Here is a 280,300-nt window from a genome sequence, read left to right on the forward strand (position 1 = left end):
CGGTTTTTAATTGGGAAGAGAAATCTTTTAAAATGAGATATTTTTAAAAAGCCACAGCTACGTACCGTAGGAATCCATTTATATGAAATGTCCAGAATAAGCAAAACCATAGAGACGGAGGGAGGGCTGACTGGCGGTTGCCTCAGGGAGGAAGAGGGGGGGAAGGGGGAGAGATGGGAAGGGACCACCAACGGGGGTGTGAATGGGGGATGAAAAGTTCTGGAACTCAGTAGGGTGGTGGTTGCACAGCACTGTGAATGCCCTCAATGATACTGAATGGTTCACTTTAATATGGTTAGGAGGGTCAATTTGGTTCCGTGTATTATGTCGTAATAAAAAAAGAAGAGAAAGAAAGCCACCTCTGTGGTGAGGGTGTGAAGAACTTGCATGAAGCGGGGGACTCCTGCGGTGACCCCAAACGAGGTGTCTCCCCGCAAGGAGCTCAGCACGGAGCCTGGGGACCTCCCTCCAGCTCTCTCCACCTCCCCCTGCTCCATCTGCTCCGTCTGTTCCTGAGGGTCCCGGGCTGCCCCCTCCCCCCCTCAGGTGACAGTCGTGGGGGTGGATCACTCCCTTCCTACCAGTCTATATGCGTGAGTCCAGGCCTGATCCTGGCCCCATGAAGTCAACAACAACGCCCCGAGGGGCGCACCCTGTGCTCATGGGCCAAAGCCGTCACTCCTCCCGAATCGAATCCCGGCCTCCCCCCGCCCCCCCATACCACCCTGTGCACCTGCTCACCCGCTCACCCGCTCGCCTCCAGGCCATCTCCGCTTCAGGAAGCTGAAGGCCGCTCTCCCCCAGTCCTCCCCGTCCCTGTCCTCTCCCTCTGCCCAGGGTCCTCAGTGGCTCAGGGATGAAAGAGGGAGTTAGAGCTTCCCTTTGTTCCTTAGCCCGTGATTAAAAACAACTCTGCGGGAGCGCCCAGGTGGCTCAGCGGTTTGGCACCTGCCTTCAGCCCAGGGCGTGACCCCGGGGTCCCTGGATCGAGTCCCACACTGGGCTCCCTGCATGGAGCCTGCTTCTCCCTCTGCCTGCGTCTCTGCCTCTCTCTGTGTGTCTCTCATGAATAAATAAACAAATCTTTAAAAAAATAAATAATAAAAATAAGCAAAACCCCAACTCTGTAGTCAAACAGCGCCCTGTAAAACCAAAGGTCTGCATTGGGAATGACACTTGCATCCAGCAAACTGCAAGACACAAACCCTGGCTGCCACCTGGTCAGCACAGCACGGTTTCCTGGGCTTGCTCTGCCCCTGGGGCTCGGAGCCTGTGGGAGGGCGCGGGTTCCCCACCTCCTCCCCGAGTGGACGGTCCCTCTTGCTTGCAGAAGACGGAGGCTCTGAGGGCCGGACACGGATCCTACAGCACGGCTGGCTGTGCTTCTCTGGGGAAGGGCATCTGCAGGGGGAGAGCATGGACCCTGCCGCTGGGCGGATTGGCTGGCGATGCTCTGCCTGCGTGTTGCCGCATCCCACCCCCCGTGAACCAGGCACCTGGTCCCAGGCACAGACGGCGACTGGGCAGGTGTGGCCTCATGCTGCCGTGGGCTGGTGAAGGCCTCGGTATGTCCCACCCCCCAGCTGACTTTGGGGTCGCTGTGTGATGAATCTGGGGTGCTGTGCTTCCCTTGGTCCAGCTCCCCGAAACTGGTGAGTGCCAACCTAGCTTCCCTCTCCCCCACCTGGCTGGAGCCCCTGCCCCACCCACGTCCCTCCTGCAGCCCCACAAGCCTCTGCCCGGGGCCCAGGCCCTCCAGTTGGGCTCCGTTCTGGTCCTTCTGCCCAGAGACTGAAGGTGACGACTGTCCCGTTTTCCAAGGTGCGGCCCGTGACTCACCGCCTCCTGGTGAAATGGTTTCCTGAGAGGGGAAACACGATCCTGGGCCTGCCGGGAACTCCCTGCGGGCGGGTCAGGAGTCCGCGAACACTGAGCTCACAGAGCAAAGCCACGAGCACCGGCCTCTGCCACCTCATCAGGATTTCAGAGGGCTCAGGGCAGGACCCGACGTCCACAGTCTGGGAGCCGGGTGGGGCCCGTGACACCTGCTCACGTCTGCAGCAGCCATGGACCACGTGGGTGAACGGGCGCGGCTGGCTGCGGCCCATCAAACGTCACACGGGCCGGCTTTGGCCTGGAGGCCGTGTTGCTGGCCCCTGGCCTAGAGAAGGGGAACGGGAAGACAGGAACCGGCTTCCTGCCTTTTCTTCAAGGCGTCCTCCCGCCCCTGGGGCGCCCGCAGCCTCTCTCACCAGCCGGGCCCCCCATAAACCCAGCGGCTCCCAACATCCCCCCGGAGGAGGTGCAGGCCGAGTCACCCGATCCATGCCAGGGTGGGGTGTCTCTAAATCACGGCAACTCACGAATCCTCGTGCTCCTTAGGTTTCCAACTACCATGAAAAGCACCCTATTCTCGACACCCTCGCAGGTAGGAGTCGGCGAAGGACCAGCGGTGGACGGCGCAGCAGACGGCAGGGCCCGTGGCCACCACGTCTGGAAGGTGGCCCTCTCTGAGCCCCCCGACTGTGCCTTCCACGCGGGAAACAGATCAGCACTGACGTCTGGGGTTAAAGCTTCAACCCTCTGACGCCCGAATGCCACTGCCCCAAGCAGGCCGGAGCTAGATGCTGCACTGTGCGTTGCTGCGCAGTCACCCGGGGACCTATTAACACCAAGTAGCTCATACACTTGGAGAGAATTTAGGGCTCCTGCTAGAAAACAGGGGAGGAGCCACCACCGTCCTCCCAATTCAGGCTGCTGGAAAGGTGCCACCGGCCGGCGGCCTAAACAGCAATTTATTTCTTGTGGTTTTGAGGCCGGACGTCCACCGTGAAAGAGCCCTGTGACCCTGCGCTCGCTCGCATGGTGCAGAGGGAGGGAGGCAGAGGGGGACAGCTCTGGGGTCTCCTCTTCCGGAGACACAAATCCCAACGTGGGGGGTCCCCCTGGGGCTGGCTAACCCCGAACTGCTGCCCCTGGCCACCTCGGCGCACCGTGGGGCTGGCTGTGAGGTCTGAGGGCCAGTCCATGGCAGCCAGGGTGGCAGCCGTGGGGATAAAATGGGATGAGAGATGTTTACTCCAGAAGAAAGCAGGAAAAGAGAGAAGCGGGAACAAGTGGGGACAGGAGGAAATCAAACGGCAAGCTGGGGGGTCCGAATCCAGTGGTTTCCGAGACTGCACCAGCACCCCCCCAGCAGCCACCGGGCCTGCACGGAGACCAGAGGGTCAGAGAGACGGGCACGGGGCGAGGCTGGGGGGGCTTCGCTGGGAGGGAAACTGAAGTTACAATTGAGGCCTTTGGGCCTTTTAATTGCCCCAAGTAAGGCATTTCTAACCCTGAAGAGCAGCCCGCACAGCCTGGGCACCTGCGTGGTGGGTCACGTGCAGCCCCGTGGGATGGGGTAGGGGGCGGTGAGGAAGGACGGGGTGCAGGTTGGGGGGCACCCCAACACCGTTAGCTTGCATGGAAAGACTCCTTGAGAGGAACAGAAGGGTTGTCCGGAGCCACACCTGGGGCTGCAGTCCCCCTCCGCGGCACACGAACTAGGGCCCGTAGGAGCAGAGCTCGTCCAGGGCAGGGTACACCTCGGCCCCCTCAGAACAGATGACGCCTTCCGTTCTGAAAGCCGGGGCCTGTGACTGCTGCGCTCCCCCTCGGGTGCTTGTCCACACGTGCGGGTGGCTGGCCTGCCCCAGTGAGGGCCCGGGCCGGGCTGTGGCACCTGTTTACTGAAGAGCCAGAACTGGCTGCTCCTTGGGGCAGAGAGAGGGCAGGCCTCCTGCAGGCTGGTTCACGGCTTCCACGCCAGACACAGCAGACACGCCTGGATGAGGACCCACTCCCACCCCGGCCGAGCCTACGCCAGCTCACTCCCCACGGCCCGGGTGCTGCTGCCCAGGGACGCTGTCCCTGGGACCAAGGACGAGAGCCAGCCCGGGCTCCAGAGGCCTGCAGCGCTGGAGGCCCAGCAAAGGAACGGGCTCTGCATCCAGGCAGTGGGCTCACAAGGGCAGCGCCCATGTGTGTTTTGCTCACTCTTGAAGCCCCAGCACCTGGCACATCCTTGGAACGGAGCTGACTCAGGAAACACTTGTGAAGTGCATGAATTAATCAGTCACCAAAAAAACAAGTGGAAACCGTGACCAAAACCTAAAGGTCCACTAAAACGCGTAGGGCTTTCTCACCGAGCCCGGGGCACCCAGGCTTGAAGGCAGGGAGCGGAGGCGTGTGCCGCAGGTGCCCCAAAACTTGGCGGTCAGGATCAACAACATTTAATGCAATATTTTAAGAAAATCAACATGCATACAAACAATTCGTGATAATCTTTAAATAAAGTCAGGATTAGGGACAGTGCTGTGCCATGTCTTACGGAACCAGGGGCAAAAGGAAGACTCTGTAATACTGACCCTGGCCTGGCCCCACGGGGACCCCAAACCTCCCTTAACTCAGCAGATGGTAGAGGTTACGAGACCTGTTAACCCCAAAAGGCAGTACTGGCTGAAAATAGGACCCACAAAGGGTTTCGGTTAAGTCAAGAATAGATTTAGAGCAGGAATTAGGGATGCATGTTTGTCCAGAGAAATAGAACCAACAGGATATGCACAGAGCTCACCAGAAAGCGATGTTTCAGGAGGGGCTCCCGCGATGATGGAGGCCGAGGAGCCCCACAGCCTGCCTCCGCAAGCTGGCCGCCCAGGTCAGTGGGGCGCCTGGGCCCTTCCTCCACCATTTTGCTCTCTTCAGGCCCCTGATGGATGGGCTGAGGCCCACCTGGTGGTGGTGGCAGGAGACCTGCTTTCCTGGATTCAAATGCTAATCTCTTCAGGAAACACCCTCCCAGACCCTCCCAGAAATAACTCATGAGCTGCCTAGGCATCCATAAAACCACCCATCCCAGGACACTGGGGCCATATTTGTAAACTTTGGAGACTAAAGTCATGGAAAGAATGGAGGTTTGTCCATCAAGTGAGATCCATTTGCTGCGCTGGATGTGCAAGCGGCCTGCCTCGAGCAGGACATTCCTTACCTGTGACCACAACGCAGCAGGGGAGAGACCCATCTGATCGCCAGAACGAAGCAAACTAAGGGGGTTCCCTTCCCCTCAACTCCCAACCCCAAAACTTCCAGCCTTTCCTGGGTGAAATGGCCAGAGAAACATGGGTGGCGGGGGGCTCGCAGGGCTCAGTTTGGTCCCCATAGAGAGAACAGGGACAGGCCTTGTCCATGGCCACTTGGGAAATGACCACGACACAGCCCCCTGTCCTCACACCAGGGTGTCCGGCTGCCCAGCACCTGGGCCTGCGAGTCCCTCCCCAGTGGCACGGCTGACGCTCAGGCCCTGGGCACGCTGCCCGCCAGGGCACTGCAGGATCCTTAGGAGCCAGCTTTCCCTCTTAGCACGAGGTGGAACGGACGACATGGCCAGCGGCCAGACTGCCTCGGACAACAGAGCCCTGACACAACCCTTGCAGCGACCAGGCCTAACCGCCAGGACGTGGTCTGTGACCACCAGCTTCCCTCATCTTGCCCTTGCTTTCAACCCAGGACCAACCAGCGAGACACAAACATGTCCCCTAACGGACCACAAAGGATGTCCGGCTTCTAATCAGCCCACCGCCAGCTTCCCCACGCCCACGGCCCCGGCCCCGCTGCAGGCTCTCCCATCCCTGCCCCAGACGCGGTGACAGCGGCCGGCCCCCGCCTGCGAACTCTGAGTAAGTGGCCTGTGCTTTTCTCATTTGTAGGTCTGTTAACTGGCACGAGCGGACGGGGTGGCCAGGGAGAGGGGCCGAGCCCGGACAGGACAGGGACTTACCTCCTACGGTTCTGGGAATCCATCTGCTCCCTTCTTCACGCAAGAGACCTCGGGGGCGGGGGGTTTCCACCCTCGTGGTTTGGTGTCAGGCTGCCAGGGGAACACTGGCAGGAGGCGCTCTAAATAGTCCAGCTTCGACCCCTGGGCACTGGCGCTGCCTTGGCTGTGCCACCGAGAGGCTGGCTGGAGCTTCCCAGGAATGGACGGACCAGCCCTCTGAGGTCCTGGGCTGCTGGGGCTCTGCCGGGGGGGGAAGCAGGGCCGCCCCCTCCACCCAGGACAGCCACCCCCAACTTGCCCAGAGGGAGGCAGGGTGCTTCCGGGAGGCAGGATGGCGGAGCGGGTAGGAGCCCCGACGCGGAGCCCTGTGACAAGCCAGCCACTCAACATCTCACTGTGGAATGGGGGATGGTAAAAGCACCCCCTCGTAGGGAGGTTGTGAGGGCGAAGAGTGAATACCTATGAGGCTTGGAACCGTCCTGGGGTAGGTAACGGGTCTCACCCGTCCTCACCCGTCTCCACTTCATGTATCATCAAGTGAATCATAAACTCGCATGTTCTTATGGGATTGTTTTTCACCCTGAAAGCTAAAAAGTACGGTGAAATCTCTCATTTCAAAGCAGCTTTGACCCTATCTCGAGTCTTTTGTGCACATTCCTTAATTTTGTTCTTTTCTTTCACAGTTGAACACCCAGTCCGGGGGTGGGAGGGGGGTGATGCCAAGGGGCGCGTTACTGTCGCTAACGCACCACTAACTACAAGACCGGTGACCTCCAGGGTCGTCTGCACTGTGTTGGGTCTCTGGGGCTCACCTGCCTGGTTCTGCACCAGCTCCCGCTGGGCTGGCTGGTTCCCCTCCTCCTCTCGAGCATGGCGGGTGGTGGGGACTGGCACGTAGCGTCTGCCTTTACGGTCACCCTTCGTGCCTCCCCTGGTCCCTCTGATGCCGGCTTCCTCCAGGCCTGCCCACGCTCTTCCTCCAATGTCACCTGCCCCAAACACGTCTCTGCCTGTGTCAACACGGGTCTCGACTGTCATCCTGGCACCTGTTAGTTTGAGAATAAGAATGTCCCTGTGAGGGGCACCTGCGTGGCTCCCGTGGGTGAGGTGTCCAACTCGTGATTTGGGCTCAGGTGCTGATCTCAGGGTCACGCCATCAAGCCCCGCGTTGGGCTCCACGGTGGGCATGGAGTCTGCTTGGGATTCCCTCTCTCCCCCTCCCTCTCCCTCTGCACTTTCTCCCTAAAAGTAAATAAATAAAAACAAAACCCACAAATGTATGAATTGATAAGGACAGCTGCGCGCATCCTTCTACGGATGGTTTATTTCATCGGTTTTCACCAGGACTCCCCTGTTTAAAACTGCAATCGCCCCCCCCACCCCCGGGGATACCCAACGCACTCAGCTCTCCCACCCCCCGCCCTGCCTCAGCGTTCCCGCAGGACGCATCCCCTTCTAACACATCGCTGCACTTATTATGGTTATTTATTGCTTGTCTTCCGGCTTTAAAAGTAAAGCTCCATAAGCAGAAACGGTGCCTGGTAAGTGCTCGGGGACACTCACAGGGCTAACCGCTTAGCCGCCTGGCATGCACCGTCCACGCGCAGCGACGGGCTGACCCCTGACTGTTCTGAGCCCACGCTGAGCCCGGGGCTGAGAGCCAGCGCTTGCAAACTCTGATAAGCTCATGACCTTCCCAAGGAGCTAAGGGCACGGTCCTTTTTCTGACAGTTTACTTTTCTTGTATTTTATAAAAGACCTATCTGCCCTGTGTGCTTTGGATTCTGGGGAAAAACAAAAAAATCCCAGTCCTTTAGGTTTGAGCGAACATGGGTGGGTTTTCTGTGGCCAATCGTCCAAAAAGACAGGCCACCCCAGAGGGAACGACCCCGTGTCCAAGAGTTAAGGCCACACCCTTCCGTGGGTTTGATGGCCTGGGTCCCCGTCTGGGTCCTGGCTCACTGCTGGCCGCAGGCTCGCAGCCTGGGGTTCAAATGGAGTCTTTAGGGACGGCATCCAAATTCCCGTCTGTCAACACGTCACAGCAAAATGGTGAAGTCTGTTGTTTTTGTGGCTCGACTCTGAGGGGACTTAGCAAACCCCAGTTTCAAGGACTGGCCAGTATAAAGGGGCTCATTCTGCAGGGCCAGCGTGCACGGAGGTCGGCCTTCTGCGTGTGCAGGGAAGCCACAGTCCCCACTGAACCCATGCAAACACTGCCCTAGGTGCTGCTGGGAAGGCATGTTGTAGCGGCGATAAAAGCCCATAACCAGCCGGCGCTGAGTGGGGAGATTATGCTGGGCCATCTGGGTGGGCCTCACCTAACCGGCTGAAAGTCTTAAGAGCACAGCTGAGGTTTTCCTGCAGAAGAAAGAATTCCACCTGTGGCCGGCAGCTTTGGCCAGTGCCCTAGGGGTCCAGTCTGCCCCTCCTAGCAGCCATTCCTACCACTTCAGACTTGCCTGGCCGGCCCCCGCGGGCACGTAAGCCTCTGCTTACAATAAATCGCAAGACACAGGCACATGCATGCCTGGTTCTGTTTCTCTGGTTGAACCCTGATGGACACAGAGTGTTAGGAACCAGGGCCAAGTTTTGGTGTGGTCAGAGGACCAGAACATTCCCCCAAACCTCAAGCTTCCATTTATCCACAGGCACCTGCCAACAGAATTGCCGCCGTCAGGAGCAAGGGGCCGACTCCCTAGTTTCTCACTCCTTGGCCTCCCGGCACCGTCATGGGTTTTTACCCAGAGCCTATCTTCCCACAGTGTGTAGCCCCTGGCATCACAGTCTCTCCCAGGCCCAGCAAAGCTGATGCCAGCAGCTCTACTGGGGCCCCCATGCAGGCCATGGACCCTGCAACAGGACACGAGGCCGTTTCTCAACAACCTGGTAAGAAGAGATTCCAAGACACAAGAAAATCAGAAAGAGAATCTGTGACTTTTCTTTCCCTCTCAACACCCGCCCCCCAACGTGGGGGAGGAGATGCAGCAGATCCCGGCACCGGCCTGGCATGGCAGGACCAGCCCCACACAGGTCCACTCAGTGCCCTTGGGACAGGTGCCCCACTATTGGGTGCCTCGGTTTCCCCGTTTATAAAATAAACTAACTGGGTGGGTGACCTCTATGATGCCCCTACCTCTGGCATCTGTGGTTCAATCTGTGAGACACCAAACTGGCCAGGGCATTTCATGTGCATTTTGTGAGCCTCATTCCTGCTCTGGAATCACTGAACAACGTTTAAGAGCTTTGAGTTTTTCTTTTTTTTTTTTTTTAAGATCTTATTTATTTATTTACAAGAGACAGAGAGAGAAGCAGAGACACAGGCAGAGGGAGAAGCAGGCTCCATGCAGGGAGCCCGACGTGGGACTTGATCCCGAGACCCCAGGATCAGGCCCTGGGCTGAAGGCGGCACTGAGCCACTGAGCCGCTGAGCCACCCGGGCTGCCCAAGAGCCTTGAGTTTTAAAAGGCCTCGAGGAGGGATCCCTGGGTGGCTCAGCGGTTTGGTGCCTGCCTTTGGCCCAGGGCGCGATCCTGGAGTCCCGGTATCGAGTCCCGCGTCAGGCTCCCGGCATGGAACCTGCTTCTCCCTCCTCCTGTGTCTCTGCTTCTCTCTCTCTATGTCTATCATAAATAAATAAATAAATAAATAAATTAAAAAAAAAAAAAAAGGCTTCGAGGAAGCTTCAGGCCTCAGCCCAGAGCAGGGGTCTCGGCAGCCTGGGCACGATGCCGCAGCCCCAGCGTGTTCCCGGCCTTCCAGGTGCTGGTGGCGGCCCGCCTTGCTCTGTCTTCAGCGCTCCGTCTTAGCTCATCAGCGCGCTTACCCCGGGGTTGTCTGTCTTAGGCACGAAGGCACAAACGTTTGGCTCTGACCTCGGCATCTGTCAGGGACACGCTGGGAGACGTCTGCCCCGTCAGAAGGCTCATCAAGCTGCTCATCACCAGAAGGGCCTCTTTCACACAGAAATCGGAAATCGGATGCCTGCCTGGCTCGGGAGACAGCTCTGGAAAAGCCCCCACGTGCCCTCCCAGGACCCGAGTCCCCCCTCCCTGAACCTGGTCCGCCTGCCGGGGGTGGAGGGTGCCTGGCGCTCCTGTCTCCACCAGCGTCTCTCAGGAGCCTGAGAAGGGGCCGCGGCTTCTCTCGAGTGACTTAGGGAAACAGCCACGACCCCCAAGAGCTTGGTAATTCAAGTCACGTCAAGGAATATGACAATTGACCAAGCTGTCCGTTTGCTGTCAATGGGCTCAGATATTTGATGTAAATCATGAAATGCAGAGGAAACCTCCGAGTTGCCAAACCTAAGGCATGACACTCAGGGAAGGGACACCAGCCCGGCCACGTGCGCTGTCTGTGGGGAGCTGGCTGGGGTGGGACTTGGGTTTCCAGACAGTGCAGGAATTCATTGTGCGACCTGGAGATTTTCCCAGATTTGTGTTTATGTGTGCAAGCTGTTTTCATGGAAGGGAGAGCACGGGTGTCGGTAAAACTACAGGGGAGAGAACAGTGCAAACGCCAGACCAGCGGGGCCTCCAGGATGAAAATGGGTTCTTTTCTACCCAGAACGTGGCCACATTTTAGGCTAAGGAATGAGGGGAACCTTGAGTCCATGGAAGTGTGAATTCCGCCGTTGGGCTTTGCCTGGTCTGGTCTTTCTTTTTTTATTATTAATTAATTAATTAATTAATTAATTAATTAATTAAAATTGGAATTCAATTTGCCAACATATTGCATAACACCCAGTGCTCATCCCACCAAGTGTCCCCCTCAATGCCCGTCACCCAGTCACCCCGTCCCCCCGCCCACCTCCCCTTCCACTATCCCTTGTTCATTTCCCAGAGTTAGGGGTCTCTCATGTTTTGTCATCCTCACTGATATTTTCACTCATTTTCTCTCCCTTCCCTTCTATTCCCTTTCACTATTATCTATATTCCCCAAATGAATGAGACCATATAATGTTTGTCCTTTTCCAATTGACTAATTTCACTCAGCATAATACCCTCCAGGTCCCTCCACGTCGAAGCACATGGTGGGTATTTCTTTCATAGGGACTCTGTGCTTTCAGGGTGGTTCCTGTGAGTCTCCCCAACCCCCCCTACACCATTGTGGAGGGAAGCGATTTTGGGGAGAGTGAAATAGGAAACACCTACATCTCTTCTTTCACAACCAGGGCGACAGGGGGCCTCTGGGCTCCAGAGCAGTAATTACAGCGGGTCAAACCCCGGTGTGAGGGCATCATGGGAACCAGGACGTCAGAACCACCAATGAGACACCACTTTGCACAAGGAGGACCAGAAGCACGACAGATAACGGCAGTTGCTAACGAGGATGCGGAGGAGCTGGAGCCCTGGTGCGCTCCAGGGGGGACATAAAACAGTGAGTCACCGTGGAAAAGAGTTCGGTGGCTCCTCAAAAAGCTAAACATAACGTCACCATATGACCCAGCAATTCCACTCCTAGGTACATGCCCCAAAAGATCTGAAAACAGACGCTGGAACAAATATACGTGCAAACACGTTCACGGGAGCATCATTCCAATGGCCCAAGGTGAGAAGGGACACCCAACTGCGGTCAAGGCAGACCACGGAGCAGTGTCCAGCCACGAGAAGGACAGACCTGTGAACCTTACGCTAAGGGAGAGAAGCCAGACACAAGGCACCACGTATGACTGGATTCCATTTCTGGCATAAAATACCCCAAAGAGGCCAATCCATAGACACAAAGCTGGTGGTCATCAAAGGCGGAGGGCGGGGGGCAGAACAGGAAGCCGCTGCTTCCAGAGTCCCGGCTTTCCTTCCGGGTAATGGCAACGTTTGGAACCACGGAGAGGTCTGGTTGCACAACAGGTGAACCACGGATTGCCACGGAGTTGTTTAAAATGGTTTGCTTTATGTGCTCTGAATGTCACCTCAATATTTACAAAGAAAAGGACCTGTAAGTCCGCTTTCATCCCTTCAGGTTTTGCGTGCGTTAGCAGGGAAGCGTCATGTTCGAACCTGAGACGCTGCCTGCACATCCGTCTGACACGGCTAAAATCCGGAGGGATGGGGCGCCCGGGTGGCTCAGCGGTTGAGCGTCTGCCTTCGGCTCAGGGCGTGATCCTGGGGTCCCGGGATCGAGTCCTGCATCGGGCTCCTTGTAGGGAGCCTGCTTCTCCCTCTGCCTCTCTCTGTGTCTCTCATGAACAAGTAAATAAAATCTTTTTTTTAATTAAAATAAATAAAATCTGGAGGGATGAGTGCACAGTCACCAAAGTCCTTCCTGTCACTGGCACGGGGCACCCAGGGTCACAGGAGACCTGCAGGCCCCGCACCACACAGGATGGGCCCCTTCAGCGAGAGAAAGCCGACAGCGATTCCGTACCACCTCTCACATTCCCGTAGAAAAAGGATCTGGAGTGGGGGAGGGGTCCCTACAGGTTTTCCACTGTAGACTGAGACCAGAAAGCACCAGACAGAGGGAGAAAGTTCTGGAAGTCTCTCCTGAGGGAGGATTAGCAGGATTAGCAAGGTCCTAAGACCACATCCTGGCCTGAGAAACACCCATAGCTGTGATGAGCTGCGGACATGACAGCTGCCTCCGGCCCCAGCCTGTATCAGGCTGACACAGCAGAGGCGCCTACAGGTCCCGAGACGGTGACAGCTTCAGCACGCATGCCGATTCCCACCCCGGACTGGGCTAGAGTGTCCTCCAAAGACATCCACCCGGAACCTGCGAGGGAGACCTTGTTTGGAAACAGGGTCTCTGCAGGTGTGATTAGTGTGGATGAGATCCTTCTGGGTGGGGTGGGCCCTAGCCCAGAGAGTGGGCTTGTAAGAAAGCAGGGACACGGGGACAGAGATGGACAGGTACAGCTGCACATCTGGGACACGGGGACCGGCCGGCACCGCCAAGAGCTGCGAGAGACCAGAAGGATCCTTCCCCAGAGCCTTCAGAGGGAGGGGGCCCTGCAAAACCCTGATTTCAGACTTCCAGCCCCCAGACTGCACAAGAATTTTTTTGTTTGTGTTAAGCTGTCACTTTGTGGTTCTTTGTTCATCAAAATGGGATTTCTGTGTTGAGCCAGTAGTCTCGAGGCCCAGGCTTTTCTGAAAGAACAAAAGTCGCACCTTGATCCCCCTCATCCTGGACAGCTGCCACTTCTGTTTCACACGGCCCCAGGCAACTGGTTGGCAGCGTGACTCCCCACCGAGGACCAGGATGGAGGCGAGAAAAAGGCTTTGAGGCGAGAAGCTGCCCCATGACGCCCCTTCCTTTCCCTGAGCTTCTAGAGCACGTGCCCTAGAGGGGGTGCAGATGCCTGTGCTCCTGGGGAGACAGAAGCTGTGGGAGAGAAGAGCACACTCGCATTCCACAACGAACCTCTGAACCTCCCGGCAGGGACTGGTGACATAATGCCACTTCCTCTCCCTCCCAGGCCAGCCCCCTCCAGAGATGGTCAAGGGTGACGGGGGCAGCAAGGGAAACCGTGTGTGTATGTCAGGGGTGTGTGTGTAAGAAGTGTAAGAAGTGCCCCCGGCCCCACCATTAGCTATGACATCATCCCCCCTGAAGTCTGGAGGACCCTGAGCTTCGGCAGAGGCATCTCCTCTGCGAGGTTAGCTGAGAAGCAGAACCTGCAGGAATGGGGTGAAGGGCAGCTTGGCAGGTGGGTTCACCTGGCCGAGGCAGCTCCCACCCCACCCCCTTCTCTGAGATGGGATGGGATTCCTCAGGTTCCTCAGGACCCAGAGAGGCCACAGAAGTTACTGGAAGGCCAGCTACACCACTCTGCCCCCAAGGGGGTGCCCAGTAGAAGGTGCGTTGGGCAGCACATCTGTTTCACACATCCAGGTGTGTGGATGGGTCCCCAAACTGGGAGGATGGTACCCAAAGGCCATCAGATGCACCCCAGCCAGCTGTCACTAGGGAACCCCAGAATCGGACAAGAAGCCTCCAGCGCCCCCAACGTGCAGCCAGACACTGGCGCAGACATCTCTAGGTGATACCCCCACCCTGGCTGGCTCCCCAGGCAGACGGCAGGGGTGCGTGCCAGGGCAGAAAGCGGCCACAGCCTCCCCCCTGGAGCTGGCCACCATGGTTTGGAGAGGAGCCTGGGCCAGGTGCAGGCTGCGGCGCCCACACCTGTGTTTACCTGAGAGACACGAAGCTCTAAACCAGGCGATGTTAGGGGAAACTGCCCAACAGAACTGTTTACCAGGTTAGGTTGAGTTAAATTTAGTTTTCTTGTCGCCAAGCAGGGATGGGCCTGTCAGAGGCACGTCTGGGCAGGGATGGAAATAGAACCGCATGTTTGCACACGGTGGGTTGATAGCAGTCAGTTCACACCGAGACCAAAAAGATGCACAACACACGAGCAGAGCAGTGAACCCGAACTACCAGGATGAAGGAGGAAGGGGTTAATAGAGGTGCAAGCATGATCGCAGCAGCTCTTCCCGCCCCCAGGGAAGACTCACTCCAGACCTGATTGAGAAGATGGACAAGCCAAGCCACGGTCGGGCACGATTAATCCACACGGGGAATGGGAACGTAGTTATAACCACAAATAAGGAGATTAAAAGCCTAGATTTGCAGGTATCATTGGATGCCAATGATTTGAAATTCTAGAGTAACGTTTCTCAGAACATGGCCTCCTGACCACACTATGGTCCTGTGGCAAAGGAAAGCCCACGGCGGGCAGGAAGCCCACGGCGGTCCACAACAGGCGTGACCCACCCCCAGAGCTTCCACACGGGCGGGTGGCAGGGGCGCCGCGCCCCCTTGCTCCCGTGAGTTACCATCCTTCTCTGCAGTTCCTCACTCGGTCACCCGCCTGACACCCCATTCCCTGCCCTTCCGAACAACACCTGATCCCACAGGGGCACTGGCAGAGAGGTAGCGGGCACGCTGACCATGAGGTGTGGCCCCAGCCTGTCCCCCGGAGCCCCCTGCACACCCCTTCCTCACCACCCGCCTTCCCACCCACCTGCTCCTTCTGGTCACAAGAATGCAGAGTCTGGAGGCTCCCAGGCCTTATTTCCCGAGTGTAAGTGTGCCTCCGACTGGCCCCTCAGCTCACTCACCTGACGTCCCCTGTGGCAGCTCACACGTTCTAGTACAATAGACCTTTCTGATCAACACTGGCCATTGGATGATGATTTTGTAATACATATTTCAGAAAAGACCATTCTTTCCTGGATTCTTAAAATTAGATTCTTAATGAGAAAAGAATCCGTGAAAAACAGGAACTGAGCTTTGGGGTGGGAGGTGGATGCACGTGCATGTGTTATGGGGGAGGAGAGTTTAAAGAATAAAAAGGAGACAGAACGAGTTACCCACAATTTATCCAACGCCACTATGTGCCAGCTGGAGTCCTTGCTTTCTAAACGCACCTTCCCTCCTTCTGATCCAGATGTTCTCTGTGTCAGAAATTCTGAGCCACTACAATGATATGGTGACCACTCTGGCCTAAAGCGGAGGGACCATCCTCATTTCTGATGCCCGAGCAGGTGAGCTCAGGCGAGAGAGGCCAAGAGCTCTGGCCCCAGCGCCAGGGATCTGGAACACGCCCCGATGCACAGGCCGCGTGGGAAGAGCGCCACTCACCACATCCTTCGCCAAGGCAGTCTCCTACCAGATGAGACCAAAAATGAAATATGGAGATGCAAGGCTGAGTTCGGGGCCCAGCCAGGGCACTGGCTTCTCTTTCCCACTTGCCACTTGCTCTCGTTCCCAGGGAGTCACTCTCGAGGGACACTGGGTGTATGTCCAAGCTGGGACAGCTTGGGAGAGACTCTTACTGTCCACTTGCTTTGGGGGGGCCATAGTCAGTTAGTAAAAGGTGAAGGCACGGTCCCCCAGGGTGGGATGGCCAAGTTCTGTGTGGCAGCAGTAAGGGTCGAAGCTGGCAATGTCGTCCAGGGACGTGAGGGTCATGGTCAGCCCTGCCGGAAGGCAGGAGGCCGGGAGAAGCCCCCAGCAGGAGAGCACGGCCCTATGGCTGGCACAGCCAAGGAGGCAGAGGTGAAGATTCACTCAGGTAAACGCTCTGGCAGGCACGGGTTATTCTTCTTAGAAAATTTTGGAAAAGATAAGCTTTCTGGGCTTCGTGGGCAGTTGCCAGTTCCAGCCAGTGGTTACCCCAGCCTCTGAGCACCCCTGCCCCACAGTTTATGGGCTGCCACCCTGGTTCTAGCAGGGGTGACCTGGAGGGGAGTCCAGTGTCCAGACCTGCCTGGGGACAGCACCTGGCTCCCAGCTCTGTGGAACGAAGGAGTGAGGGAAGAGGTTTTGGCGGGAGTGCTCAGGACCACCAGGCTTCACACCTCCAGTTCTGCAGTTTCCTGAGAGGAATTTCCTGGGGCACAGCAGGTGTTACAGAGGGGGTGCTGGAGGAGAGGCGGCCAGGTGCAGGCGGATCTGTGTCCTCCACTTAGCACATTGTCCTGAATATAAGGATTCAGTTTGCTAATGGAACGTTTCTGCTCTGTGGGAAATGGAAAGTCCTGGAGATTCAACCCCAGAACCCAAAACCTTTTTGTCTCTGACTCTTCACTACCCCATCCCCCAGAAGAACTGGTTTCTGCAGACACTAACCTAGCGGCCCTGTGCTAGGTGCTGTATGAAATGAACGGTGTGTAACCACAGCCCTCTGACGGGCCATGTTATTCTAAAACAGGCCCCATGCGTGTGAACAAATGCACACCAGGCCTGCTGACACCCCAGAAGAGCATCTGCCCAGAAGCAAAAGCCAATGGGAATCATGGCCAGAGAGCAAGCGCAGCCCTCGTCAGGCCCAAAAAACTCAAAAAGTTTCTCGTATAGAAACAGAGCATTTGTACAGAAAGCACAAGTGCGTGACTCAGTGTGTTTCCAGGATTTACAGCACAGGAAGCTGGCATCACGGGTATAGGGCCTGGCCTGGTCCCAGGGATATGATGGAAAATGCATTCCTGGGATCCCTGGGTGGCACAGCGGTTTGGCGCCTGCCTTTGGCCCAGGGCGTGATCCTGGAGACCCGGGATCGAATCCCACATCGGGCTCCCCGTGCATGGAGCCTGCTTCTCCTTAAAAAAAAAAAAAAAAAAAAAAAAGAAAAAAAAAAGAAAAAAAAAAAAAAGAAAATGCATTCCTTCGGGAGCTATTTCAACAACAAACAGGTGTTGCTGAGTTGAGACAAGGTGTGCTGGACACTGGAAGTGGCTCTGAAAACCATTCAGATCAAAACCCACAGGCGGCTTTGGGCGGGTACACCTGAGTCGGGCTGTGCTCCCAGATGGTATCCCACGGGCCGCCCATCTGTGGTGAGCTCTCCGTAAGCGTGGCTTTAAAAAAGTGTTCGTCGTCCGAATACCTTTGGGAAATGCCACAAAGCGCAGGCCTGGCCTGGAGACCCAAGGCCAGCCCACGCCTTTGCTCAACCCAGCCTTGCCCGGCTGCATGTGACAGCAGGACCTACCTGTCATGTAACACCTATTAACATCCTGCCCGCACAACTGCTTCCCGGACTGCTGCTGGGAAAGAATGGGAAAGATCAAGGGGAGACACGAGTTCAGAATGTCTGGGGACAATCTGAACCTCTCTATACATCCTGCCTCCTAAAAGCATAATACGGACCAGCAGTGAGAACGGGAATGTGCCTTCTGGATTATTGGGAGATGCAGGGAAAACCAAGCCTCAAAGTACTTACACATACAAAACATTACCGTCTAATGGCGCTCTGGCTGTCACGCCCCTGGGATCGTCAAGAGTGTGGCTGGGGCGTGTTGCTGATTCAGGGTGAAGATGGAGCACAGATGGAATCATCCCCAGAAAAAGGAAAGTCCACTGTGAAGTCCGGAGACACGTGAGGCTGGTCCCACACCTGATCATTCTGAGCGCTGCCACGATACTGTGAATTATAAGAAATACACATATTAGGTCTTTGTCTGAAGTTCCTGGCTCACAGCTCCCAAAGCCCTTGGGATTTCCCGAGTGATAAGAGCAACGGCAGCATCTTTTGTCTTATTTGACCTCTTTTCCTCAGTTACCGAAGTGCTTCATTCAGATCCATGATGGTGAAACAGATGTCTTGTTATTCATAACCAGCCCCTTTCTATCTACAACTGGGCTTATGTTAATGAGGTGACTTAGGGAGAACACCTAAGGATGGGGCTGGTTGCCAGAGGAACCATGAACAGAGGGTTGAAACTTCAGCCCCACCCCCTGACCTCCAGGACAGGTGAGGTCTAGAGGCTTAATCAAGCCTGCCCCTGTAATGAAGCCTCCATAAAACCCCAAAAGGACAGGGTTCAGAGAGCTTCTAGGCTGGTGGCATGTGCAGGTACTGGGAGAGTGGTGAACCCAGAGAGAGCATGGAAGCTCTGCACCCTTTCCGCACACCTCGCCTTAAGTTTCACTGCATCTGGTTGTTGACTTGCAGTCCTTATCTTATCCTTTAATAAACCAGTAAACATATAAGTGTTTCCCTGAGTTCTGTGAGCCGCTCTTGCAAATTAATCAAACCTAAGGAGGGGGTCATTGGAACCTCCAATCTGTAGCCAATGTGCAGCTGTGTTTATGACTGGCATCTGAAGTGGGGGTGGAGGACATTCTTGTAGGATCAGACTCATAACCTTGTGGAATCTGATGCTATCTTTGGATAGATAGTGTCAGAATTGGGTTGAACTAAATTGAATTGCTGGTGTGCAAGAATTGCTTAGTGTTGTATGTGTGGGAACACCTCCTTATTAGAACTGGATTCAGGAACATTAAAAGATCAGGGCACTCTTGAATTAGGAACCCCATCCACTGAGAGATCTGGGAACAGAAAAACTTAAGAGAAACTCTATACAAAGCTACTCTAAGAAGAAAATAGAAAATCTGAAACAAAGCTTTTCTGTTGATGGAAATTCTCTCCCCCGAATGAACCATGAGGCAGAAGAAAGCTTTAATTTAGCCCTCCAGACTAAACAGTATCAAAGACTTGGAAATACATGAAAAAGAAACAGGTATAATGAGAAATCTAAAACCTAAGAACAGAAAAAAACTAATGAAATGTATCAAAATATTTAAAAATTGGGAGATGGGGAAAGGTGTATGGGAATTCTCTGTACCATTCTAGCAACTTTCCTGCAAGTTTGAAAATATCTGGAAATAAAAAGTTTCAAGAGCGCTGAGGATATTTTCATGGCTGTCTCAGTGGGCTGAGTGGGAAACCGCCCTGCTGACCTGTAATGGAGCTGCAGAGAGAGGGTAGTCGTGTGGGACCACAGAACACAAGTCATTGGAGCGCCCGGTGCAAGGTGACAATGGGAACTGGACCTTGAATGTGGTGTTAACTCTGGGGAGAAGGCCAATGCTAGAATCATAGTCTACAGCCTCAGGGTTTGGTTGATCCAGGGAAGACTGGCATTGACCAGAGAAAGGGATGCAGAGCCTGTCTACACTGTGTGCTGACTGGAGGCCCTTGGCACTTAGCTCACCCCGGTGTCCTATGCTAATATCTGCCACCAAGGAGCATCAGAGGTTTACTTGACCTCAAGAAACAATCTACTTATTGTCATAGTAGGAAGTTAGTAGATAAAAATCCTGATATCTTATAAGAAATGACAAACGAAAGGCCCTATACATAGCAGAGCGACATCCACGTGGTATTTACCCAATAAATGACCCGCGATTATGATCATGGTGATGATATGGGCATGGACGTTGACTTTTACAGTCCCTCTGTAATCAGAGAAGAAGCTGCCCAGCCTTCAGCGTGTTTAGACAGTGTGCAAAGATGACGTAATCGTACCTGGATCCACCAAGTGTTTAAGGGAGAATTTGCAGCTGTCTAGAGCAAGCGTAGGACAGAGAGTTCAGTGGGCAGGTAGCCTGCTGTCAGGTGGAAGGAAATGGGTTAAGGATAAGAAGGGAGGGGTGGTACCCCCAGCAACAGGCTCCTTTTGCTCCTCCCTATGGTTCTTCTCCCTCCTACAACTTTGGAGCACCTCCATCCTCGCAAGTTCAGACTACCTTAAGAGTCAGAACAACTTTCCTGACACATTAACACATCTGAATCACATTCTCCTGGCTGACAGGAAACAAGTTCTGATAAACTATTCACATGTTCCTGTCTGGCATAAGGCGACCTGCGGTTTGTTGTCATACATTTATTTATTCAACAGACATGTCCCAAGGGCCCTTCCTGTGCCAGGCACCGTCTAGGAGCTGGGAACCTGGAGATGACCTGAAGAGATAGACTCGCTGCTGTCACAGAGCTGTCAATCTGGTGTGATGGCTCAGATGATCACAACACCATATCCCTCGTGAATGCAGATGCAAAAAATCCTTAACAAAATTTTAGCAAATTGAGGGGGCACTTGGGTGGCTCAGTCAGTGAAGCATCTGCCTTCAGCTCAGGTCATGATCTCCAGATCCCAGGATTGAGGCCTGCACGGGGCTCCCTTCTCAGCACCGAGTCTGCTTCTCCCTCTGCTTCCCTTCCTCGTGGTCTCTCTCACTTTCTCAAATAAAAAAAATAAATAAAATCTTAAAATATTAACAAATTTAATCCAGTAATATGTTTTTAAAAGCCCATGACCAAGTGGGTTTTACCCGAGGGATGCTAAGTTGACTCACCACTAGAAATGTTATTCAGCGTAATCACCAGATTAATGCACTAAAAGAGAAAAATCACATGAGCAACTGTATGTGCAAAAAAGCCATCTGACAAAATTTAACACTCATTCATGGTTAAAACTCTCAGCAAACTAGGAAAATGTGTAAATACCTTCAATTCGATGAAGAACGTCCCTGAAAAATCCACAGCTATCAATCCACCTAAGGATGAAAAACACAGTGCTCTTCTCCCAAGATCAGGAACAGGACAAAGGTGCTCACTTTAGCCCTTACCTCATCCCACATATATAAATTAACTTGAAATGGATCAGACCTAAATGTAAGAGTTGAACCTTCTCTGGGATGGGGGCTGGTCACCAGAGACACCAAGCCATGACCAGACTCTTGGGACTTTCAGTCCACTCCCATCCTCCTGGGAGAGGAGAGGGGCTGGAAATGGATCAATGATCGATCATGTCTATGTGAGGAAGCCCCTCCATAAAATCCCAAAAACATGGGGTTCAGGAAGCTTCTGAGTTAGTGAACATATCCACGAGTACTGGGAGGGTAACCCACCCCAGCTCCATGGGGACAGAAGTTCCTGCACCTGAGACCCCCCACCCTGGACCTCGCCCTATGTATCTCTTCATTTGGCTGTTCATCTGTGGCTTTTATCATATCCTCTAATAAACTGGTAAAAATAAGTGTTTCCTTGGGTTCTGTGAGCCCCTCTAGCAAATTAATCAAACCCAAGGAGGGGGATCATGGGAAACCCCAACATGTTGCCAAATCAGACAGAAGCAGTGGGGGGGTTACCTGGGGACACCGTACTTGCATCTGAAGTGCAGGGTGGTCTCATGGAGCTGAGGCCTTGATCTGGCGGGGGGGGGGGGTCTGTCTCCAGGTAGATGGTGTAGAACTGAGTTAAAGGGCAGCCCGGGGGGCTCAGCAGTTTAGCGCCGCCTTCAGCCCAGGGCATGATCCTGGAGACCCGGGATCGAGTCCCATGTCGGGCTCCCTGCATGGAGCCTGCTTCTCCCTCTGCCTGTGTCTCTGCTCCACCCCTTCTCTCTGTCTCTGTCTCTCATGAATAAATAAACTCTAAAAAAAAAAAAAAGAACTGAGTTAAAGTGTGGGGCACCCAGCTGGTGTCACTGAGAATCGCCTGGTGTGTGTGTGTGAGAAACCGGAAGTGTCAGAAGTGAAGTGCTCTGTGTGAAGGTAAAGGTGAGATACACAGGAGGTAGAAAACTGACTCTATCACACCATCTACACACTATCCTTCTGTCTGTGGACATTTCCAGTCCCGACCTTTGAATCACAAGCTAAAGGTGAAGTCATAAGCACTGGGAAGTTTACCACAACACATGCACCAACAAATACCAATGTTTGCACGTAGGCAGATCCTTGTTTGCTCAGAATCTGCGCTTCCCTATGAACATGCAAAGGCTGTTTGTTTGCGGTTTGGGCTCTGCTCCCTGGGAACTGACTGCTTGCCTCTGAGAAATACGGAGTGACTTGCACTAACTCCTCACTTGCTTCTCTTTTGACCCGGGGTCAACAAAATGTCACTTGGTCTCCTCGGCACACAACCCTAACTTCCAGGTCAATAGGCTCTCTGGAGTCTGTGTCCACGGCGCACCTGGAGTCTGGCGAGGTGGCTTCTTGAGTCTCCACTGACACCCCGTGGGGCCTGCACAGCACCCAGTTGGGCGTGCTGTGCCATCACAGAGGATGCTCCGCATGCACGGAGAGCTGACCGATGGCCCATCTTCCTGCAGCAACACCACGGAGAAGGTGGCGTGCAGAGCGCAGAAACAGGTGTCGGTGGAGTCGGCACGGGGCAGTAGCATCAAGCAGCTGCCGGGGAGAGGGAATGCCGTCTGTGGGGCTCCGGAGAGCGCTCCAGGTTAACCCAGCGGATGAAAGGAGCCAGGGGCCCAGCTCTTCTCCTACACATTTGTCAAGACTCATTCCGGCGATGCCCCCTCTCTCAGCGTCACTCGCTTGTGATGTCTTTCTGCCGTCTTTCTGGTCAGGGCGTTCCGGGGAAACACAGGGCAGGCCGGGAGAGCGTGCTTCCTCCCACTCCCTCTGTCCGCCCCGTCCTGGAGGACACAGCGAGAAGGCGGGACGGCCTCCCCAGGGACCTTGCTCTCAGGCTTCCCGGCCCTCAGAAGCGTGAGGAATGCGCGCCTGTGGTTTAGGCCGCCCGCTGTGTGGTGGTTTTGTGACACTAGGTCCTAGCCGACTAAGGCCCACAGGGAGCAGCCCCAGAGCCAGCTGGCGGTCTTCACGGTCTTCACGCGGGCAGGAACGCGGCGCCTCCCGGTCTCCCCTCCCGTCAGGGCCGCAGGAGTTACCTGGGGGTAGGCTCAGGCCCGGGCTCGCCAACGGCAGCCTGAAGAGGAGCGGCACGGCGGGGCCCCTGCGGTGTCTCCTGAGGAGGCCATCGGTCGCCGCCGTTACCGCGTGGGGCCTGCGGCCCACAGACTATTAGAACCGCTTCCCTGGAGGTCCTTGGGCGACGCCGACCTCCCTGTGCCCCCGCGAGGAGGGCCGATTTTCCAAGATCAGGGCTCTCGGCGGGGAGTGGGGTCTCTGCCCCACTCAGAGAATAAAGGGTTTCCGCTTGGTGCGTGGGAGATGCGGCGATTAGGACGGACAGCCTGGCGCGAGCAGGGAAGAGAAAGAGGATGCAACGTCTCGGCTCTGACAGGGCTAGGGACGCTGTCGCTGGTGGCGCCACCGCCCCGACGAGTCCCGAGACGCTGCCAGGTCCACGCGGCCGGGGAAGGCAGGGCCCCACTCCCGAGGCCCCACAGCGGGAGGCGGGGTGCACACCCCACTTGGCCTGCAGGGCACGCGGGCAGCCAGGCCCTCGCCAGCTGGAGGCCACCCCGCGTCCGTGGCCCCAGGAGCAGCCCTGGCCCCGCGGGACGCGCCCGGGAGAGCAGGGCCGCCAGCCCGGCGCCACTGCCCCGTCTGTGGATGGCTCTCGGCGCCCTCGGCCTTGGGTTCTCAGAATCGCGTCCTCACTGTAAGGACAGCGAGGAAAACTGTCGTCCTCGCTCCACATCGTCCGTAACCATTCTAGACCATTCTCTGGCAGGTGCCCAGGGCCTCAGAGGATGCCTGCCCCAACCACGGGGTGGCCTGCACAATCTGAGAAGGCGGAGGGGACAGAAACTGGCGTTGCCATGACCGCTCCCAGGGTAGCGTGGACAAGGATTATTCGGCCCCGTGGGGTCGTCTCAGGAAGCTAAACCCACTAGGGGAGAGCTGGACGGTCAGGTCTAGGTTCCCAGGCTCCCACTCTGGTCCTTGCGAGAGGCTGAAGAGCTCCTCCGGCCGCCACACCCCACACCTCACCCCAGGACGCCGCCCCGCACCCCTCCAACGCCAGGGACTCTCACTACACCGTTCCTCTCCCCTTTCAGAAGAATCACGAAGAAAAAGATTACAGAACTCCTCAAAACACAAAAGCTAGCGTCGTCTGGTAGGCTCAGTACTGGACCAGTGATCTGGGCAGTGTCTTTGAGTTTTGTCCTAATTTTATTCATGAATTTCCTCTTTAAAAAAAAAAAAAGGGTGAGGAAGAGGGGCACCTGGGTGCCTCGGTAGTTGAACATCTGCCTTTGGCTCAGGGCGTGACCCTGGGGTCCCAGGATCAAGTCCCGCATCGGGCTCCCTGCGTTGAGCCTGCTTTTCCCTCTGCCTGTGTCTCTGCCTCTCTCTCTCTCTCTGGGTGTCTCTCATGAATAAATAAAATCTTTAAAAAACTAAAAAATATAAATTTTTGAAAAGGCAAACAAGTTTACAAATTCGGATTTGTATTATGGTAATAACAAAATAGGATAAAGGGGGGCACCTGGGTGGCTCAGTTCGTTGAGCGTCCAATGCTTGATTGCAGGTCAGGTCATGATCTCGAGGTGGTGAGATCGAGCCCCACATAGGGCTTCATGCTGGATGTGGAGCCTGCTTAAGATTCTCTGTCTCCGTCTCCCTCTGCCTTCCCCCCCGACTCCCAGGCACTTGTGTTCTCTCAAAAAAAAAAAAAAGTCAAAATGCAATTAAAAGGGAAAGCACAGGCTACAGACTGTATGATTCCAACTGGGTGACGTTCTAGGGTAGGAAGAGGTGTGGAGACAATAGATCGCAGCTGCCGGGGTCAGTGGCGGCGGGGGGGGGGGGGGGTAGGGATGAACAGGTGCAGCATGAAGGGTGTTCGGGGCAGTGAAACTCTTCTGCAGGGCATTGGGATGAGGGATACAAGTCGTCCCATTTGTCTAAACCCACAGATCGTGCAATGCCAAGCGAACCCGAGGGCACGCTGTTGGGACTCTGGGTGACGCCGATGTGTCAGTGCGGGTGCATGAGTTGTAACACGTGGACCCTCTGGCAGGGAGGCTGCATAGATGCGAGGGCAGGAGGCAAATGGACAATCTCTGTACCTTCCCCCTCCATATTACTGCAATCTTAAAAGTGCTCTAAAAGATAAAAGTCTATTAATAAAAATAAAAGTAAAAAGCAGGACAAGTAAAAAAGCAGGATTGAGTCACGTGAGGAAGTGTGTCTGACTCTGAGCTTCCTGGCAGCCAAGATGAAGAGCACAACAGGCAACGGGTCCCAGAGGCCGTGGGTTCCCTCAGGCCCTCCCCTGAATCCCACAGGACAGGGGCAAGCGTGGCGAGCAGTCCTGGCGGCTTTTCAGAGGCCAGCACAACACTCTGGCTTCGGTGGCCTCGAGATGTTTTCGCTCCCCTGGGAGGGTGCTGGGTCATGACTTGTGCTCCCTGGCCCTCGGTGCCCTGTCCTGCAGGCCTAGGGGATGGACGGCCCCAGGTAAGGCCAGTGTTGGAGAAGCCCCGTCCACAGGGGCCCGGTCGGGGCTCTGAGCACACCTGGCTCCCTGGAGGCCCAACCCCCCCCATCAGTTCATGAGCACGAGAACCGCTCCCGTGGGCTTTGCCTGGGCTGACAAGCCACTGTAAAATTCAAATTTCCGTGTGATTTTGTGGGACTTGGCAGGCTGTACAGCAAAGAGTGTTACTTTCTAAAAAGAAGAGGAAACTCAGTGTGGTGGGGATGGTGACGGGGAGTCCGGGGTGTTGGCAGGGAACGTGGGGGGAGGGTCAAGAAGCCCCCCAGGGGGTGGGATGCCTGCGCCGGGATCTCGGGGATGAGGACAGCCAGGGACTGGGCGGGAGGGCTCCCACGCGGAAGGGAAGGTGACCGAGGGGCGGCCGGGCTGGAGACAGCCCACGGAAGGCCCTGGAGGAACCGAGGAAGGCGAGGGGGGGCCAGGCTGTGAGCAATCAGACCGGACTGGACGGCAAAGGGCAGCGCTGGCCCCAAGTGCGCAAAGGAACGCGGGCTTGTCCGAGATGCTGCTCGCAGAGGACCGCAGCACGGCGGCTCCGGAGGGGCGACACGCTCCCGACACTTGCGCAAATCCAGAAGGCCTGCAGGCGGACACACGGGCGAGCGACCCGGGCCCAAGCAGCCAGGACGGGAATAGGCCAGGGCTCGTCCCGCCCCTGCAGGGCTGCCTCACCGTGACCCTCACGACACGGCGCAGCCTCCTCTGGAAACCGAGGTCCCCGGGAGGCCCGGTCCTCGATCTTCACTCAAAGCTGGGGGTTTGTCAGTTGGACTCTTCTTCCTGCAAAGGGGGCAACGGGCGAGCTTCTTCCTGCCTCGCTCTGCTGAGGAAGAGGACGGAAGCTCCTCCCGGCTCCCCGTCCATACTCTTGCCGCCTGCAGAGACGGGGAGCCACTGGGCCTCCCTGCTCCGAGGTCACCTGGCGGGCGGGGGTGGGGGGGCGGTAAAGGAGGCCACAGACAGACAGCAGGGGTGCTTTGGGCAGATCTGGAGTTTATTTGCTGCAGTTCCTTGGCGCTAGTTTACAATGCAAAAAAACCCAACAAACGAACAAAAAAACAATTGGAATAATTATAATTTTTTTAAAACCCTGTCGACAACTTTCAGTCATTTCTTTATATTTTATATTTTGACAAAACTTTTTTTAAACAAATACAAAATAATCTAAAAGGAGAAAAACTATACATGGATTATTTACAGCTCTGATAAATAGACTAATACTGATCCAGGTGCCTCCGTGTAGTATCGGCGAGGGCCAGGGTGGGGGATGCGGCTGGCGGGGGGCCCGGGGCCCGGCCCTCCTCCCGACCCCCTTGCGAGCTGCGGCTCCGGCAGGAACACACCCGTGGCCGCTCCAGGTAGGACCTTGTGTGAAGGGGGCCCCGGAGAGCACCCCGGCCGGCACCCCCAGTCATGCCCTTTCACGAAAGTCCTCTGCAGAGCGCCAGGCGGCCCTGAGGGTGGCGGAGGGGCTGGGGTCACGGTGTCCGAGAGGACCGGCCGCCCTTCGCCTTCGCAGGCCCCGCCTGGCCCCGGGCGGCACGGGGGCGCCGGGATGGCCCGGGCCGGCCCCCCTCTGCTCGCACCAGCGCATGGCCTGGACGGTGGCAGGAGCGGCCCCGAGAGTCCCTGAGAGAACGGCAGGAGGACGCCGCGTGTCGTGGCTCCCTTCACACCGCAAGGCAGGAGGCGTGAGGCCAGCCTGCACACGGGCCTTGGCGGGAGGGAAGGACACGAGGCGGCCGTGCCCCGCCCCCCCAGGCAGCGGCGGCCCCTTCCTGTCTGGCCCCCGCCCCAGCGCACCCACAGCGGTCCAGGTCAGGGCCAGTTTTGAGGCAGAAAAAGCTGAAGACCTAAGGTGATAAGACCTGCTCCTTCCTCTAAAACGAGGACTGTAGCTCTGGGGGAGGAGGAGGAACCGAGCAGGAAACCGTCCCGAGCCTCGGCTGGGACTGCCTGCCTCACAGTTTTGGTTACTGGGTATTTAAGCTCAAGGGAAAATGCTGACTTTGCGTCTTAAAGCCCGACAAGAAGGAACTCGGAAAGAGAAAGGACAGTGCGAGTGTCCAGCGGTTCTCCTCTGGCCTCGGCGCCCCCAGCGCGTGGAGCGGAGAGCCGGAGCGGCCTGCCCGCCTGTGCCCGCCTGTGCCCGCCGTGCCCGCGCCTCTCCCGCGGCCCGGCCGGCCCTCCAGCTGCTGGGAAGGCGGCTCCCGCCAGCGGCCCGGGGGCGGGTGGGGGGACCCCAGCGGCTGCCCAGAGAGCCCCCACCCCGGACCAGGCAGGATGCCTCTGAACGGCTCTACTTTATCTTTTTCTCTCTTTAAAAAACAAAAATATATCTTTATAGTACGTGGCTTCTCTTCCATTCCACTTCTTTCTTAACATAGAGTAATAATATATCGATACATGTATTTATGGTGCAGGGTTGAAGGCTTCTTCACAGGGAAATAACCAAGAGGTAAACAGTCGGCTTCGGGCTCTGCTATCAGACCTGCTGAGCGAGAGACTTGCAGGAAGGAGGCTGATGTGCTGACAGGGGCTCTGATCTTTTTAGAGAGAGAGGCTCGCCTGACGGGCGTCAGATCCCTCTCCCCGGTGCTAACTGCCTACCCTTCTCCCACTTAAAAATGAATAGCAAAGCTGAAGCCAGTCTCTAGGAATTCAGGGTGATGCCCAGCAGGTGACAGCCCTGCTCGGCAGCCCGCCCCCCGTCCATGGGGGGGACGGAGAAGGAACCCAGGGCCTCTCACGCCTTGCACGCTGGCACCGCTCGCTGTGCAGACTCAGTGTCTTTTCGTGGAGGAGACCTTCTTCTTCCGCGCCGCTAGCATCTCGTAGAAAGGGTCCCTGCTGATGGCTGCTCTGGACACAGAGGAGAGAACAAACAGGCTGAGGAACAGGCCCAGAGGGCTTGCACCCCCACCCCCCTCGACTGTCACTGCAAAGGCCAAGTCAGTGGCGCCAACGGTCACCGTGTCCTCACAATGACTTAAGGGACAAGCTCTGGAAGAGACACATGGTCCGTGTGCCAAGACAGTTCTGCACTATTTACTGCCTGTTTCTACCTAACCATGGGGTGGGTTTACGAACAGAGTGTTACAGACTCTAATATTCCGGCCCAGAAAGACAAACGTGGGACCTCAGTTCTACGTGACTGCGAGCGCCACACGATCCGTGGCCCGTGGTGGTCTGGCACGTGCTGCTCAATGGCCGCCCCACTCTGGACTACACAGCTTCTGAGTCCCGCACACACCGACCGACTCGATAACCAAGACCACAGGTGGGCAGTCCGCAGTGTCACGGGGCCCTTAGGGGGCGGCCGGCCAGGCTCGGCGGGGAGGGAGCCTGCGTGTGCCCGGGCACTGCCCCAGAGACCCCAGCGCAGGACGGTGACAGCAAGGCCACCCTGGTGCACTCGTCAATCCCAACTGTCCAGCACGTTGTGCCGCGGGTGCTCAAGGGCTTTTCCAGAGCTGCTACACTCTAAGTGCCCACGAGTCTCCACGCTTGCCCACGAGCCCAGCTGCCCACTGGCTCTGCACCCGACCAGGTAGACGACAGGGGTCTGTTCACCAGAGATGACGCGTCCCCAAGTGCATCTGCACAGCTCCTTGGGGCAGCAAGAATCCACAGTCCCTGGCATGTGTCCCAAGGGGACCTTGTCACAAAGGCCTCAGTTGAGTGTCAAGAGCCAGGGGCGCCGAAGCCGACGGCTGCCTGGCGGTCAGGAGTGCGGCTTCTTGAGTCACAGGCTCAGGTCTGAAGACCAGGACCATCTCTGTGGCTCTGGACAATTTTATTCACTGTGTTGTGCCTCAGTGTCCTCACCTGTAAAATGGGGACGACCGTGCTTCCCCAGCTGCGGCGAAGAGTGAGGAGACGGTACCCGGAGGGCATGTGCACGGTGTGCGAATCCTGCACCACCGGCCAGGTGGTGCTGGGGCCCAGCCAGGAACTGAGCTTCCCAAGGAGGGCCTGTGTGTGCCCTCCCACCCTCACTAAAGGACGGAACGATTCCAAACGTGTCTATAAAGAGGGCTCAGCGTTTCTGGGCGTAGGAGTACAGGCCACGGAACAGAGTAGGAGCGGCTGTGCACTGCCAGTGGGCCGCTCCAGTGATCACACAACGGGGCACACGGGACACAGAGGGTAACCCATGCACACACAAGAGCTTGAGGCAACTGCAGAGCGTGCTTCAATGAAAATGAAATGATAAAACAATTACTATCTCCACTGCGCTGCCATCCTGACCACGAGGCCGAGGAGCCCTCTGGGAAGCCTAGACTTGAGCTGCTGTCTTGGCCAAGCACCCAAGGACCCACTGACAGACAGTCTGGGACTCCAGTCAGACTCTCCCCTGAAGATCTAACCCAGGAGCCCAGGCGAGGGGCGGGCGGCACGCTGGGCAGCAGACGTGTGCGAGGAGAGAGCCCTCGTCCGGTGAAAGCACCGCGACACCTCAGATCACCTACTTGATGCACTTAATCCACTCCTCCTTCTCTTCGGGCGTCGGGGCCGAGATCCGGTACACGGTGTGGTTTCCTTCCACCACCCGCCCGTCAGCCTCCGTCTTGCAGGCCTTGATGACTTGGTCTTTGTTGTCAGGGATGTAAAGCTCAAAGCAGTTCTGAGAATCAGAAAAGAGAGGGAGACAAAGACCTGAGAAAGCTACTGATCAAGACCAAAAAATGTTTATTTCTCAAAAGACCCTTCGTTCTGACTCCCGTGAAACACAGGCAACGTGTGCTTTCCTACGGCGAAGAGGAGCCCAGCAGTGAACGCCGGAGAATGTCGGCTGCCTGCCCGTCAGCCCGGCTAGCGAAGACACCAGGCACACACGTCCGCTGTGCTCCCAACAGACCAGCAACGCGGCGAACAGCGGTAGGTACGCAGGTGCCTTCGAGAGCCCGGCCCGTAGCGCCGGCACATTCCAGGTACCGGGGGCGTCGGGAGGGCGCCCGGTTGTGGGCGCTTCCTGCTGCCTTTTAAGGAAGGACAATCCCACCGCTCGTGGACAGGCCACAGGGACGCAGAGGCAGGGGGGCAGAGGTCAGCCACAGCCTCGTCTCCGGCCCGAACGTGAAGGTGACTTTGAGTTGGGCTGAATCAGGGGCACGACACTCCTTTTCAGTTTTAGGTAAATCTTTGCACTTTCAGCCTTGTTTTAAGAACTGCTACCTTCTCTTTTGGCCCCCCACCCCCACCCCTACCCCATCCCCCAGGAGATACTCACTGGTTTTTTGGAGTCCTCCACCTCCCGGATACTCAGATTCTCTAAAGGTATAATTCCACGGGGCTCCTTATCCTGTAGAACAGTGGCAGACACAGAGACCTCACGCTGGGTCATGAGCTCGCGTCCCCCCACGTCCCTCACTCACAAGTTGCCGGGGCTCTGCTCTTCTCCCATAACCTCGGGCTCACAAATCAGCTCTGGGGCCCACACCCTACATTCTAAAATCAGGAACGGGCCAGGAAGCGTGTGGGTATAGGAGTCCCTGCGCCCGGCGGCCTCTGCGGGGTGAGTGCCCAGGGGAGGCTCAGCACGTGTCTGGGAAGAGCCCACGGGAGGCCCTCCAGCAGGGAGCACGCCAGCCTCTCACAGAAACCACGTGGCTCCTCCGCCCGGCTCCTGCACACACGCCTTCACCTTCTGTTCCAGTGTCGGCAACCCCAGAAAGCCCTGGTCTTGCTCTAGGTGCCCGGCTCGCTGCCTCGAACGCCGGAGACAGTTTAGTGCGTTTATGTACACTCACAACCCCCTGCCCTAGCTTTCCCCTCGCCAGACCGTAGGATCTTCAAAGAGAAACTGCCTCCCTGACGACTCCAGGTAGGTCTGCAAAGGCACCTCCAGGCCTGTCCAGAGCAGAGCCAGGACACCCCTGCCAGGCCCCTGCCCCCGGGGGCCCTCTCAACAAAGGCCACCACGCACATGCACTCCGCACCCGCCGGACAGCTAACGCCAACCTTCCCACTCCCTCTCCTGGGCATCCGGCCACCCCGCAGCCCACGACTTCACTCCAAGTTCACCACGGTAGCTGGACTAAGCCTTGGCACCAAGCTCCCTACGACAAATGCTCCTGAGACACTGTGCACTCCCCATTTGCAGATTCAGGTTCCTTTCCCTTTTGGGGGGATAATCTTGGAACAGATGGGATCTGTGTATGCGCGGGTGCCGACGCTCCAGCATTGGGGTCACCTTTCCTGTCCTCCTAACTGCTTACCTCTTCCCTGTCTTCACACTCATCTTTTCCAGACACAATCTGTGACTGTCTCCAATCTTTCTTCTGTAATGGTGATTTTATTCTCGGCTAGTCTGTTCCACTCCTTATAGTTTTTACCTAACTTCTAGATCTGTGATTACACAGATCACCTGTTCTTCAGCCTGCACCTTGCGGGGGGTGGGGGGTGGCCAGCTTGTGTTCTGGCCCCTTCCACAGTCTCACGACAGAACCGTGAGCAGAGGGCAGGCCCATCTGACACCTGCCGCGCTCCAGCTCTTCTCTGGCACCGCCGCTGTCCTGCTTGGGGGTGGCGACGCCGCTCACGGGCACACTCCCTGTGACAGAGCTCCCACTGAGCTCCCAGCCCAGGGCACACACCAACGTTGCAGGAAGTGAGGCCCATCTTCTCACTTTCCTATTTCACCAATTCCTACCCAGCTGCAGACTTTATTGCTCGCCGATCGGAAGAGGGAAGAAGCCCTACTGTTTGCTTCTCCTGGACTCAGGGCAAGGGGGAGGCAGCGGGGCTGTGTGGGGAAAGGTCCCTCCGCCCAGCCCCCAGGCCACTGCCTCTGCCCCTGCTCTTGGTCCCTGAGCTGTACTGAAGCAGCTGTCAGTCCTTCCCCTAGATTCCCTGTACCATGTTGGGTGATTCTGTGTGGACGTTCTCCCTACCACCTTAACTCTGAGGCCCCCCACCCCCGTGTCTGCAGAAACACACTCCCTGATGTCCTGTGGCCTCATGGAACGCCGGCCGGCACGCTGCTGGATGGAGTGTGGGATCAGGCAATGCCACCACAGTTGGCATCACGAGGAGCCACAGCATCCTGCAATCTCGCGGAGCCTGCTCCCGAACTCAGGGCATACTGCTTAGGTGTCTGTGTATGTTTCATTTTAACCCAAAGAATAGTGGGGAAAAACCCAAACAAGACTTTAAAGATACCACTAGTCTAGGTATCTTTGAGAAAAAAGGCCAGCTCTGGGCAGGGCCGGGGGGGTGTTGGGGAGGGGAGGGCAGAAAGGAATGTTCTGAGCTGTTCTCAGCGGTGCTCTGGGGGCGGGAACAACAGGAAACTAACTGGATGTCCTAACGTGTGGCCCTTGGGGGTGACGCCGCATCACAGGCTGATGCCCACTCCCCACAGAGCGTCACAGAGTACAGCCACCTCACCAGGCAGGTGCCAGGGTCCTGGCTCCTACTGAGGCTACATCCCTGACTTTCCTTCATCACTGAGGTCCTACCTTCTTCACTGTCCTGGCAGGATCCGTGACCTTTACTCAGTGAAGACCTGGTTGCAGAACCAGCACCAACTGCCCTGATTTATCTCAAGACACAAGTCCCACACTACCAAGAATGGAGGCGTGACAAGGGATCAAGAGACAGGTGGGCAGCCAGTCTGAGCCCGGCCAGCCAGGCTTTCTGGGCGCCACAGCAGAGGGAGCTTCGAAAAAGGTTTTATTTTCTCATTTTTATTCTCACAGGTTCTTATGAAAGAGACTTGCGTGTAACACAAAGCTGTGCTGTGATTCTGTTCCCACTGAAAACCAACAGAACCTCCACGGTTTGAGAAAACTTCAAACTCCAGTAACTCCCAACTTCCCTCATTTCATTTTACTTCTCTTCTATTCTTTCAACCCCCGGGGCTGCTTCTCCTGCATCCAGAAAATCGGAATTCTCCACATTGTGATTTTCATGCACCTTTCAAGGGCTATAAACCCTTTCTTGGCAACCGACCCAGGCTGGCTGTTCCCAGCCCGGCTCCAAACGCCGCCTCTAACACCCTGTGCCATGCAGGGCTTCCACCTCTGCCCACATCACCTGCAGGGCCCCCCGATTCTGGGACCTCCCCACCCCTGACTGGAGTCCGACAGAAACAGAGGCCTGGCCCCCCCTAGTCCCGCAGCAGACCCAGAGGCTCACCGTCGTATATTCAAAGTAGTAAAGGCAGTTGTCAGTGAGAATAAACCAGCGTCTTTTCCAAGTCTTGACCCTGCCACCTACGGAGCAAAAAGAGATGCGGGTCCGACAGGAGCCAAGCAGACGGGAGCAGGCTCCGTAACATGACCCCCCCCCCCTCAAAAAGCTCGAGGGCGGGGGAAGCGAGGGGCAGGGGTACCAGAACATTGAGACCATGGCAAAGTTTACATCAGTAACAAGACACAGAGCCAAAACAGAAGCACCTTTCACAGAGTGAAAGTCTGTGGGTACAAGCAGAGCAAGCAAGTCAGGTGGCACCTGGAGATGAACTCAGGAGAGTGGGATGAGAGCATGGCTGGGGAGGGAACCCGGGCGATGAGGACACGCGATGTAAATCTGATTGGGCTGGAGATGCGCCCATGGAAGCCCGTCGGTGTGGTGGAAATGGGCCAACAGAAGAAAGAGGGGGAAGAGGGGCTACACTGCTGGGGCACCCTGCCCGGGTACAGGAGGAGGGCTTCATCAGAGGGGGCAGGAGTGAGGAAAGGGGAACTACAATGTGTCAACCCTTCACAATCACATCTACGGCTTTCCTGGGGAGTGGAACCCAAATTCCTACCCCAACCTTCCTGATTATAGTGAAATTCTATACTGGCTTTCAGGCCCCGGGCCAGTGTCCTGCAAATGAAATTTCCCGAGTCCTGGGTGAGACAAGGGGGAGTCCCTGCACCAGGAGGAGCCCACGGTGCACAGAGGCAGCGCTCGGGAGCCTTTCCAAGCCTGGACTCCTCACGTGGAGCTCTGAACACAATGAGCGAGAGGAAGGGGCCGCAGACCAGAGGGACGGTGGCAGCCGTGAGTGCCGAAGGGGCCCCTCCGTCCTCCTCAGCGTCTCAGTGGGAGGACCACGCTGGGGCCGTGAAGCTCTGCTCAGGACAGCACTGGGGAGGGCGGCTCAGCTGCCGGCTGTCTTAGTGAGGCTGCATCCCGCACCCTCCACAGCCCTGAGCTGGACCTGGTCCTGCTCTGCTTACGCCGGGGCAAGGGGCAGCTTCCTGAACCATGCAAAGGCCTCCCCATGTTATGATACACATGCCATTCTGTCCGCACTTCTTTCTGCCCTGACAGTATATGCTCTTCCGCCTAAAATGTAACCTCCAGAGGATATCACTTCTCTCACCTTCCCAAAAGACAAGGCCCATGGGGTGCAAAGCTGGTATGACCCGAGTCATGCTTCCTCACTTGTCCCTCACCACAGGCAGCTGAGCCAAGGGCAGGGTGCTTTTCAAGGGTGTGCTGCCAGGGGCCGGGCCGGGCCGTGCCCACATGCTCACACCGGGTTTCCTGATAGGACGTTACGGAGATGGTGGGGTGTAAAGTCTCGGGGAGGTTAAGTGATTGATCATGAATTGCCACAGTTCTAAACAGACCCAAGTTGTGGAGGGCTTTGCTATCAGCACACGCACAGTGTCCACCTGCCGGGGGCCCTATGCTAGCATCAAGCCAGGACTGGCCCTCCAGCAGTAATTTGCCAGTTTATGGGAGCATGTGCCTCTGGTCCCTAAGGCCCTAGGGCATGAATCAAGAAAAAAAAACCACAGATGGAAATATGACATGCATGTGGAAAACGGGAAAGGCTGGGCAGGATCAAAACAAACGAGGAAAAGAAAGAAGACAAGGAATATATTTAGAACTGGAGCCAATATGTTATAAAAAGGCACCCCCGCCCCCACTTCAGAGCCTGGGAAACCGGCTCTTCTACCTCTTGGGCCTTCATCTCCACACAGGGCTCGGTACACAGGACACCTCAACCCATGCTGACTCCCATGCGCTCCCCCCACAGGACCACCCAGGGGCCCTCGGGGCTTAGGAGGTCATGGAGGAGGGGTCAGATGTGAAAAGGAAGAAGGTGGAAGGAAATCTAGAAGGAAAAGCGAAGCTGGAAAGATCCCCTCCCTGATTACAAAACCTTGATGATTTCCCCTGACGACCTGCTGCGTCACAGAGACCTCTGCCGTGAGGGGCATCACGGCGGTCCCAGGGCAGGATTTCCATGTTGAAAGAAACAGACATGAAACAAGCAGACAGACCAATGCGCGCACCTAGGACAGTCCCTGTGGAACTCACAGGACACCTCCCACCCCCGGTGCAAAGGCCAGGCGCCGTCTTCCCTAGCGCTGACGGGTGCCCAGAACGTGCTAACGACTGTGTTGAGCGTTGGGGCTGTTCTCTCTGCGTGCTGGAGCACACACCTGAGGAGCTGCTCCTCTAGGAAAAACCTAACCCCCAAATCAGCAAGTGGAGGGAGGTCCCAACGGCATAACTAAGAGGCCAATTTGGGGTTTTTAACAGTATTCATTGAAAAAGAGGAGGGAGAAAAACAAAACAGAACATGAAATACGGAGTCGAGGTCATACGCCCTCCTCTAATACCCAGGACTTCCAGGGGGGGAGGGGGCTCTGGGTGTCTTTTTTTTTTTTTTCCCCCCCAAACTTGGCATCCTTTGAGTTTAGGAGATGCCATTTCCCTGTTTCATGCATAGGCAAATGTCCCAAGCTGTCTCATTTACTTCTCGTCCTGGCGTGCTCTCTGATCAGAGTGTATCAGGAGCACGTATCGCTGAGAAGTCAAACCTCCCTTCTCCTCCTCCTCCTCTGGAGAAATTACTGGAAATCACAGGTGTCAATTTGAATGTAACACAGATAGACTATGCCTGGCCAATCATTCCAAGAGAAAATTCAGTGAGTACTTTCTCTGCTTTTCTAAACCCACTCTTAGTATGTTTTCTCACATCATGGCAGTCAGTAATGTTTATCCCACGGCCTGGTACCTAGCTGTCTGATGCACTAGCCCTGAAAGGGAAACCATGAACCCCTGATCCTGACCAGTTCCCTAGGGACTGTACAGTAAGTTAGAAGCAGCATTAACACTACCACCAGCAATTAAAAAACAAAATAACCAAAAATAACAAAATAAGAAAAACGCTGCAGCAAGTACAGTGGCCTTGGCAGAGCGAGCGAGCAGGTTGGGGGGATTACATACCTCCTGGAGTTTGGGGCAAGGAAAAGGAGAGCCAAAATCATGGAAACATACAAATGAGGGAGAAAAGAAAATTAAAACAAAGAAATTAAACCAAACTCCTTAATCTCAAAGTGCACTGTATTAGTCATTCACATCTGTCCTGGGGGAGCCAAACATGAAATCACTAGCGGGGCGAATGCCACTGTCTGGCGTGTGAATGGGGGAGCTTGTTTCATCCGCCACGCACCACCTGGCGAAGGCGGGATCTGCAGCACTACCGAAAACCTGGCCCCAAATATGCCGCAGATCCATTCTCACAAAGTGAATGTTTATTAGTACATCCAGAATCCGGAGCTAAGAGGGGAAAATTTAGTGTCTCTCTGCAGATGGCTATCACTTTTTAAGGTGTGTGTAAGAATGCACACACATATCCCCATGAATACATACGTACACATGTGTGCACACAAGAATACACATTCTTACGGCCATATGCATACATGGACATACACACACAACTGCAGATGGCTGGGAGCCCCGCCTTCTGCAGCACATAAGTACACGGGGGTGATCCTAAGTGGCTACAATGAAAACACAATATGAAGACTTAGGGCTTTGGAGGAGCTTTAGAAAAGGTAATGCAATGACCTCAAAACAAATCCCACGTTTCGTTAATTTTTTTTTCCTTTTAAAACTATGGGATGCCTCATGAATTTACATGTCATCCTGGTACAAGAGCCAAGATAATCTCTACACTGTTCTAATTTTAGCATCTGGGCTGTCAAAGCTAACACTCAGCATTAGCATTTAAACAAATTTCACTGGAGGGGAAGTAAATCCAAACTTGGATGTACTTTTTAGATTTCCAGTGGGTTTCCTTTTAGCTCGGTCCACTTGGCAGGAAAGGCGTGGAGCAGGACGGCTGTCTCTGGGGTTGGCCATTTTAGAACCTTCGCTTCAAAGATTCTACTGGCTTAGAGACGTGAGAAATGTCGGCCAACTCAAGAGATGGCCAAAGCCCCAATTGGAGAAGTGGTGCTTTCAGGAGAATTTATGAAATAATTATATAGAAACCCAAGGTCTTGGGCTACGCTCTTTAAAGGAATTATAAATCCTACTGCTACCTGAACTGGTCAGAAATTTAAGATTCCATTTCAGCACTTCTCAGGGGTGTCAGTCACAGCCGAGAGAGTAACGACTTCTAATTTCACCAGGACTAGTCGATGAAATGGTAGAGGGGGAGCACCTCCTGGTAATTAGGGAACCCATGCATCAAAAGGCCAAGGCAGAAGAAAAGAGGAACGTATTCTCCCCCCAGGGCCAAAAAAGTGCCAATTATGTCCAGGGGCTCTCTGTGTTTTGGAATAAGTAATGAAATAATCACACATGGGCACGAATGTTCCTTTTGGTTACTCTATCACCTCCATACAAGGCATGATTACAAATTTCAGCAACATAAGCTCACTTTTGGCCGAGGGAAGAGGAATATGTATATATATATATATATATATTTTTTTTTTTTTTCTGAATGAACAAAATCATCAAAGTGGCTGATTTGGATTGGAAAGGAGGTTGGGGGTGGGGTGGGGAACCACTGCCCGAGAATGAGTAAGAGCGCTGTGGGTCGCATTGCAGCCAAGGGCTCAGGTTTGCCATGCATACTGCCTGTGGGGAGCCAGATGCAGAAGGAAGTGATGATGCACTGGGGTGGGGGGGTGGGAGCGCCAGATATAAATCTGTGTGATGGGAAGTAGAGAGATGGACACGGCTGGCCACCCTCCCAGGGACGAAGAGGGCAGAGAAAGGACCAGGACCAGGTTCTCAGGGAACTGCCTTGAAATAAAACCTGGCTAATCATCTGCACAGTAAAAATGTGGAGTGTGAACCCATGGGAGCAGTGTTTATGCAGAGTGAGTCTGCACCCAGCAGTATCTGTATATGCCGTGGGGCACTAACTATGGAGGTGGATCTCACCAGAACACTAGCACTTCATCCCAGAGTCTCTCCATAGTGCCTCCTGTCACCAACCCCACTTTCCCACAGCGCGTGGATGTGCGAGTGCACGCACGCATCCTTTCTGTTTCTGCATCAGGAGCCCTGACCAGAGTGCGTTACTTACCGAGTTTCAATAGCCAGCCTTCCCGGTCTGGATTGAAGAAAGTGTGAGTGAGGTCATTCCCATCATCTTCTGGGATTTTAAAGGGTTCGTTTTTTATGCTCTCATACAGATTCTGGGATAAAAGACGACATTGCATGTCTCTGGTTCTAGAAACATCTCTTCTCCCTCCCCTTTCTCTTCATTCATTCAGTAAGCACAGGTTATGTGCCATGATTTGTCAGGCACTGCGAACAGAAGAACAGGACCAGTTCTGCCTTCGGGCAGCTCGCAGAGACAAAATAAATAAGATGCCTAATGGATAATTAAGAAAGAAAAGAAAGCAGCCTGACTTCCTCTCACACTTTGTTTCAGACTTATAAACCACTTTCCCCTCCTGATTCCCTTGCTGGGCCTCATGACTACTTTCTTAATGGACTTTATATAATTAAAGAAATTTTACGAGCAGAGCATATGTCTCACTCTTGTCCCATGTTCACCACCACCTGGGCTAGAGTGCGCTCACCCGGAGCAGCTCCTCGGGCAGGTCCCCCCCATCATTGATGCCACGATTCATGGCGATGAACCTTTCCACAGTGGGCTTATCCTTGACATTGGGGTTGTGCAGGCTGGTGTTCAACATGATGATGGCAAATGAGAGGACGTAACAAGTGTCTAAAGAGAAAAGCAAAAAGAGGATCAGAAACATCTGGCCAGAAGGACCAAGAAATGTCCCATGAAATCAAACTAAAAGCCATGCTCTCAAAAGGATGAGACAAATCCACGCATCGGGATGCCTTCTAAATGCACACTACTGACTGCTGCTGACTAAAGAGTTCCACAAATAAGTGCATCAAGTATTCAAGACTTAAAGGTGATTATTTTTCAGATTGCAAAAGGAGAATGCAGCAGGCAACCTGGAGAACGACACAATGTGTAAAAAAGAACATCCCAAATACCTATGAACCCTCTACCTGCTAATGACTTATTTTGTTTCGTTACACAAATGTGCCTAGTGCAGCACATCACAAATGCATCTCACAGATGCGCACTCTAACAACTGGAATCAAAGCAGAAAGATAGTTTTGATCCTGCTTTTTTGCTAACCTTATCAGCATTTTCCTCATGTCAATAAAGCCTCGTCTTAAATACAAATTTTTTGTTTTTTTAATTCTTTATTATTTTTTAAGATTTTATTTATTTATTCATGAGAGACACACACACACAGAGAGAGAGACAGAAACAGAGACAGAGACACAGGCAGAGAGAGAAGCAGGCTCCATGCAGGGAGCCCGTCATGGGACTCGATCCCAGGTCCCCAGGATCAGGCCCTGGGCTGAAGGCGGCGCCAAATCGCTGAGCCACCCGGGCTGCCCGAAATTTTTTTTTAAATTGAAGTATGGCAGACACACAATATGACGTTAGTTTCAGGTGTATACATGTTGCCTCAACCACCTCGTACATTACTCCGTGCTCACCACCATAAATGAGCCCACCACCCATCACCACTCGGCGTTACTACAATATCACCGACTATACCTCCTATGCTGTACTTTTCAGAATTCTAGTTGTAAAACGAGTAAGCCACAGAGATGAAGGACAGGATTTTTAATAGTTGCACATTGCCTAACAGCTACTACAACTTACATTCCCACCCCCTTATTCCTACTCCCTGGACTTCTGGATCTTTCCCAACATTTTACTATTATAACTACCACTTAAATCACTGTTCTTGGCATGAACCCAGGCCCTGTTGTTCTGGAAACTATCTAGTGCCGAGAGAGACTTTCGTGGGAAATGCTGGCCATCAGTGGGGCACACGGCCGCCCTACCTGTGGACTGGAACACCCCATTATTACACTGGCAGTAGCGCTGTGCAAATGCCTCCATCATCCGGTCAATCTTCTGGGCCTCTCCCGGTAGCCGGAAGCTCCACAGGAACTGCCTGAGTGGTGAGGACAGGTATGTTACTGGGCTGGGGCTCAGGGACACCGCTCACTTCTCCAGGAATGGTTGTTACATTTCCCATGGATTTTAATACGAAAGTGCAAAAGGGGGACCCACTGGCATTGGGCTTCCAGCTCTTAGCAGGTGCAAACTACAGTTCTATATCACTGTTCTCTTAGTCAAAGGTAAAGTGTTTAAGAGAAGGTGAAAAATTAAGGTTTTCCTGTATAACAGAATGATTCACCTCTTCAGATTAATATACAAGACTGAAATAGAAATAATGCTCACGTTAATGAGCTCTCATCTCTGGAAAATAAGATGAGGTGGTGGAAAAAGATTTTCTATCAAAGCATTCATAATTGATCCCTTTAAGTCAAAGAGGGACCATGGCCAATAGGTCTCATTGTGCATTATTTTCACCTGCCCAAATAGCAACACAAAAGATGGTGCTGTTGACACCCCCCAGCAGCCAGGACACTAGAGGACAATGTCTCCAAAGATTTTGTAAAAATGGGGGCACATGGATGGCTCAATTGGTTGGATCTGACTCTTGGTTTTGGCTCATGTGTCATGAGATCGAGCCCTGCCTATGGCTCCATGCTAAGTGCGGAGTCTGCTTGGGACTCTCATTTCCTCTGCCTCTGCCCCTCACCTGCCTTTGCATGTGTGTGTACCTGCACTCTCAAACAAATAAATCTTAAAAAAAAAAGAAAAAAGATTTAGTAAAAAATGTAAATTTACTTTCCTAAAATGAAGTGAACAGCTACTGAATTCCTATTCTAGGGCAGAGGACTAAAGGGTTTTCTACACTGAAAACTAGAAAAAATTTCCAAATTTAAACATAAACCAATTTCCCAATGAAATTTCCTATTAAAACACATGAGGAAGAATTTTGTGAAATTTGCCTTCAGGACGGGGATTGTTATTCAGTTCTCGTTAACCATCCAGTCCTCTCGGCCACAGGCTCTTAGGCCGCTTTCCTTCAACATACAACATACTTCAGGATGCTCAACACGGGCCCCCAGAGACATCCCTTCACCAAAACGCCACATAGGACAGACCTGGCACAGAGATGTGCCTCTCCCACCTCCCAGGGCACCATCCCCAAACACACTCACCGTAGTGCCTGGACAAGGTTAAGGTCAGTGAACTCATGTAACTCCACAAATGCATGAAGAACCTGGATATTAAACTCGTCTCTAGCAAGAAAAACAAAGATGGGGGTGGGGGTGGAAGTCAGAAACCGAGCCTGAGAATCCAAGCTTCTAGCCCCAGCCAGGCACTTTCCAAGCCGAGTCCCCCAGCCCCACAGACTCCATACATGGCGAGGTCCCCACCAGGCACTGTTCGCCAGTACAGCCCCCCTCAGCACCAACTGAGGACAGAACCCAGCTGCCCGAGGACAGCGCTCTCTTTGGGGACTTGGAGCACACCGGAACTCCTGACAACCCACTCCTTTCTCCCAAGGCCTTACCTCTCCCCCAGGTAGTCACCAATGGCGGTTTTATTGAGGCCTTCCCCTTTGTACAAGAACTGGGCAATGTCTTCACAGGTATTCTTCAGCAGGTCATTCTCTATTAAGAATTGGATCCCCTAGAAGAGACATCAAGGATGCCGATGACACTCACACCCTAGAAACCTCTAGAAAGGAGGGGAAAGGGCAGAGGAAGGACACACAGCAAGTATCTAATAAATACTCGGCAATGGACACGAAGGGTTAGGGGAGTCCCAGCTGAGGAGCCAGGGCAGAGGACGTGACACTGGGACGTGTGCTCCACAGAAGGGCAGGAAGCTGTGACGGGCACTACCGGGCTCCATCTGAGCGTGGCAGATGCCCATCTTAAAGCCCGAATACTCTGGTTTCTCTTCAGATCATATAAATCTTTCACCTTTTTAAAGTCCGAGGACTCCAGTAGCACCCTCTCCACTCACCTTTTTAGGGTCCATGTTAAATTTTTTCCTGCCCATGGCTACCTGTTTGTTCCTCTGCATGTTTTTCCTGTAAAACAACCACCACAGCCATGTTAGTATTCCAGGCAGTCAGGAAGCTGTGAAAGCCTAGTATCATTCCCACTTGCACCCACGGACTTGTAGAGATTTTTGAAAGTGCTATCAGGAAAGCACAGGCGTACTTAGGTCTAAGTGCGGAAGGTCAGCTGAAAGCCTGATCCCCGCCCCAGGTTTGTTTGTTCCTTTTACTCCATGCTTCTCTTTTAACATGATTAAAAAAAAAAAAAAAAAACTTTATTAAGGTATCACGTACATATCATAACAATATGCCCATCTTAATTGTACGCTTGAACGATTTTTAGTAAGCTTATGAAGTTATGCAGCTATCACCACAACCAGATGCAGAACGTTTTTACCACCCAGCAAGGGTGTGCTGTGTGAGTGACATGTGAGTAACCGGCCTATGACCTCGACCAGCCCGCCCCGTGCCCACCGGCTGGCATTCCAGCCGCCTACAGCTGGGGCGGGGAGAAGTGAGAATGCCATAAGCACCACTGCACATTCTTTCCCTGGGCGTGCTTTCATCTCTCCCAAGTGAACACCTGGGCACAGAACTGCTGGCCATGGCATGGGCGCGTGTGTCACATGACAAGAAAGTGCCGCTCCCGAGCACCGGCACTCACCGACACCAGGGACCCTGGGCCCACTCTCAGTCTGGGCCTTCTTATCACTGAGTCACATGTGTTCTGGATGCAAGTCCTTTTTCAGACACACTATTGCAAATGTTTCTCCTTGTCTGTGGCTTACCTGTTTCTTCTCATAGTATGTTTAAGAGAAGCTTTAAAGTTTGATTAAACTCCAATGTATTCACTGTTTTAAAGCTACAATTTTTAAAAATGTAAGGTAAAAAGGCTGTAATCCCAAACTGACAATACAGAGCCTGGCAGTGATGAGCTGGCCATTCTCCGCAGACCGCCTGGCTTCACTAAGCCCTAATGGCACCGCCCATACCCGCTTAAAATAACAAACTCAAATGGTCTTAGGAAGCCAGACAGGGGACTTAGGCTTACAAAAATACAGACATGTAGTGAGTTAGAAACAGCCCAGTTAGTGCATTAAGTACTTAGAAAACAGTCTGGGAACCCCATTCAAAACTAAACTCTGGAGGTCACTGACGCTCATGCCATTAACCTGCAAGCGCTTCTCGCAGTGTTGCACTAGAATGCCATGTCCAAGCTCTGCTCCCAAGCGTAGGGGAGGCACAGGCGAGCCCCCCGTGGCATCCGCACCCAGAAACACTGGGTGCTCCAGCCTTCAGAAATGGTGCGAGCAGCATTAAGCTTTTGACACTAAGGAAAAGCACAAACTCTAAAATGCAAACACAGTGGACAGCAAAGGGAAGAAACACCAGGTCACACAGTCATTTAAGGGATGTTTCAGGCTCTGGGGGCCTTCAGAGTTTTCTGCTTTGATGTCTGCAATGATATGAAAGGCCTTCCCCTGCACTGAAGAGGGGAGGACAGGAAACACAGTGCCATGTGTGCTTGCTAGGGACTGAGGGCAGAAAGCACACTTCCCTGGCCACATGCTGCAAGCACAGGCCGGGAGCTCGGGAAGCCCCAACCACAATACCCAGCCGGCAGCTGGGCAAACTCACCTTTCTTCTGTGGACCCGAGGTTTTCAATTTCATTAGCTACCTCTGCTATCTCATCCTTGAGCCTCTACAAAACAGATAATCCAGAATTACCAGGGGGGCCAACGCAAGCGAGAGGAGCCCCTCTAACAGCTCACAGAACTCCCTCCAAGCAAAAACAAGATAAAGCAAAGCAAAATGAAATAAAATAAGGCAAACCAGAAAAAAAGTCTTTAACATTCCAGAAAATTCATCTGTTTAACAAATATTTGTTGAGGTCCTACCGGATAGTAAACATTCCGAGGAATACACAGGTGAGAAAGATAGCTCCTGACCTCAAGGATCACAGTCTAGGGAAGAAACTTATAATCATACACACCATGTAAAATACGTATTTTTTCACTGAGATGGCTGCGCTGCATCCCTGTAGCTCACTAAGCCAGTGTGAGAAGGCTCAGGAGGAAGGACACACGCCCAGCCTGCCCGGCCCGCGGTGCCTGGGCTGGGCCAACACTGCCGCCAAGCGGCTGGCAAGGGGAATGGCCAACCCGAGCTCCTGCCTCTCCTCAGCCCCTTTCGTGGGTAAGGCCGACCCTCAGAATGGACGGTCACGGTCACGGTCACGCGGAGGGGGCCTGGGGTGAAGAACTGCTAAGATTTCCTAGCATTCACCAAAGAGGAATCAAAGGATTAGGGCAAGTGATCAAATTATACTGAAGTCAACAGCACAGCAAGTCTTTCCTTTCCACTCTCTGCAGCTTTGGGGTCCCAGAGTAGGTCCCTGCCCTCCTCTCCCCACCCCCGAGCTCCCAAATGTTTTACAAAGAATTCTACAAGAATAACATCTGCTGCCCTAAGGGCTAAAATAATCCAACCAATGGCTTCTATGACTTCTGTCCTACAAAGCTTCACAGCTCCACAAAGGATCTCAGAAACACTGATGAAACAGCGCTTGCTGCTTAAATATCTCACAGGGACGAGCAGAGACGATAAGTCCTGTAGGAACAGGGCCTCATTTACCCCTGATGGCAACCCATCAACAGGTGCTTTCACTCGTTATCTTACAGCTGAAGGAACTGATGTTCAAAGAACCCGATTCCTATTATCTGAGATCGCTCCTCCAGCAAGGGGCAGAGAGCCAGGACCGGACGTGGGTCCAGCTTCACCCGAAGTCCATGTTCCAAGCCCCTGAGCCCTCATCCACACCCCACTCGGTAGTGAGAACCCCGCCTGGGAGTCAGAGGGCCCGGGTCACCTAGTTGCGACAACTGACCAGCTAGGGGAGGGTTCACGGACCACCCGACCTAAGATTCCATCTTCTCACCGGTGAGACCCGCATGACTACACTTTCCTCAGAGCTGGGGGGGGTCAGCTCAGAAGGCACCTCTCTGTAAAGGACAGCCGGCACAGGGCAGGCATCCCTGCTGTGACCTCCTACCTGAATGTCGGCCAGCAGCTCCTGCTTTCTCCGCCGGATATTCTCCAGTTCCTGACGCTCCTCTGCCGTCAGGTCACTGGGAACTGCAAGAAAGGAGGGAAATGTTACTAAGAAAGCTTTCTCTCACCAGAAATAAACAGACTCCGGAGACCACAAAAGGACAAGGACACCACGGAAGAAACTAGAAGCCCGTTTTGGAAATGGGGACAGCTCTGGCTCCTGTTCTCCATCAGCTTCACCAAAGGAAGCAAGCGCCCTGCTCTCAGAGAAAAGCTCTGCTGAAGGCGCACTTGCCATGGAAACAAGAGAGAAAAGGCAGCCTGAGGTCAAATGAGGTTGGCCAGGGATAAAAGGGGACTGTCAGCCGAGCCCTGGCCATCTTCAGCCCTTGCGGCGGGGACACTGGAGGCCCCCGCACTGGGCCCACCCCGATCCACAACCACGTCCACGATACCCGTAAGTGGGGAGGGGACAGACTACACACGCGCAGGGGGGAAAGTCCAGAAGGAGACACCCCACCTGAGTGCTTAACTCTGAGGACGGGGTGACTTCGCCCGGGCTTTGCACGCTTCCCGCTGTGTTTTCCTGCACTCTCCTCCTCAGAGTCCCTGAGTTCCCAGTTCTCCCCACGCAACACTTCCTCCCCCGACACGCACAGGGGCTTGGACAGAAGCCCCCTCGCAGGGCCCTTCCGAATGTGCTGGGGAAAGGCAGGAGGCGGTCGGGAAAACCGGGGTTCGAATCCTGGCTCCAACCCCCCAGGAGCAAGCAGGGGCGCCCTGCCCCAGGCAGCCCCTCGGCCCAAGGCTCCACGCGCTCAGCAGGCCGCCGTAAGGACAGAGTCCAGCAGGGAACGCGGGAGCCGCAGAGCCTTGGCTCCTGTTTCCTTCGGGGCAAGAGCAAAAGGCACCCACATGGCCTGATGGAGGGGGCAACACAGGGATGCTTCTCCACCCGGGTGGTGCCTGAACAAGTTAGAACCGCACCTCGCGGCACAGGCCACACGTGGCTACTAAGCACCTGAGATGTGACTAGACCAGTTTGAGATGGACTATGTGTGTAAAATACCCGCCAGACTCTACATGAAAAGGTAAAATAGCTCCTGAATATTTTATACTGATCACACATTAAACTCATTACTTGATAAATAAAATATACTATCTCAACTGATGTCACTTGGGCCATGGGAAGTAACGCATTTTGTGACTCTTACTATATTTCTTTCTTTTAAAAAAAATATATATATTTATTCATGAGAGACACAGAGAGAGGCAGAGACACAGGCAGAGGGCAGGACTCGATGCCAGGACCCCGGGATCACACCCTGGGCAGAAGGCAGAGGCTCAACCGCTGAGCCACCCAGGGGCCCCTCTTACTATATTTCTACTGGACAGCACGGAGCTGGAACAACAACAGCTCTGCCTACAAGCTTGGACCCATGACTCCCTTTCTGGGACACTGAGACTTTATTGCACTTGGAGACTTTCCCCAAGTATTTCATAAAAATCATGGAAGACAATAAAAGAGGGTAGAAACAACTGACAACAGTGATGTCTACAGCACAGGTGAATTACCTCCCTTAGGTGAGCTGGCTTTTTTTTTTTTTTTTAAGTAGGCTGCACACCCAGCATGGAGCCGGACGTGGGGCTTGAACCCACAACCCTGAGATCAAGATCTGAGCTGAGACCAAGAGTTGGACACTCAACCGAATGAGCCACCCAAGTGCCCCAATGTTCCCCGCCAATCTTCTCTCGAAAAGTGTCTTTTAAACTTCTCCAAGACACACTACAGAACGCATTTGCTACCTCGACCCGATCTTCTCCATACACAACAGTACCAGAAACGTACCTTCTTTGTGTGACATCCACTGACATTTTCAATCATCCTACCCTTCATGTTCTTCACAATGGCTGTGATGTCACAGCCTAACTAATTCACTGAGTCCTACAGTAAGGAAGCACCCATGTCAGAGGCTGGGGGATTCCAGTCCAGGTCACCTTCCAGGAGTGACCTCACCGCATCCCGGGGAACTCCGAGGGAACAGTCACCAGTGCTGGACTGGGGACAAATCAGCTCAGTTAGAGTGAACACCACCCTGAGAAACAACACAGACTCTTCCAATGCAGACTCCAGTCTCAAGAAAAGCACACCTGAAGGAATTAATTCTGGTTTTTCTGGATTTCACAGAGAAGAATTTCTAGTCCATGAAGACTAGAAGATCTCTTTAAGAAATAATTTCCTGAGGTTCTAGAAGACAAATGTTCATTCTAATATAACACGGTGTTGAAAATTGAGGCAACAGTTCATTTTTAATAGCTGTTCCATAGGGGAGAATAATCAGGCTTTGGTTTTGAAGCCACAGAGTCGGCTTAATCAGATCAATGGGTCCCTAACTGAGCAGAGGTAAGATTAAGGCCCTCAGAATGAGGCTGATGAAAAACAGACCCAGCATGTAGAAAATTTACATCTCTAGATTGTTGTGTGCCCCGGGAAGCCAATGTTTCTCATTCCAGATTGGAAAATCTCTGTGGTTGCTTTCTTGTGAGAACCTCAGCACCCAACCAGTCTGGGATCACAATCACACACGGCCATTTGTCTAGAGGGTCACAATCTATGGTTTCTGTGTTATAAACTCAGAATGTGCTGCCGATCCTCTACCTTCCAAGATACTATTGTAGAAACAGTAGAGGAGTTTTTAAAAAGCTATCAACCTACTATGTCAAGTACAGGAAGCGGGGCCACTGGCAAACATGATTTCAACAAACTTCTGGGACAGAGAAGCAGAGTGCCAACTCCTCCTCCTGGAAGGCAAACTCCACGGCAGTGGGGGCCTCGTGCACCTATCACTGCCACGTCTGCAGTGCCCAGCACAGTGCCTGACACACCAAAGGCTCTCAATGTGTATTTACCTGAGGCCAAACAAAAGAACTGAGCAGAGCAGCTAGGCTGGGAGACCTGGGATTGCCCTACAGCGAAGCAGGTTCAGTCCAGCCAGACTAAAGCACAGCCTCGCTGCACACATGCCCCCACCCCACCCCACGGAGCTCCCATTTAACCTGTCCACCACGCCTTTCTTACACCCACAGAGATGGCCAAGCCTAAAGACCAAATGAGAAGCAGCAAGGCAGGGAAAGAAAACCCGTGGAGCAGAACAAAAGAAAACTTCAAAATAACAGAAAACTCTGAAAAAGGGACAATTAAACAATACACTCCTGGAAATTAAACATATTTTTGTCCTCCAGCCTCCCTGCCCCCTGCCCCCGCCAAGTCAAAAACAGATGAAAAGATAAAGGTGAGGCACTCCTGCGGAATAAAGAGCAACAAGACTTAAGATAGAAGCAGAAGTGGACTCACTCAGAGGCACATTCACTGTAAAAATTCAGAAGTTGGAGGATGCCAGGTGATCCTACAACCTCCATGAGAGCAGGAAGAGAAAGGAGGTGGCCGGTGTAACAGCAGACACTGTGAGACGGGGGAGGGGCTTTCGAGGTCTAAATAAACATGATTTTGACCCTAGAATTCATTCTCAGTCAACGTGGAGGACAAGACAGAATCATTTCAGCCACAGGACTCAGTTTATCTCCCGTGCTCCTTCAGGAGGAGGAAGCCGTGCACACGGGGGCGAGGGTGGTGCAGCCCCGGGAGCCCACGGAGGACACGCGCTCTGCTCTCGTGCGTGGACAGAAAGCCCAGATCAGAGCAGGAAGCCCACCGACAGGCTGCAAACAGTTCATCCCAGAGGAGGGCTGGCAAGGCAGCTGAGAAGTATTTCCAGTGTGTGAAGGCACCACAGGGCCTCCTCTCAACAGAACAGAAAGCATCACTGGAGATAGAGAAACAAACACTAAAAGGAATCAGGAGCCAGCCGGGCGGGCAGCCTCAGCGGAAGGCAAGAAAGCAGAGTCCCCTGGACCTTAGTGCTGGGAGCAGCTCCCGAGAGAGGCTCCCAGCTGAGCAGCAAGCACATCCTTGTAATGGTGCTGTGTAGTGGTCAACTTTTCCAGTCAATCTGTGAACAAAGCATGAAGGCTACTTTAAATCATGCGTCATCGATGGCGAAGGCCAGAGGGAGGGAGCAAACAGACAGGACATGGGGGACCCTACAGCACCCGCTTACAAAAAAGCAGGGACAGAGATAACAGATCAATGAACACGAAAATGATGTTGTAAATATGTGTATGGAAGTTCCTAAAGTGAAAACGAAGCAAAAACTGGTAAGCCATCAAAAATGGACAGGGAGAGAGTGAAAAGGAGGAAAATGTGAAGTGGAAGTGGTCAAGAGACCATCTCTTTGATAAAATCATCAGTGGGATGAGAACATTAATATGCACTTGGCAGCACCTACCAGAAGATAAAAGCCAGAAAAAGTTAATTATTAGCGGCTGCTTCTGGGGAGTGGGTCGGGAACAGAGAGATGGGGCCTATGAACTCCTGAATACTTGCTTTAAAAAAAATACATGAAGGTACTATTGCATTCTTTTTAAAGATTTTATTTATTTGAAAGACAGTGGAGGCACATGAGAGCATGAATGGCGGGGAGCAGGGGGCAGAAGGAAAAGCAGACTTCCCACTAGGCAGGGAACCCAGGATCATGACCTGAGCCACCCAGATGCCCCCATACTACTGCACTTTTCTTAAGATTTTATTTATTCATGAGAGACACAGAGAGAGGCAGAGACACAAGCAGAGGGAGAAGCAGGCTCCTTGCGGGGACTCGATCCCAGGACCCCGGGATCCCGCCCCGAGCCGAAGGCAGACGTTCACAACCACTAAACCACCCAGGTGTCCCACTACTGCACTTTTAAAATGAAAAATAAAGGGGCGCCTGGGTGACTCAGTTGGTTGAGCATCTGCCTTCAGCTTGAGTCATGATCCCAGGGTCCTGGGATCGAGACCCCATGTCAGGTTCCCTGCTCAGCGGGGAGCCTGCTTCTCCCTCTCTCTGCTGTTCCCCCTGCTTGTGTGCACATTCTCTCTCTGTCAAACAAATAAATAAAATCTTTTAAAAAATGAAAAATAAAAACGTTAATCCTAGAAAAGACGGGCCTTCTACATCCTGGTGGTCAGAAGGAAGCGACGTCTGGGTAACTTGCAGCAGGAATAAACAAGACATTTATTCACATGTGCTTTGATGCTGCCTCCTGACATCACCCACAGGATCTCTAAACCCTCTCTGTGTTCCACCTTAAATCACAGCGCTGTTTGACTTATGGTTCAGCAAATCATCTGAGAACTTCTCCTTTTAAAGAAGGGCAGGTTTACATCTCATCTGTCTAGTGGGATTCTTCCCTGAGTCCAGGAAAGATCTAGCACCCTAACACACGTACCTCTTGCACTTAGACGCATCAAGGTAAGGTCACCTCCCCACTTCAAGCCCTCGCTCGCACACTGCCCAGCAGGAAAATAAATGCCGTGGAGAAAATGCTTCATTTCACTTAAGGGCAAAGAGAAATCAAAACCGTGGCTGGAGAGGGAGCGGGGTGAGCGACCCCCAGGATGGGGCGGGCCGCAGCCGGGGCAGGAAAGGAAGACACAATCGTACACACTCCGCACCCGGCACCCCGCGTGGCTGGATAAACAGCAGGGCCCCCAGGAAGGGCCCGCCCTGGGACCGTGGCTTTCCCTCCTCTCCTCGAAGCCATGAGGGTTAAACTGCAAGAGATCGGCTGACGGGCCAGATGGCAGAGAAACAAACAACTCCTCCCTCCCCCGACTGCCACGTGCTGCAGCCCCACGTCTGTGCCAGGAGGGCGGCTAAGCCCCCTTCTCCTGAAAAGAATGGCAACCGGGGCGGCAGCAGCCCGAGCACAAAGGATGGGGAGCAGAGCGCCGGAGGCCTAGAGGCCTCGGGAATTCACTCCTGCAAAGGTTAATTTACAAGGTGTCCCCCTTCCAGCGAGGCGGCCAGTCCAGGATGGGCCCCCCCACTCCCTCGCGGGGTTCCAATTCAGCGAAGGGGATTAAAGTGCGTGCAACAACAAGGGACCATTGTGTTCAGCTGTGAATAGAAAAGCCACACAAGGGAAGCTTCCATTTATTTCTTTATTTAAATGTTGCTCTGCAGATTTTACCAGTGCAGAGCCCCAGAGCTGAAATGTGCTCCATCCAGCACATACAAAGGAGGACTGTCTTAAAGGGGCAGCTCCCATAAACAAGCACATGGCGGCAAGGCCGCTCCGCCGCTCCCCTGCAGCCCGGAGCAGGTGCCCAGCGATCCGCCATGAAGTTCAATCGAAAAAGCAGTTCTGAGAGCAGTTTGTGCTCAGCGGGAGCACAGGCAGCCGCCTGCCACAACGCACACTCTGTCCTACATCCCCGGGAGCGTTAAAGATGTGCTTTAGGACCAAGACGTCGCTCTCCGGGGTCACCCCCCTATACCAGGTCCTGCTGCCTCGCTTTAAAACACACCCCTTGCCTTGTTTTTCCAACCATAATCATCAACCATCGCCCTTCTTATATATAGCCTCTGCCTTTCAGTGGGTAAGAGCCCACTGAATTTAAACCAGCACAGCAGGGAAATGTTCTTAAGAAGTGAGGCCAAGAATCTAGAAAGGCCCTTCCTTTTCCCCACATGTGCAGAAGGTAAACAGACAGGAGAGAACATCCTGGGCCACGTTCCCACCCAGGCCAGGGCATTGCATCCGAGTGTCCGGATGTGCTCTTGGGCCTGCAGAGCACTGGTGCCAGAAGTACCCCTGCTAATAATAATAAGCAAGGCCAAACCCTTTACAGACCTGTAAGTTTTATGAAACTGAAAACACACAGCCTGCAAAACCTAACTGCAAGCCCCAGCTAAAACAGGAGCAGCAGCGGCAAAGTGGAGGACCAAGCTTTCTCATGCCTCTCTAGAAACTGCTACCAGCTCTGGAGAGATAATACAGCTATTTACAGCTTTTGGGTTCCAGAGTGCAAATCTGGGAAACTGTCCAAGGGAGTGAAGGCAGTTTCCTTCCCTTCCACGGACTTAAAAGGTCAAAGGGCCTGCATTTACCAATCTCATACCTGTGCAGATCCTACCGGTTAGATGTCTCATGCTGCCCCACCCTATGGGGGTGAGTCATCTGGTCTCCCAGGAAATCCCAGTGACTTACAATGTGAAAGATTCAGAACAGAAAGAACTCAGGTGTTGGAAACCAACATTTAGCAAATGTTCACAAAACTCAATTCCAAGCTGATAAGATCTGGGGTCAGATCTTTACAACAGGTATAAGGACGCAACCAACATCCACGGCATCTCTCAGGTAAAGGGCAATACAGAGAGAAGGAAAATAAACAGCTGTAATGACTCAGGAATTTCATTGAAAGCCTCAAATTTACAGACAGGCCAGGCCTCAGGACAGCTGGCATGACCAGAGGGCAAGAGAGGGTAGACGGTCGGAGCATGTGGATATGACCCAAGCCCGAAACTTGGTGGCATCCATGAGCCAACAGCGCATATGTTCATGTCATACCTTTACAGAAAGTCTGCCAACTTTACAAAACCAATTACTTTTCCTTCCAACTAAGTCAAACCATGGCAATCCAGTATCATTCATTCTACCTCAAAAAGGAAGGAAATCCTGATGCCTGCTACAACATGGATGAACCTTGAGGACACTGTGCTCGGTGAAATCAGCCACAGGCTATAGTATTCCACTTCTGTGAGGTCCCCGGAGCAGCCAAACCCAGAGACAGAGTAGGATGGAGGCTGCCAGGCACTGGGGCTGGGGCTGGGGGATGGGGAGGTGGTGCTGACTGGGGAGGGAGTTCCTGTTTCACAAGATGGAAACTTCTGAAGCATGGTTGTACAACAATGTGAATATGCATAACGCTACTGGACCCGTACACTTAAAATGATAAATTTTATTTTGTGTGTACTTTACTATAATTAAAAGTAAACCAAACATACAAAAAGCCAACAGCAGTATCTTGATTTCCTGATTTCTGCTTACTGTACTCCTCTTCCATGACTGACTTATGAAGTGTTTCACCACCAGTTTATGGCCTAGGAGATTTTGGTTCTTTTTTTAAAGATTAATTGATTGATTGATGTTTAGAGAGTGAGGGAGCAAGGGGAGCAGCAGAGGGAGTGAGAATTGCAAGCACTCTGTGCTGAGCACGGAGTCCAATGCGAGGCTCAATCTCATGACACTGAGGTCATGACCTGAGCCAAAACCAAGAGTCAGACGCTCAACCTACTGAGCCACCCAGGCAGCCCCGCCTAGATTTTAAAGGAATTTGTGTACACAGCGTGGACCAGAAAGAGTTAAATTAGCATGAGGCCAGCATAACTGATACTCAACACAGAGGCCAGAGGCTCCTTCTAGCAAACTGCCAAGGCGAACATTTACTCTTCCCGTTTAAATTCTTTCCCCCACAAAAGCCACCCAGTCTCCTACCTAGGACGAAGGACAGATACATTAACTATTTTATTACCATTTTTTTTGCATCTCTAAGACAAACTCTGTCCCCACCGCTGTCTTGCAGCTGGCTCATCTAACGCCTGCCCGGATGACTCAAGCCTCCTTAGTCCAGAGGAGAGGCTAACTGGGGTTGGGGTGGGAGGGGACACCTGCTGGGGGCTTTCCCTGCCGAGGTAGTTCTGTGACCTTGGGCTAACCACCGCCTCATCCAGCCCCAACCGGAATGGGTCTGTCATCATCACAGCCCTTCTCAAATGAAAGAACATGTATGAAACAGCCACAAAGATGCCTGGCTGGCTCAGTCGGTGGAGCGTGCAACTCATGATCTCAGGGTTGTGAGTTCAAGCCCCATATTTGGTACAGAGATTACTTAAAAATAAAAGCTTTATTTAAAAAACCCCCAAACAGTCCCATAAACTGTCTTAGAAAAAAACAAGGTATTTTATCTTCTTACCTTACACACAGAAGGGAACGGACACATTTTATCTAACAAATCCTAGAACTCCAGCACTAACCAGCCAACCAAAGGGAAATGAGGTCAAATTTCAAGGTAGTAAAAGGGATGAAGTCATAAAATTGTATCCTAAAAGTTTGGTTTAGAAAAACAAAGTTAACATCTGCTTTCAATAAAAGGTAAAAACTAGGAAATAATCATTTTAAAACCTCTCCACCTTTTCTAAAGCCTGGCAGTGGTAAGATCCGATCCAGCTGGAGTTTTGCAGCAGGATTCCTTCTGGCGTTCAGACTTCCAATCTGTGTCTGCAAAGCTGTTTTTGAAAGGATCACAGGAATGGAAAGCAGGGCTGGACCAGCCCAACAGGGAGAACCATTTTCTCGCGCTGGCCTCCTTGAGACAGAGGAGAGTGCTCAGCTCTCGGGGAAAGCCTGGGAATTCCCTACCCCAGCAGACAGACCAAGTCATCTGTGCTTGCCCCTCTCTCCCGAGGGAAGGGGCTCCAGAAACGCCCCGTGCCAGCTGCCGTCTCCCACTGCACAGCTGTGCCGCCACACCCCTTTCAGTCCAGAACTGGGGCTCAGTGGGGGCTTTAACAAGTCAGTTCTCATTTAACCTGTTCCTGAAACCAATCTATGCCAGCTCTTCGTAAAGCCCTTAATTTTTTGGCACACTGAAACGCTCTCGGTCGGCCTAATCGCTGGAATGGACCCCTAGGATCAAATGAAACGTGCGATTCCAACTCCTTTTCTGGACATATTGTTGGAAGGAGGGCTAACACCCCCTCCCCCAGGAATGGTTCCAAAGTAGTCAAAGAGTCCAACAGAAACTCATGGGGTGGGTCCAGAGGAGAGAGAATCACCCTGAACCTGTCCCCCTGCTTCCCGCTGTCCTATTCGTCACCTCACCGAAGCAGGGCCACCAAAATTGGCCATCGGCTTGTTCCTAAATCTCAGGCCTAGAAGAAAGCCCCCTGAACATTTGAACATCTACCCCCGATGAGCCAGTGGAAAAACCCTAGGAGGAGAGAGCAGAATGCAAAACCACAAGGCAGTCATGCAGAGAGACGCTGCCGCACGCATCGGCTCTGCTGCGGGGTGGGAGAGGCTGGCAGCAAAGCATAATAGAGCGGGATCCGCATACTCTGCGTGGTACTCTACGCGACCAGCTCGCGCGCCATCCACCGGCCTCTTACCCAAGGCGAGTCCCCTCTCCTGCAGCCCCAGCGTCCCGGCAGCCCCCGTCAAAGCCTGGGCAGCTGGCAGCTCTCCGCTTCAGAGGCCATGGTGGGCCGCCACCGCCACCCCGCCGTCCCCGGCTCCTGGGTGCTCCCACTGCCCCAGGGGGACGGAGGGGCGCAGCAAGCACGGCATGTGTGCCGGCACAGCCAGGGTACAGGAGGCAGCGAGGAAACAAAGGCCAAGTGGAAACCGAGAGTGGAGAGAGCGCCGGTCCTGGAGGGGAAGGCTGCCGGGGCAGAGCCGGCGGAGCAGGAGCGGAGCGGCCGCTGGCTGACACTTGGCGTGCGAGCTGCTGTGCTCGCTGCTGTGCTCGCTGCTGTGCTCGCTGCTGTGCTCGCCGGGCGCCGCGCAGGCAGGCGGATTTCCATGAATGCAATTACAGCGGCCCCTCCTCCTCTGCCCCCACGCACGCGGCCTCCCGGGGGAGGGCTGCACCGCTCCTGGCAGGCTGCGCTCGCTTTTCTTCACCCCCGAGAAGCAGAAGGCTGATGGCTGCCTCGCTGGGGGGATGTTAACCCTTCCTTTAGACGCCCTCTCATTACCGAGCCCAGAAACGACAGGGAGGCCCGCGGAGGGCCCCTGCAGCCCCTCCTCCTGCTCCTGCGGGACGGGGGGCAGGCAGTGACGCCGGCCAGGCTGCCCCCGTGCCCCACACAGGTGTGCTCCGGCCTTTCTAGCAGAGGGCTTGCCTTCCACTCGGTCACCAGAGGTGGCAACGTCCCATTCCAGGGCACGCTGGTTAGGAGGAGTTCGAAGGCTGACCTTGCTGGCCTCGGGGAGAATACTCTAAGTGGGCTGGTGACAAGGAACATCCCTGCAACCAGAGAGCAGCGGCTCTGAAACTTCAGGGGGCATCATCAAACACCCAGGCTTGGAGCCTCGGACCCCAAGATGTGGCTCCCACGTGAAGGTAGACCAGAAGATGACTCGAGGCCGCTCTCTGCAGGCCACTCGGGGGAACACTGCCTTTGACTAGTGAGGGAAGAGACGTAAGGTTTTAAAAACAAATGCCAAACAAGCAGGGAGGCAAAAGAGAAGCCATGACACCAGATCAGGGCTCTGTGACCTCGGTGCTGCTGACCTTCTGGTGGCTCAGTCTCCCTCACGGGGGTGTCCTGGACAATGCAGGAGGTTGAGCTGCTGATGCCAGGGCGCCTCCACCACCTCACCTCCAGATGTACAACCACAGCGTCTCCAGACACTGCCAAATGTCCCCTGGAAGGCAAAACTGCCCAGCCTGGAAACCACTGCTCCATATAAACAACAAAGGAGAGAATAAAACCAAAACATCCCAGGCCCTCCCCTGCCTTCCAGTCTGCTGTCCTTAGGAAAGTGCCGAGAGGAGGCACCCCCCGCAGGCCTGTCCCCTCCGCGCCCCTCGCCATACTAATGTGGGCTCCATGTTCTGGGGATTCCTTGTCACCAGGACAGGGTCTCCAGACCCAACCCAAATACCCCAACTCTGCAGCCCAGCCTACATTTTTTAAGAAACAGCCATAATATGAACAACTTTATTTTTGTACCAAAATGGCAGTTCTCATCTGTAAGAATCCTATCAAGTCTATGAGAAATAAGCCCTAAAATTATTTACGAATTCTTTGTCTCAGGCTGCAAATGGAAACCAGCTTTCAACAAAGGTGTAGACTGAGAACCGCACCCCACTCCTGCCATCTGCCAGGGCACCCACCTCTTGCCCGCGGTGGAAGGTCCTCCTCCTCCTGGCTCCACCAGAGCTCTCACTCCCAGCATCTCTTCACCTCCTTCTTGTTTTTAGGGGCTCTTCCTCACCATTCCTCAAGAGTTGCTGCTCACAGGGAAAACTCTGGGGTCACGGTGGCCAGGCTCCCCTCTCAGTTTACACCTGCTGGTCATCACCTAACATCTCCCCCCACGCCACCTCTCTCTGTGTCTGTATCGTGCAGTTTACCGCCTGCCAATGCAGTCCTACTACCAGGGGTTTCATCTGCCCAGTAAGATCTCATACTCTAAGTGTATAACCAGGGCTATACACTTAGCCCCTTTTTGAGGCAACATTCCTAGTTTGTTTTTTGTTTTTTGTTTTTTTAAGATTTTTAATTTATTAGAGAGAGACAGAGGCAGAGGGAGAAGTAGGCTCCATGCAGGGAGCCCGACATGGGACTCGATCCCGGGTCTCCAGGATCACACCCTGGGCCAGAGGCAGCGCTAAACCGCTGAGCCAGGGCAGCCCAGGATGGCTCAGCGGTTTAGCGCCACCTTCAGCCCGGGTCCTGATCCTGGATTCCCAGGACAGAGTCCCATATTGGGCTCCCTGCATGGAGCCTGCTTCTCCCTCTGCCTGTGTCTCTGCCTCTCTCTGTGTCTCTCATGAATAAATAAATAAATAAAATCTTTTAAAAATAAATAAATAAACCGCTGAGCCACCGGGGCTGCCCACATTCCTAGTTTTTACACAAATACAGCAGAGATTTACAAATCCCAGCAGGTGACTGCTGACCTCTCACCTCCTGTGCCAGCCCAGGTCATAACACACCAGGCTCACATACCGCACCTGCTACAACGGAGTGACCAGAGGATCTGCAGCTGGGCCCGACCTGCAGCATGTGACGCTGGGCAAAGGGTCAGCTGGAATCTGGGCCACAGGCAGCTGGGAGCAAAGCCCACAATAGTCAATTCTCAGCACGGACAGTACGACCCAAGATGTAAGCAGACAAGAAGCTCAAGGAAAAACTATCAACAGAAAGTCTGCAGCATCCCTCCTCATGTATAAAGAAGACGGATGCGAAAACAAACAGCCCCATCATCAAGTTCATGAACTCACAGTGATCAAAGATAAAGACCATTCACAGGTGAGCTAGTCAACTCTGGAAATCCACAGAGAGAAAATAAAAGTTTTTCAAAATGATTTTGAGACTGTTAATTCAACAATCTTAAAAAAAAAAAGAAAAGGAAAAAAAAGAAAGGAAGCGTACCACCCATGAATAAGGCACCCTGTTAGCTAGTGTAGAAGGTACAGAGATCGTTACTATTCCCTTCGAAAGAAGAGTCAGGCAGGTACGTGCAAAGGAACTGTGGCAACAGATGCTGGGGGGTGGGACACCGTGACCACGGCGGCCACGCTGCCAGAAGGCTCCACGCAGGACCTGAGGCTGGAGTCTAGTCTGAAAGTCGGAGCCAGGAAGGAGGGGCCCCTCCAGACTGGGGAGAGTGATGGTCTTAGGGTGGAAAGGGGAGAACGTGCTGGAAACGTGGGGGAAGCTGGGGTCACACTGGGTCCCCCTGACACGAAGCCTCTGGAGTCTACGCTGGGGTTGAGTGGCAGGAGAAGCACAGGAGCACCCCAGGAAGAGCGGGGAGTGGCTGCGAGGGGCCTGAGAAAGAACAAGGACTGGAGGCTTTTCGGGGGTCACCAAGGAACAGTGACGGGGACACTCGGCACCTGTCTAATGCAGCAGAACTGGGGTTCAGAAGTCGGGGCGCAGACACGAGTGTCTTCTGCCCCTGCCAGCGCTCCCAGCCCAACCACAGCTCACATCCTGCCTCCCACCATGAGGCCTCGGCCCATGGAACCAGCCCCGGAGACCCTCCACCACGCACGCAGGGGCATCTGCACAACCTCGGAGGTGGAGCTGAATTCCAATCTTGCCATTCATCAAGGGCCCAAGCGTGAGGCCCTGCCAGACCCCGGCTGACCCAGGCAGAGAGCCTCACTCAATCTCTGCTCTGCGTCATGCGACAACCGAGACACGGAGCTTTAATAGCTGTAATCCATTCCTGATACTTAAAAGTACTTAATTTTTCTTTAGTAAAAGCTAGATGTGTAAATACTTCTCACAAGAGGCAGACACCTGTTCCCACGGAGAAGGGCCTGGAGATCTCGAGAGAGAGCTGTCGTTTCTACTCTAACCCCAAAGCAGAAAACCCCGGCTCCCAGAACCGGACACTGGCCCTTACCAGAGCCGCATGGGGTCCCAGGAAGGGTTTCTGAAGTCTGACAAAGGGCTGGAGGCGCCAGCCTGGGCACCCGCCTTCTGCATCACAGCAGGTCTCAGTGGCCACTCCCAGGCAGGGCAACACCAAGATGGGGCCTCCTCACAGCGCCTGGCAGGCCAGGGCCGTATGCATTCTGCTTGGAGAGGTTGCTCTCGGAGTCCTCTACCTCCGGCTCTTTGCAGAGGGCAAGGCTGAGCTGGGGGGCGGTGCAGCAGGGAGGACAGCCAGGAGGCGGTGGCAGGAAGCAGACAAAGCTTAGTTCCACGTTCTCTGCCCTTCAAGCCCTGGGGTGGCACTTCTCCCTCTGCAACATGAGCTCAGGAGGTGAGTGACCCACAAGAGGGTGGGGGCTTGGCTATAAATTCCTGACACCAGGAAGGTTTCCGGTGGCCTCCCTCTAGTACAAACTGATCCTCACCTCTCGGCTGTTATCCTGGAGAGTATGATGCGATTGGTTTCCCTGGACAAATTCCCTTCCACCCCAAGCCCCCAAAGCCAGCATGGCCACTGTGACAGGGCCGGCCTCTTCGTAAGGGCAGGAGAGTCACCAGGAAAAGAAAAGGAGACGTGGGCAGAGGTTGGAAGACCCAAACAGGGTAAGGTCTCTCCTCGGTGTGTATGTCCCAGTTTCTAAAAATACTATGTACATCACCAACAAGATTTTTACAGAAATGATATAAGTAAAGTAATATTAAAGCTCTTAGGAGGGACGCCCAGGTGGCTAGCAGCTGAGCATCTACCTTCGACTCAGGGTGTGATCCTGCAGTCCCAAGATCGAGTCCCACACTAGGCTCCCTGCATGAAGCCTGCTTCTCCCTCTGCCTGTGTCTCTCTCTGTGTCTCTCATGAATAAATAAATAAATTTTTTTAAAAAGCTCTTAGGAAAAAAAAATGTATATATGGTTAGTTCAGAAAAGTATGAAGGAGGAAAAAGGTGATGTGAGGGAGTCACCCCTGGAGATGGACGTGTGTGAAGCTCGCTGATGGGGACACTCTAGAGATGCCAACACACCTGCTGGTACTTCAGGTCACAGGGTCTCAGGAAGAGAAGACACATAAATATAAAGAAAGGTGGGATTTCCAGCCCATGGTGGTGGTGCAATAAAGCCAGCCAGCTGTCGGGGAGAAGACTAAGTGGAGTTGCCCACCTTATTTATATCAAGATAAATTCTAGCTGCGTCACAGATTTTAATGTAGAGAAAGAAATCATAAACACTCTAGAATAAAGCATGGATTAACATGGTCATGATCTTTGGAAAGTGTGTTTCCCAGATTAAAATGAAAAGCTGCTGAGGGGAAAATGAAGCCCTAGCAGCTAAAGGTAAGCAGCCGGATAACAAATATGCAAAGCATGGGCCAAGGGTTAACTTCTTTAATTCACAAGGAGAGCAGCACGAAGCCCAGCAGGACAAACACGACTGGCAAAGGACACGAAGGCAGATGCAAGAGAAAAACACACATGGCCAGACATGGAAAGATGCTTGAACTCTCCAAAAACAAAAAAATCTAAAACATGCCAATTAAAACACGAACACCATACAGCCCTCCAATGGTCCAGCAGAAATTACACGTCTGATGACAGAGGAGACCCCGACGACAGCGTGGGGACACACAGGTGGCCGGGGGCGTGAAACCCTGCACAGCCTCTCTGCCGTACCAAAGCCTAAAAGCCACGTTCCTTTCCATTCAGCACTTCCATTTAAGAACTTACCCAACCCACATCCTCCAGAAATTGCAGTTGTTGTTGTTTTTTTTTTTTTTTTTTAAGAAATTGCAAAATTTAAAAACTACTTAAACACAATGTGGTCACAAGAAAGGAGGAGCTGATTTGTGAGTGCTCATCTAGAAAATTCTCGAAGACCTGCTCTGTGTAGTGGCAACCACGGAACAGCAGGTGCGGGCGAGAAGGACACGCGGGAGGCTGGCCGCGGAGCGTCCTCAGAGGCTGGGGGCCTGGACGGCTCATGTCCAACCTCTCTGTGTATCTGGATCCACAACTACAGCAACGTTTCACGTCAACGTTTCTATCCACACAAAATACAGAAACACCAGCAGTCGTTTACCCCAAAATATCTGCTCAGGTTGATGCCTAAATATTTCTTTTGTGGAAAATGCACACTTGGACTCTGCTCTCCTGCCTTCCCAGCGCCCGCCGTGCCCACAGCACCCTGCCGCCCTTTCCCACGTGGGCCACGGCTCGAGTCTATGCACCAGAGTCCCGAACGCTCAACGGAAGGTACGAGGGGAGAGAGACTTAGGACACCGGAGAGAAAGGAGACGCAGAAGAGCCACAGACTCGGAAAACAAATTCACCGACTCGTCCTCAGGTCAGCAGGTGACCTGGCGGGACTGCCCTGTGCAGGAAGGCCAAGGCTCCTTTCCTTTCTTTTCTTTTCTTTTCTGTTCTGTTCTTTTCTTTTTTTTCTTTTCTTTTCTTTTTTTTTTCTTTTTTTTTTTTTAAGATTTTATTTATTGAGCAGCCCTGGTGGCTCGGTGGTTTGGCCCCACCTTCAGCCCAGGGCATGATCCTGGAGACCCGGGATCGAGTCCCACGTCAGGCTCCCTGCACGGAGCCTGCTTCTCCCTCTGCCTGTGTCTCTGCCTCTCTCTCTCTCTATCTCTCTCTCTCTCTGTCTCTCATGAATAAATAAAATCTATAAAAAATATTTAAAAAAAAGATATTTATTTACTAATGAGAGACACAGAGACAGAGAGGCAGAGACACAGGAGGCAGAGAGAGAGGCAGAGAGAGAAGCAGGCTCCATGCAGGGAGCCCGACGGGGGACTTGATCCCGGGTCTCCAGGATCACGCCCTGGGCCAAAGGCAGCGCTAAACCGCTGAGCCACCCAGGTGTCCCCAGAGGTTCCTTTCTTAAAGAAGAGGGGGCATTGGGGTGGGTGCCGACCCCCAGCAGAGCTGCCCTGCCGGTCTCCGCATCCCCCAGCGTGTCACCCGCAGCCACGGAGCCGGGCACAGCATGTCCTTGGGGGGCACATGTGGGTGGTCACAGATCGCCAGGCCCCAGCATTCCTCTCGAACGTGAGCTCCCAGCTGAGCCTGATGTCCCTTGACGACGACGCCCGGTGGCAGAGCCGACCGGGCTAGCCCGGTCCCTGCGGGGGCTGTCCGAGTCCGAGACCACACTGCGTTTAGCGACCATCCCAGCTGCGGCTCCTCAGAGGGCAAACAGGAGAGGCCGGCAGCTCCAAGAGTCTGTTTCCAACAAGGAAATCTCAGAAGAGCAGCAGGGGTGAGAAGGATGCGAAGTCAGTCACGCTGCCCCGTGAGGGGAAAGTGAGAACCGGACACCTTAAAACATTTCCGGAAGGTCTAGCCCTCCATCCCTCAACCAGCAGCAAACTGCATGCAGGTTCTACAGCCCCCTCCACAAACATACTCCGGTGAAGCTTCCAGAACCACAGAGAGGGCGAGAGGGCTGTGGACAACTGGAATGTCTCCCGTTTCCTAGGCCTTGCCCTCGCCTCCCCTGACCAGTCTGTATACTGATGAGGGCTCGTAAGGCCCAGACCTGGGCACGCCAAGACCCATAATCTGTGCCTTTTCTTTCTACCAATGCTGGCTCCTGAGACGATCCCACCCGCCTGCTGGACCCGGGGCCCTGACCGCTTCCGTATTCTGTAACGAGGGAACTCAGGAAGCTGCGGAAAGTCTCAGGCAACAGATAAAGGTCCTCTTTTTCAGAGGAGCAGAATCCAAACCTTGTTTCTGCTCACCCTCTTACAAAAAAAAAAAAAAAAAAAAAAAAGAGCAGTTCTGATCCTCTTATGACGACAGTGTGAGCATTTGTCGCTGGTGTGCTCACAGGAGGGCCTACGAAATTCAGACCAGAGCGAGTCCCCTTCAACACCTGTCCCAGCAGATGGTGGTGATGCAGGTCCGAGGGGAAGCCCTCCTGCCTAAAATAACAACGTAACCATTTTGATTTTGCAAAACACAAACTCAATTCAGGAGGAAGGGAGTGAGAAACATCTGTGGGAATATTAATTTCTAGTTATGGCACGTTAGCGTCGCCTCTGCCTGCACGCCTCACGCTGAGCAGTCTTGGCCAATGCGAGGCTGGCACGGTCACAGGAAAGAGCAGGGGATCAGGGGTAGCGTTCTAGATGCCACCTGAGAACCCAACATCCTAGCGGAGGGGCATGCTACTTAATTCTATCCCACGCATCTTCCTAGAAATAACAGAATTTTACACTCACATAGAATCTCACAGTTTAAAATGTTTCTTTTTCATTTCCCTTTTTTCTTGGACTAGACAACAAAATCCAGCTATGAACCCTGTGTATTTCCTGACCATGAACCGGGCACTGTTACCTCCAGTTTTACAGCCGACGTAGGACTCAGTATAAACCCTCTACCAACAGACCCTATTCAAACTCGCGGAGTCCTTAGCTCTTTATTTTCTCTTACTGGAATAACCAAATTCACTTCAGCTCAGCATGTATTGAGCATCTGCATGTGCCCATCCTGTGCTCGGAGCTCAGACTAAAATAGCTCTGGCCCTGCCCGGCACAGAACATGAAGGCCAGAGGGGGAGGCGCGGGGGCCTGCACTCAGCACCTGCAGCCACAGTGGCCATGCACACTCGGACGACACCCAGGGACGCCAAGAGGCTCTGAGAGGCCAAGTGTCTGAACCAGGACTTGGGAAGGCAAATGGGAGTCCCCAAGTGGAGAAGCCGAAACCCAGGTGGACGCATATACCAAGCAGGGCAAGAAGGCCGGGAACTGGCTGGGTGCCAGGGGACAGGGCGCACACCTGGGGTCGGGGCACCCGACAGGCCTGGGCAGGCACCGGGAGAGGGCCCGGCATTGGCTTGCAAGGGCCTCAGTTCCACAGGCCACCAGCCCGAAGGAAAGGTTCGAGGGCAAATCAAGGGGGACTAAGCATTGAAAAGGTCAGACGAAGTCGCTGGAAGCCAACCTCAGGCAGTGAAGACACTGCTGGCTTCTCACTTACACTCGCCTCCAGACCGCTGAACGGAAACCGAGGAGCGCCGGCCCCACGTATGGACAGGGGCAAAACGCGTTTTTAATTTCCAGGTTTGGATTTGAGGGGAGTGCAGCAGGCAAAGATCTTACTTCTTGGAGGCATTTTCAAAGCCCCCACGGACCCTTGAATAGGTGTGCTCTTTGGGTCCTAGGAGCCTAGTAAAGGCGGCTCTATGAGGAGCACAGGCTGCCACTCACCTCTCCCCTCCCTCCGGGATCTTGGGGACCTACCAGAGTCAAGTCCCCGTGCTCCCTTCACTTTTATGTCTGCCTGAATGCCACTTCTACATCTCATCCTGATCCCTACAGGACCTGTTTTAGCAGCAGTTAAAGGGCAATGCTGGCCTCCCTGGTCCCAAACAGACAACAGGACAAAGCGCTCCAGGGAGGGGTGAGGGAAACAAGCGCAGCAGTTCCTGATGGTGACTCATTCCAAGCAAAGGGCTCTCAGCACAGAGACTCCCAGCCCTAAATGATGCCCCACTCTCCCCGCACACAGTGAGCGGTCCACGTTGGATGTTAGGGCCTCCAGGACAGCTGGAGGCCAATGGCAGGGGACCCTCTGAGTCAGCCTCTCGACGACTATTTAACGGGGCTTCCTCAGAGGTCTGAGGCCAGGCTCCCCAGGGAGGACCAGCAGCACGCGAGGATGAAAACGCAGCACGGTGACTGGCGGTCACTGTCTGGCCAGGCCAGGCTCACAGCCACTGTCCCAAATCCTCACTAAAGTGTCCTCTTCCTCTTTCAAAACAAGAAACCTAGGCTACTGTGGACTCACCTTCCAGATACAACAGTTCCCCTTTGGGGGGGGGGGTTCAACGCTAAGCTAGAACTTGCCTCTCTTTATCGTCCCCCCTCAAATGCGAAGTGTTATTACAAACAGCTCTATGCCCCTCTCTCCCAAAGTCCTTCACCGTGCACAGCTTTCCAAGTCACCCCGTGTATATGGTCCAAGACCACCTGCACTTAGAGGTGGAACTCGAAAATGTATTTTATAGTGAATCGAAAAGGAAAAGCAGAAAAAGCCCCCCAAAACTTGTTTTAACTTTCCCAAAATCTGCTTTGAAATATAGCGTCATATTTATTTCAAAATTATTCCTATAATTCATTACTAACTACAAAGAGCATACATTTTCCTGCTTCGTCTTACGGCATAAAAACATGGCCATCTGGCATGGGCACCACAAAAAATACGCATATCCACGCACAAAACTACCGTGACTTTGGAGCGTCTGAAAGCCCTGGCTCACGGGGCTCTCATACAGCTTTTACAGGATCCTTAGGGATTTAAAAGCCACCAAGTTTCTTATCCCTTCCTTCGAGCTTCCCTGTTTACAGTGTGGGTGTGGAGAGGATGAAGGAAGTTTACAGACCCTGCAGGGCCTCCACCGGTCTTTACCAACACCGAAAGAGGAAGATCAAATTAACTCTGTATATTCCCTTTGATTCTTTTTGTTTAATGAAGCCGGATGCCTCACTGGTGCTGCCAACCTGGGCTCTAATGCCCATACATTCTCATGGTCACACTCATTCTGGGTACGTGCAGCCCCCACCCCCCCACCCCCCCACCCTGAGCTCCTGGCGGACTATTACTCAGAGTCAGGAAACACAGACAGTCACTGCGGAGAAGAACCGAGGGTGGATCTTTACTGAGAAGGACAGACTGTGGCGGGGGGAAGAGCGCGAGTCTGGTTGAAAAACGCACTGAGTTGGGACACCTGGGGGCTCAGTGGTTGAGTGTCTGCCTTCGGCTCGGGTCCTGATCCTGGAGTCCCGGGATCGAGTCCCGCGTCTGGCTCCCCGCAGGGAACCTGCTTCTCCCTCTGCCTGTGTGTCTCATGAATAAATAAAATCTTTTTAAAAAAGATTAAAAAATATACACAGAGTTGCACACGCGCGCGCAAGCCTCAGCTCCCTGACCACTAACACTGGCCCTCTCCAGTTCTCCTGAAAACGCCGGGAGAAGCCAGAGTGGGCGCTGCTGCTGCTCCTCCCCGAAAGGCAGTAAAACTGCCATCACAGGACGTCACGGAGCGAGCAAGAGCCGTAACGGCCCCCTCCGGGCACCCAGGCGGGACTGGACTCACCAGGCTCCTCTGCGGTTTTAAGGACCATCTTCGCCGACACAGCGGGCCCCTGACGTGGCTGGAGGTTGTCGGAGGTTGTTCTACGAAGAGCCAAGAACCGCCGGAGCAAAGTTTCCCTGGCAGGAGGGCTGGGTGGGGCCGGGAACCCCTGTGGGCGGCTCAGCACCCCTCCCCTCGGCTCCCCGACCAATGAGCCTCCGGCCCCAGAGCGTCAGGGCCGCCACCCAGTTCACCCAGTTCCTGAAGTCAAGCCCGAGCAGCTCCCAGAGTTAACCGGCCCCTCCCTGGAAGCGCTCAGCCAGGCCTTCGGCTTCCAGGGCTTCCAGGGCTTCCAGGGCTTCCACGGAGGAGCAGCAGAGCCAGCCGTCGCTCCTCTCCGCTCGGGGGCACTTGCTGAGAATAGAGCCGCGCGGAGCCCGGAGCTCTCCGGCAGCGAACAGCACATTTCCGAAGAGAATGACTAAGAGATCACGATCGTCACCGTGTGCTGTGAGGTCACAGGCTAAAAGGGGAAGGCAGATTTCCGAGGGGAAAAAGAATTCCAAGGGCAACACTTCCAATAGAAGTTCAATTTTATCTCCGTTCTATTTTCTACTGCGCCGTACCACGCTGTTCGTTTCCGCATACTCTTATTACACGATTCTTTTAAAAAAAGATTTTATTTATTTATTCATGAGAGACACAGAGAGAGAGAGAGAGAGGCAGAGACACAGGCAGAGGAGGGAGAAGCAGGCTCCACACAGGGAGCCCGACGTGGGACCCGATCCCGCGACCCCAGGATCACGCCCTGGGCTGAAGGTGGCGCTAAAACCGCTGAGCCTCCCAGGGATCCCCACATACTCTTATTACAGTCCCAAATCACGTGTGTTGTTGACATCAGATTGACAGTAACTAGGGGGAGAGCCTTAATCCCATCACCCAGGGATAAACACTGAGGAAATTTTGGTATATTTTTATATTCTTCCGGATTTTTGCTCTGGGCACTATGCTCCTTCGGTCTCTGCCCTCACTCCATCCCTGAGTATACACCATATACAAGTATGCCTTTGTCTCTCCATGTATCTCACATATATTCAAATACTTCTAACACTCATGTCGTGTAAAATATAAAAGTACTTATCTCTCTCAAGAGGCATTTATATTATCTCAAGAGATAAGTATATATAGAGAAATAACGAATATCTATAAAGAAATAATATACAGAGAAACAAAAATTAAATAGTTTACATGCTGTTTTATAACCAGCCATTTTTCACTGATAACATTTCTCCATGACCATAAATGGAGATTTATTACATTTTTTTATTATCCATGATACAGAGTATTTAACCAATTGCCTCCTATAAGACTTTTAAGTGGTTTCAAATTCTCCCGCCAATCTCAACAGCCATATGCACACACTCTGGCACATCTTTGATCATCCCTTGAGCAAACATTCTCAGAGCAGAGCTGCCGGATCTAGATACAGGCTCCGTGTGTTCACAGGAGGGACTACAAGGTCCCTGCCTGTTATTTCTACTTACATGTGACCAATACAACAATGGGTGCCTAGGGCATCATCACTACATCATCACTACCATTTCCTGGGTGCTCGCCTTGTGCCCATGGCTGACTCATCTAATCCCGAGAGCACCCTTGAGGGGTTCTCTTCAGCCCCAATTCGTGGAAGGGGACACCAAAGCCCAGAGGCGTCACCCGGCTTGCCCAAAGTCTGAAACCTGACACTGCACCAAGGTGTCTGGCAGCAAGGCCCAGGCTCTGGCTGGCTCCAGCACCAGACCCCCGAGCCCTTCCTCCCGCTAGTCCTGGTGGTGAGGGCGCCAGCAGGTGCACAGGAGGCCTGGACCGGCTGTCCTGAGGCTGGGCTCGCACACGTCTACAGCAAGACACCAGAGTGCGGCTTCCGGTCACACTCTGGATGTGGCCACAGGTGCCTTAAGGGCAGCGGCCTCGGCCCACAGTTTCCCTTCTTGCCTAATAAAAAATAAATATAGACACGTATATTTTTAAAAACCACCTTGTTTTGCAAAGGCAACTGACAGAAACCCAACTTCTTATCTTTAGTTCAGTATGTTAAAATCAGAGTTCATGCTTTCTCCTTTGTGTCCCCGTCGGCAACAGGTGCCAGGTCAAGTCCTGTCCAGGCCCATTTCAAAACCTCAGTTTAGGAATCCCTGGGTGGCTCAGAGGTTTGGCGCCTGCCTTTGGCCCAGGGAGTGATACTGGGGTCCTGGGATCGAGTCCTGTGTCGGGCTCCCTGCATGGAGCCTGCTTCTCCCTCTGCCTGTGTCTGCCTCTGCCTCTCTCTCTCTCTCTCTCTGCCTCTCATTAATGAATAAATAAAATCTTAAAAAAAAAAAAAACCCTTCAGTTTATTCCCAAATCTGCATGTCTACCCGCTGGTGCCAGGGCCGATCTCTGATGCCAATCCCAACTTTTAAGGGGACAGGTCACTTCTACTTTCCACCCACTGCCGAGCAGTGGAGCGCCTCTCGGGAACAGATGGCGCTGGGCATAGGCACGTACTGCCTTCACAGGCCCTGCCCACATCTGCCTCTTCCCTGACAGGACGAACTCCATTTCTGCAAGTCTGAGCAGCGAGAAACAGCTTCTCAGTGACTGGAGCCGACACCGACCTGATGACTAGTGGTGGGGATGATCTTTTCAAATTTGCGGTATTTCTTCTTCTTTGAACTGCTTCTTCATCTTTTTTACCCATTTTCCTATTGGTTATCCTTCCTTACTGGTTTGTAGATTACAAATTCTTTGTAGTAAATGTTGCAACCTTTTTTCACAACCCATCACTTGTTTTGCCAGCAGTTGCGGCATCTTTGCCTTCCAGAAGCTTCTACGTGTTACAAGCAGGTCTGTGATCTCTTCCTCCATCGGCTTCTCTCAGCATTCACCAAGCACCAGAGTGTTGGGCACTGCAGAGTGCCAGGTACCGGAGGTGCACCAGACGACCGCAGCACCTTCCCTCACGACGCTTACACTCCACTGGGAGCTGGGAAGGGCAGGGCATCAAGGAGCAAAATACACGTACATTGGAAGACACATGCTACGTGGGGCTGGGGCAGGCACGGGGTCACAGATGGCTGCTCCTGGCCGGGGCAGCTGGGGCAGAGCCAACGGCGCCAGGAGGGGAAGGCAAGGCAGGAGGGGTAGGGAGGTTGGGGAGGGCTGTCGAGGGCCTCGTGGGCTATTTTAAGGACTGGTTTCCACTGTGGATAAGACAGGGAGCCAATGCCAGGGGCTGGAACAAAGTGGAAGACCTGATTTCCTTCGTGATGATAGCACTCCGATAGCCCACCCTGCAAGAGATGATCACGGCTTACACAGAAAGTGATAGGATTCCTGTTCTATTCACTTCTAAGGCAGAGCCAAGGACTCACCAATGGATTCCACGTGGGTATGAAAGAAGTCAAGGATGGCCCGAGCCCTCTGACCTGGGCAGGTAGAAGAATGCAGATGCCACCTCCCAGGTGGCAGGCTGCCAACAGGGCCCCTGCCCCATGGCACAGGGCATGCCTCAGCCTCCCCACCCGTCCTGCCCTGCTGCTCTGGACCTCATGATCTTCCACTCTGCCTCACTCCTTGCTAGGCTGCCCAGTTCATGTCTCAAAAGAGGGATTCTAAATGGCTCACACAGTATCCACCATCCCTGTGTGGAGAGAGCGAGCCATCCAAGTCAGGTTCTTGTCCCAGTTCTGGAAGGCTGTCCATGGGGAGCATGCCCGGGCACACCCAGCAGGGCACCACACCACCTTCTGTGTGATCATCTCTCCTCCAAAGCTAGTGCAACAAATAACACTTAAAAAAAAGGAAGTAGTGAATGAAGAGGCATGTCTCCTGTTCCTTAAAATAGAAGTTTAACTACTAAAGCACCAAATTATATGACTGACTCACTCATAAGGAAAGTGACTTCATAACACATCATCCAGGTCTTGGGACATTTCTCACATTGCAAGTGGGTGCTACTTATCACGTCAGCCAATCGGCATAAAACCGGGCCTTCCTGGGCGAACAGAAACAAATTACCGCCCTACTCAACCAGGCACAGCTCCAGCATCAATCCCAAAGAGAATAAGATTGTAACACAGCTCTTTAAACGGAAGCTGTGCCCAAGTTCAAAGGACACTGTGATACCCTAGAACAATGGCACACTACAAAAGCAGGACACTGACCCAGGCCTCAGAGCCATCTGAGTGATGATATGGGAGACAGAGGAACTGGCCCAGGCCCCCCAATAAGCATTAAATCAACAAAGTGAACCACCAGCTACTCATATTAAAATCCTACATAAGGGCGGTTAGATTGCAAGTGTTTTGACTCAAGACATTTTATATTTTCAATTAATAAAATACCTTAGATTGCCTTAATCCTTCACCCCAGCCTCATCTTTAGTGACAGGTAAGAATGTGCAAATGTGTAATGGTTTAAAATGACCCAGGGGAAAATGTACATGAATATTCATGTAACATTCGGGGAGGTTTTTTTTCCTTAGCAAGATACCTACACATCACCATAGTCCCAAGGAGACAGGGCACACTCAAAGGGGGAGTGTGGACAGTTACTGAGAGACTGTCCACAAAGGTAAGGGCGGAGTCCGGGGAGGCTCTCAAGCCTCAGTGAAGCACCCCAGGGTGATCAGGACTGAGCGCCCTACCCACCTGCGGTCTGCGGGAGGCGGCGGCCGGCTGCAGGGGCTACCGGACAGGCCCTGGGACAGGGCCCGGATAACCCTCAGCCACCATGCAGGGAGAAGACCCCCTGACCTCATTCTCCTCGGACTCTCCAGCCTCCTGGACAGATCCAGTAGAGGCCAGCAGGCAGGGCAGCCTCCACAACAGCAGGACGGAGAGGGCCGACGGCACAGGCCGGGGGCTTCACGCCAAGGCACGAGCTCCAGGAGCCGCTCGGCAGGGTAAGGACGTCTGCGACGGCCCCATCCGCTGCCTCGAGGTCTCAGCTCCTCATCATAGCTCCAAGACCCTCCTGGATGCGACCCCACTGCCCCCCCAGGCTTTTCTTACCCCTCGTGCCTAGTGTTTCCTCTTTAACCAAAATAACGTGCACACATCACATAAAAAAACAAACAGTACCTATGGCTTAAAACAGCAACCCACAGTTTCCTGCCCAACTGCAGCCCCCACGCTCGCATCCTGCTCCGTGGAGGTAGGCTCCTTCAGCTCTCTGTTCTGCTGATTACCTCCCTGCTTCCACACATCACAAGCACACTACCTGCTCCCGAGTCCTCAATTCTGGGCAGCAACTGCCTGCCATGGAAGAGGAAGACTCAGCTCTGACCCCCACCCTCCCCGCCCTGACACACGCTCCGTACAATTACACGTGAAGTTTGGGTTAAATCAGTGTTTATTACTTCCATAAACACTGCTCACAGCTTAGCTACACAACGTACTAGGATTGAAATTACCACGCAGTGGCGTGAAGTGTCTCCTTTGTGTCTGTGTGCTTAGCTCTCTGCCTTACAGATGGAAAGCCAAGCTCTCTCCACCAGGTATGACGCTGTCAACAGGAGCAACCCAGTTCTGGGTCAGCCCTCCAAAAACCTCCACACTCCTCCCGGCCCGGCCTTGCTGCTTTCACAGCAGCACCCTGGCAATTCCCTCTGCCTCTTCCAAACGCCGCCTCCCGTTTCTCTCATTCCGTGCTTCCCTCCTGGATCCCTTCTTTTGCTAGAGCATATCCTCTAAGAAGGACACGAGGGATGGGTTTCCATCACTGCTGTGGATTTTGCATGTCCAGAAATACCCCTGTCCTCCTCCCACACTCGACTGGCACTCTGGCTGGATTCAGGGCTGTAAGTTAAAATCGCTTCCTCACGATGGCGAAGGCATTCCCTCACTGCCTTCTGCTCCCACAGTGCTGTTAGTGACCGTGCCATTCCAACCCCAGAATTTTCTATGGGACCATCTTCCTGCTCTGAAGGCTTTCAGGGTCTTCACCCTTGGCGCTGTGTGGTTTTGTAACACAGTGTCCAGGTGTGGGTCCGTTTGCACACACTGTGCTAGCCCCTAGGCAGACCCCAACTCTCAAGTCTCATAATCTTTGATGATGTCCTACCCTTTTTTCTCAGCTCTCACCGTTTAGAGTTTCTGTTAGACGCTGGACCTCCACTGTGAATCCTACTTTTCATCTCCTTGTGGAACCACTTTCTAGGAAGTATTCTTGCAAGGCACTCAATGTTAGCGTTTACCCCCGATCTGCGTGCTGAAACCCTAACGTGATGGCATTTGGGAGGCAATTAAGCCGTGAGGAAGGAGCACACATGTGTGGGATTGGCGGCCGTCCAGGAAGAGGCCAGTGAGGCCAGCTGGCTCTCCTTGTACCTCATACCTTGAGAGCACACAGCAGGACGACAGGCCCCTGGGGGCCAGGAAGGGAGCTGGGAGCAAGAAGCACCGATGCCAGCCCTGCTCAGACTCCCCGTCTCACACCCGCAGCACTCACACCCGAGAGAGCGCTGCAGACACCACCCAGTGTGTGGTGCTGTCACGGCCTGCCCTGGGGCAGCTCTCTACTTCATCTTCCAGTCTCTGGATTGTTTTCTTTTGGCTGTTTTTAACTCGCATGAGCCCACTCTTAATCTCCGAATATTCCTTTTGGATAGCATCCTATTCTTGTTTTATTAATACATCACATCTAAGACTCCTAGGTATGTGGCTTTTAAAATGCCCTGCTACAATCTGTTTCCTCAAACATCTTTTCAAACGCCGGCACATTGGCGAGGACAGGCACACACTAGCAGACGTGAAGATGTGGGCTGTCCCTCCACATCTAAGGGCCAGCACCAGCAGCCTGGTGAGAAGGCGTGTGGTGGGTGCGGCCTGTGGAGCGCTGGGTCTCCCTTAAAGCAGGAAAGCGGTAACACGCGGACTGCGAGGGGCTCCGTGGGTTCTCTCTCCCATCAGCCTGAAGAGCCATCCTCCAACCTCCTTCCTGGGCTGTGTGGGCTACAAACCTGGGCAGAGCAGCCGGGCCGCCAGGTGGAGGGAGAAAGGGTGGGACGGCCACACCGAAGGACACACACCTTTGCTCACTCTCCCTGTGCCGCCACAGCGCTCTCCAGAAATCAAACCTTTGTGTTCCACCAAAAGTGGAGGAGACATTGCCTTGCTGCAGGATGTGGGGAGGGGACCTGAGAGCCTTCATGCCTGCCATGAACACCTTCCACCCTCATCCAATCCCTACCCTCACCCCTTGTCTCCACTCACAGAGGCCCACGGAGCCCTGCAGCCTTTCTGGGATGTGAGGGTAAGTGGTTTTGCTTCCTGATGGACCCCTCCTCTGCAGCTGAGATCTTTCCTGATGAGCTGCCAGGGCGAGAGTGGCATGGGGCATAGAACCATGCGAGTGTCCTAAGACTCCCAGAAGAGCAGCTGTGCGCTGGGCTGGAGGGTGACAAAGACGTCAATCCTCTGCAGAAGAAAATCCACAGGCACCTGGCAGTACTGCAAACTCTTTGGGAAGTTACTTCTGCTTGGGTTACCTGAAAAATACAGATTTGTACTGTTTTTCCTCACAAACAGGAATGGATCTTGCCAAAAAATAAAAAATAATATAACTGAAAAATTTTTAAAAGGCTGAGGACAAAGAAAATACATATGTGTTACAAAAAATTCAAATGAGGGGGTCACCCGGGTGGCTCAGCAGTTGAGCGTCTGCCTTGGGCTCAGGTCATGATCCCGGGCTCCTGGGATCGAGTCCTGCATCAGGCTCCCTGCTTGGCGGAGAGCCTGCTTCTCCCTCTCCCTCTGCTTCTCCCCCTGCTTGTTTTCTCTCCTATCAAATTAATAAATAAAATCTTACAAAAAAAAAAAAGGAAGAAGAAGAAGACAAACTGTACGGAAAGTAGTTGGCATAGTAGTTTTAGACGCCTTTTAAAATAAAGTAAAAAATACATGATGCAGTCAATGCCGTCTGTGCTGCCCTCTGCTGGCTACACGAGGAGGCTGTTTAAAGGTTTACAATTGGCCATTTTTGCCAGTAAATTCAATTACCTTTTGAACATATATGGGGAGAAAAGAGGGAAATTCATGATCTACACAGAGTGGGCCATGCTCTGCTGATACCTGCCAATACTTCTTTCTTATTTTCTGAGATGGTTTTCTTAATACTAGAACTGGTTTGACCTTTGTCCCTACGCCGGCGCATCGTGGGAACTGGCACGGGGAGGACGAGGACGGTTAAGGACGCAGCGGCTGGAAGGCGGCGTGGCGGGGTTAGGGCAGCACCATGCAAAGCATCAGAGCAGGGGTCCCCGCCGGCACCACCAAGGAGACAGAATGAGCCCCAGTGACAAGCCACCCGGCATGAAGACTGGAGGCAGGCCGGTCCTTCCGCAGCTCTGGGACACGGAGGGCACTGGCTGTCCCCTCTGCAGTCCTCGCCGTGAACGCCGGTGAGAGGATTCAGTGCCCACGGCCGCTGCTCCGGGAAGAGACTGAACTCGGGGCCCCGGGTGGCCCCTCCCCGGGCCTCCTCACCCCGAAACCTGAGACAGCCCACCCGCCCCCCGTTTTCTAGCGACCGGTCACACACACCCCACTCAGATGTCTTAATAAAGGTAGTGCTGAGTACGCTGCCTTCATCCAAAAGGCTGGAGTCCTCCCTGGGTGTTCAACTCAAGCTAACGCCTGCTGAACGTGCTGCGGGCTGGGGCCCGGAGGTGAGGACACCTGCCTCCCTGGTCACACCACGGCCCCGGGGTCCCAAGGGGCGCTAGGAGTCACACGTACGTCACCATGTGGCAAGCGGAGGACTGGAGCACGGAGGGAGCGTGGGCAGTCCAAAGAAGTGGTGTGGCCTTCCAGAAAATCCTAGTGGCGTTCTCTGGCGCTTAGGCCTGGGGAGGGCCCACCACCACCCTGGGTCTCATCTTGAAGGACACAGACACTGACCATCGGGTGAGGAGGCGCTCTCTGGGACAGGAAGGGCACTTTCAGATGGAGGCCCTTGGATGCCTGGTGCTGCCGGGCTCTCACCCGACCGCGAGACGACCACGTCCAGAGGCCTGCCTGCCTGCGTCTCTGCACTGGCACAATGCTGGCCCCCAGACAAACCCTCCTCCACTGAACAGATCCTCAGTCTGGGTATTTCAACTCTTTTTTTTTTTTTTTTTTTATTTATTTATTTATTTATGATAGTCACAGAGAGAGAGAGAGAGGCAGAGACACAGGCAGAGGGAGAAGCAGGCTCCATGCACCGGGAGCCCGACGTGGGATTCGATCCCGGGTCTCCAGGATCGCGCCCTGGGCCAAAGGCAGGCGCCAAACCACTGCGCCACCCAGGGATCCCTCAACTCTTTTTTGAAACTGATTTTATACCCAAAGTCACAGAACAAAGAGCTGGGGTGGCTGGGCTGCACCCATTCCCTTCCCAGCCAGGAAGCCTACCTGGGAAAGAAGTTTACAGGAGAAAGAGACCCAGCAGACACAGGTTCAGGTTCAAAGTAAAAAGATGGGAAGGTCCAAAGAGCAAAGAGGCTCACGGAGCCAGCAGGGCCTGGGGAGATCTGTCAACGTTAGCTAAAGGGATACAGGCCAATGCACAATCATCAATCAGGGCATTTTCAAAAGCATGTATCAGTTTACAGAGAAACACGGACACTTTCACAGAAATACTCTGTCTTTTAAGCACGAAAGTAACCCTGGAGCAGAGCAGGCGACCACTCCTACCACCATCATCCCCATCATCCCCGGGTCATCATGAGGTAAGCTGAGGCCACAGGAAGGGTCAGGAGCCACGCAGACTCTGGCCACCACCAAGCCCCACGGGGGTCTTCCTATGACCAATGTGTCTTCCGTGTGCTCGCCCACCCCGTGGGACGCTTGCTGTCCACACCAACCAGACAGAATGTGCAGTCTGGAAGCCAAGCGTGATTCCCCTCAGCTCTCACGTTGCCCAAATGACAGCACCTATCCTGACACAACTGCAAGAACCACAAAGGTAAACCAATCGGCACATCTTCCCAAATGCTAAATTCCAGTCTCCTTGTTTTTATCAAAGCAAACTACTTGTGGAATAAAGCAAGACATGAAACGACCACCCTGAGTATTTTTAACAAAAAGGATTCCCTCACTGAAGGCAGAATAACTTACATTTTTCTTATCTTTATTTTTATTATCATCTTTTTAAGATTTTATTTCTAAAGAAGCTCTACACCCAGTGTGGGGCTTGAACTCACAACCCTGAGATCAGGAGTCACATGCTCCACCGACTGAGCCAGCCGGACACCCTTCTTCTTTAGGGACGAAATACATGATTACTGTGCTCCTGGTAGAGGCCTAGGGGACAGGATATAAAATACAAAATATGCAAGCCCTTGTTTATGGCCTACATAACACAAGTTAAATACATGTTTTTCTAGAAGTTAGTTTTTACCATTAATAGGTCTTAGAAATTTTCTCATGCCAGAGCATATAGACCTGCCTCAATTTTTAAAAACTGGTACATCCCACAGTTAAGTTTGTACCACACTTTGATTCCTGCCTGGTGATGTTGAAATTGCTTCCAATACTTTGCCATCATGAGCTGAGCTACAATCACCAATCTTCCACATCGGGCTTCCTGCACTTGGCCAAGTGTGTCTGAGGAAGATGCTCAAGAAAGCTGAATTAGAGTCGGCTGGTACTTAGCTGGCACTTAACTTTGTATTTTGAATCATTTTAGATGTGCAGAGAAATGGCAACGACATGGAGTCCCTGTGTCCCCTTCACCCACTTCCCCTAGAGTCACCACCTCCGTCTTATGTAACCACAGCGGAATTACTGCGACGCGGAAGTCGACAGTGACATGGTGCTGACAGCAGGGCCAGCAATCCCAGGGACACCACCAGGGCCTCTCGCTGCTGTCCTTTCTTCCAGCCCAGGATCCAATCCAAGAGTCCTACTGCTTGTCGTGTGTCCTCGATCCCCAATCTGTGACAGTTTCCTGGTCCTTGTGCATCATGGGCTTGACCCCTGGCAGAGAACTGGTCACTTATTTTGTAGAATGTTCATTGGTTTGGATTCGTTGGGGGTTTCTGCTGATTTCATGGAGGTTGTCACTTCTGGCAAGAATGGCATAAAGAGTAAGGTTGTGCTCTTCTCAGAACATCGTGTCAGATGCCCATGACATTGCTGAGTCTGTTTCCTGGTGATGCTAACCACGTGGTGAAGGTGAGCAGCAAGTTTCTCTAAGTGATGTCCCTTGGTAACTGGTGAGTGCCGTGCGGGAGGATGAATTCGGTCATCATCAGATTCTCCAGACAGGCTCACCTAGTATTTTCCCTGCCCCAGCCCTGGAATCGAGCACTCCCCCAACGATCCCTGGCTCCTTGTAATGGAGGGTGGTACTGGAAAACCACGATCTCGGTACCGGTGGTACAACCATTGGCCAGACTACCCAACTGCCTCCTGAAGCTCCACGCCACACACAAGAATGCCTGCGTCCCCACAGCATTGCCAGGACTCTCTTCCACTTGGCCAACCTGATGGCTGGTGTAATCTGCACCTCCCTACTTAGCAGGAGCACTGAACACTTAGGTTTATCGGCGACCTACACTTCTATGAACTGTTCGCATCTTTTGTCTTATTTTCTACTGTCTTCTTACTAATTTGTAGGTACTCTCCCTAAGGTATGGATAGTAATCCTTCACTTGTAGGTGTTGCAGATATCTTCTTCAACTATAGTGGCTGTCTTAACTTTTTTAAGACTTTGTTTATTCATGAGACACACACAGAGAGGCAGAGACACAGGCAGAGGGAGAAGCAGGCTCCATACAGGGAGCCCGATGTGGGACTCGATCCCAGGACCCCGGAATCACGCCCTGGGCCAAAGGCGGTGCTAAACCGCTGCGCCACCGGGGCTGCCCGCTAAGTTCATTTATATGAAGCCAAAGCTGTCAATTATTTTTTCTTTTATGATCTGGGCTTCTGTGACCTGTTTAGGAAGTGGTGTTCCTTCCCAATGAAATTGTAAAAAAAAATATTCACTTCAAAATTTATATCCAGGTGTTTATATAATGTATATTTTGTGTATATTTACATATTTGTCATTCTATACTTTGAAAAAAAACCTTCAAATCAATTACAGCATATACAATCCTGAGGCAACTGAGTGGCTTCATCAGCTCAGTGTCCAACTCTTGAATTCAGCTCAGGTCGTGATCTCAGGGTCCTGGGATCAAGCCCTGTGTTGGGCTCTGCACTCAGAGAGGAGTCTGCTTGTTCCTCTTCCTCTGCTCCTCCCCTGTTCTCTCTCTCCCTCCCTCTCAAATAAAAATAAAAATGTTCGAAATATATATAATACATATGTACACATAGAAACATGTACATAAACCTTATATTAATGTATACATACTTTGATCTATAACCCATCTGGCGTTTTTGGTTTGTTCTTTTAAGTATAGAATGACAAAGGGAATATAAGTTTTTCCTGAACGGATGGTCAAGTGTCATCACCATTTACCGAAGAGCACATCCTTTCCCCACTGATGTAAGATGTTACCATGGGCAGGACAGGTGGTGACTAAAAGCCCAAGAGCCAACTGCCTGGGGGGGCCCTCCTCACTGTTTCACCTGCGAGCCATGTCAGCTACTTCCTCTTTCCATGTGAGTTTGCATATCGAGGAAATGGAGAAAATCTTCCCACTTCACAGGGTTACTGAAAAAGTGCTTAGAACAGTGCAGACATCCAGGAAACACTCAATACCTGACAGCTATTATTGTCACAAACCAAGTCTGCACACAAGCACTGGTCTATCTAGCCAGTGTTATACAAAGAGATATATAATTTGAGCCAAATATGTAATTTAAAATTTTCTAGTATCCACATCAAAAAACTAAAAGAACACTGGGACGCCTGGGTGGGTCAGTGGTTGAGCATCTTGCCTTCGGCTCAGGGCATGATCTTGGAATACTGGGGCTGAGTCCCGCATCAGGCTCCTTCCATGGAGCGTGCTTCTCCTGTGTCTGCCTCTCTCTCTGCCTTTCTGTGTCTCTCATGAATAAGTAAAATCTTTAAAAAAAAATTTAAAAACTAAAGAACAGGTAAAATTAACTTTAAATCATAAAATTTAACCCAATATATCTAATAACATCATTTCAGCATATAATCAATATAATAAATAATAAGACATTTTGCATTATTTTTTTCGAACTAAGGTTTCAGAATGTGGTGCATGTTTTACACTGGAGCACACTTCACGTTTTCAACTACGGCTGGTTAGCAAAGGGGTCAGGACAGGGCTGCGCTGGTCCTCTGATGTGATCATATATTCTTATAACAATATCACACACATGTGTGCAAAAGTACTATAAGGACTAAACATCCACTTGACTGAAAAAGACTCTCTTGGCAAACTTGAAAAAGGAATCTTTTTTTTTTTAACATGATGAAAGTATCTGCAAACAATTTATAGTACATGTTATACTTTGTAGGGAAAAGTTGAAAGTTTCTCCATGAAGACAAAAGAAATGAAGGATGTCCAATCTCTGCAACCCCCTTGGTACTGGGCTAGAGGATCTTCTAGCCTGATCTTTCACAACCAAAGAGCACAGGAGAAATCAGGCCCTGATCCCCTGAACAGTTAAACAGGGAAGAAAAAAAGACATAAGGACTGGAAAGAGGGAAGAAAAGAAAAATGAAACCATTAATTTCACAGTAGGTTTAAGTGTCCACATAGAAAAGGTAAAAGAGGGGCACCTGGGCGGCTCAGGTCATGATCCCAGGGTCCTGGGATCGAGCCCTATGTCATTGGGCTACCTGCTCAGGAGGGAATCTGCTTTTTTCTCTCCCCCTGCTTTCGTTCATTCTCTCACATATATAAATAAACTCTTTAAAAAAGAAAAGAAAAGAAAAAGGTCAAAGAACCTAAGGGTAAACAGCTAAAATCATTACCAGGGTTTAACAAGGCTGCTGGTCACCACAAAATTGATACATAAAGCACAAAAGCACTTCAGTGTATTAGCGACGGGCAGAAGTTGATACTTAGTAACAGATCTATCAACAATGTGCAAAAAAGAGTTTTGTGGAAAGAAATCCTAATATGTTATTGAAAGACTTAAATGAAGACCTAAATAAATGGAGTTTAGGGAAACTGTACTCAGAGCTCATATGCTAAAGATGTCAGGTTTTTTTCCAGATGATCTACAGATTCGATGCCACTACAAACTGCAACCCCAGCAGGTCTCAAACATCCCACAGAGCTGGCCACAGAGCTCAGGGGGGAAAACCCCCCACACTGATTTTTCTATAAACACTGCTGGGGATATACCCGTCCCCCAAATACCAGGAAACGTGAGTAGGAAAGGTCAGAGTGGCGTTTGCAATAACGCAGAACTGGAAACTACCTAAGTATCCGTCAGAAGTGGAACGGATTTTTAACATTTGTGTTATATTCAAATAATGAAATATTAAACATTGGTAAAAATGAAGAAACGAGCTCCATGAAACAAAGTGGTAAATCTCATGAACATAACGGTAAGCAAAACAAGCTATCAAAATGACAAGAAAACTTTACTGAAAGAATTTTACAGCAAATCCCAAACCAAAAAGTGTGAAGGACACATTAAGACATTTTCTAATATGCAAACTCAGGATGCTACTCCCATGTAGCCCTTCTTAGGAAACTTCTAGAAAATATGCTTCTGCAGACTTAGGATAAATCACAAACTTAAGACAGGGGACCTAAGAAAAGGTGTTCCAGAAGAGAGGGAACCCCAGGATGACTCGTAGTGAAGTCGAAACAGAGGCCACATAGTCCATCGAGAGCTCCTACTCTGGACGAGAGCGGAAGGCTGGGCTCGGGCCAGGCGGCGACCCTGACTGCCGTGCAAAGCAGACAGAAGGCATCGGGGAGCAGCTCAGGGCAGAGGCGCAGTATTTTAGAAAGCAACCGATAATTTCAGAGAAAACTAGGCAAAGGGCAAACTGAAGCAAAGAACAGCTCCGGGAAAAAGAGCCTTGCACAGGAAAGGCCGCGAGGCTGCCGGAGAGCACGGGCTCGGCAGAGTCCACGGAGGTCTGGGCGGTCCGAGGGTACTGTTGGAGTCGGAAATAAATGGTGTGACAAACCGCTAAACAAAATGCAGAATGGCTGCCCAGGGAAGCTCAAGGCGGGAGGGCAACCGCTGGTTGTCACCAGTTAGTCCTATGACCTTCTTTTCTCCAAGATGGCAAATGTCTGTGTTCGCTAACAAGGGAGCTGAAATCAATGCAGAGCTTCCCCATCTGAAAGGTCAAACAGACCCTGTGTTGGTTACCTCGTGGGTTACCTCGTGGGTTACCTTGTGGGTTCCACTATTTATGTGAAGACTTAACAATACTTGAAAAGAATTACTTTAACCTGAAAATGGTATCTACACAGTGAATTTCCTGAAGGTAGAATTTTTAGAAATTAAGACATAATTCACAAATCATAAAATTCACTTTTTCAAAGTGTACCAGTCAGTGGTTTTAGGGCATTCACAAAGCCCTGTGACTACTACCACTATCTAATTCTAGAGCATTATTAGCAACCCCCCCCACAAAAATTCCATTCCCATTAGCAGTCCCTCACTCCCTGCTGCCCGCACCCCCCCGTCCCTGGTAACCAGTAACCTTTCTGTGTCAGGTGTCTGCCCCTGAGTGTTTTCCAGATTCAGTCATGCCGTGGCATGGATCAGCATTCATCCCTTTTTGGGGCTGAATTCTATTCCACCTTACTTGGCTGCTCTCTTCTACAGCTGCGGAACAGAAGCAGGCTGTTACTAACAATGCTCTTACAAGCATTCATGTAAACGTTTGTGTGGTCTGTGATCTTTTAAACCATGTATGTGTATCACTGTGATAAAAATAAATTTTGTAATATTATCTAGTTTTCCATCCAAATCCTACCTGTTCTTCCAAGAACAGTCACACAGCCTCCTCCCAAGGCTCTCTCCTGTCAACCACCATGCCCCATACAGGAAGGTGCTGACCTGGATTTATAAGTTTCACCTCTGAATATATTTTTTAATTTTATTTATTTATTCATGAGAGACACAGGCAGAGGGAAAAGCAGTCTCTATCCAGGGACCCCGGTGCGGAACTCGATCCCGGAACCACGGATCACGCCCTGAGCCGAAGGCAGACGGCCAACCACTGAGCCACCCAGGCGTCCCACACCTCTGAATATTTAACGATTCTATGAACTAAGATTCCTATTCTCAAAGATGAAAAGTGTCTGCTGAACCAGCTTTACATGCTTTTAAGTAATCCCAAGGTAATCGTGTTAGGTATTCCATTAGCTCGGTATAAACACTCATCATCCCGCCATAGAAGGAATGGATGGTTCACACTGTCCTGCGTCAAAATAAGATCAAACAAACCTAACAGTTTTGTAGGAGGGCAATGTTGACCAGGCGACCTAGCAAGTTCATTCTCTAACTTGATTAAAGGATTGCATTACAAGCACCAACCATTTTTGATGAATTCATTTGATATTTCCAAAAGTGATCTTTCTGGCACTCTTACTACTTGAGGGAATACAAAATTAATGTCAGGGAGCAGAGATGATCAAATTAATTCATCGGGTTTTCCGTGCACCTCTAAACCAAATTCAATTAGTGAACTTAGAAAAAAAAAAATGCCCAGCCTTCCCAAAGTACGCAAACAATTAATTTCATGGTGTGAACTTCCAGCTGTTCTCTGAGAAGTCCGAGTGGTAGAGATGAAGGTGGGGACTGCGGGTGTTGCCCTGCTCGCTCTTTTCTGCTTTGGACCCCCACCCCACCGCGTGAGCACTATGCATCCCCTTCCTGTTTCCTCTGCTCCCATTCAGCCTTGCTAATTATACATCACCCCTTTCTCTGTAAAACCACAAGACCAATGTTACAAAATCCCTGCACTCCACCCATCCTCTCACTCAGCTGACAGAGAACAAACTGAACTGATGGAAACGAAGCCATCCCATGACAGAGGAGCTGGCTAGGCAGACAGGCCATGATTATGTCGTGGGGCAGAGCAATGTAGGCACAGGGTAGGACCATAAAAGTCAGCCAGTCCAAACAACTTCTTAATATCCGTTACTGATTTTAAAACAAACTGAGCAGAAACCACTGTTTTGTCTAAAATCTAGTCTCCCCCGGGGTCGAGTCCCACATCAGTCTCCCTGCATGGAGCCTGCTCCTTCCTCTGCCTGTGTCTCTGCCCCCCTCCCCCCTCTGTCTCTCAAGAATAAATAAATAAAATCTAAAAAAATAAATAAAATAAAATATAGTCTCCTTCAGAAGGTAGATGGCTTCAGGAAGGCACAAAACAAGAAAATGCTAACAATCTGTATTTTCAAGATTTCTTCAAGCTCTTACACAAACTATTGTTTAGATGTTTCTTTTTCTCTTAAAAAATCCCTTCGTCTCAAAAATATTCTTACTAGGTTTAGAGGCAGTTTTCAGTTTGCATAAACTACCATCACCCAAAGAAACCCCAAGTATCGTTGCACAAAGTATCTCTCAGCCTGTTTCCTCTGGGTCTGAGCAGGGACGCCAACCAAGTGCATGGCTCACGTGCGCAGAAAGGCGAGATCACAACCTGAGCACACAGCGATGTCTATCACAGGAAGCCAAGGTCCCACCCCGGACAGCAGTGCCGGTGGCTTCCTCCTACTTGGCAACAGTAGAGATGAAGACAAGCAGATTGCTTTAGAACATATCGTAGAGGCAGAATGAACTGGAAAATGAGAGAAAGGAGGGGGTCACGGCTGATTTCCGACATCTGACGCACACACCTACGTGGACAGACATGCTATTTCCTGGGGTGGGGAGAGCTATGTCACCCTGGGTGAGACCCCTTTGGACATCCCAGGGGGGATGACAACTGAGGCAGGGAGCCACCAGCGCCCGGAAGCTCAGAGGGAGGGGGAGAGCTGAGATAGAGCCGGTTGTGGTGATCTGGGTAGCTGTATCCTAGAAAGCTGTTGCTAAACCTGAACAGCCAGATGCTTAAACCAGAGTTCCCAGGGCAAGTACAGGGCTAGGTTCCTGCGAGCCCCTGATCACACGGTCTCACCAATACATAAGCTACCCGTAAGCCTGTTTCTCTTCAAGGACACCTTATCTAATCTGTTGTTGATTCGCAGACACTGTACTCAGGCTTGAAGGAAGCTCACCTAACGCATCTTCGTGGTGGGCACGTTACAGCCTTCTTCCACTTGCAGACACTGGACAGCACATCAGCACTGCGCTTGGGGCCACTTTCAGCAGTGAAATCACCAACAAAAAGGGCGTAGACGTGCCACTCAACAGGCTGCGTAAGCACCTTGGTTCACAGCGTGAGAGCCGGGCTGGAAGGCAGAGCGTCCCCTTGTTGCCCGCACCGAGGAGCCTGCAGTGGGTGCCTGGCATCACCCACTTCCCTGCACATGTTCATGAACAACTGCTAGAGCTCCGTTTTCATACTGATTTGAGGTTGCAAATAAATTATAGTGAGTGGACAGATTCCCAAATATGGAACCCACAAAGAATGAGGCTGGGCCGTATGAATGGAGGAGGCATCAGAAGGAAGGGAGGACCTGACGCTTTGGTCATGTCAAACGGTAACTCCAGAGGTTCAAGAGAGCCAACCACCGGGGAAGAAACAGGGAGAAAGGTGACCTACTTTACAAATTTGCCACCCCTTCCCAGGTGTTTCCAGTTAGGTGACTCCCCCGAACCCTCTCACCAGTGATAAGTGGTCTGCACTTTCCCTATTCCCAGTAGCTCAGAACTTGGAAGGAAAAGCAAGGAATCTTACCTACTGCTATCTCTCACTGTAAAGGAAAGAGCTTTATCATATGCATTTCATGGTGATTTTCATAGAAATTGCCTTTTTTAAAGTATCAAACTCAAGTACAATCTCTATCATCAATTACCTGGTTTCAGAGTCATCCAGATAGGTGGTTATTAAGAAGACAGCTGGCAACTTCATACGCACATTGATTAGTTTGTAATTTTGGCCAAGTCAATGCAAATGATGCCACAAACCTCACATCACAAAGTGACTACACAGATTAAATTTACTCCTGAAAATGTAAAATGCCTACTTAAATACAAAGCTATAGGTAGTACAGAACATGAAACTTGTGTGTTTAGTCCAACACGGTCCTGCCAAAAAGTCACCCACAGTACTGGTTGTGAAACAAGGCATCCAAGAACATAACAAGGAAAGAAAGATGCTCCCCGAGGTACCCAAGTGTCCCCCAAAGATTTACCCTTCCTTTCCTAAAGTCTTCAGGCACGTGCTCAAGTGACCTAGGTGACTATGGAGTGGACACCCAGGAGCGGGAGGACACCGAGGCCCAGTTTCTCACCCCACCCTAGGGCTGACAGACAGTAAATAAAGGATCCAACGATTGCTGGCACCCCCTTGTTAACCACACGGGTCTTATGCACTGTCCTTAGGGAGTCTTAGAGGAGATCACAAACATTTAATTAAGCAGTACTAACAATTAGGATGGAAAACAGCACGTAATAAGGTACTAAGTAGACTAAATAGGTGATTTACCATACTGCAATTATGAAAAGATCTATCTCCCCAACTTTAAATTACTTTTAACTCCTGCCATCTAACCTTTGTAGGGACATAAATCACTGATTCTTTAGACTAACCTTCAATTAACACCTTAACTCCAAAGTAGATCATCTACCTGGTCGTTCAAACACCCCAAACCCCTAAACAACAGAACTATTCTACAAAGATTCTATGTAAAAATCCCTTTTAAAGGAGATACTAACATACCGTCGTTCCCCTGCCTCCCCATTTTTAAAGATTTATCACTCTGAGTGGTGCTGGTGTCATGCCATGGGTGGAAAAACCCTGGCTTGGCTGACGACACCAGGGGGGCCTCTCCCCTAGCTACAGTCAGTGGTTGTCAGAGGCTCTTCCATGTTGTTTGTCTCATAAACGTCATGGACAAAAGCCATGAAACGAACTACAGAGGAGAAGCTCACCCAGACACACAGGGAAACTCTGAAGAGGAAAAGCACAAGAGAAGCAGATGATGCTGGCGGAACCTTCCAGAGGGCCTCTCCACTGCCTCCCCTGACTTGCATAATGCTCTCAGGAGGATCTGCCCACCCACAACAATCTATATTCATAAATTTTGGTGAGACTTTCTCCCCAATTTTAATTACAAAATTGTGATTTTTTTACTGCAAGAACGGAAAAAGAATGTTTTCATTTACTATCACTGTTTAAAGTTTTGTGTCACTTTTGTTTTGTAAATCCAGATTTATTTGATGCAAAGTAACATGTTAAAACATTCTTTAACATATTAAAAGCAATGCTTTAACAATGTAAGCATTAAAAAAAAAAGCTTTTCTAATGCTTATTTCAAAACTAGTCACATACTGTTTGTACATATCATTCCTTATCATCTGTTACATTTTACATAAAATAAAACATCTTTAAGGGAAAAGAAAAGCACTGCCATATAATAACCCAGCCATTCCATTCACAGGTGTTAACCCAAGAGAAATAAAAACATGTCTACACAAAGACTTGTACATGAATGCTCACAGCAGCTTAATTCATTAGTGGCCCCAAACTGGAAATAATCCACATGTTCATGACAGGTAAATGGATAAATAAAATGTGGTCTATGCAGATACTGGAAATAAAACAACTCAGCAATAAAAAGGAAAGACTGACACTCCAAACAATGATCTCAAACACTTCATGCTGAGTGAGAGCCGGGCACAAGAGAATACACTGTATGATTCCATTAATATAAAATTCTGGGAAATGCAGGCTCATCTGTAGTGACAAAAGGCAGATCAGTGGGAGGGAGGGAGGGCAGGCTGGGCTGCAAACAGACCTGAAGAGTCTTCCTAGGGCAACGAAGTGTTCTGGGTTTTGGCTCTGGGTTTTGGCTCTAATGGTGGCTTCACTGGGGTAAAAAAAAAAAAAAAAAAAAAAATCTGTCATATACATCTCATCAAACTGTGCACTTTAAATGGATACCGTTTACCATATACAAGCATACCTTAATAAAGTTAATTTTTTTAGGGGCACCTGGGTGGCTCAGTCCATTGAGCACCTGACTTGTTGGTTTCGGCTCAGGTCATGACCTCAGGGTACTGGGATGGAGCCCAACATTGGGCTCCAAGCTCAGCACGGACTCTGGGATTCTCTCCCTCTCCCTCTGTGCCTCTTCCCTGCTCGTACATACCTTTAAAAGAATAATTTAAAAAAAAAAAAACTACAAGAGGAGGAACCTGAAAAGTTTACTGAAACAGGTAAGTGGAAATTAATGCATTCATTACAACTAAAGATGTTTAAATGTCATCTTTGGCATGTTAGATTGCTGTGGAGGCCCCGCGAAGCCCCGGAGAGTGTCTGCTGGTGACAGCTATTGGTGCTGCCACTCCCCAGGCACCTGCTGCATGCCACCCCCCAACCGATGTACATGAAGCACCTCACCAGATCCTTCGTCAGAGCCTACCAGAGAGGCAGGTATGATTGTGTCCCTACCCCAACTCAGTGGTCCTTGGAGAAGACAGATAATTTGCTCAAGGCCCAAGATAGCCAGAGTTTTAAAAATTAAGGCTGACTGCTGAAGGATCTGTAAGAATGCATTCTGGAAAGAGTATTAAAAGACAAAGTAATCAAGCAAAGTTCAAGTTCCTTTCAAACAAGGAGTCCCTGAATGGAGACCGTCTTCTCCCTCCTAACATAAGAGAATTTTAAAACCTATCTGTTCACAACTGAATCATGGTTTGTGTGAACTCACTTTCAAAAGCCTTTAACACATTTTGGGAACACATATGTCTATAAAGGTAGCGATGAGCTGCAAGGGGACACTAAGTTTATCTACAGGCCCATGTCCAATAACATGGAGAAGATGAAGACTGTGACGATCCACACGGTGGAAAGCTGACGGGTTCCCCCCTTAACTTTATTCCTAAGCAGCCTGCATCTGACCTCAATGGAGAAATGGAACTGGATGAAACATACACTCTCCACAGAAACCAGCTGCTTCTCCCCATGTGAGGTCCCTGAGGACCCTGCTCATGCTTGAATCCCAAAGCCTATGGAACACCCAGAGCCTGGGACGCCTGGGTGGCTCAGCAACTGAGCGCCTGCCATTGACTCAGGGCGTGATCCTGGGGTCCTGGGATCGAGTCCCGCATCGGGCTCCCTGAGAGGAGCCTGCTTCTCCCTCTGCTTCTGTCTCTGCCTCTCTCTGTGTGTCTCTCATGAATAAACAAAACAAAAAGAACAACCAGCACCTAGTAGGTGTTCAATAAATACCTCTTGAATAAATTAATTAAAAACGACCTGGGGAAGAGGCTGCTACAATCCTCCCATTCTGATACAGGCACTAGACAAGATCTTAGAACAACTGAACCTCACTCCACCGACACTGAGAAGAGAGAGAAAAATATTTAAACGTTCTATCAAAAAGCCAGTGAGTAAAAAATTCAATGGGGATGCCTGGGTGGCTCAGCAGTTGAGCCTTTGGCTCAGGGCCTGATCCAGGGTCTGGGAATCGAGTCCCGCATCGGGTTCCCTACGAAGAGCCTGCTTCTCCTTCTTCCTGTGTCTCTCATGAAAAAATAAATAAAATCTTAAAAAAAAAAAAAATTCAGTGGGGGCACCCGGCTGGCACTGTTGGTGAAGCATGTGACTCTTGATCTTGGGGAGGCAAATTCGAGCCCCACCTTGGAGGTAGAGCCTACTTAAAAAACATACAAAAAATGAAAAAAAAAAGGGCAGGCCGGGTGGTTCAGCGGTTTAGCACTGCCTTCAGCCCAGGGTGTGATCCAGGAGAACCAGGATCCAGTCCCACGTCGGGCTCCCTGCATGGAGCCTGCTTCTCCCTCTGCCTGTGTCTCTGCCTTTCTCTCTCTCTCATGAATGAATAAATTAAATCTTAAAAAAAAATTCAATGTTGGGAAGAGTAAACAAATATAATCATACACTAGTGAGATGTCAATGTAAATGTGACAGTTTTCTGGAAAGCCATCTGACAGTATCTATCAGGACACAGTGATCTGACTCACTGGAATCTAGCCTAAGAAAATAATCAGAAACGTGGGTGAAGTTTTACCAGCAATGACGTTACAGACACATATTGTAAGGACAAAGCGGAAACTTCTAAATAACCAACAAGAAAGGATAATTAATTAAAGGGTGGTACATCCACACATGCTGTGTTTGGCAGGGGCAGGTCACCATGGGGCCCGAGCAACCCTGCACGTCTTTCTATCACACTTGGTTGGTCAAGACCACAGCACAACTTGCTGGCTCCCAGGGGACGGGACCTGGCTTGTCTGTTGCTTGCTATAAAAGATGCCTGGTCCTTGGCTCCTGCTGCAGACTGACCCAATGCAAGAGTAGCCATCATCTGGGCCCACCACGTCACCCTGTGGGACACGGGTCAGGGAGGCAGTGCTCCCAGGCTGAGATCCTGCTGTCTACTGTGCTACATGTAATCAACCGTCTCGCTACCTGCTTCCAGCCCCTGTTAGGCTGTGGCGAGCCAGCCAGTCTGTCTATCTCTTCTTTGGAGTCTTGCTGTCCACTATGAGATTGGGACCCTGCCCTGACAGATGCCGCTAAAAAATGGTCCACATACAAATTTTAATGGCAGAGAAAAACACATGGTTGGTTGGTTTGTTTGTTTGTTTAGGAAGCTACAAAACATTCCATAGAACTGAACTAATTAAAAAAATTAAAAAAAAAAAAAAAAAGAACTGAACTAATTTTTTTTTTTAAGATTTTATTTATTTATTCATGACAGACAGAGAGAGGCAGAGACACAAGCAGAGAGAGAAGCAGGCTCCATGCAGGGAGCCTGAAGTGGGACTCAATCCCAGGTCTCCAGGATCATACCCTGAGCTGAAGGCGGTGCCAAACTGCTGGGCCATCGGGGCTGTCCTAGGTTTATTTTTTAATCCTACATTTTACCAAAAGGACTTAGGTGGGTCAACATGCAGGAATATACACAGAATAAAAAAAGACTGCAAGGAAATCATACCAAAATGCACACAGTAACGGGGTCCATGGGACTTTATTACACTCTTCCCTCTACTTTTACACATTGTTGAAATTCTACATTAGCAATAATTTTTCAAAGTCTGCCCAAGTGGTGAATAAGGACATACACAATTATAGCCAACCCTAGCAGGCCACCTACAGTGACTGAGTTTCAGACTACCCCCCCCACCCCAAGAGCCCCGAGGAGAGAGAAAGCTGCCAGAAGACACTTCTGGCAAGGTGACTGGGCCTCAGTTCTCCCGCAGGGCTCCTGGGCCTGGCAATCCAGGTCCCCAGGGGGAAAGGGAAGGATCTTTTTAGGTCACTTCCCCTGCTGGACAGATCGGAGCTCTGAGATGGCATCAGTCCAGGGGCTGCCTAGCAACAGAGCGACACAAAGGGAAGGTGTCTCTAAGAGGAACAGAACTAAAACCACACAGACACTTGGGGGACAGGTGGGGCGGTAGCTAAACTTGGTAACTATAATAAAGGAGTAAACAAACCCAAGCTTGGTTGTGTGTTTATTTGGATTTTTCTTCTTCTTTGATCCGCTGAGCCTCTTCTTAAAAACCTCTGCTCAAAAGCTCAAAATCCTGTAAGGGGAATTCTAAATGACCTAAAGCAAAACCACATCAATTAGACGGTTACAGCTGGAGATGCAGTTAACACCCAGCCAGCATTTCTTACAATCCTGGACACACGACACACAACTCCTCACATCGACACACAACTCCTCACATCGTCATTTCACACAACCTGTGTGGGAGATCACGAGCTCCATCTCTGGCACACCAGCCCATGTCCACGGCCCTGGGGGAGAGCAGTGTGCAGTTCCTGAGGCCAAGGCTCTTATACACATGAGCTCCTCAAATTTAATAACTTTGAAAATGTGTGTGTGTGTTCATTCATTCATTCATTCCTGGATTCTATAGGATCCTGATTCAGTAGGCATGGCTAGGCTGGGGCCCCAGAAAAAACTACTTTCTTTAAAAAACTTTTTTTTGTGCAGATTATCCAGGTATGGGAACCACCATGCTAATCCCAATTTATTAGATTACAAACTTCAGATAGGTTAAACAAACCACTTCCTGTATATTTATTTTCTTAGGACACTTGACTACTCCAACTATAAAAGGTCTCCATCTGGGGGCACCTGGCTGCTCAGTCAGAGGAGCGTGGAACTCTTGGTCTCAGGGTAAGTTCAAGCCCCAAGTTGGATATGGAGATTACTTAAAAATAAATAAACTTGAAAAAAAAAAAGTGTTCATCTGCAACATGGTTATTTTACAAGTTTGGATGTCTAAAAGCCAAAAATTCAGAAAATATTTAATTCCATTTTGTTTTTTTGACCACTGATTTTTTAACCCTGGCCTTTCATCCAAATATTTAGTTTTTACACTTTAACAAAGAATGCAGTGACATTTTACTAGTTTAAATGCTTTCTCCAAAGGCAAACAAAAATCCCACTATCCCACAGACTATAAGACTTTTAAACAGAACTAAAAAGTAATTCTACACACAAAGTACACACGCCTACCTTTTAAAAGTTATCCAGATAGACTAAGTCTGACGGCATCACTTCTCCAAAGCAAAATTCATCCCAATACAAGCACTATTCAGCCACCATCACTTTCCCAGACTGTCAAGGAGATCAGACGCTATCCTCCTTTTCTCTGCACCTTCCATGCTCACCTATAAAACTCAAGAAGCTGCCCCTGCCCATTCTCTCTCTCTCTGCCACCCTGGCTGCAGTCCAGTTTTGTTCTGGTGGTGTGGTTTGACTCGAATCCTTATAAAGGTTCCTAAGGTTTTCTCTACACATACTGATGTGAACCGATAAAATACACATTTAATAAACAGGATACTTAATGAGCCACCTGGTTTTTCACTCAGCATCAGATGGCCATCCTCCACACCTGTACATACAGATCTAACACTTTTTAAAGAGGGACCCAATACCCTGTAGCACAAACATACAACACTGTATACTGAACCATCTCCTTTCTGATGGGGCAGGTAGCGAGTGCCAGGTTCCGAGTCTTAGAACAATGCTGTGGCACACATCCACATTCACCTGTCAAATCGTCCTGAGACACTTACTCCATGTGCCACTAAGTCTCATGGGGACTGTTTCCTCTGGTCCCGCTGCTCCAGGCTGCAATCAGGTGAGGTATAACCTATTTTTGTGTGGAGATCAACTGACCTTGGGGATAATACAGAGAACTAAAGTTGTGCAAATGTCCTAGAGCCTATAAAAATCCTTTTAAAAATAAAAATTGACTTCTAATTATGTACTTTTCTCTAGCAATTGAGTTTTTAATGTAAAGATGTGATATTTTTGTAACCTTTCAAAGTAGAAGTTTAAATTCCTCTTAGGAGAATGCTATGAATACATTTATGTGTTTAAGAAATGGGAGCTTAAGAAAGAACACTAATATTTAGCCAAAAATTCAGTTTTGTATCCCTGAAATCTACCGGGGGTGGAAATTAAACCAAATGAGCCCTTGCCATGAATCTGTGGAAGAGGAATAGCACCTAGCCTGCTTCCCCCACACGGTGAGACATCCATCGTGCAACTCAAGGAAAAGGCAGATGTCTGCGAAAATAATCACCAGATGATGTCAAGCCAACATCTCCAGCCAGACTAATAAACTCCTTCTTCCAATTGAGTACCATTGTTCAGGGATGTTTCCATTACCTGAAACCAGGAAAAATTCTCCTTACTCTCAAAAAATACAAAAACATTCCTAAGAATTGGCAGCAATGACACAGCCTTCCAACTGAACACGTTCCTTGTTCTGGTAATCTGATGACAAACAGGGCTGCTGAGGAGCAGAAACAGGATGGACGGGTCAAAGTTTGCTGCTGTTTTGCACACACTCTCGTCTACCCTTGAATTAGGAATGCTTTTCCAGGACCAGAAATGCTTAGCAAGACCAGACAAAGTCTATACCAGTACCTAATCTTTACTGTCCTCGTGGAACATTTCACCAGAAAGGACTAAACTGCCTATCCTCACAAGAAACATCCCAGGGACAAAGACACTAGGGTGGATGTGGCTGGCGGAACAACGGCCCCAAAGACATCCACATCCTCATCCCTGGAATGGGTAGATCTGCTGAATTACATGGCAAAGGGGAACTGATGCAGATGAAATGAAAATGGCTATTCAGCTGCCCTGGAGGTGGGGAGATTTTCCTGATCATCTGGCAGGTCTCATAAGGAGGAGGAGGCAGGAGACTAGTGTCAGAGTGATGAGACAGGAGACAGGGTTTAGCAGCAATTGCCGGGCTTTGAAGATGGAGGAAGGGAACAGGAGCTAAGGGATGCAGGCAGCTCCCAGAAGGTGAGAAGGGCAAGGAAAGAATCTCTCCAGGAACCTCTGGAGAGATCTAGCCCTGCTGACTCCTTGGTTTTAGCCCAGTGGGACCCATTCCAGATTCGTGACCCCTGGAACAATAACAAATTTTGTTGTTTAAAGCCACGAAATCTGAGATCATTTGAACAGCAGCCACAGGAAGGGAATACAGTAACGCCACTCCTTCTGCCTCTCTATGGTATGGAGGGTGTATCTCGAGTCAGAGCTTTCTACCGTGACATCCAGTTGCTTCCCTGATGTTTTAATCATAAAAAGAAAATCAACAACCTATGTCCAATCCTTATCAAACATTTGTCAAACACCTGAACACTTCCTAGAAGTGAGCTCAGGCCACAAATCACCTCACTGTGGAATATAACAGCCCTGCTTAAACAATTTCTCTGCCACACTCATTTTTCTAGAATAATTCTACTTTTTGTCTAAATGTTCTTTTTTTAAGATCTGTACTGAAATCTCTGAATGCATGGAAAGCGTCTCCATAACCCTCCCAGCAACTCAGTAGCGAGGAGCGTCCCACCTGGTTATTGCCCCGACCAGCAGCAGCATGAATCGAGCCCCCAGGTAAAGCCCAGAACCACAAAAGTCTGAAATGGGACATTCTGCACATGAGGTCAAAGGGCTACATTCTAATTACAACTGCAACTCCTGAGCAGACATGGGCAACCTCAATGGCCTTCACCTCCCTGTTAAGTACAGATGGGGAAAGGGAGTACAGCCTGAGAGATTCCTTCAACAAACTCCTACAAAGGGCCGACAAAGTACCGGGCCCGGTACTAGGCATCTGGATCGCGTCGGTAACAAAGCTGGAGGGAACCGGGCACGCACAGTAAACCTAACTGGTAGCAGGCGATGAGTGCCATGGGGGCGAGCCTGGGGAGGTGTGCAGGTGGTCTAATGAACTGGGCAAGTCTCCAGGGAGGCTGGGAACTGGAGCCAAGGCTGGTGGGCAGGGCTTAACCCTGAGGACATTGGGCAGAAGGCACCCTGAGCCAGGGAACTGACAAAAGTCTTAGTGGGGGCCAATGTCGGGTGCCTCCCAGCAAGTGGGCTGAGCAGGAAGCGTGGAGATCTGTGAGGGGTCAGGTCTTGGGGGCACTCTCTGAGGTCAGCAGACTCGGAGGACCCTCCCCTGCGCACGACGGATGCAGCCGGAGGGTGTGTTTTCTGGAGTTAGACCACAGAACTTGGTCTTTTGTTGGGTTATTATAAATCCAGGAAATAATCTTCCAATTATAATCCTAAGAATCTTTTCAGAATTGCATTTCCTCCATGCTTTGTCTGGACACAAGAGGGAAATCACTAAGGTCTTTGTCAAAGTTACTGAACAGAGTGAAGGAGCCCCCCTTTCACATCAGGACAAGTTATGGGGAGAAGGGAGGAGAACCGCCTGGGGAGGAAGCGTGCTTGACAAGGCCACCAAGAGACCTAGAGGCTCGACTCCAAGGAGTCAGCCCAGGGTGCCCAGGCGGTGTGCCCGGACACGACAGTGAGGGGCCCTGGGTGGAAACGGGGGGCCTGCCCCAGGCCCCCTGGTGTCCTGAGCCACAGCCCCCCTGCAGGAGCTTCCACGGTGGGCCTACAAGAGCCAAATGAGTCAAACCTGGTGTTTGAAAGTCCTTCACACACAGCAATATACCGGCATTCCCACTTCACAAAGCTTAGCAATCTAGGCCTCAAAGTCTGTTTCTGCACCTGCACAGCTCAAGTCCTGAATCCCAGTCCTCGGTGACCCACCGGGATACTGTCGTCCTGATGAGGCCCAGTGCAAAACTGAGCCTCTCCTCTGACAGGAGACAAGGCTGCAAAGCCAGAGTCCTGGGTAAGAAGACGCTGGAAGATTCTCTGTCATTCCCCTGAAGAAATACTATTCTTCTGCAGCGCTCTCCCATTTCGCTGAATTTCGTTTTCCAATAGGCTGTCGGGTATCACCACAGAGGGTGAAAGGTGAGGAAGTGGCACGACAAGGTCCCCGTCAGAGGCTGGGGCAAGCTCCAGTGCAGGTCTGCAAGGGGCAGGATTACTGACGTCAACCCTTACCTGCTTACCTGGACTTCCCGGGTTTCAGCTGCCCAAGCACAGTGCATGTTCGGGCTCCGGGATCCTTGGAGGTCAGGCGGTGACACTCCCGGCCACCACAGCAGGCCCTGGGAGGGAGCCCCGGCCTCTGAACCCACCGTATCCAACAGCTGTAGGAGGCAAAACGGGCTCTCCCGTGCAGTCCCACAAACTCCTCGACTTCCACCCTAAAGCGAACAGTGGGCTCTGTCAACCTGAGTCTGCGGAGGAACCCCCGAGCTAGGTTTTCACCACGACACTGATCCAACTGTCCCAAGACCAGACCTCTGTACCCCCAGGAGGGGTAGACAAGGTTTAGAGAGCTTATGCAAGGCACGTAAGGTACAGAGAAGTGGAAAAGGGATCTGGAACGACGGGAAGCGAGGATGGGCAGAAGGCACAGCAGAAGCGAAGCGCAGCGCCCCGGCGCCGACCTCCGCCCTCCGCCCTCCGCAGCAGGCCGCGGGAGGCAGGCTCCAGGCTCCAAGCTCCGTGTGTGCGGCGAGGTGAGGCCCTGAGCTGCCCTGCGCCCCGGAGGCCCCGCCTCGCCTGACCCCACAGCCAGGCGCCCCCCAGCAGCTCCCCCCACACGCGGCCTGGAAACTGCTCCGCCCGTCACCTCCCCTGCTCCGAGCTTCCTGCGAGCGGCCTCGTCCACACCCGGGCGAGGAGATACAGAGGCGGGTGGACGGGTGGGCGACCGGAAACCAATCCAGACATCGAGGGAGAGGACGGAATCGCTGTTTCCTCAGGTCCAAGCAACTGGAGGACAGGTAATGGGAATAAACGTTGAAAAAAAAAAAAAACAACCCAAAGGCAAGTGTGGGGGGAGGCCCGGCACGAGAGGCAGGAGCACGCGTTCGGGGAGGCAGAATCTGAGACGGCGATGGAAGGTCAAGGGGAACGTCAAGGGGAACGGCCAGGCAGTTGAACACGCAAAACTACGGCTAGAACCCAAAACTCGTCTCTGTGTCGTCACCGGGGCTAGCGGAAGCCGCTTCGGGAGCGCAGAACATCCAGTAACCGAAGCCAATAGTGCCCGCGCCCACGTGGCCCGGCAGCTGCGCTACGAGAGCCCCACAGACGGAGGGAGCACGAGCCCGGTCCTGCTCGGGCGTTCCGCGGGCCAGGCCCGAGCACTGGCACTAAGACTGGCCCAGAGGAGCTTTCAAAACGTCTATCGAAGAGAGTCTACAGGGGCGCCCGGGGGGCTGGGTCGGGGGAGCATGCGACTCGTTATCTTGGGTGTAAGTCCAAGCCCCACGCTGGGCGTAGCGCTTACTTACAAAAATAATAAGAGCCTGAAGGAGGTACAGTATCCCCAACTTAGAGCAAGGCTCTGCATCCCACATCGCCTGCTCACCGCTGCCCCCCTGCCCACCGACAGTCCACTCATCTGAAAGAGCAAGATGCACACTTGCCTGTAAGGCGTCCTTTTCACACCTGGCTCTGCCCAGCCCTTGAGTGGTGGGCAGGACGCTGTGCCCAGGACAACACCCTCGGCCCTCTTCTCAGTCAGCATGAGATCTCCCTCACGTCCCTGGGCTCCGCTCCCACTCGTGTGTTGCTAAGTTCTTGGGTTCCAGCGACAAATCCAACTGTCTAAATGGACCTCTCTCAGTGGCTGGTCTCTCAACCCCCCCCCCGAGCTCCACTCAGAGCAAAACCGAGCACTTGCGTTCAACCGGAGACCCTCCCCAAGCGGTCATCTGAGACAACAAGCTGGCATCCTCTGGAACCACAATGCTATGTCTCTCCCACAATGCTATGTCTCTCCTCAACCCCAGTAAGCAAATCCCATGCTTTGAGGGCCTCAAAGTGTCTTGCAGTTACCGCCCGCATTGCCCACTACTACTGTCTCCACCCCAGGATGGTTGCAACAGCTCCCTAAGAGTCTCCCCACTGCCCATGGGAACCACACTGGGCAGTGGGATCTTCCTAAAGTGCAAAATAATCATCACGAAATACCCCGGTTCAACACCCCAGGCTCCTCGTGGCTCAGGCACCAATCCCTGGTAATTCAAGAAGCCCTCCATGACTCTGTCCTCCTCTCTAGAGCCTGTCTCTGGCCTCCTATTCTCCAGGCACAGAGAGCCACGCAGCCCCCCAGGAGGCCTGCTCCCCCAGCCTGCCGGCCCTGGCCCACTCCCTTTGCTTGAAATGTATTTCTCCACCATCTTCACCTAGTTAGCAAAACTCAGCTTCCAACTGTGTCCCATCCAGTTCCACCCCAACTCCAGACAGGACTGCTCTCCTTGCTTACCTAGGGTTTTCAGGTACACACCTGCCACATCCACTCCAACCCTCGCCCTCACAGCCTGTCTCCACATCTGTCTTCTAGGCTCAAAGCATCCCTGACTGCACTGACACACTACGTGCCCATACCAAGCCTATGACGGTGCCGCTGACGAGGAATGGTTTAATAGCCATCACACCAATTCCATCATTTATACCCGATGTTAGTAATTACAATACGGATTGCAACAATGCCAGGGAAAGGCACGCTGCTGAAAGAGAAACCTTGAGGACTCGGAGAAAAAAAAAAGTGAAAAACAGGAAAAGACTCAGATAAGGGAGGTCATGTCCTGACCCTTGTTACAGGAGCCAGGCAGCCAGAAAGCAGCTCATAGCCACCTCACCCTCACAAAAACAGAGACACATTGTCACACCATCCTAGATAACGAAGAGTAACAAAAATCCCCTACACAGCCTTCAACCCAGCTTACATTTTTTTAGCCAATGCAAAGAAAGAGGCAAAACAACATTACCAGCAGTTTCAGAGGATGTGGGATTCACTTCTTGAACATTTCTAAATAATTTTCCACCTCCTCCATGCCTCTATTATTGCAACTGAAACTAAGCAACAATAATTAGACAATCAAGAAGCAGTGTGGCAACAAAGCAAACGGACAGGTTCAGACAAAGTACTCTTCTTTAGGAACCCAGTGTCCAAACCTTTCATGTGGGAGGGTGAGCAGGAAAGGGGCAGACAGGCCTTTGGGGGATGGACTCCAAGCTGAAGCTCCAACCTGTGCCTCACTGTCCAGCGCAACACACACAGGTACGTTTGCCTCCTCCCTGGTGGAGTGACCTATATATATGCTCTTAACCTTGAAACCAGAAGGCACTCTCCTTCCAGTTCTATACAACTACCTGGTCTTGAATGCATGAAACGCATAAGAAATAATCTATTTGGCAAGACTGTTTTTGATTAATATGTGGGACATTTAGAAAGGACCAAGTATGAGCCTTGAGATCCCACAGACTGACCCAATTATCATTATAACACAGACCAGTAAGAGATACCTAACTCACAACGTCTCCTCGAAAGGAAATGTTTGTATTTGACCAGAAGACAACATATGGGTTGAGAGATTATCAATCTTCGAGAGAAAAATTAAAGAAAGGTAAACTGGTGACTACGATTGGTCAAAATTTCACTTCAACCCCAGTCAGACTGAATATATGTTTTCCCCATGCTGAAAGTATCAGAGTAAGAAAAAGTCACTTGATTTGTTCGAAGTCATTAAAAAAAAAAAAAAAAAAAGTTAATCTCAAGTAAATAAAGAAACCATCATCCCACGTGAACAGGCAGGTCATAACACAAAAATATTCAAAAGAAACTTTTCTCAACCTAGCTGGTGATCAGTAGATTTAATGAGGTGCCATTCTGTAACCATTAGATTGGTTTAAAAAAAAAAAAAAAAAGGCTTTCAAATGCAGATCCTCACCAGTGGCATATCTGCAGTGATACTCAAGTGTGTACCCCCATACATGGCTAGGAACAGGGTAAACTGGTACAGCCCTTTTGGAAAGCAAATTGGTACCATGCATCAAGAATTCTAAAAATGTTTATCCCCTCTGACATGTTAATATCACCCCTGGAAATCTACCTTAAAGACCACAAAACGTGTAATTATGGTAACCTTATGTTCCAGATTTTCTAAGAAAACCTGACTTCATATAATTGTATTCTTTTCCATAAAAGCAATTCACTAAGTGTATAACTAAATTTGAGAACAATGAAAGACATCAATATCATTGAAGAACAAGGAAAATTGGTTTGGCAGAAAGTCAAACATGTACAGAAGAGTGTTCTTGTTTCTGTTTCGGATGGAGAGCTGAAGACAAAAACCCAATCACTGAATATTAACTTTTGCCACATGGAACCTGGTTCAGTCTATTATTCCCTCAACAGTTGCCGCGCTGCTTCTATTGGGTTCCAGGCCCCACGCCTGTTCTGGAAGCACAAAGATGAAACAGCCAATCTCCCTTGCACGCAGCAGGTTTGCACTCACCATCCCGCAGCAGCACCACTGCACGCCACACCTACACCTCATTTCATCTTCTGATGGCAAAAGTTGTGCCCTGGCTAAGATCAACATCTCCACGCCTTCACAGAGACGCTTACTTCTTAAAGGCCAATTCTCTCTCATGTCCAGACTAGGGATAAGTCTAAAGCATATAAAAAGCAAGAGGAGAGCGCCTGGGTGGCTCAGTAGGTTAAGCGTCTGCCTTCGGCTCAGGTCATGATCCCAGGGTCCTCAGATCGAGCCCCACACCGCGCTCCCTGCTCGGTGGGAAGTCTGCTTCTCCCTTTCCCTCTTTGATCTCTCTAGCTCTCATTTGCTCTCAAATAAATAAATAAAATCTTAAAAAAAAAAAAACGGACGAGAGAAATAAAGGCCATAAATGGCATCGTAGATTCAGAGATCTTAAGAACCTGCGCTCAGAAATGTGATGACCTTGTCAGAGTTGTGATGCAGAATCATCACCACTAACACTCCCAGTGTCACTACGGACGACCCCGTCTTTGTCTGCCTCACAACCTGTCCTAAGAGAGAAGTAGATGACGCGTGTGTGACCACTGAAGCAGCGATTCTTGGGGTCAGAGCCTTTTGGGAAGTGAGCTAAGGAGCCTCCAAATATGCATATTTACAAAAACCTTCACATGCAACTTGAGAGCCCCAGAGGCCCATGGCGAAGCAGTCTGAAGGTGAAAAAAGCTCAAGTTCAGAAGACACCAAGGGGAATGGTCACAGGGTCCTTTCTTGGGCAGGGTATCCTATGAAGGCAAAAATACCTCTTCCTTCTGCAAAGAAAACTGTGCAGTCCAGGAAGAATAGTGACCTAGGAAGAAGATAATCTGAGCCTTCGAGAAAAAGTCCCAATTATTTCACAGTGTTTAGAAAGAAACCGGTAAGTCAAAGATCCACCAGCCACAATAGGAACATCTTTCTTCAAACATTTTTCAAAGAAAACTAAGCTTGAAAAGGACTTCTGTTTAACTGTCCCTCCACCCCACACACAGGTCTGCACAGTCTGGTGTGCCACGCTACATGTGCAGTGAGCTGGGTTCCTCACCTCTGAATTAACAATCTGGTATTACAGGGAGTATTTACAGGAGGGAGGGCTTCCCAATTCAGTGGTGCACTCACCGGACCTACAGAACACCAAAGAGTGTGCAACTCTAAAACTCATTCTCTTCCTTCAGCATATTATAAAGGAGTTCTGTTCCAAAAGTTTTTTAGGCCCAAACGGCAGCTAGGAAATCATTATCATCTCTCCAAAGACACAGCGTTAAAAACAGTGGTAGCGTCCTAAGCCAACTCCCCACACAACAGAGGTGCTAGCTGCTAAGGGAGCGTCTGGGCAGACATTCCATGTGCTTCATGAGTCTGGGGCACACAGCTGCTTCCGAAATGTTATATGAATAGCTGTCTTATCCCTCAAGGTAAATCCACTGTAAAACCTACGAGGGAAATGGACAGCTCTGGAGACAAAGGGAAACGCTAAGGAGCTGAGAATCTTATTCTTTGTACGATCATCTTAAGCTATTAGGTACTTTCTGTGTCGTGAACCTTATGAGTGGGAAGTCTTTGTTAATTCAATCTTTTTGGTTCCTCCAAAATACAAAGAAGATGACATTTTTAACCATATAAAGGGGAAGAACAAACTTCTTTCTCATCTTTAAGTGTGGTCAGCAGAATATCAGCCCCCAGAGATGTCCACGACCTGACCTCAGAACCCATGACTATGTTACGCTATGTGGCAAAAAGTGGGATTACCCTTGTACAGCTAAGGTCGTTCATTATGGGGATCCCTGGGTGGCGCAGCGGTTTGGTGCCTGCCTTTGGCCCAGGGAGCGATCCTGGAGACCTGGGATTGAATCCCACATCAGGCTCCCGGTGCATGGAGCCTGCTTCTCCCTCTGCCTATGTCTCTGCCTCTCTCTCTCTCTCTCTCTCTGTGACTATCATAAATAAATAAAAATTAAAAAAAAAAAAAAGGCCGTTCATTATGCTGGATCATCCTGGTGGGTCCAATGTCATCACACGGGTCCTAATAAAAAGACGCAGAGGTCAGAGAGAAACGAGACGGGGCTACCTGCTGGCTTTGAAAAGAGAAGGTGGCCCAGCCAAGGAATTAAGGTGGCCTGCAGAAGCTGAAAGAGGCAAAGAAACGGATACAGCCCTAGAGCCCCCTCTCCACCCCCCACCCCCCAATAAAAAGGGGAGCACAGCCCTGCAAACACCTTGACTTGAGCCCAGTGAGGGACCACATTTGGACTTCTGACCTTCAAAACCACACGATCCTAAGTTGATGCTGTTTGGAGCCACTGAGTCTGTGCTAATCTGCTACAGCTGCCCTAGGACACGAAGGCACCCACTGCCGTTACCCCTTCCAAGTGCAAATTCATGTCATGCCTGTTGGCAAAGCAGTCACCGTATTAAAAGCAACCAGACCAACAGCTTCCTGCCTGGTGGGTAAGATCTCCAGCTCGCACAGGGCACGAAGAGAGCCTGGCAGGTCTGCGGGGTCCCACAGAGATTAAATGGCAAGAGAAGGCAGACGAAACAGCAGCGGGCAGAGCTGGAGGAGGCTCCTCCTGTGCAGAGAGAGGTTTGGAGGGGATGAAAGTCCTTGGGGGTGGGGGTCGGGGGTGATCTATATATACATTTTTTCCATCACAGAAGGAAAGCACCCAAGGCTTTAACTTGGGAGGTAAGTAGGGGGCAGGTGAGGCGCTCTGCACGCCCGGCTGCCAGCGGGGCTCGCGGCAGCGCACACTCCCTCGTGCGCGGCTCGCGGTCAAGTGCAGGTCACACAGCCACCTCTTCCCCGCGCCCCCGGTCCCCCAAGGACTGACTTGTGCATAAACAAGAAATAGGACCTGCCCCGGCGGATCCGCGCGGCGGCGCCGGCACGTTCAACTCCGCTGCATCCCGGGCTGCGACCCGGCCACACAAGTTCGCCCCCGGGCCGAGCCGCCGTCCTTACGTCCCCGCGGGCACCGGGCTAGCGGGCGAGCCCCGAGGTGCCCGGACGCCCCCGGCGAGCCCCGGCCAGCAGCGCGGGGAGGGGGCCGCAGCGCGGGGTACGGTCGGCAGGCGGGGCTGCGGGGCTGTCAGGGGCGATCCGCGCCCGCCCAGACGCAACTTGGGCGTCCCCGCCGCGGGGCCCGGCCGCCCGGGGGTCAGGCGGGGGGCGCGGGGCGCGGGGCGGGGGGGCGCCCCGGGGTGGCCCGCGTGGGTGCGCCCCGCTCGGAACAAAGACGCGGACCCGGCGCGCAACTTGCGGACCCACCGAGGCCCGCGCCCAGGGGGCGGTGTCGGGGGCCCCGCGCGGCCTCCCCCCCGGCCCCCGCCGCCCCCCGGGGGGACCCGCAGGAAGCGCACGAGGGGGCAGCCGCCGCGCCCGGGCTGCCCGTACTGACCGTAGCTGTCGTCCTCCTCCATGGTGCCGGCGCCCGCCTCGCGCCGGGCCCCGCCGCTCGCCCTCCGCGTCCCGCCGCGCCTGGCCCAGCGCTCCTCCGCCCGCTCAGAGCCCCGCCCCCGGCCCGCGCCGCCGCCGCCGCCGCCGCCGCCGGCCCCTCGCCTCCCGCGGGGCGCCCCGCCCGCCGCCCGCGCGCGCCCCGGCACGCGGCCGCCGCCCGCACGCGCCTGCGCACGCGCGCCCGCCCGGCCCCGCCCCCCGGCCCGAGGCCCCGCCCACCGCCCGCGCGCGCGCCCCGCCCGGCCTGCCGCCAACCCCAGGCCCGCGCCTGCGCACGCGCGCCCGCCCGGCCCCGCCCCCCGGCCCGAGGCCCCGCCCACCGCCCGCGCGCGCGCCCCGACCGGCCTGCCGCCAACCCCAGGCCCGCGCCTGCGCACGCGCGCCCGCCCGGCCCCGCCCCCCGGCCCGAGGCCCCGCCCTACCGCCCACGCGCGCGCCCCTCCCAGCCTGCCGCCTACTCTAGACCCGCGTCTGCGCACGCGCGCCCGCCCGGGCCCCGCCCCTAGGCCCGAGGCCCCGCCCTCCGCCCACGCGCGCGCCCCTCCGGGCCTGCCGCTGACTCCTAGACCCGCGCCTGCGCCCGCGCGCCCGCCCGGGCCCCGCCCCCGGCCCTGAGGCCCCGCCCCTCCCGCCCCCGCGGGCCCCGCCCATCTCGGGTTTCGCAAGGGCGGCGCGGCGGGAGGCCGCCCACGGGCCCAAGGTCGCGCGTCCGGCCACTCAAGGGCAGGGTGGTCCTCGCTGACGTCACCCTGGAAGGTCGCGCCGGCCCCCGCTCGCCCGGGAGGGCCCTGTCCTTGGACTCGTTTGCTTTTGTGATCCAAGCGCTAGCCCAGGAGTGTCCTGACTTCGCTGCTTATTTGTACATGCGTCCCTTTCCGGAGCTCCTCAACAGTCCTGGACCAAGTTCCAAAGCGAGGCATCTCGTCTCCCAGCAGCATCCCGAAGCCACACGTTTCTGGACTGTGCCCTGCATGACATTCGCCAGCACCGGGCTTACCGGTGCCCCCGCCCCTGGTGAGCGAGATGCCCTTTCCTGGCCAGGGCAGGAGCTCCGCACCTGCAGGTGGGGGACCTCTGCTGTCCTCCTCAGCAGGTATCGGCTTGCATTTAGCCAGTGAGGGGACCAAAGAGTGAACTGGAAATCCGTCCTGAGAGCTCTCAAAGAGCCAGAGGCCAGGGCACACAGAGCAGAGGACCAGGCGGTGGGCTCCCTCCCCGACGTCTCCCAACATCACCATGCTACACCCCACCTACCCTACCGCGTTCCTACCTCACCTTTTAAAGGAATTACTCAAAAGACAGAAAACAAACAAACAAACAAAAAAAAACCACAAGGGATTGAGTAAGACACTACGAAAGTTGGAGGCTGTTTTCTCCGTGACCAAAGGGAAAATCCCAATGCTGCAGAATGAAAGCCCCGGAACCCACCAGCTCCCCTCCCGATGACTGGTGACTCCCCACCCAGACACAGGGCAGGGCCTCAGGAACTCGGTGGAGATCCACACAGACCTCTGCAGGCTTAGAGCACTCACAAAAGGGAGGCGAAGATAAAGCCCTCTTCCTGTGGGCCCTCCTGTCCCCAGTCCAACCCTGTCTTGGCTGACTTCCCTGCTGGAACCGTTCCTTCCTGACAGTGCCAGCTCGTCTACAATGATAGCTCACAACTTTTATGGACAGTTTGAGTGTTTTTTAATCCCCAGTGCACTACCTTACACTTGTCCACTTTGAAAGACTTCACTGGTAGATACAAATGCTGCATATGTGTGTTGCTTTGTGCAAAACAGTCTTTCTAGAAGGATACACAAAAGCCAGGAATAAACGAGGAGAAAAGGAAGTTGAGACCTACTTTTCATTCTATACTTACTTGGTCACAGTCTTTCTGTGCTCTCTCGTTGTTTTAAAACATGTGAACATATTTCTGTTGTTGATTTAGAAAAAGAAAAATGCCACTCGTCTAGCTGACTCCCAGATACACAAGCTCTTTCTTGGTTTGGTGCGAGCCATAAAAATTACAAGAGCCTCTGCTGAATGGGACTTCAGGAACACTCATCACACAGGATGGTCCCAGCCCCTCCTGGCGCGCAGACCTCCAGTCACCTATACCCATCACAGTGTGCTGTCCCTCCGCTGCTGGAGGAGAGCTCAGCCCAGGCCTTGGCAAGGTCCCTGAAAGCTGACGGGACCTCTCTTGGAATATCTCCTTCAGGGGGAGGCGTAACCCCTCTCAGCAGCCTGTTTCATTACTGGCCAACCCTGATGTATGCCTCCCAGGACTTCCCGATTGTTCTAGGCAACAAAGAAGAGTAATTTCCTCTTGAGGAAGAAGAATAAATGAGGAAACTCTGTGCTTTTATTTCAGATCTGCTGTTTCTTTTTTTTTTTTTTTTTTTTTAAGATTCTATTTATGTATTTGAGACAGAGACACAGAAAGCACAAGCTAGGGTGGGAGGGGGCAGAGGGAGAGGGAGAAGTAGGCTCCCCACCGAGCAGGGAGTCCCTGCACACTAACAATGAGACAGAAGAAAGAGAAATTAAGGAATTGATCCCACTTACAAGTGCACCAAAACCCATAAAATACCTAAGTTAAACCTAACCAGAGAGACAAAGAACTATACTCTGAAAACTACAGAACACTTAAGAGAGAAATTGAGGAAGAGGGGCATCTGGGTGACTCAGTTGTTGAGCATCTGCCTTGGGCTCAGGTCATGATCCTGGGGTCCTGGGATCGAGTCCCGCATTGGGCTCCCCGCAGGGCACCTGCTTCTCCCTCTGCCTGTGTCTCTGCCTCTGTCTGTGTTTCTTGTGAATAAATAAATAAAACATTTAAAACTAAAAGAAAGGAACCGAGGATACAAAGAAGCGGATAAATGTAGCATGCTCCTAGATTGGAAGAACAAATATTGTTAAAATGTCCCTGGTACCTAGAGCAATCTATACATTCAATGCAAGACCTATCAAAGTACCATCAACATTTTTCACAGCGCTGGAACAAATAATCCCAAAATTTGTATTGAACCAGGAAAGATCCCGAAAGATTGTTGAAAAAGAAAACCAAAGTTCATGGCATCCAATTCTGGACTTTGCGCTAAATCACAAAACTGTAATCATCAAGACAGTATGGTACTGACATAAAAACAGATATATAAAGTAATTTCCTCTTGAGGAAAAAGAATAAATGAGGAAACTGTGCTTTTATTTCAGATCTTCTTCTTTTTCTTCTTCTATTTATGTATCTGAGATAGAGAAAGCACGAGCTGGAGAGGGTGGGCAGAGGGAGAGGGAGAAGCAGGCTCCCCACGGAGCAGGGAGTCCCACTCGGATCCCTGGGATCAGATCTTCTTTTTTTTTAAAGATTTTATTTACTTATTCATGAGAGACACAGAGAGAGAGGCCGAGACACAGGCAGAGGGAGAAGCAGGCTCCATGCAGAGAGCTTAATGCAGGACTCGATCCCAGAACTCTGGGATCATGCCCTGAGCCACAGGCAGACGCTCAACCGCTGAGCCACCCAGGTGTCCCCCTCTGCTCCTGATTAGCCTTGTGAGCTGGGCAAAGAGCTCAACCCTCTGGACCTTTTCCTACCCACAAAATGCAGCCTCTGCCTGTAAAATCTAGGCTTCCGCCCAGAACTGATCTCTGAAGCGCTAGATCTGTCCCGGCTTCCCGCTCAACTTCTACACAGCTGACGGTGATTTCTGTTGGACGAGGTGCATTTCAGCATTTCTGCCTGAAGAACCCCACCTTTTATACATCCTTGTGGGGGTACAGCTCTGGCCCACTCTTCTAAGAAATTGGCTCATTCACAAACATCCCTCTTAATTTCACAAACTGACCAGCCCAGCCTTCGCTGGAAAACCTTGGAGTCTCCCTAAAAATCGAAGAAGATGGTCTCTATATCCTTAGGTACATCCCCCATGTGCTTCTTCCAAATAATTCCAGAAATTAGACACCGGTGTAGATTATGTTCTTTCTCTTAAAAAGTTGATTCTGGTGGATTTTTTAGCTTAATCTTCACTGATATATCCAGATGGTCTAGTTTTATAGGGGGCATTGCAGCAGGGCGTCCTCTTTTGGCCCTAGCGTGTCCACGTCCTTCATGCACGCACATGTGTGTGTTCACTGATCCGGCTGCGTGTCGTTTGTATTGGCCTGGCCTTCGACGCTCTTAGAATCAACTGGCTTTAACGGGGTGATCACCCTTCACCCGAGTGGAGCCCCGAGACATCTGGGTTTTTTTTAATTTTTTTTAAATTTTTACTTATTTATGATAGTCACAGAGAGACATCTCCCCGACATCTGGGTTTTTTTTAATTTTTTTTAAATTTTTACTTATTTATGATAGTCACAGAGAGAGAAAGAGAGAGAGGCAGAGACATAGGCAGAGGGAGAAGCAGGCTCCATGCACCGGGAGCCCGATGTGGGATTCAATCCCGGGTCTCCAGGATCGCGCCCTGGGCCAAAGGCAGGAGCCAAACAGCTGCGCCACCCTGGGATCCCGACATCTGGGTTTTTAATCCTGTCGCAAGCTCTCTAGGCCAGAGTCACCAGGAGATTCAACGTGTTTCCCGGCTGGCTCCCTTCCCCCAACACCACGATACAGGTGTCTCCTGCCACCTGAGCTCGCTCAGTGACCAAAACTTGGGAAGAAAAGCTGTTCAGGTGACAGGTTAATTCTCACTATCAACACCAAAACTGTTATCTGAACTCCCAAACCTAGCACAGTAGGATGGTGAGGGGCACTGGTGTGAGTGCTAATCACTGCGATTAGCATACTGCTTGACTGGGTTTTTTTTTTTTTTTTAAGATTTTATTTTATTTTTTTTTAATTTTTATTTATTTATGATAGTCACAGAGAGAGAGAGAGAGAGAGAGGCAGAGACACAGGCAGAGGGAGAAGCAGGCTCCATGCACCGGGAGCCCGATGTGGGATTCGATCCCAGGTCTCCAGGATCGCGCCCTGGGCCAAAGGCAGGCACCAAACCGCTGCGCCACCCAGGGATCCCCTTTTTTTTTAAGATTTTATTAATTTATTCATGAGAGACACACACAGACAGAGGCAGAGACCCAGGCAAAAGGAGAAGCAGGCTCCCTGTGGGGAGCAGGATGCCGGACTCGATCCCAGGACCCTGGGATCATGACCCAAGCCGAAGGCAGGCACTCAGCCGCTGAGCCCCCCGGCGCCCCAATACTCGACAGTTTATAAGTTCCTTTACCTTATGTGGTTTCGTCACAACAGGCTTTTCAAAGAGCAGGTGCTGACTCCCAATGTCTGAGAACCCCATCCTTGTTACATGGTGATAGAATAAAATTTAAAAACCCGCATCTATCACGTGCGCTAAGGATAGCATTTGTTCGGGTTGTGCGTGAGCACACGCGAGGATGGGACGTGTACTTCTGACTTGGAGTCACGGTCGAGGACTCTCCGTTAGATGGCATTTGTGACTCGGAGGGATGGCTTAGATGTAACCCCTGTACCACAGATTTGGAAACTGAGGCTCACAGAATTTGTAGTGCAGGGCGGGAGCCACCGGGTCGACTTCACTGGCTACTCGTGTCCTCAGCCTGGAGAGGTGAGGGCTGGAGGCAGGGGGAGCCGGGAGCAGGGGGCCTCCATGGAGGATCTGGGCCTCCCTCCCATCTGCTGCCTCTAACCCAGACCTGCTCCCCACGTCGCTGTTTCTCTGGGATATATGCCATTTCCCCGTGGTCTGCCATCCTCAATAGTCGGTTGGTCCACCAACCAAATTTTTTAAATTAAAAATTTAAACAATTTTTAAAGTTGGTGCTTCTCTCCCACCATCCCCACCTTACGTAATTATTTCAAAAATTAGGGACGCCTGGGTGGCTCAGCGGTTGAGCGTCTCCCTTCGGCTCAGGGCATGATTCCGGGGCCCTGGGATCAAGTCCTGCATCAGGCTCCCTGCATGGAGCCTGCTTCTCCCTCTGCCCATGTCTCTGCCTCTCTGTGTCTCTCATGAATAAATAAATAAAATCTTAAAAAAAAAAAAAAAAAAAGAAACAATCTGTGTTCAACAGGGGACGGGTTGCTGTGCTATGATAGTTTCATTACAAAGGACCACTCACAGGCTTTATTTCTTTTTAATTCTATTTATTTATTCATGAGAGACACAGAGAGAGAGGCAGAGACACAGGCAGAGGGAGGAGCAGGCTGCTCCCACTTGCAGGCTTTAAAGAGATTGAGGCTGATTTCCGTATTTACCAATACGAGATGATTCCCAAGCTGTATGAGGTGAGAAAAGCAAGGACAGAACTGTAGGATTTCCATTTGTAATAAAAATATGTATACAGGTAATAGACATGTATGCTTGCAACATGGATTTGTTGGGGGGGCCTGTGCTGTGCCAAGCACCGCTCAAGGTACTGAGGACACAGCAATGAAGGGAGTGGGGCGAGAGCCCTGCCCTCGCGTGGCGTCCACGCTAGCAGGCGGTCACTAGCAGGGTGGCCATGCCCGCCTCTGGAGGAGAGCTGATTGCCAGAGAAACGGCACGGGGAGGGCCTCTTCCCGACACACCCTCCCATATTGTTGGGGTTGGACCGTGTTCCCCCAAAAAGAAATCTTGAAACCCTCACCCTCAGCACCTTACACTGGGATCTTATTTGGAAATGGGTTCTTGGCAGATGTGATGAAATTAAAATGAGGTCAGGAGAGTGGCCCTAATCCAAGGACTGGTGACTTTGTAAGCAAAGAAGACTAGGACACAGGCACGCACGGGGGAGAAGGTCATGGGAAGGTGGTGGAGAGGTCAGAGGGATGCAGCCACCGGCCAAGGGCTGCGGGGGCTGGAGGATGCAAGGGACGATTGTGCCCTAAAGCCTTCAGAGGGAGAGTGGGTCAGCCCACACCTTCTGCAGGGTTCAGACTTCCGGCCTCCAGAAGGGGGAGAGCATAAATTTCTGTTGTTTTAAGCCATCCAGTCAGTGGGGCTTTGTTGTGGCAGCCCTGGGGAATGCAGAGCTGTTAAATTAAATACCTTACACCAACTAAATACCTACTTTATTTAATTTTTTAAAGATTTATCTTTTAGGGACGCTCGGGTGGCTCAGCAGTTTGGTGCCTGCCTTCAGCCCAGGGTGTGATCCTGGGGTCGTGGGATCAAGTCCCATGTTGGGCTTCCTGCGTGGAGCCTGCTTCTCCCTCTGCCTGTGTCTCTGCCTCTGCCTCTCTGTCTCTCTCTGTGTGTGTCTCTCATGAATAAATAAGTAAAATCTTAAAAAATATATTTATCTTTTATTTTACAGATAGCGGGGGCTGGGGGGTTGCAGAGGGGCAGAGGGCTGAGCATGGAGTCCAATGTGGGGCTCTATCTCACAATGCTGAGATCGTGACCTGAGCCGAACCCAAGAGTGGGACGCTTAACTGGCTGAGCCACCCAGGTGCCCCAATATATACCTATTTTGTTTAATTTTATTAAAAACATTTTTTTAAAGATTTTATTTATTTATTCATGAGAGACACACAGAGGGGCAGAGACACAGGCAGAGAGAAGCAGACTCCCTGCGGGGAGCCCAATGCGGGACTCAATCCCAGGACCCCGGGATCACTACTGACCCGACGGCAGACACTCAACCACTGAGCCCCCCAGGCGCCCTGTGTACCTATTTTATACCTATTTTAAATTAATTGTTAAGACATGGTACCACGCTAAGGACTTTACGATTGATTGCCTTTCCATTCTTCCTCATGCCCGTATTTTCTCTGGTTCCTTTTTCTAAAACAGACATGGGAGGACTGAGAGCCGCCCCGGGACACCTGCCCGACCCCAGCGTGAGCCCTCCGTCCTCTGAGGCCAAGCTGGAAGGCTGGGCAGCGGCTCTTGGGGAAGAGCCAGCCCGGGTGAGCGAGCGGAACAGCTGCAGACAGGTGTCCTCAGCAACACGAGCCCGGGGGCCACGCGGCAGGCCCGGGGGGCCCCGGGGTCGGGGCGGCGGGGCACCGGGGCAGAAAGGGTGCTCCCGGTGCAGGAGAGACCACAGGCCAGACCGCTCACGCAGGTCCAGATTGGGGCATTGTCTTGCTTTGAAAACCCCAGATTTTATTTTGCCAGAGCTTGCAATTTCTTCCGTGCGAACGGCACTTAAAATCTGTTTGTAATGGAACTTGATTGTATCCAGCTGTCGCCGCAGCTCCCGCGCCGCCCGAGACAGCTGGCCACGTGCCACGCGATCCGGGCTCTCGCTTCAGATGGGGGCGGGGGGGGGTCTGACACTCCAGTTCCCGCCAGACTTTGCCCAAATGGCTTTACTGGGGGCCGGACGGGGCTGGGCTCGGAGAGGGTGACGGCAGAGGGCGGTGGAGCCCGAAGCGCTTCAGGCCAGGGACGCTGGTGGAGGGGGCGCCACTTCCGAGCGGAGGCCCCAGTCATAAGCGACGCTCCTGCAAGTGGCTTTTCCGGGGCGCTGGCCTGGGCCCTGCCGGAGATGGTGGCCGCGGTCCCTGCCGACCTGAAGCTCCTGAGCGCGGCCCGGTGGGACAGGAACGAGAGTAATACAGATACAGGGGAGGAAGGAGTGCCAACACGGATGGCCTGTAGGACCGTGAGAGCGACGACCTCTCGAAGGCCACACTCTACCCGTCGCGGCTGTTAGCGCGGAAGGCGATGCGTGCGCTTAACACCGTGCCGCGGGGAGAAGTCCGTCGCTCGAGGAAAAGCACCTGGATTCCCTGCACGCCGTCCACGAAGGCCCGGCCCAGCGGCCGAGGGGAGCCCTCAGTCCTGAGGACCCCGGGGTCGGCACCCCGGTGACACGAGGCAGAATAAAACCAGCCTGAGCACACGGGTGAGGCACGCAGCATGACCGTGACAACAGTCGTGACGGCTTCGACCAGTGACCCCGACTCACGCTGCTCACTGGTGGCAGAGGCCCGGTGGGAACAGGGGTCCTGATCCCGCGGCTCGCCTGCCTTCCACGGTGAGCCGGGTCTGGCCCACGCGGACCCTTCCCTGGGCGTCCGAGGCAGGACAGCGCCCCCCACCGGGGGCCCCTCACAGAGCCCCAGGCCCTGGGCTTCCCGGTGCTTTCCAAGGCCACATCAGGGCAGGTGGCTCCAGGTGACTCTGTGCAGGGGCAGGTGGTAGGCACCCCTCTCGGCGGCAGTGATTGCCTAGGGCTTTCCGTCCTGGAAGGCTGTCCGGGGGGCCCAGGAGAGCAGGGCAGGAAGCAGGAAGGGCTTTGATTTTTGGGGTGCAGGACAAACTGGTGATGGCCCAAGTGGAGAGCCGGGCAGTGGCTACGGGAAACCGGATAGAGGGGACTCTTGTCGCTGGCGTGTGTCGGGGACGATGGGAGGGAGGCGTGCAGGGTGGCGGCCACGCGCTGGCTTCGGCAGCGGGGTAGCAGTGGGCCACCAGCCGCGCAGGGGCCGCCAGGCCGGGACTCGCTAAGAGGAGGCACACAAATGAGGAGCCAAGAACTTGCCAGTAGGATCCCACTGATCGGGCGGTGAGACGTGTCGACGAGAGCCGACGGTAACGGTAGAGTTGTCGTGAGAAAGGCGCAGAGAGCAAGCCCAGGCTGGGGGAGACGGTGGCTGGGGGGCCGGGCGGGGGGGGGCACAGATCCCCGGGGGGCGGGAGAGGCTGGCACAGTACAGGTGGGGCACTGGCCCTACCGAGGGGGGCCCTTGGGGTCTGCGGCCGTCCCCAGAGGTCGGGGGTAGGTCTTCCGTCCATACCCCTGACTTCTTCCTACACTCGCAGCCCCGCTGACCGCTCCACACGAGAGCCAGCAGATCAGGGCCAGCGCCCCCCAAACCCCGGCAACGTCAGAGATGCACACTCTCAGGCCCCCGCCCCCCGCAGAGTCAGACTGTTGCGGGTGGGGGGACGGGCCGTGACCCTGGGTGTTGCCGTGGCCCCCTGGAGATCCTGATACTCGCTCACGTTTGAGGAGCGGCACCAGAAGAGCGCCTCCCCGGGCCGGCCGCCCAGTAGACTCCCCGGGAAGGCCCTGAATGCCGAGGCGAGCCTCTCCCCCGGATTCTAATTCCATTCATGTCAGTCTTCAGTCACTCGCCCAGGCGACTCCGCCACGGGCGCTGGCACCATCAGGCTGGGGGAGAAAGGAGCAGATGGAGACGGAGAGAAGGCGGTTCCCCGCCTTCACGTTCACGTTGGGGCGGGAGGGGATTCCTGTAGGGGATTAGACACCGTTTGCCGAGAATAAGTGGCCCGCACGCAGGGTGGGAGCAAAAGCGTTTGGAGGGGTCACCGCAGCGGCGGGGGCAGGGACAAATCTCAAGGGCAAGCGGAACTGACAAGGGCCAGCCAGCTGCTCCAGACACAGGTCGGGGAGGGGGCACAGGATGCACCGAGTGGCAGGGGCCCCTCCGAGCACACGGGTGGCTGACGGGCCGGGGGGACCCCACTGCCAGGTGCCACCTGAGAGCTCGTTCTATCCGTGTCCTGTCTACACCGACGCCTTACTCTGGGCTGGAGGGCACGCTGGTGCGACAATGACCCCAGCTGGCTCCCCGGGGCGGCCAAGCACCTGGACTTTTCGGAATCCCAAGACTCAGGGCTTATGGCTCACCTGCATCTCACACCTGGGATTGTCCCTCCGTCCCTGTTCCAGTAACATGCGAATTCCTGAGGCCTGGCTGCGTGGGCCCGGGGCACCTGTCACCCACCTGCCTCTCTGGGACTGTCTGGTCCTGCCACTTGACTGCCCACCCAAGCCAGCAGCTGTCTTATCCTCTCCCTGGACCTTCCGCTTCTGTTGCCTCTCCTCTCGATTCCGTCTCCAAATACCTGGGTGACCCCCACCTCTCAACTCCTGCGGCCAATGTCCCCTCGGGCCTGGAGCAACTGTCGGCCGGTTTGTGGACTGGTCATCCTCCCGTCTTCTCCCCGTGTCCTCGACCTCCTGGGCCCTCGCCCTGCCGTCAGCCTCCAGACTCCGACGTGCAAATCAGACCTCGTAAACCATCGCTGAAAGTAACGCAGGAGCTCAAGGGGACTCTCAACGTTCGGAGGCCGTGAATTGTGGTTCACCCCGGAATTATCAGCAAAACACACCCTGTGCTTTCGCTTTGTCACCACTCAAGCTTTGTCACCACTCAAGCGAGCCCCATCTGGCTGGTGGCCCTGGAGGAAGGGCTCGGCACACCCTCCCCGTGGTTCCCACCCAGGGCCGCCCTCCAGGCCCAAGAGTTAGCCTTGCTCATCTGGACACACGGCTGCTCCGGCTCCGGCTCCGGCTTGGGAAAGGACCAGGAACGCCGGGGTCCTGCCTGTGCGACCACCCGCGTGACCCGCTCTGCACACGTGGGCTTGGCTTGCCACCCCGAACTGCCCCACCCCACCTGGTTTGGGTGCAGGCGTGGCCTCACCTCACCTGTGCCGTCTTTGCTGTCCAACCAAGCGCCCACAGTGATGGGGTGCAGTCCCCAGGTTGAGGGGCGCATGGGGGGGGGAGGCTCAGGGACGCTGCACGGAAGGAGTGGCAGGACTCAGGGGACAGGCCTGCCCAGGGGTGTCCCGGAGCATCCAGAGGTCTTTCCCTACAAACCTGCTGCCGCCTGGGCTGCTTCGGCCTCGTCTCCCACTCACGGGTGCTGCTCTGGTCAAATGTAACCTCCAGGTCACAGGTGTCCCCACTGGGACCTGCCATCCCTGTTGGCCTCCCCCAACTTCCAGGATATGTCATCAGCCAGACCCTGACCCTCCCTTGTTGGCCTCGGGCGTCGGGGGCGGGAGGGGCCGGAGAGGAGCTAACTGCCAGGGGCTGCCCCGCGGGGATGCGAGCCCAGGCCCGAGTGGCTCTTGCCGACCACGAGGACAACACGTGGTTTAGTGAAAACTATCATTTCCCTCATCTTTCCCTGCAGAAATCCAAATGTCGCTCAGTAAGAAAACTCAAAACAGGGCAGCCTGGGGGGGGAGGGGAGCTCAGCAGTTTAGCACCACCTTCAGCCCAGAGCGTGATCCTGGAGACCCGGGATCAAGTCCCACGTCGGGCTCCCTGCACGGAGCCTGCTTCTCCCTCTGCCCATGTCTCTGCCTCTCTCTGGGTCTCTCATGAATAAATACATAAGATCTTTAAAATTAAAAAAAAAAAAAAAAAAGAAACCCTCAAAACAGCAGCAAACCTCGGTGGAACATGGCCCCCAAGTTTCCGTTGAGAATCGCCCACGAGGCCTGACGGGCCACTTCAAAGGCTTCCTTGGTCTTCTCGAATTCAAAAGAATGTGTTTCCTAATCCGTTTAAATCAATCTCTTTATTCTTCTTTATCCTTAATGAAGACCTGCTCCAAACTTTCCCACGCACGGACCGGTTACCTGGAGGCAGACTGTGGGGAACGGGTCCTCTGCACCTGGGGCTGGGGCGTTCCCTCTCCAAAATCAAAGGGAGGAAAAAAAAACCCACAAAGACACAGGCAGGGCTCACAAAAACTCGTTTTATTGCACCAGGATCTTGGCAACATCGGGGCTACTCCACCCCTGGAGCGGAGGAGCGGTGCTCGGGGACGTGGACTGAGCCCACCCGGAGAAGGCAGGTGCGTGAGGCCGCCCGGGACCCCCGGGGAGAGGCGACCCCGCCCCCCCCAACACAAAGTTAAATTAAACCCACATTCTGAGTCAACCAAGTGACTGCTATTATAAAAGCTTTAGTTGTTCATATATATTTACATATTTACACGTCCCCTAGAGTTTGGACTGATTTTCGGGGCCCACCCTTCCCCTTCCCTGGTCGCCGGGCCACCTTGGGTGGGCGGGAAGGGTTCGCCCCGACGGAACAGTGATAAACGCCGTCGGCGGGCCAGTGCTCAGCACCGCCCGAGACACGAGGGCACGTTTTCCTCATAATCACACAGCGGACAGGGAAGAGCCTGGTGCGGAGAGGAGGGAGCACGAAAAGACAGACTCTGCTGCAGACAACGGCTTCCCTTTCCAACTACAGAACGTCACAGAAAAACAGGGCCGTCCAGGAACGAAGGTCAACACTGAAAGGGGGAAAAAATGCGCTGCCCCTAAAGGCAGCTGCCTTCCCTCTGGGGCAGCAGACGACGCCCCGCAGAGCACCGGGCGGGGGTGGGGTGGCTTTGAACGAGGTGCGGTGCGGGTCACACACACGGAACCCTGTCCTCTGAGAAGAGAGCAACGGCTCCCAGCCCGCCACACGCGGCCAGTGCCCCGCTCACTCCCCAATGGGACCAGAGGAAGCCCCAGTTCTGGGGCCCCCGCATCACGCTTCGCCCCCACCTTTTTCAAAGGGAAATATGAGAACAGGAAGAAAAACCAAAAAGAAAACCCCACGAGAAAACATGAACATACCTCCTCGACCCCGACCCCCTTAAAAAGGTAACAGTCTTTTCCCAGGCCCCCGGGATTCCCCGAGGCCCCAGGGAAGCGGCAAAGCTCAAGTGGCATGGGGGTGCCAGACCAGGCCGTCGGGGGGCCTCGGGCCACGAAGAGCCGCCGCGGGGGACAGGTGGGTCCACGCCAGACGTCGTCTGTCTCCGCGCGTGGGGTTTTGGAGGAGAGGAAGAGGAGACGGGCAACCGGGGGGCCACTCTGGGGCTCACCTCTGTGCCCTCTGCTACTGGGTCACGTGTCTGTTCTCTGGGAAACGTCGCCTTGGCTGAGGGTTGCCCATATTTATTAAACAACAAGTTCGCAGGCACAGCTTGAGCAAGATAAAAAAGTGATCTTCTTGAGTCTTACAATCCTCTAAATTCAAAAGCACTCACAAAATTGAGCAAATAAAGCAAGTATTGCGTTTTAGGGAAAGGAAATATATTGCTAATGGAAGCCGCAGACCTGGTCAAAATGAACGTGTCTATTAAGTAGTAAAGTAAAAGGATTCTACCCCAAGACCACCACCTCGGTGAAGACCCGTGGGTCGCTGCAGCTGGGGGGGGGGGCAAAGCCGCCTCAGGACCCAGGGCGGCTGCAGAGGCAGGCGTGTTGGCACACCGCTGCGAGCCTTCCGCTCTCCAGGATGGCCTGGAGTCTCTCGCGCAAGGGAGGGCCGCGCAGGTGGCGGTGCGGCGTGGGGCGGCCGGCTCCGCTCTGAGGGGGACGCGTAAGGCATACAGACAGCCCCTGCCCCGCGGATCGGCGGGCGCGGGACCGGACGGCAGTGCCGGCCGCCAGCAGCAGCAGCAGCAGCGGGGACCACGCTCCCCAGAGGAGCCCGCGCTGGCGGGGGCGCGGCCACCGTCCTCCCCACTCTCGCCCACAGACCGCGCCGTCCAGGCTCCCAGCCGGGGTGCCGCCGCCCGCTCCGCACACCACCGTGGGGTCTGCGCCGTCAGAGGTCCCGGCGCGAAGGAGCCCAGATCTGCGGGCCGTCCTGCAGCGGGTCCCCGACAAGGCCGCTCTTCAGTTCAGACGGACAGGGCCCAGGGACAGATCCCTCGTCCAGAGGCTGTGGGGCACAGAACACAGCTCCTGACGACACGGAGGCCCTGGGGGTCCCCCTGACACCCTGCAGCGCGTGTCCACACGGGCGACACGCATTAGGTGGCATCCTGGACAACACACGGCCTGCCCCGCACGCTCCCCAGCACACACGCACGCACACTCACATCACGCTAGCGTACACCTCACCACGCACCCCACGCTGCATACACGTCCCCACACACACGCACATGTACCAGACGCCCCCACAGCTCCCCCACACTAACCCATCTCGACAGCAGCAGGGTCAGCGGCGGTAGCTGAGGCTGGCAGCCTTAGCTGGATGAGTCACAGCCCAAAAGTTCCGTCTACTCTGAAGTTTCTGGAAGGCGTTGTAGGTTCTTTTCCTCTCTCTTTTGAACTTTTTCACTTTCTTTTCCTACACGGAGAAACCCCAGGTGTCACGATTCCACAACAGGGCCCTCCTGCCCCAGGTCGCCAGGGTCCCTAGTGAAGGCCTACTGGGTGGGGCCGCGGTTCTCGAATTGCTACGCAACAGGCTTACTCTTCCTAAGAGGGAGGAGTCCAACCCCCCGCCCCCACCTCCTAAGGAAGGAATAGAGCAACAGAGACAACCACCTCGTCTGTGGCCACACAACAGTCACAGGGGCCAGGCCGGCCTCTGAGCCCAGCAGCCCGCCTCGTCCTCGACCCCTTTACAATGTCACTGCCACTTCAAACTGCCCCAAAGGGTCCCGTCCTCCCTGCCCGGCCTTCAGCAGGGCCATGTGAGCGCCCTGCCACGCCAGCAGCAAGCGCACCCGTACCTTCCCTCGATCGAACTCCTCGTCCCAGTCGTCGATCACCGTGGCTGCGCGGGCCCATCTGCTGTCCTCAATGGCATCCTGGCTGACAGCCGACACCTCGCCGCCCCACGTCAACACTGTAACAGACCCGGGCGTCAGCACGGTCATGTACTCACTTCCAGAACAGCATCTACGATCCCCACAGGCCTACTCCTGACACGTTGAGCGTGTTCGAGCGGCACCCTCGGGTGAAGTGGGCACACAGAGAAGGACGAGGGCGGGCAGAGAGGTCCGTGTACAGGACACTCAGGGTCTGTCCCTTAAATTCAAATCTTGTTCACTCTGTGCCGCCAGCCCCCCGAGTTTAGCTGCTTTCAAACCCGCGCCCTCCCCGGAGAGACAAGGGTCCCATGTTCTTTGAGTCTGACGAAGTACAGCACGGGTGCCGGATGCTTCCCGTGCCCCCCCCCCCCCCCCCGGGAGGAGGCAGCACTCGGGACCCCACACAGCACACCCACCCGGGGGGCTGCTTCTGGACTTCGTGCGGTGGCAGTCAGGGAGCCCTGGGATGCCCGCGCCCCGTCCCGACCCACGGGTCCATCTGGGACCTTGGCGCTGCCCAAGGAACGAACCAGGGGAGGACAGAGGCCCAGTCTCGACACCAGTACCTTTCCTCCCGTAAGCTTTATCTGACGAATACTTGAGCAGTTCCTGGAGCACGTCGCACCCCCTCTCTCTGCTCCAGGGCCCAAGAGGAGCCGGAGCTGGCTCTGCAATCACAGACACGGACGGACGTTTGCCTCTAATGAGGTACTTGATTGCCTCCCGAGGAGCCACCATCCAATAACTCTTGGAAAAGCCTAAGAACCCAAGCCCCCGAAAGAAGGCTAAAAAGCCACACCTGGCAGTGTGTGCCCTTGGTGACGCAGGAAGGGCGACAATGAGCCTCAGAGGGGACCGGAGGGTACAACAAAGCACTACAGCTCCCAGGGAGGCTGACTCCCAGCTCTGTCCTGGAAGAGCCTGGCCACCAACAACAGCCGGATGGTGGCAGCGCGGACCACCCTGCTCAGGCTTCTAGAAACAGCCGCTGCCTGGTCCCCTCTAACCCCTCCAACTGCCACAACAGACTCCCCTCCCTCAACACAAGCCCAACCTTGCTCTCCTGGCCTCCAACTTATCAATGACCCCATGACCTCTGAGCTTGGCATCCCGAGTGCGATGCCCCATGGCCACTCCCTGCTGTCCACAGCACAGCCTGGCCCCGGGGCCACACAGAGCCACCACAACACTCTGTCCCTCGGCTGTCAATGCCCTTCACTGCGGAGCCAACTCTTTAGATATTCAGGACAGAGAGCAAACAGAGGAGGGGCGGGGGCCCCGGGACCCTAGCACCCGCCCCAGGCAGCGGGCTCCAAGGCCCAGCGGCATCTCCCCGTGTCTGTGAGCTAACAGAGCGAACCCCACGATCTCAGGACCACTGCCAGCTGCTCTGTTGCCACCTTTGTGCAGCCTTTCTTCTGATGTACTGGCCACCTTCCTCATTGCCCAGCCCTAGCATTTGTTTTTTCTTTTTCTTTTTTTAAGATTTTATTTATTTATTTCAGAAAGAGAAAAAGAGGAGGAGAGTGAGCACACAGGCAGGAGGGGCAGAGAGAGAGAGAGAGAGAGAGAATCCCAAGTAAACTCCAAGCCGAGCATGGAGCCTGATGTGGGGCTTGATCCCAGGACCCCGAGATCATGGCCTGAGCTGAAAACAAGTCAGACACAGAGACTGCACCACCTGGGCGACCAACACAAACCATGCCCAGCGGCCCGCTCACCCCCAGAAGCACTATCACAAGCAGATCCCCAGCTGCAGAGCAGAGCTCAGAGTCCATAGCCATGCTGGTCCCCTCCCAGGCAGGGCACCCTCTACCCTCCCCTTAATGGACACACAGTATCAGGAGAGCCCAGCTGAGCCCGACGGAAACAAGGACACAGAACCAGGAAAAGTCGCTAAGCCATGGGCACCAAGGGCCTGAGGACCCCAATAGCAAGTGGCCACGTTGTCTTCAGAAAGGCCCAACTAGGGCAGCCAGGTGGCTCAGGGGTTTAGGGTCACCTTCAGCCCTGGGCGTGATCCCAAGTTACCAGGATCAAGTCCCACATCCGGCTCCTTGCATGGAGCCTGCTTCTCCCTCTGCCTATGTCTCTGCCTCTCTCTCTCTCTCTCTGTGTCTCTCATGAATGAATAAATAAAATCTAAAAAAAAAAAAAAAAAAAAAGAAAGGCCCAACTATAGCAATAGGCAGAGGAAGGTTAAGTTCTGAACTCGATCCTTCAAGTTCACGAGTCTAGTCCTGGACAAAAACTTCTGGCTGGAGGGCCTGCGACTTCTCCCAAAAGGAAGAGCCTTGAATCAGAAGAAACCGTGTATTCCGAGAATACGCACACGTTCACGTGTCCCTGTGCCTTCTCTCAGAGCAGCTTCAGCTGACTGCACCCGGGGCGGGGGTGCCCACGGGGACAGACTTAGGGCCACAGTAAGAGGTCCGCATCCCTGCACTTCCCCTGGCACTACCCCCACCTCTAGACGTATGGCAGTCCTGTTCCCAGCCCTGCTCCTCGGGGCCCCCATGCAGGGCATACACTCACGCAGCCCCAGCCCCCGGCTCCCTTGTTCCCCGCAGGCGCGTACCTGCTCGGTCCCCGGGGCGCCGGCCGTTCACAGCCGGTGGGGGCGGGCTCCCAGGGATCGCAGAGCCCCTCTGCCTCTTGCTCGGGCAGGTGTCAGGGTGCTCGTTCTCTTCCACTTCCTGCCGTGACTCCTGTGGTCTGTTTTTCTTTTTCTTTTTCCTTGGAGATGCTACCGTGGCCTCCAGCTCGACGATGTCCAAGGGAGAGAAGGTCCTGGGAGTCAGAGTCAACAGTGAGCTCTGGGCAAGTAGGGGGTGGGAGTGGGGGTTCAGGTCCAGATACCCCAGGCCTCCCAACCGCATGGGCCTCAGGCCTGCAGCAGAGCCAGCCTGAGAAACAGCCCCAGACGCGAGCAGGACAAAGCATGCCAGTGGTCCAGGGCCACAGCATGCCCGAGACGTCAGAGCCAACTAGGGCAGGCGAGTCCTACAGGCCGGATCATGGGGCCGCAGCGCCTGCTGACCTGAGGGCACGTGACCACCCGCACGTGGGGCTGGCCATCTGCAAGGATGCCATCCACTCACCAGCCCATCCACTTAAAGACGGTCATGTCCCAGAAACCCGGCCAGTGCACTGGGTTTCCAAATGACCCAGCTGGGACGGACCGTGGTGCTGGTGGAAGTGCCGGGCTGCCCAGCTCCCAGCTCTCACCTGTGCCAAGGTGGGTTCTGCTGGAGGCGGTCTTCTGCACCGAGGCCCTCTGCTCCCCTCCGTCTCCTCTTCCTATTGCTCACGTGGTGGCTGTCGGTCACGCTCCCCACCTGCTGGCCATTCTCTTGCTGCCGTCCACCATTGTCCTCTAGTCTGTCGGCGGGCACCTCTGCCCGGGCCTCCTTGCTGCGCTCGAGACTCCAGGGCTGCTGCTGCATCTGCCCCTCCTGCAGGGGGGACACATCCACGGCCTCTGTGCGCTTCCTCTTCTTCCTTCTCCTCTTTGTCGGAGAGCCTGCCACTGCTGTGCACGTCTCTGAGCTCTGCCCCTGGTTCTCTCCCCTGCGGTTCCTTTTTCTCTTCTTACAGAGGCTTTGGGGGGACTTGCTGGCCTCTGGCAGCTGGTGTGGAGGGGCCTGGAAGTCCCCATTGACCTGAGGCGGGGGAGCAGGGGTGGAGGAGCAGCTCTGTGGGTCTGACGTCCCGGGAGGTCGGGGGCTACTGGACAGTGAAGCGGAGCGGGGACCAACGGGGAGCTTCAGGTGGCTGGATGGTCTGGGAGCAGGTGAAAGCGCCCTGTGGAGACATGCTGCTCTGAGGCATAGGCAGGCCCCTCCTGTCCGCCTCTAGCCCCCTGCCCATCCAGGTAAGGGCTTCCCACCATCCTCCCCTCTGTGAATCTCAGATACACGTAAATTACACGGAGTTAGAAATGACACAAGTGATAAAATTCAAATTCACTGAAAATCAAAACCTCTCTCTTTGTTTTCTATCGCCATGCAGTTCGAGGTATTTTTCCAAACTTGTATTATTGATCTTCTTTTTTGAAAGAAATTTGTTTTACAGAGAGTGAGCGAAAATGCACGTAAACAAGTGAGAGGAGGGGCAGAGGGAGAGAGGGAATCTCAAGCAAACTCCTTGCTGACCATGGAGCCCGATGCAGGACTCGATCTCACAACCCTGAGGTCACAACCTGAGCCAAAAATCAAGAGTTGGCCGCCCAAGTGACTGCGCCACCCAGGTGCCCCAACTAATGTTACTAATTTTCAACATAAATGTGTTAGCAGAGAAGCCTCTCTAAATTTGCCCACAAGCCTCAAGGTGTTGGCGCCTCTTAAGACGACACCTCAAGGTGTTGGCGCCAGGACGACAGCCTCTTAAGAAGGGTCAGTGCAGTTCTATACATCGTACGCAAGGATTCTCCTCTGATTCGGGGGCTCTGGAAAATCAGGGAAACGGACTTCGCAGCCGATCACGCAGCGAGACGAGGAAGGGGCCGGACCCGGAGCTCCATTAGGTTAGGCTCTCTGACCCACGTCTTGCCAGCGATGTGACCTTGCAAGAGTCAACCTTCTGCTCCGGGCTTCCCTCTTCTCATTGTGACCGAGCTACAATAACGGTGCCCTCAAAGGGCTATGGAATCAAACAGGACTAGTGTTACCTAAACCAGGACAGACGCCTGAATGGCCTGTACTACTTACTACACTACTTACTGTTTTCTAGGAAGTTTTAAAAAAGATTGTATGTCCAAAATGAAAAAAAAAAAAAAAAAGAAAACATAGCAAATACCTTCCACATTTAGGGATCTACCACGTGCAAAAATACTATGCTAGGTCCAGCCCGCACAGGACGGTGGCAGGGGCTACACAACAAGGTGGTGCAGCAGGCAGCACCCAAAGGAGTGGCCGGATGGTGGGGAGGACACATCGGGGCCTGGGGAAACCCCAAACCACCCAAACCACCTCCTGGCCTCGCCTAGCTTCCTTCCTCCCCCCTCCCCAGCTGATGAGGCCCCATCAGCCAGTGGGCGTCAGTAACTCAGCCGTGTGCCACCCAACACCCTAAGGGATATAAGCACCCCATGTCACGGGATGGGAGGTGGGTGTGTTGGGGAGCCCGAACAGAGCTCCCAGAGAACCACACGTCCCCGCTCTGGACGCCTGCCCAAAGCTCCGTAAGCCAGTGTGAGGGTTCAGCCAGGAGAGCCCATGCGGGGAGTCCCTGGGTGGGGCTAAGGAGTCAAAGAGCTCGGGGAGCACTGGTGGGAGATACAGAATGATACCGGCAGCAAGAAGACGCCCCTCAACGGGGTCACAGGTTTCTGAGCTCAAGCAGGGTCCTTCTGGGACTCCTGCCTTTCTCTTCTCCCATGGAATCCTGTCACAAGGCTGGGGAGGGATCCGCGGGCACGTCAGCACCCCGACACAGACACGGTGGAGGCACGGACAACGAAGACAAAAGTGAAAAGATCAGGACGGCAGAGACCAGACTGCCTCTGCCCAGCTGAAGCTCCTCCACCAGATGGAGAGGGAGAAAACAAGAAGTCGGTGCAGGATAGGCCCTGTACCTGTCCAGCTGCACACCACCGTCCATCCTGCAAGGCTGGAGACCGCACGCGTCTTCACCAGCCAAGCACACGCTAAGCACAGGGGAGGAGCGGCCGGCCTGGGGGCCTGCGCCCACGGCTCACCTGATTGCATGGACAGGCCAGGAGGCGGCGGCGACGGGGTGAGTGGTTTTCCTGGGGTAGGTGAGCTCGGACAGTGGTGAGAGGGGCGGACGGAGGTCATTGCCGGCTGCCCTCCGCAGGGTGCTGGCCTGCAGTTATTGACATAAATAAAAACTTGGTGGTCTAAAAGAGGTTGCCGTGAGTGAAGAGGGAAAATAAAAATAAAATAAAAAATAAGATAAAAAAAAATAAAAATGAAAGAGCCCAGAAAGAAGGATGAGGGGACAGAAGGAGAAAAAAACGGGGGGAGGTGGGGAAGGGGGGAATGGTAGAAGAAGAATCAGAAGTGTTTTTGGTTAGAAACAAAAAGGAAAAAAGGAAGGAAATTTAAACAAAAATCTCAGCACAACAATTACATCATCGAGCTTCGTGCTACACACAGAGGTGCCAGCCAGCCCGTGTCCTGCCCGCCCCCAGCACCTGCCCCATCTTCCCCTGGAGGCTTCTTTAGGAAGCCTCTTCTGTCTACGGACAAATATGGGCACCTGCCACCTTGCCCCGACCCCCAGCAGCCACAGTGTTACCCCATCAGGGCCTCCCAAACACCCGCCTTCGCCCCAGGACAGCCCTGTGTCATCCGCAAATGCCTGAGATGGCTTTGCTCCTCTGACCGGGGGAGCCCAAAGGCCCCAGCATAAGTGCTCGCACCCCCAGACTAAAGCCAAACCTGCTCCCTGAGCCCTACAGATGTACTTCCGGCGGGAAGACTCCCACACACCCACCTTCTTGGCAGAAAGGGCCAGTTTTTTGGCTGGTGGAGGAGACATGATGCTTGCGGGCTCGGTGGTGGCGTTGCTCAGGACAGGGGCCTTGGGCTTCACTGCCTTGGCGTCGTCTCCGTTCAGCAGTGCTCTGGAGTGGCCAGCAGCGGAAGAATGTGTTCCCTGAGAATCACCCAAGTGGGCAGCTCCGCTCTTGGGCGTCTGGGGGGCGTTGGCGGGGTCACTGCTGGCAGAGTGCTCTGGACTGGAGCTGCAGGAATCCCTCCCATCGAGCTCGGGGCTCGCGCCACCTGCCTTGGGCCCGTGCCCGTTGGCAGTCACTCGGGCTGGGAGCCTGGGTGAGGTAGAGAGAGCGGTACCCCTGCCGTCCCAGGAGCCCTGCCGGTGGCCCTCGCTCCTGCTGCCGCTCCCGTTGCTGGTACCATGGAACCCCTGAGAAGCTTTGCGTGATGGGGAGAGGTGCTGCAGGGGAGACGATTTCTTGACTTTCTTTCCAGGCTCATCCAGAATGGTTGGGGTGTGAGGGGGTGTCTTGGAGAGTCGGGGGGAAGGGGACCCCACGGGTGGCTTTGGAGGAACGTATCCATTCTGAGACTTTGGACCCGATACAGAGCCGTTCCTGGAAACAGGCACGCCAAGCTCTTCAGTGGCGGGAAGCTTCTTCACCGTCACAGGGTCTAGCCGCTGGGGGAGAGCAGAGCAGAGGACATGGTCACACCCAGGAGGGAGCACCGGCCGGTTCTCCCCCCGGGTCAGAGAACCTTCAGCCCAGGTGGGATTCAAGCCAGACTATCTAACGGACACACGGCCAAGACACTGCTGCTTCTTTGAGCCTTTTCAGTAACTTCATGAGTGGTGCACATGCGAGTGTATCTTTGAGCTCACCTCTACTGAAATTGGATGCTTCCCGTCAGGAGTGAAGAAATACAAACAAGTATAAAGGAAAAACCAATGCACCAGAGTTCCACCCACTGGCCAAGCAGAAGCACTGGAGAACTTGCTGGCACCCCGTCTGCTTGTCCCTGCTCTCCCCCCAGGTGTGCCCAGCTCCATCTGAAGCAGCTTCCTTATTCCTTTATTTCATATACAAAAATTCCAATCTTAGTTAATCCAATTTAAAATCTGTTTTCCTATGTTTTCTCTCTCTCTTTTTTTTTTTTTTTAAATACTTTATTTATTCATGAGAGACAGAGAGAGGCAGAAACACAGGCAGAGGGAGAAGCAGGCTCCATGCAGGGAGCCCGACGTGGGACTTGATCCCGGGACTCCAGGATCACGCCCTGGGCCAGAGGCAGGCACCAAACCACTGAGCCACCCAGGGATCCCCTGTTTTCTCTTTTATAAAGTCTTCTCTCTTCAGGAGGTTTACTGAGAATTAATTCACTTCTACTTTCCTCCAAGTTTTTTTTTTTTTTTCCTCCTTTTCCCCCTACATTTAAAAATAATTTATTCTTTACTTACATTCTTTCTAAAGAGAATACTCTTCCGCTGTACTATAAGACAAGCATTTAAGTTTCTGGAACTTACACAATGTTATTTAAAGTAAAATGGCTTTTGTGCGACTGTAGGGTGTGTGGAGTGTTATCTCTGTGATGTAAATATGTGTGGCCAGTGGCGTGGCCCCGTGGTATCGACTTCTGGTCTGGGCCACAGTGACGACCCCCTTGGCAACCAGGCCGTGGCTCTTCCTTGTCATGTCAATCCCAAAGCCTCTATTCCTCATACGTTGGCAGGGAAATGCAGATTTGCATAAAGGACTAAAGCCCTGCAGACTGTGAAGGTCCCGGCAGCCCGTGTTCCGATCTGCAGTCGGCAGAGGGGACTGGTCTGTTTTTGAGTTATAAACTGTGTTGTAGTAAGGAAATTGCTCACTACTTTGCTAGTAAAACTGACTTTTAGTAAAAAGTCCAAATGCACACAAAAACACCTTCCAACAAAAATAACTTGAAAATGAGGGTATTTCTTAACTGTTAATGTTTTACCACATTAGCTTTCTTGCTTGCTGGCTCCAAGCACTTATGTGCAAATGTGTACGCGTGGACATGTGACGGTTCTTTTCCTATCTGAATATATTTTAGATGTGATGTCCCTTTACTCCTAAATATGCCCGTGTACATTCCTAAGAAAAAGGACATCTTCTTAACCACAGCATAGAGATCAAAAGCAGGAAATTAGCGTTGCTAGAAATTGCCTACGTTTTTGGTACTGAATTGTGAGGATACAAAAACACTCTCCCCAGATGTTTCAGGCTGAGTAAGCTCGGGCGAGCCTGTCACTACACTTGGGCAACGGCAGCTGGTCTAGGACAGGGGCAGGGTGATGTACAGTCTGAGTCACTTGCTGGGTCAGGTTTTCTCATCACTGCCCCTCCTCCTCCCCCAATGTCAGCTCGTGACCAATTTAACAGAAAACATGGAGTACAACAGGGCACACTGAGCTCTCCTTCCGTCCGGCTGAATTCCTGAGCATGAAGAGGTTGGGAGCTCCACGGTCACCAGAGAGGCACAGGCAGGAAGATCTACTATATAAACACAGATTCTTTTAAATACGTACCTTTCCAATCAGTGGGGAGCAAACAGTTCCATTGCCAATGTTCTTCTTGAAGTGGTCTGGGACCAGCCCTGGACGGCCAGGAATAGAGGAGACGGTCCTGGAGAGGGAGCCGTCAGGACTCCTCTTAGAGCTTGGGATGCTGTTGAAGGAATAAAACCAGTCGGGGATCTCTCGATGAAGTCACAGAGGCATGACACAGAGAACCCCACCTGTCCTGGCGTGCTTCTCTGAACTCCCACCTTGCCCTTGCAACAACGTAGAGTGGTCATGTAGCCTCGGATACCTCCTCAGCGTAAACAGAGAGCCAACCAGAGTCAGAGCTCTACCAAGACTAGATTCTCACTGGCCCAGAAAGCCAACGAGAACCCTCAGTTGCTGCATCCAAATTCAGCAGAACATCTGTGCAGGAAGGAGCAAAAATGTCTCCATTCTCCACGTCCTCCAACCTCCTGCTCGGTGATAACTGGCCCCAAGAGAAGGTGCCCTGCTGCGGCCTCCACCCTCTGACAAGTTCCTTCACTGCCTACTGGGAGGGTGTGTTGGCCAGCGGACATCCAGACACAACACATCTACCTCGGGGCAACAATATGAAATAGCAGGTAACTTTCCCATTTATATTCAAAGTCACCGTAATGCGGAACAAGCAGATGGAATCCTGCTCTGACCTTCCCAGAGGCTCTGGCTGTTACTCAGCAGCCAGGCTGGCCTGGTCTAAAGGAGCCTTCCCTGTGGTCGCTCCCTCACGTGACCCGGACGAGAGCTGCTCTGCTCCCCTCCTGCGGAGCTCCCCATTGTGCCCAGACAGAAACAGGCCAGGGAAACCCCTTGGGGCAAGGGAAGGACAGAGGGAAAGAGCTCACAGGGGCAGGGGGCAGAAGTTACTCACCGCAAATAGAAAAGCAGGTAGGCCTGCTGGTTCAGAACCACCTTGATGTTGCTAGAATGGACCAAGGAATCGTTCATCTGGTACCACTGACCGTTGCTTGCCTGAAGCAGCACAGGGTGTGGCAAAAAAAACAAAAAACAAAACAAAACAAAAAAAACGGAACAATCAAGGTGTATCCCATAATCTTTAGTATTTATTTATTAACTAAAGATTTTATTTATTTATTTGTGATTAAGGTGCCCTTTAATCTTTATTTTTTATTTTTTATTATTATTATTTTTTATTTTTTAAATTTATTTTATTTTATTTATGATAGGCACACAGTGAGAGAGAGAGAGAGGCAGAGACACAGGCAGAGGGAGAAGCAGGCTCCATGCACTGGGAGCCCTACGTGGGACTCGATCCCGGGTCTCCAGGATCGCGCCCTGGGCCAAAGGCAGGTGCTAAACCACTGCGCCACCCAGGGATCCCTTATTATTATTTTTTAATCTTTAGTTTTTAAAACAGCAGATAAGGGACGCCTGGGTGGCTCAGCGGTTTGGCACCTCCCTTCGGCTCAGGGTGTGATCCTGGGGTCCCAGGATCGAGTCCCACATTGGGCTCCTTGCATGGAGCCTGCTTCTCCCTCTGCCTGCGTCTCTGCCTCTGTCTCTTATCTCTCATAAATAAAGTCTTTAAAGAAATTAAAAAAAAAAAAAACAAAACAAGAAATAAAACCTACTGTTAAAGGCCACATATACTCATATGCTAATTAACAATGATTTCATATTAATGCGTCTGATGCTTGTATGGCTATGAATAGGACTGCGAGGCATGCTTTGAACCCATGTTTCTTCCTGGGGCCCCAGAGACCTGAGCTTTCCCCTCTGAAGGGTATTCCGGGCCTGCCCAGTGCAGCATCTCCCACACTATCCAGCCTTCCCCAGCCCCCACCAGGATTCTAGGATAGAGCCCTGGAAGCAGGCCCCCTCCCATGTCCCGTCCAGGTACAAGGATGCTACAGCTCCCAGTGCGATGGGCTTTCACGTCCTCTCTGCCCTTCATTCCCTGAAGCAACAATAGGACCCGAACACAACTAGAAACAGGGCCACTCTCTGTGTACAAACGTTCTGCAGAGGCCACATTTGGAACTGTACCAACAGGCACTGCAAACCCGTGCCCACAGGGGGGAGAACGGCGCAGGAGGGGTGCAAACGCACCTCCACACGAAAGCACTGACCTTCACGTAGCAGTAGTAGTGCCCCGCGTGGCAGCTGTAGCCCGAGTGGACCAGGACAGCGTACAGACCGTACATGACAGGCTCGCCGTTGCTCTGGGACATATACGGACGGATATTCAGGAACTCCGGATAGCCTACATCCTGGAGGAAGAGCCAAGGACAGGGCAATGAGAATTCATCAGTGAGAGGAAGGGTCAATCCATCCTCTCCAGCCACAACCACATAAAATGCACGATTCTTTAGCTGGTCTTTGACAATCTGGGGGCGACCGGGCATGTGGCAACGCTGTGGCTAGAAGCCCCCTAGTCAAGGGTTAAATAGGAGGTAGAGAAGACCTTTTTCCAACTAACTGACATGAAACCCTATTTTATCATCCTGTCAAGTGATTCACAGTCTACTCCTATCTCTGCCCTGAATCCACGGCCACTCTCGCCCTGTGTGGGCCCCAAGTGTAAGACGAGAGGAACAGCTCACGCCCTCCCTACCACTGTAAGGAAACAAGAGCGACGACGCCTGGGTCCAGGTCCTCAGAGAAAAAGGTGCTCACTCCATGGAGCCAAAGGTCCCAGTACATCAAAACTACAGCTGTGTGGGTCAGGGCAAAGGTCAGGCCAGAATTTATTCCAAAATTTAACAATTTTTCATAGGGAAGGGAATTTTTTTTTTCCAGAAATCTCTGAATGGGAGGTTTATCTGCCTGTGTCTCTGCCTATACACACGAACTTAAAAAGAAAAAAAAAAAAGATGGATTTATTTGAGAGAGAGCCGGTGTGTGCACAGGGAGGGAGAAAGCAAGAGGGAGAAACTTTAGCATGTTTCTCGCTGAGCCTGGAGCCTGACGCAGAGCTTGATGTCTAGACCCTGAGACCAAGATCTGAGCTGAAACCAAGTCAGATGCTTAACCGGCTGCGCCACCTAGGGGCCCCTATACACGCTGACTCTAAAAATGGTGTAACTGATGTAGAGTGAACCGTAGAGCTCTCAGGTGCACAGCGGGACGTGTCTAGCAAATGTTTACTGACGGTAACCCATATTCCCATCAGGGCACAGACATCAACCCAGAAAGTCCCTCATGCCCCGGGGAACGGCTCCCCCTCCAATACCAATCAATTGGCTTTGCCTGTTCCTGAGCTTCCTCCAACCAGAGACACAGGGTGCATACTTGGTTGTCTCTGGCTTCTTTAGGTCAACGTTGTCGTGGCCCTGACCCTACACACCTTCTTCCTTCCCCTGACTCGAAGTCTCAACAGCTAATACAAAGAACAAGCTCGTGACCCCCAATCCAATCTTGCCAGATATGGGCAAGATCAAACAGACCAATGTTTTTCAAACTGTATTCCCACGGAAAATTAGTTCCAGGAGATACTAAGGTGAACCATGAGCTCTTCAGGGCAAAGCCACAATGATCTCATTTATCACTGACTGTGTCCCACCGACTTCCTGGTGCATTGCACGTGTGGTAAGATGTGAGTGCATTAAACGTTAGTAAGATAAATGAATGGACCTCAAACAATTAACTTTAGAAAATTCTTCACAATAAAGCTCCGTCTTAGAGATTTAAAATGCAACACAGCTTATTCATAAAGGCTCTGAGAAGGCCTGCAATTAAAAAGGACTGCTGAACTTCAGCTTAGCAGTTCTCAAACTCAGCTGAGCACAGAATGGTTTCAAAGTACAATACAGTTGTATGAAAAAAAATAATAAGAAAAACAATACAATTGTATGTTCAAAATACAGCATCTTGTAAGCACACAGCACAAACATTCTGCAGAACGCCAGTTTGGGAAATGCTGATGTAAGCAAGCCCCTATCACTGCCTGTGAGGAAGGTGAGAGACCGACAAGCGCCTTGCCCCAAACCACCTAAGTCGGCTCTAACCATTCTTATGCTAATGACAATTTCTGTTAAAAACCACCATTGTGCAGGGCGCCTGGTGGGCTTGGGTTGAGGGAGCATCTGACTCTTGATCTTGATCTTGGGTCAGGAGTTCAAGCCCCACGGGAGGGTACAGGTGACTTAAATAAGATGAAATAAAAGGCCATTATGCAAAAGTAAGTTTTTACCTTCCACAAAAGCCACGGTGCACAGCTGCACCATGTTAGCCACCAAACAGCACAGGGTGGATCAGAACCACTCAGAGAAGCGTTCCCCATGCTTGTTCTTTAAAAAAAAAACAAAAAACAAAAACAAAAAAAAAAACGCTTCTGTACCGGGAACAAGCCACGTACAGGCGGAGGGAGACAAAGAGAACCCAGGAAGACCATGGTTCTTGAACCTGACTGTGCGGGACAACCATTTAGGGATTCTGGAAAGACGCAGACTCCTGAGCACTGTCTTCCGGAGACTTTCAGCTGCTGGCTCTGGGGTAGAGCTGGGAACCTGTCTTCCTAAGGGCGGCCGACAATGCAGTCTGGACACCACGGCGAAGGCTCACCTTCGTGATCTTCCCCCCACTGAAGTTGGCAAAGCGCTTGAGGGAGAGAGTTAAGACGTTGGACGTCCTGTGGATGGTGAAGCGCTTGCTGGCTGGAACCTTCTTCTTGCATCTGTGAGGACGGTGAGCGGAAAAGGTGTCAGCTGGTGCTCCGAGGAACGCTGTGCTCAGGAGAGCTCACAAAACACTTGCTCTGTCACCACAGGGTCTCCTCTCCCCTCTCTTCCCGAGACACAGACCCCACCCCACGACTTAAGTGAAAGGGCAGCTGGTCCAGGGGACCAGGGGAAAGCTGGAGACTGTAAAGCAACAAGGAAGCTCTTTCCCCCAGAGGCCACTGAGTCAGATGCACGGGAAGCAGCCCTGGGAAACAGAAGGAGCACCTGTGGGCGGGCGGGAGATCACGGTGAGCAAGGCCGGAAGACCAGTGAGAGGGGAGAAGATGAAGGAAAGAAGACAGCCCCCAGGGCACGGACAAATTTACAGAGGGGGCAAAGGCAGCGTTTGGGCATGGGATAATAAATCTGAAAAGCTTAAGTAGGAAAAATATTCTTTAGTGGCTACAGCTTCTGAATGAATGACACAGGAGGTACCTCGCCCCACACCCCCGCTAAGTCTGACCTTCAGGAGACGCGCCACAGATACATGCGCTAAGGCTGCTGGCAACCACAGGAGGCGGGATGGCCCTGTGCTGTCACCTCCTCACCCTGTGCCGCTACCTCGGGGGCCCACCTCCTAGGGGAGGAGCCATCAGGGCACCCGCCAGGTGTGATGTAAATAGACGTCAGCCATCCCAACCCCAGCGAGCACCCCAGCGAGGCTGGCTACAGCGGGGGTCTCCCCGATGGCGTGGGGGTGTCTCGCTGCTGGGACAAAATCAAACTTACTTGGCACACATATAGGCATTCTCTCCACTCAGGACATCTGGTTTCACGAACAATTCCAGAGCACGCACGATATTAGCCGCTTGCTGAGGACAGAAACAGAGAGGGGCGTCACGCAGAAGAACAAGGGGTGGAAAGGAGCGGGGGAGCAGGCGGCGAAGCCAGCTCTGTGGGGCCCCGCCTGCACCCTGGGGCGCCCATGACCCGGCCCCGGCTGCAGCAACAGAGGGCTGCCCTCCCAGGCCTCGCATCTACGGTGTGCTCACCCCTCAGCCCCTCAGAACGCAAAGCTGCATTTCACCTCGTTTTAAACAAAAGGAAAGGGCACAGGGAAAAATGGTGGCCCCTACTTTAAGGCAGTAAGATTCCCCATACTTCGCTCCTTATCTACCTGGGTGACACGCCCTCACCGGGTTCCCCTCCAGCCTGCCCGTCCTAAGGCAAACACAACCCAGCGGAGCCATGTTCCCTACCCGGATCTCCAGTGCCACATCCAGGTAGGGGTCGTACGTGTCCGAGACGCTCTTGCACACCGAGCACTTCACTGCAACGGAACACACAGGCGGTGGGGCGGGTGCAGGTGCCCCCAGCGCACCACCCCAGGTCTCCAAGACCTAGCCAGCCCCGCGCAAACCCTGCCTCTGGAGAGAGCTCGCTGACGACCAGAGTTCACAAGGGAATGTCCGTCAAGCTCAGCGCCAGGCGGCCCAGCCCAGTGACGAGCCTCTGTCCCTGCCCACGGCCTAGACAGCCCCAGCCCCCAGCTGAAGGGCAAAGGCCACATGTGAGGAACTAAGGACTGAGAGGAAAGATAATGCCACCCTCCTCTACACGTGGACATTCTGCTCCAAACTTCCTCCTGGGAACAGTGTGCCCGTGGGCCATGGTGCGTTTCAGAGGAGGCTGGTGCCTTCATACCTCGCCCAGGTCTGCTCACCAGAAAGGGGCCCCACCTGGGCTCGAACTCCTGATCTTTCCTGGTTCATATTTTCATCCTTGACAAAGGGGTAGAGAAAACATCTTCACTTACCACGGGATCTGAGATAGCCTCCAAAAATCTGATGGACCAAAGTCGTCGCCTGCGTTTGACGATCCAACCTGGAAAGGAGGCCACAGCCTTCAAGAGAGGGACAGAAGGCAGCCCCTGCTCCATCCTCTCTGCTCCATCCTCCCCACTCCATCCTCCCCAGCCTAGTCCAGCCCAGCCCAGCATGCTCCTGGACATCCCAGCACCCCAGCGCAGATCTGAAAGGCTCGGCCTGCCTCTCCGTGGGCCCAGCTGTGCCACTTGCTCTGATGGGCGGGGGCCACTCCCCACAACAGCCACCCCAGTCCTTCAAGACCGCATCCTCCCTGCAGGCACTTCACCCCCCACCTCGCAGGAAACCAGAGGCCAGAGAAATACTCCTAGTGCCCATGCAGTCCCATTGGTGGGGCGCCCTGCCCTCACCCCCCAGCTCATTGTGCTTCAGTCCTGGACCGGATGTCCTCAGCCTATGCTTCTTATCTGAAGAGGGGGAGCAAGTGGGACAGAGCCCCACCTCCGTATCTTTCGGCAGGACAGCAGTGGGCTCCAGGGTCGGGAGGGGCTGTACTCAATCCCCCCACCCCGTTTACCCGCCAGGATCTGAGGCTCCCCCACCCCCCCCAGTGCTGCTCACTGCCCCACAGAGCAGGTAAAAAGAGCATCTGCGCCCACAGCTGTTCATGTGACCAAGACTCTGGAAACAACACCCTGACTCTAGCCTCCGCTCCTGTATCTGCCTGCAACCCCCTGAATCTGGCTCCCACTCCCTGGAACTGCTCTCCTCAGAGTCACCAAGACCCTGGGACACAAATCCATTCGACAGTGGTCTTTGTGCAGGAACACGACAGCCCTGGACGAGCAGCTGCTCCTTCACGGGCCCGTTCCCCCTCCACAGGCACGTCTCCTGCGCCCCAGCTCTGCAGACGCCTCCCCTGACTCCCAGAGTTTTGGGCCGGGCACTAGACGGTGCCGCCTCGCAGCGCTCTCCTCTCTGCCCCCTGCACACGCCCCATGGCGCCCTGCACTGGGCCCCTGGGCAGTGTGGACCGGCCACAGCAGCGCTGCCCAGACTCCAGGAGCTCACTGGGGAGCGGGACTCCATGTGGTGAGGACACCACCAGGGCACATTTTCATTTTGCAAAATTAGGAAATGAAAAGCTAACTACCACCATGTACTCTCACCATCGTTCATCAAGAGGGGGGAGCTTTCAACTCCCCACACCATCGAGGACGTCCTCTTAGCTCAAACTGGAAGCCTGTGGCCAGGCACACATGACGGTGGCTGCTAAGGTCCAGGGGGCCCTGGCCCCGCACTGGGCCCGTGAGAAGGAGGAGCAAACACCTGCACAGAACCCTCTCCCGGGGCGCCTGAGGCCAAGCAAGCTCAGACCTCAAACCAGCCCCAAGTGGGAGGCAGAGCCAGATTCCAGCAAGTCGTCTTCCGTGCTCCTGCCAGAGCCTTGTTGGAGATGAAGGCCAGTCTGGAGAATGCGAAGGGAGAGCCCGGGCAGCAGAGGCGGCCTGGCAGCAAGAGGAGCCCGCAGGAAGCGAGGCTGGGAGGCGGGCGGGCTCCGCAGCAGACAGCGGTGGGAAGGGCGCAGAAGCAGAGGGGAGAGCGCAGGGTCCTGAGACACACACGCCACGCTGGGGCCTTCCAGCGCTCGGCTCCGGGACAGAAGGCGCGGCTCACGGCACCCCGGATGGGCAGCCACACGGAGCAGCAGGCCCAGGGCAGTGCGGAAGCAGCCTCAGTCCTGCACGGGCGCTGCCGGAGGAAAACCCTGAACGAGAATCACCTCGTCTGACGATGAGCCCCCAGAAAACGAGTACAAGGGAGATGAATAGAGCAATACGAAATTGCAGGCTGAACTAAAGATCCTCAAACAAGTGTCTGGGGAGAGAGAAGATCACCGTAAGAAGTTCTGCAACTAAAAATAAAAAAGAGCCAACAGAGACATTCAGCTGATGTGGAGGGAAGAAACGAAATCACATCAGGGATGAGGCAGGAATTGCAAGAGCGACAGAGAGGAGGTTCACTGACAGGCGGCCAGGGCACGACAAGGCGGGACAGCAGCCGAGGGGAGATCAGGTAAAGAAAGAGCCGCTGAGACCGACGAGGTGGTCCAGTGGGAGACCTCCAGTGACTGGAGACCCTGACCGAGGAAAACATGAACCAACCCCCCTGCGTGCTCTGGAGGCAGCAGAGAGTCACCACGGCCAGCGGATGGAGGCTCGGCGCACACCCCACGGGCACCTGGTGGCACGACATGCCGATGGGCAGCGTCTGCCTAGTTCATCACTGCAAATTCTCAAGCCAGGATATCCAAGCTGAGCTGATGCACAAGTGATGGTGCGTGGGTACTACGCGCCCGCTGCCTACGGCTGAGGCTTGTGCCCATAGAAACGGGTTTCCGCGCAGATGATGCCAGAGTCCACGCGTGCCACAGATTCACCCTCTCAGCATCACTGAGCATCTAGCAAGACTGACCGACAACAACCAGTTCTAAAAGTGTTCCTCGTGAAACCATAGGACTTTTTTTCTTTTTAAAGATTTTATTTATTCAAGAGAGAAAGAGAGAAAATGCAAACACAAACAGGAGGAGAGGCAGCGGCAGAGAGGGAAGCAGACTCCCCACTGAGCAGGGAGCCCGATGCAGGGCTCGATCCCAGAACCCTGAGATCATGACCTGAGCTGCAGGCAGATGCTTCACTGACTGAACCACCCAGGTGCCCCCAAATCATCAGACATTAAAGAGCAGAAAAAGATCCTGAATCCTCTAGGGTAAGGTCCTTGCAAGGTCAAGAGGGAGGGACTAGCTTCAGGCTCCCAGAAACGCAGCGAAGCCCAGACAGGAGGACAGGCCGCTCTGGGCTTACTTAACAGGGAAAGACTGAACCAAAGGTGGGGATGAATGGGGAAGGAGATCACAGAAATCTTTATATCCCAACAAGGTAGGAAATAATGCACCTGCGAGTTGGGTGAGAGAAGAGGGAAGGAGGGAGGAGGGACCGGGTGGCACTGAACACTGCCAGACTGAACCGCGCTCCAGGAGAGCAGCAAGGCGTTTGCAAGGGCACGTGCAGCACCGTCACTGGACGGAGGTACAGGCCTTCCGAGCTACCAGACGAAAGCTCAAAAATTAATGAGCAAAGTTTGGAAAGTGAGGGAGAAACAGCACACGAGCCGTGTGTGATAACCCTAAATCTCAGGGTCACAGCTGGGTCAGCAAGTCAAGACCAAACCTCAGTCGTAACAATAAATGTGAAGTGGCTGAACTGGCCTGTGAAAGAATCGGGCTTTTGGCAAAGATACGATGGCCGTGGGCCCCGTGAGCACAGCCACGTTTACAGGGTGACCACTGCAGGAGGCACGGGAGGCCGGAGCTCACCAGTAACGGGAGACGAACCCCACGGTCCTGGTGCAGACCGAGGTGGGAGGAAGCGAGCATAGCAGGCGTGCATATAGACGCACCTCGAGCCGCCCCAAGCCACCCCCGGGAAGTGCCACGAGGTAGAAATACTATAAATGCTCTCTGCTCACAAGCTTTTTAACAAAACCAAAGGAAAAAAAAAGTCACTTCCACCTGCATATCAAATTCAGTAATTGAGCTAATGCAACTCTTATTTTTTCTCATTTCACTAAGCAGCGACGTCTTTCCCACAGACGGCCCGGGGAAAGCATCCGACAACCCCCTGCACTGATGCCAGCCACACCTGGCGCATCAGACATCAGACGCACTTGTCTTCCCAACGACACATGGCCACTTCTGGGCCCTGAACCGAGAGAGGCTCACTGCCGCCCACCCTGCCGCCCAGACCACAAACCTGGGCTCCTCCCGGCCCCCCAGCCCAAACCCTGAACTTCCATCCATCCTACCTGCCAGCCCATCCCTCCTGGACTCTCTCTCCCACCTCTGGAGAGTCCGGGTGATGAAGCTGACAGGGTGTCAGAGTCCGCGGCTGTCCTAAAACCTCCCAGGTGATTCCACCCTGTGATCAGGGCTGGGAAGTGCTGCGGGGCACGTGCCATACCCACCTGCATGGCAGGGAGGCCACAGCCTCCACCACCTCTGCAGGCCTCCTCCCTCCCGTAACTGGAGCCTTGGGTGACCCCTCCTAGGAAGCCAGCTGAGGGAAAGGGCACAGCAGGATCCTCCTGGGAATGGCTCCCACGGGCTCCCTCCACAACAGCCCTTAATACATGACCTTGTAGACACTGGCCAGTATCTGCCTTCCCCTCCCTCTGAGCTCCTCCAACTCGAGGAAGTACCCAGAGCTAACACAGTGCCTGGCACACAGGAGGCATCAGCAGAGAGCTCAGCTGTGGGGTGGGGAGATGCACAGAGGGCAGAGCCAGCGTCTGCCTGCCTGCAGGGAGGGAAGGGGGAGAGCATGGGACCACACCGCACATCTCTGCACAGCAAGGGACAAATGCCAGAGGGACACATGAAAAGTTTTCTCGGGGTTTAAAAAGAATCTCATCCGCTGATCAGAGGTTTCTCATGATCATTGCTATAACTGAACTTTGCCAAAGGATGTTCTGGGTGTTTCTTAAGCTGTTTAAGAGGGATTCCCAGAGTCCAGGACTTTGTTCTAACCTAAGCCCAGGCCACAGCCTCAGAACAGGGAGTGTTTTTGGTCTCTATCCTTTTTTTAAAAGATTTTATTTATTTATTCATGAGAGACACACATAGAGAGAGGCAGAGACCCAGGCAGAGGGAGAGGCAGGCCCCATGCAGGGAGCCCGACGTGGGACTCAATCCCTGAACTCCAGGATCACGCCTTGAGCCGAAAGCAGAGCCCAACTGCTGAGCCACCCAGGCGTCCCTCGGCTTCTTCCCTTTTGTCTGAACCCAGGAGTCAGCAGTACAGAAACACCCCTGGCTGTAACTGTTCCACAGAAGGGAAGACACGGCATGAAGTCAGCAATCTGTCACGGGTGTTTGTCTCTGCTTTCAAATTTAAAATGAAGAAATCCTTAATTATGCAGAATAAAACCTCAAAAATTATAAAATGTCCCTGCATGCTTTCAAGTTCTTTCATAAAGATGTTGGAATTCCTACCACCCCATCCTCTGTATCAGAATAATGAGGTGATTTTTAAAAAACGGGGAGAGTCCAGGACAATAGCCGAAGGCCGTCAGAAAGATCTGCCAAAGCATCTTCCCTGCAGCAAGCTGCTAGGACAGGGCTCCCCCCACAACCGCCTGGCCCTGCCAAGCCTCGGGGGTGAGGAGGGTGTGCGGGGGAGGCCCCGCCCCAGGAAGCCGCGCAGCCCCGCATCTGACTTTCAGCAGGTCCAGGCCCGGACACAAGTATCCACAGGGAACACCTGGGGGAACAGAGGTGGCTGCCTCTTCAGCGACAGGCTTCCGCACGGCTCGGCGGCCGCCTCCACGGTAGCCCCTCAGGGAAGGTGGGTGAAGGGAAGCACGTACTTGGCACAGCCGTTCAAACAGGCCTTTTGCATGGCGTCGATGGTGTACCGGAGAAACTCGTGCGCATCCTCTTGGTTCCCAAAGCGGAAATGCCGGGCAATCTCTAAAGAAAGAGCGAGGCGTCAGACTGGCAGGGAAGAGCTCGTGCCTTCTCCCCCATAACCCACCGCAGGACCCCACCCCTGCCATCCCGAGGATAAGTGGCAAGTGAGGGAACCCTCAGCATACACCGCGTGTCCCAACCCCAAGGCTTCACGGCAAGCATCCGCTCGACGAGAACTGAGGGCCTGTACTCTGCACACTTAACAGAAAAGCACAAATGCCACAGAATGTGAAACCCACTGATGACCAAGTTTTCCAGGAGCCAGCACAGAGCACAGGCTGGTCACAAGGATGCCACACAAGGTTTCAGAAACCAGCTGACCCATCTCTTCTACCAAGTGAAATCGGGGCTAACCTGTCCCGTGATGTTCAGAAGAGCCCCGGCCTCACCTTCCTTCTGGAGACACAGCCCCTGCCCCCCAACTGGCCCGAGCCTCCCCATTCTCCAAAGCGGAGGTCAGCACACACACGCCACTCCACGAAGCCCTCCCCGCGGACTCTGACCCACACCAGCCTCCCACAGTCTGCATCACTACATGTCCCGAAGGGCTGTTACGTGGGGTCTCAGCACTCCTGTGGCCTCATTCCTGACTCCTCCCTGTGCCCCCGGCCCCCCCAGCACCCACCGCAGACTAGGGTTCAGCTGCCATCCAGTCAGGAATTGACTCTTACTTTTCAGGTCTCGGATGAAGGAGACGGGTTTGATGGCATTGCCACTGTTGGCGAAGGCCTGGACCATGTGGTTCTGCATGACGCACAGCATGCAGAAGCTGCCCTGGTGACCTGCACATGGGACGAAGCAGTTTTTGTACAGTGAGAGCTCCCCAGACATTCTCGACACCCCCACTCCCACACAGCACAGGGACCGGCTGAGCCACTGAGGTCCCCCCCAACACTCGCCCCACTACCCTGGGTTCACAGCTGTTCACCTATGAGATCTTTCCATGTTCCTTTGGTGCTCTTTACTAGTAAGGAGAGTCGTTAAGTCTAATTTCCGTTACGAAGTTTAAAATAATGTTTTCTCAAACTCCTAAGCTGGATCACGCGGTCAATAAGCGGGAATGTTTTAGGGCTTCCTGACAATCCTGAGTGTGCTCCTCAAATGTGGGACCCTTTGCTCTTGCTTCTAGGAAATGCCTCGCTGCCATCTCTCAAGGCCTGGCAAGCTTCTTGCACACAGGCCCACGAGGTATATGCGGCCCTGGGAGCCGTCCAGTCTACGGCGACGTGGCTCTGCCTCCGGAGAACACAGGCAGCCCACACCACGCAGCCACGGACAATACAGAAACGGGTGGGCCGGGTTCCAACAGAACTTGATCTACACAACACGCTGTGGTCTGCCAACCCTGCTCTGTATGAAACTCTTTGTTGCTCCTTGGGCAGCTGGATGGTGGTGCGTGTTAACCTTTATTGCAAATTATGAGATCTTTGACATGCAAAGAGAACTACAAAGCCTATACCACACGGCTCCAGCCCATCTGGGGTGTTTTAAAAGTAAAATGCTGCCGTGACAGTGAGGTCGCTGTCGCTGCACTGCCCACGTACCCTCATCGGAGGAAGCATTCTCCTAACTAGGTCACGACTACTCCCGTTAGTTCCTGCACCAACCCACGTGTGTACCCACACACAGTAAGCGTGTTTAAGCTTATTTGACTAAATTATGCTACACGATGGACACCTGGGTGGCTCAGAGGTTGAGTGTCTACCTTCAGCTCAGGGTGTGATCCCCAGGGTCCTGGGATCGCCTCCTGTATCGGGCTCCCCCCAGGGAGCCTGCTTCTCCCTCTGCCTGTCTCTACCTCTCTCTGTCTCTCTCATGAATAAATAAAATCTTTAAAACAAAATCATGCTACACAGTACATATTGTTCAGCAGTCAGTTCTGACATCATGCTGGGTCCTTCCCGTAGACTATTTTGCCAAATGCAGAGACCACAGTTACCCTATGTGCTCCCTCCTCACACACACTGGCCCTTCCACGCTTCTGCTATCACAAACAATCCTGCACCTGCCTCCCTGCGTCCCACCTCCTCTAAGGCACACACACCCACCACAGACTCCTGGGGCCACGGGCAGGCACATCTTCAACTCTGAGGCTACTGCTGTTTCATATACACCACCTAACTTCTCACGTGTAACACAGGGTGCAGGTGTAACCACACGCCAATGGTTCTCCCCTGCAATACCTCCACTCCCCCAGTCACTTAGACCTATCTCAAAATCAATAATGAAACAGCACGCAGTCTGTTTACCGCATACGGGGAAAGATGCTAGTATTTACAAACAAAAAAATAGCTGGTGTTAGCAAAGATGTGCGCTGGCGCCGCCAAGGATATACACTTGAGTAGTGGTCATGGGAAATGGTATGCGCTTCCTCAAAAAATTAGACAGGATTCCCATACGGCCCAGCAACCCCACTTCTGGGTATCCTCCTAAAAGGAACGAGAGCAGGGTATAACAGGTTATTCGTACACCGACGTTCCCAGCGTTATTCACAAGAGCTGAAACACAGACACCAAGTGCCCGTCAACAAAGGAACGGGTAAGAAATGTGGTGTGTATGGACAATGGGATATTACTCAGCCTTAAAAAGAAACACAAATTCTGACACCTGTCCCAGTATGGAAGAACCTGAGGGACGTGATGCTGGGTGAAGTCAGCCAGGCACGAAAAGATCAATACCACTTACACACGGGGGCTAGAGTCGTCAAGTTCAGAGACAGGAAGTAGGGCAGTGGGCACCAGGGGGTGGGGAGGGGCCAGGGGGCTGGTATTCCTGTTTGGGGAGATGAAGGAGTTCTGGACATGGACAGAGAGCTGCATGATAATGTGAAGCCAAATAATGCTACAATAAAACATGGTAAATTTGGGGGGCCCTGGCTGGCTCAGTCGGTGGAGCGTGCGATTCTTGATCTTGGCGGCATGAGTTCAAGCCCCGTGTTGAACACAGAGATTACCTAAAAACAATCTTAAAAAAAAAAAAAAAAATCTTTAAAAATGGTAAATTAAAAAAACTACTATTTACACTATCCTTTTAGAGGACTATTGGAAAATGGTTTATGTGAATGTCTACATAAAAAGGAGGCTTTTTCTTTTCATTTTAGAGCTTTTTGGACTCTTCTATCCATATCCACTTATTACTTTCATTTTTAAAATGACAATAATGGTTGAGGGGGCTCAAACTTAGGCAAAAATACATTACTTAAAATAACTTAAACATAAGCAGTCACAAATGCGGAACAAAGCACCCATCTTCCCAATTTAACTCAGGTAAAGACATTACGGTGACAGCTGTGTGGGAATCATGCCTCTAATTACCACGTACAGCGTTGCAGACCGTTAGCCTGATAAGTCATCAGTCCTAAATAGGGCAAGTAACAATTTTAACCAGAAATTCCTGAAACAAGGTTTCCCAATCCCTGGCAATATGCAAGACTGATGTAAGTGGCATGTGGATGAAGACTTCCTTCAGGTAATTAAGAAAAATAGAACATAAAAGTCAAATCCGTGACTTTTGGGATCTTGCTACTTCAATTTGGAAAAGAATGTCCAAAAGGATAGGATTTAATCCTCCCGCATATTTTACATAAGGTGTTTCTTTTCGGGGCGCCTGGCTGGCTCAGTCGATGGAGCATGTGACTCTTGATCTCGGGGTTGTGAGCTCCAGTGCCATGCTGGGTGCGGAGAGGACTTAAAAATAAAATCTTTAAAAAAATAAAGTGTTTCTCTTCTAGCTAGATCCCAGGGCAGAAGTGGTCCAGCAGTTCAGGTGATACTTCTCAGGATCCTGGAGTCTTCAAATAGCTGTATTCCAGGAGGAAGAGAGGACAGCTCAAGCCCACTTGGGGTCGCTCAGAGCCAGTAGGGTACAGGCAAAAAATATACTAGAGACTTCTCTTAATATTTTTACTTTAAAAAAGCTAAGATGCTAAGATTAACATCCCACAGAGCAATGCAGAGCAACACTGGGATGCTCACAGGGAAGGTATCTGGAGGGAGGGCGGGACGTCCCCCCAGGAAGAGGGGCTGATCCTGGCTGCTCCCACCACACCCCCTTACTCCTACATGCCACACAATATGGGTGGCAGGTTCTTGGGGATTCGCAAGTTGTGTTACAACTACTTTATCTACATCAACCCTAACCAAGGTGACGAAGGGTCCTGCAGAGGAAGCATAACCGGAGGGTGGCTGCCTAGGGAGGTATGGTGAACAAAAAGATGGCAGAGCTACCTACATCTGGAGAGTAGGGTCTCATTACCAAAGCCATGAGAAAAAAAACAGAGCTGAGGAGCCTGGAGGGCTGTCAGTTGAGCATCAGCTTCTTGGTTTCGACTGGGGTCACGATCTCAGGGTGGTGGATCAAAACCTGCCTCGGGCTCTGCACTCAGTGTGGAGTATGCTGGGGATTCTGTTTCCCTCTCCCCCAACCCCTCCCCACCACATGTGCTCCCTCTCGTTCTCTCTAAAAAAGAATTGGGCGGAAAAAAGGCTTAGAAAACCAAAAAACAGGGCAGCCCTGGTGGCGCAGCGGTTTAGTGCCGCCTGCATCCCAGGGCATGATCCTGGAGACCAGGGATGGAGTCCCACGTCAGGCTCCCTGAATGGAGCTTGCTTCTCCCTCGGCCTGTGTCTCTGCCTCTCTCTCTGTCTCTGTGTGTTGCACATGAATAAGTAAAATCTTTAAAAACAAAAACAAAAAAACCCACAAAAAGAGCCCAATCAAGTCTTACTAAAAGTCCACCCAGACCCACCTTGACACCACCAAGGTCACTACTGGAAACAGATTTATAACCAACCTCACCAGCAGTGTGCGCAGTGCCCCAGTGTGTTAACGTCTGCTGCCATCATGATCACAAGATGTTTTAAAAACGCTATTTCCATTGCACAGTCATCTTTCCCTCGTTAAAAAATATAAGGAATATCCCTGAACACATCATGCAATCTACTTTTATCCTCACCTAGCTCCTCTCTTGGTCCCATCTCCCTGCCTCTGCTTCTAATTCTGATTTCCTGACTTCATTGTTTACCAATTAGAAAAAAAACTTCTTAGGGCTTATCCTATCTGTGCATACCTAAACACTTTATGGTCTTGCTCTTCAACTCTTACAATAGCAATTCATGCTGTAGGCAGCCTTCTGGGACTTCTTCCTTCACTCTGCGTTATTCAGATTCCCACACGGCGCGGTCATTCTCCCGCTCTGCTGCGTATTCCATCACAGGCCTAACACTGTGATTCGAGGATCCATTCTGCTGATGGGCATTTCTACACCAGTGTCCTGATACCCACGTATCAGAGCTTTTCTGCAGGCGGAGAACTGCTGGCTGGTAGGTTATGTGGAAGAGAATGCCAGTTCAGGCGAGCGTCAAAGGTCCTCGCTCATCTTCATGCTGACATTCAGTACCACCAGGTTTCCGGACCTGCACCCATCACAAAGGTGTGTCGTGGTACCTGTCACGGTTTTGGAATCAGGCACTTTCCTGATTCCAAGCGAGGCTGAACATCTCTTCCTATACTCTTACCAAGAGTAAAATGCCATTCATAATTTAATTTTACTTTTTTATAGGTTGTCTTCCTCGTTGGTCTGTATTCTTGCCACATTCTTGGTAGCCATCCTTTGCTGCTTTTGTCTCCAGTTCATGGCTCCCCATTTGCCTTTTCAGTGTTTTTTGGGAACACAAGTTGTTAACTTTAATGCAGCTGAATCTGTCATTTTTCTTTTACAGTTGGTGCTTTCTGAGTCTTGTTCAATAAATCTCCCATCCTGGGACACCTGGGTGGCTCAGTGGTTGAGCATCTGCCTTTGACTCAGGGCATGATCCTGGGGTTCGGGATCAAGTTCCGCATTGGGCTCCTTGCAGGGAGCCTTCTTCTCCCTCTGCCTACATCTCTGCCTTTCTCTCTGTGTCTCTCACAAATAAATAAAATCTTAAAGAAAAAAAAAATCTCCCATCGCAAGGTCAGAGAGAGATTGTCAATGTTTGTTTGTTAAGAGCAAAATATTTGCTCTTGATATTAAATTTTTAATGCATTTTTTTGTGCATGGCTATGTTGTGCAATGGGGATCCTATTGCTTTTTCCATATGTAAGCCTGAGTTCAAAGTTCTATTTAACTCAAAAGGGAGACACGTGAAAAACCCACCTGTCACACATTTGCAAGTGTACGTGGGTCTGTTTCTAGTTGGGAGACCCCCTTCCCTTATTCAATACTATGACATTTTAATTTCTCTAACTTGACAAAGACTTCATAGTTTGTAGGGCATCTCTCTTCTCATACTCTCTTTCAGAAGTGTCTTGGTGATTTCGAGTCTTTTGCCCTGCTTTTTCATATAAATTTTAGAATCAGGTGGAACGGGACGCCTGGGTGGCTCAGCAGTTGAGCATCTTGCCTTTGGCTCAGGGCATGAATCTGGGGTCCTGGGATCAAGTCCCACATCAGGGTCCCTGGAGGGACCCTGCTACTCCCCCTGCCTGTGTCTCTGCCTCTCTGTGTCTGTGTCTCTCATGAATGAATACATAAAATCTTAGGAAAAAAAAAAAAAAAAAGAATCAAGTGGAGCTACATTAATCTGGGGAAAAACCATAATTTTTATAATACTGAGGCTTCCCTCCAAAGGCAGCTATTTTCATGTATATAGATTACTGTGTAATGTCCTTCAGTGAAGGATTTCTTAGTAAATTTAGGTCTAGATACTTTATTACTTTTGTTATTATAAATTTTGTATAGTAATAAGTATTTTTTAAAGATTTTACTGTTTGACAGAGAGAGACAGCGTGAGCACAAGCAGGGGGAGCTGCAGGCAGAGGGAGAGGGAGAAGCAGGCTCCCCACTGAGCAGGGAGCCCAATGTGGGGCTCAATCTCAGGACTGTGGGATCATGACCCAAGCTGAAGTCAGATGCTTAACCTAAGCCACCCAGGCACCCCTACGGTAGCAAAATTTAAAGAACACTCCTTGTTGTTTGCTGTAGAGAAATTCAACTAACTTTCTGTACATTGATGTTGTATCTAGTCACATTGTCAAATTTTTAATTTATAGATTCTTTTGCTTTTCAATGCAGGAATGTCATTTTCAAGTTAACAATAGTGGGCTCCTTCCTTTTGTCTCCTAGGTCACCCCTCTGGCTAGGACCGGCACATCTTCAACACGGAGAGAGACCCCATTTCACTCTGTATTTTAAAGGGTACGCTTCCAATATTTTCCTATCTAGAATGTTTCTTTTGTAGTGTTTGGTAGGTACCCTTTATCAAGATAAGGGAATGCCTTCCTATCGCTCCTTTGCTAAAAATTTTTCATAAATTTCTCTTTTGGGCATTATTTTCAGGTGACCTTTCTCTTTTAATCTGTTGATATGGTAATTAAGGAAGCAAAATTAGTACTCTCTTACACAGTACTTACTGTGTGCCAAGCACTATTTTAAGCACTTTACATAACTCATTCAAGCTTCCCAACAGCACGACTGGGGAGATATTATTACCTTGCAGATGAGGAAGAGGAAGCTTTAAAGGGCCAGGTAACATTCTTGAGAAACACAGCCTTTTTTTTTTTTTTTTTTTTTTTTAATTTTTTATTCATGATAGACATAGAGAGAGAGAGAGGCACAGATACAGGCAGAGGGAGAAGCAGGCTCCATGCCGGGAACCCGACGCGGGACTCGATCCCTGGTCTCCAGGATCACGCCCTGGGCCAAAGGCAGGCGCCAAACTGCGGAGCCACCCAGGGATCCCAGGATCACAGCATTTAGGTGCAGAGCCAGAACACAACTCAGCAGGCCAAGCTCCAGAGAGAAGTACTGTTACCTGTTGTGCTGTGCTCTCTTTATAATCACACGTCAAGATTTTCTGGTATTAGAACATCCCTGCCTTACTAGGATGAACATAAATTGCTCACGGTGTTAGAAGACTATTGCATTTGGTAGAAGTTTTGTAACTACAATTGTAAGACAGGACTGTCATTTTTCTTTCTCATACTGTACTAGTTTACTTTTGCTACTCAAGTTATAAGAACCTCATAAAATGAGCTGGGAGTTCTCTTTTCCTATTCTCTGGAAGAATTTGTGAAGCACTACAACAATCTGTTTCTCAAAATTTTCATAAAGCTCATCCATAAATCATCTCAGCCTGGCATTTTCTTCATGGGAAGATTTTTAACCACTGATTTAATTTCTTTAATAGTTAAAAGGCTTTCTACTTCTTCAGTTTTGGTAAGTTACATTTTATTTCATCTTTACCCATTTTGTATTTCTACTCTGGGGCATGTTTTATGACATACATAAGACACTGACTGGCTGCAGAGTCACCGAATACACACAATTTGGACATATTTTTTGAAAACACATTTCTCTGCTTAGGTACTCATTTTCAGAACAGTTTGGGACCAACGCTCTACCCGAGTGACTGGCTTCCACGGCCCATCCTACAGCAGGCACATGTCAAATTTAGATTTTATCAATTACTACCTCTTGGACATCACTCCTAAGTCTGACCCAGGCCGAAGGGCTTGTCTAATCAGGGGACTTCCCAGTCCCCACAACTCCTGGCCCACCCCCTGCTGCCGGCTCACACTCACAGTTGCGCGTATGCTCCTTGGAGAGCAGGTAGTTGGCCAGAGGCGGGGTGTAGGTCAAGCACTGTATGGTCGAGTTCAGAAAGCAGGTGTTGCCTAGGTTGTGGAGCCCCGCTCCCACGCGGTAAACCCGCTCCCACTTCAGGGACAGCCGCTCCGTGGGGAAGAGCACTTTCTGTGGGGCAGGAACACCATCACCACCACTCTCATACGCATGCTCGCTCCCTGCGGGAGAAAGGGACAGGGAAGAAAGGAGGGCTCAAGTCTATGCAGAGGCAGACCACAAAAAAGAAATCGCTGATACGCACGCTCGGCATGCGCTTGCCAAGACACAGTGTCAAAGGGTAACTGGTGTCCCCACTGACTGGAAGTTACTAGAAAGCCCAGGAGAAAACTCAGTCATCCCATGGCTCTTGCAGACTGCTTACGTCTGGAATCAAGAAGCCCTCCATGAGAAGAGGACACTCAGACAATCAACAGCTGGAGCCAGGCCTCAGCACTCTGAAGCCCAGCCCATTTCTCTTGCTTGTTTCCTAGCCCCGCCCTGGATTCTATCAAAAGCACACAAGTTCCAAGGCCTCTCTGAGAACACAGATTTCTTTAAGACCAAACCTGTATCATTATTTCCTTAACTATAGGGCCACTGACCCCATAGAAACTTCACAACTCTCTGACCACAATCTGTTTGTTTTTTTTCCCCACAATCTGTTGTTGTTCCTCCTAATCAGTCAACACTTTGTCCACCCACTTGGTCAACACACAGTGAGACCCCTTCTACCAGCCAACCACACGTCTGTACCCTGTCTCCTGGCCTGTGGCTCATCTCCACTCCTGTGGCGACCGGCTCCCTCCGTTTTAGGGTTTAGCAAGACATATTTGCTCTTCAATGACTCCAGCTGATAGGAGAAACTCTTGCTGGCTGGCTCAAACTCGATCTTCTGTAGAAGGACCTTCTTTGCAGAGGAGGCCAGAAGTTTCCCCAGCTCTCCATCATCAGCCAAGTCCTTACGGCCAGGTTTCAGGGCTTCCTTCAATTTATCGACTATTGGCATGGTGCATCACTGTAGAGACAAGAAAGAACACAGAGCGATGAGTGACTAGGTCTCAAGAACCAAGCATCACTTCTCTGAAAACGTCCTCTGGTCTTTACGGATGCTAGCTGCCATGGAAGCTTCTTTGGATTGGTTACCAACTGTACAAATGAAGTGTGAAAAATGGAGACATATTACCAACCACTTGGCCAGAGCAGAATCCACACTTCTCTCAAAAAGATAAGGTGCTTTTCACAAACTGCACCAAAGAGACAATAGTAGCAGGGAGGCTGGCTGAGCCTGCGGAAGGCATCTCTTCAATAACAGACTATGGACACCAGCTTGGTGCGGTTTCCTTCAAAAGGTGACCATGTGGTCCTAATGTCTGCTCAAAAACAGGAAAATACTGATTCTCAGAAGATACTCTGCTTGCACACATAAACCCATATGATAAAAGAATCAGGGGATCCCTGGGTGGCTCAGCAGTTGGGTGCCTGCCTTTGGCCCAGGGCGTGATCCTGGAGACCCGGGATCAAGTCCCACATCGGGCTCCCTACATGGAGCCTGCTTCTCCCTCTGCCTGTGTCTCTGCCTCTCTCTCTATGTCTCTCATGAATGAATGAATAAATAAAAAGAAAAGAAAAGAAAAGAAAAGAAAAGAAAAGAGAAAAGAAAAGAAAAGAAAAGAAAAGAAAAGAAAAAAGAAAAGAAAAGAAAAGAAAAGAAAAGAAAAGAAAAGAAAAGAAAAGAAAAGAAAAGAAAAGAAAAGAAAGAAAAGAAAGAAAAGAAAAGAAATCAGCACAGTGACTTATGTAAGCACACCTTTCTGTTCAGGCTCCTACTCTCCGAGATGAAGGCCAAAGGTCACATGTAGTCACTGAGATGCTGCTAGTCCACACGGAGATACACTGTAAGTATAAAATATACAACAGATTTCAAAGACTTAGCATATGAATATAAAATATCTGAGGGCACTTGAGTGGCTCAGTCAGTTAAGCATCTACCTTCAGCTCAAGTCATGATCCTGGAATCCCAAGATGGATCCCGTTGAAGGGGGGGATTTTCCCTGCTCAACAGGGGGTCTGCTTCTCCCTCCCACTCCGCTCCTCCCCCCTGCTCATGCTCATCGCCACACATGCCCTCTTTCTCATTCACTTTCCCTCAAATAAATAAATAAAATCTTTAAAAAAAAGAAAAGAATGTGGGATGCCTGGGTGGCTCAGTGGTTGAGTGCCTTCAGCTCAGGTCACGATTCTGGGGTCCTGGGAGCGAGTCCCACATTGGGCTCCCCCCAGGAAGCCTGCTTCTCCCTCTGCCTGTGTCTCTGCCTCTCTCTGTGTCTCTCATGAATAAATAAAATCTTTTAAAAAATAAGAAGAATGTGAAACATTTCAATTTTTAGACTGGTTATATGCTAAAATGATAATTTGCATATATTGAGTTAAATATGTTATGAAATTAATTTCAGTTGCCTTTTATTTTTTAACATGGCTACTGCAAAATTTTAAATTATACTTATTAAATTGTAAAATTATACTTTAAATTTTAAATTATTGGATGGTGCTTGTACAGATGATCTTTCTGAAAGTGAGGGAGGAGAGACAGGAGAGTGGCAGGACTAGAATAGTACATATAAGAAGCTCCAATTTAAGGGATCCCTGGGTGGCGCAGTGGTTTGGTGCCTGCCTTTGGCCCAGGGCGCGATCCTGGAGACCCGGGATCGAATCCCACATCGGGCTCCTGCTGCATGGAGCCTGCTTCTCCCTCTGCCTGTGTCTCTGCCTCTCTCTCTCTCTGATGATGACTATCATAAATAAATAAAACTTAAAAAAAATAAACATTTAAAGAAGCTCCAATTTAAGAGGGAAGTGACAGTTCCAGGCTGGAGTGTGACAGGACTGGTTTCTTCCTTCACTAATCAGCTGTAAATTCCAGGAAGAACCACTGTTGACTTTCCAGCTCCTGTTCTGTGTAAATTAGGGCTTGAAAGCAGTACCCATCGTGGTTTTGAGGTGACCCAGGTGAGTGCTGGCTGCAGCTGCTAGAAACACTAAAAGACCAGGAATCCCCTCCATCACCTCTGATTGCTACACTTGTACCCACCACTGTTCTTTACTACTATCTCTCAACTCAACCATCTCAGCCGAAGCTCAAGGGCCATTTGAGTCACAATTAGAAAAAGATGTTCCTTAAACTGCTCACTCTTGGGCAGCACCGGTGGCCCAGTGGTTTAGCGCCACCTTCGGCCCGAGGTGTGATCCTGGAGACCTAGGATCGAGTCCCACATCAGGCTCCCTGCATGGAGCCTGCTTCTCTCTCTGCCCCTGCCCCCCTCTCTCTCTATCTCTGTCTGTCATGAATAAATAAATACAATCTTAAAAAAGAAAGATTTAAAAAAAAATAAACTGCTCACTCTTATCAGAAAAATGACTCCTTTAGGCATCCAGCAGCCAGCCTGGCACAGGAACACCAACTAAGTAAGTGTATCCCAGAACTCAGTGAAAGGATCGCTTATGAAACCATTCAAGTTTATCCTTATGGAGCATCTCATGCCCCACTGGGGTCAAATTTCTTAATCTACGAAACCTTCTGCAGGTGTGCCTGGCTGGCTCGGTCAGTAGAGCATGCGACACTTGACCTTGGGGCTGTAAGTTCTAGCCCCATGTTGGGTGGAGAGATTAGTTAAAAATAAAATCTTAAAAAAAAAAAACTGCAAAAAATAGAAATGTAAGAAACTTATTTTTTAAAATGTAAGCACCTGGGATCCCTGGGTGGCACAGCGGTTTGGCGCCTGCCTTTGGCCCAGGGCACGACTCTGGAGACCCGGGATCAAATCCCATGTCAGGCTCCCTGCATGGAGCCTCCTTCTCCCTCTGCCTGTGTCTCTGCCTCTCTCTCTCTCTCTCTCTCTCTCTGTGTGACTATCATGAATAAATAAAATCTTTTAAAAATAAAAAATAAAAAATAAATAAAATGTAAGCACTTATTCTTTGAAGAAATCAAAAGAACCTTTCCTAAGGGGAATTATCTTTTATTTTTTTTTAAAGATTTTATTTATTTATTCATGAGAGACACAGAGAGAGAGGCAGAGACACAGGCAGAGGGAGAGACAGGCTCCATGCAGGGAGCCGGACGTGGGACTTGATCTAGGGGCTCCAGGATCAGGCCTTGGGCTGAAGGCGGCACTAAACCGCTAAGCCACCTGGGCTGTCCCTAAGGGGAATTATCTAAGTGTTCCCACCAACTGAACAATAGCTGCTGGGCTATAAGCACATAACTTGGAGAAATGAAAAAGTACTTCCAAACCTCTGCTGGCTTACCTGGGGTGTCTGAACTTGGGCGTGTTGCTGCTGCAGCATGGGGTCAGGTTCCGGGCCAGACTGGGCAGGTGCAACACAGGACCCGATTCACCAGCTCCTCGGCTATGCCCCGTTAAATCACCAAAGCTGCAAGTCTGTCGTTCAGAACAGGCGTCAGAATCTGTGGGGTGAACAGAGCACCACGTGAGGCCACTTGCTTCCACTATCTCCTCAGCCCCATTGTGTGGACACAGAGCAGAAAGGCTATCTATCTGGAAGAGTCGGCAGGAAGGCTGAAGGAGTATGGGTAGTGCTGGATTTAGGAAGAGTCTGGAGAAGAACTGAACTGACTGGCTACAAATTATTACAATGTGCATGATATGAAAACGCTGCCCTTTGCTTTGTATCTTAACGTTCCGGCCAGTGATAAGCCCAATGAACAAAAGTCGTTAGTGAACTCCAGTCTAAATCACTTTTCAAAGAGTAAGAGGTAATAATCCCTTCACCTCCAACTTCCAGATTTCACAAACCAGTAGAATTTCAAAAGCAAAACAAAGGAGCAGAAAGAATTGCCACGTTTTCACTTTGCTAAGTGCAGATTTTTTTTTTAAACTACCATCCACAATCACTATGATTACATAAAATTACTTAAAAGTTTTTTTGCTGTGAAAACGTTCAGATACATACAAAGTGGTGGGAACAACACAGGGACCACCATGCTCTCCTTATACAGGCCTAACCCTGATTCCTCTTCTGTCCCCACATTATCGACAACAGATTTCGGATACGTCGTCCCTCGTATCCATAAATAATAGCACACCGACGTCAAAATAAAGGGAGAACATAATAAATCTGATCTCAGGATAAAAGCCAACCTGTAAGGTGAAGATTCCGGTCGCACAAAGATCTCCCTACAACATCCCCGTCTTAACCAAAACTCATACCTCACTATGGACAGGTGAGGACACAGATGGACATGGGTCCAAGGTCATATGTTTGGGAACCAAACAGCAAGGGGATGAACAGAACTTGGAAGATACAACACAATTTCTTTCAAGAGAAGTAATTTAAAGAACATGTATCCCACAGCCTGCTCCTCAATGTGGGAATCAGATTTCGAACAATTTTTCCATTTCTGACAAATCTCTGTGTCACCAATTGCACCCAAAACATCAACAATAGCCAAAAAATTATTTCTCTCTGAGGCGTAGGAACCCAGAGAAAAATGTCCTTGTAGTCATCAGCAAGCCCTCTGAGGTGCATATCTGACAACATGCTCTTCAGAGCTCAGGAAGGATGCTCCCTCCGCTCCACCACAGTCCAGGAGCAGCTCAGGCTTCTCCGTATTTCTACCCCCAAGAGTAGGCAAACACAGCATCCGCAAAACACCCTTCAAGCATATTCTCTCTCCCTCCTCCCTGTAAATTCTCTTTTCCAGGATGAAATGCACTCAAGACTCACAGGGTCAACCACGTGCTGGTGGGGGAGGAGCCCCAGTGGACAGAGCCTGGGCCTCCCTGGGGCACTTTCACAGGGGCCTCCAGGCTCTTCTGCAGAGTCTGCAGAACACCAGGCTCCAGCCAGGAAAGCGTAAGCAGAGCCTCCCTCTCCTTGGAGGCCTGATTCTAGGCATCTCCTCTGGAAAGCGGGCTGGCCACGATGCTTGCCGCCCTCATGTTTTAGAATGCTGCTCTACCTCGCTCCGAGAACCCTATGGGAGACTCAACACTACCAACCACAGGGGTATTTTAAAACCTCACATCTTGTCCCCACCCACTCACATTCTCCATGACCATGACCCTGAAGAAGTTTACCTTCTTTCCCACATTTCTTTAAAAGAGGGAAAAAAGAAATTTCACCACTGCTGCCAAACAGAACAGGCTCCTCCACATTTTGACTAGTCTGGGTCCTGCGTTAATGATGCTTCTCTGGGGCTGTGCTCAAGACCCACATGGGCCCTTGCCTCCCCGGACTCCCTAGGGCTCTGGGCTCCGCAGCTCTCTCCTCCACCACCGGTCGGGGTTCCCTGGGAACTGCAAAGAGCACACCTCCTGGACCCTCAAACCGTCGGGGAACGTGCAACCCTGCGCCTCCCCTGTGGATCCTGGAGCCCTGGCAGACCGCGCTCCCTGGACCTCCCCGTGGACCCCCGAACACTCGCAGACGGCACGCCCCTGACGTCCCCGGGACCCCCGAGCACTCGCAGACCGTGTGCCCCTGACGTCCCCGGGACCCCCGAGCACTCGCAGACTGTGCTCCCCTGACGTCCCCGGGACCCCGGAGCACTCGCAGACCGTGGGCCCCAGACCCCTCCCTGTGGATTCCGGAGCTTTCGCGGGCTGAGCGCCCCAGACCTCCCTGTGGACCCCCTAACCCTCGCGGACCGCGCGCCCCGGAGCCTCTCACAGCGTAGCCCCAACTCTGGGCTAACAGAGCATCCCTGGGCCCTCCCCATGGGCACCTGAGCCCCGTGCGGACCGCGCGCCCCTAACCTCCCCGGGACCCTCAGCCCCCGCGAACCGCGCGCCCCTCACCTCCCCGGGACTCCCGAGCCCTCGCAGACCACGCGCCCCGAACCTCCCCGTGGACCCCCCACCTCCCCGGGACCCCTCCCCGACCTCCCCGGGACCCCGGAGCCCTCGCAGACCGCGCGCCTCGGACCTCCCCATAGGCCCCCCCGACGTCCCCGTGGACCCCCCAGCCCCCGCGGACCGCGCACCTCAGACCTCCCCGTGGACCCCCCCGACCTCCCCGGAGCCCCCGCGGACCGCGCGCCCCGGACCTCCCCGTGGACCCCCCCGACCTCCCCGGGACCCCCCCGACCTCCCCGTGGACCCCGAGCCCCCGCGGACCGCGCGCCCCGGACCTCCCCGTGGGCCCCCCCGACCTCCCCGGGACCCCCCCGACCTCCCCGAGGACCCCGAGCCCCCGCGGACCCCCCCCGACCTCCCCGGGACCCCGGGGCCTCTCCCAGACAGCGCGGCCCCGGCTCGGGGCTAACGGAGCATCCCTGGGCCCTCCCCGCGGCCCGAGCCCCGCGCGGACGCGCACGTCTCCCCCGGGCGCCCCCCTGCAGGCCGCACCTTCCCGCGCCCCAGGCCCAGCGGACGCCCTCCACCCGGCCGGACGCGCAGCCTCCCCTCGGCCCGTGCGCCAGCCTCCCCGGCCTCGGCGGGCCCGGCTGCAGGCCCGCGGCGCTGGCGTCTCCTCGGCCCGGGCCCCGCACACGCACCATCCGGGCCTCGGGCGCCTCACACACGTGTCACGGCGACACTTAAAGGGGCCGCAGCTGGCGGCCCGCGCTGCCGGACTCGGGAGGTCTTGGCCGCTTTAAGAGGCGGGGCTAGCCGCGTCCCCGCTCCCTGGGCCCGCCCACAGCCGGTCTGCGCAGCCGATACGTCACCCTGCCGCCCGCGGCCGCGCCGGGCTACGCGATGACGCAAGCACGCAGAGCCGGGGCGCCCCGCCCCCTTGGCCCGAGCCGGGCGAGTTCCCGGAGAGCACGTGAGGCTCCCGCTTCCGGGTCCCTAACGCGGGTCCATAACGAGGGTCCCAGCCCGGGTCTCCGCGGCCCTTTAGTGACCGCGCGGCGGACGGGGCGCAGGGAGGGCAGCGGGCCCAGCAGGGCGGGGGGCGCGGAGGCCGAGCGGAGGCTGGGAGCGGGGGAGCCGTGGCGTCCGACCTTTGGATGTCGGGGGGGAGGCGGGGGGGGCGACCTGCCATCCCCGACCGCCCTCCTGACCCCCAAAAGCACCGGCCCGTGACGATTCCGTTAAGCTTCTGCTGGAATGCTTGCAAATGCGCATTGCTTCTGCAGTGTTTTTAAAAACCCTTTTCACCGAGTCCTTGCTTCCCCTCCCCCCCGGGGGCGCGGGTGCTGACCCGCCCGGGGCACGGAGGCGCGAGGGCGGGCGGTAAACGACCTTCCCCCAAACCGTAGCCCTGTGACGCTGGCCTTCCCGGGGGGCTGGGGGAGCTCCGGGGTGCAGGGCCTGCTGCGGCGGGCGCCGCTGCCCCTGCAGGCGAGACGGGGTGCAGAGCCTGCCTGCACCGGGTGCCGCTGCCCCTGCAGATGGGATGGGGTGCAGGGCCTGCTGCAGCGGGTGCCGCTGCCCCTGCAGGCGGGGACGGGGTGCAGAGCCTGCCTGCACCGGGTGCCGCTGCCGCTGCCCCTGCAGATGGGACGGGGTGCAGGGCCTGCTGCGGCGGGTGCCGCTGCCCCTGCAGGCGGGATGGGGTGCAGAGCCGCAGGAGGTGTGAGGGGACTTTCACCCTCTGCGGGCTCCGTGGGTTCCGGTGTCCTGAAAAAGACAAGCAGGCAGAAAGGATGCGGTAGGAGCCTGAGACCGAGCCTGGGAGAGTCCAGCCCCCAAGAGCTTCAGACTGAGATTTATTCCTGGTGCCAGCCCGTCCCGGCCGGAGACAAGGATTCCAACAAAACCAGCCCTCACGCCTGATAACGCGTTTATCAGTGACAAAGTGTGGGGGCAGGTTGGAAGGGGTGGCCACTGGCAGGGGAATGAGGAGACTTGGGTTTTATCCCAGTGCTGCCCTAATTAGCAGGTTGCTCTGGACAGTTAACCACCCTAGGCCTGGGTTTCCTGGACAGTGGAGGAAAGGCGAGCTCCGGCCCAAAACCGAAGACGTTTGTTTCCATTGCTGAGCTGACACTCCCCACTGCTTTGCCTACAGTATATGCTTTAATCCTCATGGCAAACCCACAAAAAGATACTGTTGCCACGTTACAGATGGAAAAAAAAATGAGTGTGCCTGATCCCTGCAAGCAAGCAGTGATGGGAGGGTTTCAGCCTGAGTTTGGCCGGCCCCAGGTGCACACCTGTAACTCAGGCCCTCAGAGGAACCCCAACATTCTTCTGAGTTGACAAATGAATTGCCTGAAAGGCCCTCCATTCTGCTTGAGAATGTTATCATGAGGGCAGCCCGGGTGGCTCAGAGGTTTGGTGCCTGCCTTCAGCCTGGGCATGATCCTGGAGACCCAGGATCGAGTCCCACATCGGGCTCCATGTATGGAGCCTGCTTCTCCCTCTGTCTGTGTCTCTGTCTCTCATGAATAAATAAATAAAATCTTTAAAAAAAAGAAAAGAATGTTATCATGAGACCTGGACGTTGGGCGGAGCTGTTGGCCACCCACACGCCTCCCACCCTGACTCCTCCTGCAGATTCTCTCAAAGAAGCTGCAGAGTGGAGTCTCCTTGAGGTATGTGCAGGTGGACCTTTCCTAAAGTGCTTAATCCCAAAGGTTACCGGAGAAATGCAAATTAAAACCATACCAAGGGATATTTCACACCCACGGGAACACCTGAAATTAAAAAGACTACGTGTTGGAGAGAATATGAAGCAGGTAGACTCTAAACCTGCTGGGAGGGGCAGTCCCGGTGGTTCAGTGGTTTAGTGCCGCCTGTAGCCTGGGGTGTGAACCTGGAGATACTGGGATCGAGTCCCATGTCAGGCTTCCTGTATGGAGCCTGCTTCACCCTCTGCCTATGTCTCTGGCCCTCTCTCTCTCTATGAATAAATTTTTAAAAAATCTTTAAAAAAAATAAACCTGCTGGGAGTATAAATGATACAACCATTTTGGGGGAAAAATGTTTCTTTTAAGTAACAAACACCCCATGAGCAGGTCCATTTTTTTTTTTTTTTTAATTTTTATTTATTTATGATAGTCACAGAGAGAGAAAGAGAGAGAGGCAGAGACATAGGCAGAGGGAGAAGCAGGCTCCATGCACCGGAAGCCCGATGTGGGATTCGATCCCTGGTCTCCAGGATCGCGCCCTGGGCCAAAGGCAGGCGCCAAACCGCTGCGCCACCCAGGGATCCCCCATGAGCAGGTCCATTGCTATGGCTCTCACCACTCTATGCCTGGAGTCCAGTAAATTACACATGTGCAGGGCAGCCTGGGTGGCTCAGAGGTTTAGTGCCACCTTCGGTCCAGGGTGTGATCCTGGAGTCCCGGGATCGAGGCCTGGATCGGGCTCCCTGCATGGAACCTGCTTCTCCATCTGCCTATGTCTCTGCTTCTGTCTCTTTGTCTCATGAATAAATCAATAAAATCTAAAAAAAAAAAAAAAAAAAAGATTACACAGATGCAGATCTCTCTCCCCCTGATCTTTGGAATGCTGGGTCCAGTAAGTGCCCGCCTGCTGGTCATCTCCCTGCAGGATCCACAGGCACTTCCAACTCACCATGCCGGGAAACAGGTGCATCACCCCCTCCCCTAAGCTGCCTCTCTCTGCCCTGTTGCCCACTTGGGTTGCTGTGCTGGAGCTTAGACCAAATCCTTGCCCTTTCCCAGTTTCCAGGCACCCTGGTGTCCAGGAATGTCTGTCTGGCCACTAGAGGTCACTGGTGAGACTGGAGGGCAAAGGAAAGGAGAAGCAGGACCTTTCTCTCCCTCCTCTTCTGCTTGGAATGGAGTTTCTGGCTTCAGCCAGAGAGGTGCGCTGTGCTCCCAGCCTCCTCCTCCCCCAACCGTCTCTCCCTGGGCTCTTGTAGGGCAGCCTCCTGCCCCTGCCCCTCCATCCTAGAAGTGCTAACAGCTGCCTGTTGTTTTCTAGTCAGTTTCCATCAGGATGCAACCAATCCCTGTATTAATCCCCTCTGTTTTAAAGGCTGTACAGAGGGGTGCCTGGGTGGCTCAGCGATTGGGCGTCTGCCTTTGGCCCAGGGCATGATCCTGGAGCCTCAGGATCGAGTTCCGCATCAGGCTCCCTGCATGGAGCCTGCTTCTCCCTCTGCCTGTGTCTCTGCCTCTCTCTCTCTGTATCTCTCATGAATAAATAAATAAAATCTTTAAAAAAATAATAAAGGCTGTACAGAGTGGTTTCGGTGTTTCTGATTGGACCCAGGGTGCTAACAGACAGCAACCCAACATCCACCTTCCTGGCCAGCATCCTGGTCTCCTCTCTTTCCCTCACCCCATGTAAATCATCCATCAACAAATTTTGCTAATTTTACTTCTCAAATATTCCTCAAACCACTCTCTTCCCTCCATCTAATTGCCCAAATGGAGCGCCTCCCCATCTTCACCTGCATTACTGGAATGGCCAAATCCATTGCTTGAACCACCAAATAGAATAATATATTTAGGGACACCTGGGTGGCTCAGCAGTGGAGCATCTGCCTTCCACTCAGGGCATGATCCTGAGGTCCTGGGATCAAGTCCCCTATTGAACTCCCCACAAGGAGCCTGCTTCTCCCTCTATCTGTGTGTGTGTGTGTGTGTGTGTGTGTGTGTGTGTGTCATGAATAAATAGAATCTTAAAAAAAATAATATATTTAAAAGGCCCACCTGAAAACACTGCACACCTGTCTGGACACTTCCCCACTCCCCGAAGCTAATGGGAAAGCAAGGCTCTCCTTAGCATGGTCTCTAATGGCCCCTGGAGGCTGGCTCCTTGCCTGCTTTTTCTTCCTCATTCCCCCGCCACTCCCTGCCCTGGATCCCCTCGCAGAGCTAAATCCAAATGACCCCTAGACCCTAGTCAGGGTATCTTTGCTCCAGGCTCATGCTGGTCTTTGGCCTAAATTCCCTTTCCCCACTAGCCCGTCTACAAACTTCCCAGACACTACTTCCTCCAGGAAGTCTTCCTGGATTCCCTCCATCCCTGCCATTAGGTTGCTGTTGCCTTGGGCCAGCTGCACATTCCACTTACACATTCAATTGGAATGCTCTCTAGGCTGCCCCCTCCTCCGTGACCACTGGTAAAGCTCTGAGGATGTCTCACGCGTCTTAGTGTCCCTGAGCCTGGTGCATTGAAGGTACACTATGCATGAATATCTCTGAAACCCAACCAAACAGAAAATAAAGTGCTTAAGATAAGACAATGGAATAATCTCTAAATCCTAGAAGGAAAAAAGTAGAGAAACATTGAAGATAAAATAATAGTAGTCTCAAAACCAAGGCGGAGGCACCTGGGTGACTCAGTGGTTGAGTGCCTTCAGCTCAGGCCATGATCCTGGGGTCCTGGGATCAAGTCCCGCAACGGGCCCCCTGCAGGGAGCCTGCTTCTCCCTCTGCCTGTGTCTCTGCCTTGCTCTCTGTGTCTCTCATGAATAAATAAATAAATCTTAAAAAAAAAGAAAAAAAGAAATAATGTGCATTAACAGATTAACAGTACAGTTGCCCCGAAGTCACCTGTGGCTGGCCAAAGATTCGTGCTAATTTCTGGAGAGACCTAAATCGTATCTCTAACTGTAAATGATTTTTTTTAAATTGAAACTTCTAGTTTTTATTATTATTATTTTTATTTATTTATGATAGTCACAGAGAGAGAGAGAGAGAGAGAGGCAGAGACATAGGCAGAGGGAGAAGCAGGCTCCATGCACCAGGAGCCCGATGTGGGATTCGATCCCGGGTCTCCAGGTTCACGCCCTGGGCCAAAGGCAGGCGCTAAATCGCTGCGCCACCCAGGGATCCCTGTAAATGATTTTTTTAAAGTTTTTATTTATTTTGTTTATTCAAGAGAGACAGAGAGAGAGAGAGAGAGGCAGAGACACAGGCAGAGGGAGAAGCAGGCTCCATGTAGGGAGCCCGATGGGGGACTCGATCCCAGTTCTCCAGGATCATGCCCTGGGCTGAAGGCAGCACTAAACCGCTGGGCCCCCCTGGCTGCCCTCTAACTGTAAATTAATAATTCTGATTTTTACATCTGTTGTTGTGAGTTTGGTTCCTATGAGTCGCTCCGGCTGGGCCTACACAACCCTAACAATTTCCCGTTTCTAGAAACTGCCAAACCCTCCTCTGGCTGCACTCACCAAGGAAAAGCCACATGACAGGTTCCCAAAGCCGTATTAGACCTTCTCTCCTTGGACTATGGATGGGCTGCGATGGAATTTGACCCACAAAACTTACTTTTTCATGAATGTGTTTGGTGGTTTGGCCAAAAAATAGCCGACAGGCCTTAAATTCCTGTGCTGGCCACTCGCTTGCCTCCTCCTCCCCTCCCAAGGCAGTTTTCTCTCTCTAAAAAAAAAACTAAAAAAATTCAAAACAAAACAAAGGGATGCCTGGGTGGCTCTGTGGTTGAGCGTGTGCCTTCGGCTCAGGGTGTGATCCTGGGTCCAGGAATCGAGTACCACATCAGGGTCCCTGCAGGGAGCCTACTTCTTCCTCTGCCTGTGTCTCTGCCTCTCTGTGTGTCTCTCATGAATAAATAAATAAAATCTCAAAAAAAAAGGTAATAAATAAATGAATAATAAAAATAAAAACAAACAAAACCCCCCAAACCCCCCCCCAAAAAAAAACACGAAGCCAGCATAAATGCACAGGTGTGTATTTTCTCTGTGTGTGTAGGGATAGTTCCCCCCAAATGCTGACACCGAAATCCAGCTCGAACCTTTATAGAGGCCGCTGGTACCCCACTGTCCTCATGACCCCTTCTCCTCCTTGCCACAAACTACCTCCCTCCCCCAAAAGTCAACCCCACTACCCCTCACTTCATTCTTTTGGGTTTCGTTCCCTTTCTTAGGTCCCACTAGTTGTTCTCTGGGACGCAGTGTTACTTTGCACAGTGCTGTAACTGTTCTTTTTGAAGCAAGGCACGTATCCCTGTCTGGCCTCAGGACTAGATTGCATACATTTTTCAAGAGAGTCCAAGACTTTCTCTTTAAAATCCCAGCACCGGGATCCCTGGGTGGCACAGTGGTTTGGTGCCTGCCTTTGGCCCAGGGCGCAATCCTGGAGACCCGGGACCGAGTCCCACGTCGGGCTCTCGGTGCATGGAGCCTGCTTCTCCCTCTGCCTATGTCTCTGCCTCTCTCTCTCTCTCTTTGTGTGACTATCATAAATAAAATAAAAAAATAAAATCCCAGCACCACCTTGCATTGGAGCCTCCAAAGTCCGCAGGCGCCCAGGGAGGCACACAGAGCAGGCCCAAGTCGACTGTTCCTGCCGTGTCAGGGCCGGCCTGGGGAGGAGGGGGTACAGACCCCAGTGGGGCCCAGGCCAGAGGCTGTCTGTCCTGCAAGACTCCCATGGCAGGCGGCAGGCCCAGGACCGCTCTCTCTCGAGGGCCCAGGTCCAGGGTTAGTGTCTGGGAACTTGGATTTCGGGAGGGTTCCCCCATTCTCTGGTAAGAATGGATCCTGGGGCACCTGGCTGGCTCAGTAACTATGGAACATATGATGCTTGATCTTGAGGTTGTGAGTTCAAGCCCCATGTTGGTGTGGAGCCTATTTAAAACAACAAAAACAAAAAAAGAATGGATCCTGTGCCTCAAATGTTTATGCTGAGCACCTGCTCTCCTGCTGGGAGGCTGGAATTTTGCTACACGCTGGGGAGAGGGTGCCTGCATGACCAGCACCCAATAAAAACCACGGGGACAAGGTCTCTGTTGAGCCTCCCTGGCTGGAGTCTTGCACCTGGTGCCTCACAACTCCCCACCAAGGTGGCTTGAAGGGGTAAAGCAAAACATGTTGGGTGGCCTAAAAATAAAAATTAAACCTTCCTCTTTATTTCCAGGTCACGTATGCAGCATTGCCTCTGGACCCCGTCTTGGATCCCATCCTCAAACTCTCTTGAGCACTTGCTCTTTCTCTGCTATGGGCTCCCACCTGACACCCCACCATTTTGCAGACTCAGATTTGGACTTGCCTCACGTTTTTGTTTCATTTACCTGGGAAGGAATATTCCTTCTGGTTGTTAGGAAATGAAAAATGGACAGAACCGTGTTTGAGTCTTTTTTCTTTCACAGTTTGTTTCCTGAACGAGGAAATCTGCTGTTGGAGCCGATGGTGTCCCCAAATCAAAGCGCTGCTTTCGCTGCAGAGGACTCACAGCAACTGGGCGCGACAAGGCGAGCTGCGGGTCAGCTCTGAGCTCGAACCCAAGGCTAAAGATAGAACCTGTTCATACAGGAGTTTCAAAGTCTTACTGTAAGATCTGTGGTAGCAGAAGGTTGTCCATAATAAAACTGACCCCAGAAAAATATCTGCGGCTCCCCTGTTTCGTTAAGTTAGATCAGTTGAACATACCCATTAACAATTAGGAGGGAAGGGGTGCCCGGGTGGCTCAGCGGTTTAGCGCCACCTTCAGCCCAGGGTGTGACCTCGGGGTCCCGGGATCGAGTCCCACATGGGGCTCCCCACAGGGAGCGTGTTTCTCCCTCTGCCTGTGTCTCTGCCTCTCTGTGTGTGTCTCTCATGAATAAATAAAATCTTAAAAAAAAAAAAAAAACAATTAACAGGGAAAAGCTAGTGCTACCCAAACTTCTCGATGTTTTAACCAGTCCTGGTGGCTGCCCCGGGGCCTTTTCACATTGGATTCTGCAGTATCTGTTGCTGCAAACCCTCATGTGTCTGTTGGGGGTTCGGACCCCAGTCCCCCATTCACATTCCTTTCACAGAATGAGTGAGCCTGAGGATGGGAATAATGGTGTCTGGAGCATCTGCAACAGTCTGCTCACCCTGTAAGTGGGCCCTCAAACCAATTCAAAATTGTTTGCAAAGACAGAGAAAATTCGGATAATAATGGGGTCATAGGTGCATGGAGTTTGTTAGCTCACTCTCTGCATTTCTTTATATATTTGAAAATTTCCATAATGAGAAGTGTTTTTCAGAAGTCACATTTGACCTCAATTACATAAAATAAATGACATCGGTAGCAGTCGTCTGAGCATTGTTTGCTAGGACCCCATGGGGCCTACAGGCCCGGAGGAGCACAAATGCCAGGCAAGGGTATTTACACAGCACAGAGGGTTTTGATAGCACTCTTCTGACATGTGGCTCAACCGTTTCCCTCATTGAGCAGGTGGAAAAAACAGGCCAAACATTTCTGCCATAGGTGATAGGAAATGCATGACATTTAATGTTTAGTGATACAGGCATCAATGCAAACTTTGTCCCCTACTAGCCTCTCTGTGGCCTCACAAAGGCATCCAGAAGCTTGTTCCTGCTGACCGGGTAGCAGCTGCATTAAATGGGAAACACCAACCTTCTGGTGTGTCCCTGATGTGACGAATCCACAAATGGCCCAGGGGGTGAGGAAGTATTCAAACAGACCTTTAAAGAGTTTTTTTATGGTGACCTGAAGCGACGTGAGACTTGGTTCAAGTTTAGGTTATGACGGGGCCGTCTTTCCCAGCTTAAGAGGAGGAGAGGAGGAAAACCTGTAGAAAACAGAACCTCGAGAGCAAATGCAATGTACAGCCCTTATTAGGGTCCTGATTCAAGCCAGTGGACCATCATAAAGCATGGAAGAGATGTCAACACTGACTAGACACCAATGGATCCTAATGACATTTTTAAGGTGCGATAAAAGTATTTTGGAAATGTTGTAGGTTTTAAAAAAAATTTTTTAGTAATCTTTGTACCCAAGATAGGGCTCGAACCCACAGCCCCTGAGATCAAGAGTCCCATGCTCTACCAACTGAACCAGCCAGGAGCCCTGGAAGTGTTATTTTATTTTATTTTATTATTTTTTATTATTTATTTATTTACTTTTATTTTATGGTTTTTAATTTTTTTATTTTTTGGAAGTTTTTTTTTTAAATAGTTATTATTTTTAAAAGATATGGACTGAAACATTTACTGATAGTAGTTTCATGTCTGGAATTCCCCTTTGCGGTAACCTTGGGCGGGCTGTGTGGGGTGAGGGTGTCAGCAAAGAAGGAAGACGAGGACCATGAATTGCATAGTGTTAGAGATGCACGATGGGCACAGGGCTCTGCTTTCCTAGGTTTGTGTGCCGGGAACGCTCCAGGACAGAAAGTGAGATGCACGTGCCAAATGAACAAAGGGGCCCCTGTCACATGCGCTCTCCTCTTGGCCGATCTAAGAAAACCACGTTCCCGGTTGCCCGCCCCCTCTCTCTGCTGCACTTTCCCACGTTCTCCCCAAAGCACCCAGAGCCTCTCCTTCTCCGGGACACACGTCGCCACCTCCACGGGACAGGCTCCTCTGGAGGTGCTCAGTTCTTTTTATTTTTATTTATTTTTATTTTTTAATTTTTATTATTTTTTTTGAGGTGCTCAGTTCTTAAGCTAGGACGTCGGATATAGCCACCCAGACAGAGCCAGCGTTCTTGATATAATACTGTTTATTGTCCATTGACCGAGCGATCACTCAAGAATGATACAAAGCATCGGAGACATGCGCAGTCTGCTTGTCAACGTTCAACAGCTCTCACGTCTTCCCAGCACAGGAAGGTCTCAGACTTCATATTCCAGCAAAAACACATTGCCCAAAAGTTAAAACAAAACAAAACAAAACAAAACAAAAAAACAACCCAAGCAAAAACAAACACAATCAAACAAAGCTTTAAATTATGGCAGCAAGTCCGATATTTCTTAATACTTAACAAGCAAAGGTTTGAAAATAACTACAATGTAAACTTCATTTTAAATATTTTGAGTTGCTTGCATGAAGACAAGAATGGAGGGAGGAACGAGCAGTGCGTAGAACATAACATATAAATTAAACAATGCCGAATGGAGAGCCTTCTTCTACTACATGCACGTTGCAATGGTTTACTCTGACGGTATTTGAGTGGCTTTGTCTCTTGGCTGCCACTGGGCACTTCATCTTGGTTTTTCTGTTTCTGTTTTTGTTTTCTGCTCAGCATGGCTAGAAGACCAATGTGTGTGGATTGAGTATAAAGGCCATCTTTTGGAACCGACCAACTCAAAGACCCTTTACTCTGTAATGATTTGAACCAGAGAACAAAAGGTAGCAGATGGAAAAAGCAACCATACTCAAAGAAGGAAAGAAAACATCTGAAGGAATCCACCATCATAGGCTAGCTACCATGCCCTGCTTTCCATTCTGGGTCAAATGCTTCCACGATGCAGAAACCTTAAAAAAAAAAAAAAAAAAAAAGTGCAAGTCTAATGCCTACCAAGGGTAATAAAAAAACACAGCACAGGAATGATTACAACAGATGTCAGAAACAAACTGAAACATTAAAAAAAAATCAGCAGAAACAGGAGTAAATGTTACATATGATAACACCATACAGGAAGCAAACGGGGGTGGGGTGTTATATTGATTGGAGGGGTCTGGTGATCTTGTATATACTGAAATCACATGGACTGGTCCATTATGACATCTTACAAACTTTCTATCACTGTACAGCATGAAAACACCCTGGAAGCGGGGGCTAATTCCTGGATTTTCTCCTAGTCTGCCCAAGAGAGGGAAGTCATCAAAATCTACACTGACCAGGTCCCGGCAGGCATGGGGGCTCACACGCCACTTGGGGGTCAGGAGTCTTACAGGTGCTTTGGGGTCACCGCTGAACAGAGCAACACTGAGAACATGGTGACTTTGGAAGCATTCTGCAGAAGGACCACTCACAGGCGGACAGACTTGGGTTGCAGCGTGTGCGTGCGCACGTGCTCGTGTACAGGTGTGTTTGCCCGACATGCAAGAAAAACTCACAAGAGTTTATCTTTACAAGTAGGAAGAAAAAGATTTTCGTTACTGACAGATTTCTGCCTGCATCAACCTCCATTTTACTTGCAGCAGAAAACCACATTTAGGATAAAACAACAGGTTCTCTAGTCCCCCTATGATGTTTTATGACCAAGAGATCTTAATGTGACAAATATACATGGAGGTTGGTACACCTGGAGCTTGGGTTCATACAACAACTGAGAATTCCTCTTTCAAACAACGGGATGTTGGCCACAGCATCCGGGAGGCCCAGAGAGAGATCCATCGAACTCGCCTACCTCCCCGTTTTTCCCTTCCTAGGTAAGACTTCACAACATGCCCAGCTAACTTCACTCACAGAAATCCATGCCCAGCACAGTGACCGTCCGTCTTGGAGGGAGGGGCTCTGAGGTGCGTTGGGGGGCACAGCAAGACCCAGTTTTCAATGGCCCCTGGATGTGCAAACAGGGCACAGCCAGCCCAGGCCGCTGGCCACACGCAACCCCTTGCAAAGCCAGCGTGTGCAACTCATCTGGAAGCCTGATGGCAGAAGGAGGAGCAAGCCAAAATGACTTCAGAAGCCTGGGAGTAAACTGCAAGGGGAGCCAAGCGTCCCCCCCAAATGTCTGCCCTCAGGGCGGAATGCCATAGACTCCCCCAGTGTCAGGGCATGTGGTGGGGGCACTGGAAGGACTTGGCTGAAGCTGAAACATGTCACCCACTTCATACGAGGCCCTGGAGCGTGGCTCCCACTGCGATTCTGCTGATTAACAGGATTAACCGCGGCTCCTCCGAGAGCCCACCACTGGTCCAGGGCTGCTTCTGTATTTATGGGAGTCACAGGTACCGGGAGTCCACGAGGAGCACAGAGGAGACAGGGGCACTTGCAAGGGGCAGGGCCTGCCACCCTAGGGCCAGAGGTGTGGAAGCTGCAGGAAACGAGGGACTTGCCCCTCTCAAGATGAAAGGGACCTGGTAGGCCTGCTACACAGTCTTGCAACGACCCTCAAAATTTTCTGCAAAATGCACATTTCCAGGCTCTGCCCTGACCAGGCCTGGGGGACGCCCATGTGCGACCTGCTCAGTGTTTGTGACAGTGTCAGGGCTGGGGCTGGGCCCGTGCGCCCCAGCCCTGCCTGCACCCAAGGATGGAAGCCTGGGACACACACCGCCCAGGCCGGCAGTTGGGGTGAGGGCCCACGGCCATGTTTCAAAGGGAGGTGGGGGTAAGAGGAGAATCATACTAATTTAGACCCACTTGGATGACTGTTTTATTCATGCTGTTTCCGGGAAGGGATGTCAGAGCTGGACCAGTCTAAACTCTTGGAGGCTTTTCCGTTGGCCAAAGGGGTGCTGTTGGCCTGCTTACGGGTCCTCAATATCGAGAAACTCCTGCTTGGGGGGTGCTGCTCCGCGGTACCATGCACAGGAGCCGTCGCTTCTCTTGATGCAGGCGAAGAACTTGGCCTGATGCCCGTTGATGCTCTTCTCCGTGACCCAGTCCATCCAGAGGCACTCATCCGGAGACGAGATGTAGCACGGGATCATGGGGCAGCGCGTGATCTAGGAAGACGGACACGGAGGCGGATTCGGTCAGGGACCGAGGCCACTCAAGGGGGCATCTCCAGAGCCTAGCCACATGCCCCGCAAAGATGTTCAAGGGCAGTTTGTTAAATGAATGACCACATGAGCGCAGAGGCGGGGGGCAGGGGTGGCGGCGGGGAGTGGGGGCTCGAGTCAACTGCTCCATCCGCAGCCTTTCCTGAGCGCCCCCTCCTCTCTAAACAGCAGCAGGCAGCCTACCTGGGAGGGGGCAGGGCCAGGAGGACCCTGGGCAGTAGCCCCCGCACCCACACCCACTGTAGGTGCCCCTCTGCTCTGGGCCATCTGGTCTACCATCCCTGAGCCTGAGCAAAGGCTTCAGTGCTGCCCTCCCCCCCACCACCACAGAGGGTCTGAAATTCCCTGGAGCTGGGTTCCAAATGAAAAGGTTGGTATCTTTCCCTGAAGCATATGCATGGGCTTTGAGGGGATCGGCAAGTAGCATCTCTGCGGAGGAACCAAGTCCACAAGAGGGGCAGGGAGGAGCTCGTTTTGATTGCACGTTGGACACGGAGGACTTTGCTCCACGTCCATGTGGCTGTAGGTCACAATTCTCACTTTGAATGAGCCGAGGGACTGGCTCGTGATGATGTGCCAGCGCTAGCACGAGGGCTGCGTGAGCAGCGCCCATCAGCAGAAGCCAGTCCCTGCAGCCTTCCGGCCCCAGACCCACTTCCAGGGACAGAGGCGCCCTGGTGCCTGGTGGTGCTTCCTGCTGGGGCCCGAGGCTCGGGCGGCGGGAGAGAGAGGACCCAGGCCTGGGGCCCTGGAGATCCTTCTGCCTACAGCTGCACTTAATGTTGGTGCTGCTCTAACTGCTTAGCACGACCTCTGGGACATTTTAATCTATTTATTTGAGGGGGGAACACGAGCAGGGGCACAGGGAGTGGGACAAGCAGACTCCCCACGGAGCAGGGAGCCCAACGTGGGGTTTGATCCCAGGACCCCGAGATCATGGCCTGAGACTGAGGCACCCAGGCACCCCTCCAGGCTGTTTGTAAGAAGGAGGTGGGGTGTCAGGGTTCTCCGTGGCCCCAGGGCCTGGATATGGCTGGAACACTGGCCCTCGGGCTGGGATGTTCTTTCCCAAGGCACTCAAGTCTTTGCACTTGTGCATCTGTAAAGAGTACTCACAGCACCCTGTCCTCTCCAAAAAATTCCTCCCCCGGGAAGGTCTCCTTCCCAGGAGCTACTGGCCACAAGGCCAGATGCCCCTGACCTCCCAAATATCCATCTACAGGGGCATGCCTCCTCGGGGCTCCTGGCTGTGGAGAGGCCGTCCCTCCCCAGAGCCCTGTCCTGAGGACCCCGGGGCCTGAGAGGCCCTGGAAAGCCCGGCAGTCCTCCTGGAGAAGGAGGTGATGAGGTAAAGCCCAGAGGCAGGTGGTACCAGCTTACCTTGCACTCACAGCCCATCTGGTACCTATGGTTCAGACTCTTCTTCTGGGTGCTGCTCAGGGTGTCCCAGGGCACGATGAAGTCACAAAGGGTGATGTGCATCTTGCCGTTCCCCTCGGCCTTTCCTGAGGAGACAGGGATCACCCAGCTCAGCACAAGATACGGGTCCTCCTCCTGCCGACCTCCGGCACCCAAGTGCAGCTTGGGTGCGTGGAGGTTCATTGCCCATGACACCGTGTGTTGTGCGCTGAGCAGCAGCCCCGCCAAGATTTCCATGTGAAGCCCTGACCCTCAGCACCTCAGGATGCACCTGCATCTGGAGATGAGATTAATTGAGATCACGTGGTGGGGGGGCCCACATGCAATAAGAAAGGCGTCCTTATAGGAAGAGATCAGGACACAGACGCGGACAGAGGGACAGGCACTGAGGCCTCGGGGAGGAGACGGCCATCTGCGAGCCCAGGAGAACCAGCCCTGCCCACGCCTGGATGCCGGACTCCCAGCCCCCAGGACGGGGAGGGAGTCAATGCCTGGTCTGTGCCGCTTTGTCCCAGCAGCCCGCACTGACGGGCACACCATGGACTGTCCGCTCGGAGCACAGAAAGGACACGTGCTCACCGTAGAGCCCTTGGCAGACAGGGAAGGGACACGAAAGAAACCTCCCGTTTTCCTACAGCTAGCCCTCAGACGCATTTCCTTCCAATATTCTTTCACACGTGTGTGTTTGCACAAAAGAGATCGTGTGTGTACATCACGTTTTCCCTGTTTTATCGTTCACAAACATGTTGTCCATTTGACGTTGAACTTGTCTGGGTTTTTCCACCGCGAACAGCAAAAACATGGATCTGCATCAAGCTGGAAATCAGCTCCGACGTCCCTTCACCGCGGAGGCGGCGGCACTGTTTGTCCTTCCTACCTCGGGCCTCCCAGTCGACTCCTCCCTTCCTCTCCCGAAGCGCTCGTGCTGGTGGCAGCCCTGGCACGAGCCAAGTGCATTCAGGTGAGGCCTGAGAGGTCACCTCAAATCTCGGCCTTCCAGCGAGCGGTGAGCCGTGGAGCCCGGCGGGGTGGCGGGGGGCTCCCCGAGGGGCAGGTGGGAGCCGGGGCTGCACCCTGGGCTCTCCGCTTGACAAAGCTCTGGGACGGCCGACGTAGTGATCTCAGGCACAGCGCCGGCTGCGGAGGATCCACGAATAGAAATGCACTTCGGGGCATAACGCAGCTTGGCGACTGCGCCCCAGTCTCGAATAAATCAAACCGGGACCCCTGGCCGGGTAGAAATGCGGGTCGGCTGTCCTGAGGCTATGCACGGGGACGTCCTGTGTGCCGGGCAGGTCGCGGACACACTCCCTGGATGGGGACTGGGATGCTCTCACTTCTGTGCTAGCGGCCCGCTTACCTCCGGGAGCTCTACTTTCCCTCGTACCTGTTCAGACTCAAACGACATGCCAGGTGCAGAAAAGGATCAAGGAGCAGGATTGCTGCCGGAGCGTTTGTTCTGAATCCTAACCACTAATGGAAGAGAAGCGTTTGGGTGGTTCTAAGTACTTCTAAAATAGGCGTTTGCCTTTTTCTCCCCCTGCTAAAACTATATAGGCACTTCTAGGAGTTCAGAGTAGCCGAAGGGGGGGCAGGCAAGGGACAGATGGCAAAGAGCTCATTACTGCCTCCCTGTCCGTCCCCCCCACCCTGCAGCCCCTCCAGCCCAGCCTGGTGGTGCCTGACAGTCGGTCCGGGTGGGACTCATGCTGGCTCCACCCTCCGAGTTCACCAGCGCTGTCTGCTGCCTGACTCGCGATGGCCCACTCTGTGCTGTTCTTTGCCCTTTTTTTTTTTTTTTAAGATTTTATTTATTTGTTTGAAAGAGAGAGAGAGAGAGACAAGGAGCAGGGGGGAGGGGTAGTGGGAGAGAGAGGAGCAGACTCCCTGCTGAGCAGGGAGCCTGATGGAGGCTCCATCCCAGGGCCCTGGGATCTGACATGAGCCGAAGGCAGAGCTTCACCGATTGAGCCACCCTGGCGCCCCTTTCCTTGCCTTTCTTAGGCGTCTTGCTCCTTAACCAGATCATAGGTATGAAGGGTAAGAGTTAAGCCTGCATCTTTTTTTAATCCACGGTTCCTCACACATTGTAAACTGCGCAATAAAAGTTTACTGACAACACCATGGGTATTTGTTCTAACAGTTTGCTTCATCATCTGCCTGTTTTTTGCTACCTTCCCTGTTGACCTTTTCGCCACCAATTCATGCTCCGGCTGAGAGTAGCACATGGACGGACGCGGAGATGCAGCACGCAGAGTGTACCTTCCACGGTCCCGGCCATGGGGCTCCTGTTCACCTTGGAGGTCACGTATAAACGAAACAGCATCTCAGAAAGTTCAAAGGACACCCCTTCAGTACAGGTACAGTCATTAAGGCTTGGTTGGGCCCTGGGCCCGCACGACGTGAACATCTGTTACAACACCCTCCTACGTCTGCCTTGGAAAAACGCACAGTCTTCCTTGGAGAGAAAAACAGGAATTAATTAAAATTTGTAACTGAGGACTGTAGGCTTCTTTTTCCTCTTGGAGGAGAGGACTGCAGAAGAAAATTATAGGGCCAATTCTGTAACAGTTCCTGAACATGAGTGTCTCATGGTGCCCAGCTCAACATGTGAACTTGAGTCATCAGCCCAAGAGGAGGTGGGCTGCCTCGGGCCGTGCGGTCACTCCTGGGGCCACTGCCAGCGCTGGCTGAGTGGTTTACTGTGCCCCGTGATTTCTGGGTGGCCCATCCTGCCTCCAGGAGAACAAGATGGAGAGTCTGTGCTCAGAAAGTAAACACCAGATTTGACCCAGAGCCATCTCACCCGGCTGGGGGAAGAAGTCAGGTTTCTCCATAACGGGTGTGCCAGCCTCTGCTAGAAGTGCCTTTTGTTGATCATAGGCTCCAGGGCCAGCTAGAAACTAAAATGTGCCCCATGTCCCTTGTTTGCTTCCAGTATTACCCATGAAATAGCCGTATATGACAAGCGCGGTTACAAGCAGATGGATCTTCAAACAAAATATATCTTCTTCGGTTTAACTACAGGCGGAGCTACGATTTGGATGGTTTTGGTTGTAGCCAGCCTTTAAGACGTGCCCTACCGTTACTTGGAGAATTGTCTTCTGGTTCAGATGGGGACGGTGTAATGGCCCCGGGTGTAGGAACAGCACAGGACACACACGTGTTACATGATAAGTAGCAAAGACGAACGAGTGAGCTTCTGTATGAGAATATCAACGTTTGCAAAGTAACCAAGACGGTCAGGCTTTTTACCTTTGACTCACAATGCTTCCTTTGTTTTTTGTTTTTTTCCAAAGATTTATTTATTTATTCATGAGAGACACAGAGAGAGAGGCAGAGACACAGGCAGAGGGAGAAGCAGGCCCCATGCAGGGAGCCCGATGTGGGACTCGATCCTGGGACTCCAGGATCATGCCCTGGGCTGAAGGCAGCGCTAAGGCCCTGAGCCACCCGGGCTGCCCACGACATTTCCTTTGGATGCAGAAGCCTCTTCCTTCCAGAAGAGGGGCTGAGCAAAATAGATAAAGAGATTCTCCTACCACGTCCCCTGAAATAACACAAGGCAACCACTAGCGAAGTAATCCCCGCAAAGCGGCTGTGTGCAGCCTCTTCCCTCAGCTCTTGTTCTGCACCCACACTTTCTAAGCAGCCACGTGGGACACGCACGCTTCATGGTCCGTGGGACAGGGAGAGAGGACTTGAGCCACATACTCGGCAGACATGACATGCCGGGGCTCCTGACTGCTGGACACAATCCATCTTCTGGGCTGTCGTCCCTACAGTCCGGCCTATCCATCTCATGGAATAGAAGGCAGCGCCAGGGTCCTCAGGATCTCTGGACAATAGGCAGGACCGAGTGACCACAAAGAGCCCCAGGAGATGAAAATAATGTCCGGAGGCACCTCTGTAAAGGAGGTGACAGGCCTCGGCTGCTCGGGCTCAGCCCTCTGCAATGAAAGGTCTTCTGCCTCTGACCCAGGGCAAGGAAGGTTCTGGTTAGATGCCAGCTCTCGCCACCAGCTATACACTGGTCTCTCCTGGGGAGCTTCAGAAATGTTGATGCCCAGGCCACATCCCTGGAGATCCTGCTTGGAACTGGTCTACAGTGCCACCTGGGATCCAGGACATCTAACAAACACCCCAAGGGAGTCCAACAGGCTGTGCAGGTGGAGGGCTGCTGGCTTAGATGCTGGAGCCACGAGATTTCTAAAACCTGGACCACAGCAGAGCATCAGAGGCCTGGGGACCAGGAAGATCCTCCTGGCAGTGTGGCCCAGGCACGGGCGTACTGGGGAATGCCTAACAACCAGCTCCCACTCCACCCCCAGGAGAGAGAGCCCCAGTGCTCGGCACCTGCCAAATCCACGCCACGAACACTCGCACCCTGGTTTCCTTCAAGGCACCAGGGAGAGAGACATCAAGCAGAATTTAACAATCGGTGTGTGAAAGCGGGTTCAGGCACACGCCATGGGACCAGGCGCACACTGTTCACCTCTCTACTCCTCCGATTCCCTCATCTGTAAAACGGGGACCAGACCAGCACCTTCACCGTAAGGAGCTGTGAGGACTGAACAGAACCCACGCGAGGAGCGTTTAGAGACCGGCAGGGCCAGGAAAGGGGCATTTTCCTATTTCCGTGAACAGGGCGACGTGAAGCCTGGTATGTGAAACCAGACCTAGGTCACCTTCCCACCCAGGAGCCCACGGGGTGGGACTCGGGGGTCCTCGCTCCCTCCGCGAGCAGCTCTGCAGTCTGGCCGGCTGCCTCTAGAGGGCAGTGCGAGGAGCCCGACCCCGGGGCCAGGTGCTCCTGAAGGGTTAGTCCTCAGGGACCCGCACAAAACCAGGTGTTGAAACCCAGAGGCTGTTGATTCCTTAGGGCAGCAAGTTCCCTGCACCATGGGAGGACTCGTCTCCTTCCCCTTCTCTCCAGGGCTTATTTTTCTGACCATAAAAGCAATAGATGTCATTTGTAAAATGTCACCAATACGGGGACGTATCAAAAGGAGACAAAACAGACGCTGATGGTCCCGTGCACACACGGACCCGGGTCCCCTGAACGGCCTTCCCTGTGGGCCCGCACCCCACGTGCCACGTGTTCTGGGCACCTGCCTGCCTTGCCGTCCCCCGTATCACGGGGACAGCACCGTCAGGAAGGTCCCTGCTTCGTGATTCTGTCCCCATCCCTCTCTTTCTCTCTCTCTCTCTGGTTGACTTTGTTTTTCTTACTGTAAAAATAGTAGATACTGCAAATGTAAAATGGTGCAGCTGCTTTGGAAAACAGTCTGGCAGTTCCTCAAACGATTAAACATAGTCACCATATGCCCTGAAATTCTACTCCTACACAGTGGCCCGAGAGGGATGAAAACACAGCCACGCAAACACTTGATGGGAGCTGAGAGCAGCGTCGTGCACACGAGCCCAAAGGTGGAAACAGCCCCGATGTCCACCAGGTGACACATGGGGAGACACACTATGGTCTATCCAGTCAATGAAATAGCATTCAGCCAGAAAAAGGAGTCAAGTTCTGACTCACGCCACAACGTGGATGAACTTTTCAAATGCCGCGCTGAACACTGTGTCGAGTGACGGACGCCAGACACAAGGGACCAGAGTCTACAGTTCCATTCACAGGACTGAGAAATAGGGAAACTCACAGAGTCAAAAAAAAGAAAGAAAAATAAAACAGACTGGTGGTTGCTGGAGCTGGGGTGAGAGGCGTGGGGGCCGGGGGTGGGGGTAAAACAGCTGAAGGGTACAGGGTTCTCCAACCGTGGCCGTGGCTGTGCACACCTTGATGAATCACCCAAACCGCTGAATGACGCCCTTTAAATGGGTGAATGGTATGTTGTGCGAGTTATAGCTCAATAAAACTTAAGAAATAGTAGGTGCTCTTAAGAAAACCTTTAGAAAGGTCAGAAGTGCCCATAAAAGAAGGAAAAAAATCTCCCATCATCCCCAAGGAAAGGGACAGAAGTCTTGATGGAACCAGTCACATGGATGCTGAGCATGAGCGTTGTAAGGGAGGGAGGTGTTACCCAAGGAGAGGTGAGCCCCGTGTCTTCTGCCCCACTTGCTCCCCACTGCATCCTCTCCATCCCCCCACCCCTGGCAGGGACCCCCAGGTGCCCGAGGCACAGCCTATGCTTGCACCTGCCACCCAAGACGGTCTCTTCCTCCCGAGCGCTTGCTTGATGCTCACAGTCCCCACCCCAGCCCACGCCCCCAAAAAACACTTGTTTTATTCTCTAGTTTCTTCTCCTGTCCCCACAGTGGGAACATGTGTGCACCTCCCTCCAGGAGGAGCTCTCCTGTTGAACTCCCGTCACACCAGGTGCAGTGCAAGGCACCTAGTGGGCACCCACTAAGCATGTATTGTTTTTTTTTTTAAATATTCTCCATGGGCAGCCCAGGTGGCTCAGCAGTTTAGTGCCGCCGTCAGCCCAGGGCCTGATCCTGGAGACCCGGGATCGAGCCCCACGTCAGGCTCCCTGCATGGAGCCTGCTTCTCCCTCTGCTTGTGTCTCTGCCTCTCTCTCTCTCTGTGTCTCTCATGAATAAAGAAAATCTTTTAAAAAATAAATAAAATATTCCCCATGAAAAAAAAATTATCCATGAATGGGGGAAAAAGTACAAAGAATCCAAACAGAAGGAAATCCCCCGAATCACAGAGATTTTGGGTTCAGAATGTACTTCTATGATTACATTTGGCTTGTATCACAAAACTAAACGTCAGACTAGGGGAGCTGTCCCCTCCACTCCGTCTCTTCCCAAGTTTGCGACCCAACTCCTATTTCCTCGGAAAGAGGGCGGTGATGTTCCAGCCTGACCGAGACCGCACTGGCCAGTCCTGCGGCCACCAGCTGCACATCGCTGCTTACACGTACATATGAAGTCAAATTAGAGCCCCAGTTTCTGAGCACTCAGTAGCCACATGCAGGGAGCGGCTGCCAAAGACAGCAGCACATGCAGCATTTCCATCATCCCTATTAGACCAGTGGGTCTCGACTTGGGGACCGAGGGGACTGTCAGGGGCATTTGGGGATGTCTGGAGACACCACAATTCGGGGAGGGATTTTGGGGCAACCAGCGAGTACAGGCCAGGGATGTTGCACAGGACAGCCCCACGGTGAAGAATGACCCGGTCCCGAATCTCGGCCGTGGTCTCTCCCCAGAACAGACTGTTGCTCAGCCTCAGAAGGAAGGACGCCCTGACCCCTGCTACGTCGTGGAGGAACCTGGAGGACGTGATGCTCAGTGAAGTCAGCGTCACAAAGGACAAACACTGTCTAATTCCAGTTCCATGGGAGTCCCCAGAGGAGCCAAATCCCAAGACAGACAGTAGGACGGTGGGCGCCAGGGGCCGGGGGAGGCGACTGGGCAGCTGGTGTTTCATGTGGACAGAGTTTCGGTTTTACAAGATGAAAGGAGGGAGGGATGGTGGTATTGCCGTGCGACAGCGGGAATGTGCTTAACGCTAATGAACCGGACACTTAAAAATAGTTAAAACGGCAGACTTTACGTATGTTTTACTGTGATGAAAAAGAAAAAGAAAGGAAAGAAAGAAAGAAAGAAAGAAAGAAAGAAAGAAAGAAAGAAAGAAAGAAAGAGAAAGAAAGAAAAAAAGAGAAAGAAAGAAAAGAAAGAAAAAAGAAAGAAAGAAAGAAAGAAAGAAAGAAAGAAAGAAAGAAAGAAAGAAAGAAAGAAAGAAAGAAAGAAAGAGGCGATGAACAAAGTTGCTGCACAGGTAGAGGACATCCTGATACCAGCAGATTTAACACTTTTTTTTTTTTTTTTAACGCCTCCCGCCCAGCGGTGAGCATTTCCAGCATCTGGCAGGTGCCTTCCTTTCAGGAGCAAAAGGCAAAAATGCTCACCTCTTGGTGTCTGCCCCGACCTCGCATCACCTGTGGATACCGGTTTACGTGTTTCCCCATCAAGGCAGGCACCCTGGTTCCCCCGTTGTGGGGGGCAGGCGAGAATCCACCAGGAATTCTCAGACGGGAAGAGGCAGGGAAGCCCAGAGGCTTCGGGACAGCCCCGCGGTGCCTCGGGCTCCCCGCAGCCCTGGGGGCCTGGACACAACACCCCGACGGCCTCTAAGAACGTGCCACGTGCACATCCATCTACATACCCGCAATGAGATACTCCTTCTTTCCTCCGATGTCCAGGGAGACCCCGCATACGGCGGAGGAAGGAGCCGTGTAGATAAACTCTATGTCCTTGTCTGGTCCTTTGAACATCTGGAAAGACGAAGGTGAGACGTGAGCAGACCCGGCCCACACGGCCAACAGAGTCCGCGTCCCCCGCCCCGCAGAGAGGCAAGTGTATCTCCAGGTGACTCCGACCCATCGGGGAGGACCACTTCCTTAGGGTATTGGCAGGAACTTTGATCAAGCGTTGGCTACTTGATGGGGGAGGCACCATGGCTATGACTCCAGGGGTCAGTGGGGTTTGACTTCTCAACTGCTCCTCTACTTTGGGGATGAGCCTGCCGCCCAGATGGAGGGTTCCCGCCACGGCCGGGGATCCCTGCTGCCCCACTGGGTGGGGATAGTGACAGCTGGGGACGTGAGTGTGCGCTGAGGATGGCCCTCCATCCCTCCATCCGGGCTGTGGGGTGCATGCAGCCCAGCAGAAGCTGGGGGTGTGGGGGAGGGAGAAGGTGGAAGGGGCAAAGCGCACACGCTCAGGGACCACACGACAGAGGACGCACACCCTCGGGCTGTGCGAGTCCATGGAGCTTCATGAGGATTTCTGCTGTGCCTACCCCAAGGTGACTAGCACGGGGTTTGGGGGGAGGGCGGAGTTTCAACAAGCAAACCCCAATAAAAAGGGGCCATCCCAGTATCCTGAGATGCAAAAGCTCAGCTCATCCCACCCAGGGAAGGTGAGGCCGACGGTGACAACAACGCGCCGTCACCGAGACCTCGCCATCTTTCACGGAGACCAAACATGCTTCTTGGTGTCAACACCTGCCTCTTCAGGACGCCCCGATGAGGTTGCAAGAACAGAGACGTTCTCTCTCCCTCGCGTAGGGACTTAGGCCCCGAGAGAGCAGGTCGCCCCTCGGATGACACGGATGCAATGAGTAAGCATTTCGTGGACCTCCTGATAACACGTGTTCCCCGCTTCTTTGTATTTTTGTAACACAATTAAACACAGACAGCGGGCGGCCCGGGGGCTCGGCGGTTTAGTGCCTGCCTTCACCCTGGGGTGTGATCCCGGGGTCCCGGGATCGAGTCCCACGTCGGGCTCCCTGCATGGAGCCTGCTTCTCCCTCTGCCTGTGTCTCTGCCTTTCTCTCTCTCTCTCTCTGTGTCTCTCATGAATAAATAAAATCTTTGAAAAAAAAAAAAAAAACACAGACAGCGACAACTCCTGCCTTTATGAAGCCGTCTCTCCAGGGACAGCGCCTAGGACGTCCTCCTCCCCTGGGGACGGAGTTAGTGACTGAGACAAGATCGCCTTCCTCCACGGCCGGTCCTGTCCTTCCAACCTCGTCTCCCACCCCGTCTCCTCTCCAACACGAGCTCCTCGCCCTTGAACATGGACAACGTTCTGAAACAACTGACCTCCCCTTCCACCTCCCCTTCAGTGCTCAGTCCCCACGCCTGCCCGTCCCGCTCCCACCTGGCGGATCCCCTCCGCCACTGGCCAGGCCGTGGGCTCCATGTCCTCCTCGGGGAAGCCGGCCCCCACCACACCTGCCCACGGGACCCCTCCTTCCTCTTAGACTCGAAGGCTGACCAGGTGAGGGAGACCCCACGGCACAGTTTGTGGGAGTGAGGGCTCCCAGATGCAACGGCCAAGCTCTCGGGCCTTCGAACCTCGCACTGGCTCAGCTGAGGACGGGCACCCTCGGAATGTTCCACAGAAGCTCTGGCCACCGCTGTAACCGTGCTGAGACTCTGCCACAAATTTACTACCCACCAAAACGAAGAGGACACATTTCTACAATGACCTGGTCGACGGGAACATGGCAGGTCCACACAACTTTCCAGGCAGTCACAGATTAAGGAAAATCGGATTGACCTGTGGCTTGGAGCCCTCGAGTCTGCTCGAGGGATGGCTGTACCGAGTTACTCAAGAAGGCAGGACACCTCCTCGGGGGGCGGGGGGGGCCCAACCTTGCTCCCGGCCCTCCCGAGGCTCTGCCCAGGCAGCAACCTGGCGGTGGTGCCCGGTACCTTTATCTGCTTGATCTCATACTGAATCCGCTTGATGGGGTTGCCGTAGATGTCATTCCCAGAGTCCACCTCCTTCACACTGACCGCTTTGGCCCTAATCACTGCAAAACAAAGACAGGGAGGTGAGTGGAGCCACCACAGTGCTGTCCTGGCTCCGGGGCGGGGTGGGGGTGGGGGCACGATGAAGCCAGCCCCTTGCACGGTGTCAGACCCCACCCACGGCGAGGGGCAGGGGCGAGGGGTGAAGCTCTGAGACCCCTTCCAGTCCCAGGATTCTTCAGCAAGAATGTTGACAGGTGGGACACCTGGGTGGCTCAGCGGTTTAGCACCTGCCTTCAGCCCAGTGTGTGATCCTGGAGACCCGGGATCAAGTCCCACATCAGGCTCCCTGCGTGGAGCCTGCTTCTCCCTCTGCCTGTGTCTCTGCCTCTCTTTCTCTCTGTGTCTCTCATGAATAAATAAAGAAAATCTTTGGGAAAAAAAAAAAGAATGTTGACAGGGACCCAAAGCAGAAGGCTGGTGTCTCACCGGTAGCGAGGTTACTGGGTAGTCACTGATAAAGCTCTTTGTTGATGTCACGCCTAAGTGCTTTGGGGCTTTTTAAAATTCTCTCCAACGAACGGGTAGGCTGCGGCTGGGCAAGCAGATAAGCAAATTAACTGGGCCACAATCATCATATAATTAAGGATGGTGGCTTCCTACCACCCAGCCTCCATCCACAGCCTACTGCAAACAGGCTTTTCCAGGCTGAAAGCAGAGGGATAACCGCCTTCCAAAGAGGCCCCATCATAGTTAGGTTTGGGGGTCTTATATTGGAAAGGTCTATCCTACTACTCCTAATCTGTCCTAAAGGCGTCCCGGATAAATGTCCCACGGACGATGCTTTATAATGATACGTTCTGGGCAGCCCTGGTGGATCAGCGGTTTAGCGCCGCCTTCAGCCCAGGGCATGATCCTGGAGACCTGGGATGGAGTCCCATGTCGTGCTCCCTGCATGGAGCCTGCTTCTCCCTCTGCCTGTGTCTCTGCCTCTGTCTCTCAAAATAAATAAAATTTATTTAAAAAAATAGTAATAACACGTTCTATCAGGGGCATGACAGGCAAAGGGTCAGAGTGCTCGGCCCCCCCAGAGGCCATCGAGCTGGGTGAGGAAATGCTCACAGACCCCACTGGACAGAGGCCCAGGAAGGAGGCCAAACGGAAAGAAAACGGTCCCAGACCATGACACAAGGATGAAGGAGACGGGAAGAGGTCAGGCTGGGAAGGTTCGGGAACGTCCGCTCATGGGCCATGCACCACAGGGTTTCCTTCCTACCAGCAATTAAGCCAGGACCCGGACCCAGCCCGCGGCCTGACCAGGTGAGGGTCAGCGGGACCCGGACCCAGCCCATGGCCTGACCAGGTGACAGTCAGCAGGGCTCGGTCACTGGGGCAGAGCCCTCCCTTAATTCATTTCGAGGCTTATATCAGCGGGCACAGCCCATTTTAATGGCTTTAAAAGCTTTGCCCTCCACAGCTTGGCCAGCCGTGCGGGGTCCCCTGGGTGAGGGTTATGTGAATGCGGATGCAAGCCAAACAGAGCAATAAGGAACAGACGGAGCCAGGCACAGAGGCGCCTCCCTCCTCTGCCCCGGGTGCGGGGGCAGCTCATATCTTGGAGACCCCCACCCCCACCCTGGCCAGGGCCGTCTTCCCCACGACATGCACACGGATCCCATGTGCACCCACCACGCACCCCTGGCCCCAACCAGGCCCCAGAGGCCACCCCACCCCCACCCCGCCCAGCCCAAACCCCATTCTTAGGTCTCCTTCTGTTGGAGCTGAGTCACGATGGGCAGAGGCCGCAGGTTCCTGCCTCCCAGGCTGAGCCCGGCCCAAACCTGCAGAGCCACATCTAGGCAGTGCCAGCCAGGGGCCCAGGACAGAGGGCTCTCCCCTCGCTGGCAGGTCAGCCTGCTTGCAGTGACTCCTCAGGCTCCCACCCTTCTCCACCCCCAGCGCCAGCAGACTTTTTATAGCCTCATCCCTCCGGGCTCAAATGTCTTCCTCGGCCACCCACTGCCCTCCTCTAAAATAAGGACACCCCTGTGCGACCTGGTGCCAGCCGGCAGCTATCTCCGCTGCCCCAGCCACCCCCATCCTGCTGTTCCACAGTCCGGAAAGTCCTTAGAATCCGAACCTGCCCAGGGGTGTCCCCACCTCTGGACTCACAAGTCTCTTCTGGCCCAAATGCCATCTAACCTTCCCTGCCTGGAAAACTTCTATGCATCCCTCAAGACCCAGGCAAAATACCCCTTTCCTGTCTTGCTCTGGGAAATCCCGTCCTCCGTAGCAGCACCCGGCATACTCCACATCACTCCCCCACCCTGTTACGTACACCTGTCTGCTCAGGGAGCTTCTACAGGCAGGGGCTGCGTTCTGACCACAGCGCCCACTGGGCCTTTGCCGGATGGAAAAGGGCTGTCCCTGCCGCATCCAGGCAGCCCGGGGGAGTCTGTCCGCGGTCTCTCTCACTACCTGCCTCACCCGAACCCTACTGCCCAGGCCACAGTGAGGAGGGTTGATGCAAATCACGAACCGTCTCAGATGCACGCCCCGGGCGTCTCTGGGGTGGAGCCCTGTCCCTGGCTGCTGAGCTCAAATAAACCAGGAACATCCGAGGGAGACAGGAGTTCTGGGAGCCCCGCTGCTGGATTTTACTACGATACACCCAATTCCACCTGTTTTTCAGACGTCTGCTACCCCACACAATGCTTCACCCAAAACAGGTCCTGCGGCCATCGGAAGACAAGCACGCACTGCTCTCAGTGCACAGGTTCCAGTCCGTTCCATGCATTCAGACTCATGCATTTTTCTCCTAGAGAAGCCCCCGAGGCTCCGGGGCAGTCCGAATCCTTATTGGGAAGAGGCAGCAGCAGCCCTGCTTGGCCCCCTCCCCACACTGTGGTCTCAGGGAAGCTCCCTGACCTCACGGAGGCACAGCGCTCCCAGCAGAGGCCGAGCTGCGGCCAGCTGTCCCTCAGCCCCCATCCAGGCCGTGGGGAGGACCAGGGGACGCGGTGCACGTGACGTGCAGTGCCTGGCACACAGAATTTGTGCCGTGGCGAAGAATGGCACAAAGTCTCCCCCTCCTGCGGTGAGAGGCTCAGAGAGCCCGGGGCCAGACGGCACCTCGGGGCCAGCACCAGTCCCAGGCTCTGGGTTTGCCGCAGGTTCCCGACACGCTTGCCTGGCTTTGGGGCTACAGACCACACACTTCCAAACCCCCCCGCCCTTTGCTTTTTAAATTATCGGAAAGAAGGGACTTGTTGAATCCAGGGCCCAGGGGTAGACTCGTGGGTTGAGACTAGAATGTTAACTGGCTCCCCGGCTGCCAGCTGCTTGCAGGGAAGTGGGGGCAGGGGCCGGAGGAGCTCCAGCTGGGCTTGTCCCCCACAAAACAAGAACGCCAGAGCCTTCGGGGTCCTCAGTTCTGGGTGGGAACCTCCTCTCCACTTTGCAAAGCGAGAGATAATGTGAAGGAAAGAAAGAGAATGGAGGAAAGCCAAAGAAGACCAGTTCTATGGAAACCTTCTGAAAGCATCAACACCCGTGGGGCATGAGGGAGAGATGCCGGGCATGCACCTGTCCGCGCAGATGTGAGGCCTGATGCTGCCAAGCTGCTCAGGGCAGCGGGGACCGTGGGGGTTCAGCACTCTATGTGGGGAAGGGCGCGTGCAAAGCTCTGGCAAATAAATTAATCAAAACCGGAGGATCTGGGACGCCTGGGTGGCTCAGGGATTGAGGGTCTGCCTTCGGCTCAGGTCGTGATCCCGGGGTCCTGGGATCGAGTCCCACGTCGGGCTCCCTGCATGGAGCCTCCTTCTCCCTCTGCCTGTGTCTCTGCCTTCCTCTCTCTCTCTGTGTGTCTCTCGTGAATTAATAAATAAGATCTTAAAAAACAAAACCCAAAAAACAAAGGATCCCACAGGCAAGCTGAAGGCGAGACCTGGGGGAAACAGGACAGAGGGGCCCCACAGGGAGGGAGGGCTGGGGCGGCATCCCGGTGGAGCCCAGCCAACTCTGGCTGCAGACATTCTGACCCTCAGCCTTCTGCCCCCAGCATGAGGCCAGAGTGGGGATGCCTTACCAGCCAGACTCAGAGCTCGGGGATGAGCTGCGTTTCAAGTGAAATCCCAAAAGCGTGAGCTTCCTCCTGCTGCCCACAGAGGAAAGGGGTAAGGTGTGGGGAGGGTCTCTGGTAACAGAGATGGCCTTCGAGGAGCATCCAGCACAGGCAAGGAGTCAGACAGTGGACAGGGACACAGGGAAGCACATGGTTTCCAGCTCAAGCGGCAGACGGGGAAGAGGCAGAGAGGTCTCCAGAAAGGCATTTCCAGCACTGCAACACCCCAGGCGCTGGCATCGCCAGAGCTCTGGGAGGGCGACTACTCCTAGTACAGATGGGCCCCTCTCATCCCAGGCTGTTTCAAGACCAGGGCTGGGAAAAAGCCAGGGAGACCCAAAGAACCCGAGAGGAAATGAAAATCCAGGCACGGATACACATTTGCTGAACACCTACTATGTGCAGGGCCCGGTGTCTGGCCCTGGGGGTGGGTGACCAGCCCACATCCTGTCCACCCCGACCCCCCACACCAGGGTGAGCCCCTAAGCTCCACCGGCCTGCTCCTTGGCCGTAGGAACCAGAGGCAGCAGCAGGAGGCTTTGTAAAGATCCTTGTTTTAACTGCTTTGTGCTCAAAGACGATGGCCTCTCCCTGAGATGCTCAGATTTTGTTTTTCCTTCTTTCCCTTCCTCCGTTAACACAACATCTGGGTTTGAGATCAAGGGTGATACACTGGCTGATGAATTCACCGCCAGATGTTGGCTACTGGAATGCACAACCGTCGACTTAATTCAAAGCACACGCAACCGCAGAGCCCCTGCCCCCACCCCTTGGGCCGCGGACACATGATGTCACTTCCCCCCGCTAGCAGCCTGCAAAAACAATCCCTAGTACACCCAGCCAGATTTGGGATGGAAAAGAGCTGGGTGGGTGGAGAGTCAAGGTCGGCGACGATGATCCAAAGAACACAGGCTATGTTCAGACTGTGAGAGAGGATGACTGCCCAGGGAGACCCGGGGAGGCCAGACTGTCCCACTGCGGCGCAGGGTGGGGCGGTGACGGTGGGGGTAATAGAAGGGGGCTTTCGGGACACCCAGGGTGTCCTCAGCACACAACGCGGCCTGGGCTGGCCTGGGGGCACCGGGGGTGCAGCATGCTTGACCAAACCCAAGCAGAGAATCAAATCATCCCCAGCCCCCGCTCCCCACCAACATCTTTTGAGTCCTACGGTGTCCGTGGACCTTCCTGGGGAAGCAATGGAGAAGAGCAAGCCATTCCCATAACCTGTGGGGGAGCCAGACCCAGAAAGAGAACCGCCTCTAAGGAGATCATTTATTTCACACCCACTGAGCCGTCTTTACTATCTTGCCGTGAGCCTGGCCGCTCTCCGGAGGAATCCCATCTGCTGCACATACAGATACATCCTAATAGGACACTTCCCAATGGGGCCACTGTGCCTGGGCACCGGCTCCCAATTCCAGAGCCAGGTAAAGCTGTGGATATTCAAACGTGACTTTGAGCCCTTCGTGGCCGTGGTTCCATGCACTCAACACACGCTAGGTCCCCCCGGGGCCCTGGTGCCGGCTGAGGCCCGAGCTTCTGGCTTAGGGAAAAATCACGCATCTGCCCAGAAGAGCTGTGGGAAATCTCTGGGTTTGGAAAAAATAGTCTAAATACGAGGTCAAAATCCAGCCCCGGGTCATCTGAGCCTCACCAGTGCACTGACTCAGAGCAGCAGGGCTGGCGGGGTGTCAGCAGAGGCCTCGTCCCCTCGCAGCCCAGCCCACTCTCTGCCGCTCGGGGGAACCCGGGAGGGTCGCCCCGGGAGACCGCTGCCCTCCCGTTCTGCTCCCAGGCCCGTGGTCCCTCCGTGAGGGGCGCGCGCCCAGTGCCCCTCGTGTACGGGGAGGGAAGGATGGGGCCCCGACCTGCCAGCACGTCTGCCGACACCCCGGGTCCTGTCCCTGGCCGAGAGGGGGTGGGGCCGCTCCACCCGGTGACTGGACCGTAGTCGAGCCAAGCCTGTCGTGGACACCGGGTTTTGAGGCCCCAGCAGTGGCGTGCAGTTACAGGGGTGAGCATGGCGGAGGGTACCTCTTAGGGGAGATGGGGCCACTGCGTCGCCCGAGCTGCAAACACCCTCCGTGGGTCACGGGGCCACTTCCTTGTCTCCATGCAGAATTATGTGCCAATCTCTTCCGGGGAAACACAACTGCCACTTACTCCAGGTGGGCTCCACTCTGTGCAGGGGCGGGGGGGGAGTTGGGGACAGTGGCAGGGCTCCCCGCTTTCATCTACGCTCCCCAGAGACAGGGGGCTCCCGATTGCAGAGCTACTGAAGTCCCCACTAATGCCTGTGACGACATCTTGCAGCTGCCATTTGGGACAAGTGTTTCTTAACCCTTTTGGGTGCACAGGTGACATTGTGGTCCACCTGGCTGAGATCCCCCTGAGTTCTGATGAGCTTGCCCAAAGCCCGGTCAAGGGCAGCCCTGGGAAAGCCAGGGGGTGCCACACGGCCTCCCAGACACGCCTGGCCATGACAGCTCCAACAGGATGAACACGTTGGCAGGGCCCCGGCCCTCGTTATCACAGGAGCCCTAATGGAGTGCCTCAGTGGACTTTGGGGGCAGAGTAAAGACGGTCCTGAACCCCTCTGATGGGACTGCATTTATATCCTGAGCAGGGTGGACGACCTCCGTAGCTGGAGGGCAGGGAACGGGGTGGACCGTGATCCAGAAGGAGGATCGGGCTCACGTGGACCGCAGGTCTGCTCAGACCCCCTGGGTCTCAAGGCCCCCACCCCTTCCCACAGACCTGCACATGGAAATGGGGTGTGGTCACAAGGCACGTGTGGTGTCAGCGCTGGCTCAGCACCCACCCGTCCGTGGGAGCGTCCAGCCTGCCTGCGCCCCACCTCCTTGGGTGTCCCTCCGTGGACACAGTAGGGAGGGCCTTCTCTAGTGTCAGGACCTGGCCACCTGCAGTGAGCAGTGGGGCCGACTTCCTCCAATGCACTTCCTTTAGGGAACTGAGAAAAAGTGTGTGTGTGTGCAGGAAGCATCATTTCATAATTAGAGACCTCCTGGTGGTGGTAGGAGGCAACCAGGGGCTCCCTCTGTCTGAGCAGCAACCCTGACAGACCAGATGCCACCTTTGGGTCCTTGCAAACCTCCTCGTCCCTGGGGAGCTCTGGGGCAGGGCTGTGCCCATCCAGGGCGAGGGCAAGGGTGGCCGGCGTGACTCAGGCCAGGGTGGGAAATGCCTGCACTCACAACCACCCGGAGCAGACGCGTCTATGGGAGCTGAGGGTGGAGCAGGGAGGGTGACAGGGTGGCCGAGAGAGGACAGCCAGCAGCACTGTGGCCCTGGTCCGGGTCTTTGGTCATTCTAGCACATTCACATAAGCTGCTGTCCACTGGATGCCCCGTCTCCATGGAGACCAGCGTTCCCACCTCCACTTCCTGTCCGTTGGCTCCGGCCCCCTTGGGAGCACACGGGAACCATCTAGGAGCTCATCAGCTGTGCAGAGAAAAGCTGGGGCACCGGCTGCTCGCCCCAGCCCCCCAGGACCCTGGCAGGCCCCCGACTCACGCCCCGCCAGCCTTCCTTCTCCCCGTGAGCCCAGCGGGACCTCATGCCGGCGGCTTTGGTCACGGTTCCCAAAGCCTTGGGCTCAGGCCCTTCCCATTCACGTGCTGCTGAATCACTTGAAAAAAATGCATCCCGATCCTGGGAGGATTTGCCGAGAACAGTGCGGCTTTGTAGAAAGAACTGCTGCTCTGCACTTTCTCCGCCAAGACTGCGACCAGCGGCCAAGCTCAGCCCTGCAAACCCCAAGCCTGGAGCCCGCAGCGGGGGCAGCGGCTGGAGGGGGCAGGAGGCACAGGGAGCCTGCTGAGGGCACACCCGGCCACCCCCCTGCAATCCCTTGCCATCCGCGGGCTGAGAATGGGGCCCGAAGAGCTGGGGTTGCCCTGTCCTCACCCTGCCACTGGCTGGCCATGACCCGGGGCAAGTCTCTGCTCCTCTCTGGGCCGCCCCACTTGCAGGGATGAAAGCACGAGAGCCGGGCCCACGGCTCAGGCCCATCAGCGTGGACGGTGGGGCAGCCCCGCCCCTGGCGTAGGACTGAGTCATGCGGTCCGTGGGCTGACCCCCACCCACTGCATTCTCGGGCAGAAATGGGGCTGTAAAGGCTGGGATCCCAGGGCCTACAATCCCAGCCTCCGGCGTGGGGCGAGCCCAGGAGGCACGTGTGCCCGCTGCTTCGCCACCACCGCCTCATAGCTCAGCCTGGCAAACGGGGCTGCCTCCTGGAGCTCACGGTGTACAGGGATGCGCTGTCAACCCGGCACCCCCTGTCCGGCCTGGGTCCCCGCCTGGGCTGTGACGAGAACCGTGGAGGCAGGCTGCACATCCACATCAACCCCTCATCGTGCTACGGGGGCGGAGGTGGGGGCAGGATACTGTCCACATCTCGGGGCCATCTTCCACTCACTGGAAGAACCACAGCAGGTCAGAGAGGGGCCCCTGTGTCCCAATTTTTTAAAAATGGCATTTTTCCCATTATAATTCTGAGGTTCTGGATGTTATTACACATCTGATGGCCATGCACCTGCTGTGTGAGGGAGGGGACAGGGGTAGGGCCTTGCACACGTAGAAGGCAGAGTCACGGTCCAAACCCACAATGCCTGCTGGCGAAGCTAGCGTAGGAGCGGGCCGTGCCATCACGGGGCTCAACTGCCGTTCCTGGGTCTCTTGTCCTGGCACCTGGGAGGCACTGCTGGTCTGCACCTGCCCTAGACGGTGCTGCTGTTTCCTCTCCAAAGCCCTTGGGCAAATGGGGGCGCCTGGCTACCACTGGACAGCCATGGAAGCCTTCCCAGCCTGGGGAGGACTCAGGCGGGGCTGCTAAGAAGTGACCAGACAGTCAAGGTTCTAGTAAACTCACACTGAAATGGAAACAGGGAAGCTAAGCTGCCCACCAAATCTGTGAGCAGAAGCATGAAACCCACGGCAAGTTCTAGAAGGTAACGGTGTTCAGAGAGGGAGGACCCGTAGGGGAGGACCCGAGAAGAGCTTCAGGAGGGTGAAGGTGCACATGGCCATCACGCCAGGAGTCCTCATTGCTCAGCGGGAACCTGCCAGGTGGCACCGTCCCAGGCCCTTGGGCACCACAGTCGACGTGCGTCAGAGTCATCAGCAGGGAGCAAAGACAGGGTCAGCCAGGACCCCAGCCTGCTCTCTGGACACCGCGGAGATGGAAGATACCCAGGACATCTCCAGAGGGAATCGGGGGCCGGCTGGAGGGCACCTTTATCATCTGCACCACTGGCCCTGGGCAAAGAGGGCCCCCCACCCCCAGCCTCCTGCAGCACAGGTGGGGGAGGGCAGGGTGCTCGTCCCGCTGCCGGAGGACAGTGTAGGTGTGATCCTCCGGCAACAATGACTCACCCTCCACCCAGTCTCGCTGCCCATCTCCCACACCCACTTTCGGCTCAAGTGTGCCCGAGAAGAGGCACCTCCTCCCCTAGAACACTCGGGCCACGAATACCTCATCTGAAAGTCAAAGGCGGGCTCCTCCATTCACCAGACCGTGGCTTCCAAAGACCTCATTACTCAGTGTTTGGGTCCCATCATGACCACGTGATCCCACTGCACCCCCCCACCCCGGGGACCAGGGCTATGTGTGGGCAGCACGCAGAGCCCCGGGCGACCCTGTAACGTGCAACGCCGAGCCACTAGGAGCCGGCACGCCTCCCCTCAGGTAACCTTCACTTGGCTTGGGAGCCTCAGAGCCCTCCCGGCCCCAGGGCTTCGTCCTCACTCACGTTGGGCTTAGGTTGCATTGTCCAGTTGGCTTTGTAGCCCCGTCCCGTGACATTCCCACAGCAGAGGACAGAATGACAACGTGCCGGGATCAAATGTTTTCTCTACATAACGTGGAAAAGCCGGACGGACAAGGGGGCTCAAGGAGATAAAAACACAAGACCACAAAAGCTCCGTCACCCCAGCTCCTGAGGACCTGAAAACTACCCCCAAGAAACTCATGGGGTGCAGTTACTGCCCCGAGTGGCATGTGTGGGGGTTCTGTGAGCCCGATGCTCCCCGGGGGAGCCCAGCTGAGGCTTCCCACTAGACTGGGTCACCCCGCACCTCCCTGTGCACCCCACGCAATGGAGGGACGGGCACGTAGCTAGGAGGATCAGCATGCAGGAAAGGGAAGCCGCACGCAGATAAGAAGCTGGTTTGGAGCAAGTATTCTAGATCTTTGGACAGTGGGCTCATAATTGTTCATTATGTTTCTAGAAAATTTACATTAAGTGAGAGATGGGGCCATTCACGGGCCAATGATACCAACGCATCATCAGGGCCGAAGACGGATGACCCAACTCAATGTATCTGAGGTCCTGGGTCGGGGTGGGGGAGGGAGGCAACATGTCCTCCAATGTCGGTCCAGGGTCACCTAACTATGGCTTGAGGGCTGAACCCAGACACCTCCCCCGCCCCCATTTTTGTAAATCGAGTCTTATTGGAACCTGGCCATGCCCACTCACTTGTGTGTTGTCTACGGCTGCTTCCAAGCTGCGGTGGCAGGGGAGGGCTGTTGCCATAGAGAGTGGCGGGCTGGCAAAGCCTCGCATATTTGCTATCTGGTTCCCTGCAGAAAAAGTTTATTCACCCCTGTTCCGGCCTCTAAGTATCTGCAACCGGCAGACAAACCGCCCCCCACCTCCCCTACCCCGGGGCAGGGTTTCCATGGCTGCTGGGTCAGGGGTGCAGCTAGGGGTGGGACACTGACCAGCCAGCCAGGCGCCTCGCCACCGCCAGCCCCAGACGGAGGCACCTGGCAGCCGCGTTGCTGGGGACCACTCCCCTCCTCCTCTGCCTGTCTCTCCCGTTCGTCCTGCTCCCTAATATTAGAGTTACAAGAACATACTAAGTCAGGTCCCGTTAAATGATGTTGAGGGACGGCTGGGTGGCTCAGGGCGTGACCCCGGGGTCCTGGGATCGAGTCCCACATCAGGCTCCCTGCACGGAGCCTGCTTCTCCCTCTGCCTGTGTCTCTGCCTCTCTCTCTCTCTGTGTGTGTGTCTCTGTGTCTCTCATGAACAAATAAAATGTTAAAGAAAAAAAAATGTTGGTTTTGCTGGTCTGAAAGACTAAAGAGGCTTTACTGCAATCTCCCCATTGGCGTCTCAGCCAATAGCTAAGCAACAAATGATGTATCATTTGAAACTGTGCCTGCTTGACCTTGGATGCCCCTGAAAGCCCAGTGTTTATTTAGCTAGAACATCTGGACCCCTTGCTTCACCTGAGTGTCTCGCTGTGCGAGCGGCACGTGCTCGGCCTCGGCCCCGGGGACCGCCTCCACGCTCTGCCAGCCAGGCCCAAGGACTGCGCCTCGCGCAGGGTTCCCATGCTTGTGCTGGGGAACCTTCTGGAACAGGACCCCGTGATAAGGCAGGCCTAGGGGCCCGGGGTGGGGGGGGGTGGGAGGGACAGGTGGCCGGCTGTGGAGGGGCCCACCGGTTTCTGAGCAGGTGCCGCAGACACAGACCGCACAGGCTCGGGGACCCCGTTGGGACATCACGCCCGTTATCAGCGATTGTATTTATCATGGGTGGGACGCGCGCTCTTATCATATCATCTGAAACTCTTGCAAGCGTTTCCTGGCTTCTTCAAGAAATTGCTTGTGCAATTTGTTTTGCTCTTCAATTTGCTGCTGAAGGTCATGGATCATCTGACTGTGCTGGTCATCGTCGAAGAAGCCAGAGGCCAAGGGGGAAGTGGTGTCGCACTCGCACTCCCCTTCCTTCTGGTCTTGGGAGGAGTAGGACGTGAGGCTAGCCAGGCACGCCCTTCTCTGTTCTGTCTGCCCTTCCGGCTCTGGCTCTGGCTCCGGCTCTGGCTCTGGCTCCGGCTCCGGCAGGGCGCGGGCCTCCCAGCTCAGCCCCGGGGAGCCCGTGGGGCGCACCGGTTCCTGCCACCGGCCGGGCCTCTGCCACCACGCCGTCGGGCTGCCTCCGTCCACCAGCTCCGCGGGGCAGGGGCGATGGGGACCCTCCGCCAGCGGGTCCAGTCTGGCCGGTGCTGGTCCCGAGCCTGGGCTGCAAAGGAGCCGGCTCTCTCCACCAATAAACGCTCCCGCCTTGGGAGACCTCGATTTACTCTCACTCCTGGACGCGAGCCTGGCCACCCGATGGTATCTGTGACTCTCGAGCCGGCTCCGGAACCTGTCCGCGCTGGCGTGGGACGCGGTCTGGCGGGCCTCGGCCGGCACGGGCCACGCGCACTCCCCACGCGGCCCCACATCCACCCCGGTGCCCGCCGCGCTCCTGTCTCTCGGGGTGTTGCCTCTGCATTGGGGCGCCTGCGAGAGGCCGTGCTCTGCACTGGAGCTCTGATCCACCCGGGGCCCTGGGGCCAGGTGCAAGCTCAGGTGCCTCTTCAGCTCTTGGTTCGTGTTAAACAACTCCTGGAAGGCAAACTCGAGCTCCCTCTGCCACCTGCTCCTGTCGCCACACCTGCACGGAGACGCCCCTCTGCAGGTCCAGCCCCCCAGCCACAGCTCTTCCAGGTCCCTTGCCCTGCCCTCGGGACTCGGGTCCAGACCGCTGCTCTTGGGGCCCTGACCGGGGGGCGCCGGCACCTGCCCCGGCTGCCTCCTCCCATCCCGGCCTCCTTCCTTCTCCCTTTTCTGCAGACGCTCCAGCTCCCCGGCAGCGGCCCCGAGCTCTTCCACATCCATCCCCCTGCTCCCCCGGGGGTCAGCGGGACGGCGGCCGCCGCTGGTCTTGGTCGAAGGCACTCGCTTCCCTTTAATCTTCTCGGGGGCGCAGCGGGGGCGGTGAGTGAGGCCCGCGGCTCTGGGGGCCCCCGGCTTCTCCGTGCCCACCGCTTTCCTCTGGGGCTTGGTGCGCCAGGGCTGCGGTCTGGGTCTGACTAGGTCTTCTCTGCGACTCCTCGCTTCTCTGGCGGCCGCTCTGTGCCTCTCCCCGGCCCTCTGTGGCTGGGCTGCTCCTCGCTGGGCCGGCCCATCCGAGTCCGGTTGGTGCTCCCTGGCCTGTCCTCCCCCGACGCCTAACAGATGTGCTAAATACGGCCGCTCAAGGCCTCGGACCTGCTGCGGGGGGGCCTCCTGCCATCCCGCCTTCAGCTCCTCGGCCTGGCACTGCGGCTGCTGGCTCTTCCACGGCTGGAGGTCTGGTCTCCTCTGCAGAGCGAGGGCTCCTTTTTCACGGACTTGTAGTAATCTCTGCTTCTGCCTCAAAAGCGGGGCCTCGTGGTCAGGGCTGGGACTCAGCCGAGCGGCTCTGTCTGCATTCCTTTTCATGTCGGTGACCTGTGCAGACACGGCTCCCAGGGGGAAGGTGGTGGGAAGCAAGAGCGGGAGTCAAGGTGCCAGGGGCCGAGGAGCCACGGTTGCCACGGCTGTCCCACGCCAAGCCCACGAGGACAGGACACACGCTGCTGCCCGGAGTGTGCTGAGGAGACCGAGGCCCTGGAGACAAGGCACACGGAGCTGTGAATGCAGGACAAGCTCTAGAACATGTCCCTCCAGGTCACTCTGGCCAAGACCTGCCCTCGAGGGCCCAGGCTCTGTTCCCAGCTTGTCTTGCACACTTTTAACAAGCCCCTGCAGGGCAGCTGTTTTCAGCGGGGTGTGGTTTTGCTCTCTGGGGCACATGTGGCAACATCGGGGAACCTCTTTTTGTTGTCACAACCGGAGCTGGGGGGGGGGTGTGCTACTGGCACCCAGGGCATGCTCGACATCCTGCGTTTCCCAGGACGGTCCCCACAACGAACAGTGGCTCATGTCCACAGTGCCAAGGCTGAGACCCCCGCCTGGGGAGATGCATTAGGACTCAGGCAGGGGTGGGAGGGTGCATGTGTCTGGTTGCTGCAGGAGCAGGAGGAGCTGCTTATAAATGGGCAGAGGGGAGGGCGGAGGAGAAGTTTGTGCACATGTGCAGGGGTGTGAGCAGACACGTGTGCAGGCACCTTCGGTACGAGAATCCACTCCAAGCCAATCGCTGGGTTGGGGGAGGGGTGCGGGTGTTAAGCTTCTTTTTCCAGGATTCACAGCTCTTCTCTTGTGGGATTACAGGAGGGGGACGCTTCGGCGTCAGGAAGGGATCCGTGGTCTGCAGGCCCCCCCCTAGAAAAGGAGGTGCATTTATACCAAAAAAAGTGTGAATTCACACGTCTACGGCCACCTGCAGCTCATGTCAAAACCAGCCAGACTGGGGGGCTAGAGGAGCCCCTTCCTGGACGGCTACAGGCTGTGCCGAGTGCTCCTCAACCCCCCCCCACCCCGCTTTCATCTTAGCCTACATGCAGCCGGGTGAGCAAGGCCGACCCAGAGGCATGGCAGGAGTCAGAAAACGCCACCGCGCCCATGGAACAGCAGACCGTTACGGGTGTCTGCTCAACTTTCTTAGATAACCCTGTGAGCTAAGGAGCTACCAGCACCCCTAGTTCACAGGTGGGGAAACTGAGGCAGGAACCAGTTAAGAAACTTAACCCAGGTCACACGGCTGGCGAGTGGCAGAGACGGGTTGGTGCCTTTGACCACCCGAGGCTGCTCAGGCCGCCGCCGGCTTTTGGTCAACTCGGTCATGCGGTCATACGCTTAGAACAGCGGCTAGAGTCCCACCCGCCACTCTGCCAACCACCATGATGAGCAAGAGGAGGGGGAGAGAGGGAGAGAGACAGAGCGCTGGGGCATGGAACGCGAGTGGCGAGGATTCCACAAAGGTGCCACCGCAATGCAACGGGGGGAGGACCAGTCCGGGTGTTTTCCCAACAGCTCACACCAGGGCGGCGGATGGCCACCTGCAAATCCGTACACCACGTACAACAACCAGCTCAAGACGAGCACAGCCCTTAGTGCAAGCGGGCGACACAAGTGTATCTTAATGACCTTGGCTCAGGCAGAGATTTCTTGGATCCAACCCCAAAAGCACAACCAGCCGAAGAAACGGATAAGGGGGCGTTATTGATACTAAAAACCTTTGCACGCCAAGAGCCATCATCGTCCGTAAGTGAGAACAAAAGGCACAGCCTGGCAGGAAGTACCTGTGAATCACAGACGCAACAGAAGGCTTGAATCCAGATTATATAAACCACCCCGAATTCAATAAGACAAATCCAATTTTTAAATGGGGGGAAAAAAAAGCAAGCAAAACAAACACTGGACTAACGGGGAGGCACGCGGCTAAGGAAGCCTGAGACGTTAGCACCAGCAGGCATTGGGGGTGCACATGTGGAAGCTATGGGGAGGGCCCGTCCGCGCCTGCCGGGGTGGCCGTCGCAGAACAGATGGACCACTTCCGCAGCTCACGGGGGAGGATGGGTGTGCGGGTCTGAGCCCCAGATGCCAAAGCCTGAGCTTCCTCCACCCTGGGAACGGCCACCGTGGTGTCTAAAGAGGCGGGGAGAGGTCCGGAGAGCTGTGAACGTCCCCTCGGCTCCCCTGGAAGGCACTGGAGAGAAGGGGAACCGCACCCCTAGATCCAGCGGTCCGCCGGGCCACCTTCTGTCACCTGGAGACAGTCAGTAAAACCTGGACGCGCCCCAACCCACTTGATCGCCTTGAGCCAGGCCCACAGAGGTGGGCACCCCAAGATCACTGAATTGGGTTTCCTTTAGACATGCAAATGGACGAAACCATAAAACATCTGGACAGACATCTTGGGGACAAAGTCCAGAAACTACAGTCAGCTCCCAGTTCAGGAACTGGCAACCCTGTGACACCCAGCACAGGCCTCCTGGCCCTCCCTCGGCTCACACCTGGCTCCCCTGAGCTCCCCCCTCCACGCCCGTCCTGTTTGCTAACTTGAGACCAGAGTACCCTGAGCATCCGGGGTTCTCTCTCTCTGGTCTGGGAATCGTGCTCCCCCCGAGCTGGACGGCTGCCCGCCCCACGTCGGCTGCCTTCGTCCCCTCAGGGAAACCACAGGCCCTGTCCCGACACAAGCCCCACTCAGAGCAGCAGACGGGAGGCGAGGTGGACACCGTCTGGCCTCCTGCGCCAAGTGGACACTGGGCCCATTCTCCTGCACCCTCTGTGGCCCCAGTGCGGCGGCCACCCCCGGGCGGTCGCTCAAACAGCCTCCCAGTAGAGGCGGGCCCCTGCCAGGCTGCTGGGGAGACCCGCTGGCGGGCGGCGGGGAGGCGCCAGGCCCCAGGCCCACCGCAGACTCCAGGGCACCTCACGCCCGTGAGCAGGACCAGCCACAGTGAGAGGCCGTGAGGCTCCCCGACCTGCCCCCGCGGCCCCCTCCCGCATAGGAGGGGCACACGCTGCCCACGCAGGGCCACTAGGGGGTGACACTCTGGAAGCTGCCCACGTGCCCCACGGGGGGTCTCAGAGCCTGCAGGTGCGCCGGCCACGGCTAACTGGTGGCAGTTGGTCGGGACAGAGCCCCCGGCCCTCCAACGGTTGGCATCCGTTGTGACAATCCTGCAGGGCACTCGTGGGGCCCCAGACCCCCTAGAGTGACGCCCATGGTGGTGGAGTCAGGATGACCTGCAGGGACACCACACCCCTCAGAGAACATGGGGCGTCCACCCACCTCACACGTGCCCTAGTCACACCACTATATGATCCGAGAGCTTCTCTGTGCCCATTTCACAGATGAGGTAATGCGCAGGAAGAAAACAGGGCAAAACGGAGCTTGCCGCATGGACAGGACACGGATCACCATGAAGACCTCATGGATGCAGGCCCTCGGTGGCACACGCCGTCCCTCTCGCCTGGTCTCACCCGGGCAGGGGAGCTCTACTCCCATCCCCACTTTCTGATGGGAAAACCGAGACTCAGAGAGGTTAAGTGACTTGCCGAAGGCCACACAGGTCATAAGCAGTACGGCAAGGGTTCAAACCCAAGCGGGCCGGCCCCTGATCTGAGTCCCTCACCTGCAGCCGAGGGAGGTCAGAGCTGGGAGCCAGGACTCTGTCCCGGGGTGACCTTATCACCTGACCTCCCACCACCATGAGAGGCACTCAGCTCAGCCTCTGGGCTCTGGGGGGTGGGGGGTGCTCTTACTGGAGTTCATCGAATGAACCACCCTCCCCTTTCTCTTTCACGTATTTCACTTGCACATCGAAAGCCAAGATGCAGCATCCGGACCTTGATAACAGTCCTGTTTTGATGCAGCGGGTCCGGCTCTGGCCCCAGGACCACACTTTTGAGTCCCGCAGTCCTGGCAGACGGCTCGACCCGGTATCCACGTCTCCACCCACCTCCTCCCCACCTGAGCCCCCCCGCCGAAAAGATTCCCTATCAGGCTCTCTGCCAGCCCCCCTGCCCCCAACCCGAGCCTTCCGCCTCCACGCACGTGGCTACAGCCACAGCCACCAAACCAATTCAGCCAGTGGCGTCTGCACTGGTGCTGTGCTGCCCACACTGGTGGGCATCCGAGCACCATCCACAGGCCACGGGCATCACAGTCAGCTCAGCTGCCAGGTAAAATGTGGGTTCCCAGGGCGCCTGGGTGGCTCGGCCGGTGAAGCGGCTGCCTTTAGCTCAGGTCGGGATCTCGGAGTCCTGGGATCGAGTCCCGTGTTGGGCTCCCAGCTCAGCAGGGAAGTCTGCTTCTCCCTCTCCTCCTTCCTCTCTCCCTGCTCATGCTCTCCCTGTCAAACACATAAATCTCTTTTAAAAATCCAGATTCCACGGGATCCCTGGGTGGCTCAGTGATTTGGCACCTGCCTTTGGCCTGGGGCATGATCCTGGAGTCCCGGGATCGGGTCCCGCGTCAGGCTCCCTGCATGGAGCCTGCTTCTCCCTCTGCCTGTGTCTCTGCCTCTTTCTTTCTCTATCATGGATAAATAAATAAAATCTTTAAAAAATCCAGATTCCCAGGCCCTGCCCCACATGGACCCCATACTAGCCTCCGTAGGGAGGAGCCCAGAGCCTGGTCAGCACACCAGCTCCCCGGGGCAATTCCCAACAAGGTCAACAATCCCCGGCCCGTGGGCCTCTGCATGTGCCGGCAGCCCACGATCTGGCCCTCCTCCCCAGCGCGGCTCCTTGCGGGTCCCAGAGGCCACCCCCATCGCCACACCCAGGTCCAGGCCAGCGATGTGCTCATGTGGGTTCTTCTCCCACAAACAGAAGGAGGCTCAACCCTGCCCACAGCTCCCCAAGCCAGGTCCGGTCCCTCCCCTCCTCCAAGGCTGCCCCCCGACCCCTGCAGCAACCAGAGAAACGCTCCTGCCTCTCTCCAAAGGCCGCCAGACTCGGTGCCTGGGGGACATGGCAAAGCCCTGCATCTTTGAAACATATAAAAATAGACACAGAAAGGCGCCCATCAGCTGGCACGGCCAGAGAACGTCTCCCCATAACTAAAGCTCACTCTTTCATGTGTCAGGTTAACCATCTCTGTCTTCCGCGAGTTCACAGAACAGATGGAGTGAGAACTTTTTCGGAACACTCCAAATCACCTTTGGGACTAAGGACATAAGGAATCCCTCTAGAGCTTTTAAAACGCGTGGGACCAAAAAAAAGAAAAAAAGGAAAGAAAGGAAACGGGCTATGGAAACGGGCTATGTAGGACAGAGTAGCCCCCGCACTAGATGACCCCAGGATACAACCCGGGTTCTACAGGCCGACGACGCTTCATAGTGTCTGGTGTCCTCCTCCCCGGCTGTGAGACACGGACACGAGTGACAGCGCCCGAGCCTCCTTTTTCCCCAACGGCTCCTACCTACTGTGGCCCGGCATCCACACAGGGCGCGCGTTAAAAACGGGGTCTAGGGGGATCCCTGGGTGGCTCAGCGGTTTGGCGCCTGCCTTTGGCCCAGGGCGCGATCCTGGAGTCCAGGGATCGAGTCCTGCATCGGGCTCCCGGCATGGAGCCTGCTTCTCCCTCCTCCTGTGTCTCTGCCTCTCTCTCTCTATCATGAATAAATAAATCTTTAAAAAAAATAAAAATAAAAATAAAAAATAAATAAAAAATAAAAACGGGGTCTCAAGAAGAAACGGGAGTCTGCGGCTCAGGGCATGGACGGGCTCTTCTATGAGTCACATACATGAGGGTGTGACTCTAAATGTACCAAGTCCTGCTGTGGAAATCCAGCACTCAAGTGCCACGGGCCCGGAGAGCCAGTGGCGCTGCTGGAGGTGCCCACCTCACCCCCATGGCTCAGAAGATTTCTTTTGTTTTTTAAGATTTTATTTATTTATTTAGAGGAAGCAAGAGAGCAAGGGGAGGGGCATGGGGGGGAGTAGGGAGAGAGAGAGGGAGAGAGAGAGAGAGAGAGAGAGAAATCTCAAGCGGACTCCACACGGAGCACAGAGCCCGACACGGGGCTCAATCTCACAACCTTGAGATCACGACCCGAGCCGAAATCAAGAGTTGGATGCTCGGGGCTCCTGGGTGGCTCAGTGGTTGAGCATGTGCCTTCGGCTCAGGGCATGATCCCGGGGTCCTGGGATCAAGTCCCGCATCGGGCTCTCTGGGTGGAGCCTGCTTCTCCCTCTGCCTGTGTCTCTGCCTCTCTCTCTGTGTCTCACGAATACGTAAATAAAATCGTTAAAAAAAAATTTAAAAAGACAAGTGAGGGACACCTGAGTGGCTCAATGGTTGGGCGTTTGCCTTTGGCTCAGGGCACGACCCTGGGGTCCCAGGATGGAGTCCCGCGTCGGGTTTCCTGCATGGAGCCTGCTTCTCCCTCTGCCTGTGTCTCTGCCTCTCTGTGTCTCTCATGAATAAATAAAATGTTTAAAAAAAAAAAAAGACAAGTGATGGGGCCCACGCCCACGCAGCTGACATACGTGCATCTAAATAAACCCAAAGAGGTGAGGGGCGTGGACAGCTAGCAATGTCTACTTAGACAACGTCACAGGGTGGGGGGGGCGGTGTTTGGAACCACTGGAATGCTTGGGAATCAACCTAATTGAGAAACAGACAGTAACTGACAACTACGCAACCAGAAAACCTGAACGGCAGGGAGGTTGGACTTCCCAGAAAGAATTCAGAAAAACCAGAGCGTGTTCAACGAGGCTGGGGGGAAGAGGCCGTGGCCCAAGTTCAGGAGGAGAATGAAAAACCCGTCCCAGAAAAAAGTCCTTAGGAGCCAAGAATGTTTGGGGTGGAGCCTGCAGGTGACAGAAAAATCTAGAAAAGCTCAATGCGGTGGTTCAGAGAATTAACTGTGCGACCTGGTGCAAGTTTCCTAACTCCGGCTGCTTCAGCTTGCTCCTCTGCGGAGTGGTAGTAACAAGGGCACCCATCAGTCTAGCCGCTAGCACGCATCGCCATTAGAAATGCCCAAGTGCTCGGCACGCCACTTGCGGAAAGAGGATGGTACTTACTGCGTGTGTCTCCGGGTGACCAAGCTAGACCAAGAACACATTACAGGGAGGCAGAAACCGGCCAGGTGGAAAGAAGCACGTCCTACCGGGTTGTCTTGATATCATTGGGCTGACTTGGTAGGTAGTGAGACACCCATCACTGGAGGCATCCAAGCCAAGCCCGGATAAAACAAACATCAGAAACATTTTTAACTCCGTTTCTCCAAGTTCTCGCCTCTAAACATACACTCTGTGACACCCACTGTGCCACCCAGGGCCTGGCGAGGTTCGCCCACTGCCTGACTCTAAGTTCTAGAGTGGCGGATCCTAAGGCCAGCTGGGTTTTGGACTGGCTGCGTGAGAATCACAGAGGGCCGGGGGTGGGGTGGGGGGGGGTTGGTGTTGGTAGAACAGAAGTCCTGGTCAGGCCCCACGGCAGATTTTGCACCCAAATCCTGGGGCGGGGGCTTATAAATGTGTAGGTTTAACCATCAATCACCCCGATGGACAGCCTGACGGGCCCACTCCCCAAGGCCCTTGGACGAGCCTCCCCCAACGGCCGGGCACCCCACAGCAGGTAAGGGGTGGGCACTGCAGGAGCCTCAGACGGCCTGCACGGGGGTCTCCAGGGCCCACTGACCAGAGCAGGCTGGACTCGCAGCTCCCCACGTCCACCAGCAGCCCGGTGTCTGCCCCAGCTGGTGGGCCACGGGCAGGCTGCCGCCGCGGCAACCGCACAGCTGCTGGCCTGTGACATCAGAGCAGGGGTGAAGTCAGGGACAGTGACGAGCCAGCCAGAGGGCGAGCTCCTGGCAGGACACCTGCTGCGGGCCCGCCAACCACACAGACTTGGCTCAGGACCGCTGGGGCCGTGCACGGGGCGGGGGGTGAGCGGGATGGGGGACGGCCCACGTGCAGGGGTGATGCAGGGGTCCCAGAGCGTGCACCCCAGGGGGTACTCAGGGAGGGGACTCCCCGGTGAAAACATCCCTCCCGCCCCAGCCCAGCAGCATGTGCCCCCCCCCAGCCCGTCCCCTCCAAGTGGTCCCACATCAAAGTCAGGGATCCCCGGGGTGCTGGCGGCCCGTCCCCCCCCCCCCCGCAGGGGTCTGCTCCCTGCTCAGGCTGGGGTCACACGCTCCTCCAGGATGCCACTGCTGAGTGGAACCGACCGGAGGCAGGAGAGAAGGGCCCCAGGCCCCCTTGCGCCACGCACCCACCCAAAATAAGAAATCAGACGTGCCTGCCCTCGTTTCTCGGGCGAGGGGCACCCTCCACGAATCTCACAATTAAGAAATTTCGGGGACACCTGGACGGCTCAGCGCTTGAGCATCTGCCTTCAGCTCAGGGCATGATCCTGGGACCCTGAGATCGAGTCCCGCATCGGGCTCCTTGCAGGGAGCCTGCTGCTCCCTCTGCCTGTGTCTCTGCCTCTCTCTGTGTCTCTCAGGAATAAATAAATAAAATCTTAAAAAAAGAAAGAAAGAAAGAAAGAAATTTCGTTTGGGGAGCAGGACTTGGACCCTAGGAAGTCAAAGTGACCTATCCCGGGGTTTGGTTCCTTGAGAGGAGAACGTTCATTACAGGACCTTGGCTGAAGCGTGGGAATCTTGGAGACGAAAGTCTCCGTGTGGGGCTGGGAGGGCCCCGGGACGTGTTCTTCCCACGGGAAGCTCCCAACCACAGCCTCCCACCTCCACCCACTTTTGTCAGGGCCCCTCTTCCTGGTCCTGTGGGTGCAGAGTCTTCTCCCTCTGCGGCAAACACCCCCCAACCGCTTGGCCTCTGCAGCGTGCGTGGTTTTGGGTCCCCGCCCCCCAGCGAGGGACAAGGTCGGGGGTTGGGGGGCGTCGGGCGTGCTGGATAAACACGGCGTCCAAGTGGCACGGGGCGCCCGATGACCTCCCGGAACGCCCCAGCACGGCCACCAGGGCCGTCCTCTCCGCGCCGCCTCTGGAGTGAGGACGTTTCTCCCTCGCCCGGTCGGGGCTCCCACCAGCACCTCGCCCCGATTCCCGGACGGCAGCTCCCATCCTCGCCTCTGCCGGACGGTCCCTCCTCCCCGGCCCCCAGCTCTGGAAAGCCCGGGCCCTGCTACCGCGCCGCGACCAGCGGGCTGCAACTTTCAAGATTACACGGATCATTCACGCGCATCGTAGGAGAATTAAGTAAACACATGCTTGTGAAAGTCTAAGTCCCCCCCCGCAACCATCTATCTCAATGTGTGAGGTCAAAAAAAAAAAAAAAAATTGTACACCATTTGGTCCCGCAGGGCGTCCGAGGCTGTGATTTATTTAACTGTCCCCCTGCTGCTGCGCGTGTAGGTGTCTCTACGGTTTCCCTAAGACAAACGACCCGGGCATGGATATCCTCCTGACTAGAGGCGAGCACGGTCCTCAGTTATTTCCTACACACAGGGCTGCTTGATCAGAGAGGGGACTGATGGTTAAAGCCCTCGAGGGGGCAGCGTGCCCTTCCAAGCCTCTGCGCTGCGCAGGGTAAGACAGGATATGCCCGCAGTCGAGCCCTTCCAAGGACAACAAGCCCCGGGGCCAGATGAACCGAGCAATGGGAAGTCCAGAGCTGTGACATCCAGTCCCGTTTCCAGAGACTCGTGCCAGGACCGGGCTCCTTGGATTCCTGGCAAGGGCCCTCGGCGGCATGACCTTGGGTGAGTCCTCCCTCCATGCCCAGCCACAGGACGGGACACGGGCCTCACCTGCCCGAGTCCTCGTGAATCAGAATCATGGGAGGTCCTTCTGCGCTGGAAACGCCTAGACCGGTGATGTTTTCATCCCCCTACCCCCACCCCGTACGACTGGGATTGACGTGCCTTGTGTTTTCAATCCCCGCCTTCCAGAAATGATGCACAAACAGCAAAGACCCTGCCATAGAGCGGCTCCTTCGTGCTCCGTCCTGGGCCCACCTGGGGCAAGAGGACGAGATGTCGCAACAGAGACCCCTGGGTGGCACACAAGCCCGGCTCCACGCTGGCACCACCCCCGCCCCCCACCCTCACCCTACCCCACCCCACCTCACCTCACCCCGGAAATGCCAGGCTGGTCCTTTTCTCTCCCAGAGACCATGAAGGACGGAAGGGGAGATGCTAGGAGGGCTGCACACTGTACAGAAAAGCCCCCAGGAGCAAACCGGGCTCACATGTCCAACGAACAACCCTTTGCTGAAAAAGAAGGCACCTGCGTGCTGCCCCCCAAGCCACAGGGTCATCATGCTCCCCCTGAAATGGGTTCTCTCTTCTGAGCAGAACAATCCACCGCGGACCTGCAGCCCACAGGGGACCCTGAGTCCTCTCTCCCCCGGCTGGTGACCGGGGAGGGCCATCACTTGGAAGCACCCTGGACTCTAGCCTCCAGCCAGGGTTACTCCGGGACACCCAGGAGCCTCGTGACCATGGACAAAGGCTCAGGTCAAGGATCCTCAGTGTTGGAGGCCCTTGGTGGTGACGTGAGCGCAGGTGCCCGAGTACGTGCAAGCACGCTAGACACGCAGGCCAGCGGCATCACCGCCCCACATCTCTGCCTGCAACACATTCCTGGCTTTCCACTCTCGGGCACGTCACAGGCCCCGGGGAGGGTCAGCCGACTGAGCCCAGCGAGTTCGCACCCATCGGGAGTGACCACAGCAAAGGCGAGCCGCAGAGCGCCCGAGGTGCGATTGCCTCTGGGGCTGTGATCCCTCCCGTCACGGGCCTGCACCGGAGCCGTCTGATGTCCGCGTGCCCTGAACTCCCTTCTGGACGGAGGCCGGAGAGAGCAAGAAGGAGCTGGCCGGGAACGGACAGGGGAGGTGGACGTCCCTGCTCCACCCGCGGCCTCCCTGCCAGGAGCTCCAGGACAGAGCGGCGAGCGAGCCGGGTCACGGAGTTCCGGGGGCGCTGGGGTGCGGGGTGGGGGTGGGGGGCTGACGGCCCTCGGGGCTCCCTGGCTTCCACACCAAGCTCACTGCTCACTCGTCAGAGATGTATGAGCATCGCAAGTGTGATCCCGCCCGCACGGAAGAGGGAGAGGAGACACAATCAGGATTCAGAACCAGTTCTGGCCGGCTCTTCTCCCAATACCTTCTTCCACTTTTTTTTCCTCTAAGACGTCGGTCCATTGCCTTATTCTGCCCTCAGTAAAGAATCAGCTGTGGACTCCTAACCAGGGCCCTCAGGTAGAAGCAGAGGGGCGTCGGCAAAGCCTGATGCGGGCACCTCCCCCCCGCCCCTGTGCTCAGCTGGGTCTGTGAAGGGGCTGCCAGGAAGGCCCAACCAGGACCCCACGCTACAGATCGGAGAGACTGGCAGAGCCCCGAGCCCAGGCAGGTCCTGCTCCGGGGCCAGGCCGAGGAGCTCTCAGGGTCTCTCCACCCACGGAATGTTCCCCAGCAGGAAGCCTCGGAGCTCATCCCGGTCTCATCACGGGCCACTGTGCTCCGGGCTCCAGGGCCCAGAACAGGGGGCTGGGCTCACTCGCTGTGTCGGGGTCAGTCGGCACCCCTGCTTCTCAAGCGGGCGAAGGGCAAGGGGAGCAGCGCCAGGCAGCTGGCCCTCTCGACTGGGCCCGGGGCTCGGCCTGGTGGGGACAGGGACAGGGACAGACGGGCCCGCCCGGGCTCAGCGCCCTCACCCACCATGTGGGGGCCTCTCCGCCGCCCGCCCCCACCCTCACCCCTGCCCACCACTCCATTTCTGTCCTCCGTGCCTTTCACCGGTGACATAATCACCCACCTGCCACATGCTAATCCAACAACATTTAGACAACACAGATAAACAAAAAGAGAAATATTGCCCTTGATCTCACCCACTGCTGAGAATTGTGATGGACACGCTTCCAGACCTGTCCCTACACGTGCATTTAAATGTGTACATGCTTCTCCGTGAAATAAAGATACACAGATAAGCAATAAAACCATATAAAGCAAAGCCGGTGGGACACCCGGGTGGCTCAGCCATTGAGCGTCTGCCTTCGGCTCAGGGAGTGACCCTGGGGTCCTGGGATTGAGTCCTGCATCGGGCTCCTGCAAGGTGCCTGCTTCTCCCTCTGCCTGTGTCTCTGCCTCTCTCTGTGTCTCTCATGAATAAATAAAATTTTCAGAAAAATAATAATAAATAAATAAAATCTTTAAAAAAAAAAAAGAAAAGCCAGTAAATTGCCACCATAGAAGCTGGGCAGTGGTGACCCCAAGGCAAAGGGGAATTTAGGGCCAGGAGGGATAAGCAGAGGGCTTGGGGGAGGGGGCGGGGGAGCAATGTTCTGTTTCTTGACCTGGATGCTCACCAGGAACTTAAGAAACGGACAACGTGTGGGCAAAGGTTTTATCAAAATGTACGTCAGCCCCAGACTCAGCCTCAGTTGGAGAGAAGGACAATGTCCGTGACGGAAAAGTGCTCGAGCTGCAGGGGGGCTTCCAACAAATACCCTCCGAGCGTCCTTCCAGGTGGGAAACGCGAGTCCGCTTCATATCTGGGGCTCATCCCTAAGGGCTTGCTCGCCCGCCACACCCGGGGGCGCCACGGCCACCCGTCAAGCCCACACGGCTCGGGGCCCCCAAGGTCAGCCTCGTCCACTAACACCTCCCCGTCCGCACTCGGGCTGCTCACGAGCTGCATGACCCTGAGCAAGAGCTTCATCGTCTGTGCCTCAGTTTGATCTTCTGTGAATCGGGGACAACGTGCGGAAGCCACTTGAAAGCACTCAGCACTTATTAACGACGGTGTTCCCAGCTTCCCACCCCCCCTTCACGAAACGAAGGAGCTTTCCCTCCCAGCTCCCCGCTGCCTCCTGGCGGCACCAGAACCCCCCACCCCGCCCCGTGTCTCCCCCGACCTGTGCCATCCATCACCCCAGCCGGGCCTCGGGTTGGGTGGGGAAGGCGCGCACCGTGCAGGGTCCCCCACGGAGATGCCCACACACCCACCCTCCACACACACGCACACCCCAGAGCCTCCTGGGGGCACCGTCCCAAGTGTTCCACCCCCACCCTTCCTTGTGACCTCCAGCCGCGACCCTAGGAAGCAGGTAAATCACCACGTCCTATTCGGGCTGGGGAAATCGAGGCCGAGGGCATCTGCGCGGATCTCTCCCCGGAAGCCGTGGTGGGGCTGCAGAGTGGCCTCCCTAACGGGCTTGTCCTAGGAAGTCAAGCGTCCTGGCTTCCTGCTGACTCTTCTAACCGCTTCGCGTTCCACTTCCCCTTCCCTCCGGGTCCCCTCACACATTTTCCACTGTCTGGGGAGCCACAGCCACAGACTCTCCCGTCCAGACCCCGGGCTCACCGTATCCCAGCACAAATACACAGGGAATGGAGGCCTGGGCGCCGAGGTCAAACCCCAGGGTGACCCCTTACCACGAGCCCACCCCCCACTCAGCTGCAAGATCTGCCTTCTGACCCCAGTCCTCCCCCCTTCCCCCCACCCCCGTGCGTGCACCTGCTCCTGGGCCACCAGAACCCCTTAACACCCTCCCCACCCCCGGCCACACTTCACGACCCTCGGGTGGGTCCTGCTGCTGGGACTCAAGCTCCACTCTGCACCCAGGCTCAGGGCCGCCCAGGCTTTGGTTCCAGACCCTTCTCACCACGTCCTCCACTCTCCCCTACAGGCCGTTTGAAGACTTCGTACGCGGCAACAACTGACCTCTTAGAGGTCACATACCCCTTGGAGAATCCAGTGGAAGTCCCGGCCACTGCCTTGGAAAACCCAGGCATGCACACGTATGTGTGTATGTGTGTGCACACACAGAGCTCTGCTTACAGTTTCAGGGCTCAAGACTCATGTCACCCCTGCCATCACCCTCCGATCTATCTTTGGATGGATGCCCATATACCCCAGGATAGGATCCTTCCATACAAAGACTACACCTCAATTATTTTTTTTAAAGATTTTTGTTTTTATTTATTCACGAGACACAGAGAGAGAGACAGAGACACAGGCAGAGGGAGAAGCAGGCTCCCTGCAGGGAGCCCGACATGGGACTCGATCCCGGGACCCCAGGATCACACCCTGAGCCAAAGGCTGATGCTTAACCACTGAGCCACCAGGGCTGCCCTCAATTTGGTTTGTAGAATAAACACTTGTCTAGTCTGCCGTGCTGGGGTCTCCAGAAGCCGAGCTGGGACACTGCTCAGACACAGGGAGCGGTACAATTTTGTCAGCTGCAAAATGGGATCCCTCTGGGTCTCTGCGTATTCCCACCACCACCCGCCCGGAGCCGCACATCCACGCAATGATGGAGGCACCGAAGGATCTCCGCGTTCCAGCCAGGTCAGGCCCCAGGGGTCCAGCGAGTGGGTCCCGGGAGCTCCGAGCTCTGGATGGGGGAGCCAGCTTCATCCTGCCTGCCCTCTGAGACACGGGTGCTCCTGACCATCCCTGGAAGACTTCCTCCGCCACTTCCCTCAGCCACCTCTCCTCCCCGATTCTAGGGCATCTCGTTGACCCTCTTACCCCTGGTCCTCGCTCTCCACACTCACTCAGACCCTCCAGCACCAAGGCAGAGGCCTGGCCAAGCAGTCTCCATGCCTACCTGTCCATTTACCATTACATACAGGTGGAGCTATCAACGTCTGTGCTAAATACCTAGAACATTCTCGTCTCAAACCACAAGTGTCTGGGGTGTAGCCTGCGTTGGAGACAACTGCTCTGTGCAAACTTCGGCAGGCGTCAGAATCACCTGGACAGTCTTAGAAATACCAATTTGCCCGCCCACGTGGGCCCTGAGGCTCTAATTCTGGATGCCAGTTCGGACTCTGCCTTTTAGCCAGCGCCCTGGGCCACCTGGCTGTCACCCACAGGTGCATGCCCTCACAATGGCTCACCGGGGGCCCTTGGGAGGGGATGCAGACTGCATGTGATATGCCAGAGTGGTGTCCTTTGGCCCCTCGCCCACCTCTCAGGCCTGGTTTGCACCCAGAACTCTCTCTCACTCTTGCCTGCGCAGGTGGTCCCCTTGCCCAGTGCATCCCCACGCTGCCACCGCTGATGATGTGCCTGGGTATGTGTTTCCCCCGACTCTGTCCTCCGAGTTAGGGTTCTCCAACCTTGACTTCCCTCCCAGCTCTGCTCTTCTCTTCCCAGGAAGACCATCCTCACTATGAGGCCACTTGCCCTTGGCCCGTGTGTGTGTGTGTGTGTGTGTGTGTGTATGTGGATGCATACGTGCAGAGGAGAGAGGGAGCATCCCAGGCAGGGGAGAAGCATGGACCCCACCCACCACGCTGCTCTTCCTTCTCCTGTCTCCTCCAGGCCTTTTTTTTCTCCTGCTGTGTTTGCATCCTCCAGGCTGCCAGGGCCCTCCAGCCACATCTCTTAGCCAATTTGGAACCCAAAGGGACCTTGGGAACCTGCAGCAGTCGGGTATCACATCAGTGGTTCTGCATTGGGACTAGGGTGGCTCAACCCTGGAAGCCTGGGAGTTGTCTATATCTTTATTCTCAATGCCCAAGTGCTGCCATCGGATCTGGACCATGCAGCCTGTATGGACGTCTGCCTGGTAACCCAGCTGAGACAGCCGAGAGGACAGGCAGGTGCCCACGCCTACAGCTCACGGACCACAGGCCATGACCGCAAATTCCCCGAGGACCAAGCGGGTCCTGGCTGGAGGCTGGGAGCGCGTCCTCAGATCACAGGCAGGGACCACGGCGTGGGGAGAGCTCCCTGCAGCCACAGGCCACACACAGCACGGCCTCCAAGGCTGTGTCCAGGGCGCATCTCTTCCCCTCTGCTTCCCAACCCCAGCAGCTCAGGTTCTAGGCACTCCCCTGGGAGAGCGCATCCCCAGCTGACCAAAACTGGGCCAAGGGGCTCCAGTCCGCCCACAGTCCCCTCCCCTCAACACCCTCTACACCTCTGATCCCAAAACCGCATTCCCCTTTCACACAGCTACTTTGTTTATCATTGGCCTGAGACACCTTGAGTCTCTCTGACTTTAGACCACACCCTGGCCGTTGGGCTTGGGGTCCGCAGGTCTGTGCCCACCCTGTGCACCTCCACGCTGCCTGGCCCTGGAGTCTGGAGCTCCCCCTCCCAAGGACAGGCTAATAATGCCCTGCTTCTTCCTTATGTCCCGTGGGGCGGAGCCAGCCACTCCATAAGGGCTTGTAGAAACAGCCGGATAGGAAAACAAGGATGTTGGGAACACAGATCAATGAGGCCTCTCCAGAAGCCCTGCCCCCCTCCCGGCCCCCAAGCACGGAAGGCCCGACTCAACTCACAGGCGTCTCATCCGCCTCGCTCTTCCCGAGCAAGTGTATCTGGTGAAGACACAGCCGTTTCTGAATGCGTGGTGCGTGCTTTCTGCAGGTGCCACGGTGTGGCCTCCAACAGTGCACGCACGAGGCTGGCCTGCTTGCCCTGGCGACCAGCGAATGGCCTTGGCTGTGGGCCCTTCTCCACCTGGGGCTGGAGATCACCAGCGGGTTTGCAGAGCAGTGTCTGGAGATGGGAACACGCTGAGAAAGATGCCATTGTGGGCATTCTGGGGGAGTAGCATGGCCATGGGCACCGCCACCCAGGCCAGAAATGAGATCTTACTCCGCTGGTCCAGAGACCTCCTGGATTTACCAGTGACTCCAGAAACTGGCTCACACGGCCCGGATCTGCCAAGCCGCTGGGCTGGCTAAGTGACTCCAGGCTCGCTCCATGGTGGCCACCCAAAGAGCAAGCCCAACGCTGGTCTCTGGCCGGGGTGTGGGGTCTGGGCAGGAGATGGCCTCGGGCTCCACGAGGTGGTAGGAGTCAGGCCAGCAGCGCACGTGAGCCCTGCTCAGAGACAGCAAACACTTCCTGCTTGTCCTCGCTTTCCCGGAAAGGACAGGGAACGAGGTCTTCCAGGAGGAACCCAGATCACCTCTTACCTACCGCTCCCTTCACCCAAATTTCACGACCTCATAATGAATCTCTTCGCCGACCACAGTTCCGGTCCTACCAGCTCCCGGAAATGCTCACACAGGCAGACAGAAATCCGACGGTGCCTACCAAGCCTGCATCCCGCCAACACTTAAAGGAGCCAGCACACCACGTGAGCAGTTAGCTCTCAGTATCCCCAATGTGCGCAAGGCCATCACCCTTCATGGGCCCCTGGACCACAGCCCTCGTGGCACAAGGTCCACCTGTGAGGCTTTTAAAACCCTCAGCAAGAGCTGGGCCCAGGCCAGACTCTCTGTATTTACAAAGGGGCCAAGACGTGAGTCATCTTTCAAAGGGCCCCAGGCCATTTGGTTCTCAGAGTGGGGGATCGTCAGGAGAAAGTCACAGGCTAGCGGCCCTCAAAGGAGAAGCAGATACAGAAAGACCACCGCCTTCGCAGTGACCTGAACTCCACAGCCACCCAGGGCTTCCGCTGGGTGTCTCGGCTTCACATATCCCAAGCTGACTGAGCACAGAAGGGCCAACTGCGGCAGCATGGCCAGAAGAGTTCCCCTGAAAACTCCTGTCCACCCCGAACCTGCTCAGGTGACCTTATTTGGAATGAGGGTCTTTGCAGATGTGATGGAGTTAAGAGAAGATCATGCTGGATACGGGTGGGCCCTATACTCAGGGACTGGGGTCCTTCTTACAAGAGAGAGTTTGGGACAGACACACGCAGAGAAATCCACGTAAAGACAAGAAGGCAGAGGCTGGAGTGACGTGTCCACAAGCCAAGGAAAGCCAAGGATGGCGGCAGCCAGCAGGAGCGGGGAGAGAGACACCCGGAGCAGATTCTGCCTCGGGGTGTCCGGGAGGAGCCCATCCTGCCAACACCTTGACTTTGGACTTCGGGCCGCCTCAGCTGTGACAGAGACAACCGCTGTTGTTTTGAGGCTCCCCCGTTAGCGGATTCAGTGCAGCGCACAGGGATCTCACAGCCGGGGCTCTGCTGTGCAAGTCTGGTGTCAGCAGCCCGACTGGGCCTCTGAGCTGGGACGGGGTCAAAGTTTAGGCTCCTTAGTGATTTGGATGCGAAGAAATGGGACACACGTGTCAGGAGATCCAGACGGAGTGAGAGGAACGCACACAGCAAGAAGGAACCTGAAGGCTCGCTGAAGCTCCTCGACCCTGACCCTTTGCTGCCCTGGTTTACTGGGCAGGCCAGGAAGCGGCTGGAAATTCTTCCAGCAGCTGAAGAGTGTGAGGTGGACCCGAGGCCCTGCCCCTTCCTGCAGGCTCCTGCGAACCAAGCCCAAGCGCCTCACGAGGTTCCTTCTGGGCCTTGAGACCATCCCGCCCTACAGCTTCATGGGCAGGAGCCTGGCCGTGTCTCAGCAAAGGGGCCCGGTCAGGCCCAGATGCCCAGCGGACACCCCAGGGGAAGGCCAATGTGCATCGCCCTCAAACCTGCTGGGCAAGCCAAGTTGGGGAGCCAGCCTTACTTAGTCCCCTGCCTCGGGGTTTACGGAAAACTCCTCTGCAAGCACCCACGCCAAGATGGCCGGAGCCATGTGATGCCCACAGGTAAGAACACCTGAGGTCTTCCTGGGCCAAGCGGCAGGTCAATGGGGCCAACTGGGGTGTGGCCAGGGGCCGTGGGGAGCTCAGGAGGGCATGGCCGACAACAGGAGGAACCCAGGGACCCAGGCTCTGAGTCTGCACAGGTGAGGGCAGCCAGCCTCACTGCATCTGGCCTGGCAACCGGACGCTCTGCTGGCTGAGGCTTAGAAGCACAACATAAACCTGTTGAGAAGCCAATTGTGGGGGGGGGGGGGCAGTGACCCCCCTGCTGTGCATCTGTCCTTGTGGCTAGACTTGCCCTGGGAAATCCCGGCTGACCCTCACCAGGGCAGCTGGAGGCCCGGACGGAAACCTCTGGGGTCCTGGGGCCCAGCTGGTCCCTCCCATTTCTGCCACCTTCTCCCCCACTTGTCTCCGGCCCCTGTGAGGATCCAGGATCGGAACAAATAACGGGCTCCTCCTGCCTCCCGGGCTCACCCCCACCTTTGAGGGGCAAGGGTGCAGAGCATGAGAGACATTTTCCGAGGGTCCTACGCGGCCACGCAGCCCCACTTGGCCCCAAGTCTCCAGTGTGCGGGGATGTCCTGAGAAAGCGGTCCGGCAGCGAGCCTCTCGCGGACCCTCCTCCCACCGGGCCTGGCCGCAGGGCCCCCCTCCGGGCCAGGGGCTCCGGCTGCCCCTCGGGGCTGCCCCTGCGGCCCGGGGAGCCTGGGCAGAGCCGGGAAGCTCCCCTCTCCGCCCCAGCCGAAGCCAAGGTGAGCCCGAGCCGGGCTGGAGGGCTGGAGGGAGAGGCCGGGGCTGAGCGGCCAGCCCTTCCCCTCCCAGCCCCGGGCCGGAGCCCAGCTCCCGCTCGGCCGCGAAAGTTTCTCGGGGTCCCCGTCCTCCCGCGCCCGGGCCAGGGCCAGGCCTGCCCCACCGCGCCGCGTCCCCTCTCTCCCCGCCCCCCCGCCCCCCGCGCTGGCATCCCCGGGCCCTGCGCCTGCCAAGCCCGGTCCGCTCCCTGGCTCCCTGGCTCCCTTCTTGGGGCTGGGGCTGGGGCTGGGGCTGCGGAGGAATTTCGGTGGAATTTTGAGGTTGAGAAGCATCTCGGCGAGAGGCGAAGAAAGGGAGACGCGCGGGGGAAAGAGAAAGTGCGATCCTGGCGTCCACTTGCAGGATTCCGGGAGGCCCGAGGCCGGCGTCCGGGCGTGGGCCCCGGCGGGCGGGCGGGCGGGCGGGGCGCGCGGGGGGCGCGGGGGCGCGGGCGGGGGCGGGCGGGGGCGGGCGGGGGCGCGTGCTCACCTACGTCCGCGTTGCAGAACGCCTGTTGCGGGTGCACCGGGGAGCAGCTGCAGGCGTCGGCCGGGCGCGGCAGCGTCGCCAGCAGCAGGAGGCCGAGCGCCAGGCGCAGGCTGCGGGCCGCGGCGCCCATGGCGGGCGGGGCGGGGGCGGGGGCGCGGGCGCGGGCGCGGGGCTCGGCCGCCGCGGGTGTGCGGGCGCTGGCCTCGGGGCGCGCCGGGGCCGCCCTCCGCACCGGGCCCGCGCTCGCCCGCGCTAACTCTCCCGGGTCGCTGGGGCGCGGGGCGCTGGGCGCGGCGGGGGCGGCGGCGGCGGCGGGGGCGGCGGGGGCGGCGGCGGCTGGGGCGGCGGGGGCGGCGGGCACCGGGGCCTGCGCTGCCTTCTACGGATGCGTGCGCTGCGGGCGCGGGCCGGGCCGGCCTTTTATCGCGCTCCGGGGCGTGTCGGCTCCGCCCCCCGGTGGCCGGCGGCCAATGCGGCTCCGGGAGCTCCCGGCCGCCCCCTCCCCGCGCCCCCGCCCTCCCCCGGACGCCGCTTTGTTGTGCGCGGACCCGCCGACCGTCCGGGGCCCAGCGCCGCGCACCTGGCCCCGCAGCGCCCCGGCCCCCGCCCCCGCCCCCGCCCCCGCCCCCGCCCCTCGCAGGTCGCCCGGGGGCGGGGCGGCGCCCAGGGGGCCCTCGCCCAGCGCCCGGGACTCGCAGCCCACCCCCCCACCCCCGGGGGCCCCTTCCCCTCCCCCCTTCCCTTCCCCCTCCCGTTCCCTCCCCCTTACCCCCTCCCCTTCCCCCTCCCCCTTCCCTTCTGTTTCCCTTCCCTTCCCCTTCCCCTTCCTTCCCTTTCCCCCTCCCCCCTTCCCCTTCCCCCTTCCCTTCCACTTCCCTTCCGCTTTCCCTTCTCTTCCCTTCCCTTCCCCTTTCCCCTTCCCCTTCGCCTTCCCCTTCCCCTTCCCCTTCCCCTTCCCCTTCGCCTTCCCCTTCCCCTCCAGCTTGGCACAGGAGCCAGACACTTCCCACCCCTGGGGGTCCCTGAACTGGGGCCTGGTGCGCTTCAAGGAGGGACCCCTGCCCACCAGTGCCCCTGGGGTGGGGTGGGGGGGCTAGGTGGCCTGGGGAAGCTTCCTGGAGATTCCTTTTATAAATGGAGGTCTTAGAATTTTAAGTGCGCTTGGCCAGTTCAGACGGAGGGGGAGGGGGAGTGGTTACTATGAACAAAACAGGATTTTATATAAACTGGCCATATTTTTGACCAGCCAACAAGAGCGGGGGGGGTGGGCCTAGGAGTCCAGGAGGCGGTGCGATTGGAGGGAAGCATTTGCTGGGCTCTGCTCACACAGTTCTGCTTTAGCCCACGAATGTGGGACTGAGGACTTCCGCCCCCCAAAACAGTTCTGTGTTCCCAGAAAGGCCGGATCTCCCAGGTGCAGAAAAGCCTGTGAAGTGTGGCTACCATGCGCCTGTCACCGAGGCTGCCCTGGGCCCCCCTGTGCTCGGTGCTCTTATACACAGGACCCTGCTCTTGCCCACAGGACGTCTGTAATCTAGCCGGACGGCTGTCAACTGAGAATGACACCATTGCGAGTAATTGGCCACTAAGCTGTGCGGTGCCGACTCGCCATAGGAAACTGTAAAACACTGGAAGGCTGGAGGAAAAAAAAAACAAAACCAAAAAACCAAAACGGTTTCTCTCTGTTTACATGTGCTTTGCAGCACACAACTGGGAGCAAAGTTAGATAGGCAGAGTGGTTATTTTTAGTACCCTGCCCAATCCAAAATCACTTTTTCAGCTTTTGTCCACGTCAAATAGAGTTGTGTCGTTTTGAAATGAGGTAGGGTGCTAACCTTTTAGTCGTTGGTTCAGAAAATTATAACACGACAGCTGCCTCTGCCTTCTCCTCTCCGTCTTTCTTTATTACAAGTGGAATAAAATGTCAAAATGCACTTGAACTTTACAGAATTCCCAAGTCGATTTGTTAGCATATGAGAGAAACAGATAATCTGGGGACGCCTTGTCCAACAGGTGAGATACACGCATAAGCAATCAAGTACACACGAGGGTGATAACTACCCTGGAGGTAGGTTTGATGGCGGCACAAGATTGGGGGGCGGGCAGATGGCTATTGCATGGGGGTGGAAATAAGGGACCTGGCCTACCTGCCTGCCCGCCTCCCTTCCTTCCATCAGCAGTGCTTTCTGGTGCATCTACGGGGGACGGGGGACGCTGTCCTAAAAGGGTATTCAGAAATTCAGAACAGGGTGCCTGGGTGGCTCAGTCGGTTAAGCATCTGCCTTCGGCTCGGGGTTGTGATCCAGGGATCTTGGGATAAAGCCCCACATTGGGCTCCCCGCTCAGTGAGGAGTCTGCTCCTCCCTCGCCCTCTGCCCCTCGCTCTCACTTGTACTCGCTCTCTCTCTCTCAAAATAAATAAATAAAATATTAAAAAAGAAAAGAAATCCACAGAACAGACAAAAGTCCCAGGGGCAGTGGGTAGAAAGACCCCTGAGCCAGTGAAGGAGGAGGAACATGCGGAAGGGAACCAGCTAGGACCCACTTGTTGTCAGGGGAGCTAGGAGGGGAGGGGGCACACATTTTATTTTGAGTGAGTTGGGAGCTTTTGGCGGGTTTTGAGCAGAGAGGCAGGGCAGGTCCCTCTGTAAGGATGGAGGGGGGGGGGCGTGCAGAGGGGGTTGAGCATGACTCAGACACAGCAGCCCGGCCACCTCGCCAGCCCGCCAAGCTTCTGCCTCCCCGTCCGTGAAATGGCCATTAAACCCCTTTCCCAGTAGATTCCTCTGAATGGCTGGCCTGCCCCTTCGAATCTGGTGCATGTGCGCTGTTACCACAAGGCAGCAACGCATCAGATGACTCTCATGAGGGCGCAGCAGGTGAAGGGACAGAGCAGTCCCTGAAACCCAGGCTCCTCCCCCAGCCCCGCGTCCCCCACCCCAGCCATCTGACCACCACCTGATGCCCGCAGCAGCCTTGGCTCCTATGGCCCTCCCTCTCTGTTCTCCTTCCCATCCTTGACCTGCTGTTCCAGGTGGTATCTTCCATCTCAAAACCAAGGAAACCGAGCCTCAGATAAGGAATGTACTGAGGATAGGAGGGGATCGGAATCTGGCCGTTGGCATCCACAAGAAGGTCTTCTATGGGCTCTCCTCTCCATGGCCAAGAGGGCTTGACAAGGCAAGGTGACATCGGGGCAAGGGCTGCGCTGGGAATCCCCACCCCGAGGAGGAGGGCAGGGTCAGGACGCCCCCCACCCCACCCCCTGGGGCTCGCTGCTAACCGGCCTCCTCTACCTTGATACCGGGGAGTGGGCCAGTGGGGTGGCCATGCAGGAGATCCATTCTGATGACGGCCTGCTGGACGTCAGCTTGAATCCTACCCAGGGCCTGACTCCGGGCTGAGTCAGGTTAGACAGGAGGGGGCCTGCACCTGCCAGGCCAGCTGGGGAGGGGGCCTTCCAGGGCCTTCCAGGGGACCACATTCCTGGGCCCCACCGCTGACCCCCAGAAACATCCGCCCTGCGCCTGCCTCCCCCACCAAGGGATGTTTCCAGTGCAGAGCGCAGCAGAGCTGTCACCCATCCCACTCACAGCGGGGCACGCCCAGCAGACATGTCCTGGACTCTGCTTGGCAGGATCAACACTGACCGGGGCCAGGAGGAAATACCAGGGCCTCCTCCCTGTTGCTCTGTCAGGTACACAGAGTCAGGGTGACCTCCCAGGCCTCGGGCAGGAGGCCCTGCCGGAGCAGGCTGTGTCCACCCAGCCCTTGGGGAGGGCACCCACCGGAGGCGGGTCTTCTCCATAGACTCACTCTCTCCTCTTGGAGAAGATCTACTCCCTCCCAAGTGTGGAGCGAGTGTGGAGCCTTCTCTCCCTGGAGACAGCTGGAGTGGGACTGAGGGCTTCACACTCCTTCTGGCAGGTTCCAGGGAGCCAGACGCTCCACAGCGTATGGGCATTAAAACTGGCCCCACAGGCCCGGGGAAGCTAGATGCAAAAGGGCAGGAGTGCCTCCGACTGCTCTAGGTGGGGCGGTGGAGAGTGGGCGGCCGTGCACGGAGGTGGGGGACATCCGTGCGCCTGGCTATCTGGGAGGTTTCCGGGGTGGTGGGTTGTGTGGCTCTCGGAGAGGCGATCGGGATCACCATGGGCCCCCGTCCAGTCTGGGCGTCTGACTCACGGCCACATGGGCAGGTGGTGTCCCCCCAGCCCAGATATCTGTTCCTCATGTTCCTTGGCCAGGGCTGTTGACCACAGAACATCCACGATGACAAGAAGGTGAGTCAAGAAGAGGCAGGGCCGACTGTGGCCTGGAGATGGGCTGCAGTTCCTGCACAGTTAGCGTGCTCGTGGCCAGCGGTGGACGCTCCAAGGACCTTCCACATCCATTCACTTCATTAAGGACCTTAGGAGTCGTCTAGGGCCCGGGGCTGACTTCCCTGCCTCAGGGGAGCTGACCTCCGGGCCAGACTGTTCTCCTGCAGGGGCGGGGGCGGGGTGGGGGCAGGGGGAGCACGCCCTGTGCACTGTGGGTGTTGAGCAACATCGCTGGCCTCCACCCTCTAAATGCCAAAGGCACCCCCCGAGTTCTGACAACCAAACACATCCTCAGACATTGCCTAATGTCCCTGAGTGAGAGCGAAACCGCCTGGTTGATCACCACCAGCTAAGGGAAGCTTGATAAAAATCTCTGGACTTGAGAAAGCAAAATGCAGAGAGAGATAAACAAGCCTCGATTCCTGTAGCGCCAACACGAGTGCATGTGGTGGTGGGGGGTAGCCGTGCCAGCCCGTGACCTGCGCCAGGGCACGCAGGATGGCGTACCAGTCTGTCCACGTTGGCTCTCCAGGGAGACGGGGAGGGCAGACGATGTTTAAAGGGTTGGGTTTTTTTTTCCTGCAAGTGTCCATGAGAAAACAGCACATGTAATATTTCATTTACATGACGTTACGTACACACGAGGGCAGAGCCACACAAGTAAGAGGGAGTCCGCCACAAAGTTCTTGGAGAGTGTCACCAGGTGGTGGGGACCTGGGTGAGCATCGTGTCCTGCCCCTGGGCTCCAAAGGGATGCTTCAGCTCCACAACGGAGAGCTCCTGGGGCAGAAGTGCGGGTCTTGGCTGGACTTTGCCCTGGTCCCAGCACCCCCCCGCCCCCCTCCCCCGCCTTTGCATCGGTGATCCCCCCCCCCGCGCCCCCCCCCACCGCCCTTGGCTCCTGCCTCCCTTGGGGCTTCCCTTCGCCGTGGCACCCCTGGCACTGGCTTACACTGTCTCCCCAGGTGGGGGGGCTTGGCCCCTCTGCCACCCCTCCAGGAACCCCCATCCCCTCCCAGGCGGGCGCCCCACAGGGAAGGCAGTGAGCTGGGCACCCACCTTGCGCCCCCTCCCGCTCCAGGGCGCGCAGCCTGCACAGGCCGGGCACAGTCCCAGCGCCGCCCGCCTGCCGGGCTGCTCTGATCCAGCCTAGAGGAGCTCCAGAGAGAGGGAGGGAGGCCGGCCCTGGTGAGCGGCAGGCCCATGAAGTCACTGGCTTGAAGTGGCGGCCACATCTGTGCCGTCTGGGAGAGACGGCTCACTCACTCACTCACTCAAGTCCCCCGGCAGGCCGGCTGGCGCCACCACCGCGTCCCCTGGGCGAAGCCCCCGCGGACGCTGTTCCACCTGGACTCGGTGTGTGCCCGGACTGGCCCCCAACGCCCGGGCTCTCCTCGCACCCACCCCTGCACTTCGCTCCTGCCAAGCCCCGAGGACGAGCCCCGCTGCTGCCGCTCCAGGTCCCTGGGCCCAGGCCACCGCCTCTGGCCCGGGCCTGTGTCATGTGCCTTGTCCCACGGGCGGGCGGCTCGGGGATGGGGCCAGCGAGCGGGGCCGGGAACCAGCGCTCCTCCATCCGTCCCTGGCCCGCTGCTCTGGGAGACCTCCTGGGCTGGCCGGCGACCCGGGGACCAGGTGCCACCGGGAGCAGGACGGGGAGCAGGACGGGCCGGCGGGCGGGTGGGCGGACAGAGGACAGGACTGGCGGGCCGCGTGCCGGGGGGAGCAGAGGCCGGCTGCTGCTGGTTTCAGGTTCCCTCCCCTGGAAGCCCGGGCTGGAGGCTCAGGTTCCCTGCGCCATCCCTTTCTTCTTCGGTGCTGGCAGTGACGGGCCCACGGCCATGATGTCATCGCCTAATCCAAACAGACTGGGGGGGGCTGGTTTGGCAGCGCTGGCTGGCGGCCCGTGCTGAGTGCAGCAGTAAATTTCATTTCAAGGCTGTGATTAGGACTGTGCCCAGGAATTTCCTCTTTCTCTCTCCTTCCCTCTCCCCATCCTAGTTTTCTTCCTCTGTTCCTGCCTGGCCTGCTCTCCTCTCTCCCCAGGTCTCTCTCCTCGGGGATGCCGCGGGGTCTCGGTATGGCCAGCAGCGTCCCGCTCCCTGCCCAGGCTCTTGTGTCACCTTCAGATCCCAGCCTAGGTCATGCCCTGGACGGCCTCCGGGGCGGGATGGGGTGAGGGTGAGGGTGAGGGTGGTGGTGGTGGGGATTCCCAAAGGCGCTCCTTCAAGCTTGCCCTGAAATGCCAGGCAACAGGAAGAGCAGGGTTTGGGGTAGCTCTGGTCACCGGCAGGACCAGAAGGCGGCAGAGCCATGAGAAAGGCAAGGAGGGACCCGGCTCCTTGGAAAGCGAGTCTTGGGTCCTTACTGCCATCTCCAGCTGTTTGCTGGCATTTGGGTGAGGCTCACTGGCGCCTCTGGCCCTCCTCGGCCAGGACAGCCTGCCCAGCTCCCCAGGCAGGACGGCCCCAAAGGCAGTTGCTCACTCTGGTGCTGGCATCTCCCTGGCCTGTCTGGCCCCTATAGTGCAAGCGCGACCAGGTGAACCGTCTTACTCTGTGTCCTGGTGCTTCTCTCGCCTTCCTGGGGGGACCCTGGCTCTGTCCTGGCCGTCCTGGAACACGGCCAAGAGCCAACCACCCGTGCCCCTGCTTTCTCCTGCCACCACTCAGCCACCCCTCACAGGTGTGGCCTGGATGCCTGCGGGGAAGGCACCGGGGTCTGGGAGGGTGATGTCCCTGCACCGTTCCCATCAGTGCTCCCTATCACATCAGACGGTAGTCTGACTCTTTGGGGAAGTGGGGGGATGCCCGGGTGCCCCACCCCCTGACCCCTGGAAGCCCGGGCTGGGCTCAGGCCAGACCCCGGCACTCCTTCCCCACCGAGCCAGAATGTGGCCTGAGATCCCTCCAGTCCAGGCCTGTGAGTGATTTCCAGCCCAGGGAGGTGCCCAGCTGAAGTTGTGTGGACAGCGGCGTGCCCGCCCTATAAGGGGCAGAGAACCCCCTCCAATCCCATTGCCTGGACTCCTCGGGCTCCTTGTGTTTTCTCTAAAAGGTTACTTGTTTTTGTGTCTTTTCCATGACTCCCTGCTTCTTCTGGTTATAGCTCCTTTGTTCGTTCATTCACCTGTTGGATGAGTATGTGCCAGGGCCCTGCAGGTGCCAGGGGTCTGGAAGGACCAGAAACCATCGTTAGCAGAAACACCTACAGAAGGAATTACGAGTGGGTGTGGGTGCTGGATGGTAGAGCAGGGGCATCCACGGGGTCCCGGGGGCAGTGGGGGGGGGCAGTGGCTGCCTGGGATAAATGAGACCCGGACAATGGTAAGAGCCATCCCGTCAGGGGTGGGGGCTGGCGGGGAGGACACCGTTCCAGGTGGAAGGACAGACCTGTGTGAAGGCACCCAGGTGTGAGGAGGCAGGGGCTGTGCAGGGGGCCGGGGCCGGGGCCGGGCGCAGACCTGGGCTGGGAGCAGGGCCTGGGCTGTCGTCATGGAGGCTCTGAAGGTAAGAGGTGGGAGACAGGCAGGCAGCAGCTGTCGGTGGTGACTCACTGCCGAGCAGGGTGATTGGAAACACATGTCCCGCCAGAGAGCGCGCATTTATTACTCAGAGCCGAGGGTTCTCGGACCACAAGGGAGTCAACGGGGAGAGGCTGGGGAGGGGGCGCGCCTCCGGCGCCCTTCCCTGCTTCCCTGCGGGGCTCCCTGCGCCTTGACATCCTTTAGGGGATCCTCTTCCACCCTGGCCCTGCCCCTTTTGCTACTTTTTTTTTTTTAAAAAAAACATTTGTTATGACAACTTGCAAGCACATTCCCGCGGAGAGAGAACAGGCCGGTGCTCGCCCAGCCACGAGGACGGTGCCCGGCTTTGAAAACCATCAGGCCGTCGGCCCGGCCCCAGCCCCGGCCCCGGCCCGTTATTGTGAAGCCAACCCCAGACGTTGTAGTTCCTGTGTCAATTGGGAAAGAGAAGTTTGGGTGTTTTTGTTCGTTTGTTTCAAGGGTTATCTGTTCTTCCTCTGAGTAGAGAAGTACATTAACTTTTTAAATTTTATGAGGGCTTATCTCGGCACCAGACTTCTTTTTTCTCCTCTTTGGGCAAAACCAGCTCCCCGGAATCAGTTGAACCAGGGGGTTTTTTTGTTTTGTTTTGAACCAGGGTTTATCTCTCATCACCAACTGCAAGCCTTGTGCATGATTGCTTATCCTTAGCCATCACTGCTTCCTTGTTTGCAGAATGGCATCCTCCCAGCCGTACTGTCGAGAGGAGCTGCAGGACAGTGTCCGGCACATGGCAAGCCCTGGATGCTATTGGTGGGAAGGGACCAGGAAACAAGCAAACAAAAAAACAAAAAAAGCAGCTTGCATTATTTGGAAGCTGCTGGAGCCAGGATTCAAAGCCAAATCTGCCACACTCTAAAACCTGTTACCTTTTCCCACCAGCCACTGCCCAATCAGCATACTTTTTAGGGTCCTTTGAACCCAGCTGCCCAGTGATTTTCACTCATAATCCAGAAGGCCCTTCTGCTCCAAACCCATTCCCTGGACACCGAGGTTGGGGGAAATGTCCGGACATAGACAAGCACTTTCTTCGAGAACTCAAGGCCCTTGGGAGCCTCCCAGCCAATGGGAGGAACAGGAAGAGGGCTCCCTCCCCTTGGGCTCTGGTGCCCTGAGCATAACCCGCCTGGGTCTTTGGGCTCTAAAGGAATAAACATCCAGGTGAGATGGTTGAACTAAAGTGGGCTTTATTCAAAGGATGCAGAGAACGTCCTGAGGCTGATGGGTGCAGCTGTATGTCGAGGACCTGAGAGCCCTTGAGGCTCCTCCTCCATCTTCCTCCTCTGGCTCCCCTGGGTGGCTGGGCCCAGCCCCTTGCCTCTCGCTGGCAACCCTGTGTTTCTGCAGCTCAGCCTGGCTGCCCCGCCACAACCTCCTGGCCCTTTGGTTCAAACATCAGTCCATTCTCCTTCTGAGTGTGACTCTGACGGGCCAGACAGGGTCCAGTGACCACCCACACACAGCTCAGTGGCTGTGGCCACCAGCACCAACTGGGTGGACAGGGCCTGGATCCGAAGGAGAGGGAGAATGGTCCCTTCAGAGCAAGTGCCCTCCCTCCCTCTTGGAGGGCTTGTACCCTCTCCTTTTGACCATGGGAAAAGGTCATCAGGGTCTGGCCGTTGGCATGGGAGAGGTTTGATCCACAAGAAGGACACTGTGGGGGCTGTCTCCCAAACCTTGGGATCTCTCAATACCTGAATGTTGCTCAGGATGGATGAGGCCCCAACCCTGGCCTTGCCCAAGGCCACGACTCCCGGCAGCTGCGGAGGGCAGCAGATGCCCCAGACTCGGACGTCGCCTGAAAGGCATGTCTGGGGCTGCTACTCCCTAATCGGCTGCCAACGAAAATATTTTTTGCAGGTTCCTTGTGAGCTGAGAATGAAAACACAACACCCAGCAGGACAAGTGGGGGGGAGGGGGTGAAAGGTCTGGCTTTCTCCAAGGGTCTGGAAGACACTGAGGGATGACATCACTCAGGCACAGCTGGATGGCCAGTCCTGGAGGCCCAGGGGTGGGGAGGCGGGGGCAGGTGAGCAGAGTGGCCGAAGGTGGGGAGGTGCCCAGGACTGGGGCAGGAAATGGGATTGCTGGAAACACTGTGTGCTCTAAAAAGGCCAATTACATGGCTCAGTCTGAACCAAAGTGCCTCCTGGGAGGAATGCACTAGAAATGCCTTTTTGAGGGGGTCTGCAGAGGCTCTGGCTTAAAATAAACAGAACAACAATAACAATTTCTAAAAAGTACAGGCGGAGTTTTCAAAGTTCAGGTGAACAGAAAGGAAAAAATATAACTAATACTCATGTAATCAGAAAGAACCACTGCTGGGACGCCTGGGTGGCTTTGGCCCAGGTCGTGATCCTGGAATCCCGGGATCGAGTCCCGCATCGGGCTCCCTGCATGGAGCCTGCTTCTCCCTCTCTCTGTGTCTCTCATGGATAAATAAATAAAATCTTGAAAAAAAAAAACTGCTAATATTTTGGCAGCTTGTATCCATCCTTAAAAATCGCACCTGTGTGCATATACGAATATTTCCATACATACACCAACGCGTGGGTAGCAGGTGATATTGTAATGTCCTATTTTGTAGCTTGCTTATGTTAAGCCCAGGAAGTCATCGTGAACATCCTTCTCCAGGTCACTGAACAATTTCCTGCAGCACCGTTTCTAACATCTGCCTGGCATTCTGATGTGGGCTCTCCCCAGGAGGCGGGAGATGAAGCTGCCGGTGGTGGCAGCTCCAGGCTTGATGGTCCTTATAGCTCCCAGTCCCAAAGAGTAAGCAGGTGGCCTCAGCCGTTGCTATGGCAAAATACCCAAGGAAGGCTCTGATTGGCCAGCCTTGAATCCTGTGCCCATCCCTGAGCCAGTCTCGGTGGCCAGTGGAACTGAGGGCTTGGATTGGCCAGGCCTGAAGCACGTGCCCATCCTGCAGCCAGGAAGGGGGTGAGGGAGGGGATGCTGGGCAGACAAAAAGCGTGGAGCCCCCACGGACTGCAAACCAGCAAGAGCCCTGGGCACGCACGTGCTGACACCAACAGCCGAGGGCCGTCATCCTCATCCTCGACAGCCCCGCAGCTTGGGGGGCCCACGAGTACACAAAGCCCAACGAAAGATGGGTTCGATGACAAAGGGCCAAGAACCAGGAGGACTCTGGGTACAGCTCTGTCCTTCCACCATGACCTTGGCCAGTCTCCTTACTTCTGGGGGACTCGGGCTTCCTCATCCATGACATGGGAATGACAACACGTCCCAGGATTGTCGGGCTATTGTGGGATTTCCACTTGTTGGCGTGAGCAAGAGCACCCTTGGGAGCCCAGACACAGTGGGAGCTTGGTAGATGGGACTCAGTAGCAGTGGTGGCGGCAATATCCCAGTGGGGCTGGGGACACCATGGTGCCCAGTCAGGGAGCGCCAGACGGTGCTTGGGGAAGGCTTTGACGTGTGCGTGGTAGATGCCTTAAAACAAGAGCAGGAAACAAGCACAGTGGCCACCAAATGACGACTGGGTAAAGGCACGGTGTACTCGTGAGATGGGATGTTATGTGGCCCTAAAGAGAGCGGAGCACAGACACCTGCCTCCCGGGCACAGGCCTCAGAAGCGTGCCAGGTATGCTCGTATGAGTCCCTTCATCCGATATGAATAGGTGAGTCTGCAGGGACGGAAGTACAGTAGGGCTGCCGGGCTCTGAAGGGAGGTGGGGGGCGGGGGGTGATGGGGGGCTGACAGCTAAGGGCTCAGGTTTTCCCTGCACAGGCAGGGCCGGCTCCTCAGGCTTGTCAGGGGGACACGGGATCATGATGGGAAGAGGTGGCGAAGGTTTGAGCCACACACTCCCAGGAGAAGAGCTTTGGTGGCACCTGGCTACCCCCGCTGGTTGGAGAACCACACTCACTCGCACCCGGTGATCTGAGCAGCAAGGCCCTGGGGCAGAGGCCAGTGCTCCCCACTGCACCCCCACCAGCTCCTTCATGCCCATCACCTCCTTTTAGGCAGGATGACCCGCCAGCGTACGAGCACGGATGGCACCGGCCCCCACTCCAGCCCCCGGGACCGGGGGGATCTGCGGGCCTGGCCTCAGGCTGGGAGTTGTTGGTGGGAAAGGGGGTGCGGGGGTGTGGGGGCGGAGCACAGCAGGAGGACAGTGAGGGGGCGAGCTTGGCTTCTTGTCTCGGGCTGGCAAAGGCAGAACTTTGCGGGCGGAAGGGCACACGAATCTTAAGGAAGCCATCGGGGAAGCCGGGGGTGGGTGGGGGGAGAAGGTGGGGGAGTCGAACACACTGGCCTGGATGGAGCGACGAAGTGGGGACCCCATGGCGGGGGGAGCTGCTGCGGGCGCCGGGCAAGGCGGGCTGGGACAAGGGGTGGGGGGCCCTGCTTAGGATTGACGGCGGAGCCTTTGTTAAATCTTTATTACTTGCTATTTTTTATTGAATAAAGTTTAATTTTTAGGGTGGGTTTAGTTTTACAGAAAACTGAGCAGATGGTATAGACTTCCCACACCCTCGCCCCACCGTGTTCCGTGTTGTCGTCACCTAACAGAGCGCGACACATCGGTCACAGCGTCATAGTCCGCTAGGGCGCTGTGACGAACACGCCGCGGGGCCGGCGGGGTGGTGGCCCGTGTTTCCCACAGGTCGGGAGGCTGCGGGCCCCAGGTCAGGGTGCAGCCTCGGGGTGGCTGGTGAGGGCCCGCCTCCTGCCTGTGGGGCGTCTTCCTGCTGTGACCTCACGTGGCGGCGAGAGGGGCAGGTGACCCCCCGGGTCCTCACTTACCAGGGCACTAACCCGACATGCGTGCCCCCCGCTCATGGCCCGATCACCTCCCGTGGGGGGTGGGCATGATCTCAGCGTGAATTTTGGGGTGCAAACACATTTGGCCCATGGTTCACGGAACCAATACTGGGATCTAATTATTAACTAGAGCCCAGGTTTAAATTAGGGATCATCTTGGTGGCGCAGAGTGTGTGGGTTCGGACACATGTACACGACGATGTACATTCACCACGACAGCGTCATACGGAATAGTCGCCCTGCCCGAAAGTCTCCACCTGTGCGCCACCTGTTCATCCGCCCTCGCAGATTTGGGGTCTTCCTGAGAGTGACGTTCGCTGAGACAGGACGAAGTCCGGCGTGAGCGTGGCTCACAGTCCCCACGAGGCCCCGGCGTCTTGGCGTGGCCTCGTGCCGTCACCCCAGGGCCGCCTGCTGCGTGCCCCTCTCCTGCCGCCTGGGCTCTGCACCGGCCAGCGGCCCCCCACACGCGAGAGGAACAAGAGCACCTTTGTTTTGGGATCGTGCAGGAAAACAGGAGGCCCACACGGAATGAGGCTGGGTCTGCACCATCCTACTGCCGCCGCTGAGGCCCTCTGTCCACCCGCCGTTGGCCGCGCCACAGGGCACGGAACGGCCGGAACCGCCGAGGGTGCCCCGTCCCCCCGCAGGGAGCCCAGCATCGGTGGCCCCGAACTCTCCCGGTGTCTAACCTGCACGCATGTTATGAAATCACGTGGCTGCTGTGTTCTCGGCGACTGTGGGGGTTGCTGGGCAGACCTGCGGCTCGAGGGACGGGCAGCCCCGGCGTCCGGGGCGACGAGCTACAGGAAGGCACCGACCCAAGGCGGGCGGGCTGGTGGCAGGTCCCAAGCGGGCTGGGATGCTCTCCGCGAGGCCCAAGCCCAGGCCCAAGTTCCCGAGGAGGCCGCCCGGCTCGGCCATCTCAGGCCTATGACCACACAACCGGCCCAGTGTCGCCTGCCACGTGCAAGCCCGTGTGGCCCTCACCCCCACGCACACCGAGCCACGCGCTCACCTGCTGGCCCTTGGGGCTCAGATCCAGAGCCTCTGATTTCCTCTTGTCCAGGGTGTCGTGACAGGTGCGATGCTCTGTGATCCCCCCACCCCCGCCCCGCCCTGGACGGGTCACCGCCCGAGCTTCAGATGCTTGACGGGTGTGCGCCTCTGACCCAACATCACGTGTGTCCCCCTCCCCATAGAGAGATCGAAAGCCACTTTTTCTTGAGATACAACACACATTCAGACAAGGGCACAGATCTCAAGGGTGGAGCTTGGTGCATCCCCGCAAAGTGAACACGTCCCGTGACTGCCGTCCAGGACAGCCCCAGGGCGTCCCCAGCACCCAGCACCACCTCCTGCATGGCCCCCGGGTCTCCCCCCACCCCCATCCGCCCCCGCCGCCCTGCTAGACCTCAGTCCTGACCACTAGCCCTGGGACTCACTCCGCCAGGCTTCTATTTTAGGTCAGACCGTCTCAAACACACAATTTGCCAAAAACCTGTCTTGTTGTTTTTGCAGAGATGATTTTATTGACTTAGGAAATACGTAGTCACTGTTAGTTCAGTTTGACTTTTAAGTCCTTACCGACTGTTTCTCTGTATTTCTCTGTATCGGGCGACCGTCTCAGAGGACAGCTTCCCAGGCGGCCAGCATCCTGTCTCCTGCACCGCTCAGCACCCCCCCCCCCCCCCCCGGCCCAGGCTTAGCCAGAGTCAGTCCAACGGCCCCCTCCCCTCCCTGGGGAAGTGCCCCAGAACCGAAGCACAGGTCACCTCTGAGGGAAGGTCCCATCGCCCTCAGGACAGCAGGGAAATGTCAAGCATCATCCTGTCGCCGAGAAAGGACACGAGGTCCATCAGCGACGGGCGTGGGCTCCCTGTCAGGTGAGATTTTCAAACTATTCTCGTCTACACCTGCTGAACTGCAGCAGACCACACAGAGACCCAGGTCACCACAGGCACCAGAGCCTCGCAGGTGGGAATGATGGGCGGCCACCACCCTGAGACCAGCCTGAGGACGGGCCCCCAGCGGGCAGCTTGGAGCAAGTGCCCTGTCTCCGCCCCCCAGGCCCTGGGCGCCCACGCCCTGGAGGAAGGCAGGCTGCAGAAGGAGCTGGCCAGGCATGCTTTTCTCAGAAACACTCTCAGAACACACATTTTTTTTTTCCTTTTATCATCCTCAGCGAGGCTTTCTGCGGCAAAGCTCCCTGATAGGCCAGGCAGGTGGGAGGGAATGTGCCCGTGGAAAGTCAGCCGTGGAGTGGGGCTGCCCGCGCCAGGCCGAAGGCTATTCCCGGAGCGAGGACCCGTCGATCGCCGTGCCCTGTGCTGAGGGTAGAAAAGTCCCCGGGCTGGCCTCCCCCCGCTGCTCCCCGGCTCCCCGCACATCCTCTCCACCCCCCACCCCACCCCGGGGAAGATGGGCTCCCCTGCTCTTCCTCTGCCAAAGTCGCGTCTGTTTGGGCTTTGAAAATGAGAGGCAGTGAATGAACCTCGCCGGGTACGGAAGCAGAGAGGAGAGCGGGGTTACGCTATAAGCATCTAAAAATTCTGGAAAGGGGCACCTGGGTGGCTCAGTGGTTAAGCACCTGCCTTCGGCTCAGGGCGTGACCCCAGGGTCCCGGGATCGAGTCCCACATCAGGGTCCCCGCAGGGAGCCTGCTTCTCCCTCTGCCTGTGTCTCTGCCTCTCTCTGTGGGTCTCTCATGAATAAATAAATACAATGTTAAAAAGTAAAAAAAATTAAAATTCTGGAAGAATAGCTCCACCGGTTCTCATTTCTCTCCACGTATGGCTCAAAAAATGGAGTGTCCCGTGCTGTGCTGGGCGTTGGGGATAGAGAAAAAAGGCTTGAGGCCTGGTCCTTGCTCCTAAGCCGCTTATTGTCTAGTCGCACAGACCAACATTTAGACAACCCCACAGTGAAATAGGAAAAATATTATACTAGCCTCTTCTATTGGGTAAGATACTCTCAATTATGAATAGCTATGCACAGGGGATCCCTGGGTGGCCCGGGCATGATCCTGGAGACCTGGGATCGAGTCCCACGTCAGGCTCCCTGCATGGAGCCTGCTTCTCTCTCTGCCTGTGTCTCTGCCTCTCTCTCTGTCTGTCTCATGAATAAATAAGATTAAAAAAAAAAAAGAGTAGCTATGCACCAAACGTATACAGAGACGTATATGTATACGAGAGGCAGAGACACAGGCAGAGGGAGAAGCAGGCTCCATGCAGGGAGCCCGATGTGGGTCTCGATCCCAGGTCTCAGGATCACACCCCAGGCTGCAGGCAGCACCAAACCGCTGCGCCACTGGGGCTGCCCCATATACAGTCTTAAATGGTAAAGTAGGTGTATTGGCTCGCCTACCTGAATTGTCCCAGGGAAGGCGGGCCATGTGTGATCAAGGTTCTCCCCTCCTCTGTGCATCGGCTTCTTGCTCAAATTGGGTTACCTCGTGGTTGCATAAAGGGCTGCCCGTGCAGCCAGGCTATGTGCTTCCAGGTTCAAGTTGCTCTCTTCAACCACAGACCCCGTCTTGAGCTTTGCTATGGGCTGGGTGGTGGTGGTATAGACTCTTCTGGCTTTGTGACCTTAGGCAAGTTACAGACCTTAGTTTTTGTAATAGGTGGAGAATAACAGCCCCAGTCCATTGAGTTGTGGTGAGAAGTAATCGATGGAATGAGTGTCAAGCACTCAGCATGGCCCCCCGGTGTGCAGGAGGTGCTCAGTGAACGTGGCTGGAGGGGACACCCTGACTGCACCCTGAGCTTCTCCTTCCGTTCTCTGGGGGGACTCCAGACACGGTGGGCAGAGTCAAGTCTTCCCCGGGGCCTCATGGATGCAACCTCGACACTCATCCTCCAGTACGTGGGGCCCGAGCAGCTCTCTGAGAGGAGGAGCCGAGGCCCTGGGCTGAGTTCCCAGCCAGCAGCAGCAGCAGCCACTTGTCAAGCATGATGTCCCCCCGCTCCCCGCCCGCTGGATCTGCTCCAGCTGGTGCCACGTGCAGCAGGGATGCACACGTCCTCGCTGAGCCCAGGTCACCAGAGGCAGGACCAAGATACAAGATTTGGTCCATAGGTTTTGGGGTGATTTGTGCTACAGAAACAACCAGAACCGGAGCTCCGGAGGAGAGGTCCATCCTGCCTTCCAGTGGAGCTGGAGCCACTGCGGCCGTTTGGGCGCCATGAGGGAAGGCGGTGTGAGGTTTAAGTTGCTGCTCTGGGAGGTAGAAAAGGAGTGGGGCGCCTCGTGCCAGGTCCCCCGGGGCGCGGCTGGACCGCTGCCTCGGCTGCCCACGAAGCCGCCCCGCTTCTGCGCCTCGCAGGGAACACCAACACGACACCTTCTCCACGGGGTGAGCCTTTCGGAACTGGATCCGGTATCATCATGGCCCAAAGCGCCCCGACTGACGCAGCTCCTGTGGCTAATGGGGCCGTCTAAGCCGAGGGCGAGGTCTCTCCACCAGGACCCTGGAGGCCGCGGGGGGGGCCCCGTGGTGGCACCCGGCTGCAGGCGGGCTGGAAGGCAGGCCGGCCGCTCCGGGTGAGAGAAGGTGAGGGTCAAGGTGATGGGTCTGCAGAAGGCTTTGCTGAGGGCCGGCTCTCAGGGGCGGGCTCCGGGGTACCCGTGACAGGAGGAGCCGGTGTTGTGTGAAGACCCGAGGCTGAGCTGTTGGAGTGGCTTCAAGAAAGTGGCACCGACCGTCCTTCCCTCGTCCCCTCTGCCCCCACGGGTTTTCTTGAAACTATTCCTCCCACGGCCTCACTGCCTGACTGCCAGCAGGATTTGGGAAAAGACCCCTCCCCCACCCAGGGCCCCGTGGAAGCTTCTGGGCCGAGGTGGCTGTGCAGCAGCTTCGCGGCTGGCCACTGTTCTCTGCCCTCGAACACAGGACTGTTTCAGCCGCCTGTCCTCCCGGTATTTGTTCTTGGTTGGTCCCCACCCAGACTGACCTCAGCCCATCCCACCCTCCAGCCCAGGGCAGCCTCCCCACCCCCCAGCGCCCCCTCGCACAGCTGGTAGCTGTTACTGCTGAGCCCTCAGATGTTTACCAAAGGGCTTGCTCTGCATTTTCTCTCCTCTGGCATCAGAGAGTCTTAAAGGGGCCCCACTGGTTTTCCTCCTCTTGGGCCACGGGGTCCCCTTCCTCTCTGGATTTCTCCTCTTGGGCTGCGGGGTCCCCTCTCCCTCTGGATTCTTGACCTCGGGTGGGCAGGTGCCAGGGCTGGAACAGCTGGGGCCTCCCTTGGTGGTCAGCCCCGAGGGCTGTGACGGCCGGGCCACCCTGGCTGTTGGACGAGACCCACCTAACTGGCCTTCTTTCCTCCTGGGCTGCAGGGCACGGCCCCATTCCCCAGGAAACTCGGAACAAGCCCCTGAGATCCACTTGTCCGAGGACAGCATGGTCCTCCCAGCCCGGCCTCCTCTCTGACTGGGGGAATAAAGGCAGGCGCCCCAGGGTTTGGGTGGCCCACGGCCCAGAAACACCCCACTATGCCAAAATGAAGAAAATCCTTCTCAAAGGAGCTGAAGCTTTTAAGCATTTTCAGAAATTCTCGGACCTTGCATGAGATCAGGCTGGCTGCCCACGCATGTATCCAACAGACCCCACCAAGGTCCAAGGGAGCTGCCCGGCCCAGAGGTGGGGGGGAGCCGGCCTGGCCCACGTGTGGTCGAGGGGGAGTCCTCCTCACTACCTCGGGCCAGGGCCTCAGAGGAGGGCAGACCAGACCCACCCGGGCCGCTGGGGCCTGCAGGGGCTGCTCACCTCTGCTCTCTGAACCCCAGTCGACAGCAAGCCTTTGAATTACAGTGAAGCCTAGAACCCAAATGGGCAACAGTGCCTGTAATCCAGAGCGGGGAGGGGGTAATTTATGGCCAGGCCTGGGGCGGGAGGGCACTGGGGTCTCTAACCTGGGTCTCTAGAAGAGTGGAGATTCCCAAAGGGCCTAGCACAGAGCTCCTGGTGGAGACAAGAGGAGGTACATAAATATCCTGCCCTAGACTGGATGTCCCCCCAAAATCTCATGTTGGAAACGAGCCCCTGATGTGACCATATCACTCTGGGAGGTGACCCGGTCATGGGGATGGAGCCTCATGAAAGGAATTAGTGACCTTATCGAAGAGACCCCAGAGCCTCTCTCGCCCCTTCCTCCCTGTGAGGACACAGTGACAAAGACAGCTATCTATGGACATGGATGAAGAAGGGCTCCCCCCACCGTCCCAGCCCCTTGACCTCAGACGTCTAGCCTCTAGAGCCCAGGGGAATGTGAGCCTGTTGTTTACAAGCCACCCCACCCCATCCGTCCGTCTGTCCGTGGTCATCTGCTGGAGCTGCCCCAGCACATTGAGACATGCCCTCACCCTCGTGTAAAAGGGGTGTGACAATGGGAGCCTTCAGACCCCCTTCATGTGGAACTGGCCACAGCCCCCTGTAGGGGGTGGAGGCGGGGAGACAGCGGGCCGCATCCACATTACAGAAGGAGGGCGGGGGGCAAACCCGGAGAGGTGACGTCTTCTGCCTCTGGCCACACAGTTGAGATGCGAGTTGGGTGAGTCTCTAAGGCTGCATCTCTCCTTCTGTGCCCAACCCCCGGGAGCTCAGAGGCCACGGTCACCTTGCCTGTGTGCTTCCAGCTGCCCAGGGAGCACGGGGTGTGGCCCAGGGCGACGTGGTGAGGCCGGTACACGCAGGGGCTCGGCCCCCGTGGGTGCTTCCCAGGGGGCCCGGGGTTCCTCTGGGCCTTCGCAGGCGAGTGCCCTCTGAGACGGCAGGGCGGGGAGGCCACCCAAAGGCCTCCCTTGGGGACTGCGCCTGGCCGCGGGCTTGAGAATAGCCCCCGGAGACGAGAAAGCCACTAGTCCCACGAAATGGCGAAATGGTGAAGGTCAAAAGCGCCGTTACCATCGCACCCCCCCCACCCCATCTTTGTGTTGCCACGGCAACGCTCCTCCGTGCCCGTCCCCGCGGGGTCTGCTGCGACTGAAGCAGGAGCCTCTCGCACACGCTCCTTAGAAAGGGCTGCTCTAATGGGGAACAGCTGCTCAGCACACCACGCGCGGAATCGAAGGAGCTGCCCTTGGCCACGGTCCCCTCCTCGCTCTGCCCCGAGGCCCAGGGCGGCTGCCCCGGCTCCCCACCTGGGAGTGCTCCCCCTCTGTTGAGCAATCCCGCAGGGGCCTGGCCGCCCAGCCTCCGCCCTCCCATTGGAGCCAAAAGAAGATGGAACCAGGGAGCCAGAACCTAGCGACCCAACCAGAATGGGGCGGTGGGGCCGCGATATCCTGACATAATAGGACACGATGCAGTTTATTAGGTCGGAGGGTGGGGCCGGTTGCCAGAGGAACCAAGCATGTGATTAGAGCCTTGGAACTTCCAGCCCCACCCCCAGATCTCTAGGTCGGGGAGAAGGGGCTGGAGGGTCCAATGGGTCACCAACGGCCACGGCCACGATGTAACCAAAGATGCCTTATGTGAAGGAGCCACCTCTGGATGGGGTTCCGGAGCTTCCTGGGTGCTGGGAGGGCTGCGCACCTGCAGGGCAGCTCCATGCTCCCTCCCTCTGTGGCTGTTTCCGCCTGGATCCTTTATCAAGACCTGGTAATGCCAAGTGTTCCCGGAGTTCTGTGGGCCGCCTGAGCAAAGGATCAAACCCAAGGAGGGGGTGGTGGGAACACCCTGGGGACTTGTGACTCGGGGGTGGTGTCATGGGATGAAGCCCTTAAACAGTGGGGGGCTGGGGAGGGCCTGTGCTCAGTCCAGGCGCTGGTGTCTGAGAGCTGGAGCCCTGTTACTGGAAGCGAAGCCACAGGGCAGGGGTGAGGAGGGAGGGCCCTCTGACACTCAGGGTCTCTGTCAGGGTGTTGGGATGACAGCACAGAGGGTGAGGGTATCCATCGGCAGCTCTCAGAGCCCCCAGGGGATTCCCACCCGCAGCCACAGGAGCAGTGGGGGAGGACAGACCCAGGGCTTTGCACTTGAGTGCACTGGAGTCTCTGGGGGGCTCTGGGAAGGCAGGGTCATGCCCTTGCCCAGGGCTCCAGGGCCCCAGAGCCCCTGACCCCATAGGACCAGGTAGGACTGGGGTTATGCCCTTCCCCAGGGCTCCAGGGCCTCGGACCTGTAGGACTGGGGTCATGCCCTTACCCAGGGTCCCAGGGCCCCTGACCCGGTAGGGCCGGGACGGTCCCGAGAATCTGTACTGCAACACGTTCCCCGGGCCACACTGATGCTGCTCACCAGGGACCCCACTTTGAAAACCGCTGCTAATTTAGACGATCCCACATGACCCAGACCTAAGCCGGCCCAGCGCTCCGCAGCCGCTTCGCCTCTACTTGGGACTGTGGTGAGATTCACGTGCTCGGTGTTTGGGTTCTTCCCCTTGGGTGTAGATGGGGTAGCCGGGCAGGGGGACGTGGTTCTGACTGCCCGAGTACTTGAACCAAGATTTGAGGGTGGCCTGTGTCCCTGGTCTATGCCGGGCATGCCTATGACCCAACCCTGAAAGATGAATTCCATCCAGTGGCTGCGGGGACACAGGGAGGGGAGACCTGCCGTGGAGGCCTCACTGCGGGGGCTCGTGCCGCGTGTTGCGGGCACAGGGCAGGGCAGCTGACTCAGTGCTTAACACAGGGACGTGTTCCCAGAGGTCATGCGTCCGAGCCATGGGTCTCCCAAGCGTAGTCCGGGCGAGCTGGTTAGCGATGCCGAAGCTCAGTCCCTTTTGGCCGGAGCCCCGAGACCCCAGAGGCCCCCAGACCTGAAGGAAGCCTGGAAATTACCTGGTGAAGAGGAAGTGAAAGAAGATTCCAGAAGAAGGGATCGTCTGCGTGCGCCCTGAGAAGGAAGAGAAGTCCTGTTGACCAGAGCAGGATTTGGGGGTGAGTGTTGGCGGTGGAGGAGCTTCTTTCTTTGGGAAGGGACCACCGTCGGGGAGGCTGCAGGCTGCTTCCCCCCACCTGGCTCGGGCGGCCAAAGCTCGGTCTGTCAGGTCGGGCACTGCTCCAGGAGGACGGAGGACCCCTGTCACTGGTACGGGTGGGGTGTCGTTCCACTACAGTTCCAAGAACAGATTGGAGCCTCAGGAACCGCTCTGGCTCCCCTGTGTTGATGACCAGGGGGCGCCGTGAATGGATGATGGCCCAGCCGCGTCCCCGGAGGGACCAGAAAGGACCAGAAAGGACCAGAAAGGACAGGCAGGCCGCCCTGGGTGCAGGGAGGGGGACTTGAGAGATGGGAGGCAGAAGGGCTTTAGAAGCCAGCAGGGTCCCCTCTGCACAAGAGGAGCCTGGGGGGCCGGGGTGGGGGCCCCAGTCTGCTGAACCCCGTAGCTGAGGCCTAGAAGGGCTCAGGTCCCCGGCCCCCCAGCCCCGGCTCAGTGTCAGCTGCCCCCATGGTGGTCCCCAAGTGCCGGCCGTGGGGCCCCCTCCCACTTGGGTGGTTAGAGTGTGTCTCGTCACATTAAACCAAAAGCTGTCTCTCCGCGGCTTCCCTGCCTCGGCCCCTGGATTCGAAAGATGTGGTGGTCGGCGATCCCCCAGCCCCGCCAGCCCGCAGCCACCTGAGGATCCCGGGGCCTGGCTCGGGCGCAGGTGGCCGCGGCCGGGGAGCTCGCCGGGCTCGGGGGTCTCCTCTAGTTGGGCGGGAGAGTCCATGCCTCCAGCGAGCGGACGCCAGGACGGGCGACGTGTTCCAGGTCTGAAGCCAGTACCCGGGGGATCCCTGGGTGGCGCAGCGGTTTGGCGTCTGCCTTTGGCCCAGGGCGTGATCCTGGGGCCCCGGGATCGAATCCCACGTCGGGCTCCCGGTGCATGGAGCCTGCTTCTCCCTCCTCCTGTGTCTCTGCCTCTCTCTCTCTCTGTGTGACGATCATAAATAAATAAAAATCAAAAAAAAAAAAAAAAAAAAGAAACCAGTCGCCGGCCGGAGGGGAGAGGGCTTTTCAAGTGAGAGACGTGCCGGAGGCCCCCGGTCTGGCTCTGGCTCCAGACGCCCAAGGGTGCTGTGGCAGGAAGGCAGGAGCAGGGTTCGGATTGGGGAGGGCACGCCCGAGCGAGGATACCCCTGCACCTGGACTCTGAGGGCCCCACAGTGGAGTGACGGTGTTCCCCGAAAGGTATGTCCCTGTCCTGACCCCGAGGACCCGTGCATGTGACTCTGGAAGAAGGGTCTTTGGAGATGTAATTAAGTTAAGGGCCTGGAGATGAACTCCCCCTGGTGGGGGGGTCAGGGGGAGCCTGAATCCAGTCACTGGCGTCCTTCCAAGAGGAAGGGGCACGAGAGGCTCGGGGCGTCCTGCTGACGGCCACAGAGGTGGGAGCCGAGCGGCCGCGCCACGGAGGCCGCAGCCACAGACAGAGCCTGGGGCCCACGCGCACTGGGCGCCTCCCAGGGAACCGGCCCTGCCCACACCGTCATTTCCAACTGTGGCCTCCTGTCCTGGGAGCCGTAGATCTGTCATTTCCAGCTGCGCATGCGGGGCGCCTTGTGCCGGGAACCCCGGGAAGGGAACACAGGCCGGTGGGGATTCCCACCACTCCCGGGTCCAGCGGGGATGGCGGGGAGCCCCTGGATCTGAGGCTGGCCATCGGGGGGTGCATGGGGGTCGCAGGTGCTGGGCAGGCTCCACTAAGGAGCACGGCAGCCGGTGACACAGGCAGGTGCTGTCCTAGCCTCACCCTGGCATCCCCCCCACCCCCTGCTGCTGACCAGTCACCCCCTCGGCCCTCCCGCAGGTCACAGCCCCCGGTGCCTCTGAGCCGTCCCCTCCCTGGCATGTTTGTCTGCAGGGACCCTGGTCCAGCCGCGCCCTCCTGGCCCCACCCCCTCCTGCACCACGCAGGCCCCCTGAAGGCGAGCACCGGCCTGGGGCCACCTGCCTGGGACCTGGGAGGTGTGCAGAGGAGCCACCCGGTGGCGGTGGCAGCGGTGGTGGTGGCGGCGGCACAGGAGGCAGGGCCGGACCCGGGCTCTGCTTCCTTCCCTGCGTTTTGCAACAACCACATGCTTGGCCCGGGCCCTGGCGGCCCCCCCCAGCGACATTCCTTCGGAGGATCAGCTGCTGCCACATCAAACCTTTTCTGTCCAGCTCTCGGTGGGGCCCAGGGCCCGCCACCCTCGCCCGGGGCCACGGGTGGCGGCCAAAACCCGAGGCACGAGGCCTGCGCAGCAAGGGGACGGCCTCTGAAAACCCTTCCTTGCGTCGTAGCTCCTCAATTAAAAATAAATAAATAGGGGATCCCTGGGTGGCTCAGCGGTTTAGCACCTGCCTTCGGCCCAGGGTGTGATGCTGGAGACCCGGGATCAAGTCCCACATCGGGCTCCATGCATGGAGCCCGCTTCCTCCTCTGCCTGTGTCTCTCATCTCTCATGAATAAATAAAATAAAATCTTTAAAATAAATAAATAAATACACGTAAAAACCAGACAATAAAAACCCTTTGTTGCATGAGAGATACACAGGTATTCACGGGGTCAAAGGGTGACCCGTGAACCCCATCCCCCCAACAGAAGCACGGATGTGGTCCCCTGCTCCTCACCCCTAACCAACAGTGGGGGTGGGGTGGTCCCCCAGGAAGAAGGGTGGGGGGTGGCTGTGGGGACTCGGGAGACACCCAGAGTGCTCCGCAGCTCGCGGCTGACCTAAGTCTTCTGTGGCTGCACACGTGTGACCAGAGTCCTCCCGAGCGGCGGGGCGATCCCCCACCCCGACTGGCGCGTCCTGGGTTCTAATGGATTCAACTGTTTCTCGGGGCACCTGAGATCTGCCCCCCCAAGCTCGGGACACCTGTGGCTCTCAGGCGCCCCCGGGCTCCGCGCAGCAGGGGTGGGTCCCAATGCGGTGGTGGCCCCGGAGCAGCGGGCACATCCGTAGCCGGGCTGCTGGTTCCGGTTCCAACATCACCACGGGAGTCCCGCCGCCACCTCAGCCTCCCAGCTACGGCTGCTCCTGGGGCGCCTGGGGGGCCCCGTGGGTGAAGGTCCGCCTTGGGCTCAGGGCATGATCCCGGGGTCGAGCCCTGCGTGGGCTCCCTCCCCCTCTGCCCCTCCCCCCTGCTCGGCTCTATCTCTCTCTAGGAAATAAACAAAAATCTCTAAAAAAGGTCAGAGCCATGGTGGGGGGGTGTGGTTGTACCTGGGGGGAGGTGCGAGGGACCAGCTGGGGCTGAGGGAAGGGGTGGTATGTGGGTCTGTGGGTGCCTGGCACACGGAGGGAATGCAGACGAACTGAGCTCCGTACTTGATACATGTGTGCGCGTGCACAGTCACGCACCGATCGATGTGGATACGTACACACATACATACGCACACGGTGTAGACCGGTCAGGCTGTTTCTCAGGGTCCCACGGGCACATGGGGGGTGTGGTCCGGCATTGCGTCCAGGGGCAAACCAGCTGATTCATGGCTGCCTGGGTCACCTGGTACCCCCTGGAGGTGAAGTGCTGGGGACCCTATCGCTGCCCATAAAATAGTACATGGAACAGAAGGTATTGAAGGATTGTGGGCTCGGGGGCAGCGGTTTCCAATGGGACTGAGGCGAGGGTGAAGCAAGCGAGCCGCCTTACATGTGAAATTTAGATTACTCAGTGTCGGGGATAGATGCTGCGAGAAAGCACCTTTGTCCTTTTCTGCTCCTTCTCCCGGCTTTTTTTTTTTTTTTTTTAATTATTTACTTGAGAGAGAGAGACAGAGACAGCAAGAGAGAGTGTGAGCAGGGAGCCTGATGCAGGACCTGAACCCAGGATCCCGAGATCATGACCTGAACCGGAGGCAGACGCTTAACTGGCTGAGCCACCCAGGCTGCCCCTCCTTCCTGCCTCCTGGAAGGCAGACACAAATGGCTGGAATCTCAGCAGCCATTATGGACCGTGAGGTAACGTCGGGGATGGCAGGCACTGCTGAGACAGTGGCCTGGAAGGGGAGGCGCCTGGCCTCGGAAAGGCTGCCTCACCCCTCCTATGTGAGAGAAGAGAAAGTAGGTCCTGTAAGTCACCACTATTGCGGGTTTTCATTATACGAGGCCGAAGCTAAAAATAATCCAGCACAGGTGCATCCATCGGAGATCTGGCTTCGTCGCGTGAGTGGCTGGGCGTCGTGCTAACTATCTCGACTGGCTGATGGATGACGAGACTCCCTGGAGATGCACGGATTCCTCGCTAAGATGCTGAGGAAGGAAGGATGGAAGGAAGGAAGGAAGGAAGGAAGGGAGGGAGGGAGGGAGGGGCCCAGCATCCAGGACCCTGCGGTGTGCACTATGTGCAGTTAATCTGCAGCCTCCCGTCTGGACGGACCCGGACAACCCCTGCCCTGAGTGCCCAGGGAAGGAAATACACTGAGGAAGGAGGCGTCGGGGGGCAGGGACTTCCCGACCCCCAGGGGGAGGATGTGGGTCGGGGTGGGGGTGGTGCCCAGGACCAGACGGACGCCTTCACAGAGGCCCGCTCTGGCAGAGGACTGCCCGTCCTCTGTCGGGGGTGCGGAGCCGAGTCACGCCGTGCCCTCCTCTGCTGGGAACCTCTCCTCTTCCAAGCCACGACAGTGTTGGGCCCAAACCCCTGCCACGGGGCCTGAGCTGCCCCTCCACGAGCTAGGCAGGATCTGAGCCACCAGCAGCAGGTGCAGTGGGTCCCCGAGGAGGCGTGGGGATTCGCACCAGCCCGGATCTGGGCACCGCTCCCTCAGCCACCTATAGCCTCACGGGGTGGGGGGAGGGGGTGCAAGCCTGGTTTCAGGATGCACACAGGCTAGGACCAGGTGGGAGGGGCTGGCTACGGCCTTGTCGCCGTCCCCTAGGGACCAAAGGGTGAGCAGACTCTTGTTCTCCACCTGGGTACAGGGAGGGGGGTCAGGGGCCTCGCTGCCTTGGAGGAGGCTAGGGGTTTGGTCAGTGTCTGGAATGGAAAGAGTAGGATGGGGGTGTGGCGGCACGCACGGGGAAGAGGACGAAGACTGAGGTCTTGGAATGGTCACAGAGGACGAGGATGTTTATGCCTCGTGACTGTTCACCCCAAGGCTCCCCAGCAGCGCGGCTCTCTCGTGCCACGGGAGTCAGGCAGGCGGCTCTGGGGCTGTCACCACCCCTCCCCGGCCGCGGGCCGTGGGGCAGGGAGGGGCACGGGCTGACCCTGGTCTAGATGCCCGGGCTGATGTGATCTGACCTGTGCTGCGGCGCCCACACCCAGTGGCTTATGATGTTCAGGTGGAGCCCCAAGCCGGGGAGTCAGGACGAGTGGCCCTGACACCTAAGTGACAGGGACGGCAGGTGGAAGAGCCTGGACCTGGGGGACAGCAGCCAGGCCGGAACCACCCCAGTGGTCAGGGAGGACATAAGCCCCGTCACCTGCTGCCAAACACACAAACCACTGCTCCCAGCCCCTGGCACACACTGGGCTCGTGGCCCCTCCGCGGTTCTCCCGGAGCCAGGGAAGAACCCGTGCGGGAGCCAGGCCCGGCCGCCTGAGGGACTTTACACCCGAGGGACCAAGGCTTCCACCGGGAGACGCCTCCGCGTTCCACTGAATTGGAAGAGGAGACTGGCGCCCGGCCCGCGGAGGCTCCTGCCTCTTGGCCGCTCCAGTGGGCAGAGAAGGGAGGCTCGAGGGGGCCCAGGCGAGCGGGGCTGCCGCTCAAAAGTGCGTGGACGCGGGTAGGAACCGGGGCGGCTCCTCCCACTGCGGGATCCGACGGCTCACAGCGGGCTGCAGGCTTCCCACCCGCAGGGGCCACGGGGCCAGGGCGCTCTGCTCGGAGGGTGCCGGTTCCCTGACCAGGCCCGCACCCGGCTGCTGAGGGGCTGGTGGCGGACGGGGGAGCCAGCCGCTGGTGGTGCCCCGGGGCGACCTCCACCGCACGGGCACGGCTGCCCCCTCCACCCGCTGCTGTGGCCGCCGGTGGAAGCAATAGGGTCCACTTGTGAGATGTCAAGGGACGGCCACGCGGGTGGCCAAGATGGTAGGGGAGGAGATGGGGGCCCTGGGGAGGGCAAAGCTGCCGCGGGCCAGGAGGGAGGTTTGTGTCTCTGCTTGTGTCTGCAGTGCCGGCGGGGAAGTGTGCGTGGGGGGGCTGCCGGCGTCTTGGCTGTGCAGCATCCGAACCCCCTCCCATTGGGTGAGCTTTGGGCCGCGGCTTCCCCTTCCCAAAGCCAAGGCGGGAAGCACAATGCTGGGGCTCAGACCCGGCCCGAGAGGGTCTGGGGACCCTGGCCTGGAGCATGCCCCACAAAGGAGCAGGGACGTTGCAGAGTTCCTGTCCCGCTCGCGGAAGGGGGGCCTCGAGCACCCAAAGCCCGGTGGTGGCAGTGTAGGGGGGACGTCCCCTCGGGGCCCCAGGCTCTGCCCCCCGCCCTGGCCTAGCTTCTGCGGGCCGTGCAGTACTGTTCAGCACGTCCTCGAGGCCGGCCGCCCTGTGGCGGCTGCTGTTTATTTGCGGCCGTCACCTTGGACGGGCATGGAGGTTGTTTCCAGGTCCCATCCTCACAGGCTGAGTGCCCGTCCCCAACCCCGTCCCCATGCACGCGCTCCGGGGCAGACAGAGACGCGGTGCCCGGCAGGGGCCGCTCCTTCTCCCTGGAGCAATCCCCCTCCCCCGTTCCCACAGGCCCACCTCTCATTCCTCATTCCCCGCAGGATCCAACCCGGAGGGTCCAGCCCGCGCCTCTCCCCGCGCTTCCTTGGGTCTCCATCCCCATTACTCCAGTTTTAATGACCCCGGCTGTTTGTCTACTTGTGTCCCGCCCCCAGGGCGCAGCTGCATGAGGACAGGGGCAGCGTGTGCTCACTCTGTGCCCCAGGGCCCAGCACACCCAACCTCCGAGTGCAGAAGGGATTCACGAGAGTGCACCAAGGTGGGAGCTTGGGAGGCACGGTGCAATTTTAGTGATCTCGGATGGGGGACAGCAGAGGGCGGGGAAGTCAAAGTCAGCATGGAAAACCCAACAGCTGCCCCGCACAGGTCCCAGGGCTTCTGGACCCGGAAACCGGCTGGGTGGTGGGGGCACTGTGGTGAGCTTTCGTCCAAACCTTCCAGTACCTTCTCTGAGTTCAGGGAGCTCCGTGAAAGCAGGAGGGCCCTCTGGTGGCCGGTGTTGGGGGTGGCTCCAGGCAGGAAGCAGCTAGAGGATGGGATCCCTGGGCTGGGGGACAGGGCCTGGGAGGCCCAGGCTGGGGGGGGGGGGGCGGTCGCTGGGAGGCCCAGGTTGGGGGGGTACTGGGAGGCCCTGGCTTGGGGGGGTGCCTGGGAGTTCCAGGCCGGGGGCTGCCTGGGAGGCCCCAGGCTTCCCTGCTCCTGTTTAGTCCACGTCTGAGGAGTTAGTCAGGTAGAAGGGGCGGATGACCACCTGGAAACTGCTGAAGGACCCCCCCAGGCAGGGGAAGAGGGAAGGGCGCCTCGAACTGTTGGTGCCCAGGGCGCTGGGGATCAAGGCCTTCTGTCCTTCAAAATCGGTCACGTCGGCCACGAAGCGCCCCCCACAGCGCATCAGGGCTTTGTTTTCGTAGCCAATGGTGGGATCCGAGTAGTCAGATTTGGAGAGGCCCAGGAGGGGGACCTCGTCAGAGGAGCACGAGAAGCCGTAGTTCCAGCAGCTTTGGACGGTGGGAAGGTAGACCAGAGACCAGGAGATGTACTTGTTCTGGAACAGGAAGCTGGGGTGCTGCGGGGTCTGGAAGGACTGGTAGGGGTAGTTCCAGTACCTGGACGAGCTCCTGGAGACGGAGGCACTCCAGGTGGGCGAGGTGTACAGCCGGGGCTGGTAGGCGTCCTCGGTGAGGTTCAGGCCTCTGTGCTGGGCCAGCAGCCGGAAGGGCACGGTGTGGAATTCCAGCGCCTGCAGGATCTTCTTCTGGAAGAGCGCCTCGTGGCTCCAGTACAGGGACAGGTTAAACTGCAGCTCGAACAGGTGCTCGGGCAGCATCATGGGGAACCGGACCTTGTCCACCAGACGCGCCACCTCCCCGTGGGAAGGACGCCTCTCCTGGCTCCAGACGTCCAGGGCCGTGAGCAGAGCCAGCTCGCTGGGCACGGCCAACTCGCTCCTAGAGAGCAGGAGCTGCAGCAGGGCTGTGGGGACTCTCGGCCAGGCCGTGGCCTGCGTCAGGCCCTCGAAGTTCCAGGCCAGGAACTGCACACACAGCTCCTCCAGCACAGGGTCCTGGGTGGCCAGCGCATATGCATAGAGGTCCAGGGGTGCCTGGAAAGAGGGGTCCTCGGGGAGGAGGATGGCAAAGAGGCTGGCGCAGAAGCTCTGCAGCTGCTGAGCCTCGTAGGCAGAGGCGAGCTTGTGGAAGCACTTCACGGACGTCAGGGAGATGTCCAGCCTTCGGGAGTACAAGTACCTGCGGGGGGAGCGAGAGCTGAGCACTCAGCGCAGCCCTACGCCTGCCGGGCCGACGGTGCCTCACCATCTACCACGTGTTTGCCATCCTCCCACAGACACCCCTGGGGGGCCAGCTGTTTCGAGAGGCACTTGGTGCCCCATGGATTCATCTTTTGGGTCAACCCACATTCCAGTCAGGTTTGCTTAGAGCCATGTGCACTGAACACAGGCAGATCCAGATCCAGGGTCACTGAGGATGACGCTCCGGCCCTCACCTGTGACAGAGGCAGCCCCCTACCTCCTGGTCTCTGCCTCTGCCGTCACTGCTGTCACCCGTGGCAGGGCGCTGGCGCCAGGAGCATCAGCGTGGCACCGCCCTTTCCTTCCTGCCACCACATCCCCGGCCAGACCCCTTCAGGTCCTTGCTGGGTGCCCACAGGTACCTCTCTGTCCCCAGCACCTGTCGCATGCCCCCATGACACGGGCATCACCCCGGCCACCTCTAGTCTGCTTCTCCTGCCAATTGGGAGCCCACACTCCCAGTGACCCAGGGACTCCAGCTGGGCTGGGAAGGCAGGGATGGATGGGCACTTGCCCTCGTCCTCAAACATAGGTCCTGCGAGGAGGGGCACAGGCTAGCTAACAACTTCTCATACTTGGCTGGAAAGAAACCATTTTAATCTGTTTTAATTGCCATTCATTGTTTTCTCTTAAATGTTACTTCCTGTTATATAAGCCTTAGGTCTTAAGAATGAAAAGGAACAGTTCATTTTACATGGATGCTTTCTGCATACAAGCCCCTGGGAGGCCCCAGCAGGTAGCCTGGCAGGAGGGGCCACGGCCTGGGTGCAGGAAGGCTGGCCCCCGGGCCTCACCCGGGGCACTGGCTCACGGGCGCTGCCTACGGGGTGCACCGTGCAGCGACGCGCCAAGGCTCGGATAGGACCTAGTGCTGGGTTTGGGGTTGCAGGTGAGCTACCTCACACAAGCAGGGCCAGGACATGAGAAGCGGGAGGATGAATTCAGAAGTAGGTTTTAGGTTCTTGGAAATCTTAGACTGTATCCCTTATGTTACCTAAGAGGTAGGGTGTGTGTGTGTGTGTGTTTCTGGGCCACCCAATTTCTCCCCTAATACACGCGTGCCTGGGCCTCCCCAGAGGCTGTGTGATGCGGTGCCCCAGGGCAGGTGGGTGACACCTGGGGCCCCTTCCCAGCTCTGCCCCAGGCCCCTCTAGGAACCTTCCACAAAACCAGTCCAGGCAGCTTGTTCCTGGTGAATTCCTGACCCAGAGCGCGTGAAGCCTCTTACAATAGTGGCAGCTACCCAGGGAGATTTTTTAAATGATGTTTTGTGAGAGTCGGTGTAACTGTGTAACTGTGTGTGTGTGTCAGTGTGGGTGTCAGCGGGGAGTGGGCGAGGCTATGTAGGAGTGTGCAAATGTGTGTGTGTATACACAAGTGTGGTTGCGAGAGTGCAAGATCATGTACACACGAGTGTGGAATGCACACGACAGTGAGCCCAAGCACATGCACCCAAAAGTATGCACATGTGCACACGAGTGAATGTGGGTGTGCACGTTTAAGACCATGTGGACATGTGGGTGCTCACAGGTATGTGGGGGGTGAGTGTGTGCGTACCTGTGTGTTGTGCTCACGCCTGTGTTCATGAAAGCACTGACACGCTGGGTGCTGTAGCCCTCAGGTTTGCCATCAGGGGGCGGTGGGTGGGCCCCGTGGACACTGCCCAGGCCCCAGTACCCCCTCCCGGGTGCGGTCACCTGATAAAGTCTCTGACGACAGGCAGGCACTCTGCGTCCACCTCCATGGTGACCGTGGAGCCTGGCGCCTTGCACAGGGCCTGGGCCTCGGGGTTGGCAGCCAGGATCAGCCTGTGAGCACAGAAGTGCGGGCCTTCCTCCTCCTGGTCCTTCACCTTCACCCTGATGGACAGGTCACAGCCCCTCTGGCTGTCAAAGATCTGCTCAAGAGCTGCAGGGAGCTCACCCGACAGGTCAAGGGTGTGGGCGCCTCTGGTTTCTAAAAAGGGCAGCGGGAGCACAGGGTTAGGAAGAAGGGGCCCAACCCTCTGCTCCCTGGGCTCAGGCTCCTCCCGGCCTCGTCCACTCATGAAGGCTCCGGGGAAGATGAGGGTGCCCTTCCCCTCTGTGGCCCAGAGCCTCCCTGCCCCTGCCGAACACCCCTGGGAGCTCTCTGCTCCCCCACATTCAGCCAGCACCCCCACTGACTTCCAGAGCTCCAGGCTTCACCCTTTTAAAACCCCAACCCAGAAGCAATCACCCAGGCAGCACCTTCTAAAACCCAAACCTTCTCCCTGGCTTGATGGTCTGAAGTGTGAGGGTCTTATGGAAACTCAAGTTAGAGCTTTGGGGTCCCTAGCAGCCTCCTTCAGGGGACTGAGGCCTAGAGAAGCTACTAGAGGCCCCCAGGGTGGTTCAGGGGGTGATGCACACTCCCAAAGTCTAGCTGGGAACTAAATCCCACCTGGTCTCTTTGCCACAAACAGGTTTGAATGAGTCCTGACAAGTCAGCCAGGTGGGCTCGGCCCCCAATCCCCCAGCCCCCACCAAGGGCTCCCCACCAGGGCTGCTGCCCACCCAGCCCCCCGTGCCCCTGTGAGCCCTCCACGCCGCTGCTCCATCCTTGAGTGAGTGTTCCCACGGCCTCCCCGCCCCGGTGAGGCCCAGGAAGAACAAGTGGACAATAAAACCGGAAGACACAGAGCACCCGGTGAGGTCAGCACGCGGGGTAGAGCAGGGGAGAGGGGGGAGGGGCAAGGGCTGCGCTGTTGGGCGCCCGCCGTCGGGGCAGGGTTGAGGCACACACAGTTTGCTGTTGAAGCACGTGGGTGGGTGCTGCCCGCTATTTCCAGAACGAGGACTAAGGGCCCCGAGAGGCCAGGGTTTAAGGAGGCCACAGTGGGTGTCCGGAGCAGGTGCCACATGGCTCTTGGCCGATGACCAGAGTTAATGGAGCATCTGTGAGCAGCACGGGGGGAGGGCAGTGGGGAATCCGGGGTCGCTGCTGGGAGGGGTGGGCTCCGGGGGCACCGCAGGGGAGCTCCGCAGAGGCGAGTCACATGTGAGTGTGGACGGGGAGGGCGTGTGGGCCGCCCACCGGGGCTCACCGTTGCTGCAGACCACTCCGGCGTCCTGGTTGTGCCTGCAGTTACTCTTCATCCAGCCCAGGGACGTGCAGTTGGCCAGCGAGGGCTCTGTCCCCGTGCACTCCACCTCGTCCAGCATGATCGGGCCCTTGCCTGGTGGCACAGCAAGGAGCAGGGGGGCACTGGGGGGCACCGGAGCCCTCCTCCCAGGGGGAAGGGACCCGAGCACAGGGCTGCTCCCCCGAAGCCTCACTGAGGTGGGGGACGTGGCCGTGGGGGAAGTACCCTGCAGCCCCCCCCCACCCCGCTATGAGGTTCCTCTTGGAACACTGGGCCACCGAGCAGCCTCCGCTCCCTACCTGCCCCCACCTCTGGGTATTTGGACTGTTGCCCTGTCCTCAGAACCACAGCTGTGTCGGTGGCCAGCTCCCTGCACCAGACTCTTGGGGGGGGGGGCGGCTATTTCAGGAAGGGCCACGCCCTCAGGGAGGGGACAGGATGGGCCTCAGCCAGCCAGCCTGTCAGAGCCTCAGTGGCGCTGTTTAAAGTGTTTGCCAGTGCTCAGTGAGTAGGAACGCCACGTGCAGGTTTTAGGTGACGGTCCCTTCCCAGGACAGGCTGCGTGGTCGTGTGTCTCAGCCCCAGAGGACCTGGGGATGGGCAGGCCTACCTGGCCCAAAGGCGGCTCCACCCAGAGCCTCAGTGGCATTCTCGAACCCCAGGGCCCGGCAGACGACGCTGGCATCCATCAGGTCCCACAAGTTGTCACACACGGTCCCCCACCGGCCACTGTAGAAGATCTCCACGCGGCCCTCGTTGGCGGTGTCCCCATTGGCCAGCCGCATGTCCCCATCTTTCACACCTATGGTGCTCCCGAGGGAACAAAACCATCAGTGGGGATGAAGACAGGGCAACTGGGCCCTCATCCCAGCTGGGAAGCACCACCTTGCCCCTCGCTCCTCCCAACTGGGTGGATCGCTTGTCAAGCTCCCCACAAGGGAGTGCCCACTGCAAATTAGCTTCAAAGCCCCCCATCCATCCTCAAGGGGTCACCCACGGAACCCCCCCAGAGGGTAAAGCACCTCTTCTTGTCTTTGAAGTCTGAGTCCTCCGTCCAGGGAGAGAGAAAGGGCAGAAGGGGCAGTTGGAGCCCCCAGCACTCGAGATGGGGTAATGTGGGACCCCAAGGAAGAATGGGGGAAGAAGGGGCCCATGCTGACCCTACCTGAGGGTGCCCGGGGCTTGGCGTGCCACAGCAAGGACCGCCGGGAGGGCTGGGGGGCAAGTCCTGGGCCAGCAGGCCCAGGATTCCCCAGAAACACTGGCAGAGTGGCCGGGTGCCATGTCAAAGGGCAATTGTCAGTTGGGGGTGTAGCCAGCCGTCGTGGGGTCACCAGGACCAGGAGGGGCCTCCTGAGCCAGGGGGTATAGAGAACATAAGCACCGGCGTCCTGCTCCTCACATTTGTCCCATGGGCTTCTACTGCTCAGACCCTGGCCTGACCCTCAGAACCGACAAGCGTCCGTCACGTTCGTCCAAGCAGGGCATCCCGCAGGAGAGAAGACCCGGCCTGACCCCAGGAACCTTGCCTCAGTTTTCTGCCGGGAGGGGTCAACGCCGCAGAACGGGGAGCAGCAGCCTCTCAGGCTGCCGCCTTCAGCATGCCTGGCACAGCTCACCTTGAGTCCCAGCCACCAGCAGACACATCCAGAGGACCAGTGGGAGGGCCATGGCCTTTCCTGGGGGGGGTAGGGGGGGCAGCCTTCGTCCTGTGGCAGAAGGAAGCAGCAGAGTCAGACAGCAGAGCTGGACAGCTGTCAGGACCGGGCCCTGTCTGTCATGTAGGGAGGACAGGGGGCAGGCGCAGTCCCTGCTCCTCTGAGCTGTGTGACAGGTGCCCCAGCGGGGGTCCCTCACCTGTCTGAAGGGTGGTCCTCTGTGGAGGAGTAAGACTTGCCCAAAGGGGAGGGGGACCAGGGGAGGTCTCCAAGCAGCAGGACAGTGGGCACCAAAGTCCATCTTGGAAAACCAGGCCCTGGGCATGGCGGCAGTGGGGTCAGGTGGGAACAGTGGAGGGAGGAGGGGGGGCGTCCAGGGCCCAGATCAAGAGAGGCCTAGTGGGCCTTGTCAAGGGCAGGGCTTTATCTTTATGTTCAGGCAGTTGGACCCCAGTAGGAGTGCGGGGACAGCTATCCTGGACAGCTATCGGTGAGCCCCAGGAGGGAGGGGACACATCAGAAAGGAGAAGGGCAAAGGTGGCTGGGGCAGGGGGGTGGGGGAGGGGAGCAGGGCTGAGGCCTGGGACCGGCTCTGCAGCTGGCTGGGGGTGGGGGAGCAGGGAAGGAAACGCTGAGCAGAGGGCCTGGTGTGGACCAAATAAGCTGCCTCTAAGGTCAGTGTCCCCCAGGACCAGGCTGGGAGAGCCCAGGGCCACCAAGACCACGCCGTGAGCCTGGGCGGGGCACGGGCGGCATGGGGAGGCCCAGCGCTTCCAACCTTCGCCCGGAGTTGGATTCTTCTTGCTTCTCTAGAATTCTCGGGGCTTGCTTTTCATCTTCATCCCCAACCTGCTCCTCCCCTGCCGCCTCGGCCCATGCCCTGAACGTGGAGGAGCCAGTCATTGTTTATCTTGGGCTCCTGGCTCAGGTCACGATCCCAGGGGTCATCCTGGGATTGAGCCCCACGTGGGGCTCCCTGCTCAGCGGGGAGCCTGCTGCTCCCTCTCCCTCTGCTCGTGTGCTCACTCTCTCACAAGCTCTCTCAAATAAATAAAACCTTAAAAAAAAAGAGAGAACCCTGTGGCCCCGCCCCCTCCTAGGCCCAGCAAGCACAGCGCCCCTGAGGTCCCACGCCCGCCCAGGCTGCCCCTGGGGTGCTCATGGCCACCTGCTGTAGCCTGGCTCCCTGGTGCAGGGAGCTGGGATAGGGCTCTGCCTGCCTCGGCTCATTCGGTGCCTTTTGCAAACTAGGAGAAAAAAGATGCTCTTCCCTTGGACAGGGGGAGGCCTGGAGCAAAGTGCACACGCTGGCAGGAGCACACTGGGCTGAACTCCACGTGGGCTTGGCCCTTTGTCCCGCTGAGCAGCCCCGGCAACGGTACACAGAGACCCTGCGGATCTGCGAGCAGCATCGACGGCCCCGGGGCCGAGGAAGAACACCGGGTCCCCAGGTCCGTGCACCAGGGACATTACACCCACTAGACTACACTGCCTAGAGCTAGGGATACCCACCTGAGAGCAGGAGGCGGGAGCTTACCTCCCCGAGGCGGCGACTCTGATGGCTGCCCTGGAGCCCCCGCCGCAGGCTGCCCCTCACCCCAGAGGACCCTCCCAGGGAGGCTTGTGGTCAGGCTGGTCCCAGGAAATACCGGAGAAGACTGAGTGGAGTTTCGATTTCTAGAAACCACCTGACTTGGGTTCCTTCTGGGGTTGGCTGTCAACAAGGCTTCCTGAGCCCCTCCCTCCCCTCAGTTCTGACGGGATGCGGGGGTGGGGGTAGGGGTGGGGGTGGGGGTGGGGGCGGCAGTGAGCAACAGCTACACTCTAAATGTGGAAGGGCCCCAAGGGCTGGCACTGGGGGCGCTGGGGGCGGGCGGGACCGCAGGGGCAGGGCAGAGGGTGGGGCGCAGGCACTCGCTGGGCTCGCACTGAGCGCCCCCGAGCTGCGTCCTGGGTCTGGCACCCCGTTAGGCGTCTCCGTGGCTCGGGAGCGCTGGGCATGCAGGACCTCCCAGGGAGGGCCCCTCTGCGAGGCTGCACAGAGCGGGAGGGAGGCCCCGAGGCACGAGAGACAACATGCCCAGGTATGCCGCCCGCAAGTGGGAGAGCCGGCCCCACCCGCAGCAGTGATGCCCGGAGCCCACGCTGCTCACCAGCAGAGGACGCAGCTACCCCCAGTGACGGCTATTCTCACCCCTGGTGGCCGCAGCCTCTGGAGTGGCTGTGACATGCTGAGCGCATCTCACAGCCATCCCTGGCCTCCTGCAGAAAGCAGCCCTGGGGGAAGCACAGTCTGTCGCTCCCAGGCTGTGTTCAGGACCCCAGGCTTCCTGGGGTGTGACCCAGAGCGGGGACGGGGCCATAATCGCAGCAGCAGGTGCAGCGAGTCGGCTTCAGGCTCAGCGAGCCCGCTGACGTCCTGGGGGCAACGCCAGCTGAGGATGCAGGTGAGGGCAGGGCTGAGACAGAGAAGTAGGTCCTGACGCTGTGGTCTGAGCCCGTGGGTCCCGCCGCCCATGAAGTCAAGGTCAAGTCCTGGGATTTGTGGTTAAATAAGGCAATCGATGCCCTCTACTGTTTTGGTCACCTCACCCCAAGGTTTGGGAGGAGAGCTGTCCCCTAGAATGTCCTCAGGTTCTCTTCAGCCTAGTGGCTCTCAACCTGGTCTGCACATGAGAATCACCTGGGTGTTTTACAAAGTCCCGATGCCTAGGTCCCCTCAGTCACCATCTCTGGGGTGAGGACACGCTTGGGCATTTTAAAGCATTCCAGGTGGCTGGCATGCGCAACCAGGGCTGAGAGCTGCTGGCGGAGACACTGTTTCCCTGGCAGCCTGTGCTCCCAGGGAGTGAGCCCCGAGGTCAAGCATTTAATGGCTATTTGCCCGAGAAGTGATGTTTTAGGGAGCCGCATAGTTCATCTTGCTCCCTGCAGCCACACTGTAGATATGCAGGGGGGGAGAAGCATCTGGAAATAGCGCTGGCAAAAGAGACTGTGGCGAGTTTTAAAATCCTATCCACGGCCGCCTGGGTGGCTCAGCAGTTTGGCACCTGCCTTCAGCCCAGGGCGTGATCCTGGGGTCCTGGGATCGAGTCCCACATCGGGTTCCCCGCAGGGAGTCTGCTTCTCCCACTGCCTGTGTCTCTGCCTCTCTCTCTCTGTGTCTCTCATGAATAAATAAATTAAATCTTTAAAAAAATAAAATAAAAGGCAGATGAAGAAGCCTCAGGTTGGTTGGCACAGGACCTCCAGAACCTTCCTTCACGTCATTTCCACTGAGTCCTGCCCAAACAAGTTGCCCATCAGGGAGAGGAGACAAAGAACGTCCTTTGGAAGGTGTTGGTGGTGTTAACTCCCCAAATAAAACTGCCAGTTATCTTACCACCAAAAATCAGTTTATTCAGGAAGAGCAGGGAGTTGCAACTGGGAATAAGCAACAAGCGGCAGACCCACAGGCAGGTCCGTGGAACCAAAAGGAGGCGCCTCTCTTATAGGGGGGAGGGAGTCCCTGGAGGCATCTGGGAGGGGGAAGTGTGGGGGCTTCTCACTGTGCGCAATTGCAGGGGGAGGAAGAAGCCTTCCTTCCTCCAGGTGGGTAGGAAAGTGGCGTCGGGTGCCAGGTGGCCTGCAGGTGGCCTCGGGGCTGGCTGTGGGAGCTCCCCCCGCCAGCCGCCCCACTCCGTTCTAAACTTTCCTGCTAGGAATTTTCGGTGGCATGTTTAAAACTCAAGTTGCAGACTCTTTAGTTCCACAGTCCTGGGAAGTCCTTCGACTTGAGGGGAGTAAAATGTAAGGTTGAGGCCTCTTGGGGAGCTCAGAGTACGGGCACCTGCTCCCTGGGGCGCTCAGTCCTGCCTCCACCCCACCGTGGACCGTCCACTGAGATGGGAAGTGCCGCTCTTCTCAACCCCTTCAGAGGTGAGAAATCAGAGGTGCCGGGAAGCAGAATCTGCCCAGTCATCCATCTGGGGGGGATGGAGCTGGCATTCAGGCCCACGCTTTTTCTTAAAAAACAAACAAAACAAAACAAAAAAAAAACTGGCTTGACATACAATCTACATATAATAAAGTGTGTGGATTGAATGAGCTTTGACAAAGGTATGCAGATGGCGGCCGTGGCCACAGCTCTGATCCACAGAATGTTCTCATCACCCCAGAAGTGCCCTTGTGCCCCTCGGCAGTTGTCCCTCCTTGGCCACCACTGATCTGTGTTCTAGAATTTCATATAAACAAGAAACATACAATACGCAATGTTTTCTATCCAGCTGCTCTTACTTAGAGCCTTGCTCTTGAGATTCACTCATGTCATGCAAATACCATGAACCGGTTCATTGCCGCCCCCCCCCCCAGGTCCAGCCCCCCATACGGACAGGCTACAGTTTGCTTATGCACTGATGGACATCCGGGACATTCCGAGGTTTTGATTATTGTGAATAAAGCTCTTGAGACCATTTGGGAGGGACGCCTGGGTGGCTCAGCAACTGAGCATCTGCCTTCAGCTCGGGGTGTGACCCTGGGGTCCTGGGATCGAGTCCTACCTCAGGCTCCCCATGGGGAGCCTGCTTCTCCCTCTGCCTGTGTCTCTGCCTCTCTCCCGCTTTCTCTCCCTCTGTCTCTCATGAATAATCTTAAAAACAAAAACAAAAAAAGACCATTTAGGGAGCAGACTTGGTGTGAACATAGCTTTGCTTTCTTTTGTGTAAGATACCTAGGGATAGGGTTACTGGGTCAGGAGAGAGATGTTTAACTTTTTCGTTTCTTTCTTTTCTTTTTTTTTAGATTATTTATTTATTTATTAGAGACAGAGAGAGAGAGAGAGAGAGACAGGCAGAGGGAGAAGCAGGCTTCTCACCGGGAGCCCCACGTGGGACTCGATCCCGGATCTCCAGGATCACACCCTGGACCGAAGGCGGCACGAAACCGCTGAGCCACCTGGGCTGATCTTTTTGTTTCTTTTAAGGAGGCTCCACCCCCAGCATGGGGCTTGAACTCACAACCCTGAGATCAAGAGTCGGGCTCTTCACCGACTGAGCCACTTGGGTGCCCCGGGATATCTAACTTTTTAGGAAACTGCCAAACTGCTTCCCACAGTGGCCCGACCATTCTACATCCCTGCTGGCAATTGTATGAGTGTCCCAGCAGCTCTAAATCCTCACCAATACTTGGCATTACCAGTCTTTTTAATTTTGTCCACTGTGGTGGGTACACAGCAGGGTCTCAGTGTAGTTTTAACGGCTAGCTAGCACTGTTGAGCATCTCTTCATTTTTTTTAAATTTATTTTTTATTGGTGTTCAATTTACCAACATACAGAATAACCCCCAGTGCCCGTCACCCATTCACTCCCACCCCGCGCCCTCCTCCCCTTCTACCACCCCTAGTTCGTTTCCCAGAGTTAGCAGTCTTTACGTTCTGTCTCCCTTTCTGATATTTCCCACACATTTCTTCTCCCTTCCCTTATATTCCCTTTCACTATTATTTATATTCCCCCAATGAATGAGAACATATAATGTTTGTCCTTCTCTGACTGACTTACTTCACTCAGCCAGCATCTCTTCATATGCTTGTCTGTCACTCATACGTCCTCTTTGGTGAAGCACCTGTTTAGATCTCAGGCATGTATTTTTATGTATTTGTTTATTATTTTTTAAAAGTTTGTTCTTAAATTATTATTATTTTTTTAGATTTCATTTACTTATTTGAGAGAGAGCAAGCAGGAGCGGGGAGAGGGGCAGATGGAGAAGCACATTCCCTGCTGAGCAGGGAGCCTGACGTGGGACTTGATCCCAGGACCCTGAGGTCATGACCTGAGCCGAAGGCAAACGCTTCACCGACTGAACCACCCAGGTGCCCCATCAGGCCATGTTTTAAATCGGGCTGTTTGTCTTATTACCGAGTTGTACACATTCTTTACATACTCTAGATGCAAGTCCTTGAGAGAGAAGATCTGCAAATGTTGTTATCTTCTCGTGCCTTTTCATCTTAACAGTGTCTTCTGAAGGAGGAAGGTTTCAAATCTGGATGAAGCTCAAAGTCTCAACCTTTTGGTGTCGTGTTTAAGAATTAAAATGCCTGACCCAAAGTCTGCTGTCTTTTAGGGTCTTGTCGTGTTAGCTCGTGTCATCCTGTGATCTATTCTGAGATAATTTTGCACATGGTGGGAGTTAAGGGCTTCAATCATCTGTTTCCAGGTAGATTAGAGTTGTCCCAACACCATCTACACAGTCATTCCCCCCCACTGAACTACTTGGTCCAAAATTCACTGACACCACACACAGGGGTCTATTTATGGGCTCCTTACTGTTGCTTTGATTTATATGCCTATTGTTCTGCTAATACAATAGCTCTGATTGCTTACAGCTTAATATAAGAAGTCCAGACGCCAGATACTCTAAGTCTTTTGACTTTTTTTCAAAATTGGGTATTCCCATCCATGAAGACAGCATATTGTTCTATTTATTTGGGTCTCTTTTGATCTCACCTGTTTTGCAGCTTCAGCCTATAGATCTTGCACATGTTTATATCTATTTATTATTTCATGGTTTCTGATTGTTCACAGTAGCCACATAGAAACAAGTTAAATTCTGTACGTGTGCCATGCGTCCTTTAATTTTGCTAAACTCAACTGGTAGTTCTGGGAGCTACCTTTTGAAGATTTCTTAGGCTTTTCTATCTAGTCAATCTTGACAGCTGTACTCTCTCTTCCAGTCTGAATGACTCTCTTCTCGTTGCCCAATTCCATTGTCTGGGACACCCCAGAGGACTGTGAATTCAACTGATGAGAACATCAGTGTCCTGGGTCTGATTACTGTGCTTACAGTTGCGATAACTGCACGGTGTTAGCACTGGAGAAGGCTGCACAAAGGGGACAGACCAATACTGTCCTAGTTTTGCAACATCTAGGTGGTTTAAAATGATTCTAATATAAGAAGTTAAGTGGTGGGGGGAAGTGCTGAAAGTGGACGTTCCTGCCTTGGTCCCAGAAGTCTGAGGAAAACAGTCTTGCAGCATAAAGTATGACACAAGCTATAGGTTTTTTTGCAGATGTCTTTTATCGAGTTAGAGATGTTCCTTTTATGCCTAGTTTGCTTCATAGGTTGATTTGTTTTTAAATCATGAATGGGTGGTGAATTTTGTCAAATGCTTTTTCTGTGTCTTTGGAGATGATCATATGGTGATCATCAATGTGGTGGGTTACATCGATTTTAGACTATTAAATTAACCTTGCATTCCCTAGTAAATCACATTTTCTCATGAATTATTTTCACTTTTATAGAAGGGTGGATTCAACCGGCTAAATTTTTGCCAAAGATTTTTCCATCTATGTTCATGAGGGATACTGGTCTACAATTTTCTTTTCTTGTAATACATTTGTCTGGTTTTGGTATTAGCATAGTGGTGCCCCCATAAATGAGCCAGTAAGTGTTCCAACTTCCAAAATCATGGGAGGGTTTGTGTGGGGTTGGTATCATTTCTTCTTTCAATCTCTAGAACAATTCACCAGTAAAACCTTTTGTGCTCAGAATTTTCTTTTCATGGAGGCAATTTATTTTTGTTTTATTTAAATCTTTTTTAACAATTTTATTAAGGTATAACTTGCTTTGAGACATACCTATTTATTTATTTATTTATTTATTTAGAAATTTTTATTTATTTATGATAGACATAGAGAGGCAGAGACACAGGAGGAGGGAGAAGCAGGCCCCATGCCAGGAGCCTGACATGGGACTCGATCCTGGGACTCCAGGATCGCGCCCTGGGCCAAAGGCAGGCGCCAAACCGCTGAGCCACCCAGGGATCCCCGAGACATACCAATTTAAAGTGTACATGATAGGATTAAACATTTGGGAAGAACTTTTTTTTTTTTTTAATTTTTTTTTTTTTTTAAATTTATGATAGTCACAGAGAGAGAGAGAGAGAGAGAGAGAGAGAGAGAGAGGCAGAGACACAGGCAGAGGGAGAAGCAGGCTCCATGCACCGGAAGCCCGATGTGGGATTCGATCCCGGGTCTCTAGGATCGCGCCCTGGGCCAAAGGCAGGCGCCAAACCGCTGCGCCACCCAGGGATCCCTTGGGAAGAACTTAATGGCACTTTTTTCCACTCGTTTCCAATATGACTTTTGGGACTTTTCTTTTTGCCGGTCAGTTATGCGTTGAACACATGAGGGTACCATGAAGGTACCATGTGGGTTAAAGTCACCACCTGGGCAAGTCGAGTCTCATGGTTTCTCAGAGCCCCAAGGGCTGGTTTTCAGGTCCCTGCTTCTCCATCAGTGATTCCCCATATGGTCCTGCCCCAGGCTGACGCACTCCGGCTTCTCCCCGACAGCTTTCCTGGAAGTGTTCTCACGAGGACTGCCAAGAACACCATGTCCCCCTTGTTGCTCAGCCCCCCGATACTTCCAGACCTTCTTACTTGACCTCCCAGCAGGAAATGGATGGCTCCAAATGGGGGTGATGTAAGGAGGCTTCAAGAAAGGGGCCATTTCCAAGGTGTGAGTGTGCTAGTGGAGAGTGGTATCTGGGGCTTGGACCACTCTCAGGCCAGCAGGGGGGAGGGCAGGGAGCGGTCCCTGGAGCATAGGCAGAGAGAGTATAGAGGGACCTATCTCTCGAGAGACCGTGCCTGAGGCAACCTTGGGAGGGAATCAGGAACCCCCAGCTCCTCCTCCCTCCTGCCAGTCAGGGTTATCCCAGAGGGCAGAGGTGAGGCTCACTCAGGTCAGCCTGGGGACCAGAGCAGGGCAGGCAAGGGAAAGGGAAGGAAGGTCTTAAGAGACGAAGGGACTGCGGGTACACTTGGCTTTAAGACCTCACACTCTTGCTGCTTCTCCTATTCCAGTTCAGGCCTCTCTTATCAGCCCCTCCCTTTCTAGTGCTCCTGAGCTTCGATGTAGAGCTTCCTAGGATTCTGCACGCCCGTGCGAACGGTCTCATCCCTGCAGCTCCACAGACACGCTAATGAAGCCCTAATGGGCGTAGACCTCATTCCCGGGATCCTCATCACCCAATCATCCTGACAGCTGCAACGCAATGGGTGAGTGCATCTACCTCACTAAGCATCAGGAGCACTAATGACAGCATCTTCCCTTTATAGATGAGGAACCTAAAGGACAGAGTGGTTAGACAAGCTGTCCCAGGTCACACAGCAGAAATCTCACGGCCAGGACTGGAGCCTGCGAGTGATTTCACAGCCTGTATTTTTTAATTAATTAATTAATTAATTAATTAATTAATTAGAGAGAGAGAGAGACAGACAGACAGAGGAGCAGGAGAGGGAGAAGCAGGCTCCCCGCTGAGCAGGGAGCCAGATGTGGGACTCCATCCCAGGATCCTGGGATCATGACCTGAGCTGAAGGCAGACAGTTCATCAACTGAGCCACCCAGGTGTCCTGTCAAAGCCTGTGTGTGTGTGTGTGTGTGTGTGTGTGTGTATGAGAGACACAGAGAGAGAGAGGCAGAGACACAGGCAGAGGGAGAAGCAGGCTCCATGCAGGGAGCCCGACGTGGGACTCGATCCTGGGTCTCCAAGATCACGCCTGGGTCTGAAGGCAGATGCTCAACTGCTGAGCCACCCAGGTGTCCCTCCTTCTATTTTTTTAAAAAGATTTTATTTATTTATAAGAGACACAGAAAGTGAGGCAGAGACATAGGCAGAGGGAGAAGCAGGCTTCATGCAGTGAGCCCGATGTGGGACTCAGTCCTGGGACCCCAGGATCACACCTTGGGCTGAAGGGAGGCACTCACCGCTGAGCCACCCAGGCGTCCCACACAGCCTATATTCTTAACCACCATGACCAAAAGAGCTTCTTCAGATTCAGGAAAAGTTGGGACTGGATGATTCATTTTCCAGAAAAGTCCCCATCTTGCCTGTCCCACATACTCCTGTGACATGTCAGACCCCTGCCCCAAACAGAAGGACAGAGCGCACCCTTCCGTGAATCATGCTGGCTCGGGCATTCCCACAGATCCTTGGCCACCAGCCAACATGGACCAGGAAACAGAGAGAACTCACAGTCCCCTCTGGCACTTTATTGTTTACAAAACAATGGGTCCAGTTGGAAGGAACACAATCATTATGCTTACAGCAGCAAATACAGAAACAAAAATTGTCTAGCTTTAAAGAGTCGAAAATCACTACGGTGAAAATGTTCTTCGGGGCACCTAGGCCGTGGCTGAAGTGCCATCAGAAAGGTCTCAACTTAGTAACTGTCCCAAGTTCTTCCGCCTTCCTAATTTCGGATCTGCTTTAAAAACGCACATAGCCCCAACACCAGTGATGTTTATCAAGGTGGTGGGTCAGAGGGCCTGGCTAGGCAAAGTCAGAAAGGACTCGGGTCTTCCAGGCTATGTCCAGTGGGATCCAAGTTCCAAAGAAACGTGTCACGTTCTTTTGCCAGTTGTTTTATGGTGGCAGAAACACACAGCAGTGCAGGAGGGATCCTTGCTGGGTTCCTTCCTAGCAGCTGTTTTAGAGTCTGTGAGCCAGGGGGTCCAAAGTGAGTGACGTCAGAGCCTACAAGATGGCCCTTCCCAGACCATCACGGCACCCCACATCCTCCTGAGGGGTGAGGGAGCTTACGGTAGGGCCCTTCTTGGCTTCAGGCCTGGCTGAACCATCCTAACCTCCCTGTCTTTGCTCTGGAGCATGGAGAAGAGGCCACAGGGAAGAGGCCACAAGGCCAAGCAGGGTTTGTGTGAAGTTTCCAGAGAAGGGGCTGCAAGCTCCCCAAGAAAGGGAGACAGAAAAGGTCAGGGGATGGAAGCCACGGGGCCAGGCAGGTGTCACCTATAACCTCTTGGGGACAGAGCCCAGTGCCCGAGACCCAGGGAGGGCATGGCAGGACCTAGGCTCCCGCTTGAGTCAGGAAGTGAAAGATAACCATTTGTGGAAGTCTTTAAAGGCATGACAATTTCTGATGGTTGCTAATAAAAAGCAACATTTTGCCTTTGCATCCTTTGACCAATGACTTGGAAATGCTTAAAAACTTGCTTACTCACTGTCAGGACTTAATTCCAATCTCCTCTGCTGCTGGGAATAAAGTTGTTAACTAAGGGACTTTGCTCTGTGTGATCAGATTTGGTGATTCCACCCTGAGAAAGGAAATTGGTTTAATTAAGTTAGTAATTGAAACTTCAAAGTGCTGCACGGCCACAGAATTTTCCTGAAGGGAAAAAAAAAATGGAGTTGGTCACACGAAGTGGAGATGGTCTGCTGTGAAGCTGAGGACAAACGAGCAAGCTTCTGTCCTTTCTTGCAGAATTTAGGGCGATTCATCCTTGGAGGCCTGCCCTCACTCATACACATCTGCAGTGTAGACAGATTCTTTTCCAAGGACCTGGGGAAATGGATCTAAAGCACGAGGTTCACGAAGAAGGAAGAAAAGGAGGTGGCCTGGGAGCTCCTGAGGGCAGGTCCACTTCGGACTTGTTGTTTCATCCCCACAGTGCTTGACACATAGTAGGAGCTCAAGAAACATTTATTGAACAGAAGAACAAATGGAAAGAGGAGAAAGGGAGGTCGGATGCAGGAAGGGCAAGGCCGGGTTACGGAGGAGGGGCCCCAGCTTAGGACGCCTGCAAGGGCCGGCTCTCACCACCAGATGGCAGTGCCCAAGATGCACGGGTTGGCGCGCGGCGGGGACCTTCCGGGGTGGCGGGGACCCAAGACTCCCAGCTCCACCTCCTAACCCTGGGGCTGAAACCCCTGAACCAGGGACACACTGCAGAGTTCCGAAAAGGAAACAAAAGCAAACCAAAACCACAGAAAAGTGCAGTCCTCTGGTTTTTATAAAATTTCAGTCCTGATGGAGCTGAGAACTATCCACTGCTGGGCCTTGCTGGGCTGAATTTTGTCAATTTAAATAAACTCTATTCCTTCATACTTGACGTTTCCGATCTTGGTCTCTGGCAGCAGGAAGCGGCCGTCCAGGGTGAAGGCCATGATGTAGGTGGCAATCTGGCCCCCGTCCTCCTCAGACTTGAGGGCCACAATGATCTGGTCGTCGGTGTCGGGGATAAACTTGAAGGAGGAGAAGCCGTGTGTGGGGACTACCTCCCCCACGTGGCTGACAGAGATGTCGCCAAAGTCCTGGGCGGCGCTCAGGAGCAGGTTGGTGCCCTTGTGCTCGTCGTCCTTCTCGCTGTAGCGCTCGTGGCTGGCCCGGCGCGGCAGGAAAAACCACCGCTGCAGCGTGTCACTCCAGCAGGCAGACTCGTGAATGAGGTAGCCTGGGGACACATGACAGACCCACGGGTCACCAGACCACCCGGGGGGGGGGGGGGTTGGCCCCACCCTGCCCAGGACCAGGGAGTGCGCGAGACCCGCCGCCGCACAGGAGGGCTTGCTTCCCGCATGGGCTTCACGCTGCCGGCCGGCCACTGGGGCAGCATCCCTGCTCGATCCTCTTCAGACCTCCCTGTGTCCTACAGGCCTCTCCACCTGTCCTTGCTCTGGATCACCCGGAGTAACAAAGACGGGCCAGTCTGTCCCTGGTGCCCCATCTCTGGTCACCTGTGGCCATGAGTTCTGTCTGCATTTCTGCTTCCTCGGTGCTAAGGAGCACGAAGAGTGAGCCCGGGGGAAGGGGGCGAGATAAACAGGCAGGGTTGATTTGTGAGGAAGAGATCGGGGTTGGGGGGAGGCTGGCTCGAAGTTGAAAAGGAAGTAGCATGCCCTCCTATGTGAGGGCGAAGCAATGTCCTCGGCGTCACGCGCCCCAAGCCTAGAGCTGCCTGGCTGCTCCGAGCATCACCACTCCCCACCACACACCACGACAACTCTTGGGAGGCAAGGCGAAGAGCCCAAGCTCTGCCCACCTTGCTTCTACTGAGGCAGGGGCCAGGCCAGAGGGCTGTGGCGGGGAGGGGGCTGCAGTCTGCCGGGGCCAGGGAAGGAAGAGCAAATGGCTCATTTGTCCCCAAAAGCCACTGGCCTGCTGTGAGCAGCCATCACAGACAGAAATCATCACAACTGAGCACGAAACGACACTGCTGTGGTTTGGAAGCAAACGCTCCAAGAAAGTGCACACGCAGCACCCCAGCATCTGTCAGATGCCCCCCAAGGCGGGGCCGGTCCCTTACCTGGAGGCTGGATCCCAGCGGCGGCCCGCAGAGCGTTGTAGCTGGACACCCAGTTCTCGTGGTCCACGCTGCCTCTGCAGCCCACCACCTTCACCCATTCTGGGTTTTCATTCATCACTTCCCCCGTGCTGGTGGTCCACTCCTTGCCCAGGCCGCCCACATACAGATGCTCGTCCTTCACAGCCAGCCACTCGGCTTTGAAGCCTGGGGACAAAGAGACGAGGGGCATGCCTGAGATGATAGTCACCCCTCTGCTCCCCAGGCTCCTGTGGGGTCTGGCAGCCTTGGGCATCAGAGGTCACCTGTGCTGGATCTCATGCGAGGCAATGACAAGAGAGTGGGGGACAGGACAGCCTGGCTCAGGGCCCCACCCCAGAGAGGCAGTGGTCAGGGACTTGTTCTCCGTCTTCTATTCTCCCCCTCTCCCCACCTTTTGGGACCTGTCACATTCTCTTTGGCCCCTCAATCCAGGAACACTCCGCTGGGACAGCCTCTCCTAAACTGATTCAAATGGCTCCTGCTGCTGGCACCTCACCTGCCCCTTCACTCCCAAAGGCCCAGCCAGACACCAGTCTCCTCTGATCCCCAAACTCTGCTTCCCAAGCTGTATGTCCCAACCTCATGATCACCTCCAACCCTGGGCAAGTGGAAGTGATTTGAGCTATCATGGCAGAGTGGCTCCTCGCAACCATGACTGGCGCCCACTAAGAGGACAGGAAGCAGCAGTAGCCAGAGCTAAGAGCGGCTGGCAGGGCCTCAGAGAGTCCCCTCCAATCTGTGCATTTATCCTCTTAGGTGTCTTTGTGGGGAGCCCAATGTGAAGGCTGCAGTGCACTCAGGCTGTGGGATGCTACCCCCTGCACCCTGGGTTCTAAACTGTGCTTGCCTTCCCAGATGTCTGGTGAGCTTCCTGCTGGCCCGAAGGACCCAGAGCTGTGGCCCGCCATGAGAAATGGCAGCAGCCTCCAGAATACGTTTCTCTGTGGTGGCTCTGGAGGGACCCGCTGAGTTCCTGGGGTCCCAGGGGCCTCACCAGTTCCCCCGGGTCACTTTCGAGAGAAGACCCTCTCCGTTTTTCAGGGCTTCCATCCTTTCTGACGACCCGACCACGGGGTAACCCCAGGCTCCCGTTACTCTGCTTTCTCCCTGGTCCAACGGGGAAGAACAATGGCTGCCCATAAACACTGACACACTAAGGCAGGAATCGGGCAACCGAGGTCTTCTCTGAGACCTAGGCCCAGATCCATCCCAGGCCCGGGAGGGCTCTGAAGCGATTGTATCAGGGAGGGCTGGCTGACAGCGTGCCCCACGGGCCCAGCTAGGTGCGCCGTTCCTTCTCCGACCTGAGAGAGGCCTGAGTGTCCAGCTCCCTGGAGGGTGCAGGCCCACCTCCGGGAACGCAGGTGAACACGGAGGCTTTCGTCGGCGCCCTCGCCCGGCGCCTCCCTGCCCCTTCCCCTCCGAGGCTCTGGGCCCCTCCAGCTCCCTCTCGGAGCTCTGTGCTCCCCGCAGCCTGAAAGCGGGAAGTCCTTTCTGGTACGGGGCAGACCAGTGGGTCACAGATGATTTTCAAGCTTGGATCCCACCCAAGTGCAGTCACTGCTACTCATGCGCAGACCCTCCTTCTGCCAGGTTTTCAGAAAGCAGTGCTGGGCAGCGTAACTTCACCTTGTCAATAAGTCTCAGTTCACAAGAGCATGTGATGCCATGGCTTTAAAGGTATAAGACACTTGGAGGCTGGTGTCCCCGCGTGCTCTAAGACACCTCTGAAGATGTAGGAAGGGGCTCGTGCCTGGGAACGAGAGCAGCAGTGGAAAGGACCCGCTTCCCGGCCAGGCTTCTAGGAACAAGCTCTGACTGCAGCGACTGCTTCAGTGTGAGGCCAGCTCTGGGGTGGGGCAGCCGTGAGTCAGGAGGGAGACGGCTCCACCTGGTGGTCCCTCCTCCTGGTCACGTGAATGCTTTACCATGTACGTGCACAAAGCAAACTGGCGGACAGTCAACCCAAACCTGTCCCCCACACCCCAGCCAAAGCCAGGAGCTGGAGAGGACCCCACTTACCTTTCCCCACCGTCCCATCGCCGTCAGACAGGATCACCCACGGCACGGCCTTGGTGCCCTCGATCTGATAGATGACCCCTGTCCGGTCATCCACAGAGTAGAGTCTCCCGTTGAAGACGATCAGCTCAGACAGCTCCATGCCCCGCCCCTTTTCAGCAAGGTGGGACTCTAAGACCCCGTGGCCTTTGTCCCATTCCACGGCCACCTTGTCCCCGCTGTCTGACAGGGTCAGATAGCCCTTCTTCAGGTAACTGAACCAGGTATTTTCCTCTTGGGCTCTAGACTCTGTGTCCAAGTCAGCGATAACCGCAATTCGGTACCGAGTCCCGCCCGGCGTCCTCTGAGGGGCGGACAGAGGGTAGGTGTCATTGTACCGGTCAGCAGGTGTCTGGCTGAGCCTCCAGTTGTGGGCGTTGGGTGCGGGGGGCCGGCCTGGGGGCGGGCGGTGAGAATAGAGCAACCAGAGGACGGCGGCGCCCACGAAGGACGGCAGGATCACCTTCCAGCGGGGGCGGAAGCGGGGGTCTGCTGCCTTGGTCATGGACGCCAGCACCGGAAGGCCCCCCACACTGATCCGGAGGGAGTGCATAGGCTCATTCCATTCCAGGTGGTTGGAGGGCTGGGCGGGCATCAGACTGGAGGGCAGGCGGGACCTGGGCACCCAGAGAGAGGACAGAAGTCAGCAGCCCGCAGAGCACACGGGCCTCCCTGCCACCTGATGGTGCACAGGTGAGCAAAGTTATGCCATCTGTCTCAACTGGCAGGACAGAAAGCTCAGTGAGGGCACGTTCTGTGTAGGCGGTGCTTTACCAGCTCAGAAGGAGGAGCAGCAGGGGCTGAGGGAGGGAGTCGGGGTGCTGAGGGGTTGGGCGGGACAGGCCAGCAGAGAGGGTCCAGGTCTGTCTGCTCATCATTGATGACTGGTCACCTCATTCGAGAAGCTCTCCCTGAGGGCTCTGCTCCCGACAGCACCCCCCACATACCTTCCTTGGCATCTGCCACCCCTGCCCCCGCCAACCCATTACACAGCCATCAGCATGTCCATCTGCATCCTGCGCTCCTAGGACAGTGCAGAGCAGTCGTACGCTCATCAAGGGAGTCCTGACTTCCTCCCGGGCTAGGGTTCTGCAACATCCAAATAGAATCATACAACCGATATAAGCTACACAGAATACTTCTGTTTTTGGCAAGGTCTGCCCTCTGGCACCCTTCTATTCATGTAAGTTACAGAGGGCCCAGAGTCTGACCAGGACTCGTGGGCCCCGAAGGACAGCTGGCCCTGGCCTGCTCCCTATAGGCAGCACCACAGCTGGGTGGCGGCGGCCAGGAAGTGCAGCTTTTCACCGCTCGCCCCCTGCTTACGTCCCCGGCACCGACCCCGGCAGCCTGGCCGGCGTGGCCACAGCGGCGCCAGGCCAGCTTCTGGCTCAGGGCAGCTGCCAAGTTGGGGGAGCAGAATCAGCAGAGTCAGCCCTGGGCTGCGGCTCTGTCTCTGTCTCTAGTTGTAACTCAGTAAGTTCCGGCCCAAGACGGGCCCTTGGCTGGTCGCTGGGGGCATTTCTGCTTCCTGCCCCAAAACAACCAATGACGTGACTTCTGGGGCAGATGCTCCTCTCCTTGCCAGGTGGCAGCAGGGAAGGGCAGCTCCCTGCACCCCAGTCTATGCAGCCTGTGGGCAGGGGCCGCTGGGGGAGCTCCCGTCCACACCACAGGCTGCTGGCTCCAAGGGGGGAAAACCATGGCAACGGTTCCAAGTAGAAGCCAGTCTTTCCCTTTTCTTGCTCCTGGACAGATGTTTAGGTTTTGCCATCGGGTCAGGTGCAGAAAAGGGATGTCTAAGGAGCGAGCAAGGCACCAGGAGGTGCCGAGCAGGGGTGGGCGCTCTGGAAACCCTCCCGCTCCTCACCTCAAGCGCGGCTTCCAGGTTTCCCTCCTGGGTGAGGGCTCCCTCCTCCCTAGGAGGCGGCTCTGCTGCGGCCACAGAGCTGGTGGCTGCGCCTGCTGGGCTGGGAAGCAGGGGTCCCAGCCATTGCCCCTCCTCTGCTGTGCCCAACCCCAGGCCATCGCAAGCCACGGCTGGGCCCAAGCCACCCGGCGTCGATCTCTTGCATGATGTGGCCGCTGAGCTCTCAACTCCCACATCTCACCTCCTGTTCCAAATTCTGCCTAGATTCCTAACACATTCGGATCTTACGATTTCCAGCTAAGTCTTACTCCCTCTCCCCAAACCTCCTTGTCCCCAACTCCTCCGTCAGGAATAGTTCTAGGTGATGGGGAGGCCAGCATATTCGAAGCTGCCCAGGGCAAAACTTCCCTGGAAACCCTGGGAGATGCCCTTTTCTGCAGGAGATTATACTGCAACCAGAAGTTCTGCACCACCACCACTTTGCCCACCCCAGGCATGGCCCCCACCCTCCTTCCACGGCAGCTGCTCCGACAGCAGGCCTGTCAATTCGGTGCCCCTCACCCCGGCTGCCCCCCGCACCCAGTGACCCCTGCGACCCTCGTGAGCAAATTAGACCACACCGCTGCGTGCTCTAGGAGTAAACCCTCACTACTACGTGGCCCCTGCCCAGACCTCACCCTGCATGCACCCCTGCCCAGCCCACTTTTGCCTCTGCACGGCTGTCTCACTCTCTTTTCTGTCTTTCTCTCTGGGAGACTTGGCTGCCGGTCCCCCAGAGTCGGCCCCCACGTGCCTGCCCCACTCGCCAGCACGGCACCTGCTCCTTCTCTTCACTGCCCGCGGCAAGTTACGTAATTACTCCTGCTCTACCTTAGCTCCACGGGGCAGGGACCTGCCCACACGGGGCCAACGGCGGGAACTCTGCACACATTTGCCAAACGGATGACAAATATGCCCACACCTTCAACAGCCCCCCAGCTCCAGCCCTGTGCCCACCTTAGACTGCAAATCCACAGCCCTGCATCCGGCCCTCCCTGTCATCCATGGCATCCCTGGTGGACAAAACACCCACCAGGGTACACGGGTGTCACCATTGTGATGTGTCACCTGCCCTTAGTCTGCCCCCTTTCCATTCCTGAGCCGCCATCCTGCCACTGGTCATCTCGTCACATCTCCTGCCTGATGGCTTCCCGCAGATGACGTGGGGGCCCCGGGGTGGAGCCCACATGGCCACACCTCCCATGCACCAAGCTGCCTGGCCCTAGTCTAGGGGCTCAAGGGAAAAGAGCCCCCTCTCCTGCTGCTTGGGGACAGTCAGCTCTTCTGGTTCCTTCGCCTTCTACATACGTGTCCAAACTGCCACCTGAGTAGCCATTTTACCTCCAGATTACACTCAGGTATCCTCAGAGCACCCAATAAACATTGTGGATGAGTGATTATCCGTGAGGGAACAGGAAACCACCCCTCTGGCACCCTGGTCCCTTCCCATCCTGAGGAGCAATGGTGCATCCACGATTCTGAGTGAAGGGAGAGAGAACTCCTCCCAACCCTGTGACACCTTGGTCCCCCACCCATCCCTTGCTACCCTGGAAGAGCAACCATCTCTCCGTCCCTCCGGGATGCTCCATGTCCCTCCTGCCAGCAGGTGACGCTCCCCCAGGTCCTCCTCCTCCTGTCTCTCTCTCCTCAGCCCCCAATGCTGTATCTCCTTCCCAGTCACCCACCCTTCTTCTGAATCTTCCCTGAGATGACCTCCGTCTCTAGGGGCATAGCCACTCCAGTGAGGGCTCCCCACACCTTCCTCACCTGCACCTGTTCCCTGAGTTCCAGGCCCAGCCGCTGAGCCTCCTTGTCGGCCTGCTGGCACCAGAATGAGCTCCCTCAGGAATTTATTGACCAGCCGAGGGCACTCCCAGACCTCAGAAGTCATCCTGGGGACCAGCTGGATCAGGTTCTTGCCTCCTCACATCTCAGCGCACCAGGCCCCCTCCCTGGTCTGGTCTGCACCCCACCTCCAGATTTGGGTCCCATCCCCCACCCTCTACTTCGTCCCGTCTCAGCTCGGCCGCCGGTGATCAAGGTCCAACCTGTCCTCTGCCATTCACCAGCTGCTCCACCTGGCTTCTCTGGGCCTCAGCTCCTTCCCGTGTAAACTCTGATTGAACAGTGCCGACTTCTTGGAGTCAGATGCCTGCCGCAGGACCTGGCACAGGTCACCTGCTCCTGTCTGCCTGCTACCCTCGTCACTCTGCTAGCACCAATGCCCACCTGCCTGGAGGGCCCAGCTTTGTAAGTAAATGTGATGAGAAGTGGCTGGCCCAACCTGTAAGCACTCAGCATGGCAGCAAAGTCAAGGACTCTGCAAAGGACTCTGTAAAGCTGAACACATCGACTGTCTGTCCCTCTACAGAAAAAGTATGCAGGTCCCCAATCTAGACCTCCCAAATCCACGCTCCACACAACTGGCAGAAATGATTTTTCTAAAAAGTGATCTGGATTGAAGTTCTTTGCTAGACCCCAAAGCTGTCCCACTAAAGCTGAGACCCCTCTGTTCCCCACTCACTCCCCCCGCCCCTACCCTGTGCCGGGCTCTCTATGACTCCACAGCCCACAGCCAAGCCCCTGTGCGTGACGCTTCTGCCACATGGGATGATGACCTCTCTGACCACACAGAACCATCTGGAAGTCCCTGGCTGTGCCAGGACAGGGATGCTCCTGCTGCTGTCTCCTTGCCTCCTGCCCCACATCTATGGTGAAGGACTCCCCCGCCCCCACCACCAGTAAGCTTCCCTCCTGGACCCAAAGGTGTCCAAGCCTGACCCCTGAAGCTGAGCGTCCCCTTATATGCTGATAAAGACTTTGCAGATGTGACTCGGTTAAGGACCTTGAGGTGGGGAGACGATCCAGGGGAGCCCTAGACGCAACCCTGAGTGTCCTTATAAAAGGGAGGCAGGCAGGGCAGTCCCGGTGGCCCAGCGGTTTAGTGCCGCCTTTGGCCTAGGGTGTGATCCTGGAGACCCAGGATCGAGTCCCGCGTCGGGCACCCCGCATGGAGCCTGCTTCTCCCTCTGCCTGTGTCTCTGCCTCTTTCTCTCTCTCTCTCATGAATAAATAAATAAAATCTTTAAAAAAAAAAAAAAAAGGGAGGCAGAGGGACATTACACAGTGATGGAAGAGGCCATGTGACCATGAAGGCAGGCAGGGGAGTGATGCGGCCACAGCCGAGAGGTGCCTGGAGTCCCCAGAAGCTGGAAGAGGCAAGGACAGATTGGCCCCAAGAGCCCTCGAAGGGAGCACGGCCCCGCTGACACCTGGATTTTGGCCGTGACACCGGTAGTGGATTTCTGGCCTCGGTACCAGGAGAGAACAGGTGTGTATGGTTTCCGGTCACCACGCCTGTGGTAACCTGCCACAGCAGCCCTGGGAACAAACGCGCCTCCTCACACACTGTCCCCTGTGCCGCCTCTTCTGGGACCTGGCTGTGCAACAGCGTGGACCGCACAGTACTGCCATCCTGTCCTGCTCGGCTCTGAGCTCTGGCGGGTTCCTGAGACCGAAGCAACAGGCACGGGCCCTGGGGCTCCGCCACCTTTCACTGATAAGAAAATGACTACACTTCCCGTGATAGTGGAACTCTGTCTGCCTTCCAGGAAATCCCTTTAGCTTTGCCCCTGGAATAATTTCTCTTTGGGTCAAAATCCAACCTTGATCTTCACTCCTCTGTTAATATCCTAGGAATTACTTACATTTTGTATAATAAAATCAGATGCCTTTCCATTTGTTCCCCACAACCCCAGGCTGGCTCACACCTAGAACGGATGGTGAGCCGCCTGTCTTGCTGCCAGAGTCCTGGCGCAGAACAAGAGCTTGTGTTTTTACATAAAAACGAAAACACCCCCCCACGCCCCCCAGCCAAACTTCCAGCCAGGAACACCAACAGAAATGTGCCCGTGAAAGTGAGTGCAAAGTGGACAAAGTCACTCCCAGAAGGGGGGCCCGTGTGAGGCTCTCTCTTTGCCCATACTCCTCAAAGTTCTAAGCAGTTTAATATTTGCTTTATTGTGATCAGAAGGTTGTCACCCCACCATCTGCAGCACAACAGGTCAATTTTACGTAACCAGGAAAATTAAAACCAAGCTGCTACGGTAAAACATCACAGGTTCTTTGGTTGGCTATGCTCACCTGTTCAGGTGGGCCTGCAACCGGTTCTGTCCCGTCCAGAAACCCGGGGGGACCGCACCCCTGCTGGCTTCCTTTCTCCTGCACCAGCCACACTGCAGGACAAGGTCCCTGGAAAGAGCCACTCAGAGCAACCACCACCACCCAGGCTGCTCCAGGCCCAACTTCCTTCCCCACCTCCCTTTTCAGACAGGTGTCAAGAATGGCTCGCCAACTCCTACATTTCTGGTTTCTTATAACACAGGCCTGAAACAGCAAGAAGGAACACTATGTCCTTCTGTTCCCGGGGCGCGGAGGTCCCTGGACTCCAAGTGGAGTGGCACTGCCAGGGCGACGCTCCCACCCTAGCCCCCGAGGGAGCAGGAGCGGCCACCCCTACCTTCTCGGGCCATCCTTGGGCCTGCCCGCCACGGGACCCTACAGAAGGCCTAGATGAAAGGTGGCAGCCATTTCCGACACGCCCACCGCCAAGAGAGTCTCTTTCTCCTCTTCCTTCAGGTGTGTGGCAGGTGGCAGAGCAAACAGGTTTAACTGAAGCTGCCAGGACAAAACTCCTCCCTTTCAGGATCTAGGAGGGGCAGGAAGCAAGAGCGCTGCGCTGAGACAAGGAGGCCGCCTCTGCCTCCCCCCTCAGACTGTGCCTGGGCCCCACAGGCCCACCCCCCTGCACAGCACCTCCTCCCCTTCCCCACCCAAGTCTCTGAGCTCAACGGTCCTCGAGGACCTCGTGTCCAGAATGCAGGCAGGTCTCAGGCCCCACTCTGCTCGCTGCCTACGTGCACTTCCTGGCTGGAGAGGAAAGAGCTAAGCCTGTTGACTCTGCACCCGTCAGAGTGACGGAGGCTGCGGGCTCGAGTCTCCACGAGCGCTGGGCGTGTCTCAGGTGAGCAAACACTGACAGCCCCTGGGGTCCAGGCTCCATGAAAAGGTTGTCCTATTCAAGGCATTCTCCCGCTGCGGACTTGCCATGGCTGCGCTGCACTTGAAAACTTCAGTTTGCATTTGGACGGGGTGACAAGCAGAAGGAAACCGGGAAGGGACAAGTCACAGCAGCCAAGTATGTCCTTTAGGGACTGGAGGTCCTCCTCCCCGACAGCAGTTTCCTGAAAGGCTGAGACCCCACACCTCCCACCCTGACGCTGCATACAGCAGGCACTCACGACAGCTTCCCGAATCAAGTTACACACAGTTCAGGATATTTCTGTCTGTAAGCCCATCACCTGAGAGAAGGGGCTTCCTACTGCGGCTGGGAGAGCTCTGCGCAGGTGCGGGGGGCCGACTGCACACACATTCACAGCCACACAGGACGGAAGCCTGACGGGTGCCCCGGGCCAAAATCAAGGGCTGTCTTCTCTCAGAGACCCCCGCAGAGACCTCTCCTCCAGCTCAGCTCCAGCTTCTGGAGGACGCACACAGCCGGGCGGGACCCCCTGAAGCCATTCCGGATGCACCTGGATCTAACACTTCTACATGGTCACTGAGTGTCTGTGAGATGCCTCATTTCCCACAGCACAGCCCCGGGTGAACATGGATGCAGCAGTGCAAGCTGTAAGTTCCAGATCGTGACTGCACTTGTTCCAGATCAACAAGCAGGAGTCAAAAGGAACAGACAAAAGAGAAAACTGAACATCTTTCCAGATTTCCCTATTATCAGGATTTTTTTTTCCTAAGTAATTGTCTTGGTTTCGTGGGAAGGAAAATCCACATAAAAGTCCTAAAGTCCTTCACATCGCCACTCAACAAGAGCCTTATGGACAATCTCCACAGCCCAGAGCATTAGTGAAGGGAAAAGGGCACTTGTTCAATTTTCCCTCCAGCGCCCCGGATACCACTGCGCAAATGTCTACATGACACAGAAACGGCGTCCCCGTCACGGTGCTGATCCATTTCAGGACGCTGGGCCACGGTCTGAGATCTGAGACACTGTTTCTGAAAGAGGAAACACTCGAGTCCCTGTACAGAGACCCCAGACCGCTGCCGTGAGGGCTGCCACACCGCTGCCCAGAGGGTCGAAGGCTCCGAGGCAGGAGCCGTGCACCCGTGAGCCTGCACGAGCCCACCTCAGGGGCCATCGCAGGGATTTGGGGGGCGGGGGGGGGACACACCACCAGAGCGAGGCCTGCTCCTGTCGCCGAGGGTCTGTCTTCGTCACCTCTGCGGCTCAAGGAAGCACAGCGGATTAGTGGCATAGCGGCCCGGCGGGTAATCATCTCCTCTAGCACCGCACGTTCACTACGTGGCTGTGGCCGTGGAAGTGCGGCAGGAACCACAGCTGGGGTACGGTTCCAGGGGGAAGAAGGCACCAGACGCTCAGATGGGCGCCTCCACGGACACGAAGTGGCACGCGAACACTTGCAAGTCTAGGGCTTTCCGTCTCCACCGCCCTGGGGCGTGACGGCCTTCCGTGAACGCGTCCAGTGAGCACACGGAGACCGCTCAGTCTCCAGGCCACGGCCCGAACAAACGCACGCTTCACGGAGTCCCCCGCCCAGGGTGAGCCACCCGCCCAGTGCAGAGGGGAGAAGCCTGGCCCATCAATGTATCTTTCAGCGGGGCCCGAAGGCCAGAATAGAAGGCTCATTGAGGCCGCCGGGGAGGCGCCCAGGGGAGGCTGCTGGCCCGCCCGCAGGCCCCGGGACTGTCGGCTCAGAGCCTGTGGGGTGGGGCTGGGAGCGGGGGGAGGATCTGTCCCCACACAGCTCCTAAGAGGAAGAGGAAGGAGAGGCTGCAGCACCTGCTTCCTCTTCACCGACCCTCCTGAGACCCTACACTTTTGCCCAGGTTTGGTCCTCACACTGCAGAGCCGGCCAGAGTCTGCGACATCCGCAGACACATGGTCCCAAACCTGCGCTCTGTGGAAAACACACTAGGGGAAGACGGCGAGCACGCGCTCTGGGTCGATGACAAGCGGGGCTCCTGCGCTGAGTCCCTGGTGTGTCGGGGTCACCTGCACCCAGCGCACAGGGGAGTGACTGCGGTGCCGGGAAGGGCAGGGCAAAGGGGAGGCGCCAGGCGACAAGGATGGGGGACGAGGAGCCACAACCCAGGAGGGACAGGGTCAGGCTACATGGAGACGGGAGGGTGGACAGCTTGGCCGGCCCGCGGCAGGTACGACAAAGTGCCAGTCTGAGAGAGGAGGGCTCCCTGGAGGGAGAGGAGAGGCTGGGCAATGGGGGCGGTGGGGTGGTGGAGGGGGCTGGATTCAGGGACAGCTGTGCCACCAGGGGCAGGAAAGGAAGGGCCCCTGAGGTCCAAAGTCCCACACTAGTCAGAGGGCAGAGGCATCCTGTGCTAGTCAGAGGGTGGAGGCGTCCCGCCTAGTCAGAGAGGGGCTCAAACTCTGAAGTCAGAGGAAGGAAGAGTCTGAGAGGCGCCCCGCGGCAGTCAGAGGGCGGCGGCGTCCCACGCTAGTCAGAGGGCGGCGGCGTCCCCCGCTAGTCAGAGGGCCGAGGGGTCCGCCGCTAGTCAGAGGGCTGAGGCACCCTGCGCTAGTCAGAGGGCTGAGGGGTCCCCCGCTAGTCAGAGGGCCGAGGCGTCCCCCGCTAGTCAGAGGGCGGCGGCGTCCCCCGCTAGTCAGAGGGCTGAGGCACCCCGCGCTAGTCAGAGGGCCGAGGCGTCCCCCGCTAGTCAGAGGGCGGAGGCGTCCCACGCTAGTCAGAGGGCGGCGGCGTCCCCCGCTAGTCAGAGGGCCGAGGTGTACCCCGCTAGTCAGAGGGCCGACGGGTCCCCCGCTAGTCAGAGGGCTGAGGCACCCTGCGCTAGTCAGAGGGCTGAGGGGTCCCCCGCTAGTCAGAGGGCCGAGGCGTCCCCCGCTAGTCAGAGGGCGGCGGCGTCCCCCTCTAGTCAGAGGGCCGAGGTGTACCCCGCTAGTCAGAGGGCGGCGGCGTCCCGCGCTAGTCAGAGGGCGGCGGCGTCCCGCGCTAGTCAGAGGGGTTCAATCCCTGAAATCAGAGGAAGAGCCCGAGGGGGAGGGGGGCGGGAGCCCAGCAAGTGAGAAGGAGCAGGTGTGCCCCGCTAGTCAGAGGGCGGAGGTGCCCCGCACGAGTCACGGGGGGGCGGGGGAGGGAATCCCGCGCTAGTCGGGGGGCGGCGGCGTCCGCGCTAGTCGGAGCCGGGGGGAGCCCTGCGAGTCAGCCGGGCGGCACCTCACAGTCGGGCGGGGGGTGTGCGCCGCCGTCGGTAAGGGGACCGTTGCTCGCAGCCGGGGGCGGGACGTGGCGGGGCGGGGGGCGGCGGCCAGGCCCGTGGCGGGGAGGGCGCGGCGGCCGCGGGTGCGGGTGCGGGTGCGGGTGCGGCCGTCACTCACCCGGTGCGGCGGCTCCGGGACCCGCGGGCGGCGGGACTCCCCTGCGGCAAGGCCGGGACCCAGGGGGCAGCCGACTTCCGCCCGGCGCGCTCGCCCGGTCTCCGGGACGCGCTCCCGGCAGCCTCTGCTTCGCGGCTGCGCGCCGGCGCGGGCGGGGACTGCCGGGAGTTGTAGTTTTTACTGCTCAGCGGGCCGGGGGCCGGGGGCCGGGGACCTTGGGCAGGGGACCCAGGGCGAGAGGGAGGAGGGCCGCAGAGGTGCGCAGGGCCCACCCCGCAGGCGCCTTACGCCGCTTTGATCTGGAACGCTGGCCCCGCCCAAGCGGGGAGGCGAGGATCATCTCTCGAGCTGAGATTTGGGGACCTCTTTCCAGGCCCTCTCGACCCCTGTGGTCCCCCAGGAGGCGGGGATGCGCGGACCCCTTTCTGCCACCCTCGTTATCAGAGAGCCCTCAACTCGGCTCTTGGGATCGGCCACGTCGGAAATTTCCGACCGGCTTCCAGAGCAGAGATCAGGGCGCAGGTCTACCGGCTGGAGCGTCCTGGGGGGGGAGGGTGCTGGGGGGGGGGGTTGTCCCTGCCTTTGACTTGCAGGCAACAAACCTCCTCCCATATAAGGGTGTCCAGTTCGCCCCGTTACTCCAGACCCCTCCCCGGCGGCCCCTGAGCTATTTTAATGGAATATATTAAAGGGCATCCCTGCTCTCCACCACTAAGTCCTGCAAAGATGCCCATTTTAGAAATCATGAGAAAAGGGGATCCCTGGGTGGCGCAGCGGTTTAGGGCCTGCCTTTGGCCCAGGGCGCGATCCTGGAGACCCGGGATTGAGTCCCACGTCGGGCTCCTGGTGCATGGGGCCTGCTTCTCCCTCTGCCTCTCTCTCTCTCTCTCTCTCTGTGTGACTATCATAAAAAAATTTTTTTTTAAATTTAAAAAAGAAATCATGAGAAAAGCCTGGTAGCAATGCAGTGCACCGGGGAGCTCGGTGAGTATCTGCAGCCCCAGACTGGGAGCAAGCTCGATTGCCCCCGGGCCCTCCCAAGAGCCTTCCATTGGGTAACCGATGCACAAGAGAAAATTTCAAATTATGCAAATGGTGTCCAGTGAAAAATAACTCTCCGTCCCTGTTCTGCGCTCCCTGCCCAGAGGCTCCCTGCCCAGAGGCAGTCCCTGTTACTCGTTTCTTGTGGTTGTTGTTAGAGAGACTTTGTGACGCACAAACAAATCATAAACACATATATTAAATTCCCTTTTTAAAACACGAAATGGAAATTTGCTAAACACTCGGTTCTGCATCGTTAGGGGGTGGAAAGCGGACAAACCCTTCTTGGATTCATTTGTTTTTCTCTATGCGAAACTGAGTTCTAACAACATACCATATATAACTATTATTTTAAATTACTCAAACCTTTTATTGACTCAGGTATCTATATCTACATATGCCTCCCAGCTTGAGAAAGAAAACGCTAGTCCTGCTATCTTGAAAAGTCTCCATACTCCTCCCCCTTGCCAGCCTGCTCCCACCCCAGGAGATGAGTGCAATCCTGAATCACTCTCATGCTTTATGCTATAATTTCAGCAAATATATTATATATATATATGCCTATATTTGCTAAAACAAATATAAAAGCCTATTATAGGGATCCCTGGGTGGCTCAGTGGTTTGGTGCCCCCCTTCCACCCAGGGCGTGACCCTGGAGTCCCAGGATCAAGCACCACCTCGGGCTTCCTGCATGGAGCCTGTTTCTCCCTCTGCCGGTGTCTCTGCCTCTCTCTGTGTCTCTCATGAATGAATAAATGGAATCTTTAAAAATAAATAAATAAAAGCCTATTATAACATACAAAAATGAAATTAAAAAAAAAAGAAAAGAAATAAAACTGTATGCAGTGGTTGAGGGATCCTGTTGCTCCACAGATATTATCAGGTGTTTTCATTTTTGCCAAACTGATGAAATTAAATGTCTTCTCATTGTATGATGGCTGGGAAGTTGTGTATCTTTCTTATGGTTTTTTGGCCATGTATATTATTATTTCTTCTTCTTCTCCTTCTTTAGATTGATTGATTGATTTGACAGAGAGAGAGAGAGAGCACAAGCAGGGGTAACAGCAGGCAGAGGGAGAGGGAGAAGTAGACTCCCCACTAAGTGGTGAAACTGCCAGGAGGATCGATCCCAAGACCCTGGGATCATGACCTAAGCCAAAGGTAGATCCTTAACTGACTGAGCCATCCAGGTTCCCCTATATTTCTTCTTCTACAGATGCCCCAACATCTCAGTGTTTTTTTTTTTTTTTTAAGATTTTACTTATTTATTCATGAGCGACACACAGAGAGAGGCAGAGACACCGGCAGAGGGAGAAGCAGGCTCCATGCAGGAAGCCCAACACGGGACTCAATCCCGGGACTCCAGGATCATGCCCTGGGTGGAAGGCAGGCACTAAACTGCTGAGCCACCAGGCGTCCCTCAGTGTTGTTTTTAGGAAATAATCCATCCTTTCCCCATCAGTATGTGTGCAATGCCATTTTTGTCATAGATCCAGCTTCCATATATACCTGGGTCCTTTCTATTATATCCTATTGGTATAATTGCTCTTGTCTGCTCCAAAACCACTATCCTCATTCTTACCTCTTTATAGTAAGCCTTCATGTGTTGTAGGACAAATCCCCCTGCCTCTGCCTCCTACATCCCATTCACCCCTTGCTTTTGGAGTTTTGAATGGAATTGCTTTAAATCTACAGATTAATTTGGAGAGAACAGAGATTTTGATGATGTTGAACCTTCTACCCAAGAACATGGTTTACCTTGCCATCCACTTAGGTCTTCGTTAATGTTTTTCAGTTTACAGCACAGCTTCTTCAGTGTGGTTACCTGGACAGGTGTTTCCGTCTCTAAAGAGCTGCATAGTACTCCACTGTGTGCACATCCCGTTATTTCCTTTACCAGGCCCCTAATGCTGTCCTTTCAGGATATCTGTGACCTTCTTACCTTACAATGATGTTGCAAGGATTCAACAGCGTATCCTTGAACTTACACCTTGGAGCCCAGTTGTAAGTATATCTGTAGGATAAATTCCTGGGAGGAAGATTACCAGCTCAAAGGGTGTTCGCATCCTCTAGTGGACAGACCCCTGCCTTCCCGGAGAGGCCGGGCCCTGAAACCTCTCTTTGTGCACACCTGTGAGCTTCATTCTCCTTACTTCCTTTGCATCTTTGGAGACTTCACCAAAGATGGGGACTTTTCTCCTCCTTCTGTTTCTGTGGCTCTACGTAAGAGACCAAAAATTCATCACGTTAATCATCCACCCCGTGTTATCACATCCTCGCTCACTCATTTCGTAGTTAAGGCTTAGAATGGAGCAGTCCACCAGGGGGCCCTCTCCTTTTATTTATCAAGTCAAACGCGGCCTGATGGGGAGAGCTAGGCGTTATCTCTGAAAGTGCTGCAAAGGGATTCCCGGAGTAAACACTGAGAGATGGAGAAACTGAGGCGCAGGACAGTCACTGCCTGATTAGAGTCAGAAAGCACACAGATGGCAAAAGGCAGATGGCAAGTGTGCTTTCTTGTCCCGGGCGCCGTGTCTCTGCGTCTCGAGTCGAGGCGGGGGGACTTCCAGAGAAAGGCGTGTCCTCCGTAGACAGAAGTCCTCTCCAGGTGTGAGGGCCCGTGAAGCAGCACAGGAGCCTGTTCTGTCCTTGCAGCGGCCACTCCTGATGGCCACCTGCCCCCAGCCTTCCAGAAGGCAGGCACTGCCATCCAGGAGCAGGGAGCGTGGGCCAGCGGCCAGGGAGGCTGAGTCTGGCCGCCAAGTTTCCATCTCTTCCAAATGTCCACAGAGACTCTCTCACCCCCGCCCTTTGGCAGTGGGACGCCACCATCTGAGCCTGCCTGTCGCTCCCCTTGCGAGCAGAATTCAGAAGTTTGCAGTACTGTTCTCTGCCCTTGTGGGATGGCCGGGCAGCCTGGCCCAAAATAGCTGGGAGAGGCAGAATGTTGGGGCCACTGTGGGGAAAAAAATCACAGTGCTGCTAATGACAGACTGTGCTTATCTGGAACCGAGTGTCTCGCAGACGTTAACTGAGGTCACATAGTTTTTTCCAGGGATGAGAAAACAGACACAGTGAGCAGCGGTGATGTGCCCAGAGAGAGAGAGAGAGAGAGAGAGAGAGAAGGGATTGCCAAAGAGGGAAAGACCTAGAATGTACTGCCTCTTGGGAATGTTCTGTTCCCCCGTGAGTCTCTGGGCTTCACGTCCCATGAGCTGCCCTTGTCTGAGAATGTGGGGCCACTTGGGAAGCTTCGGGAAGCCCATGTTTGGCCCAGACATCCTTGTGTGGGAAGTGTGAGCTCCTAGGGAATTTCAGGATGGGCGTGACCTACAACACACTTGGGAACCGATGAGAGAGACCTTGGGGTGGGGGGGCCTCATCCTTCTGGTTGGCCCTGACCTCTGACCCATCACGGAGCTGATGAAATCTCCCTCAGGCACTGCTGCTGGCTTTGGGTTCTGATTTGTTCATGTTGCTGTTGGGTCTTTTTTTGTTTTTTGGGTTTTCTTTTTCCTTTTTTTTTTCTTTTTTTGCCATGACTCTTGTCCTTAATACTGGGCAGGACTTTCCAACCAACAGGAAGATATTTGCTGAATTGGGAGCATTCCGCCCTGGTGGCCTGAGGGCACCACGGCCTTGACGGAGGACTAATGATTAGGCAGGCAGTCTGCAAGACCATCCCCGGCTTGCCCAGTGCGCTTTCCTTCCTGCAGTTGTGACGCAGTGACCGCGTGGGTAACAAAGAGCATTAGGGACCCAGCTAGCTCTGTGTTTGGGTGGCAGGTTTTGTTTCTTTCATGGAGGGCTAAACTGGCCTTGTGAATCTTTGCCCATTTTTCCCTGTTGGCTTGAGCCATAGGCAGTGGTGCCTGAGATGTGGCTCAGACTGTAGGTTCCCCTACTCTAGAACTTTCCGTGACTGTGAGCCTTCTGTTTCACATGGATATCTTGGGAAATTCCAGGTCCTTGTTGCCACATTTCATATCAGTGCCCCTCACCCTCCTGGTTTCTGGCTTGAGAGATATGAATAATCCCTTCTCTAACCTCCTGGGAGATGTGGGGTCTCGACCCAAGAGGAGGCCTCTCTTCCAAGAGGAAGATTATACTTACCCATAATGACAGTTATCACGAACATTCTTATGCCTTATATCTGCTCCATCAGGGCCTTTCATCGGCCCTACTATGACAATTACAGAGCCGCAATCCTTTACCCCAAGTCCCCAAAATACAAAAAGCCCTGACAGTGTGGTTTCCTTAAGTTTGGTGTGACAGACTTTGACAGAACAGAGTGACCTGCAGTGTCGTGAGGCTGTGCAAGCGTCGGGTGCTGGGGTCCTGCCCCAGAGCCCGGCAGGGAGAGATGCTCTGAATGACATCTGCATCTTACTCTGAACACATCCGACTGCATGGGTTCCTGATAAGAGACCCCAGACCTATCTCTGCTTAATAGATAAGGTCCCCTGAGGTTGGGCAGCCTCCCAGGCTCAGGATTTAAGGCCTCTGGTTAGAACAAGCAGCTGCTGCTGTATTTCTGCAGCTCTGCTCTCTGTTGGGCCTCTGGATTCCCGTCTTGGAGTTATCTTTCAGATAAGTGTCTTGCAGGGACACCTGGGTGGCTCAGTCAGTTAAGTGTCTGCCTTTTCCTGGGATCAAGTCCTGTATCGGGCTCCCTGCTCAGTGTGGAGTCTACTTCTCCATCTCCCTCTGCCTGTCCCTCCGTCTGCCTGTGCTCTCTCTCTATCTCAAATGAATAAATTTTAAAAATCTTTAAAAAAAAAAGATAACCATTTTGTGTTTCTTCAATAGTAAAGCTGTCTCAGGAAGGGGACAAATCTCTGCATCTGTTTCTCTTCCAAGCCACGTGCCTGGTTCCGTGCGCACAAAGTCCTGGTATGGATGCAGGACACCGGAGGTCTGGGCCTCTGGGGTCTGGGCCTCCAGTAGTGGGGAGCTTTCCCATTGCATACAAAATATTCCTGGTTCACCAGAGTTCTGAGAAAGACCCGGCTGGTCTAATGTCCCAGACGAAGGCCTACAGGGGCTGCATGGAGACATGGCCTACTTGCCTTTCCTGCTTTTCTTGTTGTGTTTTCCCCCAACATCCCTGCCTCGAAGGCCAGCTGGGGACAGAGGCACC

At 55.1% G+C, this 280,300-nt stretch overlaps 5 protein-coding genes across 38 annotated transcripts; all 5 read right to left on the reverse strand.

The window, feature by feature from the left end:
- Window positions 1-26,241: 26,241 nt before the first annotated feature.
- CYTH1 (cytohesin 1) lies at window positions 26,242-103,897 on the reverse strand. Of its 6 annotated transcripts, none has more exons than XM_072781824.1 (14): window positions 103,786-103,897; window positions 45,490-45,572; window positions 44,336-44,401; window positions 44,075-44,139; window positions 42,400-42,466; window positions 41,942-42,060; window positions 41,586-41,666; window positions 40,353-40,465; window positions 39,047-39,195; window positions 38,545-38,656; window positions 33,411-33,487; window positions 30,502-30,573; window positions 29,741-29,895; window positions 26,242-28,130 (listed from the first exon to the last, which is right to left on the reverse strand). In XM_072781824.1, the coding sequence occupies exons 1-14, from the start codon at window positions 103,805-103,807 to the stop codon at window positions 28,052-28,054; spliced, it is 1,260 nt and encodes a 419-aa protein (XP_072637925.1). In that variant the 5' UTR covers window positions 103,808-103,897; the 3' UTR covers window positions 26,242-28,051. The 6 variants fall into 6 exon arrangements, with proteins under 6 accessions (XP_072637925.1, XP_072637924.1, XP_072637928.1 ...); XM_072781823.1 differs by lacking the exon at window positions 103,786-103,897 and adding an exon at window positions 66,656-67,088; XM_072781827.1 differs by lacking the exon at window positions 44,336-44,401.
- A 12,354-nt stretch (window positions 103,898-116,251) lies between these two features.
- USP36 (ubiquitin specific peptidase 36) lies at window positions 116,252-156,359 on the reverse strand. Of its 4 annotated transcripts, none has more exons than XM_072781830.1 (22): window positions 156,242-156,359; window positions 153,031-153,190; window positions 150,533-150,618; window positions 149,479-149,740; window positions 148,683-148,904; window positions 140,792-140,902; window positions 140,018-140,120; window positions 134,584-134,651; window positions 134,027-134,097; window positions 133,557-133,639; window positions 132,670-132,781; window positions 130,236-130,376; window positions 129,017-129,117; window positions 128,131-128,269; window positions 125,578-126,261; window positions 124,817-124,944; window positions 122,347-122,922; window positions 121,697-121,908; window positions 119,685-119,786; window positions 119,038-119,153; window positions 118,498-118,649; window positions 116,252-118,238 (listed from the first exon to the last, which is right to left on the reverse strand). In XM_072781830.1, the coding sequence occupies exons 4-21, from the start codon at window positions 149,729-149,731 to the stop codon at window positions 118,518-118,520; spliced, it is 3,354 nt and encodes a 1,117-aa protein (XP_072637931.1). In that variant the 5' UTR covers window positions 149,732-149,740; window positions 150,533-150,618; window positions 153,031-153,190; window positions 156,242-156,359; the 3' UTR covers window positions 116,252-118,238; window positions 118,498-118,517. The 4 variants fall into 4 exon arrangements, with proteins under 4 accessions (XP_072637931.1, XP_072637933.1, XP_072637930.1 ...); XM_072781832.1 differs by lacking the exon at window positions 156,242-156,359 and adding an exon at window positions 156,093-156,233 and having other exon boundaries at window positions 122,347-122,901; XM_072781829.1 differs by lacking the exon at window positions 156,242-156,359 and adding an exon at window positions 156,093-156,233.
- A 9,686-nt stretch (window positions 156,360-166,045) lies between these two features.
- TIMP2 (TIMP metallopeptidase inhibitor 2) lies at window positions 166,046-213,909 on the reverse strand. 6 transcript variants are annotated; one of them, XM_072781834.1, is made up of 7 exons: window positions 201,684-201,798; window positions 201,065-201,203; window positions 191,295-191,398; window positions 180,630-180,730; window positions 178,574-178,682; window positions 170,398-170,522; window positions 166,046-168,960 (listed from the first exon to the last, which is right to left on the reverse strand). In XM_072781834.1, exons 2-7 carry the CDS (start codon window positions 201,103-201,105, stop codon window positions 168,763-168,765), a joined length of 678 nt encoding a protein of 225 aa, XP_072637935.1. In that variant the 5' UTR covers window positions 201,106-201,203; window positions 201,684-201,798; the 3' UTR covers window positions 166,046-168,762. The 6 variants fall into 6 exon arrangements, 3 of the variants coding, with proteins under 3 accessions (XP_072637935.1, XP_072637936.1, XP_072637937.1); XM_072781835.1 differs by lacking the exons at window positions 191,295-191,398; window positions 201,065-201,203; window positions 201,684-201,798 and adding an exon at window positions 213,753-213,909; XM_072781836.1 differs by lacking the exons at window positions 191,295-191,398; window positions 201,684-201,798 and having other exon boundaries at window positions 201,065-201,202.
- Window positions 213,910-228,167: 14,258 nt separating this feature from the next.
- LOC140607252 (uncharacterized) lies at window positions 228,168-236,287 on the reverse strand. 17 transcript variants are annotated; one of them, XM_072781838.1, is made up of 6 exons: window positions 233,575-236,287; window positions 232,348-232,396; window positions 232,202-232,252; window positions 231,486-231,722; window positions 229,798-231,114; window positions 228,173-228,761 (listed from the first exon to the last, which is right to left on the reverse strand). In XM_072781838.1, the coding sequence occupies exon 1, from the start codon at window positions 236,086-236,088 to the stop codon at window positions 235,132-235,134; it is 957 nt and encodes a 318-aa protein (XP_072637939.1). In that variant the 5' UTR covers window positions 236,089-236,287; the 3' UTR covers window positions 228,173-228,761; window positions 229,798-231,114; window positions 231,486-231,722; window positions 232,202-232,252; window positions 232,348-232,396; window positions 233,575-235,131. The 17 variants fall into 17 exon arrangements, 15 of the variants coding, with proteins under 15 accessions (XP_072637952.1, XP_072637953.1, XP_072637951.1 ...); XR_012009371.1 differs by lacking the exon at window positions 233,575-236,287 and adding an exon at window positions 233,052-233,563 and having other exon boundaries at window positions 228,183-228,761; XM_072781850.1 differs by lacking the exon at window positions 231,486-231,722 and having other exon boundaries at window positions 228,169-228,761; window positions 229,798-230,021.
- Window positions 236,288-242,283: 5,996 nt separating this feature from the next.
- On the reverse strand, window positions 242,284-274,260 carry CANT1 (calcium activated nucleotidase 1). 5 transcript variants are annotated; one of them, XM_072781854.1, is made up of 8 exons: window positions 274,120-274,257; window positions 263,729-264,381; window positions 261,668-261,871; window positions 248,549-248,638; window positions 247,540-247,731; window positions 246,891-247,022; window positions 245,524-245,782; window positions 242,284-243,764 (listed from the first exon to the last, which is right to left on the reverse strand). In XM_072781854.1, exons 2-8 carry the CDS (start codon window positions 264,357-264,359, stop codon window positions 242,720-242,722), a joined length of 2,553 nt encoding a protein of 850 aa, XP_072637955.1. In that variant the 5' UTR covers window positions 264,360-264,381; window positions 274,120-274,257; the 3' UTR covers window positions 242,284-242,719. The 5 variants fall into 5 exon arrangements, with proteins under 5 accessions (XP_072637955.1, XP_072637956.1, XP_072637958.1 ...); XM_072781855.1 differs by lacking the exon at window positions 274,120-274,257 and adding an exon at window positions 270,193-270,347; XM_072781857.1 differs by lacking the exons at window positions 261,668-261,871; window positions 263,729-264,381; window positions 274,120-274,257 and adding an exon at window positions 250,125-250,283.
- Between the last annotated feature and the right edge of the window lie 6,040 nt (window positions 274,261-280,300).

Source organism: Canis lupus, chromosome 16 (assembly GCF_048164855.1).
Source record: "Canis lupus baileyi chromosome 16, mCanLup2.hap1, whole genome shotgun sequence".
In the NCBI taxonomy this organism is placed as follows: domain Eukaryota; kingdom Metazoa; phylum Chordata; class Mammalia; order Carnivora; family Canidae; genus Canis; species Canis lupus.

What these genes read in the sequence shown, in the direction of transcription:
- CYTH1 (XM_072781822.1), bottom strand. Translation starts at nt 74,017, where the DNA reads ATGCCCCATGCCACTCTCGCCCTGGCAGCTCATCAGGAAAGATCTCAG. An exon ending in TGGGGTGTTCCAGTCCACAG is followed by an intron (nt 39,196 to 40,352) that starts GTAGGGCGGCCG and finishes TTTTCTCTTTAG; the next exon opens with ACACTTGTTACGTCCTCTCA. An exon ending in AGGCTGGCTATTGAAACTCG is followed by an intron (nt 33,488 to 38,544) that starts GTAAGTAACGCA and finishes TTTGCTCCGTAG; the next exon opens with GTGGCAGGGTCAAGACTTGG.
- USP36 (XM_072781830.1), bottom strand. Translation starts at nt 149,731, where the DNA reads ATGCCAATAGTCGATAAATTGAAGGAAGCCCTGAAACCTGGCCGTAAG. An exon ending in GCCACAGGCCAGGAGACAGG is followed by an intron (nt 148,905 to 149,478) that starts GTACAGACGTGT and finishes TTTCTCCCGCAG; the next exon opens with GGAGCGAGCATGCGTATGAG. An exon ending in ATGTGGCACTGGAGATCCGG is followed by an intron (nt 133,640 to 134,026) that starts GTAGGGAACATG and finishes TTCTGTCCTCAG; the next exon opens with CAAGCGGCTAATATCGTGCG.
- TIMP2 (XM_072781834.1), bottom strand. Translation starts at nt 201,105, where the DNA reads ATGTGTTCTTGGTCTAGCTTGGTCACCCGGAGACACACGCA. An exon ending in GTCACCCGGAGACACACGCA is followed by an intron (nt 191,399 to 201,064) that starts GTAAGTACCATC and finishes CTTTTTCTGCAG; the next exon opens with GGAACCAGATAGCAAATATG. An exon ending in ATGAGATCAAGCAGATAAAG is followed by an intron (nt 178,683 to 180,629) that starts GTACCGGGCACC and finishes TCGTCTTTCCAG; the next exon opens with ATGTTCAAAGGACCAGACAA.
- LOC140607252 (XM_072781852.1), bottom strand. Translation starts at nt 236,088, where the DNA reads ATGGACTCTCCCGCCCAACTAGAGGAGACCCCCGAGCCCGGCGAGCTC.
- CANT1 (XM_072781854.1), bottom strand. Translation starts at nt 264,359, where the DNA reads ATGCCCGCCCAGCCCTCCAACCACCTGGAATGGAATGAGCCTATGCAC. An exon ending in TGGAGCCGCCTTTGGGCCAG is followed by an intron (nt 247,023 to 247,539) that starts GTAGGCCTGCCC and finishes CTGTGCCACCAG; the next exon opens with GCAAGGGCCCGATCATGCTG. An exon ending in GTCGTCAGAGACTTTATCAG is followed by an intron (nt 243,765 to 245,523) that starts GTGACCGCACCC and finishes CTCCCCCCGCAG; the next exon opens with GTACTTGTACTCCCGAAGGC.